Source organism: Mastigoproctus giganteus, chromosome 8 (assembly GCF_048544385.1).
Source record: "Mastigoproctus giganteus isolate SK-2022 chromosome 8, ASM4854438v1, whole genome shotgun sequence".
Classification (NCBI taxonomy): Eukaryota; Metazoa; Arthropoda; class Arachnida; order Uropygi; family Thelyphonidae; genus Mastigoproctus; species Mastigoproctus giganteus.
The window spans coordinates 65,757,138-66,000,930 of NC_143582.1; the positions used below are offsets into that span (position 1 = coordinate 65,757,138).

Below are 243,793 nucleotides of genomic sequence, written 5' to 3' on the forward strand. Positions count from 1 at the left end.
CATCTTTTGTTGTGGAAGTTGATAGCCTAAATAAGTTTAAGGCTCAGCTGTACAGGCATCATTTGGAATGAATGGAGGGGTGAAATGGGAGGTTTTTTTTGGCTCATGCTGCATAAGCTTGCTTTCTTTCATTGTATGAGCAATAATGGTTATTGGCGGTGATGTTGGCCTTTCTTTTTTTATCTAACAGAATATCATTTGCATAAGCAGTGTGTTTTGAAATAAATGACAACTTTTACGTATGTGGAGTGCCGTTTTACCCCTGGAGGCAGAAATTTGAACTAATTTTTTTTCTTCTAAGGGCTAAAGGCAAAATTCCACACATCTATCCTACATCTGTCTTTCCTCAATTTGAATTTATGTCCTCTCAGGTGATTATTCTGAACAAGAGGAAGTATCCCATCAGCATTGAGCATGCTCAAACCATTCAAGGCTTTATACACCTCAATTAGATCACCTCGCAGGTGCCTAGTCTCCAGACACTGTAATTTGCAAAACTTAAGTCTTTCTTCGTAAAAAAAAAAATCCTTTGTTCCATTCACTAATCTTGTTGCCCTTCTCTATACTCGTTCCAACAGCTCTACATCCTTCTTAAAATGAGGCCTCCAGACCTGTATACAGTATTCAAGGTGTGGCCTGACCATTGCCTTATACAAGGGAATAATCACCTCCTTATCCCTGCTAGAAAAATTGCTGTATATCATTGGCAAGACACCATGAGCTACTCTTGCAGACCGTCTGTACTGTTCAGAAAACTTCATATCTGCCTGCACAATTACCCCCAGGTCCTTTTTGTTCTCTACCACTGTCAGTGTAGTACCACAGAGTTGATACATTACTCTGGGGTTACTGCTTCCCATATGAAGTTTAACATTTGTCAATGTTAAACTTCATTTGCCACTTCTCAGCCCATCTGCTCAACTTTTCTAGATCCTGTCACAGCAGCGTACTGTCATTAGTGTCCTTAACAACCCTGCCAACCTTCGTATCGTCTGCAAACTTGGACATTAAGCTTCATATACCATCATCAATATCATTTATTAATACAGAAAACAACAAGGGACCCAACACTGAACCCTGAGGGACTCCACTAATAACATTAATCCACGATGAGCAGTGACCATTGATTACCACTCTTGTCTTCTCCTTTGTGACCACATCATAGTATCCAATCAAATTGTTCAGGCAAGACTTCCCCTTAACGAAACCATGCTGTGCCCAAGCTATAATTGAAGTCTAGTCTAGATGATCCTGCGGTGCTTCTTTAATCAGTGCCTCCATTAATTTTCCTGGAACAGAAGTTAAACTAACAGGTCTATAATTACTTGTGTTGTTGGCCTTTGATCCTCCTTTGTGAATTGGGGTCACATTTGTACATCTCCAGTCCATGGGTCCCTCTAAGTCCAAAGGAGTCCCTGAATCCAAAGGAGCTCTCATAATTATGGCTAAGGGTTTGCTTACTTCCTTTGCTGCCTCATTTAATATAACTGGATAGATCCCATCCACCCCGGGTGTCTTTTTTATGTTTATCTTCAACAATTTCTCCTCCACTTTTCCCTCATTTATTACAAAACCGTCTAACTCACTGCCAGAGTTCAGTTCACCTCTAGCATTCCCCATCCGTAAATAACTCCTCATGTGTGAATGTTGATGAAAAATACTCATTTAGTTTGTTAGCCACCTGAGCAGGATCATCAACAGTTGAACCATCAATCCAGTGGACCAATTTGATTCATCCCTTTCCTTCTAGAGTTTACATAAGTAAAGAACTCTTTGCTGTTTTTCTTTGCATCCTTTGCCAAAGATTTCTCATAATCTGCCTTTGCCTGCCTAATCTCCTTTGTGGCTTGGTTACAGACCAGCTTATATCTGTCATAAGCTTCCATGTCACCCATTAATTTATATGTATCCCATGCATTTTTCTTCTCTGCCATATGTCTCATTAGTTCATCTGACATCCATTTAGGCCTAAACCTTGAACAACATTTTTTTAGTTGGTATGTAAAGCCTAGTAGCTTCCAAGATTAATTCTTAGAATGCTTCCCATTTTGAATTTGCTGTTGGTAATATCACCAACTGATGATGTTGGTAACATCATCGGTTGGTCCCACAGTATAGAATTTAAATACTGTCTCAGACCACCGTAGTTGCCTTTACGAAAGCAAAAACCCTTCCCTTTACCCCTGATGGTAGTTACCTCATTCAGCAAATCCTACTTCAGCAAACTGTGATCACTGCCACCTAGTGGTTTCTTTATCTGCAGATTCTTAATGAATGAAGAATCACTACTGATAATCAGATCAAGAGTATTACTCCCTCTAGTTGCCGCACGAACATGCTGATGTAGAAAACAATCATCCAATAAATCCACAAAAGCCTTGCTAGTGTGTGAGTGACCAACCCACAAATTCCAGTCAATATCTGGGAAATTAAAATCCCCCATTACAAGACACTCTGATCTACTGGCCAACTCTATTTCTCTGTACAGTTTCTTATTATACTCATCAGAGTCATTAGGTCTATAACACACTCCTACTCTCAATTTTTGATTTCCCAGTGCTTATGTCACACCAAACTGACACGACACGACACTCCACTTTCCAGCCATGTCAACTGGCTGTACCTGCTTCGATTTTGTGTTTCTTGACTAATATACATAACCCTTCCTCCCTTCCTATCCCTCCTATGCACATTGTACTCCTCAAATTCCAGTTCTGCATTTCTTATATCTGTGTGACACCACTTCTTTGATATCCCAACATTATCTGCCTTTGATGTTTTGAGCAATACCTCAAATTCATCAAATTTATTTACCAAACTCCTAGTATTGGTGTATAAGCAAGTATACATGTACCTGTTCCTATTCTTAGCTACCCTAACACAACCCATGTGTTTACTTGAACCGCAATGACTCCCAGCAGTCTCTGAAATACCTTGCATCTTGTTTTCCAGGCTGCTGCTCATTCCAGTAGAAATAGGGAATAGGGAAACTTATTCTATAACCACCCAGTGTGTGTATATATATTATATAATTAATAATAAGTTGTAGTGAAAAATCGCAATGCCTAAAAAAGAATGAAAAAATAATTTATTGTGCTGGATTATAGATCCAGAATGCTGCTAGTAATAGCAGAAATATCCAGCAACCATAATGAAATATAGATAAATAGATTTCATAAGTGTATGAGTAGGGGTACTGACCTGTGAGGTGTAGTTACAATGAAAAAAATTTAAAAATTTGCCTGAAAAATAAAAGCAGATTACATGAGTTTAAACAAAAATATACAAATCGTACTTAATGCTGTCGATCCTAAGATTTTAACTACGCCATCAAGGGCCAGCAGCTACAACCAAAGGAAATACAGCAAGAAGCAAGGCCTCTGTTTCTGTTAAGACATATACATAGCAGATTGAAAAAGTGAGCGAACGTATATACCACAGCGGACACGACAGAGACCAAAAAGAAAAGGAATAAAGAACCAATCAAATATAATTCAAAAATAAATAAAAGTAAAATGTAAAATTAATACCAAGAAAAATTTAATGAATAGCAAATGGGCCTATGTGAACTTTAACAAAGAAAATGTAATATGAAGACGAAAGGATATAGTCAGAATATGACAACTTACTGTCGATCCTGGCAGGAGACGGTGAAATGGGCTGAGGGAAGTGAATACATCTAGGCTGTATTAGAGACCAAAGAAGTTAGCTGATAGTTCCCAGCAAATTTATAACCAATATAGATTCGGTTACAAATTTATGTTTGATTGGTTTCCCCCCCCCCTTCTTTTTGGTCTCTATCGGGTGTCGTCACCTCACTTTTTGTCTGCTACGTATATATCATAACAGAAAAAGGCCTTGCTTCTTCCTGTATTTCCTTTGGTTTTGGCTGCCTGCCCTTGATGACAGTTAAAATCTTAGGATCTATAGCATTAAGTTGTCTTTGCTCCACTGGAGAATTACCTGGAGATCGGCATTTAAGGAATTGGTAGTGGATATTCGAGAAGTTGAAGCTGATTGAGCAGGGCAAGGTTTCTCAAAATGGAAAGTGGAATGCAATGTGTTATCATCAACAAAATTATGGATAGGATTGCCAGCCAATGGAAGAAGATCATTAATATACAAGAGGAAAAGAGTGGGGGAAAGAACTGAACCTTGTGGGACAACAGCATTAGTGGAGAATTTAGAAGACAGAGAGCCATCTACCATCACCCTCAGTGAGCAATCAGAAAGAAAACTGGATAACCAATTACAAAAAACAGTTGGCAAACCATAAGACAGAAGCTTGTTTAGAAGACCTTTATTCCAAACACGATCAAAAGTCTTTCAGATGTCTAGAGCAACTGCTTGTTTCACCGAACTTTTCCAATGAATTTGTCCACAAATGGGTAACATAAGCCAGAATATCACCAGTGGATCCATACTGGTGATTGTTGATCAGAGATGGAAGATTTCTGGGTAGTTTAAGAGTTGGCGGTTAATTGATTTCTCCATTACTTTAGAAAGAGTAGAAGTAATTGCAATGGGATGATAATTGGATGGGAGGGATTTGTCACCCTTTTTAGGAACTGGCTGGATATGAGCAAATTTCCAAGCAGAATGAAAAACACCTTTGGAATAAGAAAGTGAAAAAAGGCGGCAAAGAACAGGATTAAGTTCAGGAGCACAGGTTTTGAGAACAAGTGGAGAAATATCATTGGGACATGGAGCTTTCTTAGCATCAAGATTCGTCAAGATTCTTCTGACTTCCTTTTGATGGAAGACCACAGGAGGCATTGAATGCAGAGTGTTAGGAATGTTGGAAGGTGTTTTACCAAAGGAATTAGAAAATGTGAATTGGAATATCATCGGTTTGGCTGAAACAAGAAGAAGAAATGAATCACTTATAAGTTTATCAAGTGGAAATCTGCTGTACACCAATGGAAACAGTGAAAGGAGTGAAGGTGGAGTTGGCTTTCTGGTCCATAAAGATTTTAAAAACAACATTTTGGAATTCAAAAGTACATCACCAAGAGTGTCAAGACTAATACTCGAGATTTCTAAGAGATACAAGCTAAAGATTATAATGATTTATCAACCAACATCGAGCCATGATGATGAAGAGGTTGAAGAAATGTACACCGAAATTGAGAGTCTTCTAGATGAGCAGAAAACCCACTACACTATTATTATGGGGGACTTCAATGCTAAGGTTGGAAAAAGGCAAAACAGCGCAGAAAGAGGAACTATAGGAAATTTTGGAGTTGGTGAAAGAAATAAAAGATTGGTGAAAGACTTGTGGAATTTGCAGAATCTCAAGGACTGTCAGTAATGAACACTTTTTTCAAGAAAAGGGTGAACAGAAAGTGGACATGGAAGAGTCCAAATGGATTAACAACTAATGAAATCAACTTCATCCTCACTAACAGAAGATATATTGTGAATGATGTTACCGTCCTGAATAAGGTAAATGTTGAAGTGATCACAGAATGGTACGATGTACACTTGATATAGATGTAGGAAAGGAAAGGAAAAAACTGACTCGAGTAAATAATACAAAGGTCTTTGAGATAACAGAAGAGGAGAAAAATCAGTATGTACTGGAACTTAAGAACAAGTATGAGCTTCTGCAGACTGCTGAGGACCAAGATATCGACGAGGAATATTACAACTTGTTGAAAGTAATAAAGCCCAAGAAACCTATAGGGAAAAAGAAATCCAATGAAGAAAAAATTAGTCAAGAAACACTTGTCGTGATGAACCGAAGACTACAAATGAAAAGCAAGAAAAACACTGACAGGGATAAAATCGAGTATACTGAGTTATGCAAAGCCATTAGAAAGAGACTCAGAGAGAACATAAGAAGATTTAACACAAGAAAAGTAGAACAAGCATTAAGGGAAAACAAAGGATTTAAATCAGCAACTATGAGCAGTAATACAGAAAGACAAATGATACTGAAACTGAAGAATAGCGATGGTGTACTTATAAACAGCAGAGAAGGCATAATTCAAATAGCAGAAGACTACTATAGAGAATTATACAAGGAGCAGGGGAATGATGCCAGCAGTGGGGAAGATGGATTGCAAAGTAGCAACACATACGACATACCCAATATTCTTCCTGATGAGGTAGAACATGCATTGAAGAAAATGAAGAATCAGAAAGCCCCGGGGGAAGATGAAGTTACTGTAGAGTTGTTAAAATTGAGAGGAAGAGACATAACACAAAAACTGGCAAGGCTCTTCACAAAGTGCATTAGAAAAGGTGTGACGCCTAAGCAGTGGAATAATGCAATCATAGTTTTGCTGCATAAGAAAGGAGATAAATTGGAAATTATAGACCAATTAGCTTGTTATCCCACATCTACAAGTTGTTCACAAGGGTCATTACTAACAGATTAGAAAGAGTACTTGATGAGAATCAACTGAAAGAGCAAGCTGGCTTTAGGACAGGATTCTCAACTACGGATCACCTTCACATAATATCACAGCTAATGGAGAAAGCAAATGAATATAAAACACCATTATGCCTGGCATTTGTGGATTATGAAAAGGCATTTGACTCCATACAGCATAAGGCAATGTTTCGGGCACTGGAAAGACAAGGCATTGATACCCCATATATTATGATTTTGAAGAAAATATATGAGAGTGCTACCTCCTTTATTAGACTAGACAAAGACAGTAGGAAATTTAAAATTGAGAAAGGAGTTCGACAAGGAAACACAATATCTCCGAAGCTGTTTACTGCTGCCCTTGAGGAAGCTTTCAGAAGATTAGACTGGTCGCAGAAAGGAGTCAATGTGAACGGAGAGTACCTAAACCATTTACGATTTGCAGATGACATTGTGGTCATAAGCCATGATCCCAAAGAATTAGAGGAAAATCTTAATCAGTTATGCACAGCTAGTAAGGATTTTGGACTAAAGATGAATATGGCTAAAACAAAAGTAATGATGAACAAGTATGCCACAGAAAGGGAAATAATGATTGAAGGAGCAGTAATTGAAAAGATGGAGTCATATACTTATCTGGGACAAGTTATTATCTGTAATAATGATAAATGGCTGGAAATCAAGAGAAGAATAAATTTTGGATGGATAGCATTCAGGAAATATAGTCACATACTGAAGAGCAATATCCCAGTTTTTCTGAAACGTAAAATAATGAACCAATGTATACTCCCCACCATGACTTATGGAAGTGAAACTTGGGCACTCACCAAAAGAATGGAAGAGAAGCTGAGAACTACACAGCGAAGAATGGAACGAATCATATTGGGAATCAGACTGTTAGATAAGAAGAGAAACACATGGATTAGGCAGCAAACTCAAGTAAAGGACATTCTTATCAAAACTAAAGAACTAAAATGATCTTGGGCAGGACACATAGCTCGAAGACATGATGACAGATGGACTAAGAAAATAACAGAATTGTATCCAAGAGGAGCTAGAAGGAAACCTGGAAGACAAAGGTGGAGATGGATAGATGAAATTCATGAGTTTGTGGGTAGTAAATGGATGGCCAGTGCTCAAAACAGAAGGAACTGGAAAGTTGGTGGAGAGGCCTTCATCCTGCAGTGGATTGAAAATGGTTGATGATGATGATGATTACCAAGATCAATAATACATGAGTTGGAAGAAAAATGGGATGCTAGCAGGTCAGCTTTACCCTTGGCTGAAGTGACAACAGAACCATCTGGTTTGGACAGAGGTTGGGGCAGAGATGGGCAAGAGTTGTGGCCAATAGCTTTGGCAAGAGACCAGAATGCTTAGCTACGATTAGGGCAAGAAACAAGTTTTCTACTCTTAGCCTGTTCAAACTCTAGTTTGGACTGGTGCTTTACAATTGTTGCAAGCTTGGGTGTAGGCAGAAAATGAAACTGAAGAATTAGAAACAAGCCAATTACGATATGCAACATTCTTCTCTTCTCTTGAACAGCCTTAGCATACTTATTAGAAAACCAAGGTTTAGATAAAGGACGAGATTTTAAAGTGGAGTGTGGGATAAAGGATTCCATTCCTGCAGGAATAATTTCACTAACACGATCTGAGCAAATGTTGACATTAGGGGTTTTGAAACAGTAATCTGACCAAGGGAAATCTCGCAGTTCATCCCATTTTGCATTCTTGTAATGGCAAACAATACGAGGTTGGGAATAGCCATGAGATAAAGGCTCCATTGGAGAAGAGACAATCACCAAGTTGTGATCTGAGGTGCCTAATGAACCACTCACTTCGACTGTATACGTAGAAGGGTTGTTTGTGAGAAAAAGATCATGGATGTTGGCTGCATGATTAGGATTGTCCGGTATTCTTGTAGGTAAATGAACAATCTGTGCAAGATCATTAGTAATTGCAAAAGCCTCAGCATCTTGACCAGCTGGGTCGGTGTGACTAGAAAACGGAAGCCAGCTGGAATAGAATCCTTTATCCCACACTCCACTTTAAAATCTCATCCTTTATCTAAACCTTGGTTTTCCAATAAATGTGCTAAGGTTGTTCAAGAGAAGAACCTTGCATATCATAATTGGCTTGTTTCTAATTCTTCAGTTTCATTTTCTGCCTACACCAAAGCTCGCAACAATTGCAAAGCACTTATTATTCAGTCCAAACTAGATTTTGAACAGGCTAAGAGTAGAAACTTGCTTCTTGCCCTAATGGTAGTTGAGTATTCTGGTCTCTTGCCAAAGCTATTGGCTGCAACTTTTGCCCATCTCTGGTCCCGCAAAAACCAGATAGTTCTATTGCCACTTCAGCCAAGAATAAAGCTAAGCTTGGAAGTCACATCCAGCCAGTTCCTAAAAAGGGAGACAAATCCGTCCCATCAAATTATCATCCAATTGCAATTACTTCTACTCTTTCTAAAGTAATGGAGAAATCAATTAACCGCCAACTCTTAAACGTTCCGTCTGATCAATGATTGCCATTACGGATTCCATCAATGTTGATCCACTGGTGATATTCTGGCTTATGTTACCCATTTATGGACTAATTCAATGGAAATGTTCAGTGTAACACAAGTAGTTGCTCTTGACATCTCAAAGGCTTTCGATCTTGTTTGGCATAAAGGTCTTCTAAACAAGCTTCCATCTTATGGTTTACCAACTGTTTTTTGTAATTGGCTATCCGGTTTTCTCTCTGATTGCTCACTGAGGATGAAGGTAGATGGCTCTGTCTTGTAACTTTTCCACTAATGTTGGTGTCCTACAAGGTTCAGTTCTTTCCCCCACCTTTTACTCTTGTATATTAATGACCTTCTTCCATTGACTGGAAATCCTATTCATAGTTTTGCCGATGATAGCTCATTGCATTCCACTTTCCATTTTGAGAAACTTTGCCGTACTCAATCAGCTTCAACTTCTCGAAAATCTGCTACCAATTCCTTAAATGCCGATCTCCAGATAATTCTCCAGTGGGGCAAGGACAACTTAGTTGATTTCAATCCTTCTGAAACTCAGTCTTGGCTTATATCTCACAAAAAGGATTCTTCTACTTCTATGCTCATCTTTGGTGACATTCCAATTTCTAGGCAAAATGCTATATCTCTTTTGGAGATTACCCTGACTTCTAATCTCTCTTGGTCTTGGCGCATTATAGCCTTAGTAGCTAATGCGCCAATAAAACCAAAACCCAAACCCAAATCTAATCTCTCTTGGCACAAGCACATTACAAATATTGCTTCCGCTGCATCTAAAAAACTTGGTTTTTCTCTTTTGCTCTCGGCATTACTTTTCTTCCAAACAGCTGTTCACTCTTTACAAATCTCAAATCCTCCCTACCGTGGAATATTGTTCCCACAACTGGGGTGGTGCCCCCAAAACCTCTCTCAGGCTTCTTGATTCCGTTCAGAAGAGGGCAGTTAGGTTAATTAATGATTCATCTCTAACAGAATCTCTGCACTCACTGTCTCATAGACGTACTGTTTCTGCTGCATGCTTCTTCCACAGATATTTCCACGAGCACTGTTCTTCTGAATTAGCTTCTATAATTTCATCTCGCTCTCTTTCAAAACAGTCCGAACACGTTACTTCACCAGCCAACATCCATTTACTGTCCAACTTCAAACTCACAGAACCAACTTTTCATCTTCCTCGTTTATTCATTCAAATGCTGTTTTCTGGAACAACCTTCCTTCATACATATTTTCTGAAAATTACAGTCTACAGAAGTTCAAGTCCAATGTTAACAAATATCTTCTTTCATTTTCTCAACCTCCAATCCAAGTACGGTACTAAGTACTATAGGTTCTAATACCTCTCGTGTTAGGGGTTTACATAAAAAAAAAAAAAAAAAAGTCAAACTGTCAACATTAAATGTATGAGGGAAAAATGTATTGGCCATAATCAGTTCATTCAGGAAATATGGTCAAGCCGACAGAAAATGGAATCCATGTGATAGTAGAAGTTGCTAAGTCGGTAGGAGGGGAACGTTTTGATTATATGACTACTGAAGGCCTCATGGGTAGCACATTTGGTAGAATCGATGTCTTTCCTACACCGGGTGAAAAAGACCTGAGTTCGTATCCAGTTGATGACAGGAGGAATTTTTATGGGTCTTTTTCATAATTTTGCTGAGTTAGTTATTCTCTGGCGAGGTTAGCATGGTTTTTTTCTCCTAGAAACTCTGATTTTTCTGTTTCTCTGATTTTGATCCAGAAAAATAGAAAATCAACCTCAGAACACACGCACACGCAATTTGAACACAGAGAGCAACATAGCCTTAGTCACCAATGCTCCTAAAAAAAATAAAATTAAATAAAAAAAAAGATATGATTACTGAATACGTTCAAGAATTACTGGTAGAAAAAGAAGCTGGCAAAGCGGATTTGGTGAATTAATTGCAATAATTATAGCACTGTTAAGATATTTTGCCATGTACTTTTCTGGGAATTCATTCCTAATCAGCTTGGCTTTTAATTCTCTTAGTGATTCTGTAATACTTTTGATGTTATTACTTATTTTTATTAATCTAAAACTCTGTGAAATAATAATGTTACGATGAATCCTTTTTGAGATATTGGAATGCCAGTGTGTTAAGCTAATAGCTTCAAAGTTAGTCTTTACGTTTGTCATATACTTTGGTATACCACTTACTATCTACTTTATATATATCTATATCTAGGTATGTTGCAGCTGTAGTGCTATCTTTATTGGTACTTTCCAGTTGTAACTCTGGAGGATATTGCAGTACAATATCTTTATGAAAGTGGGGTTCATTTATTACTATAAGATCATCAATGTAGTGATATAGTATTAAGCTTTTATTTATGTTTCTTTCATAATAGTGTAGGTAAAGATTTGCTGCTATGCAAGAACTGCATGCTTACATAGCTATTCCTGTATGCTGTTTATATACATTATTACCATTAAAGATGTAGCAGTTTAACAAACATAAATGTATGATGTTATTCCAATAATACTGCTCACAAGGTAATATACTATGATACTCATTATAATAGCAGTTAAAGACATATTTTAGGTTATTATGAGATATACTAGTAAATAAGTTTTTAAAGTCAAATGTGCTTATATGGTTGTTGTTTTGGGTGTTATCATTTAAATAATCTATTACTAGTGTGTTGTTCATAATAATTTTTGATTCTCCTATATTACCTTGTGCTCAATATCATCAATTTCTATTGATGATATTGAGCAGAGGTTCTAGTTTTTTTGTGTGGTAACTTAGCATAACTGTTTCTGCATGATGTAATGAATCTAAAACCTATATCCATAGGTTTTAGTTTCATTACATCAAAAACGTACACTGGAATTTTGTTATCCAGTGTACATAAGGAAATTTAGTATTAGGGTTATTTAATTTTAACTTTTTGCTCATAGCCAGTAGTTTCTTAATGATAATGCTACGTTAGAGGTCTCAATTTTATAGGTGGTACTATTATTCAGTTCATTTAATAAAGTGGAGGTATAGAATTTTTTATATTATACTATAATTATTGGCTGCTTTGTCAATGGTGGTAATTATAAACTTAGATTGTAAATCTAGTAGCTTTTGCTTGATTAAGCTTAAATCAAATATCCTGGATGGTTTAATACTTTTGAACATATAACCTATTTGCTTTTCTAAAATTTCATATGTAAGTGCAATCCACATTTGGAAGGCCTCCAATGGTGTATTATACTTGTATGCCAGTTTTAAATTAAATTGTATCAAGTCTATTCTCATTTGTTTTTTAATTAGAATTAAACTATTTTTTGTACATGGTCTAAATTTGAATCCATAGGATAACATTTTTCTTAATTCAGTGTCAGTAAATGATTTAAGTGTTGATTATTATAGCTATATGTGCTACTTATTTTTAATAAGGCTCTTAGCATACTATTTTTTAAACCAAAAACAATGTCGTGTATATATTTAATATTTATAATGGATTATCCCATGATTTTAAAAGTTCTGAAAATTTACCTATTTTACTGGCTGTACATGTTTTTTTTATCAGTATTATTGACGGTATTTCTGACTCATGGTCATCTTAATTTTGGTCTTTTTACCATTTGGAAAATTTTGTAAACACATTGGTCTTGCTTGTTATTGGTAAAACATTGTCCATTGAATTTGTTGTTGAGCTCATATGGGTAAAGTGATTTATACTTTAGAATGTTGAGGTTTTCTAAACCCAATCTTTTAAGAGTATTATTTTCTATGGCTAGAATAGTAATAGATATATTTTTGAAACTGTGAACTTGAAAATGTTGCAATTCTATATCTTTTTTATTATTGAGGTCTGTTGCTATCCTTATTCCTCCTCCTATTTGCCTTAATTTTGGTATAAGCTTTTCCTTTTCACTACATAAATAAATTGCACTAATAAAAATTAATAGTTAGTACTCACTTTCATTATTTTTGATTCACTTCCATTATTTTTTTTTTTTTTCACTGCTATCTGTTGGGCTAGCGGTTATTCTGCCAGTTTGCTACAAAATTTAACATATATTGCATTATAATATTATAGTATTGAAATTATATTCTTAGTATATTTGAACCAGCCTCCATAGCCAAGTGGTCAGGAGTGGGAGTTCAGTAGCACACGCTCTTTGAGTAGACCGGGGTTCAAGCCTCTGACTGCTAAATACGGTCGATCTGCCAACCCGCACTGGACCAGCATGGCAGATTATGGTCCATTTCCCTCAGCATGAATTGTTGAGGAGGCTTCCATCCTGCAGTGGGTTGATAATGGCTGCAGTTAACTTTTAACTTTAATATTTGAACCTAGACAAACTGGCAAATGGCAAACAGAAACATATAGACTCAAACAATTATTGATAAGATGTATTCAGTGAAGCTAGCCCTAGTTAACGTTCCATTCAATGTTTCCATTAATCAATAATTTGCTACATCATTTTTTTTATTATAATTTATTGTGTTTATTTATAGGGTACAACAATGAAGTCTGACATCGGTTACCTAAATACTTGGCCCTATGGCCTTATAGGTATATTTTTTCACCCCTAATACTTATATTATAAAATTCTTATTAAATTTCAGCAGTTGTATAATTTGGATATATATATATATATATATATATCTAAATTTTATTTAATAGAAAATGAGATATATGGAGAAGTCTAGTAGTCTGGCATCTGGTGACCAGATAGTCAATTGAGTCAAGTCATTCCTGTTATGCACTATGTACCTCCTTTTGCCCTCAGTAGAAATGATATAAATCAGCTATCTTGCTGAATGCTAGAGCCTATCCTCATGTATCTGGTTATGTGCTGGGATCATCAGGAGCAAAAGGTGATGGTCCCATAAGAGGTGTTATTGGTGATCCTTTTGTCAGGGAAATGGGGAATGTGTTATTCAATAATTATGGTGGTGTTTTTTTTTTTTTTTTTTTTTTTTTGGTTTTTAGGAGCATTAGCAACTAAGGCCATATTGCTTTGGGGATATGCAGTGGTAATTCCCTGACCTTTCCGTATTTGATGTTCATGGGCTTGAACCCCGGTCTAATCAAGAAGCGTGTGCTATGCACTGCTGCTCCTGGCTACGGAGGCGCCTAATAATAATTATGGATAGGTGGAATAGAACAAGGGTACATTTGCATGGAGCTAAAGTTAGTGACATTGTAGAACAAATTATCTTTTGGACATAGAAGATGATATTGTTATACATATATACTCTGTTCAATATTACTTTAATTCTGACATAAACAAATACATGTTATCAAGTAAATCTCCGATTGGTCAGATTAATGACGAATAATCAATTAATGTGCTTATTAAAATACAGGAACTTCCCGACTTACTTAAGGGTTGCTTTCCACAGAACACTACGTAAGTCAGAATTTCCCCCATGCTGGTGCAGCACTTGCAACTTTGCTTGCTGAATTAATTGAATCAAAAAAGAAATGTTTGACGAACATGTAAATAGAATTATTTATTGTATTTATTCAATTTTTTATCTCATGTGCAGGAAAAATTACAAAAGCGTGCAATTAAAAATTTTTCAAAATTATAAAATTACAAAAAAAAGAGAGGGGAGACAGGCATAACGTCAATAAATTTTACCTCTTGAGCATCATTGCCAGAATCGACGTCTTTAGTTGATAAATACGCCGCTGTGGAGGTTGAAGGCTGTGGAGATTTAGAATGGGTCGGCCGCTCAACCTTACGAAAGACCATATTAATGGATGACTGGATGGTGGCTTTTTTCTTTTCATCGTAGATTTCTTTGTAGCAAGCTAGCATATCATTCACTCTTCTGTTAACTTTTAGGAATCGTTCGCTGTCAGGATCCATCTTCTCAAACCTCGCCATTGCCGTTGCAATTTCACGAAATGCCATTGCCATCTCTCTCATGATGAAGCATCTCGGCTCCTCATCTGGTTCGTCTTGAGCTTAGCTGGCATTTTCTTTTTTCATTATCGCTGCCTGCAAGTCAATAAGTTCTTCGTTAGATAATTCCTTCTCTTCTTCCTCTATTAACTCCTCCATGTCTTTGGTATCGAACTCCAACCGAGGTAGCTCTGCAACCTTTACAACCTTATCTGTAACCTCTTCATATGATTCATCTTTTGAAGCCTTTTACGTGTCGTGGGCATATTTTCTTCCATGCGCCATTTAAACAATTTTTAGTAATTTCTGCCCAGGCCTTATTAATGTTTAAGATGCCATGGTAAAAATTGTAAGATTTCCAAAAGACTCTTAATGTAAAATTTTTCTCGCTGTTTACTGCAGACAATGCCTGAGAAAATGTTGTGCGTAAATAGTATGCTTTTAAATTTGAAATAACACCCTGATTGATCCATAGGTTGGATGGGTGAAGTCATGTTTGGCGGTAGAAATGTGACTCTCACGTTCGAATTGAAATCATCTAGATGCGTAGGATGTCCAGGAGCATTATCTAATAGAAGCAAAATCCTGAAAGGAATGTCGTTGTCTTTACAATATTTTTCAACCTTGGGAATGAAGCAGCATTTAAACCCATTCTCAAAGAGAGATACTGTTATCCATGCTCTCTGGTTCGATCGGAATGCACACAGGCTGGCTTTACTGATGCCCTTAAATGCACGAGGATTTCCAGAATGGTACACAAGCAGTGGTTTTAATCTGTAATCTCGTGCTGCATTAGCCCCAAGCAAGAGCGTGGCCCTATCCTTTGACGCATTGAAACCTGGCATTGTCTTTTCCTCTTTGGCAATGTATGTTCGATCCGGCATTTTTTTCCAATACAGAACAGTCTCGTCAATGTTAAAAATTTACTGTGTTGAATAGCCGCCTTCATCAATAATTTTTTCCAACACATCACAAAATTTCTCTGCAGCTGCAGAATCAGCACTGGTGACTTCACCGCATACTTTAACGTTGTGGAAACCAGCACGATACTTGAACCTATTAAACCACCTGTTGCTTGCCACGAGCTTGGGTTGGGGTTCGCTGTACTTAAATAATCCTTAATATCTGTATAAATACTTGTTGCTTTTGCTTGAATGGTCATTAGACTCAGTGGCACTCGCTTCTGAACCTGATTTTCCATCCATATTATTAATAGCTGTTCCATCTTCGATATACTACCTGAACACTGTTTTGTGATCGCTGTTGATCTTAAGTGCGTTGATCCTTTGACATGTTCTTTTATACACGCACTGTCCTTTAAAATAGTATTCACTGTTGAAGCAGCGAGACCTAATTCCCATGTAATAAGATGACAAACTTTGTGCTGCTTCGTACTTCTTAATCATATTCATCTTCATTTCTAAATGAATTTTGTTTCATTTCCTTGCACTACCACCACTTGCACTTTTCGTTGGTCGCTTTCCCTTCATCATTGTAATACGTAAATAGGAATGAAGAGAAGTTTCCGAAAATTTGTTTTTTATATGATTGAAGATTTCGGTGAAGGGGAACACATTTCACCATAACTGCGTAAAAACCCACACAATTGCAGTTATTGCAAATGTTATAGGATCGAGTTTACCACCCATTTATAATTAGATGCATGAACAGAAAAGTCCAATAAACCAGAAAGTGCAAATTGTTTTTATTGTTTTTTGGTCGTGACCTCCAGAAATGTGTTTTAGAAAAATATCACAAAGGCGTTCAAAATTGATTCTTATAACGGAACATATGATAATGATGAAAGGGCCTTGCAATTTCCATTATTATAAATATGACCTTTCCGAGAGATAAATAGTTTAGTAATATAGTGAAATTTTCAACTTCCAAGGACTTGGAATGAATTACAAAAAAAAAAAAAAAAAAAGTGTTATTGGGTTCACATTATAATATTTTCACGATACCTCCATTTATTCCTATGGGATGCAAAATACGTTTCCACGATTTTTTTTAAGTTTGCACCGGCTGGCAAAAACTTGCGTTAAGTCAGATTTCCGTAAGTTGAATATTACGTAAGTCGGGGAGTTCCTGTATCTTATTGTCTTAATTTATTTTAATATTAACATCATAATGTTCAAATAAATTTGTGATTGGTCACATTAATGACCAATGATCAATCAATGAAATTAATGATTGGTTAATGGTAATTTGGAATATGATCAAATAGAAGTTTACTCAGTGATGTATATTTATCAGGATTGAAGTAAGAGTGAACAGGTTGTAGTTGCTAATGATATTAAGCATAGGCAATCTAAATATATACTTCAAAGTTATAATGTTGAGAAAAATCTGCAGATTATGGCTGACTTTGATAGTATGAAGTTTTACAAAGATATGACAGGAGGAGTTTGTGATGGAAGCCTTGTTAGTCAATTTACCCTGGAGAATGGTGTAAGACTTATGGGATAGAATTTCTGTCAACATAGCATAAACTTTTCAAGGAGAGACTTTTGATAGAAACTGGACACTTGAATAGATGAAGTACATGAATATTTACTAATGCTGCTATCGGAAAATGTTGGTTGTTCAGTAAACTTCTAGCCTGCAGGATACACAGCTAAATATTTCATAGAAGCATTAACAAGTGAAATTGCTACTTATATTGCTTCAAGTGGACGTGAAGATGTGGGCAAGGCCTTCCAAGGATTATTTGTGAGACATGTAATTATATTGAGCTGTAGTTGCTCATAGAGCACAAAAAAAAAAAGCTTGCATTCTTTCATCACATGCCACTACTTATTACTAGTAGTGGCAAATGATGCAATAATGTAAGCTTATGCAGCATCAGTCAACATTTTTCTGTCCACCTGTCCATTCCTCTAACAGTTTGTTTAGTTCTTCCTTGAATTTATTCAACCTACAACACCAGGTTAAGTTTGTTCCAACAATCAAAAGTGGATTTTGCACGTCCAACATGCAACCATCCGTCCTCATTTTGAATTTATGTCCCATCATGTGTGTGTGTGTGTAGGCTGAGCAAGAGGAAGGATTTCATCAGCATTGAGCTTTCTCAATTCATTCAAGGCCTTAAACACATCGATCAAATTTCCTTGCAGGAGCCTAGTCTCCAGATGCTGAAATTTGAAAAACTGAAGCCTTTCCTGGTCAGAGCACCCTTTTGCTTTCCTCACCAATCTTGCTTGCACTTCTCTGCACCCATTCCAACAGATCCATGTTTCTAAAATGAAACTTCCAGATCTATATGCAGTATTCAAGATATGGACTAACCATTGCCTTATTATACCAATGGTTCCCAATATTTTGTCACTCAAGTCACACTTTCAGTTAAGACGAATATTAACGGCACGCCGAAATAATGATTGCCATTGAACTCAATGGAATTTTTCCTAATCTTATGGCACACTTGAAAAGCGGTCGTGGCACACCAAGGTGTTGAGGCACACATTTAGAACCACTGCTTTAAACAATAGGATAATCACCTCCTCGTCCCTGCTGACAAAATTCTTTCATATCACTGACAATACCTTATGAGCTGTCTTGGTAGCCTATCTGCAGTGCTCAGAGAATTTCCTATCTGACTCCATTGCCTTGTGTGGTACTACACAGCTGGTATGTTAATCTGTGATTACTGTTACTCTTATAAAGTACCTTGCATTTGTCAATGTTAAACTTCACTTGCCACTTCTCAGCCCATCTGCCTAATTTTGTTGCTGTAGCATACTCGGATTACTGTTATCTGCAAACTTGGACATTAGGCCTGATATGCCTTCATCTATATCATTAATGAATATTGAAAACAATAATGGGCCCAGTACTGAACCAGGGCTCCACTAATAACATTAGTCCAAGAAGAGTAATGTCCATAGCAGAAACTTGCCCTTAATGCCACAATGTTCCAATTTGCATAGCAATCTTTTATGTACGGTAGTATCAGAAAATTATTTAAGGGTATGATGTCAGAATTATCTAAGTGTAAGTCAAGCTTGTAGGTCTATAAATGCTCACATCGCTCTTTGATTCTTTCCCCACCTTTGTGAATTGGAGAGATATTGCATGCTTCCAACCAATAGGGACTTTCCCTGAATCTAAGGATATGCTCATAATTATGGCCAAAAGTTTGCTTGCTTCTTTTAATATAACTGGATAAATCCCATCAGCCCCAGACACCTTGTTTACTTTTTGCTTCAGCTTCCCTTTCACTTTTTTCTCAGTTATAACAAAATCATTTATCTCCCACTTATAATTTGGTGTTCTTATCTCTAAAAACATTTTCCGACACATAATGTAGATGCAGAATATTTATTTAATTTGTCAGAAACCTGGAATTAATATAAATAGGCTCATCAATAGTTATGCCATTCATATCTAATAGGACAATGCTATTCTTTCCTTCTAATGTTAACATAAGCAAAGTTTGTTGACTAAGAAAACTTTGCATTCTTAGTATTAGTATTAGTAATGGCCGCATGGTGCAAGAAAGCCTATGGCTTATGCTGCACCAGCCAAAAAAAAAAAAAAAAAAAAATCCAAACAAAACCATGATAAAAAAAATAAATAAATAATAAAAATTAATAAAAAAAAATAAATTAAAATAAAAAGAAAATTAAACCTATCATCCTATGCACTTCCCTTACCCGAAAGTACTATCCAGATGACCTTTGAATTTCCCCAAACTGTTGGCCTCTACCACCCATGAAGGCAACTTATTCCAGTAATTTATAACTCGCTGGCTAAAATAAAACTTCCTGCAGTCCAATCTAAACATTTTCCCCCGTAACTTGAATTTATGGCCCTAGTTCTAGCATCATTTATAATCTTGAAAATTTCATCCTCATTCATTTTACTGATGCCTCTCAGAGCCTTAAACACCTCAATCAAATCTCCTCTAATGTGTCTAGTTTCCAAACTCTGCAACCCACATATTCGAAGTCTTTCTTCATAAGGACGCCTTTTGCCGATCTCACCAGGCGAGTTACCCGTCTTTGCACCCTTTCAAGAAGCTCTGTCTTTCTTTAGGTGCGGTCTCCATACTTAAACACAGTATTCCAAGTGTGGTCTAACATAAGCCTTATATAATGGGATTATCACGTCCCTATCTCTACTTGCAAAAGTTTGATAGATCATCGATAGAACACCATGGGCCTTCCTTGCAACCTGCTTACAATGCTCAGAGAATTTCATGTCTGACCGTATCGTAACACCTAAGTCCCTTTCCTCCAGTACTGGGTTTAGTTGAACTCCACCAAGTGAATAAGTTATTTTGGGATTACTGTTTCCAAGGTGTAATACCTTACACTTTGTTGGATTAAAGCATAGCTGCCATTTTTCTGACCATTCCTGAAGTCTATCTAGGTCTCTCTCTGAAGAAGCTCAGCTTGACAGTGATCATTAACTACTCTACCAATTTTAACATCATCTGCAAATTTAGACATCACGCCCTCTATCCCTTCATCAAAGTCCCACTTCTTACATCAACCCAATCTGAGGAATAGCCATTTATCACAACCCTCTGCCTCCTGCCCTGAAGCCATCCTTCTATCCATCTAAGGATTTTCCCAGTGATTCCAACCTGTTCCAGCTTATAAAGCAACCACTGATGTGGGACTGAGTCAAAAGCTTTGCTGAAATCTAAATAAACAATGTCGAAATTATTCCCTAAATCCAGCTCGTGAGTGACCCTTTCGAAATAGCGAACCAAATTTGTTAAACATGATTTTCCCTTTACAAAACCATGCTGAGAATTCTTGAGAATTTCAATTCGATCCAAATGATCCTGAATTCCACCCTTGATCATTGCCTCCATGATTTTCCCTACTACTGAAGTCAGACTGACAGGTCGATAATTTCCAACTTCACTTTTAGAGTTAACGAGTTAAAGTTAGAGTCTGCCATCAAGTCACTAACTCCCTTAGTGACTTGATGGCAGACTAGTTTGTACTTATTGTTGGTTTCCATATTATCTGCTAATTTATAATCATCCCATGCATTTTTATTCTCTGCCACTAGTCTCATTAGTTCATCTGATATCTATATATGTCTAAAGCTTGAACAGTATCACTTGTTGGTATAAAATTGCTGGTAGCTTCTATAATTACTTCCCTGAATGCCTCCCATTTAGAATTTGTAGTTGGTAACATCATCAGTTGGTGTGAATTGAATTTAAAAACTGCTGAGACTATTGCACTTATCTGGATATTCTTAATGCATGACGAATTACTGCTGATAATCAGATCAAGAGTATTGCTTTCTCTTGTTGTCTCTCTAACATGCTACTGAAAACAGCTGTCCAATAAATAAATCCAAAAAATTTCTGCTACTGTGTATGAGTAATCAACCCACAAGTTCTAGTCAATGTATGAAAATTAAAGTCCTCCATTATAAGACATTCTGGTCTACTGGTCCACTCTACCTGTCTGTGTAGTTGTTCTTTATACATTTCACAGTCATTTGGCCAATAGCAGACTTCTACGCTCATTTCAGTTTTCAAAGTGCTTATATGTCACTCCAAACTGTCTAAACATTGCACTGACCACCCACATCGTCTGGGTGCAATGCCTTCAGTTCTATGTGCTTCTTAACAGGGCATTACTTCCCCCCCTGTACACATTGTATTCACCATATTCAAATTCCATTCAAATTTCTTTGAACATATTCATGTTCAAAGAAAGTGCATCACATAGGAATTTCACATTTCTAACCCTTTTTCGCGATGGCATGTTACATTAATGACTAGCATCACAAATAGAAATAAAACAAAAGATATTTATTAATAGTTAAGGCAAAGCTAAGTAATATTTTACAGGTGCTCTTAAAATATTCCAAAATGAGCATTTGCAATTTTATACAACAGTTTTGGTAAACATGAAAACTATGGCTGAAATATTATTAGAAGCCTTCAATTTGCTTCAGTTTATCATTTTAAATGGAAAACAAAATGAAAGGTTCACCAGGTGCAAACTAATATTTAGTTGAACCGCCTCTGACCCTGATGACAGTAGCACACTGTCGTGGCATTCACAAGATCAGTTTCTGAAGATAATCAACTGATAGTTTGGGGTTCCAAACACGAATTATGACTTCTTGAAGTTCACGAAGGGTCTTTGGTTTCTTTCTGGCAACTGCAGATTCCACACGATGCCAACAGTTTTCTATAGGATTCAGGTCCAGGCTGTTTCCTGGCCAACTAAGAGTTGTAATGGACCATTTTTCCAACCATTTTTTCACCTGTAACAAATGTAAACACATTACTGTAGAACCTCTAATGCAGAAATGAATCTAAAGTAACTACAGAAGTGCCTACTTACACTTTTTGCCCAATGACAAGGAGCAGAGTCGTCCTGAAAGATGCAGTTTCTTGGCAGGTTGAAATGGTCTCTAGGTTGGCAGAAATTTGCCTTTCAATATAGCCAGATATCCATTGGCATTTACGAAATCTTTTATAAACTGTAGGTGACCTACTTTGTGATACGAAATGCACCCCCATATCATTTAGCTGGTAGGGAATTTCATTGTAGACACCATACAGTCTGGATGGTATTCTTCACCACGTCTATGGCGAATCGTTTGTCTCCCATCAAAGCCATGCAGGTTGAATTTCTTCTCATCCAAGAAAAGAAGTGATTTCCACTGCTCGGGGGTCCATTTGACATGCTCCTTACACCAAATTAATTGGGTATTTTTCATTTTTTGTGTGAGGAGGGGCTTCTTAAGAAGATGGGCTACAAGTCCATTTTTGAAGAGGTGTCTTCTGACTGTTACTGCACTTGTTACCACTCCTGTATGTTCTTCCCATTCTCTTTTCATCTCAGATGAAGAAGCTTTACGGTTTTCAAGGTATAAGTGCTTCAAAACGCGGTCCTGTTTTGGCATAGAGACTCGTTTGCGTCTGGTTCCTTTTTTCCTATCAGCAGAACCAGTATTCTTAAGTTTGGAAAGAAATCTACTCACTGTCGACTGATTACAAGACACTATAAGCAATATGATAGGAAGAACATCCTTCCTCACGTAAAGCAACAATAGCACTCTTTCTTCGTGGCGTCAACTGCACATAACTCGCCATCCTGACACAAGCATGGAATGACTGCAACTCTTGCAGAGCATGCTTATATAGCTGAAAGAGGCAACTGATGCAATATTACATCATCACCTACGCGTACTAATCTTATCTGATGCAATCTGTAAGAAATATTGCCATATACTTATGTTATTCGGATGACAATTACAATTTTAAGGGGTGATGCACTTTCTTTGAACACCAGTGTATGTTGCAAATTAGAATGTCTTATCATGGGATATTTTGACCTTCCAGATATCGATTGGAACTTGTAGGTTGGTCACTTAGTAGCAGAACCTTTCTGGATTTGCTGGATGATTGCATATATCAGCACATTAAAGAGTGGTTACAATAGATAATTACTTTATTTTATTGTCAGCTATGATTAATCTTGTATTAATCGCAGCTGACAATAATGTATTTAATTGATGTGGGATTGACAATTGTATTAATTGATGTGACATTGATTTGCTTTGAAGCAGCATGCCATGGTCATTATTAACCACCTTCTCAACTTTTGTATCATCATCATATTTGAACATCAAATTTATTATATTCTCATCAATTTTGTTAAAGAATATCAGGAACAATATGGGACAATGTGCTGAAATTTGTGAGACCCACTTGTAACTTGAGACCATTCAGAGTAATAGCTATTTATACTGTCCTTTTGACCACTGGACAACTATGCCATGCCAACTTTGACCATTGGACAATTATCCACTCATAGCATATTTGCTCCATATGAGAAGTATTCTTCTGGGAATCTATTTACTCCCATTTCTAAAGAGACTTTGACCAGATTATTCTTTGCTTTAAAACCTAATAGTAGCTTATCTAACTAGTTAGATATGGTTTTTTTTTCACAAACCCATGCTATTATTTTATTCCTGTACAGATGTAGTACATCATTAATCATAGACTCCATAATTTTCCTGTCACATAAGATAAACTTGCACTAAGATAAATCACTACAATTTGTATTGTAGTGATTTATCCAATTATATCAAAATATAATTGGATAAATAGAATAGAACAGAATAGAATCTTTAATTGCAGCAATGATAGACATACAATTAGTCCCGTCACGGCATGGTGGTGCCAGGGGTTAACAAAACATATTTACAAAACATATTTATATACACATGAGAAAAAAGATAAATCAGATTATTAACAAAGCACAATTTTACATTTTCAGTTCAACGAGGATACCCTTCCTGTATTTTTTATTATTGACCACTTCTTGGAGGTCCCCGTCGATGGCTTGCAGTGAGGGCAGCATTTGCTTTGGCAGGAATCTGTCGGTTAGTACTAGCTGGTTACGGTTTGCTAGCAGCTGTGCTGAAGACCGGAGATAAGGGGGAGGAATGCGCCAAGAGCAGTGATCCCAGAAGTTTGGCTCTGTAATTTTACCGGTGGCCATCTTGATGGTGAACAGCAGCCTTCTTTCTCCGATGTAGGACCGGAGCCTGCGTAGGTGAAAAGCTTCTGCTAACTGCGTTGATCTGAGAGCTGGGGGAAGGTGGAGTTTGCTGTTGGTCCATTTTAGAAGCCAGAATTCAGCAGAGAATATTCTTTTAATGTTGGATTCGGCGGCCGACCCATATCTCTGAAGCATACAGTATTGTCGGGTAAAGGATTGATACAATGTATCTTTTTACCAGTTGTGGGTAGGTGGTGTGGAGCAGCTGTTGTTTGGCGACCCAGCGTAGTGAATTCAGCCTCGACTGTATGAGGTTTATGTGATCGTTGAAAGATAGTTTGGAGTCGAAGATGACCCCCCAGGTCTTTGTGTGTTTGAACACTTGGAACTGAGGAGCCGTTAAGCACAGGCTCCAACGTTGTTGGGCTGTCCTTTAGAGAATAAGTTATTTGTGCCGATTTTTAGGGGGTTGATTTGGAGGTTGAAGGTATTGAGGTAGTTAGCCATGTCCTGCAGTTTGCTAGTGATTTGCTGAGTGATTTCGGCTGCCGAGTTAGATGGCGATATTCTAGTAAGGAGCTTGACATCGTCAGCATATGTGATCCAATTGCACTTATTGGTCACAAATGGCACCATGATTGCTGAGAAGAGAATGCCAGACAGGACCCCCCCCTTGAGGGGGGGTCCTGTCTGGCATTCTCTTCTCAGCAATCACCGGCAGTTATGTGACGCGTGAAGGTCTTTGTTCTGATCTTTAGAACAAGGGTCCTCTTCGATAGGAGAGATTCTAGGAACCAGAGAACATCGCTGCGAAAATTGAAATAGTTTTCTAAGAGACGTAGGAGATGAGGTATATAGATGGCATCAAATGCAGAATGGATGTCAAGATATATAACTGACAATTCCTGTCTTTGTTCAAAGGCATCTAAGATGTGCAGGGTGGTTGTTGTAAGGTTAGTTATAGTTGACCTTCCTGATATCCCATAGTGTATTTGCTGAGGACTGTCACGGAGAATTTGATGGGTGACAGACGGTAGCAATGCTTTCTCCAGAATTTTTAGCAATACAGAGGCGCAAGCGATGGGCCTATGTTGGCTTGGGAGCGTCGATTGTTGGTGCTTAGGAAGGGGCCAGACAGAGTACCTGTTCCACTGGGGTGGAAAGAAGTGAACTTCGAGGCATCTGTTGTATAGGTTGAGGAGTGAGTCGATGATGAAGACACTTAAACATTTGATTATGAACTGGGGGATGCCATCGTCACCGGTGGTTGTTGTGAGAGGGAGAGTATTAATGGCCTGCATCAGTTGTTGCTTAGAAATTCGGATCGTAGCGAGACTATCAGTGAGATGAGAGCGGTTGAGAAGTGGCCAATTAGGTAGAGCTGGAAGTTGATTAAAAAATCTGGCAACGTAGTTGAGCCAGTCAATTGGGTCGATGTTGCTGGAAGAACTAGCCTTTGTTCTGTAGAATGGTTTTCCCCTTTTTAGGGTTCTTTCGAGGTGCTTTTTAATTGCAGCTGATTTGTTTCTGTTGAATTCGGCCCTGGCTTTGGAGAATGAAATGTGGTCTTGGACATTGCCAGAAGCTTTCCACTTGGCGTGTAGTAATTGTTTGTAGTGGAAACTTTGGTTGAGCTGGGAAGTCCACCATGCTCTGGAGTGCGGAGTAATGGTGACTGTCTTTGTAGCGGTGTGAAGGGCTATGGTATTGATCCATTTGGTCATTAAATCGATTGCGAGGCTCAGTTCACATCCAAGATGTTCCATGGGACTGTGGATGCGGCTTCAATGCAGAGTGCTGGATTCAGGAATTTTGGAGCGGTGACCTTTTTCACAGATTTGGTTTTGGGGGTATTGAAATATTTTTTGGGTAGGAGAGCTGTAAATATGATTGGTTGGCGGTCTGATTGAAACATGTCGGCTGTGGTTTCTTCGAGTTGGCATGTTGCCGAGGAATAGACTATGTCCAGTAGGTTTTGGTCTCTCGTTGGCTGGTAGTTAACTTGGAATATTTGGATTGATTGGAGAGATTCTGTGAGACGACTTTTGAGGTGTTGGGTAGATGGCGGAAGATTGAAGTCCCCACATACGATGTGAGTGGCTGCTGGGTGGAGATTATTTATTAACCAGTTAGTGGCTGCGTCAATGGCCATCATAGTTGGTGTTGGAGGAAGGTACAGGGATGCGACGTCTATAGTGGTACCTTGATGTTCCAGAGTTATCATTAAGGCTTCCACATCTTGAGAGATACTTGAGACAGAGTGTACGATGGAGAACTTTGTCGTATTGAAAATTATAGCAACTCCACCCCCTCTGCGGTTATTGCGAGAGGCAGCCAGTACATGAAAGCCTGCAGGAATGGAGCAGCTGATATCTGTCTGGTTCACCTCTAACCACGTTTCAGCGAGGCACAATATGTCTAGTGAGTTTGAGAGTAGAATCTCTTCCAGTGTATTAAGTTTATTTCTTAAGGACCTGATATTCTGGAACATTACGCAGATGGTAGGAGAGGTTGTAATGCTTATCCTCACGGGATGGAGCCTTGCTTCCCGGCTGTGAACAAGTAGAGGCTCTCGATAATGAGAGATCAGGACAGGGATGAGGCGACCTCGGGTTCTCTCGCGTTGGAGGATGGTATTACCAACCTTGGGCGGAGTTTGTTCCAGTATTTTGGTGTGGGAAGATTCTGGTGCTGGCATCCTTTCTGGCAGGCAATTATACTCGCCAAGTCAGCTGGGACTGCGGTGGGAGTACTTTTGTCGGATCTGAGTAGTCGCTTTAGGTTTCGAGGTTGATTGATAGTGAACAAATGGCCTGATCTTCGTTCCGACAGGCCAAATGGCGACGCTCCCTATCAGGTCTACTTGCTGTCGGCTACAGTCAATTTTGAATGCAGCATATTGTTGACTCCTAGTTTGTAGTTTATGTACAGTTGGCCGTAGATTCAACTCTTCATATATAACCTGTTTGACTAGTTCAGGGGTTGTGCATGGATCCAGTCGAGATAAGAAAAGGCTGGTTGTACTGTTTCTGGTAGGGTCTTGAGTCCTGAAAGCTCATAGCTTGGAGTTTATTGCTATGCCGTACTTTATAGAGTTTCTCTGAGTGCGGGTTTCTTGTCTGGTATCACCGTTTAGTGAAGCTGCTATGGATTGGGCAGTGCTGTTATCGTGGTTGCTATTCATCTGATTTTGAATTATGTCAATTGAGCTCGCTTGGGCGTTGACGTGGCTTGATGAGATTGTCAGTATATTTTCTTGACTGCGTTGGGAAGTCAGCGATGGGTTTAGGTCACTGTCAGGGAATGACGTTTGGAGGGAACTGTGCGATTTTGTCGCGGTGCATGTTAGAGCTTGACCTTTGATGGTTTTGCCACTATTGCTCACCTCGGTGGCCAGGATTTCTGCGTATGACTTATCCCGGGGGGGACTCTGAAGGTTGCGCATCATGGATGTTTCTTAGGGCTGTGCAGCCATGTTGGGGTGATGCTGATGTATCAGCACATTTGCACGTCATGCTTTCCAGTGTGTGAGAGTTGGCTTGCGGACTGGCATTGATTTCTTGACTTGTTAGGCAACTAGTTATTTTCTCTATGAGGACTTCCACTATTTCGTTGATTTTGCTGTTAAAGATTTGCTTTAGGGATGACTTTAAGTGTTGGATGTTAATTTCTGGTTCGGTTTGGCACCCTTCGGACCTCCGCGCAGGTGTGCTTTGGCTATTTTCAGATATTGGCATAATATAAGCTGTCTGAGGGGTTGTTGAAGGTGCATCAATGCTTACATGCGATGTGGCCTGGTTCAGGTGGCCTGGTGTTGGTCTGTAGGAGGCGTCAGTATGAGGCGTTATATCTGTAACGATGGTGTCAGTCTCGTAGGTATTATCGCTGATATTTTCTTGCAGCTTGGCATAGTGCTGAGTATTATCTAGTAGTGACGCGACTTCCGTGAAATCTACCTCACTGGGCTGTTTTTGCTTTGCGCTTTGAACTCCTATGAACTCCTCATCTCTTGTTCACTTTTCAGTATGATAATTTCTCTGTTAGTCTCTTTTCATTAATCACTAAATTCTTTAGTACTCATTTGCTGCTGTCTATATCAGTAGTGTTACCAAATGAAAAAAAAAACATTTTCAAATGTGAATATTCACACACAAAAAAAATAATAAGATGGAACAATTTTTTTTTCTTTTTACCTTCAGAGCTCCAAATCCTCAGAAGCTGTTACAACAGATATTACTCTTGAAACCAGAACAACAAATACATATATTCAATATGTTGAAGGATGCACTCACTGTGGAAGGGTTTGTAAAATAATTTGTCTCTGTGTGTGTGTGTGTGTGTGTGTATATATATATATATATATATATATATATATATATATATATATATATGATTTATGTTCCTCTTCTACTAATTGTAACTTAAGGCCAAACATCATGAGTATTATTATTTCGATTGTTGTAGTAAAATGTGCCATAATAAGAAATTTAAAATCTTGTGCAGAGTATCTGTAATTTGTCTGTGTTATATATGAAAAGTATAATTTAGCATTATAGTGCTTAAGTTTGATATTGAATGCCAATGACAATTTTGCATTATAGATATTTATGTATATTATAGATTAAATTAGATCATAATCTGATTGTTATCTTTATATGTGTGTTATATATTTTAAACCTTGTCTTCATTTTTATATTGAAAGTTTATTCAGCTTTATGTATAGAAGTTTTGTTTTAGATTTATATATTATTTTAAGTGGAAATGAAGTTTCAAAAGGGGGGGGGTTACAAGTAAATAAATTTTGTAAAATTTTTGAAAAGAAATTATTGTAACTAGGAGACAATCTGCTATTACAACATCTAATACTGAAAACTTAGTGTTTATCATTCTGTCTCTTTTGCACAGTGTATGTATTCTATCTTATTGGCCAAATTACTGTAATTCAGAACAGTATCTGAGTTTGTTGATCATGATGTAACAGAGGACTGGCAGCTGTAATTTTTTTTTATTAGTGCATTTTAGCAGATTATTTAGATTATTAAGGAAAGAAAAGTAATAATAATAATTAAGAAAGGAAATAAAAATCATTGCAAGTAACATATTTATCATAATAATTTCTGTACTATGTAATTATTGTTAATTTTTAGTTGTAATGTAGAAATTATATAAAAAAGAAAAAAACTTGCTTTGGTAAATTTTAAAATTGTTACGATAACTCATATTAGAAAATCTGAATTATGGGATTCATTCTTCATTTTAGATTGAGGTAGTTTTCTAATTTCAACTGCTGCTTTACTTCATTGAACAGATTACTTAAAGTGATATACAGTAGTGCGTTGAAAATCTGAATGTCAGTAATTCGAAATGTCAATAATCCGAACGAGCCAGTATCTATTTTTTTTTATGCTGGTGCCATAAAATAATTGCAGTAAGCACCGGTTACTGTGATCACATTTGTGAATTGAATTTTGATTCTATTAAATGGCAATTCTAATAAACAAAAATCAGAGGAATCCACAGGCTATAAAAATGAAGGTATTAAGAAAATTTGCACCTTTTTTTTCCCTCACCAATTAACAGAATTAAATGAAAAATGAAAATCTGAAGAATATTATCCACAGGTTAGCAAAATAAAAATAAATTTCCGCTTACTTATATAGCTTAATTAATATACATACAATACTAAATAAATATAACACTTTGTAATCTGTTATTCAACACATCTTGTAATCTGCTATTTCTGTTCACTGACATTTTTTGGGGGTTCTAAAATCAAACCAGTAAAAAAAGATAAGCATTAATCGAAAACAAAGGACACAGCATGCAGAAATTATTAGAAACATGATACACGCAAGAGAGATGCAGAGTAAAAAGGTTTCAAACAGTTTTTACAGAGTTCTGAACAGTATTTTACCGTACTGTAGTTTTCTTCGTCTTTTAAAAGGAAGCAGAAATTTTTAATAATTAAATCGCAGATTGAGATTTTAAACAGACTTTCAAAGGGTCTTCGTTAGCAAAATTTTGAGGTTGGAAAATCAACCATAACAGACATTAAAAACAACAAGGAAAAAATTTTATAAAGTTTGCATCAAAACTTGATTCAGATGGTGCAAAAAAAAAAAAAAAAGAAAGAAAGAAAGAAAGAAAGAAAAGCTACAAAAACAGCTAATGATCCATCCCTCGAAGAGATGTCATTTATTTGTGATTCACACGGAGACAAAGTTTTGGAGAATCCTTTGTTATGTAGAAAGGTGCTGGATTTTAACGAAATATTAGGCGTTCCCTTAGATTTAAAGCCAGTACTTTTATTTCTGAACTTACCAAACTTTTTTGGTTAAAATTTATAAGTGGATACCCCTTCTGATTGATCGTTGCGAGTAGCAGTGATTGACATGCCTAGTCAGCTGTGGTTAGTCTTAGTTATGGTGTTTATTTCCCCCCCCCCCTGCCGCTGTTTTAAAACAGCGGCGGCGGTGCGGGGATAAACACACTAAAACTAACCATAACAGGTTAGGCATGTCAATCACTGCTACTCTCAGTGATCAATTGGAAGGAGTACCTGCTTGTAAACATTAATGTTTTTTTTTTTAGTCTCCAGAACAGTGTTTTTGATAAGTTCGAAAATTCAAACTAATTGGAAACCTGGATTACCTCTGTCCCAGTTAGTTTCGATTATCGAAGCTCTACTGTATTTATTATAATCAGAACTGGAATTTGCTGTATTGCATTTTTCTTGCCTTTTTAAGATTGTTTTCATGAGGTGATCCTTCCACTATACTTTTGTTTTGTTAAACACTTTGCCTCACCCTTGAAGCAGGATGTATACTCGCTATCTTTTCTCATTTTCTCAGATTTCTGAGAACCATGTATCTTTTATGGAAACTACAGGCTGCCCTCGATTAACACGATTAAATCGTCCCGCGAGCGCATCGCGCAAAACAGAAACGTGTTAATTGAATATAAAAATCAATAGGTCATAATTGGTCATAATCAAAAATTATAATTGGTCCTTGACCTTCTGGAATGTCCATAAAGAATTTTAAAAATACCTTTTAAATAACTTTTTAACTGTATACAATGTAAAAGATAATGAAAATAATTATGGAATTAAATGTTTATTGCATAAAACAGCGGTTCCCAAACGCCGCGGAATATTTTAAATTTTCGAGGGAAACAGCGATACTCGACATCTGTCGGACACCATGTGAACTACTAGCTCGAGATAGTTCACAGTTTCAGCATTTCTTATTAAGTTGTTCGGACTTAACTACTAAACGGAACTGTTAGGTATTTCTTTTGATCTGAGTGCGCCTTGAAAAAATTACCGAGACACTAAGGGCGCTGTGAACCGAGAAAGTTTGGGAACCTCTGACATAAAATACACAATGAAGAAATGACTGTTGCGGAAATATTTGAACAGTGTTGACTTTCTCTTTTCATAAATCAATTTCCGATAGCCGACAACAATCTTCTCTGGGCCCTGGCAAAATAAATATCGCAGAAAATCTCAAACCTTTTGTTTGAGGTTCTCTGCGATACGAAAGATTTCATCTAATTCTTTTACCGCTATCTCCTTCGCAGTAACAGTTTCATCTGGCTCATTTAAAAATTTGAATTTTTATGCAAATGTGCATTGACTTTATTAGCTGGAAACAAACAAGTAACACGTCTTCTGATGGTTGATGGAACACACTGAGCCGGGCAGCAGGCAAACGTTTGTTTATCGACTGTACAACTTGCGGTAAGCTTAACGCACGATTCAAACCTTTTTCAACTATCGCATAAAAAAAAAAAAAAGACGTTAACTGGAAATTTGCAAAGTGAAAAGTGGTATAATTTTTCAAATAGTGTTAACTGAAAATCACGTTAATCGAACTCGCGTTATGCGAGGCCTGCCTGTACTTTTATTCTGGATTTCAGTTGAGTTTGTGATTTAAATATTTTAAATTAGTTCTCCTAATTATTGTCTTTGAAGAAGAAAATATCAAGAATCTGTGTATATTGTTTTCTCCAAATGTGTCGAGTATCACTTACTTACTCAGGGTAGAAAACTTTCTTCCATTTCATATGTGAAGGGGTTCAGAAGCAGTTCACAATCCTTTGGGGCACCTCCATAGCCAGGTGGGCAGAAGCAGCAGTGCCTAGCACACGCTTCTTGATTAGACTGGGATTCAAGCCCGTGACCACCAAATACGGAGGATGCGGAAAGGTCAGGGAATGACCACCCATATCCCCAGAGCAATATGGCCTTATTTGCTAATGCTCCTAAAAAAAAACAAAATAACAAATAACAATCCTTTGGATGGATGATATTTCAGTCTTTACTATAATCCAGATGTTTTGTGGTATTTTCTGTGTTATGTATTTTTTTAAATGTAGACTTGCTGAATATGTCATTGCAGAGTTCCATAGCCACTTCAATGATTATCTTTATTGTAGAGTATATGATCTGCTATTTGGTTTGTGTTGTTTTTTTTTTGCTATCAAGTAGTAGCAGTAACTCCATGATCTCTGTGAGTTATGCCCTTGTATACTTGTCTAGTATATTTTAAATTAGTTCTCCTAATCATTTGTCTTAAAGAAGATATTGAGAATATCTGAATATATATTTTTTTTTACAAATTTATCAGGTGTCAGTTACTTACTCAAGAAAACATTATTCCATTTCATTTGTGGAGAGGTTCAGAAACAGTTCACAGTCCTTTGAGTGGATGATACTTCAGCCATTACTGTAATGCAAGATATTATCTATCTATGCAGAATAGACTAGATTGCCAGTATTTATGGAGGAGGTGGAATTTTGATGTATAATCACATCTTAACTTGTTTTGCCTATCCTCATTGTTCCTGAAAGGGGAAGAGTCTGTGACCGTTGGTTGTCACTATTTGTTCTCTTGGAAAGTGTCAAATTTCAAGAATATTAGGAGTTAATAAGTTTGAAAGGGGATGATGTGTATTTATCATCATTAAAGAAATAAAATGCTGTTATACCACGATTTTTGGATTTCAGATATACAGTTTGGAGAAGACAACCCATCATTTTCAACCTTCAGTCTTTTAATAGTGGAAGCCAAAATGCCTGTTAAAGTTGCAGTTAGAACAATGATTTCATTGTGCAATTTATGACAATGATTTTCGTGTAATGTATGGAATATATTCCAGGTGATAATCTTGGTAGAGCTTCATAAGTGGCCTACCAGGGCTTATTATGAAGTTCTGACAAAAATATATATGAAGTCTCTGCCAAGAAATACACATTCTTACAAGTTTCAAGCATTTGTAAACTCCCCTTTAGTTGAAACTTTCTCCATCCTCTGGCATATAAAGATTTTATGTCTTTAAAAGCTTAGCAAATAGTGAAAATTGAATCCCTTCAACCCATGTGGAATAAAATCTGTCTTTAACTTCTTAAAGAAATGCAGATAATTCTCAGACATGTGCTACTCCCTGTACCACTTATTCAGTAACCAAATTGCTATCCATGTTATGTAATAAGGCAACATTTCAGTTATAGGAGTTTATTTTGTCTTGTTTTTTATGAACGTTTCATAGTTTATTCATAGTGACATTTTGGTATATGCATTTGTTCTACATTATATACCTAGCAGGTTTCGAAATGGAAGCTTTGTTCAAACATGAAGTTGCATTAGCAAGTTTGCAGGAGAATAGAACTTCCCAGAAATTTTAAAATATTCATGTTATTATAAGCCACAATCCACTCATTACTTATTTATTATATTTTTAAAATTACCTTTGTCTTACATTGGCATTTGAAATTTGCCCATGATTATAATATTTACAAATTGTGTGTTAATTTATTTCTCTATTTGTTTTTTGTTTTTTTTTATAATATTTGAAATTAATGAAATAAATAAAAGAAATAATTTATTGAGCCTGTTAATCACTGTCTTCCACAATATCTGTAATGCATCAAGTTGGTGTTGACAAACTGACTGAATCCACCTCAAAGTAATGCAGAACATAATGTGTTTTAACTGTTGTTAAAGAAACAGAATGGGATTCAAATAATCTATGTTAAATAAAATATTAAACATTTCAAGTAGGTTTTCTGGATAAAAAAGTGAAGAAAATGATTTCTACTTCTTTAGGGTGTTCCACATGTTTTAAGAGGTATATTACATGTTTAAATTGAATTTATTTTAATAAAGATTTATCTTTTAATATCTGCTTTTGGTGTTTATTTTTGTAAGTAGTATTTATTGATCATTTTGACCTTTTCAGACGTTATATATATTTTTAGGACTGTGTATATGTGTTTTTTAATAATCAAAAAAGGTTCGAGAAAATAAAAATTTCAATATTCATAATGGTATAATTGAAGAACGAACAAACAAAAACACACACACAGAATTAAAAGTAATTTTAGAACATAAACAAAACAGATAATTGCAGAGTATTCTTTGTTTCATAAAATGAAACCCTATTATTTAAATTATACCACTTTAAAGAAATTTCTGTAGAGACCAGTTGACTTGAAGAGAGAAAGTCAGGAATTATCTGGGGAGCAGTGGATCGAGTTCTGGAATGCCATTTCATTGCATTCTGGCAGAAAGATCTGTTTTAAAAGTTTTACAGACTGATTTCATGTAAATACCTGAGGCACTGGTTAAAGAAACACTGCAGGATCATCTAGACAAGACAAGGGGGGGGAAGACTTTCAAGACTCGGGGACAAAACATTGAAAACTGGGTTGTTTGACCACTCTGTTGTAGTAGTAGCAGCAGCTAGCTTAAGGTCAAAATGTTTGGATAAAATAATATGTTACATTAAATTAGGGATGAATTATTTTGTGTTTTGGGCTCTTATATATTGTCAAATGCAGGTTAGTAAAAGGAAGCTAATTTTAAATTTTCTGTTTATATACTCCGGCATGACAACCAAGTCAGTAGAGTTTACAATAAGTCGTAAATACAAATATTTATCGTATTTAGTAGTCACAGGCTTGAACTCCGGTCCACTCAAGGAACGCATGCTATGCACTCTCGCTCATAACCACTCGGCTACGTTTGGTTAAGGACAGAAACTGCTTCAGTGTGAATCTTCTCACTATAATTACCTTCTAACACTGAGCAATACTGCATCATTACCTCTGTTCCTTTCACAATAAATCAAAAATGCAAAAAAAAAAAAAAAAAGCTATAAAGTGAAAAATAGGCTTACGTTTTGCAAAGAAGTGTAATATGTGAATTTCCCTGTCTTCTATTTAATTTCATTTATTATGGAAATGATACTCTCTCTTCTTTTGTTGGGTGGTGTGAGAGTGCATATTTTTGGGTAGTCACGCATTTGAACCACCGAGATTAACTGTTGCCTTAGTTTTTCTTATTTTTATGGTTTTATTTTATTTTGATTGTTAAGATGATCTAATGGTGAGTTAAGTGCAGTCCTTAGCAGAATCTCACTTAGCCAAGTAAAAACCCTAATTGTAGCATTAATTTGCATCAATTTTTTTCATGGTATTTAGTGTTCCTTTTTCTATAATAATCTTGGAGACATTACCATGTTTATACTTATTGTAAAGTTACAATCGACATGGATGTAACACAGTTACATTGCATTCTTTTTTTTTTTTGTTCCCTTTATTTGTATTTGGCCCTCCTTTTTTTATTGTTTTGCCCCACTCTTTCCTTTCTAGTTTGGATGTTCATGACCACTCTTCATTATGCTTTAATTTATTATGTCATTTGGCATTTATAATGAGTTTACTTACTTAGTTATGATAAGTTTACTAGTTACTTAATGAGTTTATTATAATTGATTTACTGATTTATTTATGTTAATTTCATTTATTATGATTTTTTCAAAATCAATTTGCATATTTGTATTTGGTTTAGACTTGTCATTTGGCTGGGTTGGCATTTAATTTATATAATGGTCATATATTTAAACTGCTAGAGGGATGCAGCCATGGCATGTTACATTTTTGAGTTTAGTTTGTTCATTACTTTCATTCTGTATTTGGATCGTATAGGACATTTATTGCCTTTGATAGGACAGCAGTAAACAGTTGAAATATGATCCTTTTGGAGTTCACAAAGGCTGATATTTCCCTGAAGATGGTGCTTGTGAGTTCCCTGTCATTATTCAATTTTATTTATTGTTGAAGTGGCACTCTCCCTTTGGCGGGTGTGAGGGCACATCTCTTTAGGGAAGTCATGCATTTGCACTGCTGAGGGTGAGTGTTGCTTTAGTTTTTCTTATTTTTATTGTTTTATTTTTATTTTGCTTGGAATAGTATTTTGGTATTCACCTAGCCAAATTGCACCAACCAAATATAACCGTAATTGTAGCATTAATTTGCCACATTTATTTCACAGTATATTTAATATTTCTTTTTCTACAGTAGTCTTGGTGACAGATAATACTGCTCCCATATGTGTTGTGCATGTATGCTTATTTTAAATCACGCATGATATTTTAGCACTAAAAATTTTCACATAAAAATAGCATTTTCCCCTTTATTTTATATTAAAAAAGAACTTGGCTACATGAACTTGATTTTATATTTTGTTGAAGCTTATAGCACGATTAAATGGGGGAGGAGTAATGAGAAATAGCTATTTGAAGCTGTGTTTTAGACATTAGTATGGAAAATATATTAAGCAGAAGAATCAGTTTTAATGGGGAATATGTATTCATAGCTGTACTGTTATTATTATTACTATAGAAGTGCAAATATTTGTATCATGCTTGGCACTGTGCCAAATGTTTGCAAGAAGAACTTGGTAACATTTATGTTGGATTGCAACAGTTTAAACATGAGATCATGCTGTAATGTCAAGGTGTGCATCATTCAAAGCTGCTTTGTGGTACACAGTGTACTTGTTTATAGCAAGCTCTCTGTGACAGTCTATTTGGCACAATCTGTCACTCATTTGGAGATGTCTGGTTTGATTTCCATCAACATTTGGAAGAATTTCTAAAAGTTCTTTTCATTTCAGGCTGCAGTTTGCCAATCTCAGGCAGATGCATAGGGTTCCCTACCCCATGATGTTCCTGGTTTTTCTGCCTGCACAACATGTAAATTGGCATGTGAACCTTACGCTTCTGCTTCATAATACACTTCTTATGGTTATGAGCACATTCTGGGGCCTATTAAATGTTAATATATTTTATTTTTATGGCACGTAGTTAGGGCACCTACATAGCCAGGTGGGAAGGAGCAGCAGTGCGTAGCACACGCTTCTTGATTAGACTGTGGTTTGAGCCCATCACTACCAAATACGGAGGATGCGAAAAGATCAGGGAATGACCACCGCATATTCCCGGAGCAATATGGCTTTAGTTGCTAATGCTCCTAAAAACCAAAATAACAACAAACAAACAAAGAAACAGCATGTAGTAGTTGATACACTGGTTCCAATATACATTTGGTTGCAAGTGTGTAATTTGAATGGTACTTAATATAAGTATTTCATTGAATTAGCAATTATATACAAGTATATTAATATTTGGTTTTTCATATTCAGGTTTCCTCTAACGTATTTTTGTGGTTTATTTATGAAATTTATTTCCTTTTCAGTATAACTTTTTTTTTAAAGCATTAGCCGAGACCAGTTATTTGAAAGGTTTATGAAATTATCAGTATTAATACTGTACAAGCCCAAATATTTCTGTGTATTGTACTGCGAAGTTGCACAGTGCAAACTATTTGTCACAATAGGAACTTGGTGAACGCTTTAACATTGGGCTCAAATTGTAAGCATGAGGTCATGCTGCATGTGAAGCACTTGCTTATGGCACACAGCCTTAGTTAGTTACAGTGGTACCAATATAAAGGCACTCCCCAACATACAGAATTAATTTGAATTTATTGATTTTCTTAATTTGAATTTATTTGCTGGAACAAACTTCCATCTGTCGTTGTAGAATACAACAGGTTAAATAAATTTAAGGAGGAACTGGACAGGCATTTGGAAGGAATGGTGTTATTTTTTTTTGGATGATGCTGCATAAGCTCATACACTTGCTTTCTTGCATCACATGCCATACTTCGGAAATTTGACTTTACAAAAATTTTACCAGCTGGTGCAAACTTAAGAATAAATGGAGGTATAGTGAAAATATTGTAATGTGAACCCAATACCACATTGTGTTTTTTTTTGGTAATTCGGTCCAAATTCGGTTTCAACTCAGAAGTTGAAATTTTCGCTATATATAACTGAGCTGTTTATCTCTCTAAAAGGTAATTTTTTATAATGGAAATTGTGCTATGTGCTACACTTTCATCGTTATCATATGTTCCATTATAAGTATAAATTTTAAACACCTTTGTGATATTTTTCTAAAGCATGTCTATGGAGGTCACTACCATAAAACAGTAAAAACAATTTGCACTTTCTGGTGTATTGATCTTTTCTGTTAGCGCATCTAATTATAAACAGGTAGTAAATGCGGTCTTATTACATTTCCGATAATTCCGACAACAGGAATTGTTTGGGTTTTTACATTATTATGGTGAAATGTGTTTCCCCTTCACTGAAATCTTCAATCATATGAATTTTCTGAATCTTCTCTTCATTCCTATTTACTTATTACATTAATGTTGAAGGGAAAGGAACCAACAGAAAGTGCAAGGAAAGTGCTGGCAGTGCTAGGAAACAACAAAATTGATTTAGAAATGAAGATAATTAAGAAGTATGAAGCAGGACAAGGTTTGTCATCTATTGCATGGAATTAGTTTCGCTGCTTCAACAGTGAATACTATTTTAAGGGACAGTGCGTGTATAAAAGAACACGTTAAAGGATCAGTGCATTTAAGATCAACAGTGATCACAAAACAGCATTCAAATGCTATATCGAAGATGGAAAAGCTATTAATAATATGGATAGAAAGTCATATTCAGAAGTGGGTGCTCCTGAATTTAATGGCCATTCAAGAAAAAGGCAAGAAATATTTATGAAGATATTAAGGATAAGTACAGTGAACCCCAAACCAAGTTCGTGGTAAGCAATAGGTTCAAGCATCGCACTTGTTTCCACAATATTAACGTATGCGCTGAAAGTGCCAGTAACGATTCTGCAGCTGCATAGAAATTTTGTGATGTGTTTGAAAAAAAAAAAAAAAAAACCCCTAAATCTCCACAGCCCTCAACTTCTGCAGCAGCGTACTTATCAGCTGGAAAAGTATTTTAGCAATGATGCTTGAAAGGTAAAACTTGTTGATGTTATGCCTGTCGCCTCTCTTTTTGTAATTTTGTACACTTTAATTTTTCCTGCACATGAGATAAAAAAAAATTGAATAATTCTATTTACATCTTCGTTGAACATTTCTTTTTTGTTTCAATCAAATTCAGTGCACGTAGTTGCAAGTGCTGCATAAGCATTTTGGGAAATTCCAACTTACGTAGAACGCAACCCTTCCATAAGTCGGGGAGTGACTGTAAATTAGAATAAGATATTGTGGATATATTGTTAATAGTAATTTTTTTTATAATTTATTTCAAAGCATTAGTCACTGCGTATGTTAGCATTTTACTATTCATATTTGGATATTCTCCTGGATATTTCTGTTATTAACATTTTCATGTTGGCTTGTAATAGTTTAGGGCATGACTATATATATTGGCATCTGACTGATAATCTTGAGGTATTCTTCAACATTTTTATAATTTTATGCATTTCTTTCCATTTCATTACAGTTTCAAAGCATAATTTGAGATGTTAATTACTTTTACGTATTTTTGTTAATTATATACGTACATGTATATCAATGCTAGAAGTATAGTAAATAAATTTGATGATTTTGAAGTGTTGGTCAAGACATCAAAGGCGAATATTGTTGGGATAGCAGAGACATGGTGTCACACAGATATAAGGAATGCAGAACTGGAATTTGGGGAGTACAATGTGTACAGAAAGGATAGGAAGGGAGGTGCTATGCTGTTAATTAAAAAAAAACATAAAATCAAAAGAAGTGCATCCAGTTGATATAGATGAACAGTGCACTGTTGAATCAGTTTGGTGTGACATAAGCACTGCGAAAGCAAAAATAAGAGTAGGAGTGTGTTATAGGCCTAATGACTCGAATGAGTATAATGAACAATTGTACAGAGAAATAGAGTGGGCTAGTAAATCAGAATGTCTTATAATGGGAGATTTTAACTTCCCAGATATTGACTCACAATATCTGTGGGTTGGTCACTCACACACTAGTAAGACATCTGTGGATTTATTGGATGATTATTTTCTGCAGCAGCATGTTCGAGAGGCAACCAGAGAGGGTAATACTCTTAATCTGGTTATCAACAGCGATCATTCATGTATTAAGAATTTGTAGATCAAGGAACCACTAGGTGGCAGTGATCACAGTGTACTGATGTGAGATTTACTTAAAGATATAATTACCATCAGGGGTAAAGGAAAGGGTTTTTGCTTCCATAAAGGTGAGTACAGTGGTCTCAGACAGTTTTTAAATTCTGTACAGTGGGATCAACTGATGATGTTACCAACAGTAAATTCTAAGTGCGAAGCATTCAAGGAATTAATTGTGAATGCTACTAAAAGTTTCATACCTATTAAGAAATATTGTTCAAGGTTTAGGCCTAAATGGTTATCAAATGAACTAATGAGACTTGTGACATTTTTCATCCCATGAAAAATGCATGGGAAGGCAGATTACCAGAAATCTTTGGCAAAAGATGCTAAGAAAAACAGCAAGGATTTCTTTACTTATATAAACTCTAAAAGGAAGGGGATGAATCTGATTGGTCCACTTGATATTGATGGTTCAACTGTTGATGATCCTGCTCAGATAGCAAACAAACTGAATGGGTATTTTGCATCTACATTCACACATGAGGAGTTATTAAGGTTTGAAAATGGCAGGTTATCAAATTGTAGCAGGGTGCTTAATGATTTTGTAATAACTGAGAGCAAAGTGGAGGAGAAATTGTTGAAGTTAAACATAAGAAAGACACCTGGGGTGGATGGGATCCAGTTATATTAAAGGAGGCAGCAAAGCAACTAAGCAAACCCTTAGCCATAATTATGAGAGCATCCTTGGACTCAGGGGAGGTCCCCACAGACTGGAGATGTCCAAATGTATCCCCAATTCACAAAGGGGGATCGAAGGGTGACATGAGTAATTACAGACCAGTTTAAATTCTGTTCCGGGTAAAATAATGGAGTCACTGGTTAAAGATGCATTGCAGGATCATCTAGACAAGACTGCAGCAATAATTCAGACACAGCATGGGTTTGTTAAAGAAAAGTCTTGTTTGACAAATTTGATAGGACATTATGATGTGATTACAAAGGAACTGGATGCAAAAAATAATTTTGATATCGTATATTTGGATTTCAGGAAAGCTTTTGCCACTGTTGCGCATGGAAAACTATTGTACAAATTGGAGCAGAATGATATTAAGGGTAAGTTGCTACAATGGATAAAAGGATGGTTAAGTGGGAGAAGACAGAGGGTGGTAATCAATGGGTGCTGCTCTTCGTGGACTAATGTTATTAGTGGAGTCCCACAGGGTTCGGTCCACTGTTGTTTTGTATACTTATCAATGATATTGATGAAGGTATATCAGGCTTAGTGTCGAAGTTTGCAGATGATACAAAGGTTCACAGGATTATTAATGACAGTGTGCTACTGCAACAGGATCTAGATAATTTGGGCAGATGGGCTCAAAAGTGGCAACTGAAGTTTAACCTTGACAAATGCAAAGTACTGCATATGGGTTGAACGTCAAAACTTCAGCCAATGGACCAAGGCATTATTAAAAATTTTAAATTTAATTATTGAAAGAGAATAATAATGAAGATTGTCAATGCGTTATCAGAAAATAAAAACTTGGAGACTGTTATGATATTCGACCATGATCACGAAGAAATTAACGATGACGCTGAAGAGACCATCAGAACAACCCGTAGGAAAGCCAACTCACGAAGAAATGATTAACGCTTTTAAAACGGTTCGTATTGGTCTACAGTTTTGTGAAATGTTCCTGATAATGTTTTTAATGCTCTAAACAAATGCGAGGTTTTCTTTGAGAATCAGACAATTTTTTAATTGTACTGTGCAAAAGAAAATTACAGATTGTTTTTAATTTGTGATATTTACCGGCAAAAACTGTAATAATTTAAATAAGTATGTTTTTGAAATAAAATACATTAAAAATAAATGTAGATTCATTTTTTAAAGAGATAATTTCTAATAAAAAAGATATTCTCTGTATAACGAAATTTCTCTATAACGATTTTTTTCGCCGGATTTATCGAATTCGTTATAGGGAAATTCGACTGTGTATACACCAGTATACTGATAATATTGATATATATTATCTATTGGATCACTCATATTGATATATATTTGAACAGTTATATGTGGAACATCACTTGATTTTTAAAAGCCAATGTTATGAACTTGAAAAATATCAAGTTTAATTGGAGTTTTTCTTGAGTTTATAGATATTGCTGCCAAAGAATCTGCTACACTAGCACAACACAGTTCAGTATGTTTTGAATCATTTTAACAGCACTCGAATGTAATATTATTTATTTTTTAATTAATTTTTAAAAGTCTTTAAAAATGTATATGTTATGGTAACATGTAAATGTCATAAAGAAAATATTAAGGTTAGAATTTCAATTATATTTAAATAAATTTTCCCGTGAGAAATTGGTTCATCGCTTAGCTCATCCCTTTCATGAGTAGGCACATATGTACATTCTGAAGTTTCTTTCAGTGCATTATTAATAAATTACATCTGCATATACATATATATATAAACTATAAAAAATCCATTCACTATTCATATAAATAAATTCATCTACTGCATGCTACTTATAACTATTCCTGCCACGTGTTCTTACGACTATTCCTATCACATGCTGCTTGCAACTCCAGGCTCATTCTTATGTTAATAGTTCTTTGGTTTTAATTTAGTTCTTTAACTGTATGTATATATATATATATTTTTTGTTCCTTTGTCATGTAAACCATAAATTACATGCCTGCTTTATATATCCTCCCATCATTTTATTTATATCTTTACTTTGTTCTACCCTAAATTTATTCCCTCCTTATTAATTTTATTTTGCTATGGCATGTACTTTATGTTAGAAACAGAGGCACCATATTGTCATTTTTTCATGCAATTCTGGTGGTTGACACTTGAAGATTATTTGATATGCAACAATATACTTATATACAAGGGGTGTTCAATAAATTACTACTTAAGATACTTCCCATAGTTATATTTCAATGATTCATGTTCCTACATATTGCAGCTTGAATCTACTAATTTTGATCCCACTATGTTTTAGGTTGTGCTGCTGCTGTAACTGAAAACAGTAAGACACCTGTATGAAATTATGGATTTGCTGAAATTTCAGCATCGTTCAGTTATCAAAGAAAGAAATGGGCCAAAGGCCATTCATAAAAGCGTGGTGGCTGTGTTTGGCAACAGTGTACCTTCAGAGTACCATGTGAAATTCTGGTAAACATTTCAAGTGGAGTAGAGTGTCCATCGAAGATGATTCACATCTGGAAAGGCCCGTGACAGCAACCACTCCAGAAATGTGCCAAGCTGTGGAAACCCTTGTGCTGAATAAGAGACATTTAAAGGTGTCCCAAATCTCTAGGGAATATCCATATTTAAAGGTGTTACAAACATCCTCCATGAACTTTTGGGGATGACTAAGGTCAGTGCAAGACAGGTCCCTAGATTTCTGACCAGAGTGCAGAAGCAATTCAGAGTATGGTGTTGTGAGCAGAATTTAGAGCTTTATGGAAGTGATCCTGAATCTTTCATCTCCAGAATTGTTATGGGTGATGAAACATGAGTTCATCACTGGGATCCTGAGATCAAGCATGAATCAATGGATTGCACACAACCTTCAGCTAGTAAGATTATGGCCACCATTTTTTGGGATACTGAGGGAATTTTGTACATTCACTATTTGAAACACAAGCAGACAGTTACTGGGCAGTTATATGCATCCCTACTGTACAACCTAAGGGATGTCATAAAGAAAAAATGCCGTGGAAAACTCTCCAGAGGTGTGCTGCTTTGAGAGACTTTCAGCTTTACAGAACTTATCCATCCATCTTAGTCTGGATCTGGCCCCCAGTGATTATTTCCTGTTTTGACACCTCAAGAAAAACATATGCGGACGTTGCTTTGCTGATGATAATGAACTGAAGTCTGCTGTTTGATGGTCAGCACAAAGAATTTTATTTGTCTGGTATTTCCAAGTTGCCAACAAAATCGAACAAGTGCATTGAAGTTCAGGGGAGTTACATATTTCTGCCTCTATCTCATTTCCTTCATAGGTAGGTAAATAATTTATTGAACACACCTCGTATATGTATATATTTCTATCTTACATTTAAAATATATATTATTTTTTTATTCTTTTATTATGCTTTTTACTTTTTTGATTTGTAACTATACTATCTCTTATCATCTTTCCAATTTGTCTTCCCTCCCGTTTTCCTTTTTCTTTTCTGTTCTCCACAACTTTTATCAATACTTTTACCAATTATATGTATATATAAATAAAACAGATTCTGTTAGAACATACTACAGAGACATACTGCCATCTAACAACTATATTTACAAGTAGCCAATTTTATATTTATGATAGTTTCAAAAATTGGTGTAGGCAATCAGATTCAGGATGGTATTGGCTTACATAAGTGAAATTGAAATTCTCTGGAAATCTTATTGAGAAGTTGATGAAACTTAATCAAATAATGTATAAATGTGGATATTACTAATGAAAAAGTAAGTAATGGCAAATGTTTATTTTTTTTTTTACTATTTTCGCATTTTTTATTGAAATTTTTAATTTTATTTTTGACAGTAGACCCGCTTTGACGTTCTACGTAAAATAAAATTGGGGGAAAAAAAATAATATATATATACAAAGGGTACTAGGAAAGTTTTGCAATACAGCTTTGTTTATTTAATTTTTTCAAAGTAATTTCCTCTACATTCAATACACCTCTCCATCCTACGAAACCAATCTTTAAACCAGTTCTGCCAAGTTTCACTAGGGAGTAAAGCACACTCGTTGTCCCAAGCCCGTAGAAGGTCCTCATTACTGGAAAACCGCCTCCCTTTTAGCTTCATTTCCACATGCGGGAACAGTGCAAAGTCGCAGGGAGCAAGGTCTGGACTTTAGGGAGGGTGCTCGAGAAGTTTCAGTCCTGTCGTGGTCAAATATTTGGTGCAGGCTTTGGCGCGGCATCTCGTGAGCATTATCGTGATAGAGGTACCAGGTGTCCATTCTTGACTTTGGCCGCAGGTTCTTCATAGATCCAATGACTTTAGGCAGGCATTGTTCAGTATACCACTTAGCTGTGACTGTCTTCTGCGTGTCCAAAACGACACGTTCCACAATTCCACTCGATTTGAAAAATACAGCTATCATTTTCTTCTTTACAGATCGGGATTTTCTGACAATTACGGGTGTGTCGTCATCATCAAAGACCCAAACTTTGTTTTGAGCCTTGGTCGGCAGATCGTAATAGTACAGCCAAGTCTCGTCACCTGTCACGATGTTGTTCACATACCGAGATTGTCCCTTATCAAACTTTTTTAACACCTCCCGGCACCAAGTCACACGTTGTGTCATCTGCTCTTCAGTCAGTTGATGCGGCACCCAGAGAGAACAAAGTTTCTTCACGTGCAAATGATCTTGCAGAATCGAACGAATTGCTGGTGCATTTAGGCCCAAAGTATCCTCTATCTGTTGGTAGGTCACTTGCCTATTTTCGTCAAGCATTTTCCTCACAGCAGTAACGTTTTCCTCCGTAACAGACGTTCGTGGCCTTCCCGGCCTCTCAGAATCCTCCAGAGTGAAATTTCCCCTTTGGAATTCTCTATACCACCTGAATATCGTTGTACGATGTGGACAATCATCATCTAGTGCAAGAGTCATTTCTTCTAAGCACTGGTCTATGGTTAAACCACGCACGAAATTATACAGCAAAACTGTCCTTATCTCATTTCGTGACCACGATGCCATCGCAAGCACTTTACACTCTCACTACTAATGAATAACTGAGCCCATCGACTTGGCGCGGCGGCTACTATGCACGTATGAACATGCAGCAACAAGCAGCTTCCTGTGATTCATTGTTGCGTCATATTGCAAAACTTTCCTAGTACCCTTTGTATATAGTATATTTTTTTATATATATTTATTTATTTAATATATATAATTTAAAAGCATTTATGTAATTTAAGTTTCTTATTTTTACGACCTTCAAAATTTCTTGAAAAAAAAATTCACTCCTGGTTGTGTGCATGCATGAAAGGGTTAAGGAAAATATCAATTAACAGTTTGGACTTAACACATATATTTGAATATTTTACATATAGTTCTTTATTGTAAACAGAACAGAACTTCATAAGCTGTCAAAAAAAAAAACAAACAAACTTTTTTTTGTTGGTCTGCTTTGTATGTCTTATAAACTCACATTTATAAGATCGTTTGAATAATAGTAGCTGACAGTAAGTTAACAGCAACCAACAGATGTCAGCATGGAGACATATGTTACCTCAGGAAGCTATTGCAAAGCTTCCTATTGTGCAGTTTATAATAGCCAAAGCAATAGTACAGTAGAAGCCCTCTTAACTGACCTCTACTTAGCTAACTTGTTGGATTAAGTAACACATACTATTTGATGGCCAGAGCATTGCAATATTCATTGGTCCAGCATCGTTGCAGCTACTGTAGTACACCATGCCTGCCTCGAGTTGTATGCTCGTTCTAAACCATGTTGAATCAGTAAAATTATTTATTATTGTAATTATGGTACAGTAATACCCCGACTTACGCAAACTCGGAGTTACGCGGTTCTTGATTTTTTCGTTTGGCAACACTGCCGCCCACTATCTTCAAGGTCGTTTTTCATGTTATCGATATACGGTGCGACGGCAGAGAATGAGAGCGAAAGATGAACAAAATTCAACTTTGCTGCTTTTATGTTTTTTATATCAGTGAAGGGGAAACACATTTCACCATAATAACATAAAAACCAACACAATTCCAGCTATCGGTATAATCGCATATGCAATTAGATCGAGTTTACTACCAGTTTAGAACAGATTTCACTAGCAGAAACGCAACTGGATTTTTATTGTTTTATGGTAGTAACACCTAGAAATGTGAGGTGTTAATAGTGTATCTCTGCCTTTATGGTGTTGTTTATTCAGTTGCTACATGCGCGCAGCTTTGTTTATGCGTATCAAGCGTGCCTCCTCGTTTTGTAATAGTGCTTTATTCCCTAAAAATGAGTAAAATACTTAATTAAAAGGTGTGAAAAGGAAGCGTCCTGGTGAAGACACTGCAGATTCAGAAAGAAAAAGAAAAGCAATTATCGATAAACAGAGGCGGACTGGATCAAAAATTCTTACCCGGGAAAATTTATAGTGGCCTCATACTATGGTTTATGGCCAAAATCACACTGGCCCACCGGGGTTTCCCCGGTAAGGCTTATAGCCAGTCCGCCTCTGTCGATAGAGAAAAAATATGAAATTGTGAAACGCTTTGAGCGAAATGAAAGCCCATGTGATATTGCACGTGCTACAGGCCTAAATGAAGCAACGGCGAAAAGCACATGACAATTGCAAACTTGACAGGTTGAAAATTGAAAAGGGCTCAACTGTAAAGGGCTTAAAAATTTTAGAAAACATAGACTCCAACGAAGAACGCGTTATAGCTACGAAGAAATTCTGCGTGAAAAAAAGAAGGCGCTGTGTCGTCAGACGAATTTGTTAGATTTTATGAAGCCATCGACATCGAAATAACTTTTTTACGTAAGTCATTTGTTTTTTAATACATATTTTGTATTAATATGTATAAATAACTGCAATTTTATTAATATTTTTCTTCTAAACTAGTGTTTTTGTTAGTCCTTGGTCCCAATTAAGCAAAATTTATATGTATTTATATGCAAAGCTGTACCCCGCCTTACGCGATTTTTGTCGGACCCACCTATCGCGTAACTGCGGGGTATTACTGTATATAATTTAATTAAATATTACATAAATTGATATACGGATAAGAAAAGAAAGTTTTCACTGCGAAATCTTAAGTTCTGGAAAGACTTGATAAAGGTGATCCCCAAAAATTGTTGAATTAGTTGTCGATGAGACAACTATAAAAGATTGGGAAAAAAATCTAGAAGGATTTTGCACTCATAATATTACATAAATTAATGATATATGGATAAGAAAAGAAAGTTCTAGTTGTTTGTTTCATAAGAGTTATTAAATTCTTGCTCCACTTTAAAGAAACCAAAATTAGAGATACCATTATGGCTGTGGTTTATGCAAGAAAGACAAAAATAAACTCCAATCAGTGACCCATAAAAGTAGCATTAAAGAAAAGTCCTTGGTCATTCATCAAAAAGATTGATGGTACAGAAAGTTTTATAGCTTGGACCTTCACAGGTAGCAAAGTCAATGAATATAATCAGTCCTCCCACATTGGGTGGAAAGACCAGAGTTTGAATCCTGTCACTGATGTGCAGAATTTTTGTAGGCCTTTTTCACCATGGGGAAAATGTCAGTTTCAGGCAAGGGTCACATGGTTTTTACTCCCAGAGATTTGGGTTTTTTTTTCCAGAAAACAGCAAACCAATGGAACAACACACACACAATTACAGATGCCTCATAGCCTTAATTGCTTTGGTGCTTAACACTAACTGAACAGAGGATGGCTTGGATATTGGAAACAGTGTCAGGTATTTATGGCACATATTTTATCAGCCTGCTGCTTAACAGTTTATAAAAGGTTTAAGGTTATCAACAAAGAAAAATTGACTGGAGAATAGCCCTACTATATAGACAAAACAGGTTTAAATTATAAGTTATCTACAAAAATTATGGCAAAAAAGTGGTGCCTGCTGCACAAGAATCCAAAGAGAGAACGACCAAGTGGTGCTCTTTAAAAAATAAATTTTGCTCATGGCCAATCCTAAAATGTGTACTCGTGAGCACCTTCTCTTAAGCTAAAAACTTTATATATATAAATTTCTGTATTTAAAAAAGGTGCTTTCTATTTCTCAACTTTCTGGATATTTTACAAAAATCCATGCCAATCTTTGCTAGAAAATCCTTTTTTTTCACCTGATGCCTCAAATTCTACGAAGTAGCATAGTGTAAGATCGTATAATAATGTCATAGAATTTGGTAGTCTACAGTGGACACAGAACTCGACTTTAGCAGAAAACATGCAAGCGACAGACCGCCAGATAGTTTTACCCTCGTGCTATCAAGAACTTCTGTAAATAGGCTTATTAATTAAGCCTACATAATAGGCTCATAATAAAAAATTTAATTTTCTTGGAAAGAAAATTAAATTTTTTATTATGAGCTTGGAAAGAAAAACGAAAATGGCTTTATAAGCTGTTTTGCCTCCACTGCATTCATATATGATGCAAACTTGATAGTTAAAACGAACTGTTATCAATGTTTCTCTTGGAAATATTCAATTTAATAAGAAAATTTTTTACAAAATACTTTGTTGAGAGTATGATCATTGTTGCTGTAGTGCTGCTACAGACCTCATGCGATTCTCAGCTTCTGATTTTAACAGGTTTCTGCAGTGTTACCCTCAATTGCATTGCTGCAGTAGGTACCGTATATGTATAGTGCTGAGTGTTATGGTAAGAAATCTTTTAATTTTGTGTGCAAATGCTTAAGTGTATTTTCTTTTAACAGATTTAACTAAAATCTCCAAATAGGCCTCTGGGGTTGGGTATATTCATAATATAATTTTAAGTATTTTTCACCAACTGTATGTTGAAATGACAAATTAAAACGAAAGCCAAAATTTTGATATCTTTATAATTAAGTTTACAATAAATTACTATTTATAGTGGATATAAAACAAACAATTAAAATATCATAAAATATACCGGGTTAAAAGCGATAAAATATCTGTAAAACAAATGAAGTATCATAAAATACAATAAAATATACCAGGTTAAACCAAGTATTGGTGAATGCAGTTTCATTTATTTCATCAAATATAACTGTATTCACTGCCTTACACTAGTGGTGAAATAATAAAAAATTGTGTTGTGTCATTAGAAGTGCTTGAAACGAGCCGCCTTGATTAGCTCCTCCAAAAATATTTCTTTCAGTAATGATAGCTTCAAATAGAGTTCATAGAATGGCAGATGTGCACTGAAAGGATAGAATTCATGGGATACCAGGACAACGCGACACTGCCATCCCTCACACTAGTGGATGAACCCACTGCTTGGCAGGTATATAGGTACACTGTATCCATGTAGACAGTAGTTCGTTGTCAGTATGGATAAATGTGAATTAACTGACTTGAAAGAGGGATGATGGTGGGTGCCTGATGCATGGGTCACTCTACTGCAGCATGGTACAGAAATTGCACTATACTCGGTTGACAGTGTCAAGAGTGTTGTTGTTGTTGTTTGGTTTTTAGGAGCATTAGCAACTAAGGCCATATTGCTCCGGGATATGCGGTGGTCATTCCCTGACCTTTCCGCATTCTCCGTATTTGGTGGTGACGGGCTCGAACCCCGGTCTAATCAAGAAGCGTGTGCTACGCACTGCTGCTCCTTCCCACCTGGCTACGGAGGTGCCTATCAAGAGTGTATTGAGAATATGCCACTTCCAGAATAACTTTTCATCGTGGACAGCGCTGTGGGTGGAGAAAGGTGGTGGTAAATTTGGCTGCTGGCATCAGTCTCATTGTTTCAGCCAACTGGAGAGCAACAGTGGCACAAATCAGTGCAGACTTCAATGGGGATCAGACCATCAGACGACATGATCCACCAGTCTCATTAGACACAGGACTCTATGCCTCAATTGGGTGAAAGAATATTGGAGACAGTCTTCTGGTCCAATGAGTCCTGTTTTCAGTAATTTCGAGTGGATGGGAGGGTACATATCTGGCAGAAACCGCATGAAGCTATGCACCCGTCATGTACGGGTGGTAATAATGGTCTGGGCACATTCAACTGGCACAAGATGTATCTCTGAATGGTCCAGGTTATGTGTCCATCTACATAGACTAGTTGGATAGCTTTTGGCTTGTGATGACATGTTTCAGTCTCTTGAATTTTACCTGGTTTTAAATGTTTCTAGGCCATCCCCCCCCCCCACAATATGTTTGTATATCCCAGAAGACTGAAGTAGTGGTGAGTCTGGGAACATGTTTTTTATGCCGGTTAGTGATGGTGTCGTGCTCTGCTGAACGATTTATTTTTCAACATTGCTAGTGTTTTATTTCTCTTGTATTAACATGAGAAAAAGGCTGATAACTATGGACACCTTCTCTGACTGAATATTTTTGTTCCTTGGCCTCCTCCTATTAACCTCCTATTGCAGGGGTGTTAAAGTGTCTGTCTTGATAACTTTTGGTTTATTTGTGGCTTTCGGTATCCTGTGACAAATTTTATTGCCAATTGCCAGCCAAGGAGTGATTTATAATTATTTTTGGCTTTGTCCTGCTATATTATTGTTAGTGTGTTGTTTTTGAAATTACATGTGGCCATCTTGTCTCCTCCAAAGTTTCTTCCAATAAGATTGCTTGGTGGGAACTTTTGGAGGGAGAATAATTTTGGGTGCTGCCATTTTGGCTGGTGATGTCAGTGCTTGTTACAGTTAGTTGTATTTTAGTACAGATTGCATTCTGGGTACTTTAAATGCTTACAATGTGGGCTGCCATTATTAGTTCTAAGAATTGTACATATAGCATACTACAAAATATTTAATTTCCTTTTTTTTATACATATGGCAAATGTTATAGTTCAGTTTTCTATGGTTGATAATGTATTGTATATGCTCTTTTATGTACAATGGGTGGAAAAGTAAATGTCTCCCATTGTATTTTGTTTTTAATAAATAAATAAATTTTCTGTTTATACTCCCGGACAACCAAACGGTCAGCAGAGTTTGCTTGATAGATTGAATACAAGAAACAGCACCATGTTCAGTAGTCACGGACTTGAACCACGGTCACTCAAGGCATGGGTACTTACGCACCTGCGCGCCTGACCACTAGGCCTAATTACTGGTGTTTTTGGACTAAATTTGCAGTGTTGATAAGCCTTGTGTATTATATGTGCCTCTTGAATCCTTGGGCTATTTTCTTTAAAAAATTTTTTTAAACAATTATTTCTCAGCTGCTATGGGCCCTTCATCGATTCACCTACGGAGATCGTGTTTTTCTCAGCACCTAAACTTTTTGTATCGTGTATGTGTACTTTGTGCCCCTAAGAACTGATATGCAAATTTCTGACAGATACTTATCAAGTTATGGGACTGTGTCACTCTTTGGATTTTCAGCCAGGGTTTTTTTTTTACCACTTTTAGCTGAAACTTCTACACTGTATAACTTTACTTCTACTGGGCCAATTGGGTTCAAATTTGGTTGATGGTTTCACCTTTAAGTATTTTACTGATTTGTGCCTCCAGCACCCTCTGGTGTTGAAAATAAAAACTTTCATTATAGAGTTGACTGTGAATTCTGCTACCTTGGGATTTAGGTTAAAATGGCTAGTAGTAGCTCAAGTTGTTTCCCTGGGGATATCCTGGGAACTTGACTCCTGCTCCTCATCTCAGTAAAGACAGTCAATGACTCCAGAACTAGTCTTGACACTAGTTCTGGAGTCATTGATTCACTTAATGTTAAAACCAAGCCCAGTATATAGATCTAACCTCCATGACACAAAGGAGATAATGTTTGCATTTAAACATTATAAAGATCAATTTATAAAGGTTTTCCAGGCAGGTGTGGCTGTCACACCACAATTAGTTACTGCTTGGAGTATTTGGTCTTACGTTGAGGAAATTGTCCTAAACAGTGCACTCACACAAAAAAAAACTGATTAAAGAAATTGATAATCTGGCCAATGTACTAAATTCTAAAGATGAATAAATTTATGAGTTAACTTCGAAGTTGAATTCCATGGCTGAACAAATTACTGAATTAAATTCTACCTTCGTGCCTACCTCTACTCCTTTGGGTACCTATGCCAGCATTGCTTCTACTAAGGTGAGCCTGAAGTCTGACGAGGAATTATTTTACCTTCAAGTTCACAAATTAAACATGTAGTACTCGTGAAAGCAGATGAAAATTGTCCATTACAAACTAGTGAAGAATGTGCGGCCATTACTGAAAACCTGAAATCCGACCTAAGACACAAAAATAAATCAATCAGAAAAGGTGTCTCTATAGAGATGGCTTCTTTGGGGAATTTGAACAGCCTTAAACAATGTCATAAACTGAACTGAACGAGATGAATTTCAAGCTTGATTCCCCAAGGAAGTTCAATCTCACTATGATTATATATGACATTCCCCAAGATACTAGTGATAAAGTGATGATCTCTTTGTCAAAAACTTTGATAATTCCACTGTTTCCCTTACTGATTTTAACAATGAAATCAAGATTCCCTTTAAGATGGGTGCCAAGAATAAGTGCAATCTGCACTGGGTACTTGAGGTTTCTCCCCGAATTAGATCACATTTTCTTGCCATGCATTTACCTTGAATGGTCAGTACATACCATCAAAGACTTTTACATAGCTGCAAGATGTTTCAAGTGCCTGTAGTGCAGGCACTCTGCTAGGTTCTGCAGGCAAACCAATCACACCTGTGACCTTTCTTGTCCTACTCCTAATAGTCCTGTATCTTGCCCCAATTGTCAGGCACGTAAGAAGAATGCTGCTCACTCTTTCAAGGACCCTCAGTGCCCATAAACAGACCGAGATGAGGACAAATTATGTTCTCTCTTGGTTGATAGTTTTACCATTTACCTGATGTTATTTGACTTCTGTAAAAATTTTATACATATTAGTTGTGGATGTTTTCTGTCTTACAGTTGCCTCATTTGCGGCTTCCGTATTACTTGATTTCACCTTTTGTTTTTGTGTATAGATTATAGCTCAAATTGTTGGGACTACTGCAAAATTAAATTAGATGCATTGAATTCCATTCTATTGGCTGCCTCTTGTTTTGTTGCATGCTTGTATATTATATATCATTTTGCTTGCTCTGCTAATTCAATGTATACTCTTAATTATTACCTTTTAAGTATATTAACGTTGCACTGTTGAGTTGAGAGTACTTGGTTGAATCTTATGGGTTCAAATCGATATTTTTACATTGAGAGGTTCTAAATGTAAATATTGTTTCCTTAATATTTTACTACATGCCGCTAATTTAAGGTTATTTTATTTGTTGGGTTTTTGTTTGTGTGTGTTCCTCGTGCTTATTGTTTTCTTAGTTTATACGTGATGTTTATTTTTTTTCTGCTGAAACTTGTTTCCTGCTTATGTGTATGTTATTCAGATTGTATAGTGTATTATAATTGGTTGTTTTATAATCTTAACTGACTTTGATTTTTAATGATATCTTAATGATTTTGCCAAATTGATTTATTTTATAAGACAGTTTTAGAAGGGTGGAAATCAACTAAGTTGTCTTTGCCCCACTGGAGAATTACCTGAAGATCGGCATTTAAGGAATTGGTAGCAGATTTTCGAGAAGTTGAAGCTGATTGAACAGGGCAAGATTTCTCAAAATGGAAAGTGGAATGCAATGTGCTATCATCGGCAAAACTATGAATAGGATTTCCAGTCAATGGAAGAAGGTCATTAATATACAAGAGGAAACGAGTGGGGGAAAGAATTGAACCTTGTGGGACACCAGCATTAGTGGAAAAGTTAGAAGACAGCCATCTACCTTCACCCTCAGTGAGTGATCAGAGAGAAAACTGGATAGCCAATTACAAAAAACAGTTGGCAAACCATACTTGGAAGCTTGTTTAGAAGACCTTTACGTCAAACACAATCAAAAGCCTTTGAGATGTCAAGAGCAACTACTTGTGTTTCACCAAACCTTTCCATTGAATTAGTCCATAAATGGGTAACATAAGCCAGAATATCACCAGTGGATCGACACTGACGGAATCCATACTGGCGATCGTTGATCAGACGGAAGGTTTCTAGGTAGTTTAAGAGTTGGCAGTTAATTGATTTCTCCATTACTTTAGAAAGAGTAGAAGTAATTGCAATGGGACGATAATTGGATGGGAGGGATTTGTCACCCTTTTAGGAACTGGCTGGATATGAGAAAATTTCCAAGGAAAAACACCTTTGGAATAAGAAAGTGAAAAAAAGGCGGCAAAGAATAGGAGTAAGTTTAGGAGCACAGGTTTTGAGAACAAGTGGAGAAATACCATCGGGACCTGGAGCTTTCTTAGCATCAAGATTCTTCAAAATCCTTCTGACATCCTTTTGACAGAAGACCACAGGAGGCATTGAATGGAGCGTGTTGGGAATGGTGGGAGGTGTTTTACCAAGATCATTAATACATGAGTTGGAAGAAAAAATGGAATGCTAGCAGGTCAGCTTTATCCTTGGCTGAAGTGACAACAGAACCATCTGGTTTGGACAGAGGTGGGAAAAAGTTGCGGCCAATAGCTTTGGCAAGGGGACCACAATGCTCGGCTACAATTAGGGCAAGAAGCAAGTTTTCTACTCTTAGCCTGTTCAAACTCAAGTTTGGACTGATTAATAACTGCTTTACAATTGTTGCGAGCTTTGGTGTAGGCAGAAAATGAAACTGAAGAATTAGAAACAAGCCAATTACGATATGCAACATTCTTCTCTTGAACAGCCTTAGCACATTTATTGGAAAACCAAGGTTTAGATAAAGACGAGATTTTAAAGTGGAGTTTGGGATAAAGGATTCCATTCCTGCAATTCACTGACATGATCTGTGCAAACGTTGACACTGAAGTTTTGAAAAAGAAATCTGACCAAGGAAAAGAAATCTCGCAGGTCATCCCATTTTGCATTCTTGTAATGCCAAACAACACCAGGTTGGGAATAGCCATGAGATAAAGGCTCCATTGGAGAAGAGACAATCATCAAGTTGTGATCTGAAGTGCTTAAAGGACCTCTCACTTCGACCGTGTACTTATAAGGGTTGTTTGTGAGAAAAAGAAAAAGCGTGTTGGCTGAATGATTAGGATTGTCTGGTATTCTTGTAGGTAAATGAACAATCTGTGCAAGGTCATTAGTAATTGCAAAAGCTTCAGCATCTCAACCAGCTGGGTCGATGTGACTAGAAAACGGAAGCCAGTTGGAGCTGTGAACATTAAAATCACCAAGAAAAATTACCTCACTGTTAAGAAAGTCAAGTTGCAAAGAGGAAGTCAAAGAGCTCCAAGTGATTAGTGGAGTTGGGAGAACGGTAGAGCCAACAGATGAATTTTACACAATGAGGTATAGAGATTTTAAGCCAGAGAAGATCAAAGGGAGTAAATTCCAAATTGCCAAGTTTCTGACAGGGAATATCAGAACGGACATATGCAAAAGTACCACCTTTGAGGCAAAAGGAATCATACAGCAAATAATTTGGGCATCTGAGATGAGCAGTAGTTGAATCAACCGATAACTGAGATTCTGTCAGAAAAAGTACATGGGGTTTGGCAGACTGCAAGTGGAAATGGACATCGTTAAGATTAGAACCGACACCATGTATATTTGTGAAATGAATTAGGAAGTGCTTATTCGGAAGTGTTTGAACCAAACGAACAGAGCTTCATCTACTGCTTGGCATTTCCCTTCCATGCTTCCTTTTTTCTGGTTTCACTAACACAGTGCTTAATGTGTGACATGATTTTAACAATTTTGACTGAGGCACTCCTAATTTTACTGCTGCTTCCCTTTGAGACATATTGTCTAAGTTTAATTTATCGTATGTTTTTATAATTTGTAACTTATCTTTTACACACAAATTCACTCTCTTTCTGTTCACTGACATTGTTTTTGTAGTAAAATTTAAAACACAGTAAAAAAGATAAGCTTCAATCAATAACAAAGCACAAATTGAAACTAACACGACAGACACAAGTGAGACAAAGTTTAGATATAGAAATGAAGAGCAGATTTCAGCAAAGGGGAAACACGTTTCACCATAATAAACACAGAACTCTTCTGTGTTTACCTGTTTATTGCCCAATAAACCAGAAACTGCAAATTAGTTTTATGGGTGTGACCTCCAGAAATGTGCTTTAGAAAAATATCACAGAGGCATTCAAAATCGATTCTTATAACCAAAAGGTGTGATTCTACGAAACGCTGGGTTGTGCATTGAAAATGTAGTGCATTTTATTGATTTGGATCAGTTCTTCGAAATTTGATTCTACTGAGCAGCTGATTCTAATAACCAACACTTATTGTATGTGTTACTGGCAAAGTATGAAATAAACTTTTCTTTATCATCCTATGATCCCATTAAGTGAATCACAGTTCCGACTTTTATACAGAAGGCATACTGCACCTCATATCTCACTGTTAAAACGAATATGTACCTGTTGAGTATTAAACATGAAAACTTTGGAGACTTTCCATTTATTAAATGGATTTCCCACTGCTTTGTTCGTAACAAATTTTTAAACTTTTTTCTTTGCATATTTATACTGTATTTTATATTAAAAAATATTACAATAAGTTTTTACATCCACAATATCCATTTTATTTCTCAAAATTTTTTTTTACATAATTACAACTATTTTTTACCCATAATATGATCCTCTGAAATTTTGGCGACAGATTTTTTACTGTAGTATACTATTTCCTTAATTACACAGAGCAGATTTTGTTTGTTTCAGAAACTGCACTATCTGCTTTGAGATTTTTCAAGAATAACTTGAACATTTCAAACTTCACAAAATTATATCATAAATATATCACTAGCAATCTAAAACTCATCCTCTTAAATGTATTTTACTGTAACCCTGAATCCTATTCCAGGACTCAAATTTTAAAAATCAAATAAATAAATTAAAAAAAAAAATATATATATATATATATATATATATACACAAAGGGTACTAGGAAAGTTTTGCAATATGACGCAACAATGAATCACAGGAAGCTGCTTGTTGCTGCATGTTGAGACATGTTCATACGTGCATAGTAGCTGCCGTGCCAAGTCGATGGGCTCAGTTATTCATTAGTAGCGAGAGTGTAAAGTGCTTGCGATGGCATCGTGGTCACGAAATGAGATAAGGACAGTTTTGCGGTATAATTTCGTGCATGGTTTAACCATAGACCAGTGCTTAGAAGAAATGACTCTTGCACTAGATGATGATTGTCCACATCGTACAACGATATTCAGGTGGTATAGAGAATTCCAAAGGAGAAATTTCACTCTGGAGGATTCTGAGAGGCCGGGAAGGCCACGAACGTCAGTTACGGAGGAAAATGCTTGACGAAAACAGGCGAGTGACCTACCAACAGATAGAGGATACTTTGGGCCTAAATGCACCAGCAATTCGTTCGATTCTGCAAGCTCATTTGCACGTGAAGAAACTTTGTTCTCTCTGGGTGCCGCATCAACTGACTGAAGAGCAGATGACACGACGTGTGACTTGGTGCCGGGAGATGTTAAAAAGTTTGATAAGGGACAATCTCGGTATGTGAACAACATCGTGACAGGTGACGAGACTTGGCTGTACTATTACGATTTGCCGACCATGGCTCAAAACAAAGTTTGCGGCCAAAGTCAAGAATGGACACCTGGTACCTCCATCACGATAATGCTGCAGCTCACCGCGCCAAAGCCTGCACCGAATATTTGACCACGACAGGACTGAAACTTCTCGAGCACCCTCCCTACAGTCCAGACCTTGCTCCCTGCGACTTTGCACTGTTCCCGCATGTGAAAATGAAGCTAAAAGGGAGGCAGTTTTCCAGTGATGAGGACCTTCTACGGGCTTGGGACAACGAGTGTGCTTTACTCCCTAGTGAAACTTGGCAGAACTGGTTTAAAGATTGGTTTCGGAGGATGGAGAGGTGTATTGAATGTAGAGGAAATTACTTTGAAAAAATTAAATAAACAAAGCTGTATTGCAAAACTTTCCTAGTACCCTTTGTATATATAGACAAATATATTATTATCAGTGTATTAGGTGGAGGAGCTGAACTGTCAGGCGTAATTACTATGGAAAAATGAAGAACACATGCGTGGTAAAAACAGATTTACTTGAAATAAAATGAAATTAAGATTTAACATGAAAATAAATGATAGTACCTAAAGCTGTAGGTCCTAGGACTTCAACTACTTCGTCAAAGGGTCGGCAGCGAAAATCGTAGGAGCCATCATATATATATATATATAAATAACAATAAATAAATAAAAAAATCTCTAGTTGCATACTGCTAACCACTAGGCTAAGACAAAGTAAACAACACATACCAAGATTACAACACTGCACAATCACAACTGCTCAGTTTTGCTGGGTACAATATCTTCACATACACAGGGTATGGTACGTGACTGCTCACACACACAAAAAAAGTTATTGGATAATAACTGGGAATCAGTGATTTATTTATGGTATTTTAATTATTTCTTTATTTTTTGGGTGTAAAATTTCTGAGGTGGGATCAAGTTGAGTCAGTACAGTTATGAATACTGTATTTAATCTGGAAGGCCTTGTTGGGCCACAAAAGTGAATCGAAAAAATTATTTTTGCTAAATGATCCGTTTACAAAATTCAAAGATGGCCCTATTATGGGTGAAAAAATTTGAGAAATAAAAAGGGATATTGTGGATGTAAAAATTTACTGTAATATTTTTATACAAAATATAGTAAGGCACAAAATTAATATACCGTATAAATATACAAAAGATAAAAAGTTAAAATTCTGTTAGGAACATAGCAGTGGGAAATGCGGTTAATAAACAAAGTGGATGGAAAGTCTCCACAAAATTTGTGTTATAAACATTTTTTTTATATTATATTTAATACTTATCATAGGTACATATTCATTTTATATTATAGAATTCACTTAACTATCATAGGATGATAAAGATAAGTTTATTTCGTACTTTGCTGGGTATTCTATACAATACCTGGATTCTGCACTTTGCCAGTAACACATATATAATGTGCTTTTTTCCTTGCATTTTATGGTCACAACTAACCTCTAGATACCAGAGTAGTTGTTATGTGCTCTACAGGAGAAAATACTGCTGTAGCAGAAGTGATCTGCCTGAAATCATTCTGCAAGGGAAAGAGAAAAAGATAGGCAAGACTGAAAATTAGTCTGGCCACAGCCTGTGCACAAAACTGCAATGGGCATTTTTAAAAAAAATCCTCTTATCCTGTTTATTAATTTCATTGCATACATTTTAAAATTTGTTTTATTTTAATAAACTTCATCTAGTATATTCTGTTTATAGTATTTTATTAAATAAAACGAGCTTATCATGGTTATTTTAATGACATGATTAACATGTTTTATGCTTTTGCCAATGCAGGCATGAATACTCCTTCCTCTACTCCATCCTCACAACACTCCTTAAACAAAATCAAGTCATCGATTTTGTTTGAGGAGTAGCAGTCTATCAACAGGTCACTGTATACAACGTGAATGCAGTAATTGTTCTACCAGTCACCTATTAATGGATTTATTGATATAGTATAAGATGAATTAACACAATCTTTAATCCTTCTCAGAGGTGTATCTATCGACTGCAGCGAGCTAGTGAATTATCCTTTTCTCATGCTATGGTGTTTTTTGGGTGTTGAATAATAGAGGTTAGCATATTTTTCTATCCACTATCTCACACTGGTCAAATGTTCTTGGCCTAAGGATTTTGTCCAACATAATTTGCAGGGGACCACTCCAGTCTTACTAAGCCTGACCATGCAATTGTACATGTGATCATAAAAGCTTTTCTGAAAAACTGATTCATTAATATCCAGGCTTCTTTTTTGCAACTAATAATAGTCCACATCACCTTGACTACTCAAGCCTTGTATCCAAGTTTACCTTTGTTCACAACTTATAAATTGGTTGATCATTATTAAAATGTAATGATGTGCAAATTTTCAAACAGTTCCATTATCTCTTTTAGAAGGAGGAATATTTTGAATCAGGTAAGTGATGATGTATGTATTTCACACATATATATATATATAAAAAAAAAAGTTTTACTGAAACAGGACAGTATTTTTTCTTCTTCTTTTAAAGATTTTGAATAAATTTACATTCAATACAACCTTTGCAAATCAAAGTATATAAGTGAACATACAATTAAGCACAAACTTGATGTATATAAAAATGACGGTATTTACAGTAATCTTGGATTTCTAATTTTCATCTGTATCTTCAATCTTGGGAGCTAAATAATAACGGATGTAGCCCATATCTTCGATTTTAAACTCAACAACTGTAAATAATTCAAAATTAGTCAAAATTACTTTAGCTCAATTAAGTTTTAAAAATTTTATTAAGGATTAAAGACAAGTTACCCTAATTCTCAAATAATGTTTTTTTTTTTTTTTTGGGATGGGCTAGGGACCCCTCTTAACAGTTCAACTGAAAATTACATGCATTACATTTAATATCATTTTTCTGTACCACAACCTAAAGGAAAAGAAAACAATAACTAAAACACCCATATAGTAAGTTCAAATATTGCTTTCAGTTTTGTAAGTAGATGGCAGAAGGGAAATCGGAGCAAGATAGTAAAATGAACGTGGAACACTTACACGTTCCTTCCTTAAATGTAAGGAAGGCAACTGGTGTTCAGCTAGTTATATTAAGGGAGGTAACAAAGGAGGTAAGTAGACCCTTATCCATAATTATGAGAACATCTTTGGATTCAGGGTAAGTCCCTGTGGACTGGAGATGTGAAAATGTATCCTCAATTCACCAAGGGAGATCAGAGTTACAGACCTGTTAACTTAACTTCTGTTCCAGAGAAAATAACAGAGCCACTGGTTAAAGAAGTAGACAGGACTAGCTAGACAGGAGTGCAGTTATACTTGTCATAGCATGGGTTTGTCAAGGGCCAATTTGATTTGATACTATGATCCAGTCAAAGTAACTGAATGCAAAACAATTTTGATATCATACTTGAATTTCAGGAAAGCTTTTAACTGTTGCAAATAAAGGACTGTTTTTGCAAATTAAAATAGTATGGCATTAAGGGGAATGTTACTGCTATGGCTAAAAGGACAGCTGAGTGGAAGAAAACAGTTATTATAAATGAACACTGTTCATTTTGGACTAATGTTATCAGTGGAGTTCCCCAGGGTTCAGCATTAATAATATTGATGAAGGTATTTCAGGCTTAATGTCTAAGTTTGCAGAATATACAAAGGCTGGCAGGGTGGTTAATGGCAGTAATGATGGTATGCTACTGCAACAAGATGTAGAACAATTAGATAGATGGGCTGAGAAATTCAAAGTACTGCACATGGGTAGTAGTAATCCCAGATTAACATACCAAATGTGTGATGCTACTCAGGGCAGTGGAAAATGAAAAACACCTGGGGTAACTGTGCAGTCAGATATGAAGTTATCTGAACAGTGCAGACAGGATGCCAGGACAGCACATGGGGGTTTATTAATGATATACAGGAATTTTGCTAGCAGGGAAGAAGGGAAATCGGAGATGATTATCCCAGTGTACAAGGCAACAGTTGGGCTACATCTTTAGTACTACATACAGGTCTGGAAGCCTCATTTTACAAAGGATGTAGGTTTGCTGGAACAGCAATGAGATTGGTGAAGTGAACAAAATGGTGGTCTTACCGAGAAAGGCTTAAGTTGTTTAAATTGCAGCACCTGCAATGTGATCCGATTCATTCTCTTGCTCAGACTATGCACATGAGGGGACATAAATTCAAATTGAGGAAGGATCCTTGATTGATGTGCAGAAGTTTGCCTTTTGCTCCTTTAGCCAATGGGTGATTGATTGCTGGAACAAACTTCAGTCTGATGTTGTGAAAGTAGATAGCCTGAATAAATTCAAGGAAGAACTACACAAACTGTGATACAGGTGAAAAGGGAAGTTTTATTACCAAAATAAGTTGCCTTTCCAGGTAGTCAATGGAAACAAATGAAACTAATAAACCCTTATTTAAATATAAATAGAATTTCATAAGGGCTATGGGACCTGGCACATCATGGCCTTAGTCACCCAAGCGCCATAAAAACCAAAACCAAACCACATCTTAAGGGCTAAGATATGTATAAAGAGGCTAAAGGAAAACTTGGATTTCAGAAAAATCTGTAACTAAAATAATCAAAAATGATAATGGTTAAGTTAGAAGAGAAGGATATTTTAGAAGTATGATGAATTACAAAACAAAGAAGCTGAAGAAATCACTAGAGGAAAAAGAGTCACAATGGTTACATCATATTATTTAGAAATGGTACTTCAAAGGAAAAATTACAACATATTGCTGGGAATATTCTGAAAATCCTCTGAAAAACATTGTGCAGAATGCCAGTGATATTCAGCATGTCACATGCTGCAAACTTGCTGGGCATTTACTTCATTGTGCATCTACAATCATTGCGAGTGACACTTTCAAGATAGGCCTGAGCAACCAGTCTATCTAATGGATCTAAAGGTCATTCTTGGACAGAAATGGAATGACATCACCAGGGTTGCCTGCATACCTACCACATAATGGTTCCACTATTATAAATGCACTATGTGGGCAATTTTCTAAGCACCTAGGAAATAAAGTAATGTAGGATCTTTTGATTAATGCTATAGGAAGAATTGTTAAGATTAAAAACATTATGCATGTTGCTCTTGATTTCATCAATTAGAACCTTCATGATGCATGGGTGTTGTCTTTGATTGCTACTGTAGGTTTTTCCTTTTTTTTGTGGGGGGTTCCCCCCCAAAATAAATAACCTTCTGTGATTGGATGAACCTATGAAGAGAAGTCTGGCACATTTCAAGTCCCATAAGTGTCTACATTGCAATGAAAGGTTAAGGTTCAGTTGTCTGCTCTGCCATATTTGAAGTATTTGCAATGTTCTCCCAAGGTAAATATTGTTGTGTCCACAACAACACGACATACTGAGTTTGATGTGAGGTTCTTTTACGAGTTTAAACACTTTGTGCCCTTCTAGAAACGAGTTCTTTTCTCACTAGTAAGCAGAATTAAAAGAATTGTTTATGGCAGTTCCAGACGATGATTTTAATTGGTTTCAGTTAAATTCTTGCGTACTAGGGAGGGAGGGGGGGGCTAAAAAAACCCAAACTTACTAATGATATTTTAAGAACAGCCAATGGCAGTGGCAATTTCTGATACTTGCTCTTTGAAATCAAAGCAATAAACATCTCCAATGGTTCTGCACAACATAAAATCATATTTTTCAGACAAAAAAAATTTACAGAACCTGCATACTCTGAAACTCAACTGCAAAATGCATCCAGGGATTAAGAACATATATTAATATCCTATTTATTTGTAAATCAAAAGATGAACACAAGAAGAGAGAACAGGAATCAAATGTTCCTATCTTCAATGATTTTAGCTATTAGCTGCAAATAACTGAAATAATTGTAAATTGAACACAACTTAAATTTGGAAGAACGTCAAATGCAAATAAATTACAGTAAGCTCCTGGTTTATGAAAATTCAATTTACAAACTTCTCCAAGACTTCCGAAAACATCACCCTTTTAAAAAGGTAAAATGAGTAACAATAAAAAGTTAAAGTTTTCACACACTGTATTTAACAAATACTGTATATACCATTAAACACAGCATAATATTTAAGTATATTTTTGAAGAAATTACTAACAGTAATCTCCTATTAGATAAAAGTGATTTCCCTTTAGAATTAGTTTAATTTATTGTCCAGGGAAACCTTTTCATTCTTTTTTTATGTTTTAATTTATGCTTCCAGTGATAACCCCCCACCCATATTTTTGATAATTTTAATGCAGCTATATAAATTGTGAAGTATACATTAGGTGGATCATACTGCAATTTGACTCATAGAAGGGTGGGAATTAACGAGGCATGAGCTAGAAAATTGTTACTTCTGTGTTTATGTCTATTCAAATTATACAGTAATAACAGTTCTCTACATGCAATTCCAAAGCTGTCGTGCTAAACTGCAGCACTTTAGAAGTTTTATTCCAAGCAGAAAACAAATGTTCTTGTGTACTGATATACTTCGTTAATTTCTAAGTATAGCCCCCTATATGTAATCCACCTCTTCTGTATATTGTAGTAAAGATATTTTAAAATCCTCTTTGTTGAAAAGTATCTTATATTTTCCTGTCAAGACAAAATTTCATAAAATTATAGTTATCCTAGTTATAATGGATCTTTGGGAGTGAACAGATTTTGGAACATATCTCTTGTTATAGGAAAATCGCTGCAGATTTAATTAAAAACAAAATTACCTAATGGCACATCTGCAGACATTGATAACTGGACCTGGGTTGCCAAAGGTGTAGCCTTTGTAAAAGAATTCAAGTATCTTAGAGCAAATGTTAAAGTCACAGGCTCCTGCATCTCAATAACAACAGCTTCCTCTTCCTTATCCACATTGGCCGTTTGTGAGAGCTTAACATTACCTAAATGCAAACAATAATATATCAGCAAAATGCAACAAGTGACAGAAACAATAAAAGATATGAAGATCGTACCAATTTTTTAAAAACAAACTCATATCAAAAATTAACAAGTTAAAAATGCTGCTGCCTTTCCCACCTTAGCAAACCATTGTCAATACTCATTTCCATTCTTATTTAAAGAGAAACAGAAACCCATATACTCTATCTGAAAATTACCTTCTGAGATCTTTATTCAACTAAACTAAAATCATCGGCTGATCATGTATCCCATTTCCCGAAACTTACCATCCTCTATTTGACAAATCTCCAAAATACGTCTGCTGCAAACAGCAGACGTATTTTGGAGATTGCCTTCATCTTAATGTCTATTACAATCCAAAAATATCAAAAAATTATTTCCCTGCATGACTTCTGCCTGCTTCAAGTCCAAACTGCATCCTAATTTTTTGCATTAAAATTGCAACAATTATAGACAAATTGGCTGTCCAAGTTTTCTCTTTTATTGGTGGTCCATAAGTAAATAGTAGTAGTATTAGTAGTGGCATGTGATGCAAGAAAGCAAGTGTATATGAGCTTATGCAGCATCAGCCAAAAAAAAAAAAAAAAAACAAACACACCATCCCCTCCAAATGCCTGTCCAGTTCCTCCTTAAATTTATTCAACCTATCAACTTCCACAACGACAGATGGAAGTTTGTTCCAGCAATTAACCACCCGCTGGCTAAAGGCAAATTTCTGCACATCTATTCTACATGTCCTTTCTTAATTTGAATTTATGCCCCCTTAGGTTCGTAATCTGAACAAGTGGAAGGATCCCATCAGAATTCAGCGTGCTCAACCCATTCAAGGCCTTATACACCTCACTCAGATCACGGTGCAGGTGCCTAGTCTCCAGCCACTGCAATTTTTAAAACTTAAGCCTCTCTTGGTAAGAGGATCCCTTCATTCCACTCACCAATCTTGTTGCCTTTCTCTCTACACGCTCAAGTAAATCTACATCCTTCCTAAAATGAGGCCTCCAGACCTGTACGCAGTACTCAAGGCATGGCCTGACCATTGCCTTATACAGAGGGACAATCACCTCCTTCTCCCTGCTAGCCAAATTTCTATATATCATTGACAAAACTCCATGGCCTGCCCTGGCAGCCTGTCTGCATTGCTCAGAAAACTTCATATCTGACTGCACAATTACTCCCAGGTCTTTTTCATTTTCTACCACCTTAAGTGTAGTACCACAGAGTTGGTACGTTTCTCTGGGGTTACTTCTACCCATATGCAGTACTTTGCATTTGTCAAGGTTAAACTTCAGTTGCCACTTCTTAGCCCATCTGCCCAAATTATCTAGATCCTGTTGCTAGATCCCTGCCAACCTTTGTATCATCTGCAAACTTCAACATTAAGCCTGATATACCTTCATCAATATCATTGATAAATATACAAAACAACAGTGGACCAAACGCTGTGGGACTCCACTAATAACATTAGTCCACGAAGAGCAGTACCCATTGATTACCACCCTGTCTTCTCCCACTTAACCACCCTTTTATCCATTGTAGCAACTTACCCTTAATACCATTCTGCTCCAATTTGTACAATAGTCTTCCATGCGCAACAGTGTCAAAAGCTTTCCTGAAATCCAAATATATGATATCAAAATAATTTTTTGCATCCAGTTCCTTTGTAACCACATCATAATATCCTATCAAATTTGTCAGACAAGACTTTCCCTTAACAAACCCATGCTGTGTCTGAATTATTGCTGCAGTTTTGTCTAGATGATCCTGCAATGCATCTTTAACCAGTGACTCCATTATTTTACCCGGAACAGAAGTTAAACTAACTGGTCTGTAATTACTCATGTCACCCTTAGATCCCCCCTTTGTGAATTGGGGATACATTTTCACATCTCCAGTCCATGGGAACCTCCCCTGAGTCCAATGATGTTCTCATAATTATGGCTAAGGGTTTGCTTAGTTGCTGTGCCATCTCCTTTAATATAACTGGATAGATCCCATCCACCCCAGGTGCATTTCTTATGTTTAACTTCAACAATTTCTCCTCCACTTTGCTCTCAGTTATTACAAAATCATTAAGTATCCTGCTACAATTTGATAACCTTCTGCCATTTTCAAATCTTAATAATTCCTCATGTGTGAATGCAGATGCAAAATACTCATTAAGTTTGTTTGCTATCTGAGCAGGATCATCAACAGTCGAACCATCGATGTCAAGTGGACCAATCAGATTCACCCCCTTTCTTTTAGAGTTTTGAATAACTGCTGATGTAAGTTATTCGAACTCCCTTCCCCCCATTTTTATTGTTTCAGAGTAATTTGAACTTAGGAAAAGCACCGTGGGCTTACAATGAAAATGCTGCAGCTGTTACACACCAGTTCATGAAGTTTTTTGGATATAAACCACCCACAATAAAAACAATAAAGCAAATTGTGAAGCAGTCTGACGAAGTGAGAACAGTGCACAATCTACCAAGTTTGAATGAAGGCAACCCAAATACAACATTGGATGGAGTGAAAGCAAGGTTGCACTGGCTACCATTGTGCTTACCTACTTTATTGTATCGCTCTATGCTCAAAAAGCTACAATTCTGTAGACCAAAATGGTGGCCATTATTTAGATCTTTCTTTGCAGTCACCAAGTGCCCTACATAGAATTGCAACATTTGTCCAGTATGGAGTTTCTTGACAGCATATTACAAAATGCTGTACTAGACAGATGCGATTTTTTTATTTATTTAAGTTTGTATGATTTTTCTACTGTGCTTGCATTAAATTTAAAATAAATAAATTTTCTGTTTATACTCCGGGGACAACCACATGGTCAGGAGTTCACAAGGTAGAGAGAATACAAGAAACAGCACCGTATTCAGCAGTCACGGGCTTGACCACTCTGCTACAGCTATACAGCCACTCCCCGCAAGTCGGAATTTCCCTAAATAAGCATTTAGGGAAATTCTGCACTTGCAACTATGCATGCTGAATTTGATAGAAGCAAAAAAGGAAAAATGCTCAACAAACATGTAAATAGAATTTTTTTTTTTTTTTGGTAGTTGTTGGCACATAGGCTTCTGTGGCCATAATGCACCTCCCAAGGTTTTTGCAGTACTTTGATCCAAGCCCGAGGCGGGAATCGAACCTGCAACCTTTGGGTTGCCAGGCAGGAACTTTATCCACCCGGCTATTCCGGTCGGCCTGTTAAAGTGTATAAAATTACAAAAAGAGAGAGGAGTCGGGCATAACGTCAGCAAGTTTTACCTTTCGAGCATCATTGCCAGAATTAACTCTTCAGCTGATGCAGAAGTTGAGGGCTGTGGAGATTTAGAGGGAGTTTTTTCCAACACATCACAAGATTTCTCTGCAGCTGCAGAATTAGCACTGGCGACTTCACTGCATACTTTATGTTTTAGAAACCAGCACGATGCTTGAACCTATTAAACCACCCGTTGCTTGCCATGAATTTGGCTTGGAGTTCGCCGTACTCATCCTTAATATCTTCATAAATACTTCTCGCTTTTGCTTGAATGGCCATTGGTTGTGGTGGGGGGCTCGCTTGTGAATCTGATTTTCCATCTTCGACATAGCACCTGAACACTGCTTTGTGATCACCGTTGATCTTAAATGCGCTGATCCTTTAACATGTTCTTTTATTCGTGCATTGTCCCTTAAAATAGTATTCACTGTTGAATAATAATAAAGAGACCTAATTCCATGCAGTAGATGACAAACTTTGTCCTGCTTCATACTTAATTAATCATCTTCATTTCTAAATCAATTGTTTCCTTTCCTAGCACTTGATGTTGGTCCCTTTCCCTTCATCACTGTAATAAGTAAATAGGAATGAAGATAAGTTTCTGAAAATTAATTTTTTTATATGGTTGAAGAAATGAGGTCCCCTTCAGTGAACGGAAACTCATTTCACCATAATAACATAAAAATCCACAATTCCAGTTATTGCTATTACTGCAAATGCAATAAGATCGAGTTTACTACCCGTAATAGAATGCACCAACAGAAAATCCCAATAAATCGGAAAGTGCGAATTTTTTTTATTGTTTTATGGTAGTGACCTCCAGAAATGTTTTATAAAAATATGACAAAAGGCGTTCAAAATTGATTCTTATAACAGAACATATGATGATAACAATGAAAGTAGTGCAATTTCCATTATATAAACGACCTTTTAGAGAGATAAATAGCTTAGTTTATAGCGAAAATTTTAACCTCCGAGGTCTTGGAACAAATCACAAAAAAAAAAAAAAAAAGTGTTATTGGGTTTACATTACGATATTTTCACGATACCTCCATTTATTCCTACCGGATGCAAAATACATTCCCACGATTTTTTTTTTTTTTTTAAGTTTGCACCAGCTGGCAAAAACTTATGTAAAGCCGAATTTCTGTAAGTCAGGTAGTGGCTGTATTTGAAAATGGTTGTGGAACAAAGTAGATTTCTGGCACCCTGCCAAGATAGATGGCCTTAAGGGTTAAAAGTTGATATAACCATACTGATAATATAAAGTTAACTACAGATATTTAATGAGTGTTGTGTATATGGTATTCAAGTTACAAAACATTTGCAGTGTATTACATTTCACCAAATAGTAATAATTCTTGTTTTATAGGGAAGAGAGAGAGAGCACAATAAGTAATGACTCATGTGCCTCTGCCATATTGCCCATTCATTCCTCCAATCAGAGCACAGCAACAAACAATATCAATTCTTCAGCTATAAATGATATTTGTATAGCCTATGCAATATGCATAAAAAAAGTAAAATAAAATAATTACTAGATTTCTAATGATTCAATTTTAATGGAATTTGGGAAGGCTAGACAAATTCTAAAATAGCCAAACAAAAAATTTCACGAAAATCCATTCGGTGGATAGATCTTCATGAAATTTTATAGCTGAGATATTAAATGTAAAGATAGATGAACTTGATGAAGACAATAGGTACTTTAATCATATATGCTAATTTTCTTTCTTTTGCTACAAGCCCCTCTGGTTAAGTATTGCTCTTATTACCATTATTTTCTCAAGCAATAAAGGAATTTTATAGACTTTATCCATTTAAAACAAAGTCCAATAAGCAGAAATTAAAATAATGCTTTTTATATTTTGTACACAGTAGGTGTTGGTGTTATCCACAATGTGCTCTAGCATACATAAACATGCACCTGCCCTGTTTATCATATGTCACTAACGTGTGATAAGACATATGTTCTGGACACCGCCTTTGATGCTTTGTTCAGTCTTTTAATGATCATGAATTATTATTATACTGTCTTTTAATATTCCCTATAAAAAAATAATCTAGAGATGGCAAGAATTCTTTTGTAATCCTACAACTGATTCATGTATATATATTTTGTTTGTCATGAATACTTAAGTCTGTTGGAAATTACTTATCTGATGAATGCTAGACTTAATAGGTACCTTTGTAAAATTTTCTTTGAATGCACAACAGCACTTCTTGTAAGACTGGAACTCTAAAAAATACTCAACAACAAACATGCACTCATTCTGCATAAAACACGATGAAACCTGAAGTTACAACAGTAATAAGAATCAGTAAACAAATGTATAGTAGTTTGCAAGGCCCAGACCCACCAGTCATAAACACAGGACTGTTTTACATGGATAATTCTACATAAACGTCCAATGTTTTCTACTGTGTATACAATACAAAACAGAAGATTCATATTTTATACCACTATAGGCTGTTTGTTTTAATAAGATATTTCAAACTTAATGCCATTATAATACCAAGCAGTAATTTTACAGTGTAAATACTGATGAATAGAGAAGAGAACATTCTGAAAAAAAGATTGAAATGGCTAGTTAATGGAACTAGCTTTTTCAACTAAGGTAGGTCTCTATCACCTTAAGAAGCATTAAACTACGTACACCTAAACCACTTGTTATAAATTATGTGCTTTTTATATCACGAGAACTTGGCCACCCATAGCTGATTCACTGAGAGGTATGTCAACAAAATGCATAATTAAATTCCACTACTATGCAAGGCTATATTTGTGAAAAATATCCGATTTATAAGAGCAGCACTTGTTAAAAATAATTATCGGCATAGAAATGTTTTATTCACTTATAAACTTTCTTTACGTTTACTGTTTCCTTCACGTACTGGTCTTTTCTGAGAAAGAAGAAATACAGCAAACATTGATTCGGTAGAGTAAGTAGCAGGCGTGATGCCAATTGCATCATTTCCGTCTGACAGTTTCATTACCAATTGGTTTTGCTTCAGTCCAAAAATGTAGTAGGTGCCATCATTTGCATCATTTCTATCTGTCGTTACCAATTGGTTTTGCTTCAGTCAAAAAATGTAGTAGGTGCTGCTAAAGATGTTTTCACATCAAAAAAGTAACAAAACATAAATCAACAATTTGGTCTGGACATAAATCTATTTATGTCCAGACCAATTTTTCAATTTAAATTTTACTTAGCAAGTTTTCTCTTCTGGAGCAAGTCAACCTTTTAAGTTAGAATTATAAGGGTCATTCAAATGAAACACTTTTTTTTTTGGAATGAACATTTTATATGCACAGATTCAGTTTGTGTGGGCATGGTAGTAGTAGTAATCGTGGCATGTGATGCAAGAAAGCTAGCATATGAGCTTATGTAGCATCAGCGAGAAAAAAAAAAAAAGGTGTATAAGTATACGTTAGATAATCGATATGGGCAGTAATGGTTGCCATAATTTGAATGCTGTAAACAACTTGGATATATATATATATATAGCTAAATGAGTTTGGTGTGTGTAGTGATTCAGCTACTGAACACATAAGGTGAAGTTCATGCTGCAAACTAACCAGATATGATTTTGCAACAGTCTACTTTTCATTTGAACAACCCTTATACATTCATTATTCATCTGCAGCTGAGCATTATTTTATAAGTTTATTTGTTATGCCAAAATACTATAATGATGGATCAAGTTAATGTATTAATGGGAAAAAAAAAATAATAATATATAAATAATTGCAAGGGTGCAAAATAACTGATGCAAATCAATGAAATTTGGTAAAGTACATTGTCATATATACTATTTCTGAAATATGGCAGTTCATGAATATCCAGCAGAGAAAGTTGAATATCTTAATGGGGGGGGGGGTTTCCCTTCATGCTGTTAATATTGTTCAACATTCCTGGAGGTACTACAAGCAGGCTATGGCCTAAAATTTCTCTATTTCTCTCTATAGAGCAATTGTTTTAAAACTGAGTTAGTGTGGTAATACAATTATATTTCCACAAGAACTTTTCATGCAATTCTCTTTTTCTCAATGGCTACATGAAAAAGAAAACTTCTAGCTGTGAAGGGCTTGTACAACAGCAGCATTCATTTATTTTAAAATCCCAGTTTCCCAATGTGACATATTTCCAAAAATCCATCTTGTTCACAAAATTATAGAGATATCTCAAAAATGCACAGTTTGAGAAACACTGCCCTAGCAATCCCATAAATGCATACTAAGATTCGGCTGGAATTTGCATGTATCTTTGTGAATAAAGGAGCAGAGCTTTGTCTGTGCACTGGACACGATGCCTATCCAGATTACAGGATGCTCTAAGACTGTCTTCAGCCATTTCAAAAACCCTATCAAGATTAACTACTCTTCTTGAAGAGTACAACTGTTCAAACATTTATTAAGAACATGGGAACCCACTATAAGGAGCTGCCAGGCCAGAGCTCCTCTGCATATTTTAGATATGGCTTGCTTTTTCCTTTTTTTTTTTTTTTTTGGTAGTAGTTGTTGGCGCATCGGTTTATGTGGCCATACTGCACCTCCCAAGGTTTTTGCAGTACTTTGATCTAAGCCCAAGGCGGGATTCAAACCTGCGACCTTTGGGTTGCTAGGTAAGCACTTTACCCACCCGGCTAGTCCAGTCAGCTGCTTTTTCCATAAATTAATCCATGGTACCACTGCATCACAATGTAACATACTTTTATCTTAATTTCATTGACTTGCATCAATTATCATACTTCAGCATTACCTCTTGTCCACTAGAATAATTATACATAAAAGTTCAATTTGTATGCAGCCGTATACACGGTTACTCTTACTTATGAACAACCACACCTGAGACTGCTGGAATTGGAAATCTTTTGTTTTGGTCAGTGTCTGCAGGAAGAAGGAGATAACAGCAGATTCTGTTGGTGGCCCTCTGCCAAAGAGAAGGCAGTCCATATTACACTGACCAAGAATACAACTATCCATCACCATTATTCTGATATGTACAATAAATTAATAATTTGACATTATGCACTCAACTGGCAACTCTGAAGAACTGTCATCCAAAGTCAAGATCAGGAATTTTCTGGTCTTGATGGGTATTGCCCCACTTTCTACTTTCAAATAATAACTTAAAAGATATTAAATAAAATTCTGTAAATGCTACCTATAAATATAATGTAATAATATAAACAGATTACAAATGTGAATACCAAATAATTTTTTAAAATCAAATTATATTATCAAAACCATGTGTTTATCCTGCTTTTGCTCTCAAGTTCTGCACCTATAAACACACATATTCAAAGATATGAGTTTATGATAATTAATATTAAATAAATGAACTTAATTACAAAATTCCCAAGTGAATGAAGTTGTTTTTCACAAAGTTACGACAGTAGATTTCAATGAAAGTTTAAATCAGCAAACTCACACATTATTGCATGGATGAGTGACACTTCAATGTATGTATATTGTATGGTTTAACGACACAAGGGCTACTAAGATCAAATTGTGTCTCTTCATCATTAAATGACAAAAAGTGTATTGTTAGAGAGATTAAATTATATGCTGCAATACAAATCAATATGTTTTAGGTAGACAATCAGCCACAGCTTTGGGGCTTCTTTTATCTGGTAAAGTTTATTGTTAGTGTCACTTTTCCAGGTCTGTGACCATTTATCGTAGCAGGCTTTGCGTATGATAGACTTAAAATCAGAGAAAGGAACCTGAGGATGTTTAGCGGCAAAGTCAGCACTTTCATTTCTGGGAATGCCTGAATGGCCAGGGATCCAGTAAAACCTGATTGACTGATTGGACACATTGCAAGCGAATAGCTGGGAATGAATCTGTTTCAATGTAGGGTGAGAAATGGAGGAATTCTTCCTTATGGCAGAGAAAGCACTAAGAGAATCTGTGAAAATTATGGCAGATGAGATGGAAAGCTCAATAATCTTAGTAAGCGCTAACTTAATGGCATATAATTCAGCTGTGAAGACTCTGCAGGCAAGCAGGAGTGTGGCTGAACTTGTGCATAAAGGAAAAACAAAAAACACAATGAAAAAGAAACAAAATCTGAGGAAGTGCATCCATTTGATGTTGGCGGACAATGCAATGTTGAGTCTGTTTGGTGTGACATAAGCAATGGGAAAGGAAAAATGAGTGGGCCAGTAAATCAGAGTGTCTTATAATGGGGGATTTTAATTTCCCAGAGATTGACTGGAATTTGTGGGTTGGTCACTCACACAAGAGCAAGGCTTTTGTGGATTTATTGGATGATTGTTTCCTACAGCAGCATTTTTGGGAGGCAACTACGGGGAGTAATACTCTTGATCTGATTATCACTAGTGATTCTTCATGCATTAAGAATCTGCATATAAATGAACCACCAGATGGCAGTGATCACAATGTGCTGAAATGAGACTTACTCAAAGAGATAATTACCATCAAGGGTAAAGTGGAGGGTTTTTGCTTTCATAGAGGTGACTACGGTGCTCTGAGACAGTATTTAAATTCTATACGGTGGGACCAACTGATGACGTTACCAGCAGCAAATTCAAAATGGGAAGCATTCAAAGAATTAATCTTGGAAGCTACTAGGCTTTTCATACCACTAAGAAATATTGTTCAAGATTTAAGCCTAAATGTTTGTCAGATGAAATAATTAGACAAGTGACAGAGAAGAAAAATGCATGGGATACATATAAAATAACAGGTGACACAGAAGCCTATGATAGACATAAGTTGGTCTGTAAACAAGTCACAAAGGAGGTTACGCATGTGAAGGCAGATTATGATAAATCTTTGGCAAAGGGATGCAAAGAGTTCTTTACTTATGTAAACTCTAGAAGGAAGGGGAAGAATCAGATTGGTCAACTTGATATCAATGGTTCAACTGTTGATGATCCTGCTCAGTTAGCTAACAAACTAAATGAATATTTTGCATCTACATTCACACATGAGTTATTCAGGGAGGGGAATACCAGGTGTATAAAACTCTGGCAGTAATCTAGATAATCTTGAAATATCTGAGAGTAAAGTGGAGGAGAAATTGTTGAAGATAAACATAAGAAAGGCACCGGGGGTGGATGGAATCTATCCTGTTATATTAAATGAGGTGGCAAAGGAAGTAAGCAAACCCTTAGCCATAATTATGAGAGCTTCCTTCAGACTCAGGGGAGGTACCCATGGACTGGAGATGTGCAAATTGACTCCAATCCACAAATTAGGATCAAAGGGAGACAGGTAATTACAGACCTGTTAGTTTAACTTCTGTTCCAGGGAAATTAATGGAGGCACTGGTTAAAGAAGCACTGCAGGATCATGTAGACAAGACTTCAGTTATAGCTCAGACACAGCATGGTTTTGTTAAGGGGAAGTCTTGTCTGACAAATTTGATTGGATACTATGATGTAGTCACAAAGGAACTAGATGCAGGGAATAACTTTGATGTTATTTACATGGATTTAAAAAACTAAGTTCTTTTATTAATCTTTAAGAAGTATCATCCATCGGGTTCAACATATTCAGTGTTGGAAATGCAAAACTGCAGGAATAAACATTTATTTTTATTGTGTGTGCAATAACTGAACAATTTTATCAAATTATTATCGGGTTTTTATTACAACTGTATTCATTAACAAAGGTAAATAATTCACAAAATTTAAGGAGTTCCAATTTCAATGTAAGTTTTAGTATTTTTTGTGAAAAGAAAGACATGAGAAAAATGCTGTTTCGACAAAAAGACAGAGGGAATTGTGGTATCAACTATATTACAACAACAAGACAAAAAAAAAAAAAAAAAAAAAAAAAGGTCAAACTAAGTAAAAGAAAGGCTGATTCAATTCTCTGTCATAACACAGGAGAGTTGGCAGTTATGCTATGACGAGGATAGTTTAGAGCAGGGGTTTTTAAACTGTGGGCCACGAAAAAGATTTTGGGGGTTGTAGCAAACATTAAAAACTTGAGTAAATTAAATATTTATTATAGAACTATTGCAGGCAGGCAGAAGTATAAATGATTCTTGCACTGCTTCTTCTGGAACATGCAATGCAGTCATTGCAGCGGTTCTTAAACTGTGGTTGCAACTCCTCCAGGGGCCGTGAAAAAGATTCTGGGGTCACTAACGTCTTATGAAAAGGGGTTGCAGATAAAAAAAAAGTTAAAAAACCTATGGTTTCCACCAATGGTCTCCAAACTTTTTTGGTCGCACACCTCGGAAAAAAAAAATTAAATATATATATATATTTTCTATTTATAAACATGGAAGGCATATCTAAGATCACATAATTTTAAAAGATCACAAATAAAAAAAAATACAAAACAAAATTTTAAAAAATTAAACTGGAGTTCAAGTACAAAATGATATGAAATCATTAATGTAGCAATGTAATGTAATGCTATTTGTTTCATTTATAAAAAACTTACATGGTATGCATCATATCTAGTATCACATATAATTTGAAAAGATCACAATCCAATTCGATGCAAAAATACAAAACAAAACAAAACTGAAACTTAAGTACAAAGTGGTATAAATCAAATCAATAGCACTTTTTAATGGGAACAATGTGCTTGAATATTTTCCATTATTGCTGTATATCTTAGTTTCATATTTTGGGACACAGCTACCTGAAGACCTGGTTCCAAGTTAAGTTTATTTCTAAACGTGGTTTTAATAATAGCCATTGCAGAGAAAGTCACCTCACACAGGTAAAAAAAAAAAAAAAAAAAAAAAAAGGTAAAGTGCAGCCATTATCAACCCCCTGCAGGATGGAAGCCTCCTCAACAATTCATGCTGAGGAAAATGGACCATAATCTGCCACACTGGTCCAGTGCAGGTTGGCAGATTGACCGTATTCAGCAGTCAGGAGCTTGAACCCCGGTCTACTCAAAGACCGTGTGCTACTGCACTCCCGCTCCTGACCACTTGGCTACGGAGGCCGTCCTCACACGTATGTTCATCTAAATGGAAGGATTGCATCACTTGCTTCTGCTTACCAAATCAGGACACTCATTTTTCAAACTCATCCAGAAATCATGCAGAGGCTTTTTGTGAAATTCAGCTTGTAAAATTTCCATCTCCCCTAATGTCAATCAGCTTTTCTTGGGCCGTGATCTTGGGCAGGCGTTGAATCTTTATGGTTTCAACAAATGGACTCAAAATCCATTGATATTCTTCAAGTGACATATTTCCGAACAAATTTGAAAATTCTGTTTCCAATTTTTTAAGTGCCCAAGTATAGTTGTTTCTATTAGTGATATATTCAGATCGTTTTCGACAGAAAAATCACTTAACGTTTTTCCAAACTGCTCTCTCCAGAGTGCAAGTTTTTTTTCTAAAAGCAGTTACCTTCTCACACATCATTAAAACATCATCACCTTTACCTTGGAGATAGATTAAGGGTGTTCACTTTTTCGAAAATGTCTGCGAGGTAACACACTACTGACAACCACTTATCACAAAAAAAAAACCCCAGCCCATTTGTAACCTTTCTCTTTTTCTAAAAGAAAAATCCATAACTTATCTTTTGAGAACTTGACTGCACGGTAACCAACATACCTGTGTGATATAAAAGATTTTCATGGTCACTCCCCATCTCATTACAAAGTATTTTGAAACCTATTACTCCAAGGGCTTTTTTTAAAAACCAGATTAATCACATCTTACAGCACTTTATGCACATTTTTTGTGAAATCCCTTATGTGCTCCAAAAGTTGGTGCTTAGTGCTATCTCAAGAACTTTGCCCTTAAATCTTTTTTTTTTTTTTTTTTTTTGTTCCAGTCAAAGCAGCCATTACATCCCTAGTAAATATTCAAACAGTTTTTCCACAAAATTTTGTTTTTATTGCAGAAATCTTACACTGTTGAGAATATATCTTCTCCAGTACATCTTTCTTTGATTGGCTCACAAAAAAGCAATTCTTCTTGTATTTTGTTATCAAAGTAGAATCTAACAAATACCAAAAGCTGACATGTTAGCTACATCTGTACTTTCATCCAAATGCAGAGCAAAATTTCCACAGTTATTTGGTCTATTATCTGCATCTTTAAATCTTCTGCAATGGTTTCTGCTGACGACGGAATTTACTTAAGTTTGTCAGAGTACTCTTTACTGTGTATGATTTCCATCATTCTTACTGCAGAAGGCAGAACTAGGGTTTCACCAATGATGTGCAGCTTCTTCTCTTTTGCAATAAGGTAGGAAATCTCAAGAGAAGCTTGCAAACATTTGTCATTAATTTTCATAAAATTTTATGAATTTTTTGAAATTCATATGAAATGAAATTTTATGAAATAATTTTTCATAAAATTATTGCATGACTTTAAATGTCATTGAAAAAATGGTACAGGTTTCTCTTCATGCTCTGGGTGCTTAGTTTTTAAATGTTTTGTCAATTGTGATGGTTCCATGCCACCATTAGATAATATCTCAAGACAGAATACACATTTCAGACGTAGTTCATCTTTGATGATGATAAATGTAAAACCAAATTTTTAAGTCTTGATAATTCTGAATTTTCTTAGAAAGGTTCTTATTCAAAATTAAATCAGCATCATTCTTAGTTCGCAACGTGCTCGTACTAGGAGAAATAGTCTCAGTATGTCCTTGTTGGTCGTTTGCTGAAGTATCAATTTGAGGTTTCTATATATCTATTTTAATAAGCCAGCTGTCCATTTTGTGGCGGTGTCTAATGAGAAATAAATTTAATTAGTGATTAACATGTTATAAGCAGAACTGGGAAAAATACTTATTAAAAGTATTTTAAATACAAGATACTTTTTTTTCAAATATATTTTAAAATACTAAAACTTTTTTCCAAAAGTATTTTAAAAACTTGTTAAGTGTTTTAAATACTTGAAAGTACCTAAATAATTTAAAGTATTTTAGATACTTTAAAGTACCTAAAATACTCTTTTCTAAAAGATACCAATTATTTTTCAAAATTATCTTTCATTTTAAACACAAGATAATGAGAATAAAAAGTATTTAATATTATTTAAATTCTTCCCAGCTCTGTTGATAAATACACGTGAAGATTCTTACTGTGGCGCGTTTTTAAAATATAAACACAGTTCCACAAGTAACGACAGCATAGGGACAAATACAGCTAACCAATAGCCACAAGCACAATCCATCCATTCTTGATCTACATTTACTCAGTAAGTTAAACAAGGATGGAAGATACACTCCAAGCCCAAAGCGAGCACGTCATGGACATGGGCAAAACAGATAGCATGATCACACAAAGCCGCATATTGAAGTATTAAAAAAACATAATTTTAATTTTCAATTACATTTCGAAAAACTTAAAGTTTTAATAAACATTGATTTATTGCAGATTATCTCGTGCACCCCTAGGGAGGGGTGCGCGCACCCAACTACATATTTTTTATAGGATCAGTAGTTTGAGTAAATAAAATTTGAAAGTTGAAATGTGGGAAAACAGCCATGTAGTTATTAATAAATGTGGAATTTTTTTTATGTATTAAATGTTTCAATAGATTGAAAGTTTATTTCACACATACAGTGGACCCCCACTTTGGTTCACCGTACAATCAAATCACTTTACGATGGACTTTCCATAATAAAATACCATTCACTATCAATATGTGGTAAGCACCTGTCGTTGTGAACATGTTTTCAAATTGAATTTTAATTCTATTAAACAGTGACTCTAATAAGCAAAAATAGGAAAAATATCCACAGGCTATAAAAGTAAAGATATAAAGCAAAAATTTACACTTTATTACCTAACCAATTAACAAAATTAAGTGATACATGAAAATTGAAAGAATATTTTCCACTGGTCAGCAAAACAAAATAAATTTAAGCTTATGTATACAGTTTAATTAATACTGTCATAATAACTAATTGATATTTCTGTTCACTAACTGTTTTTTTTTTTTTGTTGTAAAATTTGAAACAGTAAAAAAAGATAAGAAATCAATAACAAAGAACACAGCACACAAATTGCAACCAACAGGATATGGGCAAGTAAGATACAGTGTAACATGGTTAGGAAGCTTAAAAAAAAGGAATGAGAAGATTCTGGAAATTTTTGTTTTTTATTGAAGATTTCATAGAAGGGGAAACACCAAATAATGTAAAAACCCACAGAATTCTAGCTTTCGGTATTATCACAAATACAATAAGATTGAGTTTACCACCGGTTTATTGCACTAACAGAAAAGCCCAATAAATAGGAAACTGCAAATCATTATTGTTTTATGGTAATGACTTCCAGAAATGTGCTTTAGGAAAATATCACAAAGGCATTCAAAATTGATTCTTGTAACCGTGATATGATAACGATGAAAGTGTAGTGCATTTTAATGATTTGATTTGGTTTTTTGAAATTTGATTCTATAAAGTGGTCGATTCTACTAACCAGGTGATGTTAACTGGCACCTACTTATTTCAGTTTACAATGAGCTAATGATTGTCTCCGATTAAACCATGTGATCCTTCCTCTAAGCCAATAGTAGCATTTGTAAGTGTGTTGGTTGCAGGCTTTGTTTTTGCATCCTTTAGCTGAAGTGATTTTGTTTTGCTTTAATTAGTATATTAGTTTTAATCAACTTTTTTCAATCAATATGTAAAATTTACCACTATGAAAATCATTTTTTAGAGATAAACATAGTAACATAGCAAAAATTTCAACTTCCAAGGTTTTAGAATGAATTACCAAAAAAATAATGTTATTGGGTTTACATTACAATATTTTCATGATACAATGGTGTCTCTGTGGAACAGATTAATATTGTAATGTGGGGGTCCACTGTACTTGTGATGTGATTCATAAGACACTTTTGTATCTTATATCATCATTAGGTACAGGCTTAAATATGCAAAGGCATATTACAAAATGGGGAATATGGTATTACAATAAAAGGTACTCCAAACGGTCAACTTAAATTGCAGCGAATGTTTACTAGTAAAAAGATGTTATCATGAGAGTATGTCTGCATCAATTATTTATCAAAAAATATTAACCCTTAAATCATGCAAGGTCAAAAATGTCCCCAGTAGTTTCCAGCAGCCAAAACAAATTCAAAAAAGTCTAATTACATGAAAAATATCTACCTTTCCATAATAACTTTTTTTTACACCTGGCCAGTCTATAAATATGAATGGTCAGAGTTAAAAAATCTGAACTTAGCAGGCTCCTCCATGCTTTTTATTATGAAGAGCAGTTGGGAAAACAGTGCTAAAGTGCATGCTATCTTCTTTTTACCTTATGAAATTTATTGTTGTTTTTCAATAACTGTAGTCATAAACTTTCTGTTTTTACATTCTGTGTAGTATTATTTAACAGAATATCAAAAACTAATGGAACTCAGTTCCAAGTTCAGTCCAGCAGGCCTGACTATGAGAAACTGACTTCTTGGAACATGGCCAAACTGCTTTAAGTGTTTCTATCAAGATATGTTCAATTAACTCTAACATTTGCAATAAAACAGCTTAATAGTAGTAGATTAGAGTTACTCATTGCATTTCATGCCCTGACTTTTATTTTTTGCTATTTGATGATTTTAGATACAGAAGTTATCCACCCCCATCCATTACTTTACTCATCAAAAGCAAATAGCCAGTCAGTGCTTATAAATGCAACACAACGTAAAAGTGTATAACACTAAAAATAATTTTAAGTATTTTGCTAATATTTGTTTATAGTTAAGCTAGCTATATCATATTTATTTTCAAAAGATGAAAATAAATACGATATAGTACAACTTGTTGCATGCTACATACCAGAGCCAAGGTCTCCACTGGTTGAAAACTTCACACCATCTTTAGTACATGCTATTGACACAGAGTCCCCAATCTGACTAAGATCACGACAAATGCGCTGAAATTCAGCAGATGGCATCTTGATTATTACGCTATAATCAGTCTCCTATTTAAAAAGTGATCATGTAGTCCTCAGTCGTAATATAACGAAGTTCATAAAAAAAACAAATGATATGACCATTTGAACTTACAAGGATAACTAAAATTAGTAACAATAATGCAAGCAGAATACTTAATTATTTTTTAAAAATTTGCAGACAATTTGAAAATGTGTATCATTTAATTATAACGACAGCATTTTTAAATAGCTAATGACCTTACTATGCTGCCAATTTATCATGTTTTAAAAAAGCAATGTCATGCCTTTTAAGCAAAAAAAAAGAAGAAAAAAATAATAAATGTTTTATTGCAAATCATACCATACTAAGAACATTTCACTATTTTTTTTTTTTTTTTTTAATTCAGAATAAATAACAAAATACCTTTGAGGTTACAGGTTCAATTTTAGTCACTGTTTTATGATTATAAAAGTACACGGCCTCCGTAGCCAAGTGGGCAGGAGCGGGAGTGCAATAGCACACGCTCTTTGAGTAGATCGGGGTTCAAGCCCCTGACTGCTGAATACGGTCGATCTGCCAACCCGCACTGGACCAGCGTGGCAGATTATGGTCCATTTCCCTCAGCATGAATTGTTGAGGAGGCTTCCATCCTGCAGTGGGTTGATAATGGCTGCACTTTACTTTTTACTTTATGTAAACAACCCTTATGAAAACAATAAATGAAATCTGCTTTACTTTTGTCATCTCATCTTTTGACCACTAATCTCAGTGATCAGGATATCAAAGCAATGTAAGAAAAAATAAATTACATCATAAGAGAATTATTATCATTATCATGTCTATGGTGGCACCTAGACCTCCGTCTATCTCCACCTGAAAAGCCAAATTTATGCAGAACTTCTGCAAAACAGGCCTCTGTGCCACCAGGGAGCAGCCGGTACCCAAACATTCCCCTCCAATGGCCGACCCAGGAACATGTTTTGTTGTTACTGTTATTTTGGTTTTTAGGAGCATTAGCAACTAAGGCCACATTGCTCCGGGGATATGCGGTGGTCATTCCCTGACCTTTCTGCATCCTCCGTATTTGGTGGTCATGGGCTCGAACCCCGGTCTAATCAAGAAGCGCGTGCTATGCACTGCTACTCCTGCCCACAGAGGCACCCCCAGGAACATGGAACCGGGCCTGAGTCCACCATTCTGAGAGTGCCTCATGCACTAATGTCCCACACGCACCGGAAGTAGTGCTATACTGGTGGATTCCAGCGAGCCCGCTCCCAGGCTGCCCAAACCTGGGAGCCAGCAAAAAAAAAAAAAAAATAAATAAAATAAAATAATAAATAAAAAAAAAATAAATAAATAACACACACACATATATATATATATATGAAAAATAAATAAATAAAATAATGAAAAAAATAAATAAAATATGTAAAAAAAAAAAAAAAAGACACTGGGAGAACTATCCAACAACCCTTGTCCAAACAAACAAAAAAAAAAAAAAAAAATAATAATAATAATAATAATAATATATGTATACAACACAACATACAGTGAGTAACAAGAAACCTAAATAAATAACAAACCTAATTCCTAATCTGTAAGCATTATTCTAATGCAATGTCTTCTCCGTTGGAAAACAGTTACACAAAATTCTTGCAATGCATCAAATTTTACCTGGTTGACAATATAAATCACTTTCATTACCACTAATTAAATTGTTAATCTTTAATTTTAACCTATCTCTATGTTCAGTATGTAGTTTCTAGTTGACATAAGTGCACAAAAGAGAACTTACCAGGCCAAAAATAGTGTAATTTATAATTCAATGACCCATGGCCAGTTAAAATGTATGACATTTCCATAAGAGGGAAAAAACCCATTTGTTATACTTATCAAAATTAAATGTGATCTTAGGGATAAATAATCTAGTCACCTCTCCAGCTGCACTGCTATCCCATCTGTTGCCAGATACGAACCAGTTCAGTCAGTATGTTTTTCTTGGCTTTGGCCATAACAATAGTAAGATCTGGTAATGTTCAAGAAGGTAACATCTTCACCTTTTTTAATATAATAGCAAAGTGCCCGATACACAATATATAAGTCTAATGGCAAGTGGTCAACCAATACTTGCATGGCATTGATAGAGACTGTTCTGCAAAAATAGCAACAACGTAAAGCATTGAACGCTGTATAGATATCAATTTCTGCTTAAATTTAACATTTGTAACTCTAAAATACCATATCGATGCCACATAAGCAACTATGGATAAAAAGACTGCTTTATAGTACAAGTTTAAAACCCTCCTTTTTAATCCCCAATCTGATCTGGTCAACCAAATTATAGCTGAACTGAATTTTTTGACTTGTTCATGCAGATTGTTTAAATGAGGAAAAAACGATAACCTGTCATCAATTCTTATACCTAAGTTATTATTTATGATACTAAAGGAATCTGAACCCCTTCAATTAAAGCTTTGGGTGGTCATTTAATTTAATTTCCCCTCAAGTAACATCATAACAGATTTGGTTGCGGAAATCAATAATTTATGCTGATCTACACATAGCATAAACTATCTAAAACCTGAGCCACTTTTGCTTCTAACACAGATCTGGATTTACCTGTTACACATAACACCAAGTCATCTGCATAAGCAATTTTTTGCACATTTTCCATTGATTGATCTAGCCATAAATTAAGCACTAAATTCCAAAAAAGTGGGCCCAATATAGACCCCTGTGGGCACCCTCTTAAAAGCTTCCTTTCAAACTTTAAAATGTTTGGACTTAAGAATAATTTTCCTACCGGTTAGGTAACTTTGTATCGTTCTGTACAAAAATGTTGGACACTGTATTCCCCTTACAGCAAACAAGATATTGTCATGCCATACCATGTCAAAAGCTCCAGTAAAGTCTATAAAAGGAACTAACATATACTTATCCATTGCCTGACTAGTAAATTTCATAAGGTCATTAATGGCATCCTCCGTAGAATGCCCTCTCTTAAAGCCGTATTGATGTGGCAACATCAATCCAACTCGATCCATAAGCTGACCAAATCTTAAAACTAGCAGCCTCTCAAACATTTTGCCAAGATTGGACAACAGCAAAATCGGCCTATATCCTCTTGGATCATTTAGTTGTTTAACTGGCTTAGATAATAATTTAATCAAACCAACTTTCCAAATTCCTGGAAAGATACATTGAAGTAAACACTTATTATACGAATTAACTAAGATATGAGGATAAATTTAAATGACAATAACTGTATCTAATTAACATTAGATACAGTTATTGTCATTCCTTATGGGGGGAGGGGGAGAATAAATAAAAAATAAATAAATTGTAATATCAGGTGAATTCTCTAACAAAATGGATTCATCCATAATATTTCTATTTATTGTTAGTCTTTAAACGTTCTTATACACGTTGCTTCCTTAAAATTCCTTTTCATGGACCTACTCGCAGTTATTTTGAAACTATTTCAGTTAAAAGCATTATGGCATTCGTATACACGGCCTAACTCCGATTTCTCGGAAAGTAATATAATAACTAGAGTTAGGAGAAGGGGAGGATAATTCCATCAAAAACCAAGTTAAAGAAGTGTTATCTCCAGTAGGGTTCATATAAATTCAATATTTTTTCCTCTAAAACAAGAATTAGAACTAGAATAACTGCCCTGTAGACTAGATTACACACCCCCCATTCAAACTCAGGGACAAAATGGTTCAACATAAAGATTATGGAAAACAAACATGTCAGAAATAATCAACAATAATAATACTATAAAAAAAAAAAAAAAAAAAAAAAACAAAGGTTATGTTTTTGTGACATTTATTACAGAAGTATATACTAACACTATGATATATCAGAACCTGTAGCATTCATATAATACTTTTTTGCAGTTTGATAGTTATAGCTTAAAAGTACCAGAAGCATAGCATCGTTGGTGGAACCAACTTTTGCAGGGTATATGAAGCCTATTTTGGAATGCTAGGGAGAAATTAGGATAAGCTGTGGTAGTTGCAGGTCAACATTAGAGGAATGGTTTCCTGGTAGTCAAAGTGTATTGCCCTTTGCTATACCTCAAATATGGAGATAGTCTAAAAACCATCACAACAACTGCTACTTCTGTATGGTGGATATATCAAGGTTTAAAGAGTTGGCCATTTGTCCCATATGTGCTGCCAAATTAGACTTAGCCAGTAGTAAGTAGAATCAGAATGAATAGATTTCAGTTTAAATAGATTTTTGGCCCTTTGTGTAGCCTGCATTTTTTATAAAGCAGATGAATAGATCTGCTATATGATAACCATGCTATAGTGCCAATGATTCTATTTTAGATATCAAAAGTCAGAGTTGCCTTAAAACAGCACCTGCGGTCTGCTACTGACAACATATGAGATCATCAGTATACATATGTTTTCAGCTGTAAATGGAAAGTCCCATACTATGTTGGTTATTCTTATGGCAAGTGTTGCCCTGAGGATGGATCCCCATGGGGCACCCACTTCTTGAACATACAATTCTGATATAGTATTTTAGTAACAAACACAATATTCTTTAACATAGGATATTTTGAATTAATTTGGGTAATTAATCCCAACAAAACAAAAGTATGAAGGACGTACACATTTAAACTGGGATGTGCATAGTGACGGAAGGGTTAGGGGGAAATATAGTTTATGTGAAGTTATTCTTACTACTGTATTAAGGAAATTTAATTCAATTCTCCATATCATATTGGATAAGAAAATAGTGGATTAAATTATGCGATACAAACTAATAAAAAAAAAAAAAAAAAAAAAAAAAAGAGTATGACTAACAATGATTAAGAGCAAAATCATACAGGCAATAGTATTAGGTAAGACTAGCGAACTTTCATAAAATCACGCTACTTACAGGTATTCCAAGATGTTCTGTATCCAAGTTCATCAATTTCATTTCATAGTCTGATACCTTTTCTTGCTCTGTAATTAGTTATTTTTAAATCATAAAAAGATAAATAAAAATTGCATTTCTCCTAATACAAAATTGTGTTTAGATATAGAATCATATTTTCTAATCATCCAGTATCTAATCCTCATATTTCATAATTGTAAAAAGATAAATAAAAATTGCATTTGTCCTAATACAAAATTTTCAAAAATTATGTGTTTAGACACAATCATATTTTCTAATCTTCCAGTATCTTCAGATGGAATAAGAATTCCGATTTCAACTCTGTAACACCTCTTGCCCTCTTAATAATTCACTATGTGCGAGTGTTATGTACTCATTTGGAAATTTAACTCATTCAGAGATACTCTGTGGCTCTAGCACATCCACATTAGCCTAAAACTGTGGGGGGGGGGTTTCCAGTTAAGTTAATTGTTTCACTTATAAACAAAGGCCATCAAAAGGAGAAGAATAAAAGTGTTTCAGGTATCAACAGATCTCAAGTAGTACCCAATTGCCAAACTTTCGTAAAAATGAAGATTTCATTCCAACTGATTTATGGCCCAAGAAATGGTTATTTTTCTGAAGTTATTTCATGCCTCTTGACAGATACTGACAAACAGACTTACAATACGATATGGAAATTAATTTTAAATATTCAAAATTCAATATTTATAGTAGCAGTGAAAACTAGGCAACCTTTAAACAGCAGGTGCTGGATGAGATATTCTATATTTGATGTTTATCTAAAAATACTAAGTACTCAAGTAATCTGAAATTTTTGGACAGTTGTCATTTATATGAAACTACAGGAAATCTTTACCATAGCATTCTGAAGCAGCAGCACGACAGTATACGAAGTAAACATTTGAAAAGTATAAACGCAGTGAATGGTATTAATAATTGGGTTATTGAGTGACAAGCTGGCTTATTATGTTAACATTTTCTTTTTTTTTTTTAAACAGTGACACCCATGAAGTGTTAGAAATCTATAATACAACAGTACTGTGTATAAGTTGGAGGTTGTGAATACACTTGCTGACAGTGACTCCAAATTTATAATTTTTTTTTAATTTTCAGGAAATACAGTAGAACGTCAATTATCTGGAATAATTTAAAAGGCTGATCTTTCTTTTTTTATATTAACGGTAAGCTCCAGTCATAGCGATCACGTTTGCAAATTGAATTTGGATTATAATAAGCAAAAGATCGAGTTTACTATCTGCTTATAACAGATTGTACAAACAAAAAGCCCAATAAAAACTGCAAATTGTTTTTATTGTTTTATGGTTGTGATCTCTAGAATTCTGTGGCCTTCAGAAAAATCTCACAGAGACTACTGGGTTTTCTCGGAAACCATGAGTGAATTTCAGATTAGTCTAACTCCGGTTTGGCAAGAATAATATCAGCCTGAAACTGTGCGATTTATTTTTCTCAATTTTTTATGGTGAAAATGTGAACAAAAAGAAAATGCACAGTTTTCACAGTGCAACAAAAAACGGAAGTTATTAATAGAATTAGAAAAGGTGAAAATTTAGGAAATCTCTCCAAAGAGTTTAATGCAAGGACTTCAACAATTTACAACATCAAGAAAAATTCCAATGCTATAACAGAATATGTGTCGATTATGGATAGTGAAGAAGGATAGTAGAAAAAAGACAATGTTGAAACCTGAAAATGCCGCTTTAGAGAGTGCACTCGCTTTATTTTTTTTGTTTTCTTCAGAGTGAAGTTTAGGTGAACCAATGTCTGACCCAATGTTTTGTGAAAAAGCATTGGATTTTAATCAAAAATTAATAGATAATGATGATTTTAAGGCAAGCACAGTTTGGCTGGAAAACTTTAAACTGAGACATGGTATGCGTGAACTAGACATTCAAGACTAGAAACTTTGTGCAGACGAATCGGTAGCTTTGTTGTTGTTATGGGAGTTTAATGGCGCATAAGCTACTATGGCTATAATGCGCTTGACAAATCGGCAGCAGTGTCCATTGAAAAGTAAGTTTGCTTCAGTTATAACAAATTATGAGAAACAAAATGTTTATAATGTTGATGAGACAGGCTTATTACGGAAAGCATTATTGAGAAAAACCCTAGTCACTGAAAGAGAAATGGCTGCACCAGGACGCACTTATTATCGGTAAGGCGAAAAAACCGAAAGCATTTAAAAATCTTTTTAATTTTCCTGTTTTGTATAAAAATCAGAGAAATGCCTGGATGGATGTTTCTGTTTTCTGAGATCGGTTTATAATTTTTTTTTATTTAATTTAATCATAAGATAAGGTTAAATTTTATTAAATCTTACGAAAAAAATTATCCAGAAGAGGTCTGACATCAATTATTCCAAATAGCCGATGCTCTACTGCACATGAGAATTGGAAATAGAAGGAAATGTAGTAAGGTGGGATGGATGGGGGGGGGGGGAGAAACAGAACTACAGATGCCAGATTAGTTCATGGAAATATCTACAAAAAAGCGTGCAGCATAAACAGAGTAAGTGAGTGAGACAGGAGGGCAGACAGATGGAACATTAAAACGTCTGTTAGTATGCACACGTGTGTGTGTGTGTTTTCATAAAAACCTTAAACATGAGATATTATAGTAGGTATAATATCTCATACTATACCTATAGAGTGCTATAGGTATAAATAATAAAATTCTTCATTCACAACTTTACAAGGATATGATTCCCGTTACAGGCTTTCAGAAGAATCTAACAATTCGTTTGGAGATATATTTACGGGATCCTCGTTATATGAGGATAATTGGTTTCAAAAAATTCCACTTGAACGGGGACCAATTTTCATAATGTTTATTATTTAAATAAAACTAAATGCAACTAGGCATAATATTCTAAGAGTTTAAGATTCTATATCTATATAATATTGGTGCAGATACACCATAAACAATCTTGAAGAAAAACTATGACAGTAGTGTGAAAAGCATCATTTCATCTGTACCTCATATTATTTTCATCCTTCACGAGTTGCCCAAGTATTGCACTGCCTCAAATAAGTAACGCTTCACTAATAGAGAAGACTATTGTTACTTATTCTCAGTGGGGGCCACAACCCAGACAGCACCGTTTCAAAGCTAGTTGGCTTTTCATCGATGGACAGGTAGGTACCCTGATATTGCAAGTGAAGCATTACTTATTGTGGGTAGTGCAATACATGGGAAACTCGTGAAGGATGAGCAGATATGATATATCTACACCAATATTACATAATAATGTTTATTATGTACATAGTAAAAAATGGATGAAGGAACTGAAAAATTAGATTATTTTATTAGACATTTTTTTTATGTTACACAATGTAGGTTTAAGTAAAGTTTATTGAAGTTACACTATTTTTTAGTTGTACAAATAAAGAATGAATCCAGAATTATTCATTCATGTTTTTTTGTCATATTTTTTCAGATAAAATTTGTGTCGTAGCATTTAGTTATGTCTTTAACTTTGCGCTTAACATTTGTTGTATGATCATGAAGAACATCATTCTCACAAAAAATATTCAAGTGCTTGGTCAATTTTCTCAAAAAAGAAAAAGCTTTAATTCTTTAATTTTCAAATCCTTGTAACTGTGGGGAATCGGATAATGAATACTCGGATACCGGAGACTCCCTGTACTTACATAACTACACAGAATATATAGATCACAGTAAATACATTGCTTTCTGCAACATAAAATTAACCTAAACAGCTTTGAGCTAATAGGTAACTGGATTTGAACTGTTTCTTCTGACATACTGATGATATAGGGCTGTGCCATAGAATAAGATCCAGAGTATAACCTGATTGAACAGACTGAGCCAATCTGGACATATTTCACTTGGAGTCAGTATTAGTTTTAATGAGAGTTGTAGGCAAGGTGAAGGCACATGAATATGGATTTTCTCTTTTTTTCCATGTAGGCCAAATCACTGGACCACAGATAAAAATCAATGTTGGCAGAGCTCAATGCACTGATGATAATGTTCAGAAAGTGCCGCTTGAAGGCCAAGAGCTTCTGCAGGTTTGAGCAGAGCACTTGAGGTTTTCTGAAAGCTCTACCTGGGATTTTCCAGCCCACAAATTCTCCATATGTCAATGAAGTTATGAACTGCAGAGCACAGATTGAATGCCGTTGTGAACTTCCATGCATATGCCATGTGCTGGGCTGGGGTTCAGCTTAGATTTTTACAGAGCTCTTGATGTCACATAGGGAAGGTGAGCCCAATTGTTGGCCCACTTCAGGACCCAGAATTCTGACCCCAAAGCATCTTCACTTCTGTAGATGGAATTTTCAGGAAATATACATATGAAGGGAGGTTGTTCCAGTAAACAGAAGTTGAATGAATAAATGAAGAAGAATAGTTCGTTCTGTGAGTTTGAAGTTAGACAGTAAAAGGATGTTGACTGGTTGCAGCACATGTTCAGACTGCTTTGAAAGAGAGATCGGGAATAATAGAAGTGAATTCAGAAGAACAGTATCAGTGAAAGTATCTATAGAAAATGCATGCAGCAGAAACAGAACATCTATGAGACAGAGTAAAGAGATTGTTAGAGGCGAGTCATTATTAATCTAACTGCCTCTTTTGAATGGAATCTAGAAGCCTGGGGTGCAGAACCAGATACGGGAACAATCCACTGAAGGACAGATTTGCGATTTGTACAAACTGAACAGCTGTTTGGAAAGAAAAGTAAGTCCGAAAGTGAAAGAGAAAACCAAGTTTTTTAGATGAACAGGAAGCAATATTTGTAATGGGCCTATGCCAAGAAAGATCAGAAGTCAGGGTAATCTCCAACAGAGATATATGATCTTGCCTAGAAATAGGAGTGTCATCGAAGATAAGTACAAGAGCAGAAGAATCATTTTTTGCGAGATATAAGACAGAACTCAGTTTTAGAAGGAGTGAAATCAACTAAGCTATCATTGCCCCAATGGAGAATTACCTGGAGATCAGCATTTAAGGAATTAGAGATATTTGAGAATTTGAAGCTGTTTCAGCAGGGCAAGGTTTCACAAACTGGAAAGTGGAATGCAAGGTGCTATCATCAGAAAGACTATGGATAGGATTTCCGGTAAATGGAAGAGAGGAAAATAGTTATAAAAAGAAAAATACCTTGAGGATGAGGAAAAGCTGTATTGGTGAAGTTAGAAGACAGAGAGCCATCCACCATCACCCACAGTGAGCTGTCAGACAGAAAACTGGATACCCAATTACAAAAAAACAGCTTGCAAACCATAAGAGAGAAGCTTATTTAGAAGACCTTTATGCCAAACATGATCAAAAGCCTTTGAAATGTCCATAGATGGTTCAACATAAGCCAAAATATCACCACTGGATCGACACTGACGGAATCAATACTGGCGATCATTGATCAGACGGAAGGTTTCTAGATAGTTTAAGATTTGGCAGTTAATTGACTTCTCCATTACTTTAGAAAGAGAAGTAATTGCAATGGAACGATAATTGAATGGGTGGGTGAGATTTGTCACCCTTATTTAGGAACTGGCTGGATATGAGCAAATTTCCAAGCAGAAGGAAAAACACCTTTGAAATAACAAAGTGAAAAAAGGCGACACAGAACAGGAGTAAGTTAAAGAGGCACAGGTTCTGAGAATAAGGGGGGAAATACCATCAGCTTTCTTAGCATCAACATTTGTGAACGTCCTTATGATATCCTATTGATGGAAGACCACAGGAGGCATTGAATGGAGCATGTTGGGAATGGTGGGAGGTGTTTTACAAAGATCATTAATACATGAGTTTGAAGAAAAATGGGATGCTAGCAAGTCAGCTTTATCCTTGGTTGAAGTGGCAACTGAACCACCTGGTTTTGATAGAGCTGGGAACAGAGATAGCTTTGGCAAGAGACCAGAATGCTCAGCTACCATTTGGACAAGAAGCAAGTTTCCTACTTTTAGCCTGTTCAAAATCTAGTTTGGACTAATTAATAACTGCTTTACAATTGTTGTGAGCTTTGGTGCAGGCAGAAAATGAACCCGCAGATTTGGATACAAGCTAATTACGACATGCAACAATCATCTCTTGAACAGCCTTAGCACATTTATTGGAAAACCAAGGTTTAGATAAAGAACGAGATTTTAAGGTGGAGTGTGGAATAAAGGATTCCATTCCTATTAGAATAATTTCACTGACAATAATACGTGGAAAAGGATAATTCAATGGAAAAATTTTGACAAAAATGTCAAAACTTTTCCATTGAATTATTGAACAATTTCCACGAGGTCATTTGTAATTGCAAAAGCCTCAGCATCTTTACCTGCTGAGTCCGTATGAGTAGAGAACGGAAGCCAGCTGGAGTTGTGAAAATTAAAATCACAAAGGAAAAATCACCCCACTGTTGGATTGGAGAAAATCAATTTCAATGAGAGGAAGTCAAAGATTTCAAAGTGATTATTGGAGTTGGGTGAACGACAGAAGCAACATGAATTCGACAGAATGTGATAGAGATTTTAAGCCAGAGAAGATCAAAAAGAGAAGATTCCAAATTACTAAATCTCTGACAGGAAATAACAGAACATATATATGCACAAGTACCACCTATGAAGCGAAAGGAATCATACAGCAAATAATTCGGACAACTGAGATGAGCAGTGGTTGAATCAATTGATAACAGATTCTGTCAGAAAAAATATATGGGTTTGACAGACTGTAAGTGGAAATGGATTTCATTGAGATTAGAACTGAAACTATGTATATTTATGAAATGAGTATAGAAGTGTATGGGAGGTTTAGATCTTTTTGCAGATAAGTTTGCTCTATTAGTTTGATAATTCATGGTGTATTCGGTGGTAAAAAAAGGTGGGGAGTATGCTGTATGAAGTAATAAAATTTTTGGATATAGCGTACATATGGTAAGAATATACCCAGCTCCTTGACATAACGTGGCCTTGACAATGCCCCTCGCATACACACTATATGCAATCCCTCCAGTCACTATCTGGCAGAGTAAAGGAAGTGAGATTATATACTAGCTGATCTGGAAACCTCCTAGAGAGTTATCAACTAGTTCGGTCCAGTGTACTAACTAGTGGCCAGCCTGCAAACACTGCTTTAAAGCTTTACCCTCGAAATGTAAGGAAGATAGGATCTCACCATGTTGTTCATAATGACCTCAAAAGAAATCAATCATACTGCATGATGGAAGTGATGGGGGGAGGGTTTACACAAGTTTTGCTCTGGACACGAAACAGATTCCACCACTTCAATCCTCAACTAAGTAAAGCTGTGGTATTGCGCCGGTTGGAGTCATCTACCACCTAGTGTTGCCTGGTAACATAGAGGGAGAGCATTCCTCCATGTGGCAATGGCACCACGCTCCAACCCCTGCTTACATTAGTTCACACCTGGGTGGTCATCCACAGTGTGCTAGGTGCCATATCTCAGAACTTTCACATGAGGTTATACCCAAGGTTAGTAACAGTCCCACTATCATGAAGGTGTAAGCAGAGAATTTGACTGTCAGTAGCTAATACTTTTGCTAATGGTTAACTCATTTTAGGAAATATTTAAACCATTAGACAAATTATTAGAAGGGATGTGCAATAGTTTGTATTTTTTGGCTAATGCATATAAGCTCTGCTACTTTTTCATCATTAATACTAGTAATATATTATTCAGGGGGGGAAAAATTATGAAAAAATAAGTAAATTTTGTAAAAAAATTAAAGTTAAACTCCCACACAGAACTATTTAATAACTGGCAATGCTTCTGGATTCCTTATTGAACTGTCATCATACCTAATCAGGAAAGATTTCACATTAGTTGCTAACTGCTATAAATGTTTTAGCATCTACTTTAAACTAAAGTGCTGCTTCATAAAGCATTTTCCAGATTAACAAATTGCTAACATGGAATAGTAATAGTATTTGCCATATAGCGCAAGAAAGCGGCAGGCTTTTGCTACACTAGAAAAAAAAAAAAAAAAAAAAGTAGATAAGAAAATACAAATTATATGCTTCCCTCCTCACACAGGTAACTATCCAGTTGACCTTTGAATTTATTCACATTGTCAGCCTCAACTACCTGCGAGGCCAACTTGTTCCAGCAATCAAAGACTCACTGGCTAAAAGAAAACTTCCTACGATCTACTATAAAACTCAACCCTTGTAATTTGAATTTATGACCCCCAATTCTGGAATTCTTTATAACAGTGAGAATTCCACCCTCATTCATTTTACTAATCCCTCTCACAGCCGTATAAACTCAATCAGGTCGCCCAAGAGGTGCTTTATTCCCAAGCTCTGTAGCCCACATAATCAGAGTCTTTTCTGATACTGTTGTCCTTTTGCCGATCTCAACATTCGAGTTGCCCATCTTTGGACCCTTTCAAGAAACTTAATTTCTTTTTTTTCAGGTAAGGTCTCCATACTTTTGTGCAGGGAAAATTCTGTATTATGCTGGATATAATTTTTCAACACTTCCATTCTTTTTTGTGAATTCGCACCATTGACTCACTAGTTTTATGCAGAAAAATTATTGGGAAATCCCTGTATTTTATTTTGTTGGGAAATTCCTGTATTAGGTTCTGTGCTATTGAACTTGTGCTGGTTTGACACCATAAAAAATTGTGACTTCGAAGCATGCAGTGACTTTTTAAGTTTTTGTAAGGTTATTTTGGCTTTTATTTGATCGCTTATAAAATTTTCTGGGTATGTATTACTAAACCTAAACTTTGTTCTTAAGAACCATATTGGAATAATTGCTTTGTTGTGAATTAAATTATAGGACTAAATTATGCCTAAGGAAAGTAAAAAAGCAGCTCTCAAAAGCAACTTTATTTATCTAGAAACAAGGATACAAGTTTTGGATCGTCTTAAGAAAAGGTATCATACATTATAAACAATGTAATTTTAAATGAAGCAACAATCTGGACCATAAAGAAAAATGAGGATCTTGCAGGTTCTTTCATTTATGAAAATATGAAAACTCATCCTGGAGTGCCCATAATTGAAAAAAATTGAAAAAGCACTCAGTCTTTGGATTGATGAAAGCAGTAAAAAATGGATCCCATTAGATGGCTTGTTGTTTGTTTGTTATTTAGGAGCATTAGCAACTAAGGCCATATTGCTCTGGGGATATGCTGTGGTCATTCCCTGACCTTTCCGCATCCTCCGTATTTAGTGGTCACGGGCTCGAACCCTGGTCTAATCAAGAAGCACATGCTACGCACTGCTGCTCCTTCAAAATGCACTAAAAATTCCTCTTCTTCTCTTCTCCATGTGCCATCTAACATTTTTTTCATTTTCATTCATTTATTAATTACACACAATATAGTCTCAACATTATGTACATAAAAGTATATACATGATTTATATACAAGATATATTTACATATAATTATATGCTCTGACAAACATTAAACTCTCATGTGTGTGTGCAAGTGTGTTCTTATTCAGGGTAGCTCCCAGGCATAAGCCCAAATCTACCTTGAGAACTTGGGAATATATAGTCTTTACAAAGCAGTCCTTAAAAAGTATGTTAAATTACTTGAGTCTGATTTTACTGTAGCGCTATTCGCACTTGAAATCCCGCACCCACTGGAGGTAGTGCAATACCAGTGAGTGCCAGCAATCCCGCGCCCCGGGTTGGCCATACCAGGGAGCCAGCAGGGAAAAAAAAAAATAATAATAATAAATATATATATATATATATATAATAAAACAACAATAATATTCAATAGTCTGGATGGCACAACTATAAACTTCAAAAATCACAGTTCAATTGAATATTTCCTCAGCTGCTGTTTCACATGCACTGGAACCTCCAAAACCAATAACGGTACTATCCAGCAATCTCCAACTGTACGCCATGGATAATAGACGCTTTAGACCACCAGACCCGACGCAATGAATCTGATCCAGCACGGCAGAATCCAGAATGGAGTATTCATGATTGCAGCACAAAAGACAACCAACCAGAGCACCAGACCCAACACCATGAATCAGGTCCAGCACCCCAGCCGCCAGCCAGATGCAGATGTGCCAGTTAGATGTGCCATCTAACAGAGGTCGGCGACCACCACTGTAAATACTTTCAGTCTCTGGTAGCTCTGAACAGCTGCTCAGTGTTCAATTTTTGATGTTATTTAGCCATGATGTGCATCTTCTCCTAGGCTTTCTTTTTCCTTCCATTCTTTCCTCAACTAAAAATTTACAACCTTTAGAAGAAAATGGAGAACCTTCTATTAACACGGAGTTTGTTATCAGAAAAGGTTGGTTTGAATGATTCAAAAACCGCTTCTCATTACACGAGAAGGTAACCAGAGAGGGTAATACTCTTGATCTGGTAATCAGCAGTGATCACTCGTGTATTAAGAATTTGCAGATAAAGGAAACACTAGGTGGCAGTAATCTCAGTGTACTGATGTGGGATTTACTTAACGATATAATTACCATCAGAGGCAAAGGAAAGGTTTTTTGCTTCCAAAAAGGTGATTACAGTGGTCTCAACTGATGATGTTACCAACAGCAAATTCTAAGTGGGAAGCTTGTTGTTTGTTTCTTATTTGGTTTTTAGGAGCATTAGCAACTAAGGCCTTATTGCTCTGGGGATATGCGGTGGTCATTCCCTGACCTTTCTGCAATCTCCGTATTTGGTGGTCACTGGCTTGAACCCCGGTCTAATCAAGAAGCGTGTGCTACGCACTACTGCTCCTGCCCACCTGGCTACGGAGGCACCTAAGTGGGAAGCATTCAAGGAATTAATTGTGGATGCTACTAAAAGTTTCATACCTGTTTAAGAAATATTGTTCAAGGTTTAGGCCTAAATGGTTGTCAAATGAACTAATGAGACTTGTGGCAGAGAAGAAAAATGCATGGAATGCATATAAATTATCAGGCAACAGAAGCCTATGAATATAAGCTAGTCTGTAATCAAGTCACAAAGGAGGTTAGGCAGGCTAAGGCAGATTACGAGAAATGTTTGGCAACGGATGCTAAGAAAAACAGGAAGGATTTCTTTACTTATATAAACTCTAAAAGGAAAGGGATGAATCTGATCGGTCCACTTGATATTGATGGTTCAACTGTAGATGATCCTGCTCAGTTGTTGTTGTTTTGGTTTTTTGGAGCAATAGCAACTAAGACCATATTGCTCCGGAATATATGTGGTAGTCATTCCCTGACCTTTCCGCATCTTCCGTATTTGGTGGTGACGGGCTTGAACCCCCCCCCCAGTGTAATCAAGAAGCATGTAATAGGCACTACTGCTCCTTCCCACCTGGCTACGGAGGCGCCCGATCCTGCTCAGATAGCAAACAAACTGAATGAGTATTTTGCATCTACATTCACACGTGAGGAATTATTTTGAAAATGGCAGAAGGTTATCAAATTGTAGCAGGATACTTAATGATTTTGTAATAACTGAGAATAAAATGGAAGAGAAATTGTTGAAGTTAAACATAAGAAAGGCACCTGGGGTGAATGGGATCTATGCAGTTATATTAAGGCGGCAGCAAAGGAAGTAAGCAAACCCTTAGCCATAATTATGAGAGCATCCTTGGATTCAGGGGAGGTCCCCACGGACTGCAATTGTGCAAATGTATCCCCAATTCACAAAGGGGGATCAAAGGGTGACACGAGTAATTACAGACCACTTTGTTTAACTTCTGTTCCAGGTAAGGCTTGTCTGACAAATTTGATTGGGTATTATGATGTGGTTACAAAGGAACTAGATTTAAAAAATAATTTTGATATCCTATACTTGGATTTCAGGAAAGCTTTTGACACTGTTGTGCATGGAAGACTACTGTACAAATTGGAATGTACAGAATGGTATTAATGGTAAGTTGCTACAATGGATAAAAGGATGGTTGAGTGGGAGAAGACAGAGGGTGGTAATCAATGGGTGCTGCTCTTTGTAGACTAATGTTATTAGTGGAGTCCCACAGGGTTCAGTGTTGGGCCCACTGTTGTTCTGTATATTGATCAATGACACTGATGAAGGTATATCAGGCTTAGTGTCGAAGTTTGCAGATGATACAAAGGTTGGCAGGGTTGTTAATGACAGTATGCTACTGCAACAGGATCTAGAAAATTTGGACAGATGTGCTGAGAAGTGGCAGCTGAAGTTTAACATTGACAAATGCAAAGTACTGCATATGGGTAGAAGTAACATGAGAGAAATGTACCAACTGTGTGGTACTACACTTAAGGTGGTAGAAAATAAAAAAGACCTGGTAGTAATTGTGCAGTCAGATATGAAGTTTTCTGAGCAATGCAGACAGGCTGCAAGGGTGCATGGGGTTTTATCAATGACATACAGGAATTTTGCTAGCATGGAAAAGGAGGCGATTGTCCCTCTGTATAAGGCAATGGTCAGGCCATGCCTTGAGTACTGCGTACAGGTGTGGAGGCCTCATTTTAGGAAGGATGTAGATTTGCTTGAGCATGTACAGAGAAGAGCAACAAGATTGGTGAGGGGAATGAAGAGATCCTCTTACCAAGAGAGGCCTCAGTTCTACAAATTACAGTGGCTGGAGGCTAAGCACCTGTGAAGTGATCTGATTGAGGTGTATAAGGCCTTGAATGGGTTGAGTATGCTGAATTCTGATGGGATTCTTCTACTTCTTCAGATTACAAACCTAAGGGGGCATAAATTCAAATTGAGGAAGGACAGATGTAGAACACGTGTGGAAATTTGCCTTTAGCCAGCGGGTGGTTAATTGCTGGAACAAACTTCCATCTGTCATTGTGGAAGTTGATAGGTTAAATAAATTTAAGGAGAAACTGGACAAACATTTAGAAGGAATTGTTTTGTAATTTTTTTTTTTTTTTGGCTGATGCTGCATAAGCTCATACACTTGCTTTCTTGCATCACATGCCACTACTACTACTACTACATAACATAAGCATTTAAGGGAAAAGTGTGCATCAGCTGATAATGAAACTGCCAAGAAATTTCAAAAAATCATTGAAGAGCATGGATACACACTACACACCACATCAAGTTTTAATGATGAGACAGGTCTTTGGTGAACAAAAATGCCCAACAAAATGTGTATTGCAAAAAAAAGAACTGCACCAGGTTTTAAGGCATCAAAAGATCATGCAATGTTACATATGTGCAGTAACACATCAAGAGATTATATGATAAAACCTATGCTAGTTTATAGATCCTCCAATCCTCCTGCAATGAAAGGCATAAATTAAAACGCGTTACCAATATATTGGAAGCAAATAAAAAGCTTAAACTTAAAAATTTTCAAAGATCTATCAAGGAAAAGCAAACAAACCCAGATTACTTATTTTTTTAAAGAGAGCAGAAGATACACGAAATCTAGATGCTGCAGAAAAAAGTTCAGAAGGCAAAGATATTCTGCAATAGAGAAAACATTCTTATTTGATTGTGCTTATCAGTAATGAAGAGGAAGAAAATTAAATGAACGTACATTAACTGACATATATGTTAGTTTGTAAGACATTTATTCAGTTATTACAATTTTTAATAAAAATGAAGTTTCCAATATATATATAAAGTGTATTTTTGTAAGCTTTTGGAACGTAACCCAACTTTTTGTACTGGTTCATAGTTCTGTATGACATGGTTTCGCACTACACAAGATTTTATAGGAACCTAACTACCATGTTATACGAGGGTTACCTGTATTATTATTATTTATTTTTTATTATTTTTTTTAATTTTTCAGTCATGAACCTGCTATCTTACTTAAGATAGCAAGTAAGACTTGGGAGTTACTTCCCCCTTACATCAAAAAGCTTGTATCTTCAGCCATTAAATCACAAATGCAAATTTTAACTCTTTATAAAAGAAAGTTTGAAAGCACTATACTGATTAGCAGGAACAGGAGTCCCCTTCTTAAGTCTAATTAGTACACATCACATGCCAACTATCTATTATGTTTATAATTGCCTTATAAACATAAGACAACTGGCACTCACAGGAAGAATGAGTACCATATTAACTAATCACTAAGGTACTTACTTGGTGCTTCAAACACAAAAGTCACAGTATCTGCATCATCCTGAGCTTTTACCGTTATAATGTCATCATTAGCTGCACACTTCAAAATTTTGGACATGCTATAAAAGTTAAACATCTATTAGTTATTCATGCAATATCATCAAACTCAAATCATAATAAGTTTCCCCAGTTTACCTGCATTTTGGTTCTCAAGTGTAAACAAAGAATAATGGTGCACAAAGTAGGAGTTGGAGTAAACAGTTTTGTTTTTTTAAATTGATAAATATATAAAAACATACTGAGGCACCAAATACAGTAAAATCTAACTTTAATGGACTACGCAGGTCATGGTCTGCGTAGTTGATCATCAAAGTTGTTAAATGTTATGAAAATGTGTTATCACTAAAGCCAATAATGCGAGGAAGCAAACTTATTCTGTATTGGCCTGTAGGCAGCAGGTTTTAAAATCAGTTTAACAACCTGCTGCCTACAGGTGAATTTGCAATGAGATCCGATCTACTGTTATTACCTGAGATTTTATACTTGCATCCCCTATGAGGGAGAACAGACCTTCCTCATTCATTTTACTGAACCCACTTTAGGACTCATATATACCGCAATTAGATTCCCCCCCCCATGTTAAGTTATCCAACTTTGCAGTCCTCACCTAAGCCATTCTGCTTATATTCATCAATTTGTGCTCATTATCTTTCTTGCTATATACTTCCCCGCCCCTCAGTACGGTGTCTAGACCAGACTACAATATTCCAAATGCAGTCTAACCATCACCTTGTGAAGAGGGATGATGACATCCTTCTCCCTGCAAGGCAAATGCTCTATAAATCAGAGGACACTGCGTGTGCCTTCCTAGCCGCATGTTCACAATCCATGGAGAATATCAAATCAGATTGAATCATAACACTCAAGTCTTTTTTAATTTTGAACCACTTTTAGCTCTTCTGCAGATTATACAGGACTCCAGAATTTGTTCCCCAATGTTCTACTATGATGTTATTGTTGTTATTTGGTTTTTAGAAGCATTAGCAACTAAGGCCATATTGCTCCGGTGCGGTGGTCATTCCTGACCTTTCCGCATGCTCCGTATTTGGTGGTGACAGGCTCGAACCCCGGTCTAATCAAGAAGCGTGTGCTACGCACTGCTGCTCCTTCCCACCTGGCTACGGAGGCGCGTTCTACTATGAAAGAAATCATTAAAAATTATAATACACAGAGGCTTTGGAATAGAGATGCCACTTAGCATATAATTTGCATTTAAATGGCATAAGTATGTACACAATCCTTTTGGAATGTAATTTCCAAATGAGAAGATAATTCAGTGTTTTTTGCATACTGTAAAGCAACTAAAGAAATTTATTAAAACAGATTATTTTTTCTGTTCAAGGTGACTGCAAGTAAATGATCAACCCAAAAATTCAGCAAAAAGAAACAACACCACAGGAGAAGGCACAATGTGTATCACAGTTCAGCAAACCAGATGACATGTTCAGATGCAACACAGATTTTGGACCAAGTAAACGATCAATACATGAATGGCATAAGAACTTCATAAGACCTAGAATCATCGCACAGAGGCCAGAATCCATGCGCCCAAGCCTGAAGTGAGTGTTGAGAGAGTGCAATGGATCTGAGAATTATTTGTGCATAGTCCTCAGAAATCCATATGCACATGTAGCTGGTAATTGCAGATTCCATGATCAATCATCCACAAATTACTACACAAGCACTGGGACAGCAAGCATACAGCACATTGATCTTCTGCATGCTATCAAGTCTATCATCTGCACTTTCCATGAGTGTGGTGAAACAGCAGGATGATGACAACATGAGCGATATTCTACCTTCCATGTCTCAAGGAGTCAACTGCAACAACATTGTTGCAGGTATTAAGGGTAAGTTGCTACAATGGATAAAAGGATGGTTAAGTGGGAGAAGACAGAGGGTGGTAATCAATGGGTGCTGCTCTTCATGGACTAATGTTATTAGTGGAGTCCCATAGACTTCGGTGTTGGGTTCACTGTTGTTTTGTATATTTATCAATGATATTGATGAAGGTATATCAGGCTTAGTGTCGAAGTTTGCAGATGATACAAAAGGTTGGCAGGGTTATTAATGACAGTAATGGCAGTGTGGTACTGCAAGAGGATCTAGATAATTTGGGCAGATGGGCCAAGAAGTGGCAACTGAAGTTTAACCTTGACAAATGCAAAGTACACCTAATTTCTGTTTTTACACGATAGATACGTTCCTGAAAAATACGTGTAAAAAAAGACATTGGATTTATGGAAGAAAAAAAAAAGATTGGTTCCGGATCTAAAAAAAAAATCAGTAAAAAAAATAAAATAAAAAAACCACATAAAAATATTCGTTTTAAGGCTATTATTTTATTTCAACAAAATACACATGTAATGAAAATGTATTAAAGTAAATTTGTATGCATATGAAATGAAAAAAATTCTTCATGAACAAAAAAAAAAAAAAAAAAAAAAAAAAATCTGTTTTACACATAAGATTTTATTCATTTTCACTTTCTGATAATAAACGGCACATACGTTTGCGTACGACTGGAATATCACTGCTATCACTAGAAATGTTGTGGACATCGTCTTCTTCCTCTATTAATGAAATTGTTTCTGTGATCTCTTGAGCAAAATCAGCACGAGTCTCCCTTGGCGCTGATGTTTCACCGGTTTTACAAACGAATTCAGTTATTAATCATTGTGTTCGTGTTTTGGTCAGGCGTTATATAATTCTCTGTAAGAGGCTGTCAACAACTTCAGGTTGAAACTTCCCAGCGCGTTCCTCATTAGGGTCATGTTTGACAAAATGATTACCTAATTTTCTGGCCAATTCCAGACCTTTTATTAAATCTGCATTTAGAACAGGATCATTTTCTTCATTATCACTACGTTCTGTGGGATAAAGAGTCCCAAGGACAACCTCTAATATTTCATCTTCGCTTAGGGCTTTGTTGGTTAACAATTCATCAATATCTTCAAACGATAGATCATCGAATCCTTCTCCACCAATTTTGTGTGCCATTGTGATGATGTTGGGAAATTCGGTCGTATTAGGGATGATAGGATCTTTGCTTTTTACACATTGTGGCCAAACCGCTTTCCAACATGCATTTAAAGTTGCTGGTTTTAATTCAGTTAACGCTAATCCAACCTGATTGATACAATCCATAATTGAGAATTTCTTCCACACATCAATGACTGTTAGTGTTTCATCATTCAGTTTGTCCAAAAAAAAAAAAAAATTTCTGTTTATACTCCGGGATGACCAAACACAGTCAGAGGAGTTTACAAGATACACAGAATACAAGAAACAGCACCGTATTCAGCAGTCATGGGCTTGAACCCTGGTCACTCAAGGCATGTGTACTTATGCACCCGCGCGCCTGACCACTAGGCTATGGCGGCCAAAACGTGTTGGAATGTTCGTTTTACGTAGTATTTTTTAATTGTCGCAATTATACCTTGGTCTAGCAGTTGTATCAAAGATGTGGTATTAGGTGGCAGATATAAAATTTGTACGTTTGGGTGTTCCAAGACAGAATGGCCAGGTGCATTGTCAAGAATCAGAACTTTATATTCATATAACGTCTGACTTCCAGGACGAAACATTTGTTGAACAATTCTGTAAAGATAGCAGTGGTCACCCAGTCCTTCTTGTTTGCCATCCAGTGAACAGGCAGTTTATTGATATCTACACCTTTCATTGAACGTGGGTTTAGGGCTCGATTTACCAGCAGTGGTTTCAACATACAATCTCCTGAAGCATTGGAGGAAAATAAGATCACACGATCCTTATCTACCTTAAAACCACCAGCAGTTTTCTGCGATTTGGCTACATATGTTCTGTTCGGCATTCGTTTCCAGAAGAAACCAGTTTCATCTGCATTCCACACTTGATCAGGAGTGTATCCTCCATCTTCAATAATTTTTGAAAGTTCTTGCGGGAATACTTTAACAGCCGATTCGATTCATCTGCAGATGCAGTTTCACCTTTAATTTTTATATTATGAAGAGCATTCCTTTTAAGAAACCCTGGCATCCAACAATAACCTTGATTCAACATTTCCAGGTCATTTTTTTAAAATCTGCACTGCACTGCACTGGAAACTAAATTTTAATGAAAACATACACATTTTATAATGAAATACAGTCACAGGATTTTAATATAATTTGTGGCCAATATTTGAAGTTTGCTTTCAAATATCTAGGATTTTTCTGTTAAATGCCGGTTTAGTTTGATTGCTTCAAAAAGGTACTGTCGCAGACTTTGTCTTCTTCAAAAATGCTGAGCCAAAGTTTTACTTATGGCAATGGGTCTACTGTTTGCAGTTGTAGTAGTAATGGAGGCATGTGATACAACAAAAAAGCAAGTGTATGAGCTTATGTAGCATCAGCAAAAAAAAAAAATAAAAAAACAATTTCACACATTTATTCCGTCTAAAAGTTTGTCCAGTTCTTCCTTGAATTTATTTAAGCTATCAACTTCCACAACAGATGAAAGTTTGTTCCAGCAATTAACCACTCGCTGGCTAAAGGCAAATTTCCGCACATCTATTCTACAACTGTCTTTCCTTGATTTGAATTTATGCCTCCTCAGGTTAGTAATCTGAGCAAGCAGAAGAATCCCATCAGAATTAAGCGTGCTCAACCCATTCAAGGCCTTATACACCTCAATCAGATCACCTCACAGGTGCTTTAGACTCAGCTGTCAAGGCATTTCCAAAGCTTTGTCGCAAATGGGTCTGAACTCAACTCCCACCTACCCACGCAGCTCAATATTCTCTCACACGCTCACCAACAATGGAAAGTGCAGGTTCCACAATTAGTAACTATTGTTGGAAGCTACAGACAAGAAAAGTGTGCAATGGGGAAGGTGGAGAATCTTGGTATGCCTGCCAAAGGCAAAAGTTAACAATGTTGAACCATTATCTTTTAAGGACATGTTGTACACATTAGCACTTATGTTATTAAGAATAAGCAATCTGAGGATTTACTTATAGGGCAATGTTGAGAAAAATCCAAGAATTAGATTAAATTTAAAGTGTCTAGACTTTTGCCCAAGACATGATAAGATCATTTCAGCCTCGAAGAGTGACTCCTGGAGCAGAATAATAATCAGAATAGTCTGCACTTGTTGATGGAGGTTTTTTTCACAGGCATGGAATACACTTTCAATATTTGCAAATGCTATCAACACAGTATTAGGTGGGTCGAAAAACTGCCAGTTTTGGGGGGGGGAGGTACACAGACAAATAGTTAACAGCAGTGCCAAGGTGTGAATGATTACAAGGACTAATTAGGGATCCTTATGGGCCAAGTAAATATGATCCATGTATGGTTACATAAGATCTAAAGAAATAAACATCCAGGATAGCATTATTGCAAAAATACTCATTTAAAAAATCATAACTGTTCAACTCAAAAAAACATCTTTCCTTCTTCCTCCCCACCCCCATAAACAAGTCATCACACACACACATATATATATATATATATACAAGTATAACAGTAAAGCATTTTATTTTACCAAGTTTTAATTATAAGATAACCTACTAGTAGCAATCAATAAGGCCACTGTGATACAAATAAAAATTATTAGAATGAGAAAATGTTTTAAAAACAATATTTCAGTGCTGGATATTGCTATCTTATATGGATTATCACCATTACACTGTAAAAATAGCTGGTACTATTCTGATTTAATATATAACTTTAGCATCTTCAATAATGTTAGGATTATTCCAAATTATATTAACCATTCCTCCCCCAATACTTTACTCACTTTTAATGCTTGATCTTCTACTTCTTGACTTATTCCTAGGTAGTTATTAAATTAAATTTTATTATTTTCCCTTTAATTCTAATTTTGATCTGAGTGGTTACTTTGCAATTATTACTGTTCTCCCTATGGATACTTCCATATTATACTTTCTCTTTTTTATTAAAATTGTGGATTCTTGCAAATCGTTTCCATTGTATACTATTAGTAATGCATCATTGCATAGAAGATATTTCATTTTTTATTCTAATTCCTTTATTAACTTCATTAATTAATTACCCCTGCCATGAAATATTGTTCCCACATCTGGGGTGGTGCCCCCAAAACCTCTCTCAGGCTACTTGATTCCATTCAGAAGAGGGCAGTTAGGTTAATTAATGATTCATCTCTAACAGAGTCACTCCACTTGCTGTCTCATAGACGTACTGTTTCTGCTGCATGCCTCTTCTACAGATACTTCCATGGGCACTGTTCTTCTGAATTGGCTTCTATAATTCCCGCTCTCTCTCTCTCTCTTTCAAAACAGTCCGAACACATGCTGCCAACATCCATTTACTGTCCAACTTCAAACTCACAGAACCAACTTTTCATCTTCCTCGTTTATTCATTCAACTGCAGTTTTCTGGAACAACCTTCCTTCATACGTATTTCCTGAAAATTAGTCTACAGAAGTCCAAGGTCAACAAATATCTTCTTTCGTCTTCTCAACCTCCAACCCAAGCACGGTACTAAGTACTATGGGTTCTAATACCTCTCGTGTTTGGGGTTTACATAATAAAGGAAAAAAAAAAAAAAAAACATTATCAGAGGAGAGTTGACCTGAGCGAGCCTCCTTATCTTATCCTTTAGTAATTCTATTCCTCTGTATTTTCTTGATTTGTTTTGATCATGCTTGTCTGGGTATGCATAACATATATATGTTTACTTCTGTTACATTTTTTAACTCTGCCAAAAACTTAACAGGTTTAAAGACATCATTGGTAAAGATTTAATACTCGGTGCACCCTTCAAAATGGCGGCGAGGAGAAGAGGGGGGAAAGCAGTGATTGACGGATTGTGACTCCGCCCACTCACTGCGTTCCCGCTATTCTCCTCGGCAAACGGTACTAGGTGACACGCGGGTGGCACAGCAACAAATACGGCCGCTGAAAACAGGATAAATCCAATAATTTCAAAAGTTCAAGTTACAAAAATACGGTTTTCGTGGATCACAAAATATCACGTGACATTTGAATAAGTCGGATACAACCGAAAAGAAAAAAAAAAAAGGGGGAAAGGTAATTTTCGCGAAAGAAAAGGAACGACAAATGAACAATTATTAAAAATAAAACAAACAAAAATGCACGTTTTTCCAAGCTATAGCTTACAATCTAAGCTATAATTTTAGGGCAATTATTTTTAGCGCAAATAGGGGGATCATTATTATTTTTTTTTTTCTGGGGCTCTGCCCCCAGACCCCCGTTTCTGTGGGGGCTTCTGCCCCCACACCCCCGATATACGTATTATTCAGCCTTTTCCAACACCAAACAAGTTTTCTTTTTTTTGTTTGTTTAAAAAAAAATTCGCACCACGTGCAACCCTTCATTCTTCTCGCCCGTACATTACTAGACGGGGATCCCAATCCCCTGCCTTTCTGGCCGGAAAAAACAAGTAATTAGTATGGTAAAAAACAAGTAATTAGTATTATTTGTAACAAAAATTAACACCACGTGCAACACTGAAAATTGCTGATGCCCGTCAACAGAAATGCTAAAATCAAAAAATTAATCACAAGCACTCTAATAATCACTGATCTAAAATCTAAAAAAAAAAAATTAACACCACGTGCAACACTGGAAAAAAAATTAACACCATGGGCAACACTGAAAATTGCTGATGCCCAACAGAAATGCTAAAACGACAGAAAACCACTCACCTCATCAATTGAATTATATTTTCAAAACAACCCAACATTTTCGAACTAATATTTCGCAGGAAAAAAAAAAAATCACCCAATACAACAGACACCCATCTCAACCATGGGAAACCAAAGAGTAAGTCACTAACAATCGAATACGCAAATTGAGGGTTTTTTTTTTTTTTTTTCTGGGGGGCTCCAGACCCCCCCGTTTCTGTGGGGATGTATTATTCAGGACGAATAATATACGTATTATTCAGCCTTTTCCAAAATCAAACAACTTTTCTTTTTTTGCTTTATAATTACGCATCGATAAAATTAAATAATATGCTAATCAAGTATTAACACCACGTGACACTTCTAACAGCGAAATTCATAACACGGGTGACACGCACGGCGTGGCACGCGTGCCAGATGTTTCCGTATGTTTAGGAGAACACGTGACACTGGGCGGAGTCAGCACCCGTCAATCACTGCCGTGTCGGCGAGTATAGAGAGGGTGCACCGAGTACTAAATCTTAGCCACATCATTAAAGAAAATATTCAATCGACATTTCCATTGTGGTTGAACCTGAATAACAAGCCTTCATTGTGTTAGCGGAATACTGTATTTCATTTTGCAAATGGAAACTTTTTCAAGGCTATTTTTTCCCACATCTAGCCAGCTAAATATTGATGGACATCACGAAATACATTTTTTTTTTTTTTTTTTAAGGTAAATTTATTTTTTGCGTGTGTGAAACCGCGGCATTCGATGACAGGTCTGAAAAGTCCTTTCGGGCCCATCATCCAAATGCCCAGACAAGAATCGAAAAACCAAGATATCCGGCAACACGTATAACAAATCCTTATTTATTTAAAAAATAAATCAAAATAATCCTTCATCGTAACGGGCAGATATACTGTACAATATCCGATCAAGGAAAGTGCCAGGGGTTTCTTAGAATTAATTTTATGTATAGCATACACTAACATTATATATATATATATATCTATATTTATTGTGTATAAATAAAATTTACCTTGTAAGATTCATTCCCATTGAAATATTTCTGTCACACCGAAATTTATCGAAACCATCACTTCTGAGATTTAAAGATACAAGACTAACATGAGAATTGTCCATAGCTTGAAGACTAACTCCGGTAGTTGAACAATCCCAAGTAGCTTCATTAATTAAATCTTTAATAGCCTCTAAAACTTTTTTCAGCAGAGAACCCTGTACTAAACGTGCTTCAAACATGGTAAAAACCTATTATTCCAAAATATAAAAACAAAAAAGGAGAACGTATATCTTCCAACAAACTTCTCCGGTCTAAATCACGAACAGAACTAAAGCCTTATTTCCCGCCAGTATTAAGCGCGGGAACGTGATTATGCAGCAGTCTTTGATTTGCTATAAACAACGCATGCGCAAATTTGTCAATACTATATTCAATATACGATTACAAATGGCATCATTGCAATACGCTGTTGAGAGAACCTATTTGTGGAGTAAGTAAAAATTTGCCCTCTGCGCTATCATGTTTTAAAGTAATTAGGATATATATATATATATAAGCAATATATATATATATAAGCAATAAAAGCAATATATATATATATATATATATATATAAGCAAAGTTATAAAAATTAAAGAGAGAAAACCAGATTTTCTTGGTTTTTAAGAAAAAGAAACCAATATATATATATATATATATATTTTTTTTTTTTTAATGACATCTACAAACATGAAAAGTACTAGAACACTAGAACCTGCATGACACTTAGTAATGTAAGTGCATTGAAGGTTGAAAAGATTAAAAAAAAAAACAACGAAAACATACAGTACTTGTTCAAATAGACTTGGATTTTTGTAGATGATAATTTTCAGGAAATAAGGTGAAGGAATACTGAACTTAGTCCAATCACAGCGGTATTTAAGATATTCTATAACTTATCTAAGGTGAAGGAATTAATGAGAGAGAAGAAAAGTTGGTATCCGTGAGTTTAAAGTTGAACAGTAAAAGAATGCTGATGGTTTGGAAGAGAGAGGAAGAATTATAGAAGCAAATTTAGAAGAACAATGCCATGGAAGTATCTATAGAAAAGGCGACATAAAAATCTATAAAGCAATTCGCAATACCAATGACTGCATCATCCTAAACGAAGCTCTTCAACGAATTATTCAGTGGCTGAAGGAGAACAAAATGGCAGTCAATGAAAACAAATGTGAGCTGATCAGCTTTGCTAATGCACACAAGAAAAACAAACTTAATTTTTCTTATTGTATCAACAACAAGGCAATCAAAAAAGTTAGTACAGCCAAAAATTTAGGTATCTTTATTAAAGAATCATTTTCCTTGATGTCCATGTCTCTAACATTGTGAAGGTAGCTAGCAAAAAACGAGGTTTCCTGAAAAGAATTAACCGAGACTTCAATCAGTTGACACTTTTCATCTTTCTTTACAAAATCTCTGTTAGGCCAACCATAAAATTTGCCTCACAGGTCTGGTCCCCACATGTTGCTTACCAAAAATTAGAAATTGAAAATTTTCAAAAAAGAGCAATCCAGTACGTTTGCTTTAAAAGTGGCATTGAATAGGTGACTCTATTGTCAGGGAAAGGGGGAACATGCTTTGTAAGAAGGATAGGTGGAACAGGACCAGGGTCAAAGGTTGATGACGTTGTAGAGCGCATAGGTGGAACAGGACCAGGGTCAAAGGTTGATGACGTTGTAGAGCGGATATCATCTTTTAAGGGCACAAAAGGTGATAAAGTTGTACACGGTGGCACTAATGATATAAAGAGTAGGAGTCTGCAATTCTGCCCAGACACGATAGGAGGGAGTATATAATGAGAGACTTGACGATCAATTCGGCCCTGGAAAGATTGTGCAAGGCTCAAGAGGTAGAATTTTTTTCAGCCTGGACTGTACTTGTTAACAGGAGAGACTGCTTCTACAGGGATGAGACACACTTAAATAGAACGGTACAAGAATATTTGCTGATGCTATAGAGGCAGTGTTAGGTGAGTCGGAAAACTGCTAGCTTGGGGGAATACAAAGACTAATAGATTAACAGTAGCCACTGGCAGAGATGAAAGTGATTCTTGCACTGCTTCTATTGGAATGAGCAGAAACCTGAAAAATAAGATGCAGGATATTTCAGAGACTGCTGGGAGTCATTGCGGTACAAGTAAACACATGGGTTGTGTTAGGACAGCTAAGAATAGAAACAGGTGCATGTATACTTGCGTATACACCAGGGGTGGGCAACAGCCGGCCCGCGACGATGTTGAATCCGGCCCCCTCGTTAAATGCATAAATATAGAAAATCCATACCTGACTACACTCGCCGTAAACGTTCGGCTTATTTCGGTTCAATCGGGAATCGCGGCCAGTACAACAGTAACCAAGTGATTCTACGCAGCGTCAAAGAGCTTCTTTCCTAATTATTATTGTAGCATCGATCGAACGAAGTTCCTCTGGGTTTGACTTCTTATTGAAAAAAATAATATTGGTGCGAGATATTTTATGTTTTATGCCTTTTCTAATTATTACAATTTTTAATTTAATATAATTTATAGCCCATAAAATGAGCCAATAAAAAAAAAGAAGAAAAATTGATACCGAATGCCGCATTTTCAATGATAATTGGACATTCAGATATTTAATTGGAAATATAGACGATAAAGCTGTTTGTTTGGTTTGTAACGAAACTATTTCCGTTTTTAAAGAATATAAATCTAAAAAGGCATTTTTCAAAAAAAAACATTTCGTAAAATATAAGCTATTTTCACCGGAACAAATGAAAATTGAAGCAGAAAATTTAAAATGTGGTTTGCGTAAGCAACAAAATACTGTACTTTGAAAATTTTGTCAAAACAGATAGAGCTCTGACAAATTTAAATATTGTATTTACTTTTTTTAAAAATACATTAATAATTTGGTAATTCAACTAATATAACATTTTTTAGGTTCTGATTTTTTTTATTAAATCGTTCAATCAATTCCGGCACTCATCATGATTTTCATTCGGCCCGCTAACGAAAAAAGTTGCCCACCCCTGGTATACACCAACGCTAGGAGTTTAGAAAATACATTTGATGAATTTGAGGTATTGCTCAAAACATCAAAGGCAGATATTGGTGGGATATCAGAGACGTGGTGTCACACAAATATAAGGAAAGCAGAACTGGAATTTGGGGAGTACAACGTCTACAGGAAGGGAGGAGGGGTTATGCTATTAGCTAAGAAACATAAAATCCAAGGAAGTAGAGCTAGTCGACATCGCTGGACAGTGCAGTGTCGAGTCAGTTTGGTGTGACATAAGCATTGGGAGATCAAAATTTAGAGTAGGAGTGTGCTATAGGCCCTTCACTTCCTTCTAGAGTTTACTTATTTAAACTCTAGAAGGAAGGGGATGAATCAGATTGGTCCACTTGATATCGATGGGTCAACTGTTGATGATCCTGCTCAGGTAGCTAACAAAGTAAATGAATATTTCGCATCAACATTAATACATGAGGAGTTATTCAGCGAGGGGAATGCCAGAGGTGTATTCAACTCTGGCAGTAAGTTAGAGAATCTTGTAATAACTGATGGTAAAGTGGAGGAGAAATTGTTGAAGATAAACACAAGAAAGGCACCTGTGGTGCATGGGATCTATCCAGTTATATTAAAGGAAGTAAGCAAACCCTAAGCCATAATTATGAGAGCTTGCTTGGACTCAGGGGAGGTACTCACAGACGGGAGATGTGCAAATGTGACCCCAATTCGCAAAGAAGGATCAAAGGCTGACAAAAGTAATTATAGACCTGTGAGTTTAACTTCTGTTCCTGGAAAATTAATGGAGGCACTGGTTAAAGAAGCACTGCAGGATCATCTAGACAAGACTTCAGTTATAGCTCGGACACAGCCTGGTTTTGTTAAGGGGAAGTCTTGCCTGACCAATTTGATTGGATACTATGATGCAGTCACAAAAGAACTGGATGCAGGGAATAACTTTGATATTTTATACTTGGATCTTAGAAAGGCTTTTGATACTGTTGCACATGGAAGACTGCTGTACAAATTGAAGCAGTGTGGCATAGGAGGCAAATTGCTGCTAGGGATAAAGGGGTGGTTGAGGGAGAGAAGACAGAGAGTGGTAATCAATGGACACTACTCATCATGGACTAATATTATTAGTGGAGTCCTTCAGGGTTCAGTGTTGGGTCCATTACTGTTTCCTGTATTTATAAATTATATTGATGACGGTATGTCAAGCTTAATGTCTAAGTTTGCAGACGATACGAAGGTTGGCAGGGTCGTCAAGGACACTACTGACACTACGCTGCTGCTGCAACAGGATCTGGAAAGGCTGAGAGGTGGCAAATGAAGTTTAACATTTACAAATGTAAAGTAATACATATGGCAAACAGCAACCCCAGAGCAACATATCAACTCTGTGGTACTACACCGACAGTGGTAGAGAATGAAAGGTATCTGGGGGTGGTTGTGCAGGCAGATATGAAGTTCTCTGAGCAGTGCAGACGGGCTGCAAGAGTAGCTCATGGTGTATTGTCAATGATATATAGGAATTTTTCTAGCAGGGATAGGAAGGTGATTATTCCCTTGATAAGGCAATGGTCAGACCACACCTTGAGTACTGTATACAGGTCTGGAGGCCTCATTTCAAGAAGGATGTAGAGCTGCTGGAACGAGTACAGAGAAGGGCAACAAGATTAATGAATGGAACAAAGGGATGCTCTTACAAAGAAAGGCTTAAGTTTTGCAAATTACAGTGTCTAGATGCTAGGCACCAGCGAGGTGATCTGATAGAGGTGTATAAAGCCTTGAATGGTTTGAGCATGCTCAATGCTGATGGGATTCTTCCTCTTGCTCAGAATAATCACCTGAGGGGGCTTAAATTCAAATTGAGGAAAGACAGATGTAGGATAGACGTGCGAAAATTTGCCTTTAGCCAGCGGGTGGTTGGTTGGTTGGTGAAACAGACTTCCATCCCTTGTCATGGAAGTTGATACCTAAATAAGTTTAAGGTTCAGCTGGACAGGTATTTCGAACTAACAGAGGGGTGTTTTTTTTTTTTGGCTGATGCTGCATAAGCTTGCTTTCTTGCATTAAATGCCTCTACTAATGCTAATGCTAATACAATGAGAAATCCTTCCAAGAGTGGTTTGCATTCTTTGGACACGAAACGCTGCAAAAGAAGAGATAAAGCCGACTTACTCCTTCTTAACCAGCTGTTAAATGGTACCCTGAATTGCCCTCATCTCGTCTCACAAATAAATTTCAAGGCTCCAACAAGAGCGTTAAGAAACCATCCTATGCGAGAACAAATTATGGATACTACAACAGGACTGCAAGATCAATGAACAAAGCAAATATGGAGAGATTTGACACCCCGGACACTTCAAGAGGCAACTGAAATTGCTAACCTCATCCGTTACCTGACTTAAAATGGACTCTTCTTGCAAGTTCTAGGACTGTGATTGTGTAATGTGTGGGAAGAAATACCAGTGCTCTGCCTTACTCCTACCTGTTCACTTAAATAGGACGGATGAGTCCTACTTTTATTTATTTAGTTTTATTTTATGTGTACATTTCAATTCTCTAGTCTTCTTATGTACATTTACTTTTCTCTTTATTTTGGGAAATGTATACTCCAAGCTTCTGCTTTGAAGCTGTGTAATAATGCTTTGTAGCTGCACCATCAGGCACATTTGTTTCCTGTTTTGTAGCTGTAAACAAAAAAAAAAAAAATAATAATAATAGAAAAGGCATGTAGCCAGGGGAGGGCCGTCCCAAGTGTGCAAGAGGGGTGCGCTGCACCAATGATCAAGGGACGCCTGAATCTTACATACACACGAAGAAAATTTTAAAGGGACGCCAAATTGCAATTTGCACTTGAGAGCCACAGAACGTAGGAACCTCCCCTGCATATAACAGAAAGAGAACGTCCCTGAGACAGAGTGGAAAGACCTTGTAAGGGATTGATTATTAATCAACCTAACTGATCTGATTTGAATGGATTCTAAGAGAGAGTACGGGGCACACAGCCACACATGTGAGAACAGTATTTCCCGGTAGTACGGATTGGAGACTTGTCAGAGCAGCGCCGGTTAGAAGCATGTTCAACTGGTTCTGTCGAACAGGGCCACGTGTACAAATTGTATAAATAATAATATCATCGATCCCAGGGGCTCACATCTGGTGAGCATGGGGCTTGACAAACCCAAGATCTTCAGTTGGATATCATCATTCTTGGTGATTCCTTTCTACTTTTCTCGCTCTCTGGGCAACGCCTGAATCTTACATACACACGAAGAAAATTTTAAAGGGACGCCAAATTGCAATTTGCACTTGAGAGCCACAGAACGTAGGAACCTCCCCTGCATATAACAGAAAGAGAACGTCCCTGAGACAGAGTGGAAAGACCTTGTAAGGGATTGATTATTAATCAACCTAACTGATCTGATTTGAATGGATTCTAAGAGAGAGTACGGGGCACACAGCCACACATGTGAGAACAGTATTTCCTGGTAGTACGGATTGGAGACTTGTCAGAGCAGCGCCGGTTAGAAGCATGTTCAACTGGTTCTGTCGAACAGGGCCACGTGTACAAATTGTATAAATAATAATATCATCGATCCCAGGGGCTCACATCTGGTGAGCATGGGGCTTGACAAACCCAAGATCTTCAGTTGGATATCATCATTCTTGGTGATTCCTTTCTACTTTTCTCGCTCTCTGGGCAACTCGGAATTCTTTTTTTTTTTTTTTTTTTTTTTTGGCTGGTTCAGCTTCAGCCTTGCACTCCCTTCCACCATATGGCAAATAATAATAATAATTATTATTAATATGGATGGAAGATGTCATAGAAAAATATTAAATCATACTGCATCGAGCGTGGCGCAGGATAAAGTCACTCACGTTCAGGCCTTAGGCAGAAGGGTCGGTTCAAAAATCAGAGACGATATTCCGAGGAAGACAGTGGAGCGAGTCATGCTGTTCTGCTGTTTCTACGCAACTGCCCTTGGAAGCACTTTCAGCTTCCTAGGAAGGAAGAAAACGCCAACGCATGAAGTGGAGTATCGAAATGAATACGTACATTGTGGGGGGGTGGCGTTTTATATATATTTATTATTATTATTTTTTGTTTATATTATTACTATAGTATTTATTATTATTTATATTCTTAAAAATCCCCACGTTGCATCTGACTAGTTATCTCACAGAAGAATTCCAGAGTTCCTATATTAGTGCACTCCTCCTTTGGATTTTTTCTTTCTGTGTGTTCAGAAATGACCAAACACTATTTGCATTAAGTTAGATACAATTAGTTTATTATACATAATTAAAAATAAAAGATCAAGCAATTCATTACACATTATTATTCACTTCATATATAGGTACATGGCATGGATTATGTTCCTGGTCATTAGGCTTTCCTATCATCATCTTCTTAATATTCGGCAACTAACACATTCCTACGATCAGTTTGACCTAACTCTTTCTTAAATACAATTGACATTTTTTATTTATTAATCATACTTATCTAGCACAATCCTACATTCTTCTTCATGGTTAACACAATTCTTCTTCTGGAATTTAATGTCCACTTTACACATTATTCTATTCTATTCTCACCGTAACACATTAAAATTACATGTTAATGAAATATACATTGGTTTATTTATTTATTTCTTCATCCTCTCAGGTAAACTTCAGCATTTAGCGACTAATTTCTCTACTTCAGTAATATTATATAAGTAACATACCACTGTACCTGCTTTATAGGTTAACCCGTCCAACATTATTAACTTCCTTCCATTAATTAATTAGCAAATAAACCATAACTATAATCAATCCTTCGTTAAACTAATTCTATAATATTTCTTTGCTTATCTATACAACATGCACTGAGTTAACTGTATGTTTCCCTAAATCCCACTTAATATTTATCTAATCTTCCCTGCAGTCCTTTGCAATTACGTAGGGGCATATACGTTGTTTAATCACTTACTTCTGGGGATTTGAATCCTACCGCTAATACAATGTTTGGCCTGTGACTTTCCGCTCTGCATCGGGGTCCACCATTGGTTTGGAAACGCTCTTCTCCGATTCCGGACTGCTTACTTCTGCAGGAACACTATTCGCTTTGCCGATCATATCCTTCTTTGCTGTGCCGGGTCATTCAATAGGAGTCGCTTCCCATTACTTTATTTCTTTCTGTAGGCTAGAAGACGGTCCGGTGTTCTTCCATAAGCATTATCTCGCTGTCCTCCTTCTAAAAATATCTCTCGGTGGACGCTTTCGGACTTCTAATTTCCATCTCGAGAAAGTTCCCTTTACAGTAACTTAGCTATACTTTACTAACACTATCAGAACTTAGTCAACTCACCATAACTGGTTCTACTGGTGGATTACTTCCGGGGACTGTTTCCCTAGTCTACCTCCAAAAAAAACTTTAATCATACGTCCAAAAAAACTTTCATCACTCCTTCTAAAACATACCTCTCCGAAAAAGCTTCATCAACCTTTCAACTCGCGCGCTCTTGCCGTTTTATTTCCCAAAATTTCGTAACGCCCCTTCCTTTCTCAACCAATCATTTCTATCTGACCATCATCATCTCCATTCTCATTTGCCTATTCCACAGGACAGGACAGAACGGTCGAGCTCCTTCCGGTGTAGAAAGAACTTCCGTTTTCCAGAGAATTCTCGATCCTTCTAGAAATGACCAGAAATTTCTGGAGCTCGGAACCCATCCGGAAAACATCTGCGTCCATTTACTTGATTCGTCTCGCCTTATTTTAAAATGACCACACCCGCTCTGTTTGCAGTAAACAAAAACGCTTACACCTGGTACCCCTATTGTAATCTCTGGAGCAGTCCGTCCCTTTTGCCATTCCATCAATTAACCCCCCACTGTTCGGTCTCGATTTCTTCACTTGCTGCTTCAGGTAGTGGGCGCTGATCGTATATTTCTTTCTAATGTTTATTTTCACGGTATATTTGCTTGTACATTAAATTTAACCTTCTCTTAAATTAATTCCATTAGCGTGAGACCCATTATCTTAGACAATATTTGTGATTTTAAGTGTTTTCTTGTAAGGTCTATAATATCACTCTATCTAGCATTCTTTCTTTAATTATATCGATATTTAATTTTACTTGTAAGACTGTGTCTTACAACATAATGCAAGTATACTACAAAATAACGAAGCTGGATAATAACAATAATGGTGTTTTATATTCATTTGATTTCTCTATTAGCTGTGATATTATATGAAGGTGATCCATAGTTGAGAATTCTGTCCTAAAGCCAGCTTGCTCTTTCGGTTGATTTTCATCAATTATTGTTTCTAATCTGTTAGCAGTGACCCTTGTGAACAACTTGTAGATGTAGGATAACAAGCTAATTGGTGTATAATATCTGATTTATCTCCTTTCTTATGCAGAAAAATTATAATTGCATTATTCCACTCCCTAGTCGTCACACCTTTTCTAATGCATTTTGTGAAGAGTCTTGCCAGTTTTTGTATCATATCGCTTCATCCCAATTTTAACAACTACAGTAACTTCCTCTTCTCCCGGGCTTTCTAATTCTTCATTTTCTTCAACGAATGTTCTACCTCATCATGAAGGATATCGGGTATGTCGTATGTGTTACTAATTTTCGATCCATCTTTCCCACTGCTGACTTAATTTCCTCGCTCCTTGTATAACTCTTTATAGTAGTCTTCTGTTGTTATGACTTCTCTGCTATTTATAAATACACCATCGCTATTCTTCAGTATAATGTGTCTTCTTGTATTACTGCTCATGGCTGCTGATTTACGACCTTTGCTTTTCCTTAACGCTTATCCTACTTTTCTTTAGCATTAGCATTAGCATTAGTAGAGGCATTTGATGCAAGAAAGCAAGCTTATGCAGCATCAGCCAAAAAAAAAAAAAAAAAAAAGTAACATAAATAAATAAAAATAACCACTTCCACTTCACCCCTCTGTTCGTTCGAAATACCTGTCCAGCTGAGCCTTAAACTTATTTAGGCTATCAACTTCCACGACAAGGGATGGAAGTCTGTTCCACCCACCAACCACCCGCTGGCTAAAGGCAAATTTCCGCACATCTATCCTACATCTGTCTTTCCTCAATTTGAATTTATGCCCTCTCAGGTGATTTTTCTGAGCTAGAGGAAGAATCCCATCAGCATTGAGCATGCTCAAACCATTCAAGGCTTTGTACACCTCTATCAGATCACCCGCTGGTGCCTAGTTTCCAGACACTGTAATTTGCAAAACTTAAGCCTTTCTTTGTAAGAGAACCCCTTTGTCCCATTCACCAATCTAGTTGCCCTTCTCTGTACTCGTTCCAGCAGCTCTACATCCTTCCTGAAATGAGGCCTCCAGGCCTGTATACAGTACTCTAGGTGTGGCCTGACCATTGCCTTATACAAGGGAATAATCACCTCCTTATCCCTGCTAGAAAAATTCCTATATATCATTGACAATACACCATGAGCTACTCTTGCAGCTCGTCTGCACTGCTCAGAGAACTTCATATCTGCCTGACACCACCACCCCCAGGTCCCTTTCATTCTCTACCACTGTCAGTGTAGTACCACAGAGTTGATACGTTGCTCTGGGGTTGCTGTTTCCATATGTAGTACTTTACATTTGTCAATGTTAAACTTCATTTGCCACCTCGAAGCCCATCTGCTCAACCTTTCCAAATCCTGTTGCAGCAGCATATTGTCAGTAGTGTCCTTGACAACCCTGCCAACCTTCGTATCGTCTGCAAACGTGGACATTAAGCCTGATATACCATCATCAATATCATTTATAAATACAGAAAACAATAAAGGCCCCAATACTGAACCCTGAGGGACTCCACTAATAACATTAGTCCACGATGAGCAGTGTCCATTGATTACCACTCTCTGTCTTCTCCCCCTCAACCACCCCTTTATCCATAGCAGCAACTTGCCTCCAATGCCACACTGCTCCAATTTGTGCAGCAGTCTTCCATGTGCAACAGTATCAAAAGCCTTTCTAAGATCCAAGTATATAATATCAAAGTTATTCCCTGCATCCAGTTCTTTTGTGACTGCATCATAGTATCCAATCAAATTGGTCAGGCAAGACTTCCCCTTAACAAAACCATGCTGTGTCCTAGCTATAACTGAAGTCTTGTCTAGATGATCCTGCAGTGCTTCTTTCACCAGTGCCTCCATTAATTTTCCGGGAACAGAAGTTAAACTCACAGGTCTATAATTACTTGTGTCAGCCTTTGATCCCCCTTTGTGAATTGGGGTCACATTTGCACATCTCCAGTCAATGGGTACCTCCCCTGAGTCCAAGGAAGCTCTCATAATTATGGCTAAGGGTTTGCTTACCTCCTTTGCTGCCTCCTTTAATATAACTGCATAGATCCCACCACCCCAGGTGCCTTTCTTGTGTTTATCTTCAACAATTTCTCCTCTACTTTGCTCTCAGTTATTACAAGATTCTCTAGCTTACTGCTAGAGTTGAATACACCTCTGGCATTCCCCTCGCTGAATAACTCCTCATGTGTGAATGTCGATGCAAAATATTCATTTAGTTTGTTAGCTACCCGAGCAGGGTCATCAACAGTTGACCCATCGATCTCAAGTGGACCAATCTGATTCATCCCCTTCCTTCTAGAGTTTACTTAAGTAAAGAACTCTTTGCTGTTTTTCTTCGCATCCCTTGCCAAGGATCTCTCGTAATCTGTCTTCGCCTGCCTAACCTCCTTTGTAACTTGGTTACAGATCAACTTGTATCTATCATAGGCGTCCGTGTCACGTGTTAATTTGTATGTATCCCATGCATTTTTCTTCTCTGCCATATGCCTCATTAGTTCATCTGACAACCATTTAGGCCTAAACCTTGAACAATATTTCTTAGTTGGTATGTAAAGCCTAGTAGCTTCCACGATAAGTTCTTTGAATGCTTCCCATTTTGAATTTGCTGTTGGCAATATCATCAGTTGATCCCACTGTATAGAATTTAAATACTGTCTCAGTCCATTGTAGTCGCCTTTACGAAAGCAATACCCCTTCCCTTTACCCCTAATGGTAGTTACCTCTTTGAGTAACTCCCACTTCAGCACACTGTGATCACTGCCACCAAGTGGTTCATTTATCTGCAGATTCCTAACGCATGAAGAATCACTACTGATAATCAAATCAAGAGTATTACTCCCTCTAGTTGCCTCCCGAACATGCTGATGTAGAAAACAATCATCCAACAAATCCACAAAAGCCTTGCTACTGTGTGAGTGACCAGCCCCCAAATTCCAGTCAACATCTGGGAAATTAAAATCCCCCATTATAAGACTCTCTGATTCACCGGCCCACTCTATTTCTCCGAACAGTTTCCTATTATACTCATCAGAGTCATTAGGCCTATAGCACACTCCTACTCTCAATTTTGATCTCCCAATGCTTATGTCACACCAAACTGACTCGACACTGCACTGTCCAGCGATGTCGACTGGCTTCACTTCCTTGGATTTTATGTGTTTTTTAACTAATAGCATAACCCCTCCTCCCTTCCTATCCTGTCTATCCTTTCTGTAGACATTGTACTCCCCAAATTCCAGTTCTGCATTTCTTATATCTGTGTGACACCACGTCTCTGAAATCCCCACAATATCTGCCTTTGATGTTTTGAGCAACACCTCAAATTCATCAAATTTATTTACTAAACTCCTAGCATTGGTGTACACACAAGTATACATGCACCTGTTCTTTTTCTTAGCTACCCTAACACAACCCATGTGTTTACTTGTACCCCAATGATTCCCAGCAGTCTCTGAAATATCCTGCATCTTATTTTCCAGGCTGCGGCTCATTCCAATAGAAGCAGTGCAAGAATCACTTTCACCTCTGCCAGTGGCTACTGTTAATCTATTAGTCCTTGTGTTAAATCTTCTTATGTCCACTCTGAGTCTTTCTAATAACTTCGAATAACTCAGTATACTCAATTTTCTCGTTTTCAGTATTTAGCTTGCTCTTCATTTGTCTTCTTTGGTTCATCATGACAAGTGTTTCTGGACTAATTTTTTCTTATTCGGATTTCTTTTTACCATAATAGTGGACAATAAAAAGGACCTAGTGATAATTGTGCAGTTATTAGCATTAGAAGAGACATACGATACAGAAAAACACTTATGCGCTTAAGCGCCTCAGCCAAACCACCCCATTCCTTTTCACCCCTCCATTCGTTCAAATGCCTGTCCAGCTCAGCCTTAAATTTATTGGCTAAAGGCAAATTTCCGCACATCTATTCTACAACTGTCTTTCCTCAATTTGAATCTATGCCCCCTTAAGTTCATAATCTGAGCAAGAGGAAGAATCCCATCAGCATTCAGTTTGCTCCTCCGTTCAAGGCTTTATACACCTCAATCAGATCACCTCGAATGTACCTTCTTTCCAGGTGCTGGAAATTAAGCATTTCTTGGTAAGAGCATCCCTTTGTTCCCCTCACCAATTGTTGTCCTTCTTTGTACTCGTTCTAGCAACTCTACATCCTTCCTAAAATGAGGCCTCCAGACCTGTACACAGTGCTCTAGGTGTGACCTTGTACAACGGGATAATCACCTACCTGTCTCTCTCTGCTAGCACAATTTCTGTATATCTTTGACAAGACTCCGTGACCTGCCCTAGCAACCCGTCTGAACTGGTCAGCGAACTACATATTTAACTGCACAATTAACCCCTAGGTCTTTTTCACTTTCCAATTCCATGAGTGTAGTACCTCACAGTTGATACGTTTCTTTTAGGTTATTTCATTTGTCAATATTAAACTTCACTTGGTACTTTTCATTTGTCAATGTTAAATTTCACTTGCCACTTCTCAGTTCATATGCCCAACTTATCTAGATCCAGTTCGAGTAGCATACTGCCTTTACTGTCGTTAACAATCCTGTCGCCCTGTGTATCACATGCTTCGACAATATTCCTGATATACCTTCATCAATATATCATTGATGAATATACAAAATAACAATGTTCCCAGCACCGAACCCTGGGGAACTCCACTAATAACATTTGTCACAAAGAGCAGTGTCCATTGATTACCACTCTCTGATATCTCTCAGTCAACCATCCCTGTATTCATTGTAGATTCTCTTTGTCTCTTTCTGGGTTTCCCCATGTCTCTCTCAGTATCTTTCTACGTTCTCTATCTCTCTACGTTTGTCTCTCTTGGTTCCCGCACGTTCGACCTCTTTTCTGTCTCTGATTTGAAATATATATAAACTCTAAAAGGAAGGGGATGAATCTGATTGGTCCACTTGATATCGATGGTTCCACTGTTGATGATCCTGCTCAGATAGCAAACAAACTTAATGAGTATTTTGCATCTACATTTACACATGAGGAGTTATTAAGGTTTGAAAATGCCAGGAAGGTTATCAAATTGTAGCAGGGTGCTTAATGATTTTGCAATAACTGAGAGCAAAGTGGAGGAGAAATTGTTGAAATTAAACATAAGAAAGGCACCTGGGGTAGTAGTAGTAGTAGTAGTAGTAGTGGCAAGTGATGCAAGAAAGCTAGTGTATGAGCTTATGAAGCATCAGCCAAAAAAAAAAAAAAAAAAATCACACCATTCCCTCCAAATGCCTGTCCAGTTCTTCCTTAAATTTATTCAACCTATCAACTTCCATAACGACAGATAGAAGTTTGTTCCAGCAATTAACCACCCGTTGGCTAAAGGCAAATTTCCGCACATCTATTCTACATCTGTCTTTTCTTAATTTGAATTTATGCCCCCTTAGGTTCGTAATCTGAAGAAGTGGAAGGATCCCATCAGAATTCAGCGTTCTCAACCCATTCAAGACCTTATATACCTCAATCAGATCACCGCGCAGGTGCCTAGTCTCCAGCCACTGCAATTTGCAGAACTTAAACCTCTCTTGATGAGAGGATCCCTTCATTCTCCTCACCAATCTTGTTGCCCTTCTCTGTACACGCTCAAGTAAATCTACATCCTTCCAAAAATGAGGCCTCCAGACCTGTATGCAGTACTCAAGGCGTGGCCTGACCATTGCCTTATACAGAGTGACAATCACCTCCTTCTCCCTGCTAGCAAAATTCCTATATATCATTGACAAAACCCCATGACCTGCCGTGGCAGCCTGTCTGCATTGCTCAGAAAACTTCATATCTGACTGCACAATAACTCCCAGGTCTGTTTCATTTTCTACCACCTTAAGTGTAGTACCATATAGTTGGTACGTTTCGCTGGGGTTACTTCTGCTCATATGCAGTACTTTGCATTTGTCAATGTTAAACTTCAGTTGCCACTTCTTAGCCCATCTGCCCAAATTATCTAGATCCTGTTGCAGTAGCACATTGCCTGATATACCTTCATCAATAGCCTTGATAAATATACAAAACAACAGTGGACATAACACCGAACCCTGTGTATTGTATTTTGTAATAAAAGCTTTTAGTTTTTATTTATTTTTATGTATATTCCTATTCCTTAATCTTTAATCTCTAGTGAAAAAAAAAAAAAAAAATATATATATATATATATATATCGGAAATTGTCATGATTTGCCTGTAGTGTAGTTGAAAATGAGCTTAGCGATTTATCGTCTGCAAGTCGTCTGTTTATGTTAGTAGTTGGTGGGAGATTTAAAATGTGTATGTGTAATGCAGACTTAGTTATTTGAATAAAAGATGGGTTAAATGTTGTGTTGTGTGTAAAATAAGCTTTTATTTTAAGGCTAGATTACTATTGATAATTTATCATGGATTTGTGCTACGAATTCGAACCGTTTTGGAACGAAAATATTCCAACACTTGTAATTAGGTATGTATGTTTATTCTTGCATATTAAAATATACAGTATGTTTATTCTTGGTTGGTAAACTTTAGTCAGAAACTTGTGTATTAAGAAGAAAAATATCGAACACTGCGCCTGAAATGTAAGGCACTGCATACACTTTGTCTGGTCTCAATTTTTCAAACTGAATTAGCTGTTCATTTGACAAGGTAGCTCTGTGTTATAGGCTTAATGACTCTGATGAGTACAGTGAACAACTGTACAGAGAAATAGTGGGCCAATAAAAGAGAATGTCTTATAATGGGAGAGTTTAACTTCCCAGGTGTTGATTGGAACGTGTAGGTTAGTCACTCACACATTAGCAAGGCTTTTTGTGGATTTATTGGATGATTGTTTTCCACAGCAGCAAGTTGAAGAGGCAACCCTAGGGAGTAATACTCTTGATCTGATTATTCACGCATTAAGAATTTGCAGATAAAGGAACCATTAGGTGGCAGTGATCACAGTGTACTGATGTGGGATTTACTTCAAGATGTAACTACCATCAAGGGTAAAGGAAAGGGTTTTTCTTTTTGGAAAGGTGACTACAGTGGTCTCAGACAGTTTTTAAATTCTTTACATTGGGAACAATTGAAGATGTTACCAACAGCCATTCTATTGGTAAACATTCAAGGAATTAATCCTGTAAGCTACTAGGTTTTTAATACCAACTGTGAAATATTGTTCAAGGTTTAGGCCTAAATGGATGTCGGATAAACTAATGAGACTTGTGGTAGAGAATTAAAATGCATGAGATGCATAAAAATTATCAGGTGACACAGAAGCCTATTGTAGATATAAGCTAGCCTGTAATCAAGTTACAAAGGAGATTAGGCAAGCGAAAGCAGATTAAGGGAAATGTTTGGCAAAGGATGCAATGAAAAACAGCAAAAAAATCTTTACTTACATAAACTCTAGAAGGATGAATCAGATTGATCCACTTGATATTGATGGTTTGACTGTCAGTAATCCTGCTCAGGTAGCTGACAAACTTAATCTTATTTTTCATCTACATTCACACATGAGGAGTTCTGTAGGGAAGTGGAGAACGGAAGCTTATTAAACTCTAACAGGAAGCTAAATTATTTTGTAATGACTGAGAGCAAAGTGGAGGAGAAATTGTTGAAGTTAAACATAAAAAAGGCACCTGGGAAAATCTATCCATAGTTGTGAGAGCATTAGCCATAATTATGAGAGCATTGTTAGACTTAGGGAAGGTTCCCATGGATTAGAGATGTGCAAATATATCCCCAATTCACAAAGGGGATCAAATGGTGACACAAAATATCATGGAATGCCATGTACATTGTTTCATACAGAAAAGACAGACAGGATGGGGGGGGAGAAAGTTATGCTTCTGGTTAAGAAGCACATAAAATCTAAGGTAGTACATCCAGTTGATATGAGTGTCCAGTGTAATGTAGTAGTAGTAGTAGTGGCACATGATGCAAGAAAGCAAGTGTAGGAGCTTATGCAGCATCAGCCAAAAAAAAAAAAAAAAAAATCACACCATTCCCTCCAAATGCCTGTCCAGTTCCTCCTTAAATTTATTTAACCTATCAACTTCCACAACGACAGATGGAAGTTTGTTCCAGCAATTAACCACCCGCTGGCTAAAGGCAAATTTCCGCACATCTATTCTACCTCTGTCCTTTCTTAATTTGAACTTATGTCCCCGTAGGTTCGTAATCTGAACAAGTGGAAGGATCCCATCAGAATTCAGCATGCTGAACCCATTCAAGGCCTTATAGACCTCAATCAGATCACTGCGCAGGTGCCTAGTCTCCAGCCACTGCAATTTGCAGAACTTAAGCCTCTCTTGGTAAGAGAATCCCTTCATTCCCCTCACCAATCGTGTTGCTCTTCTCTGTACACGCTCAAGCAAATCTACATCCTTCCTAAAATGAGGCCTCCAGACCTGTATGCAGTACTCAAGGCGTGACCTGACCATTGCCTTATACAGAGGGACAATCACCTCCTTTTCCCTGCTAGCAAAATTCCTATATATCATTGACAAAACCCCATGACCTGCCCTAGCAGCCTGTCTACATTGCTCAGAAAACTTCATATCTGACTGCACAATTACTCCCAGGTCTTTTTCATTTTCTACCACCTTAAGTGTAGTACCACAGAGTTGGTACGTTTCTCTGGGGTTACTTCTACCCATATGCAGTACTTTGCATTTGTCAAGGTTGAACTTCAGTTGCCACTTCTTAGCCCATCTGCCCAAATTGTCTAGATCCTGTTGCAGTAGCACACTGCCATTACTGTCATTAACAACCCTGCCAACCTTTGTGTCATCTGCAAACTTCGACATTAAGCCTGATATACCTTCATCAATATCATTGATAAATACACAAAACAACAGTGGAACCCAACACCGAACCCTGTGGGACTCCACTAATAACATTAGTCCACGAAGAGCAGCACCCATTGATTACCACCCTCTGTCTTCTCCCACTTAACCATCCTTTTATCCATTGTAGCAACTTACCATTAATACCATTCTGTACATTCCAATTTGTACAGCAGTCTTCCATGCGCAACAGTGTCAAAAGCTTTCCTGAAATCCAAGTATATGATATCAAAATTATTTTTTGCATCCGGTTCCTTTGTGACCACATCATAATAACCAATCAAATTTGTCAGACAAGACTTTCCCTTAACAAACCCATGCTGTGTTTGAATTATTGCTGCAGTCTAGTCTAGATGATCCTGCAGTGCATCTTTAACCAGTGACTCCATTATTTTACCCGCAACAGAAGTTAAACTAACTGGTCTGTAATTACTCGTGTCACCCTTCGATCCACCTTTGTGAATTGGGGACACATTTGCACATCTCCAGTCCGTGGGAACCTCCCCTGAGTCCAAGGATGCTCTCATAATTATGGCTAAGGGTTTGCTTAGTTGCTTTGCTGCCTCCTTTAAAATAACTGGATAGATCCCATCCACCCCAGGTGCCTTTCTTATGTTTAACTTCAACAATTTCTCCTCCACTTTGCTCTCAGTTATTAAAAAATCATTAAGCACACTGCTACAATTTGATAACCTTCTTCCATTTTCAAACTGTAATAATTCCTCACGTGTGAATGTAGATGCAAAATACTCATTCAGTTTGTTTGCTATCTGAGCAGGATCATCAACAGTCGAACCATCGATGTCAAGTGGACCAATCATATTCATCCCCTTCCTTTTAGAGTTTATATAAGTAAAGAAATCCTTGCTGTTTTTCTTAGCATCTTTTGCCAAAGATTTCTCGTAATCTGCCTTCGCCTGCCGAACCTCCTTTGTGACCTGATTACAGACTAGCTTATATCTGCCACAGGCTTCTGCGTCACCTGATAATTTATATGCATCCCATGCATTTTTCTTCTCTGTCACGAGTCTCATTAGTTCATTTGATAACCATTTAGGCCTAAACCTTGAACGATATTTCTTAATCGGTATATAAAGTCTAGTAGCTTCCACGATTAATTCCTTGAATGCTTCCCACTTAGAATTTACTGTTGGTAACATCGTCAGTTGATCCCACTGTACAGAATTTAAAAACTGTCTGAGACCACTGTACTCCCCTTTACGGAAGCAAAAACCCTTTCCTTTACCCCTGACGGTAGTTACCTCTTTGAGTAAATCCCACTTCAGCACACTGTGATCACTGCCACCTAGTGGTTCCATTATCTGCAAATTCTTAATACACGAATGATCACTGCTGATAACCAGATCAAGAGTGTTACTTTCTCTGGTTGCCTCTCGAACATGCTGCTGCAGAAAACAATCATCCAATAAATCCACAAAAGTCTGACTAGTGTGTGAGTGACCAATCCACAAGTTCCAGTCAATATATGTTGAGTCAGTTTGGTGTACACAAGCACTGGAAAAGAAAAATGAGGGTTGAAGTGTGTTATAGGCTGAATGACTATAATGAACAACTGTACAGAGATATAGAAAAGGCCAGTAAATCAGAATGTCTTATAATGATGGATTTTAACTTTCCAGATATTGACTGGAAATTGTGGTTTGGCCATTCGCACCCTAATATGACTTTTGTAAATTAATTGGATGATGTTTTCTACAGCGGCATATTAGAGAGGCAACAAGAGAGAGCATTACTCTTTATCTGGTTATCAGCAGTGATTCTTTATGCATTAAGAATCTGCAGATAGAAGAACCAATAGGTGGCAGTGATCAGTGTATCAATGTAGAATTTACTTAAAGGCATAGCTAGTGTCAAGAGTAAAAGGAAAGATTTTTTTAATATAGGTATGGAAGGATGTTATGTGGTTGTTTTCCATTAAGATTATTACTATATTTAATATCACTCTTATATCACATAAATTAATAATATAGTTTATTAATCTATTCGCCTAAACTATTATACATTAAGATAATGTTTCAGTTATCTTACCTATACCCATCATCAGACTGTGCTATTTGGGGAAACAAAAATAGAAAGCATTGCAATTTGAATACAGTTATCAATATTACAATTACAGTTATCAATATTATGATTACAGTTGCCATTATTACCATTACAATTACCAATATTCTGATTTTATAATTACAATTACGATTTGCAAATAAACAATTCTAAGTTTGAATTATTGTTACAGTAGAACCAGATATTAAATTCTTACTTGCTCACAGACTACTCTTGCTGCTGCTCCTGGAAACCTTATGTGCATACAGGCAAGAGGTGCTACCAGTTAATTTATAGGTGAGGGATTAATTCCAATAGCCAATAGAAATGTGCCAGGTTTTCTATTCAGGGTTATTGTGTGGTGGTCTCCTGAGGTGACTTTTGCTCTCTTACTCTGGTTATTTATCCTAAAGCTGGGGCTCTTGTGTACTGGAGTCCTGAGTTGACCTTTGCTCTCCCACTCTGAACAGGGTTGGTGTGCAGGCTGGTTCTGGTGGTATGGAAGGAGTTGTATGTGGACTACTCCTCCAGACAACTGGCTTATTTTCTTTTCCTCATTTCTTCCATTTTCTTATTAAAAAGATGAAAATATTGTGGGTTGAGCTAGACTCCTTGTTTTCTGTTGATAGCTGAGGCTCCGAACATTTATATGAGAAAGGTTTCTTTGAATTTGCTTCTGTTTTATTACCTATCTATAGAAAGGATTCTCGTGTTCTTGAAATCCCAAGTGTCACCACACTGGAAAGAATTGAGGCCTGTGTCGGATTTTAGAAATCTTCCATATTTTGTGCTTTTTTGTGCTCTTTGATTCTGCATTGTTGACGTTTGTATGATTCTCTTATACAGGGGGATTCACTACCAGTGCGACAAACTTGCAGGAGGTGTAAGGGGCACAAAGACGAATCGAAATCACATAGCATTGCAGGGTCCGGAATGCCTTCGTCATGCGGTAGAGGGTGTTGAACGAGAGGTCGCGTGAACAGCGATCCTGCTGGAAGTCAGCATTTGCTAACTGGTTCCCGAGGCAGTAGGATGGACGAGTATTCAAACGTTGAACTGGCCGACATGCACCTCGCGTATGGAGCTGCAGACTGTAACGGGTGCGCCGCTCTGCGCTTGTACCAGGAACGTTTCCCGCACAGGCGTGCCCCTCATCATACGATTTTCGCATGTGTGCATGAATCGAGAGTGAACGACGAGGATGCCAGACAATGAGGAGAATGTGCTATGTCTTGCAGAAGGCAATCCGAGTACAAGTACTCGAGCGATAGGCCAGCGATTGGGTATTTCCCAATCCGCTGTATGGAGGATACTGTAAACAAACCAAATAAGTTCATACCATCTGCAACACGTCCAATCATTGGAGCCTGCGGATTATCCACTCTGAAGGACTTTTGCTACTTGGTTTCTTCAACAGAAACGGTTTGCAAATGCTGACTTCCAGCGGGATCGCTGTTCATGCGATCTCCCGTTCACCGTCCTCTACCGCATGACGAAGGCATTTTGGATTCTGCAATGCTATGTGATTCCGATTCGTCTTTGTGCCCCCTACACCTCCTGCAAGTTTGTCGCACTGGTAGTGAATCACCCTGTATATGTACCCCCATACCTACAGTCTGTTTTATAGATAGGACCTCTAGGATTGTTGGGGTTGTTGGTCTGTTGGTTTATAATCTGCTTGATGGAGGCTGAACTTTAGAAAAAGGTGAAAATGCCAAATTTCTTGGCTTCTTTAGCTAATTTACTGCTGACTGATGGTATGTACGGAATACATATGGAGGTTAGGTTCTTCTATCCTTGTTGGGTTGGGGTTATGTGATGGTCTTGGAGGTACCTTTTATGGCTTTGTTGATAACCTGTACAGGAAATTTGTTCTTCATGGCAAGCCTGGTTATTGTTTAGTTTTTGTTGTAGATTACACTGAACAACAAATTTTGTCATATCTTGTTACGGGCATGAAAGTAAGTTTATTTATAGATTTCGGGGTTGATAGAAATGGTGCTTAAAATGGCAGATTGACTCTTGTTTTCGAAAAAAGTAATTTTTTTATATTTATGTAAGGTATTTTTTTTTTTTTTTTTATATTGCAGTAAGATGTAGCTACGAACATACCTGTATCAAACACAAGACCTTTTCGTCTTTCACTTGTATTCAGCTTTAGGAGTATGCCTTTCCACCATCAAACAATAATTGGCTAACATGGCTGTTTGCTTTTATATCACTCCATTTGTCTTTGTATCTTTGTTCCATCGCTGCAGTATCTTGATGGAAGTGCTAGCTATGTTCATTGCTGACGGCACCACAGTTTGGCCAGAAGAAATCCAGGTGTCAGTGCAAGAAATGCATCCTGTAACTTGTTGCACCCAGTTTTTCATCATAAGTAATGAGTTCTTTCCCAAGTTGCCTGTAATTTCCAGCTGAAACATTTCAAAAGGCTTTCCACAGTGATTTCTCTCTATCACTAAGAGCACATTTGAACTGTTCATCTTTGAAAAGTTGCCTTATTTGTGTACCAATGAAAATGCCCGCCTTAATCTTCTCTGTACTGTCTTGGGAATTTTTCTTGCAAGTATATGAATGCAGGACCGTTCACGAAATTTTTCACGAGTCCCAATTTGATGTGGAGTGGTGGAAGCAAAACTTTATATGGATCTACCAGAGGTTCAAATGCTACGTTCTTCATTCCAGGTATTAATAATTTTTGTTGAGGCCAATTCCTCTTCTCGTAGCGTAGTAAATATCTGTGTTGCACAACTATTTCACTCACAGAGAAAGTAATAATATTTAGTGTAACCCTTTTGTAGTCCTAATAAAATGGCCATTACTTTAAAATCAACACATATCTGCCACTCATACTTCTGATAGTGTACAACAGAAGTAAGTAATAAAACACAAGTAAGTGTTTTATTTCTGAATGATTTTCTTAAATCAAGTGCCAGTTAACTTTTCACAAGATTGGACTGAAATTCTGAGGATACAAAATTAAAAAGAAAATGTAAAAATTACATAAACAATAAATAAAAATATGATGTTAGGGTAAGAGCATAATCTTTATTTAAAAACAACTGTTGCTTTCCTTTCAGCAAAAATATTGATTGCTCCATCCAAGTTGATACTTCAAGTAATTTCATTCCCTATCGATATAATAGAAAATCCACCAAACCTTTCTTGAGCCATTGTGCTCCTTGAATAGTTTTTTTATCAGTTAAAGCTTAGAAAAGCTCCTTTTAGCACTTGAAACAGTAACAGGAAGTGTCAAAAGTAATGTTATGTAATTGCTGTGAATACTCTGGAAAACTGGAATGCAAAGAACTGTTTCTACCAATCAATAATGATGCTAGCTCCTGGACTGTGGAAATATTTTTAATTTCTGATCTCAAACACGTTCAAAAGAAAATTAACTGGCCTGGGAACTCGGGAAATATAATTTTTATATATTTTTAATAACTTTGTTGCCCTCTCATACAATTCTTCATCAGTGGCAGAAATTAAGTTTTCGGATAAAAAAAAATACCGAAATTATTTACGAAACTTTTCAGACCTACAAATCTAGTTTAGAACTAAACTAATTAATTATATGATCTAAAGAAGTATAGAATACATTGACCCTTAAATATTTTTCAGAATCAACATACCTTTTATCTTCATTATTTCCTTTCCTTTGGTTTAAATGTTTTTGCTTAAATTTAGGTTCTGCTCTCCATTTAACAACAATTTCAGTAGCTACTTTTCTGACATCGTCGAACTTGTCCTGTTCATCAAGTAAAGATTCAAAAGCACTGTCCAACAACTTAACTGCTCTGTCTAGTACAATATTTTTGTTTTGCATGCATTGTATACAGTAGTTATTTCCAGCAATTTTGTTTGAAAGACAATAAGAAATATGAACTGAAAATTTTCCAGTCTTTTACGTAAACCAGAAACTTCTGCAGGCTCATTGAGTTTTTCACTAAGAAGCATTATTTTTGAGTGCTTTCATGAGGCCTAAGTATGGAAGGCCCCATTTTATACTAAGTATGGAAGACAACATTTTATACTATGGCTGAAAAATAAGTAAAGGTGATCAATAATACCATAGAAATCCTTTAATTCTTTTATGTTTTGAATGCAGTCGATAACTACAAGGTTCAAATTGTGCATTATGCAATGCACATACTCAGCAGTGGGTTTTTTTTTTGCAATTCTGCCTTGTACACCACAATAGCAGCCACTCATATTAGCTGGCCCGTCATACCCCACTCCTTGAATTTTTGTAAATAGATACCTCTCTTATCAATAAAATCAATGATTTCCTTTTCTAAGACTACCACAGGTTGGTTCAACATTTGCCAAAATCCTAAAAACAATTATTTTATTTGAAGTTCATTAGGAAATCTGTCTGCAGAGCTGATAATTTTACCATATTGAAAAGTGAAACTAATTTGGCCTATTTTTGAAACAGCTTGTGTTGTATTTACAATTGAGAAAAAAAAAACAGGATTGCTTTAATTTCCTCAATCAATTCAGCTTCTATTTTTGGTGCTATTAAGCTGATTATTTCATCTTGAATTTGATGACTTAGGTACTTAACTGTGCCTTTTCCTTTCTCTAGTAACACCATAAACAGAGGATCATATTCGGCAAGTAGCTAAATGATCAAAAGAAAATTCCCACTGTTGAGTTATTTGTGCTTTCTAAATTATAGGAGCCTGATGTATAATGTGGTATTAATTATACATTCTGTGACATTCCTCCAAAAAACTTTATTTTTCTGTAATTCATTTTCATTTTGTGTCTATGGTTTGATTTTTTTGTCACCTCTCTAACATCAGACAAGCATTCAAATGCACATTAGAATTTTCACAACTGTTGGTTCTTTCAGCCAGATACTTCCAGTATTTAATACCTTTAACCCAACTTCCATCAGAAGATGAATTTCTCCAGTCAGCAAATAACCAACAAGGTTTACAATAAGTGCAATTTAACAGTGGGGAATAGCACAACCAAGTTTGTGGGTAAAATGATTCCAGCTTTTGTTCTTTTATTATAATAGGTTTCTGAAAAATACCTATTAATCTGTTTCTCATCTCTAGAAAACAGCCCTCTTGGTCTTCACAATCCTTTTGATACAATTATACACTTTAATTCACTATCTTGAATATTAATGGAGAAGAGCCCTCAATCAGTAGATTGCAACAAACTGTCTTTTCAGAACATGTTTCGAGATCACTATAAGAACGAACCAACCAATATTTGTTCATCATTAACATCTGCTTTTAAGCCATCACTGCTAATACCAATAGTATAGTCACTAAATTATCCCTTGCTAAGTTCATTTTTATTTGCAAAAAAAAAAAAAGAAGAAAAAAAAAAGTGAAATCCTATGAATAGGCCAGCTTCTACCTTACAGATGGGAACTGAGTGGCTTGCAATACTATAAGGAAAGCAAAAAAAACAGTAATATATTAATGATAAAGTCATTAATATTTTAAGTTTACTTTAAATTACTTAAATTATTCAATTAAATTTCTTTGTACCTTTCATACTTTTGAAATAATTTATTAATAAGATCAAAAATACAACAACAAAAAAATTCCACATCATGAAATAATGCGCTTTACTTACCAAATACTGCCTTTTATAATATTGTAGCAACCGATAGATTTGGAAAAACAAGAAAAAATAACTTGTACATGAACTACCAGGACAGTTCACATGTACGGGGTAGCTACAAAGTCCCATTACCCCTATTTGAAATTGGTAAATACAAATCAATTGGTACTCCTATGACATGAGATTTATTTATAGCAGTACAAACAAGCAAATAGCATTAGCAGAGGCATATGATGCAAGAATGCAAGCTTATACAGCATCAGCCAAAAAAAAAGAAAAAAGAAAAAACCCTTTCCTATTTCACCCATCAATTCGCTCCAAATGTTTGTCTAATTCTGCCTTGAATTTATTTAAGCTGTCAACTTCTACAATGACAGATGGAAGTTTGTTCCAGCAATCAACCACCCGCTGGCTAAAGGCAAACTTCTGCACATCTATTCTACAACTTCTTTAGGCGCTTCCGTAGCCAGGTGGGCAGGAGCAGCAGTGCGTAGCACACGCTTCTTGATTAGACCGGGGTTCGAGCCCGTCACCACTAAATACGGAGGATGCGGAAAGGTCAAGGAATGACCACCGCATATCCCCGGAGCAATATGGCCTTAGTTGCTAATGCTCCTAAAAAAAAAAAAAAAAAACCAACCAACCAAACAACTTCTTTCCTTAATTGGAATTTACGTCCCTTCAGGCGATTAATCTAGGCAAGAGGAAGAATCCCATCAGCATTGAGCATGCTCAAACCATTCAAGGCCTTATACGCTTCAATATGATTACCTCACAGGTGCCTAGGCTTCAGACACTGTAATTTGTAAAACTTAAGACTTTCTTCGTAAGAGCAACCATTTCTTCCATTCACTAATCTTGTTTCCCTTCTCTGTACTCATTCCAGCAGCTCTAAATCCTTCCTAAAATGAGGACTCCAGACCTGTATACCCAAGGAGTGACCTGACCATTGCCTTATACAATGGGATAATCGCCTCCTTTTCCTTTCTAGAAAAATTCCTGTATATCAGGAGTGGCCAACAAGTTGATCGCAATCTACCAATCGATCTCAGCTTTAATTTCGGTCAATCACGACAAATCTTAAATTAATATGAAAAATGGATTAGTCAAAATCTAAATGTTATTATTATTATGCGTCCCACTGCATACGCTTATTACAAATCTGTTGAACCACGTGACTACGTTTGTCGCCGCACAGCCCGGTTTGTCTAGTAAAAATTCACGCAGTTACGCTGTGGAGAGCATAGTGTACGTTGATTTCTTATTTAGCTTACTTAATATTAATAACTGGCAGTACTTATACATTAATTTAATACCCTTTGATTTAAAATGAATACTACGAAAAAGAGTAAAACGTATCATTTTCATCAAGAGTGGGAACTAGAATACTTTTTTGTAATGATGAAAGAAAAATGTTGTTCGATTTGCAATGCTTCTGTGGCTATACCCAAAAGAGGAAATTTAGAAAGGAAGTTCAACACAACTCCATTATAAATACCAATTGGATTTTCTGCCTAATAGTGACCTTAGAAAAGATAAACTAAAAGAGCTTAAATCCAGATTATTCGCACAACAAAATTCCTTCATGACACCTAATTTACAATCTAAAGCAGTAAAAGTAGCATCATTTAAAGTGAGTCATCATCTTGCAAAAAAATGCAAACCATTTTCTGATGGTCAATTCATCAAAGACGCATTTTTCGAAATAACAGATTCCCTTTTTGAAAATTTAAAAAAAAAAATGAAATTAAAAGTGCTCTTTAAGATCTGCAATTATCTCGAAATACTGTGATGCGACGCTTCCAAAAAATTAGTAAAAATATGAGTGAACAAATTGTATGCTCATATTGCTAATTGTGTGTCCTTTACTTGACAACTGGATGAATCTACAGATGTCAGTGATACCGCTCAATTGCTCGTTTTTATTCTTATGGTTTTCGATGATTCTGCCACTAGAGAAGAACTGTGGGTATGGTTTCATTAAAAGAAAGAAGTAGAGATCGTGATATATTTAACGCATTCAAAAATTTTAATGGAAGAATTAAATTACCACTATTTAAGCTCATATCAATAACAACAGATGGATTTAAAGCAATGGGGAATCCAAATGGATTCATCGCATTGTGCCAAAATGATGATGAATTCCCAGATTTTTTGAGTTACCACTGTATCATCTACCAACAAGTGTTAACCATTAAAAGATTAAATACTAAAAGTGTAATGGACATAGCTTTCAAAATTGTGAATTCCATCAGAGAACAATCTCTTCAAAGGAGACTTTTCAAAATGCAACTCGATGAAAATGAACCAGATCTGATATGCCTTTAGCCAGCGGGTGGTTGGTTGGTGGAACAGACTTCCATTCCTTGTGGTGGAGGTTGATAGCCTAAATAAGTTTAAGGCTCAGCTGGACAGGTATTTTGAACGAACAGAGGGGTGAAGTGGAAGTGGGGTTTTTTTTTTTTTTTTTGGCTGATGCTGCATAAGCTTGCTTTCTTGCATCAAATGCCTCTACTAATGCTAATGCTAATGATATTACACAGAGATGTGAAGTGGCTGAGTCGGAGTCAGTTTCTACAGAGATTTCAAAATTTGATGAATGAAATTAAAAAATTTGTTGATTGAAGGAGAGAGATGATTATCAGCAGTTACAAGATATGGAGTGGTTGTGTGGTCTGTCTTTTTTGGCAGATTTTACCAGTAAATTAAGTGATCTGAATTTGGAAATACAAGTAAAAAATAAAAATGTGGGTGACATGATTAGTATTATTTCTGCATATAAATATCAATTTTTGGCAATGGCTAAGGATCTCAAAGAAAGAAAATTCAATAATTTTGCAAATATGAAAGATCATTTGCAAAAAAACCTGTTTTTGAATTTAATAGTGAAATATGTTTCTGAAATTGAGATAGTTGTCGATGATTTTGAAACCAAATTCAGTTATTTTAAAACAATTGAAGATATTGCTCAATATATTTCTTATCCATTTAATGTCGGGTTAATGTTCGATTTTTCACATGGAGAAAAAATTTTTCAGAGAGATTTTTCTGAGATTTTTCACACGGAGAAAATATTACTTGAAAATGAAATTATTACATTTCGAAACGACTCTTTCTAAAAGCCAGATCATCAGAAAAAGACTTAGAAATATGTTTGCCGAGAAAAGTATCCAAATGTAAAAAAAAAATGCAGTGAACTTTTAAATTCCTGTTTTGGTTCCACATATCTGTGTGAATAAGGCGCCTCCGTAGCCAGGTGGGAAGGAGCAGCACTGCGTAGCACACGCTTCTTGATTAGACTGAGGTTCGGGCCCATCACCAGCAAATATGGAGGATGTGGAAAAGTCAGGGAATGACCACCGCATATCCCGGAGCAATATGGCCTTAGTTGCTAAAAACTCCTAAAAACCAAATAACTAACTATCTGTGTGAATTGGCCTTTTCGTATTTGAAACTAACAAAGATGAAGAATTTCCTCTACTCTTACGGACTTGCACACAGAAGATTCTTTACGATTAGACTTATCACAGTATATCCCCGATTTTGAAATCTTTTGAAGGCAGATGACACGAAGGCACAAATGTTGCATAAATTAAAAATTTATATATGTATGAATTTAAAATAAGAATTCTGAAGTATATTTAATTTTAAAATTTAAAAAAAAAATTTTTCAATATGTGTTGATTAACTTTTTTTAACCATGGGCAGTGAAATTCTTAAGATGGTAGATTGCGGCACATTTTTGAAGAAAAAATGTAGATCGCAACACAAATTAAGTTGGTCACCCCTGCTGTATATCATTGACAAGACACCATGAGATACTCTTGCAGACTGTTTGCAGTGCTCAGAAAACTTCATATCTGACTGCACAATTACCCCCAGGTCCTTTTCATTCTCTACCACCCTCAGTTTAGTACCTCACAGTTGATACATTACCCATATGCAGTACTTTACATTTGTCAATGTTAAACTTCAATTGCCACCTCTCAGCTCATCTGCTCAGCTTTTCGAGATATTGTTGCAATAGCGTACAGTCATTAACAACCCTACCAACCTTCGTATTGTCTGCAAAATTAGACATTAAGCTTGATATACCATCATCAATATCATTAATAAATACATAAAACAATAATGGACCCAACACTGAGCCCTGGGAGACTCCACTAATAACATTACTCCCTAAAGAGCAGTGCCATTGATTACCACTCTGTCTTTTCTCACTCAACCATCCCCTTATCCATAGCAGCAGATGCCTCCAATGCTACACTGCTCCAATTTGTGTAGCAGTCTTCCATGTCCAGCAGTATCAAAAGGCTTCCTAAGATCCGAGTATATGATATCAAAATTATTCTTTGCATCCAGGTCCTTTGTAACCACATCATAGTATCTAATCAAATTGGTCAGACAAAACTTCCCCTTAACAAACCCATGCTGTGTCTGAACTATAACTGAAGTCTTGTCTAGATGATCCTGCAGTGCTTCTTTAACCAGTGCCTCCATTACTTTCCCTGGAAGTTAAACTAACAAGTCTGTAATTACTTGTGTCACCCTTTGATCCTGCTTTATGAATCAGGGTCTCATTTGCACATTTCCAGTCCATGGGTATCTCCCCTGTGTCCAAGGATGCTCTCATAATTATGGCTAAGGGTTTGCTGCCTCCTTTAATAAAACTGGATAGATCTCATCCACCCCAGGTGCCTTCGTTATGTTTATCTTCAACAATTTCTCCTCCACTTTGCTCTGAGTTATTACAAAATCATTTAGAGCACTACCAGAGTTTAATACACCTCTGGCATTCCCTTCCCTGAATAACTCCTCATGTGTGAATGTAGATGCAAAATATTCATTTAGTTTGTTAGCTACCTGAGCAGGATTATCAACAGTTGAGCCATCGATATCAAGTGGGCCAATCTGATTCTTCCCCTTCCTTCTAGAGTTTACATAAGTAAAGAAGTCTTTGCTGTTTTTCTTTGCATCTTTTGCCAAAGATTTCTCGTAATCTGCCTTTGCTTGCCTAACCTCCTTTGTGACTTGATTACTGCCCAGCTTATATCTACCATAGGCTTCACTGTCACCTGTAAATTTAAATGTATCTCGTGCATTTTTCTTCTCTGCCACATGTCTCATTAATTAATGTGACATCCATTTAGGCCTAAACCTTGAACCTGTTTCTTAGTTGGTATGAAAAGCCTAGTAGCTTCCAAGATTAATTCTTTGAATGCTTCCCATTTAGAATTTGCTGTTGGTAACATCAGTTGGTCCCACTGTATAGAACTTAAACTGTCTCAATCCACCGTAGTCACCTTTACGAAAACAAAAACCGTTCCCTTTACCCCTGATGGTAGTTCCTATTTGAATAAATCCCTCATCAGCACAATGTGATTACTGCCACCTAGTGTTTCCTTTATCTGCAGTTTCTTAATGCATGAAGAATCACTACCTGATAACCAGATCAAGAGTATTACTCCCTCTAGTTGTCTTCCAAACATGTTGCTGTAGAAAACAATCATCCAATAAATCCACAAAAGGTGTGTGACCAACCCACAAGTTCCAGTCAATATCTGGAAAATTAAAATGGCATAATACAATCTGATTTACTGGCCCACTCTTTCTCATAGAGTAAATATAGAACAACAGGTTTAATAATCCAAAAACACCTCATTGAGATATTCTTGTACTACGATGGAATTTTGCATTGTCAACCAGGGGATTCCAAGTTCTAGTGTTATTCAACTGAGAGATTGCAATGACATTTTGTGAAATTGCATCAGCAATGGTGAGGTTTCAGAAGATGGATCCCGACAGCAAACAATTCTTAAAAGTTAACGGAGGGGGAATGATATGCTTGCTTTCCCCAAATAAATCTACGATGAAAAGAAAGTTGCCATCAACTCATCCATTAATATGTTCTTTCATAAGGTTGAGTGGCCGACCCCTTATAAATCTCCACAGCCCTCAACCTCTGCAGTGGTCCACTTATCAGCTGAAGTTGTATATTCTGGCAACGATGCTCAAGTGGTAAAACTTACTGATGTTATGCCTGTCTCCTCTCTTTTTTTTTGTAATTTCTTAAGTTTGAAATTTTTTAAATTGCATGCTTTTGTAATTTTTCCTGTGCGCGAGATAAAAAAATTGAATAAATACAATAAATAATTCTATTCACATGTTAATTGAACATTTCTTTTTTGATTCAATCAATTCAGCGAGCACAGTTGCGAGTGTTGCACAGGCATAGGGGAAATTCTGACTTACGTAGAGTTCTGTGGAATGCAACCCTTACGTTAATTGGGGAGTGGTTGTGTGTGTATATTGGGTATCGGGACTTTGTGGCCACCAGTGATATACAGCAAAAGGGTGCCTTTTACCAGGTAAGGCTTCATTTGTGCCAGTTCGAGCATCTGGAGAATTAGCATTTCAAGGAGATTTGATTTAGTTGTTTAAGGCTGTGAATGGACTGAGTAAGCTCATTGCTGATTTGAAGCCTTCCTCCCTCCCTCCCACACACACACACACACACACACACGGTGGTTGATGTAACTGATAGAGTTTCAATCATAAAAAGTAAGTGGGCTTCGTAGATTGTAGATAATAATAAAAAATAAAAATAAATTTTTTGTTTATACTCTGGGATGACCACACGAGGCTCTGAAGTTGAAGTGGTCTTTGCGCATTATAGCCTTAGTTGCTAATGCGCCAATAAAACCAAACCATCCATCCATCTGAAGTTCAAGAGAGAGAGAGAGAGATGGGGGAATATGATCACCAAGAAAGAGAAAAATGATGATATCCAGCTGAGGACCCTGGGGTAGAATTATTCAAAGTACTAGATTAATTAACTTTTGGATGTTATACATACGGCAAGATTATATCCAGCTCCTTGACATGAACATGGTCTTGACAATACTTCCCACCTACACCTTGGATTCACTCCAGTCACTAGCTTACACAACTGAGATTATACACTAGCTGATCTGGATGCCTCCTAGAGAGTTAACAGTATGTTCAGTCTGGCTCACATCTGGTGAGTATGGGCGTCGCACTCTCAGGGTCCTGAGGTGGATATCATCGTTCTTCTCTTTTTTGGTGATTCCCTTCTACTTATGACTGTGTTTTTAGCATTAGCATTAGTAGAGGCATTTGATGCAAGAAAGCAAGCTTATGCAGCATCAGCCAAAAAAAAAAAATAAATAAATAAAATAAAATAAAAATAAATAAATAAAAAATAACCACTTCCACTTCACCCCTCTGGTTGAGGGGTGAAGTGGAAATACCTGTCCAGCTGAGCCTTAGACTTATTTAGGCTATCAACTTCCACGACAAGGGATGGAAGTCTGTTCCACCAACCAACCACCCGCTGGCTAAAGGCAAATTTCCTCATGTCTATCCTACATCTGTTTTTCCTCAATTTGAATTTATGCCCTCTCAGGTGATTTTTCTGAGCAAGAGGAAGAATCCCATCAGCATTGAGCATGCTCAAACCATTCAAGGCGTTATACACCTCAATCAGATCACCTCGCTGGTGCCTAGTCTCCAGACACTGTAATTTGCAAAACTTAAGCCTTTCTTCGTAAGAGCACCCCTTTGTTCCATTCACCAATCTTGTTGCCCTTCTCTGTACTCGTTCCAGCATCCCTACATCCTTCTTGAAATGAGGCCTCCAGACCTGTATACAGTACTCTAGGTGTGGCCTGACCATTGCCTTATACAAGGGAATAATCACCTCCTTATCCCTTCTAGAAAACTTCCTATATATCATCGACAATACACCATGAGCTACTCTTGCAGACCGTCTGCACTGCTCAGAAAACATATGTGCCTGCACAACCACCCCCAGGTCCCTTTCATTCTCTACCACTGTCAGTGTAGTACCACAGAGTTGATACGTTGCTCTGGGGTTGCTGTTTCCCATATGTAGTACTTTACATTTGTCAATGTTAAACTTCATTTCCCACCTCTCAGCCCATCTGCTCAACCTTTCCAGATCCTGTTGCAGTAGCATAGTGTCAGTAGTGTCCTTGACAACCCTGCCAACCTTCGTATCGTCTGCAAACTTGAACATTAAGCTTGATATACCATCATCAATATCATTTATAAATACAGAAAACAATAATGGACCCAATATTGAACCCTGAGGGACTCCACTAATAACATTAGTCCACAATGAGCAGTGTCCATTGATTACCACTCTCTGTCTTCTCCCCCTCAACCACCCCTTTATCCATAGCAGCAATTTGCCTCCAATGCCACACTGCTCCAATTTGTGTAGCAGTCTTCCATGTGCAACAGTATCAAAAGCCTTTCTAAGATCCAAATATATAAATCAAAGTTATTCCCTGCATCCAGTTCTTTTGCGACTGCATTATAGTATCCAATCAAATGGTCAGGCAAGACTTCCCCTTAACAAAACCATGCTGTGTCTGAGCTATAACTGAAGTCTTGTCTAGATGATCCTGCAGTGCTTCTTTAACCAGTGCCTCCATTAATTTTCCGGGAACAGAAGTTAAACTAACAGGTCTATAATTACTTGTGTCGCCTTTTGATCCTCCTTTGTGAATTGGGGTCACATTTGCACATCTCCAGTCCATGGGTACTTCCCCTGAGTCCAAGGAAGCTCTCATAATTATGGCTAAGGGTTTGCTTACTTCCTTTGCTGCCTCCTTTAATATAACTGGATAGATCTCATCCACCCCAGGTGCCTTTCTTGTATTTATCTTCAACAATTTCTCCTCCACTTTACTCTCAGTTATTACAAGATTCTCTAGCTTACTGCCAGAGTTGAATACACCTCTGGCATTCCCCTTGCTGAATAACTCCTCATGTGTGAATGTCGATGCAAAATATTCATTTAGTTTGTCAGCTACCTGAGCAGGATCATCAACAGTTGACCCATTGATATCAAGTGGACCAATCTGATTCATCCCCTTCTTTCTAGAGTTTACATAAAAAGAACTCTTTGCTGTTTTTCTTTACATCCCTTGCCAAAGATTTCTCGTAATCTGCCTTCGCCTGCCTAACCTCCTTTGTAACTTGGTTACAGATCAACTTGTATCTTTCATAGGCTTCTATGTCACGTGTTAATCTGTATGTATCCCATGCATTTTTCTTCTCTGCCATATGTCTTATTAGTTCATCTGACATCCACTTAGGCCTAAACCTTGAACAATATTTCTTAGTTGGTATGTAAAGCCTAGCAGCTTACAAGATAAGTTCTTTGAATGCTTCCCATTTTGAATTTGCTGTTGGTAACATCATCAGTTGGTCCCACTGTATAGATTTTAAATACTGTCTCAGTCCATCGTAGTCGCCTTTACGAAAGCAATAACCCTTCCCTTTACCCCTAATGGTAGTTACCTCTTTGAGTAAATTCCACTTCAGCACACTGTGATCACTGCCACCTAGTGGTTCATTTACCTGCAGATTCTTAATGCATGAAGAATCACTACTGATAATCAAATCAAGAGTATTACTCCCTCTAGTTGCCTCCCGAACATGCTGATGTAGAAAACAATCATCCAATAAATCCACAAAAGCCTTGCTAGTGTGTGAGTGACCAGCCCCCAAATTCCAGTCAATATCAGGGAAATTAAAATTCCCCATTATAAGACTCTCTGATTTACTGCCCCACTCTATTTCCCTGTACAATTTCTTGTTATACTCATCAGAGTCATTAGGCCTATAGCACACTCCTACTCTCAATTTTGATCTTCCAATGCTTATGTCACACCAAACTGACTCGACACTGCACTGTCCAGCAATGTCGACTGGACTGGCTTCACTTCCTTGGATTTTATGTATTTCTTAACTAATAGCATAACCCCTCCTCCCTTCCTATCCTGTCTATCTCTTCTGTAAACATTGTACTCCCCAAATTCCAGTTCTGCATTCCTTATATCTGTGTGACACCACGTCTCTGAAATCCCCACAATATCTGCCTTTGATGTTTTGAGCAATACCTCAAATTCATCAAATTTATTTACTAAACTCCTAGCATTGGTGTACATGCAAGTATACATGCACCTGTTCTTTTTCTTAGCTACCCTAACACAACCCATGTGTTTACTTGTACCCCAATGATTCCCAGCAGTCTCTGAAATATCCTGTATCTTGTTTTCCAGGCTGCGGCTCATTCCAATAGAAGCAGTGCAAGAATCACTTTCACCTCTGCCAGTGGCTACTGTTAATTTATTAGTCCTTGTATCCCCCCAAGCTCTCAGTTTTCCGACCCACCTAACACTGCCTCGATAGCATCAGCAAATATTCTTGCACCCTTTCTATTTAAGTGTATCCCATCCCTGTAGAAGCAGTCTCTCCTGTTAACAAGTACAGACCAGGCTGAAAAAAATTCTAGCCCTTGCACCTTGCACAATCTTTCCAGGGCCGAATTGATCGACAGGGCTCTCATCATATACTCCCTCCTATCGTGTCTGGGCAGAATTGCAGACAGTTTCAAATTCAACCCTAATTCACGGCTTTTTTTCAACAGTGACCTGTACTTGTTAAGTAATCGTTAGAACTAGCATAAATATTGTAAAACACTTTAACCATTCTGCTTCAGCAGTTAATAAGTTGACAGAATTATAGAACTAGATTTAGAAAACCACATTAATTCAAGATGTGTCTATGCAATGGAATTCAAAGTAATCAAACATGCTAGAAAGAAATCTAGAGCAACGAAAAGCTCTTGTGACGTATGTTATGGATCACAACATCCCTACATTAATTCATACCAGTGGAGTCTTGTTGAGAAAACAGTTTTAACTTTTAAAGCCGTTTCAACAAATTACCAAGGAATCAAGTAAGAGAGAATCTACACTGGTGTGCAAAACTTAAGAACCAACACTATTTCTAAAGGTTACAACCACAAAATCAAACGAAACAGCCTGTGGCAATTTACATAACTGTGGCCGTTCAGTAGAAAGCTGATGAACATGCACATAAAAGCATCAGTTCAGCAGTTATATGCAAATTACTGAATGGTGAGCACGATTGTTACAGATGTTCGATTGGTTTCATACAGTGCTACAGACAAAATGGCCAGTAGATAACATCTGGATGACTTTACCCAGGGTCGAATAATTGGGAAGCTCGAGGAAGGTCAAAGTGTGAGGAGTGTGGCTTCAGAGTTCGGTATCGCCCTGAGCATTATCTGACGTGCGTGGTCGGCCTTCAGAACGACAGGTACAGCTGTTCAAAGGACCAGTGGTGGTTGTCCACAAAAATAAACGCGCAATGATGGCAGCTATATACTCCTACAGGCCAAGAGGGACCGATACCAGACAGCAGGATCCATTGCAAACCAGCTGCACAGGATGCAGGATATCGCAGTTTACTGTGGCCAGGCGACTCCACAAAGGTGGACTGTTTGCCTGACGGCCAGTACGCTGTGTCCCTTTAACATCTGCCCATCGGAGACACCGTTTACAGTGGTGCATTGAACATAAGGACTGGACAGCAGTGTTCTCTCTCTCTCTCTCTCTCAGGGTAACTAATTTTTTTTTTGGCTAATGCAGCAAAAGCCTCAGGCTTCCTTGCACCATATGGCTAATAATAATAATAACCCCAAAAGATATGACTCATAGTGTGTGATAAAAGAGATGGGGGGGGGATGACAGAGTTTTGCTCTGCAGACTAAACATGGTTTCACCACTTCAAACCACCAATAAGCAAAGTGGTAGTATTGCCAAGAGTCATAAGAGTCATTTACCACTTGGTATTTTCTGGCGACAGAGGATTGGCCAGTCAGGGGCGTTTGTAGGGAATATGGTATGCCAGTACCAATGCAATTTGGCACCCCCCCTCAAAATTTTATATATATTTTGTTGTACTTTTATTCATATAATGGTAATTAATAACAAGAGTAATATAATTATTGACAACGAAATTTATATAATCACAACTAATAAAAAGTATAAATTAAAAATTAATTAGAGAAGAAACAATGAAGTAAATGTTATACATACAAAAGTATTATGTTTATACATATAATTAAAAAATTATAATATTTTTAGATTTTAATAAATTTAATATTAATGCTTCTATACTAACAATCAAGATAAATAAATATTCATTGAAAGAGACTCCTTGAGCCTCCCTAACCAAACAAATGAGATCAATAATACATTATTTTCTATTAAAGCATTAAATTTAATTTAATGTATTAATATATCTAATTTTTAAATAAAAAAAATCCTCAATAGATATACATAAAAAAAAAATTTTTACAATAAGGATGTGAGATTAAAGTAATAAAATTTAAAGATAACAGTACTCTATCTTGACACCACTCAATGAATGGTGAAAAATAATTTAGAATGACAAAATCATACAGAAATGATGAATTGTATCTAAATAAATGATTTATTTCTGTCGCCTTTTGGCAACGTTTACAGAAATTAATGTGGGCTCTATTTTTTTCTCGATTTACGGCGTGACGTCAGTAAACTGAATAATAATAGTTTTAAAATTACTTAACCTGGTACCACTGTGACAATAATATTCAAAATCATTATTATTAGTAAAAATGTATGCACTGACCGATGATTCAGCTTCAATATTCATTATCGAATAACAACTAATGTATACACAGTGGAAAATCTTAGCGGCATGTCACTTCAATTCGACAAGCAAAACCACAATAAAGTAGCAACTCAGTGCTGGTCATCATCACAGGCCACTGAGTTCTACACAAGTCTCTTAGCTTAGCTTGTCTTATATAGACCCAGAGCAAGAACCAGCTGCGCAGTCTTCCTAAGCGGTTTAGCTCCTCCTTGAAATTCCATTCATAAACAGAATAAATGAACGAGTCTTGCACACTTTCCTAGAAAGTACTGTGAATAGTGTCTATAGAAATTTTTTGACCAAGAAAGTACAGCTGTGTAAAAAAAGCTGGAGTTCACCAGGACCTTTGACGAGTATTGAAGGGTTAATGTATATAGTAAATTTTAGAGTAGACAAGCTTTATGCACACATCACATTAACAAAGATCAGTAACATGTTCTTATTGAGAAAAATAACATTTAAAATTTTCTTCATATGTGTATAAGTTTCAGATTTTCAGGAGCCCTTTGAACATTGGCACCAGGGTGCAATGCATCCCTGGCACTCTTGAGATGGCCAACCCCTGTGGCCAGTCTGTGTGATGTGGATTTCACACTTCAACTTGGCACATTATAGCCTTAGATATGCGAATGCACCATAAAATCCTTAAACAACCAACACTTCAACTCCTGCTTAAGTTGGTTCACCTCTGTGTGGCCACCTCCAGTAAATTCCCATATATACAGCATCTCTGTGTTAAGGACACTACTGATACTATGCTGCTGCAACAGGATCTGGAAAGGTTGAGCAGATGGGCTGAGAGGTGGCAAATGAAGTTTAACATTGACAAATGTAAAGTACTACATATGGGAAACAGTAACCCCAGATCAACGTATCAACTCTATGGTACTACGCTGACAGTGGTAGAGAATGAAAAGGACCTGGGGGTAATTGTGCAGGCAGATATGAAGTTCTCTGAGCAGTGCAGACGAGCTGCAAGAGTAGCTCATGGTGTCTTGTCAATGATATAGAGGAATTTTTCTAGCAGGGACAAGGATGTGATTATTCCCTTGTATATTTATTTGTGGATTATGAAAAGGCATTTGACACCATACAGCATAAGGCAACGTTTCGGGCACTGGAAAGACAAGGCATAGGTACTCCATATATTATGATTTTGAAAAAAATATATGAGAATGCTATCTCCTTTATTAGACAAGGCAAAGACAGTAGCAAATTTAAAATTGAAAAAGGAGTTCGACATGGAGACACAATATCTCTGAATTTATTTACTGCTGCCTTTGAGGAAGCTTTCAGAAGATTGGATGAAGACTGGTCAATGTGAATGGAGAGCACCTAAACCATTTACGACTTGCAGATGACATCTGTCGTTGTGGAAGTTGATAGGCTGAATAAATTTAAGGAGGAACTGGACAGGCATTTGGAGGGAATGGTGTGTTTTTTTTTTTGTTTTTTTTTGGCTGATGCTGCATAAGCTCATACATTTGCTTTCTTGCATCACATGCCACTACTACTACATTGTGATCATAAGCTCTGATTGCAAAGAATTAGAAGAAATCTTAATCAGTTATGCAGATTTAGTGAAGATTTTGAACTAAAGATGAATATGGCTAAAACAAAAGTAATGATGAACAAATATGCTACAGAAAGGGATATAATCATTGAAGGTACAGTGATTGAAAAGGTGGATTCATATACTTACCTGGGACAAGTCATTAGCTTGATAATGATAAATGGCTGGAAGTCAAGAGAAGAATAAATTTCGGATGGATATCATTTGCAAAATATAGTCACATGCTGAGGAGCAATATCCCAATTTTCTGAAATGTGTACTCCCCACCATAACTTATGGAAGTGAAACTTGGGCACTTACCGAAAGAATTGATGAGAAGCTGAAAACTACACAGTGAAGAATGGCACGGATTATATTAGGAATCAGACTGCTAGATAAGAAGAGAAACATGGATTAGGCAGCAAACACAAATAAAGGACATTCTTATCAAAACTAAAGAACTGAAATGTACTTTGGCAGGACACAGCTTGAAGACTTGATGACTGATAGACTAAGAAAATAACAGAATGGTACCCAAGAGGAGCTAAAAGAAAACCTGGGAGACAACAACAGAGATAGAGAGATGAAATTCAAGAGTTTGTGGGTAGTAAATGGATGGCTATTGCACAAAACAGAACGAACTGGAAAGTTGCTGGAGAGGCCTTCATTCTGCAGTTGATTAAAAATGGCTGATGATGATGATGATGGAAAATAGAAGGGGTTGTGGGGTTCTTGTTTCTTATCAAAAGCAGTCTGAGTGAGAAAAAAACTTTCACAGATTTAGAAGTTACACCTACCACATAGAATCTGTGTGGTGTGAGTTAGCTAGAAGAAAAGAAATAATGAGAGTGAGAGTAATCTACTTTCTGGAATATGTTGAAAAGTATGACATAAGTTTCTACATGCAGATGGAATAGGCAAGCAACTGTGAGTGTCTTATTATGGGAGATTTCAGTCTTCCCCATAACTGATTGGAGTAAGTAGTAGAGAAACTCGTCATGGAAAACAAAACATTTAAATAAACTAGATGATTATTATTGGCAATAGCATGTTAAGGAAAATACTAGGGTAGAAATATTCTAGACCTAGTTGTTAGTTGGAAGATGACGAAAGATGTTGCAGTTGTTAAAGGTAATGGCATATATTTTAATTTCAGGAAATTTCTTTGCCAATTTTTAAGAGAACACTACATGACATACATCAAATGAGCAGATTGTATGGGGGGGGGGGGAATACCTTTAAAACAATAATCACAGAAATACCATGAAAATATAGCATGAGGAACATGCCAAGATGGATGAATATGGAGCTGGCCATTCAAGTAGAGCAGAAAAAGGTGGCATAGGAAAGTTACAGAACAATGAAGCCTAGAACAGTTGCAATTTGATCACTGATTTAGTACCACTGAAAATGTTAGGGCAGCAAAGGATGAGTATGAGAAAACACTGGCTAAGAGAGAAATGGGGACAAGGATCCGTTTATGGGTGAATACAAAGAAGAAAATGAATCTGATTGGATCCTTGTGTAGCGGATGTAGGAAAGTCTTAGAAAATCCAGCTGGTGTTGCTGAGGAAAGGCTGTATTAGAACAGCTGTAACATGAAATTAGAGTTGACTAATTTCATGTTTGTTAGAAAAATTTTTTGCCTAAAGGCAAGTAAGGCTCCTGAAGTTAATGGCATGTACCCAGTAATTTTTCCTGGGGGTAATTGTGCAGGCAGATATGAAGTTCTCTGAGCAGTGCAAACAGGATGCCAGAGTAGCTCATGGTGTCTTATCAATGATATACAGGAATTTTTCTAGCAGGGATAAGGAGGTGATTATTCCCTTGTATAAGGTAATGGTTAGGCCACACCTTGAGTACTGTATACAGGTCTGGGGGCCTCATTTCAAGAAGGATGTAGAGCTGCTGGAACGAGTACAGAGAAGGGCAACAAGGTTGGTGAATGGAACAGAGGGTTGCTCTTATGAAGAAAGGCTTAAGCCTTGCAAATTACAGTGTCTGGAGGCTAGGCACCAGCGAGGTGATCTGATCGAGGTGTATAAAGCCTTGAATGGTTTGAGCATGCTCAATGTTGATGGGATTCTGCCTCTTGCTCAGAATAATCACCTGAGAGGGCATAAATTGAAATTGAGGAAAGACAGATGTAGGATAGATGTCCAGAAATTTGCGTTTAGCCAGCGGGTGGTTGGTTGGTGGAACAGACTTCCATCCCTTGTTGTGGAAGTTGATAGCCTAAACAAATTTAAGGCTCAGCTGGACAGGTATTTCGAACGAACGGAGGGGTGAAATGGGAGTAGTGGTTTTTTTTTTTTTTTTTGGCTGATGCTGAATAAGCTTGCTTTCTTGCATCATATGCCTATGCTAATGCTAATATTTCTAGAAACACTGACTAATTAATATACATGAAGTTCTACCCAGGATTACTAACAGTCTCACTGTCATGAAGGTGCAAGTAGAGGATTTCATTGTGATAGAACAACCACACTTTGCTAAAATTCAGCCCACTTGAATAATGAGTAGGGTCCAAATAGCAGCCTCACCAGCATTTAAAACTTCTAGGTTGCAGCCATAGCTTTCATACTTAGAAAAAAAGTCTGCGAAAAATCTCGGGGACTATCAATTATTGTAAATCACATACATCATTTCTTCACCCTCTCCTAGAAAAATATCATTTTCATCATACTGAACACCCCCCCCCAAGAAAAACCTCTGGATCCACCCCTGCATTTCATCTGAGTTGTTAGAGCATCCGTTTTTAACAAATATAATAGTTGGTGAGTCTTATGTATATTCATTTTGTCCCAGTACCATGTATTCAAAGCTACAGTCAGAACACACATCACTTGATGTCTTGCAATTTTTTATTGAGAGAAACATTTCTGTCTTGTCATCACCCCCCCCCCTTATTTATCTGATTTGGCACTGATTTTTGACTATTCCAAAAATTTAAACAGGATATGAAGGAAGCCAGTGCAAGTTAATTAAAGAAAACCATTTACAAAAGAATACCTCTAAAAATGTTTTTATTGAAACAAGTATATGGTTGCAAAAGGCGATTATATTGAAGAATATTTACTATGTAAACATTTTTCAATGAATAAAAGTAATATATTGCAACTTCACCAAACTTTTTAACAAACATTTTTTCATCCTAGGAAAGCCTCCTATAAAACGAAGTTTATAAATATTAATACTGTATTCAATAAAGTGGACTATCCTTTCTTTACCACCCATGTTTGTATGTGTTATATGATTATAAATTCCATATATATATATATATATATATATATATATATATATTTTTTTTTTTTTTTAAGCTTAATTTCATTTTGTGATTGATGTTAAATGCTGTTTTCTGCCTCATATAATAATAGAAAGGGATATATCTTCACTTGCATATTCTTTTCTCTGTCTGTATTACATATGTCTTCAAATACAGTTTTTATATGTGCAAATTACAGTTCTCTTGAGGTATTGGTCCGAAATATGCAAAGACTTAAAGAGAAGAATGCTCTTGCTTCATTGCCCATTCGTTTGAAAGATAAAATACTTCACATACTGTGCAAGAGAGGAATGCTGAAAGATGAAGATCTTCTTGTGGTAAAAATCATATTTTAATACAGATTTATGATTTTATAAAGTGTGTTTTGTGTTGTTCATTTGGCAGTATAATGCTTCCATAATTAAGACTTTTGTTTTATTAATCTGAAAATAATGGATTGTTTTAAAATTCTACAGTTTTGGAAGACAGCTGGAAACATTCTTTGTTCATAAATTGGAATGTTACTGCCAGAAGAGAATATTCTCTTTAATGTGTACTTGCAATTTTAGTTAGCATAATAGATATGAAGAACAAAATTTGAAAGATATTAATTTTAAGGATGTCAAGGATATTAATTGAGTATTGGTTAACTGTTCTCTGGAAGGATAAATGTGGCATTGCTAAAGAAAAAGAGAATTTAGTAATGATACACTTGTGGAGAATATGACACTAGAAATTAAGAAAAAAAATTGCAAAAATAAGTAGTGATTCAACATTTCCCTGTTGGTATTGCATAGGGGGGTTGATGTACTTGATTCACTCTCAAGCAGCCACTCTGAAACCTTAGTGGCTGTCTGAGATTTTTTTAAAAAATTGATTTTCTATCTATAAGGAGAATGTGGTGTAATTGTGCAAAAATGGGTTTCCCATATTTGACAACGAATAGGAGAGATTTGAAATATTTTTAGCATCTATACTTTTCAGTTGTGGTTGTTTATAGCTTATGCATGCAGCAAGTAACATTTTCCTAATTTCTTAATGTGTCAAGTGAATAATTTGTTCTGAAAATAACTTGGTTCCCGTTATTCTCCTAATTTGCACCACTTCAGGTTAAATGCTCTCATGAGGAATAATTTTGACTACTCTGTTCAAAAAAAAAAGCAAGTACATTAATTCGTTTATTAAAATATTTAAAAATACAAATTTGCTATTAAGATCAGGAGAATCAGCTCTGAAATTCAAATAGAATGTTTCATCTGACTATATATTTCTCTCAAAAAGATAATGATTAGTTTGAACCCAGCAGTTCCTTTAATTACTTGCATAAGAGCAAATGTTTTCATCAAAACTTAATTCATGTGTCCAATATCCATTAGACCTTATAATGCAGGGGTGGACAACTTAATTTGTGATGTGATCTACTTTTTTCCTTCAAAATGTTCTGTGATCTACCATCTCAAACATTTCATTACACAAGGTTAAAAAAGTTAATCAACACATATTGAAAAATGTTTATAAATTTTAAAATTCAATACAATTCAGAATTCTTATTTTAAATTCATACATATTTAAAATTTTAATTTATGCGAAGTTTGTGTCTTCATGTCATCTGCCAAGCTTTCAAAATCGGGGATATACTGTGATAAGTCCAACCGTAAAGAATCTTCTGTGTGCAAGTCCGTAAGAGCACAGCGATTCTTTGTTTGTTTCAAATATGAAAAGGCCGATTCACACAGATATGTAGAACCGAAATAGGAATTTAAAAGTTCACTGCATTTTTTTACATTTGGGTACTTTTCTTGGGAAACATATTTCCAAAAGTCTTCTTCTGATGATCTGGCTTTTAGGAAAATATCATTTTGCAATGTAATAATTTCATTTTCAAGTAATATTTTCTCCATGTGAAAAATCGCAGCAATTTTTTTTTCTTTTCTGCAATTTGTTTCGTATCTAAGTGGACATTAAATGGATAAGAAATATATTGAACAATGTCTTCAATTGTTTTAAAATCACTGATTCTGGTTTCAAAATCGACCACGACATTCTCAAAAAACATATTTCTCACTATTAAATTCAAAAACAGGATATTTTTGCAAATGATCGAATTTTTTTCTTTGAGATCCTTAGCCATTGCCAAAAATTGATATGCAGAAATACTACTAATCATGTCACCCACATTTTTATTTTTTACTTGTAATTCCAAATTCAGATCACTTAATTTACTGGTAAAATCTGCCAAAAAAGCCAGATCACACAACCACTCCGTATCTTGTAGCTGCTGATAATCATCTCCTCTTTGATCAACAAATTTTTTCATTTCATTCAGCAAATTTCAAAATCTCTATAGAAACTTACTCTGACTCAGCCACTTCACATCTGTGTGTAATATCAGATCTGGTTCTTTTTCATCAAGTTGCATTTTGAAAAGTCTTCTTTGAAGAGACTGTCCTCTGATGGAATTCACGATTTCGAAAGCGATGTCCATAACACTTCTAGTATTTAATCTTTTGCTGGCTAGCATTTGGTGGTGGTTGATACAGTGGTAACTCAAAAAAATCTGGGAATTCATCATCCTTTTGGCACAATGCGATGAATCCGTTAAGATGCCCCATCATTGCTTTAGTTCCATCTGTTGTTACTGATACGAGCCTAAATAGTGATAATTTAATTTAATTTTTTCAATAAAATGTTTGAATGAGTTAACGATATCAGGACTTCTAGTTCTTTCTTTTAATGAAAGAAACCATACTCAGCAGTTCTTCTCTAATGGCAGAATCATCGAAAAACATACCAACAAAAATGATCAATGAGCTGCATCACTAATGTCTGTAGATTCATCCAGTTGTAAAGAAAAGGACACACAATTAGCAATATGAGCACGCAATTGTTCACATTTTTACTCATTTTTTCGATGCGTCGCATCACAGTATTTCGAGATAATTGCAGATTTTGATGGGCACTTTTAATTTCATTTTTGTTCTTAAAATTTTCAAAAAGAGAATCTGTTATTTCTAAAAATGCGTCTTTGATGAATTGACCATCAAAAAATGACTTGCATTTTTTTGCAAGAAGATGACTCACTTTAAATGATGCTACATTCACTGCTTTAGATTGTAAATTAGGTGTTGTGAAGAAATTTTGTTGCACGAATAATCTAGATTTAAGTTCTAATTTATTTTTTCTAAGGTCACTATTCGGCAGAAAATCCGATTGGTATTTACCCTGGAGTGCGTTGAAGTGCCTTTCCAAATTTCCTTTTTTGGGTATTGCTAATCAAACAGCAACAGTTTTCTTTCACCGTTACAAAAAAGTATTATAGTTCCCAACCCTTGATGAAAATGATACGTTTTACTCTTTTTGGTAGTATTCATTTTAAATCAAAAGGTATTAAATTAACATATAAGTACTGTCCAGTTATTAAATCAGCAAAAGCAATGCTTACCGATTAAAACACCAAGTTGTGTGAACAGGAAAAATATTCTGTTTGAACAGCTAATGTAGGATAATTGAAGAAGAGGATTCCCGAATGAGGAACTTGTTTCCAAAATAACTGGACAAACACACCACCGTTTATTGCTCTGTTTGGTTATATCCTTATAAGTTTTGAATGCATTTGTGATATTTCTCTAAAAGCTATTTCTGGAGGTCACGACCATAAAACATTAAAAACAATTTGCAATTTTCTAATTTTCAATTAGACAATTTTCTAATTATAAACGGGTAGTAAATTCAATTTCATTGCATTTGCAATAATACAGACAGCTGGAATTCTGTGATATTTTACGTTATAATGGTGAAATTTGTTTCTCTTTCAATGAAATCTTCAATCATGCAAAAAAAAAATAAAAATAAAAATAAATTTTCAAAATCTTATCTTCATTCCTATTTTTAAAGCTTCATTTAAAAAAAAACGTGCTGGTAGCGAAACCCTCTGTGCAATATAAAATTTTGGTAGTATACCTGACCATGCAAATCAAGGGATGACTGTATATTTAAAATTCGTCGTGATCAACCAAAATTAAAGCTGCGATCGACTCATTGGCCACCTCTGTTATAATGCAAAGAAACAACTTAAGTGTCACATGTTAATATTAATAAAAAAAATTCACACATTTTAGCATGAGCAGTGAAAATGATGCAAGAAAGCAAGCTTATACAGCATCAGCCAAAAAAAAAAAAAAAAACACATCACCTCCCATTTCACTTATTCATTCCGTCCAATAGTTTGTCTAGTTCTTCCTTCAATTTATTTAAACTATCAACTTTCACAAAAAAAGATGGAAGTTTGTTCCAACAATCAACTACCCATAGGCTAAAAGCAAACTTCTGTACCTTCTGTACATCTATTCTGCAACCATCATTCCTCAGTTTCAATTTGTGCCCACTCAGTAGTCTGTGTAGTCTGAGCAAGAGGAAGAATTCCATCAGCATTGAGCCTGCTGAGTCCATTCAGAGCTTTAAACACCTCACAGGTGCCTAGTCTCTAGATGTTGCAATTTATAGAAGTGAAGCCTTTCTTGGTAAGGCACCCCTTTGTTCTCCTCAACAATCTTCTTGCCCTTCTCGGTACTCATTCCAGCAGTTCCACATCCTTCCAAAAATGAGGCCTCTGGACCTAAATGCAGTACTCAAGATGTGCTTGACTTTATACAATGAGATAATCACCTCCTTATCCCTGTTAGCAAAATTCCTGAATATCATTGACAAAACCTCATGAGTTGTCCTGGGCAGCTTGTCTGCACTGCTCAGAGAACTGGGGGTAATTGTGCAGTATCTGACTGCACAATTACCCCTAGGTCTTTTTCATTTTCCACTACCTTGAGTGTAGTACCACATAGCTGGCGTTATTACACTAGTGTTACTCCTGCCCATATGCAGTACTTTGCATTTATCAATGTTAAACTTCAATTGTCATTTTTCAGCCCATCTGCCTAACTTTTCTAGATCCTATTGCAGTAGCGTACTGTCATTAACCACTCTCCCAACCTTTGATATTGTCTGTAAACTTGGATATTAACCCTGATATACCTTTATCAATATCATTGAGAAATATAGAAAACAACAGTGAGCCCAACACCAACAATGAACCTAATGATTATTTGTGGAGTACCCAGGGGGTAAAAAAAAAAAAAGGTAAAGTGCAGCCATTATCAACCCATTGCAGCATGGATGCCTCCTCAACAATTCATGCTGAGGGAAATGGACCATAATCTGCCACGCTGGTCCAGTGCGGGTTCGCAGATCGACCATATTCAGCAGTCAAGGGCTTGAACCCCGGTCTACTCAGAGCGTGTGCTACTGCACTCCCGCTCATGACCACTCGGCTATGGAGGCTATTGTACTCCACTAATAACATTAGTCCATGAAGAGCAGTGTCCATTAATTACCACTCTGTCTTCTCCCACTCAACCATCCTTTTATCCATTGTAGCAACTTGCCCTTAATGCCATACTGCTCCAATTTGTACAGTAGTCTTCCATGCGCAACAGCATCAAAAGCTTTTCTGAAATCCAAGTATATGATATCAAAATTATTTTTTGCATCCAGTTCCTTTGTGACGACATTGTAGTAACCAATGAAATTGGTCGAACATGATTTCCGCCTAACAAACTCATGCTGTGTTTGAAGTATAACTGCAGCATTGTCTAGGTGATCCTGCATTGCTCCTTTTACCACTGACTCCATTATTTTTCTCAGAACAGAAGTTAAACTAACAGGTCTGTAATTATTTGTGTCGCCCTTTGATCCCCACTCCCTCTCTGGCAAAAACCCTTGCACCACAAATGTGGTGCAAGGGTTTTTGCCAGTATTATTGAGGATACCTTAAAGGTTCAGGGTAACTTCTAGTTTGGGGGGACAAGGATAATATAGATATGCATTTATCTGATAATATTGGTCAAAGTAACGCTTGAACGTACCTCAAGAGTTCTTGTTTGTTACTGCAACAGAACACGTTAGCAAGATGTTCTGAGAGCAGAAATGTTTCAAATGAGCAGGTAGCTAATGCCAGAAAAGCAAGCTTAAATAACTTCAAGGGGGTGTGTCAGGGTAGTTAACTATATGAGAACACTAAGTCTTAATTGTTTATACAGTAAAGTCGTCAATAAAATGGGTGAATTCAAACTGCTAGTTAGGACAAGTAATACTGGCATAATAGGGCTAACGGAAATGTGTTGCCACCTGGAGATAGGGGATGATGAGTTTCAGTATGGTATGTATAATGTTTTTAGGAAGGATAGGTCAGATAGAAGGGGTGGTGGCGTCATGCTTCTTATCAAAAGCAGCCTGAGTGTGACAAAAGCTTTCTCAGATTCAGACATTTTGCATGCTTGTATAGAATCTGTATAGTTTGAGATAGTTGGAAGCAAAGGTATAATAAGAGTGGGAGTAATCTACAGGCCAGGTGATTGTGAAGATTATGATGAGAGCATCTACTTGCAAATGGAATGGGAAATAAACGTGAATGTCTTATGGGTGATTTTAATATGCCTCTAATTGATTGGAGCAGATGGGAAGGAAACTCCATGTGGGGAACAATTTTTAAATCAACTAGATGATTTTTATTTGTACCAACATGTTAGGGAAAAGAATATTCTACACCTCATCACTCACGAACCAGATGACATAATAGGGCTGACAGTACAGGAACCAGTAGCAGGAAGTGATCATGGAGTTCTATGGTGGACGATGAAGAGCGAGAGAGCGAGAGAGAGAGCAGTAGTTAAAGGCAAAGGAATGGGTTATAATTTCAGGAAAGGAAATTGCAATGCCTTCAGGTGGTGCTACATGGCCTAAATTCAAATTCTGTACTCCTTATATCTGTGATGAGGAATTTACCATGTCTCCGATATGTCAACAATATCTGCCTTTGGTGTCTTGGCCAGCACTTCAAATTCATCAAATTTATTCACTATACTCCTAGCATTGGTGAACATGGAAGTATCCACTCATCTGTTCTTACTCTTAGTTACTCTAACACAGCCCAAGTATTTACTAGTTTCATGATGACTCCCAGCTGTTTTTGAAATCCCCCAGCACCTTGATTTCCAGGGTGCTGCTCATTCCAATAGAAGCAACGCAAGCATCATTTTCACCTCTGCCTGCAGCTATCATTAATCTATTAGTCTGTGTTATCCCACAAGCTAGCAGTTTTCCGTCACCATTTTGATTCCGGCACCTGACACTGCCTCAATAGCATTAGCAAATATTCTTACACCCTTTCTGTTTAAGTGTATCCTCCCTGTAGAAGCAGTCTCTCCTGTTCACAAGCACACTAAGAATTGTATTTCACGAATTCTACCTCGTGAGTCTTGCATGATTTATCTAGGGCCAAATTGATTGACAAGGCTATCATCATATTCTCCCTCCTTGTTGTGTCTCGACAGAATTGCAGACAAATTTATTGCTGGACATGGCTCCACAAACATCTCATAACTCCATTTTAACCTCTCTATGAGATATTAAAATAGTATAGTTGTGAGATGTGTCACTCTGGTGGCATTGAGTACTGGGCCCGTATTCTATTTTATTGTCCATTTTATTAGTGATCTATGCCCTTCCACTTCAAATGCTGGTTGGACAGCTTACTCAAGGGCATGAACAATGCATTATCCAGACACAGGAAAATTTCACTGCACTCTTTTGCCAAAAGAGTATTTTCTTTCTTTTTTTTTTTTTTTAGAGAGAAAGCTATCCTCTTAAATCCTCAGTTAGCGTCTAAATACTCACTGGTGGCAAATGAAACTCAGTTTATCAAGATCAGTCACTGTCTACATTACACCTCGGGCTAAATAAGTTATTTCAGCTTCTTAAAAAATACTAAGAGAGGACTTTTGAGCTCACTTCAGTGGTAAATAATCTGTGTAGAACCCTCAAATACAAATCTGCAACTAGCAATTACTTTTAACAACTTGGAATCTTTCTTACCCAGATTAACACCATATGATCCATGACTTCTTTAATTTATTCATTTTTTCATTATTAGTTTTATTTTTTTATGGGGGGATGAGAATCTCTTGGAGATATTTTCTTTGTTACCACCAGGTTGGGTTCTGGTGGCAAGTAGTTTTATTTATTTTTTTTTTTGTCAAGGGGAGGAAGATTGTAGATATTACACTATTGCTGCCTTCTAGGCCATAGCAGTATGCAGAATTTTTATTATTATTTTTAATTATCACTATTTTTAATTTTTGATTGTTCTACAGTTAGTAAGTGACATTGATCATCATCATCAGCCATTTTCAATCCACCGCAGGATGAAGGCCTTTCCAGTTCCTTCTGTTTTGAGCACTGGCCATCCATTTACTACCCACAAATTCATGAATTTCATCTATCCATCTCCACCTTTGTCTTCCAGGTTTTCTTCTAGCTCCTCTTGGGTACCATTCTGTTATTTTCTTAGTCCATCTGTCATCATGTCTTCGAGCTATGTGTCCTGCCCAAGACTAATTTAGTTCTTTTGTTTTTGATAACAATGTTCTTTACTTGAGTTTGCTGCCTAATCCATGTGTTTCTCTTCTTATCTAACAGTCTGATTCCCAATATAATTCGTTCCATTCTTCGCTGTGTAGTTCTCAGCTTCTCTTCCATTCTTTTGGTGAGTGCCCAAGTTTCACTTCCATAAGTCATGGTGGGGAGTATACATTGGTTCATTATTTTACGTTTCAGACAAACTGGGATATTGCTCTTCAGTATGTGACTATATTTCCTGAATGCTATCCATCCAAAATTTATTCTTCTCTTGACTTCCAGCCATTTATCATTATTACAGCTAATAACTTGTCCCAGATAAATATGACTCCACCTTTTCAATTACTGCTCCTTCAATCATTATTTCCCTTTCTGTGGCATACTTGTTTATCATTACTTTTGTTTTAGCCATATTCATCTTTAATCCAAAATCCTTACTAACTGTGCATAACTGATTAAGATTTTCCTCTAATTCTTTGGGATCATGGCTTATGACCACAATGTCATCTGCAAATCGTAAATGGTTTAGGTACTCTCCGTTCACATTGACTCTTTTCTGTGACCAGTCTAATCTTCTGAAAGCTTCCTCAAGGGCAGCAGTAAACAGCTTCGGAGATATTGTGTCTCCTTGTCGAACTCCTTTCTCGATTTGAAATTTCCTACTGTCTTTGTCTAGTCTAATAAAGGAGGTAGCACTCTCATATATTTTCTTCAAAATCATAATATATGGGGTATCTATGCCTTGTCTTTCCAGTGCCCTAAACATTGCCTTATGCTGTATGGAGTCAAATGCCTTTTCATAATCCACAAATGCCAGGCATAGTGGTGTTTTATATTCATTTGCTTTCTCCATTAGCTGTGATATTACGTGAAGGTGATCCATAGTTGAGAATCCTGTCCTAAAGCCAGCTTGCTCTTTCGGTTGATTCTCATCAAGTATTCTTTCTAATCTGTTAGTAATGACCCTTGTGAACAACTTGTAGATGTGGGATAACAAGCTAATTGGTCTATAATTTCCAATTTCTGATTTATCTCCTTTCTTATGCAGCAAAACTATGATTGCATTATTCCACTGCTTAGGCGTCACACCTTTTCTAATGCACTTTGTGAAGAGCCTTGTCAGTTTTTGTGTTATGTCTCTTCCTCCGAATTTTAACAACTCTACAGTAACTTCATCTTCCCCCGGGCTTTCTGATTCTTCATTTTTTTCAATGCATGTTCTACCTCATCAGGAAGAATATCGGGTATGTCGTATGTGTTGCTACTTTGCAATCCATCTTCCCCACTGCTGGCATCATTCCCCTGCTCCTTGTATAATTCTCTATAGTAGTCTTCTGCTATTTGAATTATGCCTTCTCTGCTGTTTATAAGTACACCATCGCTATTCTTCAGTTTCAGTATCATTTGTCTTTCTGTATTACTGTTCATGGCTGCTGATTTAAATCCTTTGTTTTCCCTTAATGCTTGTTCTACTTTTCTTGTGTTAATTCTTCTTATGTCCTCTCTGAGTCTCTTTCTAATGGCTTTGCATAACTCAGTATACTCAATTTTCTCCCTGTCAGTGTTTTTCTTGCTCCTCATTTGTCGTCTTCGGTTCATTATGACAAGTGTTTCTTGACTAATTTTTTCTTCATTGGATTTCTTTTTCCCTATAGGTTTTTTTAGGCTTTATCACTTTCAGAAAGTTGTAATATTCCTCATCAATATCTTGGTTCTGGGCAGCCAGCAGAAGCTCAAACTTGTTCTTAAGTTCCACTACATACTGCTTTTTCTCCTCTTCTGTTATCTCAAAGACCTTTGTATTATTTACTCGAGTCAGTTTTTTTCCTTTCCTTTCCTACATCTATATCAAGTGTACATCTTACCATTCTGTGATCACTTCCAACATTTACCTTATTTAGGATGGTAACATCATTCACAATATATCTTCTGTTAGGGAGGATGAAGTCGATTTCATTAGTAGTTAATCCATTTGGACTCTTCCATGTCCACTTTTTTTTCACTCTTTTCTTGAAAAAGTGTTCATTACTGACAGTCCTTGACATTGATACGCCCCAGCTACTCATGTCAATATTGACATTGACATTGATACGCCCCAGCTACTCATGTCAATATTGAGCATTAGGAAGCAGCAATATTTCTTTTTTTTTTTTCTTTTATAATATTTTATTATTTTTTTCTATTTTTAATTTAGTTATTATTATTATTAGTCTTTTGTATTTCTTTATTATTTATTTATTTTTTTGTGGCTGCTTCATTGTCTTAGTTGTCAAAAATGTTAAGAAAAGGAGGATGACGAAGACAGTTTTGGTGGTTGTTAATAACTTGCTGTTTCCAGTCAAAAACAACATCTCAACATAACCTGCCCTTCACAAACATACTGATTAGTTTTACTAAGTGTTCCCAGCATAGATTTACAAAGTGGAGATGGACTTGTGTTCAAAGCTACCACCCCCTACATTGAAGACTTAGACATGACATATATAGAGAGAAGTGCTAAAACGCAGGAGATTTAAACAATTTCAACCGATGCATGCCACTGAAGTAAAAAAATTTTGAAGCATGTACACACAGGTTCTGTTTTATTGGGCGACTTCAATGGACACCATCCATTCTGGGGTTCTCCCAATGCAGATGAACGAGGACAACTCATTGAAATGCTCATTGACAGACAAAACTAACCATCCTATATACTGGTTCACTAACTTACATCCATCTCTCAACAGGAACAGTGTCTGCAATAGACCTATCTATATGCTCTCCAATCCTCTTTCCTAATATTGAGTGGACAGCTCTAGATGATCCACTGAACAGTGACCACTACCCATTAATCTGTAAAATTCAAACATCACACTCTTCAACTGCAAAAAACCACATCAAATGGAAATTTTCCAAGGTGGATTGGCCCAGTTTCATTTGATAAACAGATCATTGAACCTTTCCCAATTGACATAGTCACTGATCATATCACCAAACAAATTCTAGCAGCTGCAGCTTTGCCATCCCACAATCACAGTCAGACATCTGTAGACCCATAACGTATTGGTGGAATGAGGATTGTAAGAATGCCAAAAAAGGGAAAAACCGACCGTGGAATATATTCCGCAAATACCCTACTACCAATAATCTTATAAATTATAAGAAAATCAGAGCCAAGGCCCGACACGTCAGAAAGAAAGCTAAAAGAAACTCTTAGATCTGATTTGCAACTTCAATAAATAAAAATACTGATGTAAGAATAATATGGAAAAATATAAGACAGCTAAATGGCAAATTTCCTCCATTATCCTCGCCAATATTCAACTGGTATGGATAGGAGCTCTCTACTCCTGTAAAGATTGCGAATACTGTAGGGACCGTATTCTCCCAGTTGTCTGCCTCAACCTCATATGATCTGTCATTTCAGAAGATCAAAGCTTCAGCCGAAAAATCAAAATTTAATTTCAAAACCACCACTTCTCTACCGTACAATCAGACACTTACTAAGATCGAACCTCAAGAAGCTATATATTCCTCGAAGAACAGTGCTGCCTGTTTCAACGGAGTGTATTAACTTCAACACTTAGATAACAAAGCATTATCCTTGCTGCTGACCTTTTACAACCATATTTATTGAACATTCATTCCCCACTTGCTGGCATCACTCCTATGTACTGGCAATTCCGAAACCATGGAAATATCATTCTATCCTTCACAACTATAGACCCATTTCTCTTACCAGTTGCTTGAGTAAAACTTTAGAAAAAATTATACTCCGCCAATTAACATGGTATCTGGATTCAGAACATCTAATCTCTGATAACCAGTTTGGTTTCAGAAAAAATCGGTCATCCCTGGATCTTATGGTCAAAGCTGAAACAAATATCAGGAATGCATTTATCTGAAATGAACATCTTGTCATGGTCTTCAACATGGTCTTCTGCCTTGACATAGAGAAGGCCTTTGACACTACCTGGCATTTTGGTATCTTGAAAGATCTTCATTCCCTTGACCTGAGAGGCCATTTACCATGCTACGTACAAAACTTCCTTCAGTATAGATCTTTTCAAGTTTGCTATCGACAAGTCTTCTCGCAAATCTATATATACAAGAGAAAGGAGTCCCACAGGGCTCAGTTCTCAGTGCTACCTTATTTGCATTGAGAATAAATCATATTACCAAATGTATTCCCAACACTGAACTCATACCTCTATGCTGATGATCTGACTGTTTCCTGCAGTTTGCTGAATATGAACTTCATTGAAAGGCAACTACAAATCTCACTAAACAATATCGAACTATGGATGACACAGAATGGTTACCGACTATCTCGTCAAAAATTTAGTTCCATTCACTTTTGTATCAAACGAGGGATACATCCTGACCCAGAGCTACACCTGACAAATCATCCTATCTCAGTTATGAGTAGCATTCTCCTCCTCGGTCTAATTTTTGATAGTAAACTTAATTTTTTAGAACATATCAAATATCTCCGGACAACCTGCCAGAAAAAAATGAACATTCTCAGAGTTCTTTCTTCTACAACATGGGGTGCAGACCGTTACATCTTACTTCACCTGTATAGAATTCTAATTAGATCTCTTCTTGATTATGGGCCCCCAGTGTATGACTCTGCTAGGGAAGAGTGTGCTAGTATGGCTTGCTCCAATTCAACATTCTGCCCTCAGAATTGCTACAGGTGCTTATAGAACATCGCCAGTACAAAGTCTCTATGCTGAAGCCCATGAAGTTCCACTCTGCTTCAGAAGAAAGGTGTTACTTCTGAATTATGCAGCGCCTCCGTAGCCAGGTGGGAAGGAGCAGCAGTGCGTAGCACACACTTCTTGATTAGACCGGGGTTCGAGCCCGTCACCACCAAATATGGAGGATGCGGAAAGGTCAGGGAATGACCACTGCATATTCCCGGAGCAATATGGCCGTAGTTGCTAATGCTCCTAAAAACCAAATAACAATAACATCTGAATTATGCTGCTAAAATTCAAAGCATGCCTATCCATCCCATTTGCCCTATACTTAGTGATCCACAGTTTAAAATCTTCTACAGAAATAAACCTACTGGCATCAGATTGCAGGCTCTATCAGAAAGTTGGAATGTACACCTTGAAAAAGTCCTCCAAGATCCAAACACTTCGGTTCCCCCCATGGTCCTGTATTAATCCATCCTGTGACAATTACTTCCTAAACCGGGGAAAAGATTCCCTTGTAAATATTAACATGTGATAACTTCATACTGCTCTCACACACAAAATTATCCCTATTTCACGAAAATATACACGGATGGATCAAAGTCTGATAGTGAAGTAGGTGCTGCAGCAGTTTTCCCTTTTAACACTATCTCTGCCTACTGAATGCAGCAGTTACACATGGACCTCTAGTTTCCGTACTAACAGAAAGGAAGAAGTAATCTTAGCCAGAGCACGAATCGGTCAAAACCAGTTTACTCACCTATTTCTCCCCACAGGAAATGATCCTCCACAGTGTTTTCAATGCAACTGTCGGCTCACAATGAAACTCATTCAGCTTCCTTCCAAATCTAAAAGAACCTTTAAAACTCTCTCATATCATAGGCAATGATGCTAATCCCATAGAGCTATGCTGCTTTCTTAAATGAATAAAATTATATGATTGTATCTGACTGTTTCCATAACAGTCACCATCGATAACTTTCATATCACTGATAGGTGCAATATGGTCTAAGGAGCCCTTGTGCCAAAAATAACAACAGCACACAAACAGCATCTCTATTTCTGCCACCTGCTTTATTTCATATGGTACAAATGTGTTGAAAATAAAAGGTATGCTTCATTTCACAAAAGGGTAGGTGTACCTCAGCTGCTCAGGATGTTTGCAATACTGTATTTTTCAAAAAAAATTGTTTAATTCTTTCTCTATACAGAAAACGTAAAGGGATATTCAATAATTATCTATCAGATAGTTTTACATAACTGCATGCTAATATCATAATTTCGGTTCCTGAGGCCACCTAATTGAAATTTTCAAATGATTCAAGGTGCAACGTAAAGTGTTAATTCTCTGACGGCACCAGGGGCCGTCAGAGAATTAACCCATCTCCAAGGGCCCCATATCCGCATTGTGTACTCTGTTTGTATGACACAGAACTCTGTGGAGACCAGAGATTTAAAAAGTGTGTATGTGGAGTGGTTTGTTGTGTAGTGTTATGTTTCTGTTGTTTCTCTGACCATTTAGCCGTTGGGCCCTTATTGGGACTCACCGTTGCCCACACTTTGCCACGAGAAGGCTGGTCAGGCACCCAGTAGATTATTTAAATACTCTGGCAGCCCCCCCACCTATTTTCCGAGGATTTCAGTGATGATCAACATCCCGCAGAAGCTCTCTTATCTTTCAGAAGCTTTACAGAATCACTATGGTAAAAGCAGATAAATTAATTATTCAAACTATCAATGCTGTTGCTAATTTGAAAAATTCTGAAGGAAATTATGAAGCTAAAATTGAGAGCATGTTGAAGTGGAAAGAATTTGAAGGAATCGAAAGTAAAAAAAATTGCCTTGTGACAAATTATTAAAGCATTGTTTTATCCTTAAAGGATAAGTTATTAATGCAACAGGGTGAGTTTAAATAAGATAAAGAAAATAACAGTACCATTGAAAGAAAATATTAAACATATGCTACCCAAAATCGTGGAATATGAAAGAACTTTCATCTTTTGTGGCAAGACAGTGAAAACCTAATAAGAAATTAAGTTTTCTGATAAAGTGTGAAATAAAAATTAATGATTTTAGAGATTTTTGTCAAAGATAGTTTATCTTTAAAATTGAGTGAAATTCCCTTTTCAATTAAGGAAGCCAGAAATATCTTTGAAACCATTGCGATTAGCAATGCTGAAGCTGAGCAAGCTTTCAGCATAATGAATAATGTTGACAATTACAGATTATGATGACCATACATCTAAATGGAAAACCATTGCTTCAATTTGATCTGGATCGTTGCATTAGCATTAGTAGAGGCATAGGATGCAAGAAAGCAAGCTTATGCAGCATCAGCCAAAAAAAAAAAAAAACCCTCCCATTTCACCCCTCCATTCATTCCAAATGTCTGTCCAGCTCAGCCTTAAATTTATTTAGGCTATCAACTTCCACAACAAAAGATGGAAGTCTGTTCTACCAATCAACTACCCGCTGGCTAAAGGCAATTTTACACACATCTATTCTACAACTGTTTTTCCTCAATTTGAATCTGTGCCCCCTCAAGTTCTCAATCTGAGCAAGAGGAAGAATCCTATCAGCATTCAGCTTTCTCAACCCATTCAAGGCCTTAGACACCTCAATCAGATCACCTCACAGGTGCCTACTCTCCAGGCACTGCAATTTGCAGAACTTAAGCCTTTCTTGTTAAGAACACCCCTTTGTTCCCCTCACCAGTCTTTGGTACTCTTTTTAGCAACTCTACATTCTTTCAAAAATGAGGGCCCCAGACCTCATTTTAGGAAGTACACAGTACTCTAGATGTGGCCTGACCACTGCCTTGTATAATGGGATAATCACCTCCCTGTCCCTGCTGGCAGAATTCATATATATCAGGAGTGGCCTACTTAATTTATAATGGGATCTACTTTTTTCCTTCAAAATGTGCTGCGATCTACCATCTCAAAAATTACATTCCAGAAGGTGCACAAATCGAGGGATGACTGTATGTTTAAAATCCATCGTGATCGACTGGTAGATCGCAATTGACTTGTTGGCCATCCCTGATATATATCATTGACAAGACTCCATGACCTGCCCTGGCAGCCCATCTGCACTGCTCAGCAAACTTCATATTTACTGCATAATTATGAAAAAGACCTGGGATAACCCCAGGTCTTTTTCACTTTCCACTTCCCTGTGTGTAGTACCACACAGTTGGTACATTTCTCTTCGGTTATTGCTACCCATATGCAGTACTTTGCATTTGTCAATGTTTAACTTCAGTTGCCACTTCTCAGCCCATTTGCCCAACTTATCTAGATCAAGTTGGAGTAGCATACTGTGTTTACTGTCGTTAACAACCCTGCCAATCTTTGTATCATCTGCAAACTTGGACATTAAACCTGATATAGCTTCATCAATATCATTGATGGATATTGATGAAGGTTGATGACGTTGTAGAGCAGATATCATCTTTTAAGGGCACAAAAGGTGATATAGTTGTACATGTTGGCACTAATGATATCAAGAGTAGGAGACCGGCAGAATTACTTGACAAGTACAGGTCACTAATGAAAAAAAGCCGTGAATTAGGGTTGAATTTGAAAGTGTCTGCAATTCTGCCCAGACACGATAGGAGGGAGTATATGATGAGAGCCTTGTCGATCAATTTGGCCCTGGAAAGATTGTGCAAGGCTCAAGGGATAGAATTTTTTTCAGCCTGGACTGTACTTGTTAACAGGAGAGACTACTTCTACAGGGATGGGATACACTTAAATAGAAAGGGTGCAAGAATATTTGCTGATGCTATCGAGGCAGTGTTGGGTGGGTCGGAAAACTGATAGCTTGGGGGGGATACAAGGACTAATAGTTTAACAGTAGCCATAGGCAGAGGTGAAGGTGATTATTGCACAACTTCTATTAGATAAGTAACGACCTTGAGCGTGGGGTGTTGGGGGTTTCAGGGATGGATGGCGGTCATTGTGGAACGGATGGGTATATGGGATGTGTTAGGGTAACAAAGAATAGGAGTAGGAGCATGTATGCTTGCATGTATACCAATGCTAGAAGTATAGTAAATAAATTTGATGAATTTGAAGTGTTGGTCAAGACATCAAAGGCGGATATTGTTGGGATATCAGAGACATGGTGTCACACTGATATAAGGAATGCCGAACTGGAATTTGGGGAGTACAATGTGTACAGAAAAGATAGACAGGATAGGAAGGGAGGAGGTGTTATGCTGTTAATTAAGAAAAACATAAAATCAAAAGAAGTGCATCCAGTTGATATAGATGAACAGTGCACTGTTGAGTCAGTTTGGTGTGACATAAGCACTGCGAAAGCAAAAATACGAGTAGGAGTGTGTTATAGGCCTAATGACTCGAATGAGTACAATGAACAATTGTACAGAGAAATAGAGTGGGCTAGTATATCGGAATGTCTTATAATGGAGGATTTCAACTTCCCAGATATTGACTGGAACTTGTGGTTGGGCACTCACACACTAGTCAGACATTTGTGGATTTATTGGATGATTGTTTTCTGCAGCAGCATGTTTGAGAGGCAACCAGAGAAAGTAATACTCTTGATCTGGTTGTCAGCAGTGATCATTCATGTATTAGGAATTTGCAGATAAAAGAACCACTAGGTGGCAGTGATCACAGTGTACTGACGTGGGATTTACTTAAAGATCTAATTACCATCAGGGGTAAAGGAAAGGGTTTTTGCTTCCGTAAAGGCGAGTACAGTGGTCTCCGACAGTTTTTAAATTCTGTACAGTGGAATCATCTGATGATGTTACCAACAGTAAATTCTAAGTGGGAAGCATTCAAGGAATTAATCGTGGATGCTACTAAAAGTTTCATACTTATTAAGAAATATTGTTCAAGGGTTAGGCCTAAATGGTTGTCAAATGAACTAATGAGACTCGTAACAGAGAAGAAAAATGCATGGGATGCATACAAATTAACACGTGACACAGAAGCCTATGATAGCTACAAGTTGATCTGTAACCAAGTTACAAAGGAGGTTAGGCAGGCGAAGGCAGATTACGAGAAATCCTTGGCAAAAGATGCTAAGAAAAACAGCAAGGATTTCTTTACTTATATAAACTCTAAAAGGAAGGGAATGGATCTGATTGGTCCACTTGACATCGCTGGTTCGACTATTGATAATCCTGCTCAGATAGCAAACAAACTGAATGAGTATTTTGCATCTACATTCACACGTGAGGAATTATTAAGGTTTGAAAATGGCAGAAGGTTATCAAATTGTAGCAGGATACTTAATGATTTTGTAATAACTGAGAGCAAAGTGGAAGAGAAACTGTTGAAGTTAAACGTAAGAAAAGCACCTGGGATGGATGGGATCTATCCAGTTATATTAAAGGAGGCGGCAAAGCAACTAAGCAAACCCTTAGCCATAATTATGAGAGCATCCTTGGACTCAGGGGAGTTTCCCACGGACTGGAGATGTGCAAATGTATCCCCAATTCACAAAGGGGGATCGAAGGGTGACACGAGTAATTACAAACCAGTTAGTTTAACTTCTGTTCCGGGTAAAATAATGGAGTCGCTGGTTAAAGATGCATTGCAGGATCATCTAGACAAGACTGCAGCAATAATTCAGACACAGTATGGGTTTGTTAAGGGAAAGTCTTGTCTGACAAATTTGATTGGTTATTATGATGTGGTCACAAAGGAACTGGATGCAAAAAATAATTTTGATATCATATACAGTACTTGGATTTCAGGAAAGCTTTTGACACTGTTGCGCATGGAAGACTATTGTACAAATTGGAGCAGAGTGGTATTAAGGGTAAGTTGCTACAATGGATAAAAGGATGGTTAAGTGGGAGAAGACAGAGGGTGATAATCAATGGGTGCTGCTCTTCTTGGACTAATGTTATTAGTGGAGTCCCACAGGGTTCGGTGTTGGGTCCACTGTTGTTTTGTATATTTATCAATGATATTGATAAAGGTATATCAGGCTTAGTGTCGAAGTTTGCAGATGATACAAAGGTTGGCAGGGTTGTTAATGACAGTAATGGCAGTGTGCTACTGCAACAGGATCTATATAATTTGGGCAGATGGGCTAAGAAGTGGCAACTGAAGTTTAACCTTGACAAATGCAAAGTACTACATATGGGTAGAAGTAACCCCAGAGAAACGTACCAACTGTGTGGTACTACACTTAAGGTGGTAGAAAATGAAAAAGACCTGGGAGTAATTGTGCAGGCAGATATGAAGTTTTCTGAGCAATGCAGACAGGCTGCCAGGGCAGGTCATGGGGTTTTGTCAATGATATATAGGAATTTTGCTAGCAGGGAAAAGGAGGTGATTATCCCTCTGTATAAGGCAATGGTCAGGCCACGCCTTGAGTACTGCGTACAGGTCTGGAGGCCTCATTTTAGGAAGGATGTAGATTTGCTTGAGCTTGTACAGAGAAGGGCAACAAGATTGGTGAGGGGAATGAAGGGATCCTCTTATCAAGAGAGAGGCCTAAGTTCTGCAAATTGCAATGGCTGGAGACTAGGCACCTGCGCGGTGATCTGATTGAGGTGTATAAGGCCTTGAATGGGTTCAGCATGCTGAATACTGATGGGATTCTTCCACTTGTTCAGATTACGAACCTAAGGGGGCATAAATTCAAATTAAGAAAAGACAGATGTAGATTAGATGTGCGGAAATTTGCCTTTAGCCAGTGGGTGGTTAATTGCTGGAACAAACTTCCATCTGTCGTTGTGGAAGTTGATAGGTTGAATAAATTTAAGGAGGAATTGGACAGGCATTTGGAGGGAATGGTGTTTTTTTTTTTTTTGGCTGATGCTGCATAAGCTCATACATTTGCTTTCTTGCATCACATGCCACTACTACTACTCTCGGAAACTCCGCTAATAACATTTTGTCCACGAAGAGCAGTGTCCATTGATTACCACTCTCTGTCGTCTCCCACTGAACCATCCCTTAATCCATTGTAGCAACTTACTCTTAATGCCATATCTCTCCAGTTTCTGTAGCAGTCTTCCATGTGGGACAGTATCAAAAGCTTTCCTGAAATCCAAGTATATGATATCAAAATTATTTTTGGCAAAAAATAATTGTATCCAATCAAATTGGTCAGACAAGACCTCCCTTTAACAAATCCTTGCTGTGTCTTAACTGTTACTGCAGTCTTATCTAGATGATCCTGCAATGCTTCTTTAACCAGTGATTAAAGAAAATCTGATAAACTAACAGATGTATAGTTACTTGTGTGTCAGCTGCCTCCGTAGCCAGGTGGGCAGGAGCAGCAGTGCTTAGCACATGCTTCCCGATTAGACCAGGGTTCGAGCCCATCACCACCGAATAGGGAGGATGCGGAAAGGTCAGGAATGACCACCGCATATCTCGGAGCAATATGGCCTTCGTTGCTAATGCTTCTTAAAACCAAATAAACAAACAATAAGCAAACAAACTTGTGTCACCTTTTGTGAACCCCCCTTTGTGAATTGGTGATACATTTGCACACTTCCAGTCCACGGGTGCTTCCCCTGAGTCCAAGGAAGCCCTCATAATTATGGCTAAGGATTTGCTTACTTCCTTTGCTGCCTCCTTTAATATAACTGGATAGATCCCGTCCACACCAGGCGCCTTTTTTATGTTTAACTTCAGCAATTTCTCCTCCACTTTGCTCTCAGTTATTACAAAATCACTTAGCTCCCTGTTAGAGTTTGATAAACTTCTGGCACTCCCTTCATTGTATAACTCCTTGTGCAAATGTAGATGCAAAATACTCATTCAGTTTATCAGCTACCCTAACACGATCATCAGTAGTCAACCCATCTATGTTAAGTGGTCCAATCTGATTCATCCCTTTCCTTCTAGAGTTTACGTAAGTAAAGAACTCTTTGCTGTTTTTCTTTACATCCTTTGCCAAGTTATGCTAAATCATTCCTCTGTAATCATCGCTCAGCTATTGGACAAAGAAGAAGATGGACAACAAATATTAATAACGAAGTAAATTGTATATGGTAATTTTTAAAATAAATTTTTCTTCATTATTTGTGTAATTTTTTTGTTTTTTAATATCTGTGATTTTTGTGTACTTTTTCTAGAAAGTTTGTTTTTTATGTAATATTTATTTTTATATTGTGGAATGTTTTGTGATATGGGAAATATTTCATGTTATTTTTTATTTGCAATATTAAAATTCTGTCATGAAATAAATGTATCCATTACATTTCCCTAGTTGTTAAAAAAAAAAAAAAAAAAAAAAAAAAGACGAATAAAAAAAGTTGCACGTTTGCCAAGCACGCATGGTAGATGGTTTATGCGAAACGTCCTTTGCATTTCTTTTAGGTATTTTGATTTGTATATATTGATTACGAAATAAAAGTGCTTTTTTATTGTAAATATTTTATTGATCATTCACAAATTTTCATAATTTCTGTAAGGCAGGATACAATTGATTTATGATAACTAAAGTAAGAGACGTATACTTGCTACTGCAACATATCTAAACGACTCTGGAAAATAGCGTCAGTTGAAGTACCGATCTTATCTCTTATCGTTGAAACAGCATACGCATCTGCTAGGGGCACCTAACAATGGAACGCAATGAAAATGCAAGATGATAAAAAGAAATTGTTGACAAATATTTGTATTGTTGCAATCATACTTACTGCAGTAGTAACTTCAAGAAGCATGATTGTGACATCATACTATTCCAAAATTCTAAAAAGTTAAACTCCAGACACTATCATATCCAGTTATCGTAAGAGGAGGTATGACGACCAGGTTTTTAAGTTTTTTTTTTTTTAGATAGACCTAGGAACATTTTACACATTCACTTCTATGCATGGTTAAGGGGATAATTAGCCCCATTTGTCCACTCCCCTGAATCCGTCCCGGACTCGAGATATCATACCATTCACAAAAAATGCGTCACTTGCTCTAATCGCACTACTAGTGGTGTGGGTGTGGGAAGCCGTGGATGTCATTACTTCCATGACCGATCAGATTTATTTGGTAGAATGTCAGAAAAACTGCGAGCCCATTGTTAAAATATTCACAGTTCACCACTGGGGATAATCACCCCTTGACCGGTGGGGGGGGAGGATACTTCTTTTTTCTTATAGTTTATAATAATTTTTTTTCTTTTTTCCTGTTAGATTATATATAAATATAATATTTTGTTTTTTTCCCTCACACTTTTTTTTCTCACACACTAGGAGGGATGCAATGGTGTGTAATGTAAATTTAAATAGTACTGCTTAATAATTAAGCTAAATAAGAAAGAATATAAAAGATTCAAACTGGGGTTAGTGTGTACTTAACTGTAACATGTATGGTCTGTGTTTTTTTTCTCACACGCTTACTTTCATTCATTCTTTTGGCTTTCATTTCATTTGTTTGACTCTTGCTTTGTGCATTGCACTCTCTGGGCACCTTAACTTACTGTTATTCTTTAGTTGTGGTGCAGACCTATAATAAGTTTTTTGCAGGCCAGTGAAGAATGCAGTGATAGTGTTTGTGTTGTTAGTAATGTTTGTTAGTATATATAAAGTAATGTAAGTTATTATTAACTTTGTATTCTTTCAGCTAATTACACTTACTCTTCCACTCATTCCCATTTACCATAACACTCATTCACTCTCTTTCCTTCATGCTGGGTCACTCTTTCTTTCAGCCAGGTCATTTATTTATTATACCTGCACACACTTCTGCATAATAAATAAATTCTCTGCATAATGATATAATAAATAAAGGATGTTTATTTAATGTACCACAAAAAAGTATATAAACAAAAATGATAGATACAGGAGCCCTTCATTGCATCATGCCAGTGATGTGCTAAAATTCATATCTAGCATCATATGAGATGGAACACACATTGGTCAAAATGATATATCTACTAAGAAACCTCAACCATTTTAAGTATGTAATTATTGCAGTAATATCCTGATTCACAAACATTTAGTCTTTCAGGCTAAAATTTTTGATGCCCCATATTCAGTTTACAAACTATAATCTTAATGATTGTTTGCTCAACTGCAGAAACTGCACAGACCATTGCATTACATTTTGAAATTAAAATTAATAAGAATGAAATACTAACATTTATGCATTTCACTTATATTGTAGATATCATATTATCCAGACCATAAGACAAAGTTTGTTTTTCTTGGAAAATGTTGCCTAAACATCCCCTTCATCTCATGGTTTGAAGTTATACTAGATGTGCATAGTGATGTCTTTATCCCTAGCTATGGATAGAGAAAACATGGTCAAAATGTCTGGGTGGTTTTATGGGGGTGGAAATATATATTATGTGGTTATTATGTTTGGATTTATGTATTCTATATGATTTGCGTGTACTTCTGTGCAGCGTTAATGCCATTGTTATTTTGCCTTTAGGCCAATTGTGCATTATACGCGCCAGTATATATTCGTTTAATTGTAGTTTAACTGGTCTAGGCTGGCTTGATTGCAGGGTTGTATGAACAATGATACTTATATGTGAAGTGCCATTAATCGATGGCAATCTACAATTAAACGAATATATATATATATATATATATATTCGTTTAATTGTAGTTTTTTGTGTTTAATTAATTTGTTTAATTAATAAATATAAATATATATATATATATATATATATATATATATTTATTTTTTTTTTTATTTTTTTTTTTTTACGGTCTCATCGTTTCAGATCACGTATAATGGATGTGTCAAAAAGGACTGTTGTGAATTAAAAACTGAGTTATCTAATTCAAGAAGGATCTAACAGGACACTTCAGTTAACAAACCTTTTAAAGCATTGATGTGTGAGGGATGGGCCTACTGGATGGGGAAACCAAATCGTGATTGAACACCAACAGGACAAATGAAGCAACCAACAGTTTCACATGTGTGGGTGGGTGGATGAAAAATTAGTGGAAATATTGCAACATGAGTTTTCTGTGTTTCAAGAAATTTGGAATCAGCAATGCTCTTGATAACATTGAAAATGTCACATTCAGACCATATTTTTAATGATGAGAGTGACAGTAATGACAAGTAAAAGCTTCATTTTACACTGACATTTTGTTTAGTAAGTACTTGTGAATCTGTTTCAAATATATATGAAATAAACATTTTTTTTTTTTTTTTTTTCTTTTCTCAATTTGTCTTCTAAAACATCTTATCATCCAGAAAATACAATTTATGTACAGCACAACACTAGACAAACTTAGCAGTATGCTACACAACTTAATATTAGTTTTGCTACTGTGATATTTCTTTATTTACATTGTTAATCTAACAATGTGGCAAATGTGAACTTTTCTGAGACCATGGGTATAGAAATTCAAAGGGCCTATGTAAAAATAATTTAAATGTTTATTTGGTAATATTTGTGATATTTAGTTATATTTAGTTGCTTATTGAGAGTAGCAACCAAATATCTAATTTTTCATATAACCAGTTATAACTTTAAATGGAACTTTCACACTGTTTCTGACATTTTCTCATACAGAAATACTGTATATAATAGGCAGTTTTAGCTTGCCTTAAGAAAATACCAAATATTCCCCCATACAATTATTGTGCTTTTGTTCCTGCAGCATTTCACTATTATGATTTCCTTATTGTTTTTTGATGGGCTATATGATAGTAATTTGCTACCTTATTAACATATTAAATGTTGGTAAAATGAAGCTATTAATTTGGATTTTGAAATGATATTAGATTTGAAATTTTTTTTTTTTTTTTTTTTTACATATGTAAATTTTTTTTAATAAAATTCACATACACAGTAAAATTAAATTAAATTCACGGACATTCTTTAAAGACTTGCAGCTCTTTATGCCTTTAAATATTATCTTGTATGTCTTTCAAGTCTTTAAAGGTTATCTCATGTAACTCTGAGGATTACAAAGTTTGGCCTTGTTTTTATTGGTTAATTGTTAATAAATGTTGAAAACAAACACACTCAGTCTCAATACACATCCTGTCTTGTTTACAAATCGAGCATGTAATTTGTATCAATTCATGGGGATTTTCTTTTATACAGCTTGCTGCATCCAAAATGTGTTGGACCAATGCATTGAGTGCGTCCACTATTTCTTTGCTGATAACTGGAGATGGTGTGGGCAGTATTGTGGACCATTACAACTAACCCATGGTAGAAATGGTTGAGATACACATGGAAAAATGTGGTGTTGTGAATAACGCCACATATAAATTATCATGACTTATTCAAATCATTCCTGAACTTCAGATACCCACAGCTTCATAACAGATTCACAAATGAGCCAGGTTATGTATTGAGGTTGAAGGCAGTCATTTTTAACATCCAGTAAAAGGTTGTTATAACTCCACAACTGCTGAGAATTAGATATTTGTTTATATGACATTTTTCACTGGAAATTGTCTTGGGAATAAGCTTCTGACTTAATATCTTAAATTGTGAATCATTCCCATATATAAATATATATATAGGAAAATTGCTCCACATTTATTATCTTTGGATCTATGAACTACTGTTCAAAAACGTGGGTTTATAAATTGGAAATTACTGTATGTTTTATTTTTGCAATTTCATTCGCTGAAGCAGTGTTAAACTACCATGCTGCCAGATGTGTCACTGTATGGTGGAGGGTCTAGAAAGATGAGGAGGAGTAGACTATTTTGGTACGGCTATTAAAGATTAAAGGGTGCTGTTTGGTAGTTTGGTGGTGGGGATAAAGAATTTACAGTTTCATCTCTGCTCTGAAGACATATTGTGCATTGTAATTAGGAACACAGTGGATTCCATTTTTTTGTACCGAAGAATAAAGAAAGCAGTTATAAACTCATCATGGTTGGAAATTAATATCACCAATCGCAATTCAAGTTCTTTTCTGATGTAAATAGGGGAAATAAAGAATAATCCAAAATATCTCCAATGTAAGGTTTCAGAGTAAAACTGTTTTTATGGTTTATTATATTAAATAACTTGTATGTATTTTCCAGCAGTATGCATTTTTATTTCATCTACTTTACTTCAGGCTTGTGTGTGTGTGTTCTGATGCAAATTTACCTTCTCTAGCTGGCAAATGACAGAATACGTTGTCTGCATTTCAGTGATTGCAAAATTACTGATCTTGGTTTGAAGCAATTAATAGTTTGTACAAGCCTATTGAAACTGGACTTGAATGCTCCTGATAATCGGACTGATATAACTTCAGAAGGTAAGGTTCTGTTCTTTTGGTAACTAAAATTCAACAGTCAATTTAACTTTTATATATATTTTTAATACCACATTATTATAATTTTGTTTTCTCTGATAGTGGGTATGTTTTTAAGAGAAAATCTCTTTAGAGTTGGCGAAGGTGTCCAAAAAAAAAAAAAAAGACGAGTTCAGCAGTTATGTTTTTTTTATGTCCTCAACATCCCAAAATCTTTCCTTTGAGGCCAATTTTCAACTTGGGAAAGAGAAAGAAGTTTACTGGTACTGGATCAGGAGAGTAGGGTGGATGGTTGATCTGCATATTGCCATGTTTAATTGGAAATGTCTTCGCAACAAGTGTGGAATGGGTGGGACATTGTCATGCAGCAGGAATCTGTTGCCTTTCGAAATTGTGGCCTCACAAGGGAAATATGCTTCAAAAGTCTTTAAAGCACTTGTACGTAAAACATAGTATTGACTCTCTCCGTTCAGGTACTAATTCCATGTGAATCCCTCCGTTTGTCAAAATACATGATCAGCATCATCTTAATCCTGCACTTCTGTAAATGAAACCTTTTGGGCCTTGGTGATGATTTTGAAGTCCACTGCATGCTCTGACACTTAATCTTTGGATTATACTACAACACCCACCACTCGTCTCCAGTGACAATACAGTCAAGGAAATTGGGATTGCCTTGAGAAAAATGGCTGAAGTCTGCATCATGACTCTCTTCATTGCTTCTACTCATCTGTGAGGCTGTGTGGAAATTTTGCTTAGACCTTCCTTTTTCCTAAATCTTCATGCAGAATTTGACAAATCATCTCTTTATTCATATCTAATTCACTGGCCATTATTCTGGGGATCAAATGATAATCTTTTTCCATGATTTCTCAAACTTTTGCAACTCTGCCCTCATTTTGAGAGGTTAATGGATGCTCACTTCTTAGGTCATTGTGAACATCCTGATGCCCATCTTTGAACTGTTTATACCATTCAAATAACCTGACATGATTTAGCATTTCATATGTGTCTGTTGCAGACTTTCCCAGTTTAAAGCAAAATTTGATATCCGTTCGTTGCTCCATTGCAAAATTGTGACATGTAACGTTAATGCTACTAACAGAACTGGTTATTACTTGCAATCCATCAGCCTACTGGACAATCTGTGTTCATTTTAACATTTCATATGTTTTTGTTGCATATTTTTTCATCCGTTGCGAAATCATGACAGAGAACATTAATGCTATTAACAAAGCTAGTTGTGACATGCAGCCTGTAAGCCTACTGGAGGAAGTTTGAACTACAACATACCACTTTGTTTATTTTCAAACTCATTGAACATGACTGCACCAGTACAGGAACTTTATTGTCACACTTTGTATACCATGATAAACCAGAGGCATTTTTGAGACCAAACTGTCAAGAAACTGGGTATATACTTATGTGTATGCCATATCCAAAAATTAGTGCTGTCTATTTCCACCTACAGTCTGCCAAGTCCCACTTACTTTTTCTGACCGTATCCCAATTGCTCATCCAAATCTCAGTTGCCTTACTAATCATCTCAAATGCCCTAATTATTCACTTTTGATACCTTTTTTGCTTCTGTAGAAGAAATGAATTCTTAACTTTAGTAATTGTTCAGTGTTATACTTGAAGTTAAAACTGGCAAACATAGTTACTTGTTATAGTATTTTGTTTGTTTATATTAATTAATATAGCTGTTCAAGTTGCGTTATAATGCGAAATTAATATAGCTAAACATAAAAGAGTAATAGTATTCTTATAGTATACATAATGGTTAATCCCTTGTTTGCTGAAGTATTTAGGTTCCAAAAACTCCATTTAGTGTATAAAGGAAATACACTCACACTGCAATGAAAGTTCACTGTGAAACTAAAGTTTTCTGGTGCCAAGGATCTGAGTAAGGAAGAGAGCACATGTCATTGTCACTAGAGCAACTGTGTGGTTCACATGTCATGAAAAAAGAATACGGTGAGATTAGGCAACAGCCCTAGTGAAGTGTAAATAAATTGTATGAAAAACAGCTGTAGTTGTGGTGAATTGTTTTTTAAAGTTTATTATTATTTTTTTTTGTGCTAAAGTTTGCTGACCTATTATTTGCAATTTATGCTTGCAACATTATGAAAGATAGAAAATATGAAACTATTTCATATATAAACAAGTTAAAAGTTGATTTCAAGTGATGTCAATTGTTCAAATGAAACTTGTAGTAGTAGTAATGGCAAATGATGCAAGAAAGCAAGCTTATATAGCATCAGCCAAAAAAAAAAAAAAAAAAAACTTTCACAGTTCACCCATCCATACTCTCTAAAAATTGGTCTAGTTCTTCCTTGAATTTATTCAACCCATCCACTTCCACAACAAAAGGTGGAACCTGTTCCAACAGTCAACCACCTGATTATATAGCAGTGCAAAGTGAAATAAATTATAGACATTTAAAGTCTTCACATGCAAATATAGTTTAGTAATTAAGGAAGCAAAGGACAAAGAAAAGGTATGTAAACCTCTATTTTATGTCATACTAATCTACAGAAGAATTTGCTTAGAGGGAGTTAAGCAAAGCAATACTATACATTTAGTTTAAGTTGTTCTCTTATGGAGGAACCTTTGTTCTTGTAAGAACTGATGCAGTTATCAGGGGAAGGGAAGCAGTTTGAGAGCCTATATTCCTTTTGAGCTTGAAATGCTTGTTGCTAATCTCCTGATAAAAAAATGTTTGCAGTTCCTTTTCTTGTAGAAAGTTCTCTTGTTATTGAGTTCTTTATATTTAAGTAATCACATAAGGAAAGAAAACAGTAGTAATAGTAGTGGCAAATGTATGCAAGAAAGCAAGCTTATATAGCATCAGCAAAAAAAAAAAAAAAAACCCCATTTATTCTGACCATCCACTTTCACAACAGATAGGAGCTTGTTCCAACAATCAACCACCTGCTGGCCAAAATCAAACTTCTGCACATCTATCCTGCAACTATTCATCCTCAACTTAAATTTATGCCCCCGTGTGTGTGTGTGCGTGTGTGTGCGTGTGCGCGCGCGCGTTTATTCTCAGCAAGTGGAAGAATACCATTAACCTTCAGCTTCCTCAATCCATTCAAGGCTTTAAACACGTCAATCAGATCACTCTGCAGGTGCCTAGTCTTCAGAAGACTAGGCATCTGCAAGACTTTTGTGGATTTCAAATGGATTGAGTAAGCTGAATGTGAATGCCATTCATGTTCAGCTTACTCAATCCATTCGAGGCCTTAAACATCTCAATCAGATCACTCTCCAAGTGCCTAGTCTTCAGAAGCTGCAATTGCATAACTGAACTCTTTCAGTGTCTTTTGTCAATGATATACAAGAACTGTTAGCCAGATAAAGAGGTGATTATCTTCAAGTGCTAGGCCATGGTTAGGCTGCACCTTGAGTATTGTAAGGTCTGGAGGCTTAAATTTAGGAAGGATGTAGATATGCCAGAATGGGTGCAAAGAAGGGTAACCAGATTGATGAACAGAACAAAAGAGGTGCATTTACCTAGAAAGGCTTCAGTTCTGCAAATTGTAGCTCCTGGAAATTAGGCACTTGTGGAGTGATCTGATTTAGGTGTTTAAAGTCCTTGAATGGATTGAGTAAGCTGAATGTGAATGGTATTCTTCCTCTTACTACACACATGAGGAGGCATAAATTTAAGTTGAGGAAGGTGGGTGCAGGATAGATGTGAGGAAATTTGCCTTCAGTCAGCAGGTGGTTGATTGTTGGAACAGGTTTCCATCTGTTGTGGTGGAAGTGGATGGCTTAAATAAATTCAAGGAAGCACTAGACAAATACTTGGAGGGTATGGATGGGTGAAGGGTGCAGTTTTTTTGTTTTTGTTTTTTTTTGCTAATGTTATATAAGTTTGCTTTCTTGCATCATTTGCCAATATTACTTTCTAGGTAAGAGCACCCTTTTGTTCCATTCACTAATCTGGTTGCCCTTCTCTGCACCCATTCCAGCAGATCTGCATCCTTAAAGTGAGGCCTCCAACAAGATAAAGTTGTGAAAATTTTTTTGATTCATTATAGAAAATTCATTCATCTTTCAAGTTTGTTATGACAAATGTAAAATGGCATTAGGTTATTGTAACATGCTAGAATGCTAAAAAGAGCATTGGTATAGAGCACTTTGATTGTATTTTATATTTGTGTATGTATTTATTTATTTTATTATTATTTTTTTTTCAGGGTTGTGTCAAGTTTTCACTGTATGTAAACGTCTTCAGATAGTATATCTAAGAAGATGTGTCACTATTACTGATGTTGCCGTGATGACCCTTGCCAGAAACTGCCCTTCTCTGCGAGAACTGAATATTAGTTTTTGTCAGCAGCTGAGTGATGCTTCATTTCAGGCTCTGGGACAATACTCTTCTTTTCTGATGAGTATTGACTTCTCAAGTACTAATGTAAGGATCTGTGAAACTGACTTTGTTTAAAATTATATGTTATGGTTCCTTTTAAAGTTTCTGAAATGAATCCCAAAAAGAATTATATCTGTTGAATTAATTTAATTATGAAACATGCAAGCAGAGGGGAAAATTGTTTTTTTAACTTGGACTGTTATTTAAAAAAAAGAAAAAAGGATGCTTTATTCTGAAAAACAAGGAAATTTTTATTGATTTTGTTCCAGTTCTAAGGTAGTTTAAGTTTAGAAAAACCTGTATTTCTTTATAATCAAGCTTAGCAAGCAATATTTTTGATAACTAATATTCAGGTGCTGCTGAAAGCTAATAAAGTGGAAGGAAGTAATATATTGTTAGTCTATTATCAGGTAAATAATAATTACAATTAAACCAAAGTAGAACGAAAAATCTCTAATTAAAGGTAGTTCCCGACTTTACGAGTTAATTCGTTCCTAGTGCATGCTCGTAAAGTGAGAATTTATTTCCCTTAGATGTAATATTCAAAATGGGGTTACGTTCTCAACAATGAAATTTGACCGTAGAGTGTTAAATAAATAAAGGTCAACAAAACAATAGTTTTATACTTAAAGAATGATTTATTTATCCAAAGAAATGAAAACGTAGCCTTTAGAATCAAGCAAATTATAATAATAAAGAAATTATTTATGTCATACAAATGTTGAAGAATGTTTATTCTTCATCATCCTTGACTAAATGCACACTCATTGATGGTTCTTCACTTGTTGATGGCTTATCACTCATTGTTGGTTCCTCACTTGTTGGTTTGTTGGAAGCACAAGGAGTGTTCTTCTTCAGAAATGCTTCACGAGTCGTTTGTTTCCAAAGCAGTCTTCTCTTTATAAATTTCACAATAGTATGCATAAGCATTTTTTAAAATTTGTAGCAGCTTTTCTAGTGCACTCAATTTGATATCTTGTGACTCTAAAATCTCAATTGATTTTTCTGTATTGAAAAGCTTCATCAAGTCCCTTGAGAGTGAAGGAACAAACAGGAGTTTCATCTATTAAATCTTCTTCCTGAGCTTCTTCACATTTTGCCATTTCAAGGAGGTCTTCATTTGTGAGCTCTCCATTGTGTGCTTGAAGCATATCAGTCACATCTGTTGTAGAAACCCCAAAGGTACAACTGATTAGCAATATTAATGACCGCTTCTGTTTCAGTTTGTGCAATCTCTACTGGTTCTTGAAATCCATCAAAATTATCAATAAACTGAGGACAGAGTTTATTCCAAACACCCTTCAAATTTATCTGCCTTAATAAGGGGGATACATTTGAAATAACAAAACATAGTGAAAATGAAGAGCAATGCAATCACTCTTTGTAACGTCAGCATAGCAACTGCTTTATGTTTTGTGAGTCAGTGAGATGCTCTCATCTGCCTGAACAAACAAACAAACAAATGCATGCATAATAGTGCTGTATTGTATAATTACACACGTCAGCATAGTAACTACTTTATGTTATGTGAGTCAGTGAGATGCTCTCATCTGCCTGAACAAACAAACAAAAAAATGCATGCATAGTAGTACTGTATTGTATAATTACACACGTGATTTGAAATGGCATATTTATGAATGTTTAGCATTTATTTATTGCAATTAATATTCATATTTTCGATTCTTTTGATACTTGAAAAAAAAGAACTCGTAAACCTGGGAATAAAGCAATATCAGTAAACTTTCTTTACTGATATTGCTTCATCCATAAGACTTAATTTGAAAATATTTTTCTTTACCCCAGTTGAATCCCTCTCTTTACTAATATCTTTGTGATGACTAAAAAAATTGTCATCAAAAAGTTAGGCATCAGCATGATGCCTAACTTTGTGATGATGCAATACTATACCTGTATTCTTTCTTTTGATGCAATACTATACCTGTATTGCATCAAAAGAAAGAAACAGTAATAGAACCTTTATAGTAATACGAAGATGCATATCAAACTAAAATATATGCACAAAGGCTATGTTAAAACTAAAATAATTAGATGTTAAGATATTACCTGTTATGAGAGACTGCATTTATAGTCTTCCAAAATGATATTGCAAGCAAATAAAATAAAAGGAAGGAGAGTACAGATGTCTCAGATGATGGGACAGGAAAATAGTAATGCACTTATCACAACAGTTTACATCTTCTACTATCCAGAATTCTTTGAGGAAATGGAGAAAACTTCTAGGATATATTTTATATACATCGAACATGCTTTGTGCAAGTTCCAGAATGGAGGGTTTATAAAATCCCGAACATGAAAGGTATTAGAACAAAAGGTATAGTACTTAGCATCATGTATGGGTTGAAGGTTGAGAAGACAGAAGAAACTTTTGCATTAGGCTTGAATTTTTGTAAATTGTGAAGGAAGGGTTCCAGAGAACAAAAGTATAAGGCATAAACAAGGAAGAAGAAAAATTAGTTCTGTGACTTTGCAGTTGGATAGGGAATGGATGTTGAATAGTTGAGGTATGTTTGTCTAGTTTGGAAGAGAGCAGTAGAATTAAAGATGCAAATTCAGAAGGGCAGTGGTTATGGAAATATCTATAGAAAAGGCATGTAGGAGAAACTGAATGTCTATGTGACAGCGGGGGGGGGGGAGAGAGAGAGAGAGAGAGCGAGAGAGAGAGAGAGAGAGAGAGAGATTGTAAGAGACAGGTCATTATTAACCTGGCTCCTCTCTTTTGTATGAAGTCAAGATGATTGAGAAAGGTTTGGAGTATTTTTAATGAGACAGTAGTTGTTTAGAAGAAAAATATAATGAAAATTATATTTTTCATTATATTTAAATGAAAATTATAGCTGCTAATGAAAAAAAAAAAAATAGTTTTTTTCAATGTGGAAGCAGTATTTGTTATGTGCTTGTGCTAAGAGAGAGATTAGATGTCAAGGTGAACCCAATAGAGATCTGAATGTTATTGAAGATGAGTATAGGAGCTATATACTTGTCTTTTTTTTTTTTTTTAAATTAAAAAAAAAAAAAAAACAATGAATTTTAGGATTGAAGTTAACTAAATTTTCTTTTCCCAGTGTAGATTAGCATTTAAGGAATTTGTGGTAGTTATTCAAGAAGTTGAAGCTGTTGGTGTGGTGCAGGGCAAAGCTTCTCAAACTGGAAGGTGAAAAACAGCATACTGTCATCAGCAAAACCATGAATAGGATTTTCATTCACTGGAAGAAGGTCATTAATATACAAGAGGAAAAGAATAGGTGAAGCAATTGAACCATGGGATGCCAGCATTACTTGAGATATTAGAAGACAGAGAGCCATCTACACTCTTCTAAGTAGAGGAAGGTCTTCAATTTTTCTCTCTGACATGGGGAGCAGTCAGAGAGAAAGCTAGTTACCCAATTAAAAAATAAGAAAAACAGTATCTAAGATGAGAATATCTGGCAATATCTAAGAGGAGAGCTTGTTTACAAGACTTATGCTTAAACTTTGCCAAATTTTTCCATTGAATTTGTCCAAAAACAGCTAACACAAGCCAGAATTCTACCAGTGGATTGACACTTATTGAATCCATATTGGTGATCAGATGGAAAGTTCTGAGATAGTGTAGGAGTTGGCACAATGGATTTTTCCAGTACTCTGGAAAATGTAGAGGTAAGTGATTACCTTCCTTCCAGATAATAATTGGAAGGAAGAGATTTGTCATCCACTTTAGGTAAAGTAACTGGATATGTCCACAAAGAAGGAAAAATATCAGTGGATAAAAAGAGCGAAAAGGCAATACAAAACAGGTGCAAGCTCAGGAACACTGGTTTTGAGAAGTGAAGAAATGCCATCAAAACTTGGAGCTCTCTTGGCATCAAGATTTTACAGAATTCTTCTAACATCCTTCTTTTGAAAGATTACAGAAAGCATTGGGTGGAGTGTGTTTGGTAAGGTAGGAGACAATTTTCCAAGATTATTGATACAAGAGTTAGCAGAAAAGTAGGATGCTAATAAGTCAGCTTTATCTTTAGTTGAGGATTCAGTAGAACCATCATGTTGTAATGGACATAATATAGATGAGCAAAAGTGAAGCCAATAGCTTTAGAAAGAGACCAGAAGGCTTGACTATCACTTGGACAAGAAGCAAATTTTCTACTGTTAACTTGTTCAAAGGCAAGTTGGTTGATTAATAATTGTTGCGAGCTAAAGTGTGTGCAGAAAATGAAGCTGTAGATTTGGATATAAGCAAATTGTGATATATGCTACATTCATATCTTGAACAGCCTTAGTATATTTATTGGAAAACTAAGGTATAGATAAAAGGTTAAATTTTAGGATTGCAATGCAGAATAAAGGACTTAATTTGTAAAAGAATAAGTTCACTGATGTGATTTAACAAATATTAGGATTAGAAGATTTAAAATAGTAATTTAACTAAGAAAACAGGAATGGTAATCATGCAGATAATGCCATTTTGCATTATCTCTGTGATTATGAAGATAATGCAAAAATGACATGAGGTGAGAATGACCATGTGAGAGAGAGGGAGAGGGGGGCCCACTGGAGAAGAGAACATCAAATTGTGATCTCTGATATCTGGAGAACTACTAATATTGACTGAATACTTTAAAGGGTTGTTGGTGATGAAAAGATCAAGAGTGTTAGGATTGTATGGTATTCTGGTAGGCAGTGCTTTTTTTGGGACGGTACGCAACGGTTCGGTGTACCGGCATCTTTATTATTAACAATGACCATTTGGATGCAGTGCACTTTGAAATTTGTAATATTCTGTAAATTTTTTTCACATGTGTACCTACTATTCAAATAAACTTAAAATTATTTAACTAAATTTGCATTTTTTACTGTCTATTGTTAAGATGTTTACTGTATAAAACTGTATAACCATTTTTATAATTCTAAATTACTCAATCAGACCTCTGTTTAACGAAGTCCTTTTATAGGGAATTAATTTTGAATTCCCCCTGGAAGTTACATTTAAAATAGTTTCCATTGAGGGAAGAAAATTTTCATATAGCGAACGGATTAGGAGAGAATTAACTCGGTACACACTGTTCGCATTTCTGGCCTTTAGGCAATTGGTGCAGCTGCACGAATTAAGAGAGCTAAAGGGATTAGCATTAGCATTAGCATTAGTAGAGGCATTTGATGCAAGAAAGCAAGCTTATGCAGCATCAGCCAAAAAAAAAAAAAAAAAAAAGTAACATAAATAAATAAAAATAACCACTTCCACTTCACCCCTCTGTTCGTTCGAAATACCTGTCCAGCTGAGCCTTAAACTTATTTAGGCTATCAACTTCCACGACAAGGGATGGAAGTCTGTTCCACCCACCAACCACCCGCTGGCTGAAGGCAAATTTCCGCACATCTATCCTACATCTGTCTTTCCTCAATTTGAATTTATGCCCTCTCAGGTGATTTTTCTGAGCTAGAGGAAGAATCCCATCAGCATTGAGCATGCTCAAACCATTCAAGGCTTTGTACACCTCTATCAGATCACCCCGCTGGTGCCTAGTTTCCAGACACTGTAATTTGCAAAACTTAAGCCTTTCTTCGTAAGAGAACCCCTTTGTCCCATTCACCAATCTAGTTGCCCTTCTCTGTACTCGTTCCAGCAGCTCTACATCCTTCCTGAAATGAGGCCTCCAGGCCTGTATACAGTACTCTAGGTGTGGCCTGACCATTGCCTTATACAAGGGAATAATCACCTCCTTATCCCTGCTAGAAAAATTCCTATATATCATTGACAATACACCATGAGCTACTCTTGCAGCTCGTCTGCACTGCTCAGAGAACTTCATATCTGCCTGCACCACCACCCCCAGGTCCCTTTCAGTGTAGTACCACAGAGTTGATACGTTGCCCTGGGGTTGCTGTTTCCCATATGTAGTACTTTACATTTGTCAATGTTAAACTTCATTTGCCACCTCGAAGCCCATCTGCTCAACCTTTCCAAATCCTGTTGCAGCAGCATAGTGTCAGTAGTGTCCTTGACAACCCTGCCAACCTTCGTATCGTCTGCAAACTTGGACATTAAGCCTGATATACCATCATCAATATCATTTATAAATACAGAAAACAATAAAGGCCCCAATACTGAACCCTGAGGGACTCCACTAATAACATTAGTCCACGATGAGCAGTGTCCATTGATTACCACTCTGTCTTCTCCCCCTCAACCACCCCTTTATCCATAGCAGCAACTTGCCTCCAATGCCACACTGCTCCAATTTGTGCAGCAGTCTTCCATGTGCAACAGTATCAAATTACCATTTGATCAATTACCATTCTACAACTTAATGGTACCTGGTAAAACCTATCCAACGCCCTGTCCCACATATGGAGAAGTCACGCTGGTCAAGAGTGAGCAGTTCAAGGTGTATTCCCAATGGGCTCTGGCCCACCTTCTACTGCAGTGGTGTCCAACCTTTTCCAACGACCTGTCCCACATATGGAGAAGTCACGCTGGTCAAGAGTGAGCAGTTCAAGGTGTATTCCCAATGGGCTCTGGCCCACCTTCTACTGCAGTGGTGTCCAACCTTTTCCTGTACAATGGCCATATTAAAAAAAATTCAAAGTTAGATTTCTTTAGTGTGTTACATTTTCCATATCTTGTTGCATGTAAAAGTAAAATTGAAAATATTCAAAACTTTTATTAAGTACAATATGCAATTACATTTAATGAGAATTTTTTTGATAATTAACAAAATTTAAAATGCTGTTTTAGTTCACTTTCCTAGCAGACCATAGGTTGGACACCTCTGTGAATCTACTGTAAGCGCCCCGTTCGAGAATTAGATAAGTGATTTTCTTTTACCCTGACAAATAATCATCTGTTTCGCGGAAGTGCGTTATCTACATTTTTCTGTAAATTTTCCCTATCTCTGTTTACATGGTTACAGTAGCTGAATATCTGAATGATGCCAACATTTTGGAAAAAAAAAATCAAATTTAAGAACTAGTGACAATATCGATGACAAGAAAATGAGGACTTGTCAATTAGGTTACAGTTAAATGCAATTCGGGGATACCTAATTGATAAGAAAGTTTTGGAAGAATTGAAGCATTTGATGAATGCTCTGAGTACGATACAAATTTCATTGAGTGAATGTGAATGAGGATTTTCACAAATGAATCTGATCGCCAGCCCAACCAGCGCTTCTTTGATGATTGGGCTGGTGATCAAAAACAGTTTCTTCACTACTGTTTCTTAAAACTGTAGGCCCACCGCTAACCCGTTTCGATGCATCAAAATATGTCAATTCATGGCTGCTTTGGAAATGTCATTCAGCAACCAACACACAAAGAGGAAGAAAAGAAGTCGGCACAGGGTGTCCAATGAGAACTTAATGAAAATTTGGAATATTCTACAAAAACTTTTATTATGAAATAATTTTTACTTATGTTATTATTTTTTACTTATTTTACTCACATTTTACTTATTTTTTTATATACTTGAATAATAAATTTATGCTTAATAAACTGTGTCAATATATTTAATTTGTTGTTCTTATTCTAAAAACATTACTATTAAAGTAACAATATCAGGAAAAAAAATTTTGAGTACTTTTCATATCCTTCTAATTTTCAATTTTTCCTGATAGCAAAGAATCAGTACCTGCAAAAGACTTGGCATCTTGACCAGCTGGGTTCATGTAACTAGAAAATTGAAGCCTGGAGTAATTAATATTAAAATAACAAAAGGCAGCTGTCACTGTTAGGGAACTTGGATCGGAGAAAGAGTTCTAAAATTAAAAGATTTATGGAGTTGGGAGAACAATAGAGGCAAGAACTGAATTTGACAGAACAGAGTAAAGAGATTTGATCCTGAAGGAATCAAAAAGTGGAGATTCTAGATTAAGATTTATCTGACAAGGAATATCAGAGCACACACGTGCACAGGTGCCAACTGTAAACAAAAGGAATCGTCAGTGAATAATTAGGGCAACTGAGATGACTGTGGTTGAGGTAACCAATAATTGAAATTCTATCAGAAAAAATAAGTGAGGGAGGTGTCATTGGTGAACCACCAGGTAGAATTGAAGATCACTTGGTGAGTAAAGGTTGTAGACAAAGTGGATTATGGATTTATGTCTTAACAGAATGCTTTTGGGAAGAAAGCCATTAAATATCTCCTTGAGTGAAATGCCTATTATTAATGGACTAGGGACTCTCATCTGGTGAGTGTGGGCTTGAACAAACCCAGGGTACTGAACTGGTTATCATAATTCTTCTCTTTCTTGGTGATTCCCCCCCCCCTCTCTCTCTCTCTCTCTCTCTCTCTCTCAGAGTAACACAGGATTTTTTTTTTTTTTTTTTTTTTTTTTTTGGCTGGTGCAGCATAAGTTCGGGCTTCCTTGCACCATATGGCTAATAATAATAAATATTGGTATTGACATGGTTCAGAAGTATGTCAATTTCTACTATCTATGGTATAGTATCCCTAGTATAGTACCACTATGGTATAGTACCCCTGTGATAATTTGTCTGTGGGACATGTACTATGACCCTGCTTAGTCTCTGGTATTTATTGGTACTGCTTCATATACTGTTGCTAAAGAATGCAAGTTGCCTGTGGAAGTGACAACAAGGTTTGAATTGTTTGACATTGCAAATTTTTGTAATTTATTTTATCTTAATTATAGGCGAGTTATTGTTAATAAGTTTATATGTTGAGAGAAGGATGGAACATGGTTCATAATGAATTAATTAAATGCAACTAACATTAAACCACATGATTTGTTACGGTGAGATTTATAGTACAAAAGTATTACTAATCTAAATTAAACTCCCACATGGTGGAACTACTTAATTGACAATTTTTTGGATTCCTAATGAATCCTGTCATCAGGCCATTTACCTTGTAAAGTTAGGAAAATTACCACCAAATCTTTCTTGATTAGGCCTGATGACTTGGATTTAATAAAGAATCTAGGAATATCACCAAGTATTAAGTAGTTCCATTATGTAAGCATTTTACTTACTTTATGTAATACTTTTTACTCATTAAAATTCGCTTAAATCAATTAGGATAATTAGTGTTAATTAACTTTCATATAGTTTTAATAAATTATTTGGATTTTAACATTGCCTTCTAATATATTTATGATTTGATGTGCAGACTGCATATTATTATGGATTATACTCCCAATCCCTAAAGCTTCCTTCTTGTATGAGCCATAATAATAATAATAAGCCTGCACATCAAATCATAAATATATTAGAAGGAAGCTTTATGTAATCATTTTCATTTAAACTACAGCAATCGATGAAGATGAGCAAAAGAAATTTAACTTTATTTTTACCAAAAGAAATTTAACTTTATTTTTACCAATGTGAGCACATATTAACTGCTGTTAAAAATTGAGAAACTGGACTGCCCATCTAATCCTTCAGTTTGTAAAATTATTATTCCTAATTACTGCAGTTTTCATGAAAATTATTACACAACACTGGTACAGAAAGATTCATTTTTATTTTGTGAATGAAAGTTAAGTGGAAATTTTGTATAAGGTTTGACAAACTCCACTAAGTTGGTATTTGTAATTACCAGATGTTCTATGCACTATGGTAAGAAGAGCAACAGGCATACTGTAAGTAAGGAAAACATTGAGAAAATGAAGAGGGATTTTATCCACAGTCTTGTAGAAAAATCAGTGTATTGGGCTAGAATAGAATTTGGTGTTTCATGAAAAATGTGGTGTGTGTGTGTGTTGCAACTAAAACCATACAAATTGCTGATGGTACAGGCCATTGGCTGATGACAAGATAAGACATTCTGTGTGGACATGTTTACTGAGATGGCAGAAGTTGAAGAGCTGCTTAAACATTGTGTTTAGTGACAAAAATACACATTCTGCTTGCAGGCAAGGTGGACACACACACACACACACACACACACACACACACACACACACACACACTGCAAGAGTATGGGGAAGTGAAAAACCCAACATGGTTTTGAACTCGTCTGAGGCAGTCTCAGAGTTTTTGTGCTGCAAGTTTTTTGAAAAGGTGCACAGGTGTAAAAAAAAAAAAAAAAGTAACTGGTCATGGGTATTGAGACATGCTGGAGAATTTTCTGATCCCGCAAACTGCTCAGGATTATTATGGCAGCAATCTCTTCCAGCAAGATGGTATGCCCCTCATTTCCATAAAGGCTATTTGGATTTCCACTTTCTAGGTTGATAGGAAGGGTGCACAGGTCCAATTCTGTGGCTAGCTCATCCATCATGCCATTGGATTGCTTTTTGTGTGGTTAAATTGAAGACCAGGTGTACAAAGCCCCCCTTGCCATCTGATGTAAACTTGAAGAGAAGGATCACTGCAGCAGTTACATCAGCCATGTAGCATCCACATTGGGATGCGTGTCATACCGCAGTGCTGGAAGTCATGTTGAAGCATTATAACTTATATCCACTAACAGTTCTCACTTCTTTAATTATGTTATTTTCTATATAAATATAATAAAAACTTAAGGCACTGAATGTGTAAAACTTCTTTTGACTTGCCCTATATTCTGATGGTTCCCATCCATGAGATATGCTCTTCAGTCTGTGTGCCATGTTCTCTCTATTGTACACATTGTTTAATATATTCAAATTCTGCATGCAATATATCATAATGTTTATGTATCTATTTTGTCAGCATTCATTGATTTAACAAGTAAACTCTTTAATAAATACTTTAGACTTGTAATTGCAGGTTATATATATTAAGAAAAGATTACACTCAGATTATGCACCTCAGGGGGGCATAAATCTAAATTGAGGAAAGATAGTTGTAGAATAATGTGCAGAAATTTGCTTTTAGCCAGCAGGTGATTGATTGCTGAAACAAACTGCCATCCATTGTTATGGAAGTTGATAGCTTAAATGAGCAAACGGATGGGTGAAATGGGGATTTTTTTATTTTTTTTTATTTTGCAGATGCTATATAAGCTTGCTTTTTATGCATCTACTAATGCTAATTTCTCCCACCTAATACCACTTATCTACTTCAGCCGATGGATCAGCAAGTGAGTGCCAACTTAAAAATTTACATGAAGGAGATGCTTGCCAAGTGCTTTGAAGAGACTTCAGGAGACAGAGCCATCACCTTTAAGGAATTCTGGAAGACCAGGTTTAAAATCTTAGACTGTGTAAAAATTATTGTGAATTCTTGGAATGAAGTTTCTGCTTGCTGCCTCAATGCAGCCTGGAAGAACTTGTGGCTTTCAGTCATCCATGATTTTGAAAGATTTGAAGCTGAAGGTGTTTGAGAGCAGGAAATTATCATGCTTGGTGAAACCTTGGCTCTTGAGGTTGATGCAGAGGATATGGAGGAGTTAATTGAGGACCATGGAAGGGAGTTGACAACAGAGGAACTCCAGGAATTAGAGCAGATGAGTGAGCATGACAGTGGAGAAGAGGAACATGAAGATGACTATATAGCAACAACTGAAGGAATTAAGGACATGTTTGCTGCATGGGACATTATGAAGAGAACAGTAAGAAAAAACCCAGATATTGAAACCACTGAATTGATGACCTGCAAATTTGAGGATTAGGTGTTAAGTTATTTCAAGAACCTTCAGAGAACATGCTAAAAACTAACCACTTTGGACAGTTTTTATACCATAAGTAGCAAGAGGCAGTGATCGGAGAGAACACCAAATCCTGTAGGGTGTCCTGATATCTTGATGATAGAAGATTCTCCTTCAACTTCATCACCACACCACCATTGAAACAGCTTTTCTGGTGTAAGTTAAATGAAAATTACCATTCTTGTTTTATTAATGTTTACTTAGGGGGCTTTGCTCACCAACCCCATGCTCGCTGTGCTCGCTTCTTTTGATAAAATAAAATAAAATACTTAGACGCTTTTGACACTGTGTCTCTTCCTCAGCTATGAATACATAAGTACGTTACATGTGAAAATCAAGAATGGTACCGTGTGCTCGTGCTAGATAAACAAAGCTTGTGCACAAGGTTTATCTAGCATGACCAGATTACTGTTTCAAAACTCCTGATGTCAATGTTTGCTCAGATCATGTCAGTGAAATTATTCTTGCAGGAATAGAATCCTTTATTCCACACTCCACTTAAAATCTTGTCCTTTATCTAAACCTTGGTTTTGCAATAAATGTGCTAAGGCTGTTCAAGAAAAGAATGTTGCATATTGTAATTGGCTTGTTTCCAATTCTTCAGTTTCATTTTCTGCCTACATCAGAGCTTGCAACAATTTTAAAGCATTTATTAATCAGTCCAAACTAGATTTTTAACTGGCTAAGAGTAGAAAATTGCTGCTTGCCCTAATAGTAGCCGAGCATTTTGGTCTCTTACCAAAACTGTTGGCCACAACTTTTGCCCATCTCTGCTTCCACTTCTGTCAAAACTAGATGGTTCTATTGTCACTTTAGCCAAGGATAAAGCTGACCTGCTAGCATCCCATTTTTCTTCACACTCATGTATTAAGGATCTTGGTAAAACACTTCCCACCATTCCCAGCACGCTCCATTCAATACTTCCTGTGGTCATCCATCAAAAGGATGTCAGAAGGATTTTGACCAATCTTGATGCTAAGAAAAAGCTCCAGGTCCTGATGGTATTTCTCCACTTGTTCTCAAAACTTGTGCTCCTGAACTTACTCCTGTTCTTTGCTGCCCTTTTTCACTTTATTATTCCAAAGGTATTTTTACTTCTGCTTGGAAACTTGCTCACATCCAGCCAGTTCCAAAAAAAGGGGTGACAAATCCCTCCTATCCAGTTATTGTCCCATTGCAATTACTTCTACTCTTGGCCCCGGGTGCCAAGCGATTGTGACTGAGCGATTTCTCTGTGCTATTACTGCGATTTCTCAAAAGTGATTTATAGTTATTTTGCGTTCTTCACGTTAATAAATCTATTCATTTAAAAACAGCTCTTGTTACAAAAACACTTGTACAGAGCAAGAAAGGAAAGGCACCTTTCTTTATTTCTTCTAGTTTACTACTAACCACTTACTACTTTTCGCTTGGTCACACCAGGCACTGCTCCTGCCTCCCCGTGGCGGGGCCGGTAACCTTGGCAGAAAAGTTCATCTGCCAGGGGCTAAGAGGAGCCAACATGGAACAAAGTATGATTCCAGCTTTAGAGCCGTCGAGCTGTCGGCCAAACACAGAAAATGACCATGATTCGTCGCAAGCAAAGAGGTTGAAAACCAATCCCTCGGCGACAGACATACCTGCATTCTTAATTATGCACTCACTATCTGACCAGCCTCTCAGTAAGCTATCCCCTTTTTTAATCCAAAAACACCTGGAAAGTATTGCTGGGTCTCCCAAGACGGTTAAGAGACTGCAATCAGGGGACTTACTTATTGAAACTATAAATGGCAGACACTCTGAAAAATTACTGAAAAAGACAACTTTCGCTGGTATTCCAGTGAAAGTAACTCCACATGCAACCCTAAATACATCAAAGGGTGTAATATCTAGTTGGGACCTGATGAATGTGACGGAGGAAGAAATTAAAGAAGAGCTTCAGGAACAAAATGTAATTGCTGTAAAAAGAATTATGATAAAAAAAGACAATATTCTCACACCTACCAGAAATATCATTCTTACATTCAACAAGTCCAAGCCTACCCTCATCAGTAAAAGCTGGATATCTACTTTGCTGCACTCGTCCTTTCATACCCAATCCGTTGAGATGTTATAAATGCCAGAAGTATGGCCACTCTCAAACAACATGCAGAAGCAACCCAGTTTGTCCCAACTATGGTTTGTCCGATCACATTCAAAGTGATTGTTCGGCAAAAGAAATGATCTGTCCCAACTGCAAAGGCAACCATTCGGCCTACTCTAAGACATGTGAGAGGTGGAAAACAGAGAAAAAAATTGTGAAATATAAAGTTGAAAACAGAGTTAGTTATCAGGAGGCTAGAAAATTAATAGCACCGAGTATACCTAACCGTACCTATGCTAATATTACAAAAAAATACCAAACCATTGCCACACAAACCGATGTTACCGTTCCTTCAAACACTTCCATCTCTGACTGGGCTCGGGCTGGCCTCTCTCAGCAACAGTCCAGTGCCGTTAAGCAGACAGACCAAGCAAATAATACACCTCTCACAATACCAGCAAAATCTCAGTCTCCGCCAGTGAATGCCACTACAAATAATGATAGTTCTACTTCGAAAAAGATTATCCAGGACAAATTGATGGAGGCAGAGTATCCATCCAAACAGGAAGATCCAATTCTGGAAATATTTGCTGAAGAAGAGATGGACACTGGTCGCCCTTCCTTTCCGAAAAGAGACAAACCAAAGCCAGAACGCCATAAGACAGCCACGTCAGGTACAGCTTCTTCCTCTAAATTCAAATAATGTCTAACATCTTGCAATGGAATTGCAGAGGCTTTTGTGGAAACATTGACGACATCCGTTATTTAATTAATTGCTACTCTCCAGTTGGTTTCTGCCTGCAAGAAACCTATTTAACTCCTCAAATTTCCATTTCCATCAAAAACTACTCTGTCTATAGACGAGATCGGAATATATCCGATTCTGCTTGAGGTGGTGTAGCTATTTTAATTAGTACAAGGATTCCAGCTAAGCAAATTACTCTCCAAACCCAAATCGAAGCTGTCGCTGTGCGTCTGATTACTCAGACTGCATTAACTCTAGTCTCAGTTTATCTCCCACCAAATCATGCTTATTCTTATAATGATCTTAAAGAACTTTTATTGCAGCTACCCTCCCCTATCTGCCTGCTAGGGGATTTCAACGGCCACCACCCTTTATGGGGTTCATCTAAATTAGATGCGGCAGATTGATTGAAACTTTACTGGAAAAAGAAAACCTCACTCTTCTTAACAGTGGCTCGCACACCCATATACAGTTACCTAATGGACAGACCTCTGCCATTGACCTATCTATTTGCTCCCCGATACTGTTTTCAGCTATGCAATGGTCCACTCTGGATGATCCCATGGGCAGTGACCATTTTCCAATTGTTTGTAATCTGTTGACTACACAACCACCATTAGATGAATCCTGCAGGAAATGGAAATTCTGTAAAGCCAATTGGGCCAAATTTCAATCAGCAATCACTCTTGACAAAAAAACTATTCAATTACAGCCCATAGATGAAGTTACTGATTATATTACATCCCGTCTTTTAGTTGCAGCTAAGTACTCAACTCCATTATCAAATCCCCCGTCCCGACGTCATTTCAACTACTGGTGGAACGAAGAGTGCACAAAAGCAAAGAAGGAAAAAAATAAAGCATTTAATTTATTCCGTCGATCTCCAACCACAGCTAATCTAATTAGCTACAAGAAACTAAGGGCAAAGGCGCGTTACATTCAAAAGCAGGCCAAGAAAGATTCTTGGACTAGGTTCGCATCAACTATCAATAGAAACACGGACTCCAGACTAATATGGAAAAAAATTAGGCAGCTGTCTGGTAAGTTTCCATCTGTTCCTTCTCCAATTCTCTCCTGCAATGGGCAAGAACTCTCTGCTCCTCTAGATATAGCCAATGCCTTGGGCAAAACCTTTGCTCAAATATTGGCTGCATCAAATTACACTCCAAAATTCCAGAAAATTAAGACCGCCACCGAACAGAGACCTATCAACTTTCGAACCTCACTATCACTTCCCTATAATCAGCCTCTGCAATATTGTGAACTTTTACAGGCCATCAGAACAACACGAAACAGTGCCCCTGGGCCAGATGGCATATATTATGTCATGCTGCAGCATCTCGATGACAAAAACTTACAACTGCTTCTAATCTTTTTTAACCGGATCTTCCTGGAAAATATTTATCCAACCTCTTGGCACCATGCTACAGTTTTGGCATTTTTGAAACCTGGAAAAGATCCCTCCAATTCTAATAGTTACAGACCAATATCTCTGTCAAGTTGCCTTGGTAAAATTCTGGAAAAAATGATCCATAGTCGACTCACTTGGATCATTGAAACTCAACATCTACTGAGTAATTGTCAACATGGCTTTCGCAAAAACAGGTCATCCCTAGATCTGATGATCAAGGCGGAATCTGAAATTCGCAATGCCTTTGTGAAAAACGAACACCTTTTCATGGTCTCCATTGATATAGAGAAGGCATTTGATACTACCTGGCGGTATGGCATTCTCAGTGACCTATATAATCTTGGTCTACGAGGCAACCTACCCATATTTATTAGGAACTTCCTCAAGAGCCGATCTTTCCAGGTGAGATATCAAAATTCCCTTTCTGCTACATTCTCGCAGGAAGAAGGAGTACCGCAAGGATCAGTTTTGAGTGCAACATTGTTTGCCCTTAGAATTGATTCCATTACAAAAGTACTCCCAAATACTGTAGAGGCTTACCTGTACGCTGATGATCTCGCTATTTCTTGCCATTCTCAGAACATGAGATCTATCGAAAGGCAATTGCAGATGTCCCTCAATAAAGTTCAAAAGTGGGCTGAGCTCAATGGATATCGTCTTTCCCAACAGAAAACAGTTGCAATCCACTTTTGCTGTCAACGCAAATTGCATGCAGATCCTGAACTTCGGATTTCAAATTCCACCATTCCGATTGCCAGCAATATGAAATTTTTTGGGACTAATCCTGGAGAGTAAGCTCAATTTCTTTGAGCATGTTAAATCAATACGTACTGCCTGTCTTAAAAAGATCAACATACTAAGAGCTTTATCTGCCCTCTCTTGGGGAGCAGATCGTACAACTTTGCTGCTCCTATATAGAACACTGATTAGATCCCGTTTAGATTATGGTGCTCCAGTTTATGATTCTGCCTGAAAGAGTGTGCTACGCTGGCTGGATCCCGTTCAACATAATTCACTGCGGATTGCAATTGGTGCATACAGGACATCTCCAACTCAGAGCCTATACATTGAAGCTCATGAGGCCCCTTTGCATCTTCGTAGAAAAATGTTATTACTTAAATATGCAGCCAAAATACAAACTTGCTATTCGCATCCTATTCAGCCATACCTTTTTAATCAACCACTGGTTAATCTCTACAGAAATAAACCAAGTAAAATCCAACCAGCTGGCCTACGGCTCCTTGAAATATCACAGAACTGGAATGTTCCTCTCCACAATAGGCAACAGATAAAGAATTACTCTCATCCACCATGGACTACCTTTCCTCAACTGAACTGTGATACTTATTTTCTTCAGTGGGGAAAAAATTGTCTACCGGCTGTGACTATGCAACAACTCCATGCTAACCATATTCAAACCTATGCTGACTTCTTGCCGATATATACGGATGGTTCCAAATCTCTGTCAACAGTTGGAGCAGCAGCAGTTTCCCTCTGCTATCATATCAGCTTCTCTTCCATCTGGGTATAGCAACTTTTCAGCAGAACTGTATGCAATACAGTTAGCTCTAGAAAATTTGACTCTACATCCATCTGCAAAATATATAGTTTATACTGACTCTCTCAGCTCAATTAAAGCAATGCAGAATACATCACAAAAGAATCACCATATTTTAATGAAAATCAGGAGTTTGTTATTGCAGATTTATCACCATCAACAACTGGTGAAGTTTTGCTGGATTCCAGCACATTCAGGCATAAAAGGGAATGAAGTGGCTGATACATCTGCCAAAAGTCCAAGTTCAGACCTAACTTCTGTCCCTATTCCAGCGCCCGATTATAATATCTTAATTCAAGCAGCATGCATTACACAGTGGACAGAATTATGGCATAACCAAAGGAATAACAAACTTTTCCAGCTGAAACAATACCCAAAGTTCTGGCACTCCAGCAATCAGACAGTACGGCGGGAAGAAGTGGTACTCACACGAATGAGAATAGGACACACCCATCTGACTCACCTCCATCTACTAATGGGCGATGATCCTCCTCAGTGTCCACACTGCTTAGAACATCTAACAGTCTACTGTCCACAGTATCAACAACATCGAGCTGCAATATTTCAAAATCTGGCTAATCGTCACGAACCATTGACATTACACCATGTCGTTGGAGAGGACGCAAATGTTAACGAACTTTTCTGCTTTTTAAAACAAATTGTAGTGTATCATCTTATATAATAGACTTCAAAACTGAAACTAATTTAAACTAGATTATTTTATAATACTCTTAGGAATAGGCGCACTATAGCCATAGCAGCTAATGCGCCAATAAACAACTATACCACACACACACTTCTACTCTTTCTAAAGTAATGGAGAAATCAATTAACTGCCAACTCTTAAACTACCTAGAAACGTTCTGTCTCAATGATCTCCAGTATGGATTCCATCAGTATCGATCTACTGGTGATATTCCGGCTTATGTTACCCATTTATGGGTAACATAAGCATCAGTGGATTCTTAATAACAAATTCATCAATGGAAAAGTTGGGTGATGAGATGTCAAGCAGTTGCTCTTGACATCTCAAAGGTTTTCAATCTTGTTTGGCATAAAGGTCTTCTTAACAAGCCTCCATCTTATGGTTTGCCAACTGTTTTTTGTAATTGGTTATCCAGTTTTCTCTCTGACAGTTCACTTGCGGATGGTGATAGATGGCTCTCCATCATCTAACTTCTCCACTAATGCTGGTGTCCCCCAAGGTTCAGTTCTTTCCCCCACTTTTTCCCTCTTTTATATTAATGACCTTCTTCCATTGACCGGAAATCCTATCCATAATTTTGCTGATGATAGCACATTGCATTCCACTTTCCAGTTTGAGAAATCTTACCCTCCTCAATCAGCTTCAACTTCTCGAATATCTGCTGCCAATTCCTTAAATGCTGATCCCAAGGTAATTCTCCAGTGGGGCAAAGACAACTTAGGTGATTTCAATCCTTCTAAAACTCAGTCCTGTCTTATATCTCACAAAAAAATAAGTTCCTATGGTATCTTTGGTGACACTCATTTTTCTAGGTAAAATGATATCTCTTGGGGATTATCCTGACCTAACCTCTCTTGGCACAAGCACATTACAAATATTGCTTCCTCTGCGTCTAAAAAACTTAGTTTTCTCTTTCGCTCTTGCCTTTACTTTTCTTCCAGACAGCTGTCACTGTGTTCAAATCTCAAATCTGCTCTACCATGGAATATTGTTCCCATATCTGGGGCGTGCCCTCCCAAACCTCTCTCTGAGTTCTAGATTCCATTCAGAAGAGGGCAGTTAGGTTAATTAATGACTCATCTTTAACAGAGTCTCTCCATTCTGTCTCATAGACTTACTGTTTCTGCTGCATGCCTTTTTTTCAGATACTTCAATGGGCACTGTTCTTCTGAATTGCTTCTATAATTCCCGCTCTGTGTCAAAATAGTCCGAACACATGCCACCACCAGCCAACATCCATTTACTGTCCAACTTCAAACTTACAGAACCAACTTTTTATCTTCCTCATTTATTCATTCAGCTGCCCTTTTCTGGAACAACCTTCCTTCATATGTATTTCCTGAAAATTACAGTCTACAGAAGTTCAAGTAGAAACTTAAATAGAAAGGGTGCAAGAATATTTGCTGATGCTATCGAGGCAATGTTAGGTGGGTCGGAAAACTGCTAGCTTGGGGGGAGACAAAGACTAATAGATTAACAGTAGCCACTGGCAGAGGTGAAAGAGATTCTTGAACTGCTTCTATTGGAATGAGCAGAAGCCTGAAAAACAAGATGCAGGATATTTCAGAGACTGCTGGGAGTCATTGCGATACAAGTAAACACATGGGTTGTGTTAGGGTAGCTAAGAATAGAAACAGGTGCATGTATACTTGCGTGTACACCAAGCTAGGAGTTTAGTAAATAAATTTGATGAATTTTGACGTATTGCTCAAAACATCAAAGGCAGATATTGTTAGGATATCGGAAGCGTGGTGTCACACAGATATAAGGAATGCAGAACTGGAATTTGGGGAGTACAACGTCTACAGAAAGGATAGAAAGGGCGGAGGAGTTATGCTATTAGTTAAGAAACATATAAAATCCAAGGAAGTGAAGCCAGTCGACATCGCTGGACAGTGCAGTGTCAAGTCAGTTTGGTGTGACATAAGCATTGGGAGATCAAAATTGAGAGTAGGAGTGTGCTATAGGCCTAATGACTCTGTTGAGTATAATAAGAAACTGTACAGGGAAATAGAGTGGGCCAGTAAATCAGAGAGTCTTATAATGAGGGATTTTAATTTCCCAGATATTGGCTGAAATTTGGGGGCTGGTCACTCACACACTAGCAAGGCTTTTGTGGATTTATTGGATGATTGTTTTCTACATCAGCATGTTCGGAAGGCAACTAGAGGGAGTAATACTCTTGATTTGATTATCAGTAGTGATTCTTCATGCATTAAGAATCTGCAGATATATGAACCACTAGGTGGCAGTGATCACAGTGTGCTGAAGTGGGATTTACTCAAAGAGGTAACTACCATTAGGGGTAAAGGGAAGGGTTATTGCTTTCGTAAAGGTGACTACAATGGACTGAAACAGTATTTAAATTCTATACAGTGGGACCAACTGATGATGTTACCAACAGCAAATTCAAAATGGGATGCATTCAAAGAACTTAATTTGGAAGCTGCTAGGCTTTACATACCAACTAAGAAATATTGTTCAAGGTTTAGGCCTAAATGTGGATGTCAGATGAACTAATGAGACATATGACAGAGAAGAAAAATGCATGGGATACATACAAATTAACACGTGACACAGAAGCCTATGATAGATGCAAGTTGATCTGTAACCAAGTTACAAAGGAGGTTAGGCAGGCGAAGCCAGATTACGAGAAATCTTTGGCAAGGGATGCAAATAAAAACAGCAAAGAGTTCTTTACTTATGTAAACTCTAGAAGGAAGGGGAGGAATCAGATTGGTCCACTTGATATTGATGGGTCAACTGTTGATGATCCTTCTCAAGTAGCTAACAAACTAAATGAATATTTTGCATCGACATTCACACATGAGGAGTTATTCAGCGAGGGGAATGCCAGAGGTGTATTCAACTCTGGCAGTAAGCTAGAGAATCTTGTAATAACTGAGAGTAAAGTGGAGGAGAAATTGTTGAAGATAAACACAAGAAAGGCACCTGGGGTGGATGGGATCTATCCAGTTATATTAAAGAGGCAGCAAAGGAAGTAAGCGAACCCTTAGCCATAATTATGAGAGCTTCCTTGGACTCAGAGAAGGTACCCACAGACTGTAGATATGCAAATGTGACCTCAATTCACAAAGGAGGATCAAGGGCTGACACAAGTAATTATAGACCTTTGAGTTTAATTTCTGTTCCAGGAAAATTAATGGAGGCACTGGTTAAAGAAGCACTGCAGGATCATCTAGACAAGACTTCAGTTATAGCTCGGACACAGCATGGTTTTCTTAAGGGGAAGTCTTGCCTGACCAATTTGATTGGATACTATGATGCAATCACAAAAGAACTGGATGCAGGGAATAACTTTGATATTATATACTTGGATCTTAGAAAGGCTTTTGATACTGTTGCACATGGAAGACTGCTGCACAAATTGGAGCAGTGTGGCATTGGAGGAAAATTGCTGCTATGGATAAAGGGGTGGTTGAGGGGGAGAAGACAGAGTGATAATCAGTGGACACTGCTCATTGTGGACTAATGTTATTACTGAAGTCCCTCAGGGTTCAGGGTTGGACCCATTATTGTTTTCTGTATTTATAAATGATATTGATGATGGTATATGAAGCTTAATGTTCAAGTTTGAAGATGATACGAAGGTTGGCAGGGTTGTCAAGGACACCACTGACACTATACTGCTGCAACAGGATCTGGAAAGGTTGAGCATATGGACTGAGAGGTGGCAAATGAAGTTTAACATTGACAAATGTAAAGTACTACATATGGGAAACAGCAACCCCAGAGCAACGTATCAACTATGGTACTACACTGACAGGGCCTGGGGGGTGGTTGTGCAGGCAGATATGAAGTTCTCTAAGGAATGCAGACGGGCTGCAAGAGTAGCTCATGGTGTATTGTCAATGATATATAGGAATTTTTCTAGCAGGGATAAGGAGGTGATTATCCCCTTGTATAAGGCAATGGTCAGGCCACACCTAGAGTACTGTATACAGGTCTGGAGGCCTCATTTCAAGAAGGATGTAGAGCTGCTGGAATGAGTACAGAGAAGGGCAACAAGATTAGTGAATGCAACAAAGGGGGTGCTCTTACGAAGAAAGGCTTAAGTTTTGCAAATTACAGTGTCTGGAGACTAGGCACCAGCGAGGTGATCTGATAGAGGTGTATAAAGCCTTGAATGGTTTGAGCATGCTCAATGCTGATGGGATTCTTCCTCTTGCTCAGAATAATCACCTGAGAGGGCATAAATTCAAATTGAGGAAAGACAGATAATAGGATAGACGTGCGGAAATTTGCCTTTAGCCAGCGGGTGGTTGGTTGGTGGAACAGGCTTCCATCCCTTGTCGTGGAAGTTGATAGCCTAAATAAGTTTAAGGCTCAGCTGGACAGGTATTTCGAACGAACAGAGGGGTGAAGTGAAGTGGGGTTTTTTTTTTTTTTTTGGCTGATGCTGCATAAGCTTGCTTTCTTGCATCAAATTACTCTACTAATGCTAATGCCAACAAATATCTTCTTTCGTCTTCTCAACCTCCAACCCATGCACGGTACTACGTTCTCTAAGTTCTAATACCTATTGTGTTTGGGATTTTGATTAAAAAAAAATAAATAAAAAAAAAAAAAAATGACCACAGTAAAACAGAAGCTTGTTTTACCACAATAAAAGCTTCTGTTTGTATTTTAGTATTTGTTACGTATTACCACATCACTCTCATCCCTCTTCTCTCTCCCCCCCCCATCACCACCAAATACGGAGGATGCGGAAAGGTCAGGGAATGACCACCGCATACCTCGGAGCAATGTGGCCTTAGTTGCTAATGCTCCTAAAAACCAAAATAACTAACAATAACAAATAACAAACCTCTTCTCCCATTGGCTGAATAAAAATCATTAGGAGGAAAACTTTTTTAATGTATAGAAAGATAATTATCAATTATCATTTTAAACAACATTTGGAGGGATGGGGGAGGAAATAAGTAAAAATGTGGCACCATCAGCATTTTTTTATCTTGTTTTAATGTTTATTCCAGTGTATAAGGAGCCACTATTTTATGGAGTTTTTTTTTTTTTATGATAATAAAAAATAAAAATAATAAGCTTAGTTATATACCAAAAATTTCAACTTCTGAGCTCTTGGAATGAATTACCAAAAATCGGGGGTCATTTGGTTTACATGTTATTTTCATGATTCGATGGTGTCTCTGGAACAAATTAATATCACAAATTGGGTTTACTGTATACTGATCTGAAAATCCTGCTGCTTTATCAGAAACCATAAGGATAAAAATCATTTGACAGTGGAGTAGCATTCAAGTCCCACCCTGCCCATGTTCCAAAGCATGGAATACTGGATCAGACTTATTCATCCTTCTGTATGTAGTGCTAAATTGTAGTGCAGTGAAGAGTAGGGTAGATGCCTTTGAACAAATTAAAATGGAGGACCCACCAAGCTCTCAGCTGCCCAACTCAGTGCTAGAGCTTGCTCTAGCGCATCAGGCAACACAGTGTGCAATCCCCAAGGTAACACACACTGGTCCCACAGTAGGTAGTTAGTGGCACCTCCATAGCCGCGTGGGCAGGAGCAGCAGTGTGTAGCACACGCTTCTTGATTAGATCGGGGTTCAAGCCTGTGACCACCAAATATGGAGGATTCGGAAAGGTCAAGGAATGACCACGGTATATTCCCGGAGCAATATGGCCTTAGTTGCTAATGCTCCTAAAAAAAAAAATAGGTAGTTATTGTCAGTGAAACAGGAAATATACTGTGCAAGAAAGATAGGTGGAACAGGACAGAGGTATGTCTGCCAGAGGGAAAAAGTAGATGATGATGCTGTAGAGCAGATATATTATCTTTTAAGGACACAAAAGGTGATATTATTGTACCTGTTGGCACTAATGATATTAAGAATAAAAGGTCTGAGGAGTTACTTAAAAAGTGCAGAGAAATGTTGGGAAAAAGACACGAGTTAAGATTGAATTTTAAAGTGTCTGCAATTCTGCCAGACACAATAGGAGGGAGTACATGTTTGAGAGCCTTCTCAGTCAATTTGGCACTGGAGGAAATGTGCAATGCTCATGGGGTAGAATTTTTCTCTGCATGGTCTGCTTAATAGGAGAGAGTTTTTGCAGGAATGGGATACATGTAAATGCAAGAATATTTGCTGATACTATCAAGGCAGTAATAGGTGGCTGAAAAACTGCGAGCTTGAAGGGATACATAGATTAATAAATTAACTAGAGCCGCTGGCAGATGTGAATGTTATTCTTGCTTCTATTGGAACATGCAGCAGTCTGGAAAGCAAGGTGTCTGAAAATTCAAGCCCTGCTGTGGGTCGTCAAGGAACATGGGCTATACTAGGATAACTCAGAGTAAGAACAGGTGTATGTACATCTGAATTTATACTCATGTTAAGAGCATGGTAAATAAATTTGATGTACTGATGTCAGGGACTGGTGTCATTCAGACAGCGATGCAGAATTTAATTATGGGGGAGTTCAGGAGGGACGGACAGGACAGGAGAGGGGGATTATGCTCTTAGTTAAGAAGCACATTAAATCTAATCTAGTGCATCCAGTTGACATGGGTGGGCAGTGCAACGTTGAATCAATTTGGTGCAATATGAGCACTGGGAAAACAAAAATAACAATTGAGAGCAGGAGTGTGCAATAGGCCTAAATACTCTGTTGATTATATCAAACAACTGTACAGAGAAATAGAGTGGGCCAGTAAATCAGAATGTTTTGTAATGGGGGATTTTAATTTTCCAGCTGTTGAATGTAATTTGTGGGTTGGTCATTCTCACACACTAGCAAGACTTTTGTGGTTTTATTAGATGACTTTTCTTGAGCAGCATATTAAAGAGCCAATGAGAAGAAGCAGTACTCTTGATCTGGGGATATTCAACAGCAATATTTATTATTAAGAACCTCCCAGAAAAGACCCACTGGGGGCAGTGATAACACTGTGCTGATGTAGAATTCATTTGAAAGCATGGCTACTATAAGGTATGTTCGTGTCAGACGGCACCTGGGATTTCTCCCATCTCCGCGTGTGTTTCGCTGTATCGAGGACAGTACACTGTCAAGCCAGAGACTTGAAAGTGTGTGGGTCGTGTCTGTGCAGTGTGATATGTTGTGCCCATTGTTTATCCGGCTTATTGGCCGCCAGGCCCCTAGTGGGGCCCGACGTTGCCCATACCCTGCCACGTGGAGGCTAGCCGGGTGTATCCAGTATCACAACAATTTGCTCTGGCAGGTCCTGCCACCTAGTTTCCTGGGATTTCAGTGGCTAGGGCCTATTTAAAAAAAAAATAATAATAAATAAATAAAATAAAATAAAATAAAAGTTTATGCATTTGACATTAATGCTTAATGGGATTGCTGTTAGGAAATTGCTGGTTAGGGTTGAACACTAAAGAGATGTGTTAAAGGCCAAATAGGTCGGGCAAAATTTTGATGTTATTAAATTTAGACATGTAACGCTAGATAAAAGCTGATAGTGTTAGATATCTTAGAGATTTGCACAAAACCGGTAGAATTTAGACTTTGGTTATAATTTGGCGGCATTGTTAAGGTTTGTACTCGGTCGATTTAGTGAGAGAGGGGGGGGAGATTGAAGACTGGGGAGGAAACAGATAGAAGAATAGGGACGGATAGAGTAGGCATCCCCAAAGAGGTCAGTGGAGACGAGCCCCACCAGGCGAAATATGGGGGGTAGGCAGGGAGGAGAGGAGACAGAGATCCGTCTCCTCCATTCCCTGCCTGGGGATGGGGTTTGGCTACTGTCAAAGATAAAGGAAAAAGGCTTTTGCTTTCATAAGGGTGACTGCCGTGGTCTAGACACCTTTAAATTCTATGTAATTTGATCAGCTGATGACGTTACCAACAGCAAATTCTAAATGGGAAGCATTCAGTGAAGTAATCATAGAAGCTACTATTAGCTTTAGCATTAGTAATGACATATGATACAAGAAAGTAAGCTTATACAGCATCAGCCAAAAAAAAAAAAAACCACTTCCCATTTCACCTATCCATTCTCTCCAAAAGTTTTAGTTCCTCCTTGTATTTATTTGAGTTATCAACTTCCATGATGGAAGTTTGTTCCAGCAATCAACCACTCGCTGGCTAAAGGGAAATTTCCACACATCTGTTCTGCAACAGTCTTTCCTCAGTTATGTAATCTGAACAAGAGGAAGAATCCCATCAGCATTGAGCTTACTCAAACCATTCAAGGCCTTATACACCTCAATCAGTTCACCATGCAGGTGTCTGGTCTCCAGGCTTAAATTCTGCAGTTTGCAGAATTTAAGCCTCTTTTGGTAGGATAAACCCTTTGTTCCCCTCACCAATCTCGTTGCCCTTCTCTTTACTTATTCCAGCGGTTCTACATCTTTCCTAAAATGAGGCCTCCAGACCTGTATACAGTACTCAAATGTGGCCTGACCACTGCCTTATTCAAGAGGATAATCACCTTATCCCTGCTAACAAAATTCCTATACATCATTGACAAGACCCCATGAGCTTCTTTGGCAGCCTGTCTGCAGTGCTCAGAAAACTTCATATCTTACTGCACAATTACCCCAGGTCTTTTTCATTCTCCACAACCCTGAGTGTGGTACTGCACGGTTGGTATGTTACTCTGATGTTGTTGCTAGCCATATGCAATACTTTGCATTTCTCAATGTTAAACTTCAGTTGCCACTTCTCAACCCATCTGCCTAACTTTTCTAGATCCTGTTGAAGTAGCATACTGTCATTAACGCCCTGCCGACCTTTGTATCATCTGCAAATTTGAGGATTAAGCTTGTATAACTTCAGAGATGATCACTCATCAGTTAAGTACACAAAAGGATGTGACAGAAGCATTGTACAATGGGAAAGTGATTGTGCAACGTGTTTCAGTAATTACAAGAATGTATCAGGGAGATGAATATCGAGAAAATATGAAGCTTAAACTGTTTATATTAGTAATGTTAGGAGTGTTATTGACCTACTTAATGGCACAGTCATGCAGGGATTGGATGAAAGAAACAATTTTATATTTATATGTACCTGGACTTGAGCAAAGCATTTGACATTGTCCTGAATGGGAGATTGTTGTACTAATGTTAGTTGCAGCCATGACAAGATCCTGAGGTGGTATGAGGGATGCCTGAAGGTTAGGAAGCAGAAAGCTTCCTAACCTTCAGGCATCCCTCATACCACCACCTGGCTCACTTTAAAGAAGAGCCATATACATGGCTCTTTAAAGTGTTATAAATAGGGTTCCTTAAGTTTCAGTGTTAGGATCACTGTAGTTGTGATTTTCTTGTGCTATAAGTGAGATAATGAATGTCATGATGTTGAAATTTGTGGAGGATATAGAGGTCAGGAGGTTTGTTTAATGATGAAACTCAGGCTAAGCATTATATGTTTTAATGCTGCCAGATGTACCATTTGGAAAATAATAACCCAAGGATAATTTATACACTAGGTGATAATAAATAATAACCCAAGGTTAATTTATACACTAGGTGATAATAAATAATAACCCAAGGATAATTTATACACTAGGTGATAATAAATAATAACCCAAGGGTAATTTATACACTAGGTGATAATAAATAATAACCCAAGGGTAATTTATACACTAGGTGATAATAAATAATAATCCAAGGATAATTTATACACTAGGTGATAATAAATAATAACCCAAGGATAATTTATACACTAGGTGATAATAAATAATAACCCAAGGATAATTTATACACTAGGTGATAATAAATAATAACCCAGGGATAATTTATACACTAGGTGATAATAAATAATAACCCAAGGGTAATTTATACACTGGGGGTAAAGCTGAAGGGTGTAAACGAGGAAAGAGACAAGTGTTTTGTTATAATCAGACATGAATGTTAGCATGGAGTGTAAACAGTCAGCAAGGAAGTTGCATAATGCCTTATCAATTATATTTTAGAGGAAAATTACAAAGATGTGTAGTATGACACTTGGAAATAAGCCATTTGGTGGAGCTAAGGGCATCTGATTGACGTATATAAGGCATCATTAAATTTGCCCCCACCTCCTACGTGGATGTATAAGGTGGGACAAACTGAATGATGGAAGAATTTTTGCAATGAAATGGGACACAGAAACCAGGAGGCATAAATATAAATTATTGGGAAGAACTAGTACAGTGGACATGAAGAATTCTTGTTTTGTCAGCTTGTTGCCAATCATTGGAATAAACTGCTCTAGTGGGAGTTTGACAGTGTGATAAGGCACTTCAGGTATAACTGTGTTGCTACCTTCTGACAGTGGGAAAAGTATGGTAGGAAGGATATAGGTTGTATAGACAGTGTTTTTTTTTTTTTTTTTTTTTTTGTGACCTTTAGTAATATTAAGTCATGCTGATAATAGAGAACTGGACTTCACATATGCAAGAATCTCAGTGAGAAGAGGTTGCCCGAATCAGGTTAAGGGCAGGACATATCTATTCACACACTCTTTTCTGCTTAGAGCAGAGACGATGATAGAACTGTGACACATTAGAAACAGGAAGACATAACTGTGGAATGTTGAGTGTACAGAAAGTGAGGCCAGGTGGGAAGGAGCAGCAGTGCGTAGAACACGCTTCTTGATTAGGCCGGGGTTCGAGCCCGTCACCACCAAATACGGAGGATGCGGAAAGGTCAGGGAATGACCACCGCATATCCCGGAGCAATATGGCCTTAGTTGCTAATGCTCCTAAAAACCAAATAACAAACAACAAACAAACAGAAAGTGAGTGGAAACATGCTTTACACATTTTACAATAAGATGCAGAAAACTCTCTCTCACACAGTGTTTGAGTAATAGGGACAGCATAACAGATATATTTTCCTTTTGCAAGTACTTAATCTCTATCACATTTAATCACAGTCTCCATGTTAGCATTAGTAGAGGCATATGATGCAAGAAAGCAAGCTTATACAGCATCAGCCGGAAAAAAAAAAAAAAAAAAACTGCCCATTTCACCCATCCATTCACTCCAAACATTTGTCCACTTCTTCCTTGAATTTATTTAAGCTATCAATTTCCACAATGACAGATGGAAGTTTGTTCCAGCAATCAACTACCCACTGGCTAAAGACAAATTTCCACACATCTATTTCACTACCGTCTTTCCTCAATTTCATTTTGTCATCTCTGGTTTGTAATCTGAGCAAGAGGAAGAATCCTATCAGCATTGAGCCTGCTCAATCTATTCAAGGCTTTATACACCTCAATCAGATCACCTTGCAGGTGCCTAGTCTCCAGATGCTGCAATTTGCAGAACTTAAGCCTTCCTTCATATGAGCACCCCTTTGTTCCCCTCAACAGTTTTGTTGCCCTTCTCTGTATTCATTCTAGCAACTCTACATGCTTCCTGAAATGAGGCCTCCAGACCTGTATGCAGTACTCAAGATGTGGGCTGACCACTGCCTGATTCAAGGGGATAATCACCATATCCTTGCTATCAAAATTCCTGTGTATCATTGACAAAACCCCATGACCTACTTTGGCTGCCTGTTTGCACTGCTGAGAAAACTTCATATCTGACTGCACAATTAACCCCCAGTTCTCTTTCATTCTCCACTACCCAAATGTAACACCACCCAGTAGGTACATTTCTCTGAGGTTACTGCTACCCATGTACAGTACTTTGACAAATGCAATGTTAAACTTCAGTTGCCACTTCTCAGCTTTTGTTCAACTTTTCCAGATCCTCTTGCAGCAGCATACTGTCATTACTGTTATTAACAACCCTGCCAACCTTTGTATCATCTGCAAACTTTGACATTAAACTTGATAAATTTTATCAGTATCATTGATAAACGTACAAAACAACAATACCGAACCCTGGGGGCGACACCACTAATAACATTAGTCCGAAGAGCAGTGGCCATTGATTACTACTCTGTCTTTTCCCACTCAACCAACCTTTTATCCATTGTAGCAACTTGCCCTTAATGCCATACTGCTCCAATTTGTACAGTAGTCTTCCATGTGCAACAGTATCAAAAGCTTTCCTGAAATCCAAGTATATGATAGAGATTAAGTCTGAAAGCCATTGCAAACAACCAATTGTTAGTATCTACTTGTATAACAAAATTTTACACCCGATAATAGAAAACAACTAACTGACAATGACAGTATCCCCTGATATGTATGGGTAACATAAATTAACATATATACTGGGATCAATATGACCTATAATAGTTTGTGACAAAAAAAATATCAACTAGATGCATTTCTGCTTCTCTTGCTGCTAGCTTTGTTAGTGGACTACTAACTAAATCATTTGTTGCTTGTACAAAAATATGGAAAAAGGCATTGTGCAAAATCAGTTACGTTAGAAGGTGAGTACATGACATCCCACCTTCGGTCAACTAAGGTTGACTGTCTCTCTTTCATCACAGATCTGTCAGACTTGGGTGAGAGTGGTTCCTCTTGGAAACTGACACTGTTTACAGTGGAATTTCCAAGACAGAGATGCCAGGGAGATCTGTGAAATAACCCCCCCTTCAGTCAACTAGAGTTGATTGTCTCTCTTTTGCTACAAATCTGCCGACCGGGCTAGCCAGGTGCCTCCGTAGCCAGGTGGGCAGGAGCATCAGTGCATAGCACACGCTTCTTGATTATACTAGGGTTCGAGTCCATGACCACCAAATACGGGGGATGCGGAAAGGTTAGGGAATGACCACCGCATATCCCCGGAGCAGTATGGCTTCAGTTGCTATTGCTCCTAAAAACCAAATAAACTGGGCTAGCCAGGTGGGTAAAGTGCCTGCCTGGCAACCCAAAGGTCGTGGGTTCGTATCTCCCTCCCCCCTGGCTTGGATCAGAGTAAAATGCAAAAACTTTGGGAGATGCATTATGGCCACAGAAGCCGATGCACCAACAACTAACAAAAAAAAAAAAAAAAACCCTACAAATCTGTCAGACTTGGGAGGGAGTGGTTCCTCTTGGGGACTAACACTGTTTATAGTGGAGTTTCCAAGGCAGAGATGCTAGGGAGATCTGTGAAATAGCATCACTGTCATGGCATAGAGTTTTCTTGCTTGCCTGTTTCACTTGTGAGGTGAGATGAAGATTGGCTCCAGATAATGTTCATCAGAAACCATATCCATAAACTGAAAGTTTCCAATACATGATGAGTAGGTTCTATCAATGTAGCTGAGTTGAATGCTGGGATGAAACTGCTTTAGTTAGTATCTAGGAAGATCATGGATGTATCCAAGTGTGAAGTTGGAGCCCAAAGCTGTTTCTGACACAAGTGTGGCCAGTTATTATGTTTGCTGAATAAGGAAATCCACTCTGGCTTATGTTCTCCTTTCCATGTTTTTTTCAGTTGATAAGGAAGGTTTGTATAGTTCCTGTGCAACCTTCTGGCACTGGGTGAATGAAAGATTGTCACTCTTTTTTTTTTTTTTTTCTTTTATAACTTTGTTTCTAGTAGTAAATTACTGGATTGCTGTGCTTTAGCATGCATATATTTTTTGTTACAGGTTACTGATACAGGTATTAAAATGCTTGTGAATGGTCCATGCTTCGAGACTCTTAAGGTTAGTAAATTAAATAATTCCAGAACTTTATTTCATATCACTAACAGTTAATAAAGTAGGATATTATTATGGCATATTGTAATACTTAAAAGAATTGCAGAAATGTCTATTGCAACTACATAACGAAAATTTTATGCCGCCAGTAATATTTAGTTGAATATAAAGGTGGAAATTATATTACAGCAAAAATTTATTTACTGTGCATACTGTTAAGTTACTAACATTTTTTTTCTTTATTATATGTGTAATATTAATAAGTTATTTTCATTTTATACATGAAACTTAAAAGTAGTTATTAATAGCAGTTGATATTGATAAAATATCTTGATAATTTAAGCCAGGGTTGTTCATCTGGGGACCTGTAAGCCACAAGTTGCTCTGAAGTGGTTTCTGAGATTTTTTAAAAATTCAGTTCCTACCAGATGTTGAATTTAGCAAAAGATCTGCTTCTATGGCTGAGGGACACATCCTAGCTCCCCTTTAATACAGTTGAGGGATGCATTTTAGGTCTCCTGTAATACAGTTGAGGGATGTATTCTAGGTCTCCTTTAATACAATTGAGGGATGCATTCTAGGGCTCCTTTAATACAATTGAGTGATGCATTCTAGCTCCTCTTTAATACAGTTGATGGATACATTCTAGCTCCTCTTTAATACAGTTGATGGATACATTCTAGCTCCTCTTTAATACAATTGATGGATGCATTCTAGCACCATCTTTAATACAATTGATGGATGCATTCTAGCACCATCTTTAAATGCAGGTAATGGACACATTTAGCTCCCCTTTAAATAATATAATATCCAGGCAACAGTTGTGTAGAATTTTAGTATAATTTGTGTAGAATTTTAGTCTTGCCATCCATGGATAGCAAGACAAAGCAGGTAATGGACAAATTCTTCTCATAATTAGCACTATAGTTAATTAACACTATACCCCATTTTTGGTTAGAAGTTAGCATTAGCAAAGGCACATGATGTAAGAAAGAAAGCTTATATAGCATCAGCCAAAAAAAAAAAAAAAAACCCCCCTTATTTCACCCATCCACTCGCTCAATGTTTGTCAAGTTCTGCCTTGAATCTATTTAAGCTATCAACTTCTACAACGACAGATGGAAGTTTGTTCCAGCAAACAACCACCCGCTCGCTAAAGGCAAACTTCTGCACATCTATCCTACAACTGTCTTTCCTCAATTTGAATTTATGCCCTATCAGGCGATTATTCTGAGCAAGAGGAAGAATCCCATCAGCATTGGGCATGCCCAAACCATTCAAGGCTTTATACACCTCAATCAGATCACCTCGCAGGTACAGTCTCCAGACACTGTTATTTGCAAAACTTAAGCCTTTCTTTGTAAGAGCAACCCTTTGTTCCATTCACTAATGGAACTCTTGTTGCTCTTCTCTGTACCCGTTCCAACAGCTTTACATCCTTCTTAAAATGAGGCCTCCAGACCTGTATACAGTACTCAAGGTGTGGCCTGACCATTGCCTTATACAAGGGGATAATCACCTCCTTATCCCTGCTACAAAAATTCCTGTATATTATTGACAAGGCACCGTGAGCTGCTTTTGCAGACCGTCTGTACTGCTCAGAAAACTTCATATCTGCCTGCACAATTACCCCCAGGTCCTTTTCATTCTCTACCACTGTCAGTGTGGTACCACAGAGTTGATACGTTACTCTGGGATTACTGCTTCCCATATGTAGTACTTTACATTTGTCAATGTTAAATTTCATTTGCCACCTCTCAGCCCATCTGCTCAACTTTTCTAGATGATCCTGTTGCAGCAGTGTACTGTCATTGGTGTCATTAACAACCCTGCCAACCTTTGTATCGTCTGCAAACTTGGACATTAAGCCTGATATACCATCATCAATATCATTTATAAATACAGAAAACAACAATGGACCCAACACTGAACCCTGAGGGACTCCACTAATAACATTAGTCCACGAAGAGCAGTGTCCATTGATTACCATTCTGCCTTCTCCCGCTCAACCATCCCTCTATCCATAGCAGCAATTTGCCTCCAATGCCACACTGCTCCAATTTGTGCAGTTATAAGACATAATACTTATAATTAAAGAAGAATACAGTAAAATTATCAGGTCTTTACCAACAATACTTATAATTAAAGAAGAATACAGTAAAATTATTAGGTCTTTACTTGTTTTCTTTGCATTCTTTGCCAAAGATTTCTTGTAATCTGCCTTTGCTTTCCTAACCTCATTTGTGACTTAATTACAGACTATTTTGTACCTGCCATAGGCATCTGTGTCTCCTGATAATTTTATGAATCCCATGCATTTTTCTTCTCTGTAATACATCTCATTAGTTCATCTGACATCCATTTAGGCTTAAGCCTTGAACAGCATTTCTTAGTTGGTATGGAAAGCCTAGTAGCTTCCAAGATTAATTCCTTGAATGCATCCCATTTAGAATTTGCTGTTGGTAACATCATCAGTTGGTCCCACTGTATAGAACTTAAAAACTGTCCCGAGACCTTTGTAGTCACTTTTACAAAAGCAAAAACTATTCACTTTACCCATGATGGTAGTTACATCTTTGAGTAAGTCCCACATCAGTACACTGATCACTGCCACCTAGTGGTTCCCATTATCTGCAGATTCTTAATGCATGAATAATCAATGCTGATAATCAGATCGAGAATATTACTCTGTGGTTGCCTCTCAAAAATGCTGCTGCAGAAAACAAATCATCCAATAAATCATAAGTCTTGCTAATGTGCAAGTGACCAAACCACAAGTTGCAGTCTTTATCTGGGAAGTTAAAATCTCCCATTATAAGACAATCTGATTTACTGGTGCCCTCTATTTCTCTGTACAGTTGTTCATTATACTCATCAGCATCATTAGGCCTATAACACATTCCTACTCTCAATTTTGCTTTCCCAGTGCTTACATTACACCAGACTGATTCAACATTGCACTGCACTGTCCATCCATGTCAACTGGATGCACTTAGATTTTGTGTTTGTTAACTGACAGCATGACCCCTCCTCACTTTCTATCCTGTCTATCCCTTCAGTACACATTGTACTCCCCAAATTCCAATTCTGCATTTCTTATATCTATGTGACACCACGTCTCTGATATCCCAACAATATCTGCCTTTGATGGCTTGACCAGCATCTCAAATTCATTAAATTTATTTACTATACTCCTAGCATTGGTGTACATGGAAGTATACATGCACCTATTCTTACTCTTAGTTACCATATCACAGCCCATGTATTTACTTGTTCCATGATGACTCCCAGCAGTTCTTGAAATCACCAGCACCTCGCTTTCCAGGCTTCTGCTCATTCCAATAGAAGCAGTGCAAGAATCACTTTCACCTCTGCCTGCGGCTACTGCTAATCTATTAGTCTGTGAATCCCCCAAGCTTGCAGTTTTCTGACCCACCTAACACTGCCTCGATAGCCTCGGCAGATATTCTTGCACCCTTTCTATTTAAGTGTATCCCATCCCTGTAGGAAAAATCTCTCCTGTTAACATGCACACGCCGCACTGAGAAAAATTCTACCCTATGAGCCTTGCACAATCTCTCCAGAAGAACCTTTCATTGTTAGACCGATTCTTCCGTCAGTTTATCAAAGGCATTATTGAGCATATGAGAAAGGCTATCTTTGAACATAAAATAGCATATTGAACCAGCTCTGAGATTAGTGAAAAGTATAGAGAACATTGCAGTTGATGCTAGAACAGTAGTTTAAAAAAAAAATATATATATATAGTCTGTAATATCTTTGATATTGCTGATGTTGATTTCTCAGAATTTTGCTTGCAGATTTTAAGATTGCTAAAAGAAACTAGAGTTGAGAGCACAATTCTCTAAGAACATTTCAGAGTTGCAGAAAGACCAACAAGAATTTTTTTACTTATTTTAAGAAACTCATTTCCTATGCAATTTTAACCTTTGATTAGTCAGATTACACAAAAACACTCTCAGCCAAAAATATAATTCTCCAAGAAGAAATAGTTTTAACTTGCTTCATTTGTGGCAAGGCCAGACACTTGGCTAAAGTTGAAGAATTTTAAAATCTCAGACTGAGAAACAACTTCAAAATAGTAATAGAAACAAAATGAACACACATTTAAATAAGACTTCCAAAGAGATTGGTTCTCCCACCAGTGGAAGACTGATCAAAATAATAAAAATATTACAAAGATTAGAGCAATAATTCAAATGCTTCTATGAGACAGTAGAGGTAAACTGCTTCTAAAATGTTCTTTTGCTATTTTAGCTAAAGGTACTTCAACCCTGCTAGACTCAGTGGCTCAACATTCTTTTGTGTCTTATGATCTTTTAAAAAAAGTTATTCAAAAGATTTCAAGAGTAAACTGACCAAGCTTGAAACCCTATATGTTTAATAAGATCTGATGATTTGCTATGATAGCAAACAGCACCATTTTCTTCCTCTTAGCCATATTAAATTAATTTCTATTAAGTAATGACATACAAAATGATAGTTCTCACATTTTAGAGGAGGACTTTATGGGAGAATTCAAAGTGAATATTGATTTTCATAAAGGTTTAAAGATATTGAACAACTATCGTAATAAAAGTAACTTTAAATTGCCGTTACTTTATTATGAATATCCAACAGTGTAGTATGCTTTATCTTAGTTTTATTGCTTTTATTTTAATTAGTAAAGATTATAAGCCATACTACATTTGACATAATTTTTTGGTTATATTAAGATTTAAGCTTTATTCAATTTTTATTAGGAAGTATGCATGAGAGGATGTTCAAATCTTACTGATAATGCTGTTCAAGCTGTTGCTACAAAGTGCCCTTTGATTTCAATTTTGATATTTCATGGCTGTCCACTCATCTCAGGCAAGTATGCTTTTGACTATTTCAGTTTTTAAATATTTTTTTATTACTTCTAATTTTGAGGAATGTTTTTGCTTTCTAAGAATTCTTTACTGAGTTTCCTGTAAGATATCTTACACAAAACAAAATGAGACAGGTGTAAACAATGTGATCCCCTTGATAGCTTCAGGAGTCAGATGGCATTCAAAGGGAGATACTTATCGTGATATAAATTATAAGCAAAACGATTTTCAATGGGAGAGGCAGTGGAGTTTTCCACCCGTGGGTTGTTATGTAACCCACCCATAAAAACGTAATAAAACATAAATAAAAAAATGTAACATAATAATAAAAAAACATGAAAAAAAAAGGTCATGTTTATATTAATTACAAATGTCTTTGTCTACTACCCATGTCATTAATCCAGTCCTAATAATTTGTCGAACTTTTCCTTACACTTATTCAAACTACACACCTCAACAACCAGATGGAAGTTTGTTCCAAAAATCAACCACTCTAACTCAGGGGTTCTTAACCTTTTTTTTTGTGCCATGGTTCTTTTGGCATTCTGGTGAAGCCTATGGATTCCTTTTCAGAATAATGTTTTTAAATGCATAAGATATTGAAATACATTTATCAAATATTAAGAAAACAAATTTGTGATATAGAAATATATGTGCTTCTTTATTAATGCATTAAATAACGAGACAAATTCAAACAAAATATAGGCAAGTTCAAGTTAAATTTTTTTTTTAAAGGCATATCAGTGTGAAGGGCTGTGGTTTCTAGCCTACATTCATAATTCAAGGAAATGCTAAATTTTGTTAGTGAAAATATTTTTTTCCCATCCAAGTTCACGAAATTCCTGAAATCCTTCTTCCACCTCCTTCCTAAAATGAGACTTCCAGACCTACATGCAGTACTCAAGATGTGGCCTAATCATTCTCTTATACAATGGGAAAATAACCTCCTTTTTCCCTTCTTACAAAATTCCTATATATCATTGACCCCATGAGCTGTTCTAGAAGCCCATCTACATTGCTCAGAAAACTTCATATCACACTGTACATTTATCCCCAGATCTTTTCTTTCTCCACTATTTTCAGTATAACATACCACTTGATATGTTATTCTGGGATTTACTGCTTCCATATGTAATATAGGTATCCAAGTATTCATTATCCAAGTCCCACGCAATTACGAGGATTTGAAATTTAAAGAATTAAAGCGTTTTCCCCTTGAGAAAATTGACCAAGCACTTGAATATTTTTTGTGAGAATGATTTTCTTCATGATCATGCAACAAATGTTAAGCGCGAAGTTAAAGACATAACTAAATGTTACAACACAATTTTATCTGAAAAAAATACAAAAAAAAAAAAAAAAAACACTCTGGATTCATTCTTTATTTGTACAACTGAAAAATAGTGTAACTTCAATAAACTTTACTTAACCTTACATTGTGTAACATATTATAATAAAAAATGTCTAATAAAATAATTTTCTCATTTTTCAGTTCCTTAATAAATTTTTTACTATGTACAAGTACATAATAAACGTGAGTATATAATATTGGTCAGAGGTGTATTGCTAAAAAAAATAGTACCGGCACGCTCGTTCTCCAGAAGACTATATGATAATGCCACATCAACTGTACAGTAACTGAATCAGACTACAGACCTGCAGTTCATAGAACAACCAGTTCTAGCATTCACTCATGGTGAATCAAAATGCAGAGTTGGCACACATCACAGTACATCTCATTCATTGGATCTCTTTATCTAACACATTGTACTTTAGTAAGAAACGTTAGTTTCATTGCGAAATTTATATTCTTGTTTTTAAATAAATTTTTAAAGAAATCTATTCATTTTAAAGATTACTATTAATATATATTTTTAGTAGCAATGAGTAAAATAGATATTTCTCCCTCCCCTTTGATTATGCCGTTGTTTCTTAATATTAGGCGTATAAATTTAATGATTTTCTATTATGACATTTAGAAAAAAGTACCGGAACGTTGTTCTGATATGTTCTGGCCTGAATACATCACTGATATCGGTGTAGATACACAATTTCTCCCCAGGGACTCACATCTGGTGAGTATGGGCTTGGCACAGCCAGGGTCCTGAGCTGGATATCATCATTCTTCTCTTTCTTGATGATTCCTCCCCCACCTCTCTCTCTCTCTCTCTCTCTCTCTCTCTCTCTCTCTCTCTCTCTCTCTCTCTCTCTCTCTCTCTCTCTCTCTCTCTCTCTCACCAGGGTAACTTGGGAATTTTCTTGACTAGTGCAGCATAAGCCTCAGTCTTCCTTGCACCATATGGCCAATAATAATATCTACTCATCTTTCATAAATAGTTGCCCACGTGTTGCACTAACTTGAATAAGAAATGCTTCACTTGCGATACCAGGGTACCTGTCCACCCACCAATGAAACCCAACTGGCTTTGAAATGGTGCCATGTGGGTGGTGGTGCCCACCGAGAATAAGTAACAATAGTCTTCTCTTTCGTTAATTATTCGAGGTAGTACAATATATGAGCAACTCGTGAAGGTTAAGCACAATATGAGATACAGATGAAATGATGCTTTTCACACTACTACCTATAGTTTTTTTTTAAGAGTTGTCTATGGTGTATCTACCCCGATATTATATAGAATGTTAAACTCTTAAAATATTATGCCTTGTTGCATTTAGTTTTATTTAAATAATAAACATTATGAAAATTGGTCCCTGTTTTAAGTGGAAATTTTCTGGAACCAATTATCCTTGGATAACGAGTATCCCCACCTTGCATTAATTGCCAATTCTCAAGACCATTTGACTAATTTTTATAGGTTTTCTGACAGCATCATATCCTCATTTCTGTCATTAACCACTCTGCCAACTGTCATACCTACAAACTTGGACATTAATCTTGATATATCTTCATTAATAAATCTTGAAAACAGTGTCCAGCACTGAACTCTGGGGAAAATTGAAAACAAAGTGCCCAGCACAAAGAGAAGTAATCATTAATAACCACTCTCTTCCTTCTGCCACTCAACCATCCTTTTATTCATATCAGTAACTTATCTCTAATGCAGCACTGCTCCAATTAGCATTAGTAGAGACATATGATGCAAGAAAGCGAGCTTATGCAGCATCAGCCAAAAAAAAACCACTTCCATTTCACCGCTCTGTTTGTTCGAAATACCTGTCCAGCTGAGCCTTAAATTTATTTAGGCTATCAACTTCCACAACAAGGGATGGAAGTCTGTTCCACCAACTACCCGCTGGCTAAAGGCAAATTTCTTCGCATCTATCCTACATCTGTCTTTCCTCAATCTGAATTTATGCCCTCTCAGGTGATTATTCTGAGCAAGAGGAAGAATCCCATCGGCATTGAGCATGCTCAAACCATTCAAGGCTTTATACACCTCTATCAGATCACCTCGCCAGTGCCTAGTCTCCAGACACTGTAATTTGCAAAACTTAAGCCTTTCTTCGTAAGAGCAACCCTTTGTTCCATTCACTAATCTTGTTGCCCTTTTCTGTACTCGTTCCAGCAGCTCTACATCCGCCGACTGGGCTAGCCGGGTGGGTAAAGTGCCTGCATGGCAACCCAAAGGTCGCGGGTTCGAATCCCGCCTCAGGCTTGGATCAAAGTACTGCAAAAACCTTGGGAGGTGCACTATGGCCACAGAAGCCGATACGCCAACAACTACAAAAAAAAAAAATTCTACATCCTTCTTGAAATGAGGCCTCCAGACCTGTATACAGTACTCAAGGTGTGGCCTGACCATTGCCTTATACAAGGGAATAATCACCTCCTTATCCCTGCTAGAAAAATTTCTGTATATCATTGACAAGACACCATGAGCTACTCTTGCAGCCCGTCTACACTGCTCAGAGAACTGCCTATGTATAATTTGTATAACAGTCTTTCATAGGGAACAGTATCAAAAGCTTTGCTGAAATTGAAGTATGTGACATCAGAATCATTTTTTGAATATAGTTCCTTAGTTACTGTATTTAATCAGACTGGTCAGATAAGAATGCCCCTTAACAAATCCATGGTGTCAGTGCAGTATAACAGCATTCCTGATCTTGCATTACTTCTTTGATCACTGACTTCATTATTTTCCATGGAACAGAAGTGAGGCTTAGAGGTCTACAATTACTCTTCTCCCTTTGATTCCCTTTGTGAATAGAGAAGACATTTGCACATCTCCCAATTATAGGGACTTCTCCCTGAATCCAAGGATGATCTCGTAGTTATTGTTAAAGGTTAATTACCTCTTTTGTTGCTTCCATTAATACAATTCAATAGATTTCATCAGTTCCAGGAGCATTATTTACTTTTAGCTTCAATAATTTCTCTTTCCTCTCAGTTATCACAAAATCATTTAGCTTCCAGTATATAAGTTGGTATACTTCTGGTCTGCCCATCTCTAAACACTTCCAGATGCAAAATATTTATTCACTTTGCCAGCAAGCAGATCATCAATTGTTATTCCATTTCATACCTAATGGACCAATGTGGTTCATTCTTTCCATCTAGTGTTAACATTAACAAAAGTACTCTTTGCTGTTTGTCTTCGAATTTTTTTTCTCAGAGACTTCTTGTGATCTTCCAGTTTGCGTAACCTCCTTTGTGACTTGATTGCAGACCAGTTTGTACTTAATATTTGTTTCTGAGAAAAATTCAGACAAGCAAAATAGCTCTTCCCTTTGCCCTTGACTGTAGTTAACATCTTTATGTAAATCCCACATCAATACAATGTGATCACTGCCAACTAATGGTTCTTTTATATACAGATTCTTAATGCATGGAGTCACTGTTGATAATCAGATTAAGGGAATTTCTTTTTCTTGCTGCCTCTCCAACATAGTGGTGTAGAAAGCAGTCATCCAATAAATCCAGAAAACTTCTGCTACTGTGCAAGTGACCACCTCATAAGTTCCAGTCAATATCTTTGGAAGTTGAAGTCCCTCGTTATAAGACATCCTGATTTACTGGCCCACTTTATTTGAATCAGTATAGCTGTTCATTATATTCATCACATTCATTTGGTTTATATTCCTACCCTCATTTTTTGTTTATAGTGCTTATGTCACACCAAACTGATTCAAAATTATGCTTTCCATTCATGTCAACCAGGTGCCACTGCCTTAGAGTCTGTGTGCTCAAGTGCATAAATTTTCCCCTCCCATCTTCTGTCCTGTGTGTTCTTTCTGTAAATGTACTCTCTTCATTCAACTTCCACATCCCTTATATATGAGTGGTAGCATTTTCTGATATTCCTACAATATTCACATTTGATGACCTAATTAGTATTTCAAATTTATTTACTATACTCCTAGAATTAGTATAACAAGGAAGTACAGCCATACTTCTCTTTAACAAACTTACGTATAGCAAATTTTTCTATTCAGAGAATTTTTTTTTAATTCCTCTTTGTCAATACATTTAAAATAGTTTCCATATAATGAAGAAAATTTCCTTAAAAGAAATGATTTCGAGAGACCTCGGTACATATTGTTCTCACCTCTGGCCTTTAAGGAATAGAGCTGATGCTGTAGAAGCATGAATTAAGAGCTAAAACATTCCAAAATTTATTGGTGCCCGTAAAACCTATACAACCACCACCTCTACTGTACTGAAGGAGTTACAGTGGTCAACTACTATCTGTGTCCACAGCAAATTGCTGTGCACACATAGATAGCAGTTGATCATATACGACCAGATACCACATTGGCAAAGATTTAGACATATTCCCAACACGGACATTGACTTTGGTCAACCTGTTTTCTACTGTAAGTACCCTATTAGAGAATTAGAAGAGAGTGAATTTCCTTTATCCAGGAAATTCATCTGTTTTGCAGAAATGAGTCATCCACACTTCCACTAAATTTCACCTGTTTAAGTGGTAGGTAAAAGTGGTCCCCAAATCAGTTTTATTTTAGCTGATGTGCAAGTAACCTTACAATTTTAAGAGGAAATCCTAAGTGGAAAAAGTGGAAGTGCTTAATAGTGTAGATCAGGACTTAAAAAAAATTGCTTTAAAGTTTAATATCCCAGCTATGGCGTGTTGCCATTCTGAAAAACTGTTTCGATCCTCAAACTGTTTGAGAAAATGGGACCCAGTCATGCAAAAATATGCCCATATGTAGATGAAGCTGTTTGTAAGTGGGTGAAGTTTATTTGAGACCAAAACATGCCGATATCAGGGCCATTAATAAAAGAAAAGGCTAGGGCATATGCATAAAACATTCCAAGCCAGTTCTGGTTGTCTGCACAAATTTAAAAAGTACCATAGCTTACTCGAAAAAGTCATTTCTGGTGAAAATCAAAGAAAACTGTACCCATTGGCAATAAACAGCTTTGAAAAAAACTATGGAGGACTATGAGTCCAAAGACATATTCAAAGTTGATGAAACAGGTCTATTTTTTAAATGTTTGCTGAACAATACACTGATTTTCAAAGCTGAGATATTATTATTATTATTATTATTATTATTAATATCCATATGATAAGATATTAATAATATGATGTGATTATTATTAATATCCATATTATTATTATTAATATCCATATTATATCCATATAATATCCAAGGAAGCCTGAGGCTTATACTGCACCAGGAAAAAAAAAAAAAAAAGTTCCTGAGTAACCGCGAGAGAGAGAGAGAGAGAGAGAGAGAGAGAGAGAGAGAGAGAGAGTGTCAAAAGTAGAAGGGAATCACCAAGAAAGAGAAGAATGATGATATCCAGTTCACGACCCTGGGTGTGCCAAGCCCATACTCACCAGATGTGAGCCCCCAGGGTTAATGTTTAGGTGGTAAAAATAGTAAGGACAGAATTAATCTCGATTGGTGCAAATATGGCTGGTAATGAAAAACAGAAGCCTTTGATAATAGGCAAAAGTAAATAACTCCGATATTTCAAAGGAATAGTCATTAGAGTTAGACTACAACAAAAAATCTTTAATGACAAGTGAAATTTTTGAACAATGGATTTTAAATTTCGATAGAAAGGTGACGAAAGAAAACAGAAAAATCACATTGATTGTTGACAACTGCCCTGCCCATCTTCACACGGTAATTTCTAAACTTACAAGTGTGAAGCTTGTTTTCTTCTCTCCGAATACTTCATATAAACCGCAGCCAATTGAGAATTTGAAAATGCACAACCAAAGACACATACTGGAAAAAATTATACTGAGAATAGAAACCATCCAACCTATAGATTCTGTTATAGATTTGTGGATGTACATATCAGAGTTAACGAAAGTGTGGGGTCAAGATGTGATGGAAACAATGATTAAGAATAGTTTCGTAAAAGCAGGTTTTGCTAAAATGCCAATTAATAGCAATGAGAGGGATGAACTATTGGGCAATATATTGGGCAATCAATATATTGGATTTTGTATTGGGGATTTTGTATTGGGCAATCAATAGATTGCCCAATACAAAATATTGGGCAATCTTGGGAAGAACACCAAATGATGAGAGGTTTCATCAGTGGAGAAATTGTTCTTGACGAATTTTTAGGAGTTGACAATGATGTCATGGTAGATGAATGTCCGAGTGACTCCAACATTTTGGAGAGCATTCCAAGAACCAGTGACAATATTGACGATGAGTTGGATGAAAATAAAGGTAATATTAAATCTTCCAAATATGAAATGTTGCAGCATTTGTAACTTTGCATCGAGGCCTTCAGTGTGAAGAAAATGTGCCAGAAAATATATTTTGAGTGTTTAAATAAATGCAAAGATTTTTATGAACAGAGTACAGTAAAATCCAGTGTACAACTAAAAAAATAACTAAATCTTTTACAAAATAATTCTTAAAAAATTATTCTTAAAATAATTTTTCATGTACTAATATATTGTGTACATCATGTAAGTAGTCATTTCTTAATATGTATCTATTAATAAATTAATTGTTTTAAAATGTTAGAAAATTTATTCATTTGCCCTTGTTTCTGATTTATTTCTCATCTTTTACTATATTTCTGAATGTTGAAAAGGTCATTTCTTATAATGAAATTTCTGTAAAACAAATTTTTTCAAGTGAATGATTGATTTCATTATATAGAAGTCCAACTGTATATGTGCCCCTGTTTTGGCTTTGTGCGACCCTAACATCCTTTATAATTGCTTGTTCCATGATGACCAACAGCAGGCTTTGTAATCCTCCATATCTTGTTTTTTCTTGGCTGCTGTATGTTCCCAATAGAAGTAACAGAAGAAGAATCGGTTTGCCTCTGATTTTTTTTCTTATTTTTACATTTTTTAGGCTAATAGTTTTACAGCAGCTGTAAACTATTAGTCTAAGTCTCTATTAAAAATGCAGCTTTATAGCCAGATTTTTGAATAAAAAATGCTTTTCTGTTAAGCACTTGATTTTTACAAAGGAAAATTATTATTTATAAAAAAATAATTTTTAAAATTTTCCTTTAACAAAATAATGGAGTAAGATATTTAAATCCAAAAATGACAGGAGAATTCAGCAAGAAATGGACTATTTTTTTTCCTGCTATACGAACATCAAAAATGTTAAAAACTTGTATTACAGATACTTGAGAGAAACAATTATGAGGCAGAATAGAGAAGCAGTTATGGCACAGATTAAAACTGCATGAATAGTAGAGTCAAATATTACCTCTTGAAATAAATATTAATTGCATTGATAATCATTATTATAAATTCTCCTCTTTAACTTTGGGATCAATGCTCCTCCTCCTACACCAAAAGAATGATACTTACAAATCCATTCCTTGGTATGCCAGGTATAAAAATTGCCTTTTATCTCCTTTATTTTCTTCTTTCTGGCTTTTTTAATAGCATTAAAGGGCAGACTTTCATTTAATAAAATGGACATATTACTATATTTAATTCATCACACATCACAAAAGCTTAGTAGGAACAAAATTTCAAATTTCAATGAGACAAAACTTAATTTTTTTTATGCTGGTAAAAAAAAAAAAAAAAAGTTATAAAATATAACTCTTCCATTTTCTGCTTTGTAAAACCATTGAAATGTGAAATTTCAAAGGTGTGTAAGGCTCTGAGAGGGTGGAAATAAAATGAATGAGGATGAAGTTTTCATTATTATTCCTCGTTCTGGAATGAAAACTTCATTCCAAAATGAGGAGCCATAAATTAAAATTACGAGGGAAGATGTTTAGACTGGATTGCAGGAAGTTTTATTTTAGCCAATGAGTTGTTAATTATTGGAATAAGACTAAAAAAGGGGTTTAGGGCTGAAAGCCTCAGACTATGTGAATACACTAAACGAACAAGTTGTGCCAAGCATCATTTTAGTACATAGTAAATCACCAAAGTAGGTTAAATGGCATCATTTTGTTGCATCTCATATTTTGAATGCCTTCACAGTGAGTTGCTGCGATATTGAGCTACCTTGAATAAACAATGCTTTGCCAGTAGAGAAGACTAATGTTACTTATTCTCGGCAGATACCACCACCCGGGTGGCACAGTTTCGAAGCTTGTTGGGTTATCAGTGGGCAGGTAGGTACCCCGGTGATATGAGTGACAACCCAGTTATGAAGTATAATTCCAAAATATCAGATGCCAGACAGTGCATGATAGTAAAGACTAGCACTATAGCCATAGCAGCTAATGCACCAATAAACAACCATAAGTAAAGACTAAAAAGTGGGGTTTAGGGCCGAAAGCCTCAGAATATATTGGAATATACTAGACGAACAAGTTAGTGCCAAACAAAAATTATGCCATATCACCTATTTTGGTGATTTACTATGAACAAAAATGATGCTTGGCACTAACTTGTTATTGGATAGACACCTACATAAGAAGGGAGTCAGATAGGTAGTTTATTTTATTTTATTATTTACCTATTATTTTTATTTTAAGTAATTATTTTGGGCTGGTACAGCAAAAGTCTAGGGCTTCCATTGCAATATATGGATAATACTAAAACTATTTTCACAGATAAGTTTGTTCTGCTTGTTTGACCATTAATGATGCATTTGTAGATAATGGAAAGTAGAGGGGGAAAGGAGAGACACGTTATGTGAATTAATTTAAATATGGTTTACACACAGCAAGAATATACTAAGCTCCTTGACATGACGTAGCCTCGACAATGCTTCCTGCATACACACAACTTAGCTTCTTCTATGCTTCAGCTGGCAGAATAGAGGCAGTGAGATTATACACTAGCTGATCCAGACACCTCCCAGAGAGTTAGCGTGTAGTATTAACAGAAATGAAGTTATATGGCAATTGCAGCATGGATTTGTTAAGAGGAAGTCATGTCTTACCAATTTGATTAACTACTATTATGCAGTAAGAAAGGAATTAGATGCAAAAAAATAATTTTAATATTTACAATGTACTTAGATTTCAGTAATGCTTTTACACTGTTTCACATAAAAGACACTGTTCCAATGGTTATGTGGCAGAAGACAAAAGATAGTTATTAATGTTCTTCTTGAACTAATGTTATTAGTGGAGTTCCTCGGGATTAAATGCAGGGCCTCTTACTGTTTTCAGTATTAATATTGATGGAGGTCTATCAAGGTTAATGTTTAAATTTGCAGATGATAGCAAGGTTGGTAGGTATAAAGACATGCTACTCCAGCAATACCTATAAAAATTGGTTACATGGGTTGAGAAGTAGCAGTTCAGTTTTAGCATTGATACTGTATATGGATAGCAGTAATCTCAGAATAACAACTATTTGGTTGTGGTTGTGGTGGTGGTAGGGGAGAATAAAAGAATTCAGGGAATTGCACAGTCCAGTATGAAGTTTTCTGAACATTTTAGGTAGGCTGTTGTTGTTATTTTGGTTTTTAGGAGCATTAGCAACTAAGGCCATATTGCTCCGGGGATATGCGGTGGTCATTCCCTGACCTTTCTGCATGCTCCGTATTTGGTGTCACAGGCTCGTACACCAATCTAATCAAGAGGTGTGTTTGCTACACACTGCTGCTCTTGCCCACCTGGCTATGGAGGTGCCAGATAGGCTGCAAGGTCCTTGAGGCTGTCATAGATATTCTCTCAGATATGCCAGACAAGCTGTGTGCTTGCTACCCGCGAGTCTAAAACGCTGATGGAACTGATATTCAGGTGACACTCAAGTCAAGTGGACCCAATTTTGTTGATATGCTTACAAAAATGATAAATTTACTGTTTTGCAGTGTAAAACAGACTTTTTCGAGTGTGTTAACGGAACAAAGTGACTTTATTGTCGACAAGTTCTAACCCCTACAAAAATACGGCTACGAATAACAAGAGAAATGTGAAAATGTCAAAGAAGGTGATGATATTAGCGAATAAAATTGAGTTATTAGATAAAATTTCTAATAGTGAAAGTGTCTTCTCAGTGGCAAAACTAAAATCAATGAGTCAACGGTACGATCAATCAAGAAATCGGAAGAAAAAAAATCCCCCGTAGCGTCCGTGAAAATGCGCTAATTGCTTCAAAAATTTGCTCTGTAACTCGTGATGTTAAATTAAAAAAAACGGAAAAGGCTTTAAATCTGTGGATAGAAGACCGAACCTCAAAATAAAATTCTGTTAAGTTCACTCATCATTCGTGAAAAGGCAAAACTCCTTTATCAACACTTTAGCGAAACTGGCGATAGCACTAGCGGGATAAGTTAGCTAGCAAAGATGCTGGTTTGAAAGATTTGTTTGAAATTTCTAATAAATATTACATTTAATATTAAATTGTTTCTTATTTTCATTTTGATGCTATATGCTTGCAGTTCACTATGTGTACATAGTCGTATTATGAAGGTACCTATAATACATACATAGACAAAATTTTAGACTAGTTTTTCTTATATATTTCATACTTTGGAACGGAATCCCTTTATTACTGTGGGAGCCGTAACTCAGTATTCGCGTTTTTGGTATTCGCGACATTTCTCAGGAAAACGTAACCCTCGCGAATAGCAGGGGTTTACTGTATAACATTATGTCATGGGAATCAAATTACAAATGAAATATAATTAGAATATTCTAATTATATTTCATTTGTCATTTGATTCCCATAATACCCTGTTCATTAAATATTGTAATATAAGTTTTACAGACAGATGTAATGTTTAATCGATACCTTGATGGCATTAATCTGATCTGACACTTTTCTAATTCTCTATTTTTCTACATTTTTAACACTAATTTCATATATGTCTATATATACAAAGGGTACTAGGAAAGTTTTGCAATATGACGCAACAATGAATCACAGGAAGCTGCTTGTTGCTGCATGTTGAGACATGTTCATACATGCATAGTAGCCGCTGCGCCAAGTCGATGGGCTCAGTTATTCATTAGTAGTGAGAGTGTAAAGTGCTTGCGATGGCATCATGGTCACGAAATGAGATAAGGACAGTTTTGCGGTATAATTTCGTGCGTGGTTTAACCATAGACCAGTGCTTAGAAGAAATGACTCTTGCACTAGATGATGATTGTCCACATCGTACAACGATATTCAGGTGGTATAGAGAATTCCAAAGGGGAAATTTCACTCTGGAGGATTCTGAGAGGCCGGGAAGGCCACGAACGTCAGTTACAGAGGAAAACGTTACTGCTGTGAGGAAAATGCTTGACGAAAACAGGCGAGTGACCTACCAACAGATAGAGGATACTTTGGGCCTAAATGCACTAGCAATTCGTTCGATTCTGCAAGATCATTTGCACGTGAAGAAACTTTGTTCTCTCTGGGTGCCGCATCAACTGACTGAAGAGCAGATGACACGACGTGTGACTTGGTGTCGGGAGATGTTAAAAAAGTTTGATAAGGGACAATCTCGGTATATGAACAACATCGTGACAGGTGACGAGACTTGGCTGTACTATTACGATCTGCCGACCAAGGCTCAAAACAAAGTTTGGGTCTTTGATGATGACGACACACCCGTAATTGTCAGAAAATCCCGATCTGTAAAGATGAAAATGATAGCTGTATTTTTCAAATCGAGTGGAATTGTGGAACGTGTCGTTTTGGACACGCAGAAGACAGTCACAGCTAAGTGGTATACTGAACAATGCCTGCCTAAAGTCATTGGATCTATGAAGAACCTGCGGCCAAAGTCAAGAATGGACACCTGGTACCTCCATCACGATAATGCTGCAGCTCACCGCGCCAAAGCCTGCACCGAATATTTGACCACGGCAGGACTGAAACTTCTCGAGCACCCTCCCTACAGTCCAGACCTTGCTCCCTTCGACTTTGCACTGTTCCCGCATGTGAAAATGAAGCTAAAAGGGAGGCGGTTTTCCAGTGATGAGGACCTTCTACGGGCTTGGGACAACGAGTGTGCTTTACTCCCTAGTGAAACTTGGCAGAACTGGTTTAAAGATTGGTTTCGGAGGATGGAGAGGTGTATTGAATGTAGAGGAAATTACTTTGAAAAAATTAAATATACAAAGCTGTATTGCAAAACTTTCCTAGTACCCTTTGTATATATATGAAATAAGTGATAAAAATGTAAAAAATTAGAAAGAGTTTTTCAGCTCAAATGGCAGATAATTTAATAAGAATATGGAATATAGGTATTAAGAGTAAAAGTATACCTATAGAGCCATAAGGCCAAATATTTAGATAACCTTAGTTGGACTTCATTGTTATACCCTATAATTAAACATATAATTTATAATAAAATACAATAAAATAATGTAATAATAATAAAATGATGAAGCAAATTACTGATAAAAGGATACATTGAATGGTATGTCGATGAGGGTTAGCCCCACTCAGTACATCTTATTAATAATTGGATATGGCCAGTGCTTTTTTTTAGGACAGTACACAATGGTACGGGGTACCGGAACCTTCATTAATAGTGGCTTGTGACATTTGCATGCAGTACACTTCGAAATTTGTAATATTCCGTAAATTTTTTTGCATGTTTATACCTACTATTTTTACAACCTGAAAGGATCACTGCTTAAGATGAATATAAGGTGAATATTAAAGTGAGTAAATAAAAATAATGATACACCTGAAATTGAAAATATTCGAAAATTTTATTTAATGAGAAATTTTTTGATAATTAGCAAAATTTAAAATGCTCTTTTAATTCACTCTGCGTGCGGGCCGCAGCTTGGACACCGCTGCGAAACAACTGTAAGCGTCCCCTCCGAGAATTAGGAGAGAGTGATTTTCTTTTACCCAAATGTGGATAACGCAGAAGTGCGTTATCCACATTTTTCCATAAATTTTCCCTTTCTCTGTTTATATGGTCACAGTAGCTGAATATCCGAATTACAATGACATTTTGGACAATTAAAAAAAAAAAAAAGAAAGGAAAAGAAAAAATTCAAATTTAAGAACTAGTGACAATACAGATGACAAGAGAAGGAAAACGAGGACAATAATGAATAAACCTTCATTAAACCTTCTAAACATGAATTGTTGGCATTTGGTGAAAATTAATCTAGAAAATTGTCAGTGAGGTTACAGTTAAATGAATGAAATACAATTTGTGGATTTCGGGAATACCTAATTGAAAATATGGTTTTGGAAGAATTGAAGCATTTGATGGACACTCTGAGTACGATACCAATTTCATCGAGTGAATGTGAAAGAGGATTTTCACAAATGAATCTGATCGCCAACCCAACAAGAGCTTCATTGATGACAAAAACAGTGTTTTCACTACTTTCTTAAAATCATAGGCCCACCACCGACACTTCAATGCAGCAAAATATGTCGATTTGTGGCTCCTTCGGAAATGTCATTCAGCAACAGATACAAACAAGAAAAGAAGTCGGCATGGTGAGGTGGATGACAACTCGATAAATATATGGAATATTCTATAAAAACTTTATTATGAAATTTTTTTTTTGCTAATTTTTGCTTATTATTTTTTTATCTTTCTATACATTAAAATAATTTTTCTTCTAGTGATATTTATTCAGCCAATGGAAAAAGAGAGATGCAGATTACGCAGCAATACGCAACAAATACTAAAATATGTAATGAAAGCTTGTTTTACTGTGGTAAAACAAGCTTCTGCTTAAGCGTGTACATGCTAGATAAACCTCGTGCACATGCTTCGTTTATCCAACATGACCATGCGGTACCATTCTCGATTTCCATATGTATCGAAAGCTTCTGTTAAGTATTTTATTATTTTTTTACTTTTTATCTAAAGGAGCGAGCGCAGCGAGCAGAGGGTGAAGCCCCCTAGTATATGTACTTGCATAATAAATTTATGCTTAATAAACTGTGTGTTAATATACTTAATTTGTTGTTCTTATTCCAAAAACATTACTACTAAAGTAGCAATATTAGGAAATAATTTTTCAGGGTACTGTACTGTACTGTACTGTACTTTTCATGTCCTTTTAATTTTCAATTTTTCCTGATAGCAAAGAATGAGTACTGGCACCTATTCTTTTATGGCTATCTGTTTCTGTTTGCCATTTGCCAAGGTTCAGATATTCTAAAATTATAGATTCAAATGCTATAAAATTATAGATGCAATCTGTGTTACATTTAGCAGCAAACTGGCAGAATAACAGCTAGCCAGACAGATAGCAGCAAATCAAAAATAATGAAAGTGATTGCCAACTATATATATATATATATATATTTTTTTTTTTTTTTTTTTGATGTTACTTTTTTTTCCCCTTTGGCTGATGCTGCATAATTTTTGTTTCCTTGCCTCATTGACAATACTAAAATAAAGAAGAAGAAAATTAATCAGATCCGACCCTTGTGCAATGGGTTTGAAAAAAATTGTATATAACTCAGCTTGTAAAATCTTAAAATACTTTGTAGTGTGTTGATTTTTTATATGAAACCTTACATTGTCATTGCTAATTTAAAAAAAAAAAAAAAAATTTAATTGTTGTCATGCACTGTGATTCCAAAGTTTTAGGCGAAAGTTTTAGCAGGATTAAACATGAACAGTTGAAAAAATTTGGTATTTCCCAAATACCACATAAGTATCTGTTTCATTTCTGAAGATGAGTTACCTTGCAAATGCTAAGAAATACAATTTCTGAAGATGAGTGACCTTGTAAATGCTAAGAAATAATAAAACATTATTATTGTTGTTATTATTTCTCCCTCATGTGGTGTTCCATCCCATGACGGATACTGCTGCCAAGTGCACAGGGTGGTGGTGTTACTTTTGGTCAAGGAACTCTCAGACTATCCTACAGGTGTTCAGGATTGCAACTTTTTGGAGTTCCTTGTAGGTGTTCCTATTGCTGGGAAACCTATTGCTGCAAGGCTGTTATGTAGGGTCTTTGGCGGCCATACCGGCGGTTGACACGATGATCGAGATGGTTGTTACTTGTTGCATATGCCACATTCTTTGATCTCCCGTCTTAGGTTTGTGTACATCCTGATCTTTGGGTTTTCTGGAGGTTGCCAGTGTTGGCCACTGCTATGTCAATCAGATAGGTAGCCTTTTCCTTCTTTTCGACAAGGGTTATGTCCAGTCTATTATGCGGGATTGTCCTGCCTGTTATTATGGTGCAGTCCCAGTACAGGTTGTGGGTTGGGGTCTCTAGTATGGCCTGGGGGGTTCATACTTGTAATACGGTACGCTTTCTTTCTATGATCAGCTGGTATTTCCTTGCTAGCTTCTGATGTATGATCCTGGCTACATGGTCATGTCTACAAGTATATTCTGTTTGGGTTATCACCTCCTTGCATCCTGCAGTGATGTGTTGGATTGTTTTTAAGGCCAGGTGGCATCGTCGATATGTGTCATCTGACAGTCCGAACTCTTTTATGATGAGGTTTTTTTTTTTTTTTTTTTTTAGTTTCTGGTGTTGGTTACATATCACTCGTGAGCCATGCATTGGAAACCATTTTATCTGTGTTCTTGATGGAGGTCATTGTAGTCTGCCACAGAGCGTTTTCTTTGCCCATACAGTAGGCCCTCATTATAACGCAGTTCACTTTACGCTTATTGACTATAATGCTGTTCGTATAACACTGGTCAACACGTAAAATGTTACGAAAATGAAAATACCCAATCTCGACAACTTTATGCTGCTGAACACTAAAATCACTCTTGTTTTCGAATTACAGTTGGGGGTCTCATGTTAGTGACTTACTGTACATTATCAACTACAGCTCTTGGCAAACTGTATGTTTCAGTATCACCGTGCTCTTATCATATGATCAGCAACTGTCACCTCGCTCTGCATCACGTTAGGTTCGAGAAAGTGCCCCTTAACTCGAGCGTAAAAAGGCCTACTTCTTGTACTTTGGGTGCAGAGTAGGCAACCAGGACAAGAACTGGGCTCCACATGTATGCTGCCCTACATGTTTATCAAAACTCAATGTGTGGGTGAATTGAAAGGGCCATTTTATGCTTTTCGCAGTGTCCACAATATGGAGGGAGCCAACAAATTATGTTACAGACTGTTACTTCTGTATGGTGCCTCCTATTAGAAAAGGATGACAATTGAAGTGAAAATGACAGTGACATACCCAAATATACCATCCACAATTCCTCCCATGCCTCACGGTGAAGTTCTATGTATTCCTGAACCACCCTACTATTTTTCTGTACATTCTAATCAACATCAACTTGATATACACGAAGTAGTACAGCAGCTGTCTACGTCAAGGGATCCACCATTTTGTCCAAACCTTTATCCTTCTGATCCCCATAAGATCACAGAAAGTAAGCTTACTGCCAAAAAATAAGGCAGAGCTTTTGGCCTCAAGGCTACAACAGTGGAGTCTTCTAGATCATTCTGTGAAAGTGACAACATTTTGTACTCGAAATAAAGACTATGATAAATTCTGTCAAACAGAAGGTGAACTCACTGTTTGTAAGAACGTTGATGGTCTAATGGCAGCAATGAACATGAGGCATGTTCCTGAAGAATGGTGACTATTTATAGAATGGTTCTAAGGTTAGCCTCAAGGCTGTGTTATTACACAATGCAAATATGTTGCCTTCAATAACTCTTGCATTATGCTGTCCATAAAAAAGACCCATATGCAAACATGGGAACATCATCTTGAGTGTACATTATCAGAAGTATGTGTGGCAGGTATGTGGTGATTTAAAGCAAAAGCGATTAGCTTATATGAAGATCTGAAGAAAGCTCACCCTGTAAAAAATGTGGAACCATTTAACGCTAGTAAGTGCTGGTTCAATAGATTTAAAAAGTGCTATAACCTACAGAACATAGCAATCCACGGAGAAGCAGCAAGTGCAGATCAAGAAGGAGCTAAAATGTTCAAAAAAGAACTTGTTAAAATTATTGAAGAGAGGTGTTATTCTGTTCAACAAGGTTTTAACATAGATGAAAGAGGCCTTTTTTGGAAAGGAATGCCTGAAAGAAGGAAAAAACATGCCAGGCTTCAAAGCAGCAAAAGATTGGTTGATTTTATTGTTGGGCAGTAACGCTGCAGGGGATTTTAAATTAAAACCCCTTTTAGTTTACCATTCAGAAAATCCAAGGGCTCTTAAAGGTTTTGCTAAATCAAACCTACCTGTAATTTGGAAAGCTAATAAAAAAAGCTTGGGTAACCAGGCCTCTCTTTGTTGATTGGTAACATATCGTTCAAAAAATAACCTTCATTATAAAGCAATTCTGATCATGGACAACGCACTAGGGCATCTAAGCAAAGAGAGCTTAGAAGACTAACAATCATATAAAAATGTTTTACATGCCTCCAAATGCTACATCTCTGATTCAACAAATTGGTTATTGCCACATTTAAAGCTTATTACAAAAGGAACACCTTTTCCCAAGCTATTACAGCCTTTTGAAAATGTACTGAGCCTAAAGGAGTTTTGGAAATCCGACTACATTTCAAGTGCCTGGGATGAAGTGACTCAAAACCATGGAGTGTGGAGAAAAGTTTGGAAGGATTGCATAAAGGATTCCCAAGAACCTGATGATTCAGTTGAGAATGTTAAAACGCAGATTGGTGAGCTCGGAAAAGAAGCAGGATTGGACGAAGTTCACAATGATTGACAATGACAGGGATGGCCTCTCTAATGACGAACTCATGGAAATGACAAAAGAAGAAGAGCATGTAATTGAGGGAGAAGATCCTACAGATGAACCGATAGTCACTGACTGCAAAAGGACTTAATGAAGCTTTCGAACACTTTGAAAAAATGTGTGGTTATTTCCGGGAGAATACCCTTGATGTGGAATGAAGTTCCAAAGTTATAAGAAATTTAAAGAAAGAAATGAGTCCCTGCATGATTTTGTACGAGAGAAAGAGGGCCAACGTACAACCCAAAATCGACACATTTTTCAGTCCAATGATACGAAAACTTGACATCCGAAGGCCATCAGATTAATAAATTCATGATTTTAATTATTCAGCATATTCCCATAAGATAACATATGTATCTGTGAGTTGCGGTCTATGCCATAGGATATTTCCTAATAAATAATAAACGGTAGTGAAAAGGCGCACAAATTTTTGATTATTAAATATTTTGACCGAAATTTGTGCGCCTTTTCACTACCGTTTATTATTTATTAGGAAATATCCTATGGCATAGACCGCAACTCACAGATACATATGTTATCTTATGGGAATATGCTGCTTGCTAATTGCTGATTCTCTTAGTGCTCTGTTTTTCTGGAACAAATTACCAGCGTTAAGCGGGATTACCTGTATTTTTAGCTTTGTTTGTGCCGTCTGGGTAGGAGGGGACTCCTCCCTTGTCTGTCTTCCTTATGGCCTCGTAGAGTGCTGCTGTGTTTTTCTGGAAGTAATCCTTCAGGTTAGCTATCTCTATCTTCTGTTGCTCAGTGAGGTTTATCAGGCCCCCTTGTCTGTCTTCCTTATGGCCTTGTAGAGTGCTGCTGTGTTTTTCTGGAAGTAATCCTTCAGGTTAGCTATCTCTATCTTCTGTTGTTCAGTGAGGTTTATCAGGCCTCTTCTTCCTCTTTCCAAGCTATTGTCAGTCTCTCCACAGCTGACTTCAAGTGGTGTTGGCGTCCCTTGGTCATCATTGTCCTTGTCTTGCTCACGATATCCTCCAGCTTGGTGTTAGTACAATCTATGAACCCAAAGGAGTATATTAGTACTGGTATTTATGACTTTAACTGTGTTCCCTCCATTCAGCTTTGCTTTGAGCAGGCTTCTGAGCGTTGGATATTTTTTGGTCAGGCACTTCTTGATTTCCTTGTGTTCCAACTGCTCAGCTTGCATCATCCCCAGGAATTTGTAGGTATCTCTCTCCCCCTGTCATTGCTTTGATCTCTTTACCAGTCTGCAGCTGATAGTTTTGGCCACCTAACTAATTTTCTCTAATGCAATCCGTGAGGCTTGCATTTGTCTAGACCAAATTTCATCCTGATATCATTGCTGAATTCTTCGGTGATCTAGAGTAGTTACTGGAGTTGCATCTCAGTTGCCATGTAGAGCTTGATGTCATCCATGGTGGGAGAGGGTGTAGAGGTTTTCCTTCCTCTTTGAGGTTATATCTATACTTGCTGTTGTTGAATATTGTGGATAACAGGCTGAGTGCTAGACAGAACCACAGTGGGCTCAGGGCATCTCCCTGAAAGATTTCTCTCCTGATGAGGATTGGTCTGGTTGTGAAGTTCCTGACCTTAATGGTTGTGCCCCATATACAATTAAAGGATATTCCACAGAATATTCTGTGCACATTTTTATGCATATAAAAATGTCTAGGTGTTGATGATTTTTAATTGTTTTATTGTTAATTTATAAAAAAAATTAATTAAAGGATATATTTTTTCTTGTGTGTCAAGATAATAAATACATTAAGAAAGTGTCCAATTTTAAATCATTTATTGCCTTTATTACAAACATTTCCATGGTATCTTTGAGGACTCGTGTGCAACAGATGGTGTGACTTTTAGGTAAGTTCTAGCTATGGGGATTAAAGGTGAATGTAGGAGCAGAAAGAAGGCAAAACAACAGATTACCATTCTTCTGACAACAAACATGTCTGGCATGGAGGAACTTTCTCTTTTAATCATTGAAAAAGCCCAAAAGTCTAGATGCTTTAAAGGTTTGAAGACATTGCTGAATATCTAGCAAGAAACCAAAAGGCTTAGTTATAATCAAAAATCTACAAAGAATGGATCACAGATGATTTAGATCACAAGATGAACTGGGAGAATAGAAAATTTTTGCTGTTTATGGATAACTGCATCCCTCATTGCCAAGTGCAGTCACTGTTGGGTACCTGCTATTTAATGACTTCAGATCTTCAGTCACTTGATCAAGGTATAATCCAATGCTTTAAGAAAAATTATCGAAGAACAAAATTGTTCCATGTCTCTAAAGAAAAACTATGTGAAATTGATATGCTGCAGGCAGTGTATTTATGTGTTTCAACATAGGATGAGGTTGATGGAAAAGTGATTGAACAACTGTTTCAAACATGCTGGATATGTCATCTTGAATGATGCAAAGAATGAAGCTTTGCATTTTTCTTCCTCTTTTGTTCCTGAAGAACTGTGCAATAATAGAGAAAAAAAGAATTTGAGGTGTATGTCATCACTTAGACAGAGGGAAACTTGTTTTGAACACTATGTAGAAGTGGATGCAGATATTGCCTGTTTCAGGATATGCAAAAATGAAGAAAGACTCATTGCAGAGATAATGAAACTTGAAATTTGTAGTGATAAAAGAAAAGAAAAGAACCTACTGTGGTTCTCAAAGGAATTACCCTATCTGTGGTTAGACCTTGATATATATGTAAATATGTGCACATATACATAGTTACTACTGTAACACTGGATCAATGCAAAATTTATAGCTTTCATTTTCTTGTTTAATACTGTAGTATATATTCTGAATTAGATTATATTATATTTTATTAATAGAATTACATTATTCAAATTTTTTTTTGTTCTTTTTGCTGATTTTATGAACTAACAACATAATGTCTTTTTAATATATATCAGCCATGTTTCTCATTTCCTTGGAGGCTTGTTATAAACAGCTTCAATCATATATAATTGTTTTTGTGTGACAGAGAGAAAGAGAGCAATATAATTTTTTTTATTTCTTTTAATTGTATAACAGATTTTTTTTTTTTCACATTACAGATCGGTGGAGGAGCACTTTAGAAGACATTCCTCTGCTTTGTGCTAATTTAAAACAAATGACATGGACTGTGTACTGAGTGTATAATTGTTGTGTGTGTGTGTCATGTTTATGCAAACACATTTTTTGTTAATGAATTGCATGAATGTTATTTTTAAGCAAAAAAAACTTATTGAATTTGAATACTAATATGAAATTTAATGTGTGGTTTATATAATTTTATACTGCTGGTTTGTAATATTAGAAACCTTGCAGGTATTTGTTGTATTTTATTTTTTTCACAAAATCTGTAAATACTTGTTTTCTGTATTCTGTTAAGAAGTAAAATCTATTTATTCATACTGTTGTTAATGTTTACTTATTTATCTCACTGGTCACACAGAGAGAGAGAGAGCGACTTTTATTGCATCCCCTTAAATTGTGACAGTTACATGATAGGATATTGTTGTAATGTCTATCCTTGCCATTTAGTGATTGGCGAGCTGCTATTACAAATCTGATAAAAAAAAAAAATAATAATAATATTTAAAAGTAGAGTACCTTACTATTTTATAAAATTTAACTTTTATTAAATCTGTAGTGTATTATGCGTATCTGTAGTTAAAAGGAACATTATTGAACTTCATTTTAATATCTTTAAGTTATATAAATTAGGTGAGAAAATAAAATTTGCCCTTATAATATAGTATAATCTGTGCATTCTAATGCAGTATAATCTTGGTAATTCATCGCCAGCGGGGACCTTTGGATTGTGATGAATTAATTGAGATGGCAAATTAAAAGGAGTAGAAATTTATATAAATCAGTGTAAGGACAGATGGGATAGACTTGAAAAAAATTGAGATAAGTGGTGTGTCACACCACTTATGTTAAATAGTTGACAAATAGCACTAAGATTATACTGAATTTTTGCACATTATTCTTTAAAATTCATAAAATGTTATCTATTTACTTTCATCCATGTTTTGTTATAACAGTATTTAGATTAATCTGTTTGTCCAAGTGAATTA

General features: G+C 36.6%; 3 protein-coding genes across 4 annotated transcripts in view; 2 read left to right on the forward strand and 1 right to left on the reverse strand.

Moving 5' to 3' along the window:
- Window positions 1–33,985, forward strand: part of LOC150081583 (phosphatidate cytidylyltransferase, photoreceptor-specific-like) — a 164,553-nt gene extending 130,568 nt beyond the window's left edge. The window contains exons 12-13 of one of the 2 annotated variants that reach the window (XM_090379444.1): window positions 28,472–28,573; window positions 32,903–33,985. In XM_090379444.1, the coding sequence (XP_090235570.1) occupies window positions 28,472–28,573; window positions 32,903–32,987 (187 nt within the window). In that variant the 3' untranslated portion in view covers window positions 32,988–33,985. The remainder of the gene's footprint in view (window positions 1–28,471; window positions 28,574–32,902) is intronic. The other variant, XM_090379445.1, reaches the window with a different exon arrangement.
- Window positions 33,986–61,393: 27,408 nt separating this feature from the next.
- Window positions 61,394–110,795, reverse strand: PCNA (Proliferating cell nuclear antigen). Its single transcript, XM_090379446.1, has 6 exons — window positions 110,395–110,795; window positions 101,680–101,777; window positions 87,689–87,756; window positions 82,692–82,836; window positions 65,494–65,667; window positions 61,394–61,498 (listed from the first exon to the last, which is right to left on the reverse strand). Exons 1-6 carry the CDS (start codon window positions 110,613–110,615, stop codon window positions 61,419–61,421), a joined length of 786 nt encoding a protein of 261 aa, XP_090235572.1. The 5' UTR covers window positions 110,616–110,795; the 3' UTR covers window positions 61,394–61,418.
- A 15,201-nt stretch (window positions 110,796–125,996) lies between these two features.
- On the forward strand, window positions 125,997–242,896 carry LOC150081585 (protein AMN1 homolog). The gene is made up of 7 exons (XM_090379645.1): window positions 125,997–126,205; window positions 153,801–153,939; window positions 179,791–179,932; window positions 184,138–184,355; window positions 215,861–215,917; window positions 220,675–220,786; window positions 242,786–242,896. Exons 1-7 carry the CDS (start codon window positions 126,144–126,146, stop codon window positions 242,860–242,862), a joined length of 807 nt encoding a protein of 268 aa, XP_090235771.1. The 5' UTR covers window positions 125,997–126,143; the 3' UTR covers window positions 242,863–242,896.
- The last annotated feature ends 897 nt before the right edge of the window (window positions 242,897–243,793 follow it).

Coding starts and splice junctions, on each gene's coding strand:
- PCNA (XM_090379446.1), bottom strand. CDS start 110,615: ATGTTTGAAGCACGTTTAGTACAGGGTTCTCTGCTGAAAAAAGTTTTA. Junction 101,778..110,394: donor ATGGGAATGAATCTTACAAG/GTAAATTTTATT, acceptor TAACTTTTATAG/CATGTCCAAAATTTTGAAGT. Junction 65,668..82,691: donor CAGTGGAGACCTTGGCTCTG/GTATGTAGCATG, acceptor GTTTGCATTTAG/GTAATGTTAAGCTCTCACAA.
- LOC150081585 (XM_090379645.1), top strand. CDS start 126,144: ATGGATTTGTGCTACGAATTCGAACCGTTTTGGAACGAAAATATTCCA. Junction 153,940..179,790: donor AAGATGAAGATCTTCTTGTG/GTAAAAATCATA, acceptor TACCTTCTCTAG/CTGGCAAATGACAGAATACG. Junction 215,918..220,674: donor CATGCTTCGAGACTCTTAAG/GTTAGTAAATTA, acceptor AATTTTTATTAG/GAAGTATGCATGAGAGGATG.